The sequence below is a fragment of the Lytechinus pictus genome, chromosome 12 (genome assembly GCF_037042905.1).
Source record: "Lytechinus pictus isolate F3 Inbred chromosome 12, Lp3.0, whole genome shotgun sequence".
Taxonomy (NCBI): domain Eukaryota; kingdom Metazoa; phylum Echinodermata; class Echinoidea; order Temnopleuroida; family Toxopneustidae; genus Lytechinus; species Lytechinus pictus.
In genome coordinates, this window is record NC_087256.1 from 4,873,418 (window position 1) to 5,161,775 (window position 288,358).

The 288,358-nt window shown below is 36.2% G+C and overlaps 12 protein-coding genes across 16 annotated transcripts; 5 read left to right on the plus strand and 7 right to left on the minus strand.

The window, feature by feature from the left end:
• Positions 1-11,026: 11,026 nt before the first annotated feature.
• Positions 11,027-17,368, minus strand: LOC129272860 (uncharacterized). Of its 4 annotated transcripts, XR_010295316.1 has the most exons (3): positions 16,642-17,325; positions 11,502-13,775; positions 11,027-11,339 (listed from the first exon to the last, which is right to left on the minus strand). XR_010295316.1 is itself a non-coding variant. In XM_054909949.2 (2 exons), exon 2 carries the CDS (start codon positions 13,712-13,714, stop codon positions 12,953-12,955), a length of 762 nt encoding a protein of 253 aa, XP_054765924.2. In that variant the 5' UTR covers positions 13,715-13,775; positions 16,642-17,368; the 3' UTR covers positions 11,027-12,952. The 4 variants fall into 4 exon arrangements, 2 of the variants coding, with proteins under 2 accessions (XP_054765924.2, XP_063963784.1); XR_010295317.1 differs by lacking the exon at positions 16,642-17,325 and having other exon boundaries at positions 11,502-13,912; XM_054909949.2 differs by having other exon boundaries at positions 11,027-13,775; positions 16,642-17,368.
• Positions 17,369-23,604: 6,236 nt separating this feature from the next.
• Positions 23,605-28,729, plus strand: LOC129273404 (uncharacterized). The gene is made up of 2 exons (XM_054910432.2): positions 23,605-24,033; positions 24,867-28,729. Exon 2 carries the CDS (start codon positions 24,958-24,960, stop codon positions 26,125-26,127), a length of 1,170 nt encoding a protein of 389 aa, XP_054766407.2. The 5' UTR covers positions 23,605-24,033; positions 24,867-24,957; the 3' UTR covers positions 26,128-28,729.
• Positions 28,730-33,339: 4,610 nt separating this feature from the next.
• Positions 33,340-36,348, plus strand: LOC129273406 (uncharacterized). The gene is made up of 2 exons (XM_054910434.2): positions 33,340-33,545; positions 34,388-36,348. Exons 1-2 carry the CDS (start codon positions 33,518-33,520, stop codon positions 35,707-35,709), a joined length of 1,350 nt encoding a protein of 449 aa, XP_054766409.2. The 5' UTR covers positions 33,340-33,517; the 3' UTR covers positions 35,710-36,348.
• A 776-nt stretch (positions 36,349-37,124) lies between these two features.
• LOC129273405 (uncharacterized) lies at positions 37,125-48,299 on the minus strand. Its single transcript, XM_054910433.2, has 3 exons — positions 47,730-48,299; positions 42,071-42,161; positions 37,125-41,350 (listed from the first exon to the last, which is right to left on the minus strand). Exon 3 carries the CDS (start codon positions 41,338-41,340, stop codon positions 39,676-39,678), a length of 1,665 nt encoding a protein of 554 aa, XP_054766408.2. The 5' UTR covers positions 41,341-41,350; positions 42,071-42,161; positions 47,730-48,299; the 3' UTR covers positions 37,125-39,675.
• Positions 48,300-69,068: 20,769 nt separating this feature from the next.
• Positions 69,069-87,084, plus strand: LOC129273408 (lipid droplet-regulating VLDL assembly factor AUP1-like). 2 transcript variants are annotated; one of them, XM_064107923.1, is made up of 11 exons: positions 69,069-69,295; positions 70,067-70,205; positions 71,040-71,177; positions 75,305-75,455; positions 76,086-76,270; positions 76,851-77,003; positions 77,470-77,630; positions 80,487-80,651; positions 83,024-83,235; positions 83,941-84,038; positions 84,854-87,084. In XM_064107923.1, exons 2-11 carry the CDS (start codon positions 70,168-70,170, stop codon positions 84,885-84,887), a joined length of 1,335 nt encoding a protein of 444 aa, XP_063963993.1. In that variant the 5' UTR covers positions 69,069-69,295; positions 70,067-70,167; the 3' UTR covers positions 84,888-87,084. The 2 variants fall into 2 exon arrangements, with proteins under 2 accessions (XP_063963993.1, XP_063963994.1); XM_064107924.1 differs by lacking the exon at positions 69,069-69,295 and adding an exon at positions 69,331-69,434.
• Positions 87,085-87,945: 861 nt separating this feature from the next.
• Positions 87,946-152,610, minus strand: LOC129273409 (fibrocystin-L-like). Its single transcript, XM_054910436.2, has 60 exons — positions 152,208-152,610; positions 146,258-146,359; positions 144,473-144,614; positions 143,348-143,453; positions 138,549-138,606; positions 137,947-138,064; positions 134,897-134,953; positions 134,394-134,467; positions 131,439-131,552; positions 130,972-131,082; positions 130,316-130,463; positions 129,501-129,726; positions 128,581-128,832; positions 128,096-128,363; positions 127,567-127,734; positions 126,954-127,120; positions 125,916-126,146; positions 124,178-124,305; positions 123,543-123,709; positions 122,629-122,934; positions 121,518-121,672; positions 120,873-121,001; positions 120,093-120,201; positions 119,295-119,504; positions 118,343-118,539; positions 117,312-117,468; positions 116,771-116,957; positions 116,154-116,395; positions 115,351-115,539; positions 114,644-114,820; positions 113,997-114,307; positions 112,269-113,433; positions 111,744-111,887; positions 111,208-111,385; positions 110,511-110,661; positions 110,024-110,180; positions 108,930-109,139; positions 108,516-108,683; positions 107,941-108,141; positions 105,736-107,388; positions 105,192-105,437; positions 104,733-104,984; positions 104,259-104,504; positions 103,536-103,703; positions 102,870-103,106; positions 101,967-102,490; positions 101,105-101,279; positions 100,517-100,679; positions 99,692-99,924; positions 97,530-98,360; positions 96,933-97,137; positions 96,496-96,661; positions 95,894-96,271; positions 95,089-95,485; positions 94,293-94,453; positions 93,938-94,049; positions 93,046-93,208; positions 91,652-91,812; positions 90,760-91,032; positions 87,946-90,175 (listed from the first exon to the last, which is right to left on the minus strand). The coding sequence occupies exons 1-60, from the start codon at positions 152,287-152,289 to the stop codon at positions 90,033-90,035; spliced, it is 14,349 nt and encodes a 4,782-aa protein (XP_054766411.2). The 5' UTR covers positions 152,290-152,610; the 3' UTR covers positions 87,946-90,032.
• Positions 152,611-156,182: 3,572 nt separating this feature from the next.
• LOC129273410 (pancreatic lipase-related protein 2-like) lies at positions 156,183-170,977 on the minus strand. Its single transcript, XM_054910437.2, has 6 exons — positions 170,191-170,977; positions 165,943-166,139; positions 165,251-165,343; positions 163,143-163,374; positions 160,737-160,888; positions 156,183-157,575 (listed from the first exon to the last, which is right to left on the minus strand). The coding sequence occupies exons 1-6, from the start codon at positions 170,243-170,245 to the stop codon at positions 157,294-157,296; spliced, it is 1,011 nt and encodes a 336-aa protein (XP_054766412.2). The 5' UTR covers positions 170,246-170,977; the 3' UTR covers positions 156,183-157,293.
• A 4,545-nt stretch (positions 170,978-175,522) lies between these two features.
• On the minus strand, positions 175,523-182,253 carry LOC129272861 (pancreatic lipase-related protein 2-like). Its single transcript, XM_054909950.2, has 5 exons — positions 182,150-182,253; positions 181,699-181,985; positions 180,199-180,430; positions 179,277-179,416; positions 175,523-176,958 (listed from the first exon to the last, which is right to left on the minus strand). Exons 1-5 carry the CDS (start codon positions 182,193-182,195, stop codon positions 176,668-176,670), a joined length of 996 nt encoding a protein of 331 aa, XP_054765925.2. The 5' UTR covers positions 182,196-182,253; the 3' UTR covers positions 175,523-176,667.
• A 2,991-nt stretch (positions 182,254-185,244) lies between these two features.
• LOC129273221 (ficolin-3-like) lies at positions 185,245-194,277 on the minus strand. The gene is made up of 7 exons (XM_054910251.2): positions 194,208-194,277; positions 192,233-192,287; positions 191,524-191,703; positions 190,686-190,787; positions 189,110-189,252; positions 188,255-188,516; positions 185,245-186,997 (listed from the first exon to the last, which is right to left on the minus strand). Exons 1-7 carry the CDS (start codon positions 194,208-194,210, stop codon positions 186,756-186,758), a joined length of 987 nt encoding a protein of 328 aa, XP_054766226.2. The 5' UTR covers positions 194,211-194,277; the 3' UTR covers positions 185,245-186,755.
• Positions 194,278-197,109: 2,832 nt separating this feature from the next.
• LOC129272862 (pancreatic lipase-related protein 2-like) lies at positions 197,110-203,198 on the plus strand. Its single transcript, XM_054909952.2, has 5 exons — positions 197,110-197,332; positions 198,221-198,495; positions 199,539-199,770; positions 200,408-200,547; positions 201,158-203,198. The coding sequence occupies exons 1-5, from the start codon at positions 197,272-197,274 to the stop codon at positions 201,449-201,451; spliced, it is 1,002 nt and encodes a 333-aa protein (XP_054765927.2). The 5' UTR covers positions 197,110-197,271; the 3' UTR covers positions 201,452-203,198.
• Positions 203,199-206,437: 3,239 nt separating this feature from the next.
• Positions 206,438-211,667, minus strand: LOC129272863 (uncharacterized). Its single transcript, XM_054909953.2, has 2 exons — positions 209,977-211,667; positions 206,438-208,900 (listed from the first exon to the last, which is right to left on the minus strand). The coding sequence occupies exons 1-2, from the start codon at positions 211,631-211,633 to the stop codon at positions 208,770-208,772; spliced, it is 1,788 nt and encodes a 595-aa protein (XP_054765928.2). The 5' UTR covers positions 211,634-211,667; the 3' UTR covers positions 206,438-208,769.
• Positions 211,668-269,352: 57,685 nt separating this feature from the next.
• On the plus strand, positions 269,353-285,987 carry LOC129273223 (aspartate aminotransferase, cytoplasmic-like). The gene is made up of 9 exons (XM_064108061.1): positions 269,353-269,882; positions 272,730-272,911; positions 274,325-274,433; positions 278,285-278,394; positions 279,019-279,123; positions 280,325-280,475; positions 280,944-281,109; positions 281,573-281,715; positions 283,478-285,987. The coding sequence occupies exons 1-9, from the start codon at positions 269,729-269,731 to the stop codon at positions 283,630-283,632; spliced, it is 1,275 nt and encodes a 424-aa protein (XP_063964131.1). The 5' UTR covers positions 269,353-269,728; the 3' UTR covers positions 283,633-285,987.
• Positions 285,988-288,358: the final 2,371 nt, after the last annotated feature.

Genomic DNA, 288,358 nt, shown 5'->3' on the forward strand with positions numbered 1-288,358 from the left:
TTAATTATTTGCCTTCCTGATCATGTGGCGGTTTCGTCTCATAACATCATATCTTTTCATTGCATTATTTTTCTTTATTAATTTAATGTCGATTTTATATGAAATTATATAGCTGAATTTAACGAAGGTACATGTTATCCCTGTTTTCCAAAGAGTATAAACAAAATTTAATGGTCACGATGTTGATACAGGTATCTTGCACTCTGTGGCGCGTATTATGAAGTCGGGTTTAATTCAAACTATGGTCTAATGTTGTGGTTTAACTATGGAAAGCCAATTGTGACATAAGTCTCTAACAGTATAGAGATTCAATGCATCAGCTCATTCGATTTTCTAATCATTCTTACTTACCTTGGAAGGGTTAGACAGCTGTCTTCAACATTAAATAATCAAGAAAGAGCACAGTAAACATGAGAGACATTAGCTTTAAACAAACATTTGACATTGTTGGCTTTCCATAATATTAGGACACAGACTACGGTCTAAGTTAAACCCGAATTCAGAATACGGGCGTAAGAGTATCATTAAACGACCTTTCAGCGAGAAGAACATCATTCTATTTACAATCGACGGTAATTTTTGCATCTGATAAACTGAGAGCAAATTTGTCAATGAAAATCATGGGTCCTTCCTAGTATAGGTGAAAAACATTGCCAAGGTACTCCATGAAGTGGAGGAGAAGAGGAGAGGTATAGTTGAGGGAAGAGTTTGGTGATACCAATAAGGATTTTGAGAACAAATAGGGGTAATAACTTGGGTAAACTTGTTATCCATCTGTATGGAGTGTGTTTACTCTGTAATGATTACCCCCTGTTGTCCATTTTTGTTTGTTGACAGGCATGGTGGTAAAGGAAAGGGTTCAAATGACGGGAGTGAGGTATGTCTAACAATGGGTCAACTGTGCAATATCTCAATTGTTAATTTCACTATCACGAAATGATAATTCATACGTGGATAAGTGTACATATTAATTACTGCATTCTGAATTATTGTTATTTGACATAATAATTTGGTCGAGACCCATTCACTGTTGGTAAATTGGATGATTGATTGATTGATTGATTGAGTGAGTGACTTATTGACTGACTGACTGACTGATTGACTGATTGATTGACTGATTTATTGATTGATTGATTGGTCGGTTGACTGATTGATTGATTCATTCATTCATCCATTAATTCATTCATTAATTGGTTGATTATTGATTGATTGGTTGATCGATCGATTGACATATCAACTGATTGATTAATTGAGAAAGAACGATACATAGTCTACTTTTGATCAACTTTTTTTGCAATTTTTTATACAAACAATGTTTTTGTAAAACCAATCACATTTTAGAAATCGACATCGCCCTAATAGTACCATCTTATTCTTTCACATTTTGGCATCTCTATGAAATAAGTTGTTTTTATTGCCTATTCCATGTTTTCTCTTGTTATTATTTTTATGTTAATAATCACAGTTAATATAAGAGAATAAGAGGAATTCTAATCACATGGCGCATCAGAGTAAGTCAGTGTTATGTAAATGATGGTTCTCTTTTACATCATTTTATGAAACAAGATCTTTGTTAGTGACTCGACTGGTTACTATAGTCCCCTGCAAACAAACATCTATTAATTTTTTGTGAACAGGTTCCTTCCCAAGAAAAATCTATGATTTGTTATAAAAACCGGATCCTGTCCATAACACAATGCATTCCGTTATTCATTATTTCTACCCCCCATATTCAATTATGATTATTGAAAAGAATCCCCAAACCATGGGATTCCCCGACGATTTACCTTCACTCTATATATATATATATATATATATATATATATATATATATATATATATATATATATATATATATATATACATAATTCAAAGCATTGTCAAAGTCGAGCTATTTTTTTTATAATAACGATCCCGCATTGGTATCATGAGTTGACGCACAAAAAACACAATAGGGGTCTATTAGGGCCTAAATCAATTAAAGTAATTTTGAAGACTATTTTAAGTAAAAATCACCATGTAGAATACAGAACTATTTTGTTGGAATTACGACCTGATAGATATAGATATATGAACACGTCTAACGTTTTTGCATATAATAACCTCGATGAACTTTATTCTGCATTGGAACTTTGACTGCCATTAAGACCAGTAATGTGTAGACTTTTTCTACTCATCATCATTTTCCAAAGTCTGCTTGTTATTAAATTACCAAAATAAGCGACTCATTGACTTTATCGCACTCCTACAAGATTATTCAATCCCACTTTGCGAAATTAGTTTATTTAAAATGTATTAATTGCATAAGCATCAGCTCAAAATCATGTATAACAGTGATTTACTTTTCTGATCTACTTGATTAATTTAATGATTTCTATATCACGGACGTGTCAAAAATGGGCTTATTAGTAAAATTATATTGTTATATTAACCTATTAACACTTGATTCAATAACGAAATAATTATGGATTTATTTCTGTTAACACCGAATCAAGTCTTTAAGTAAATATTGCAAGCGATAATAATACCATTAAGTGTCCGTTTCATATTACCATTGCCGATATGATAATTTGGGCAATCTATCATTAAGTAAAATGTTAATTAATAACTTTAATATGAAATATATTGTAACAAAACTAAAGTCAATGTCTTCAAATAAATGGAGGAGCCATTAAACACGTATTTTTAAAATGTTTCCTTCACTACTTTGTAACGTTGTCATAGCAGACAAACAGCATAGTCTGCTGACAATGATGTGTTGCTACATGAATAACAATAAACACTGGACAACATGAATGTTTTATAGAAGTGTGGATTGGAATTTATCCCCTTATACTGCCGAGTATACATAAAGCTGACAATACTAGTGACATTAATGGGATTACTGCGCATTTAATTGTGAAAAAAAAAAATGTTTTAAACTTGGGGGAATATAGATTTGATTCTTCGTGAATGGTGAGTCCATAAATTCAAGCTTTTTTAAAGCTGAAAATTATCAAAATGGATTTTATTCTTACAATTAAAATCAATGAAGCTGAGATGATTGATATCCATTATGTTCAATTACAAAATGATAAATAAATATTCATGATATTCAAACAGTAGGTATATAGTACCGAGCAAAGAAAGAGCTCGTCACAACGTCAATATCTATCTTGAATTTTTTTCCGAGGGAAAAATATATGCCTATGTAATGTGTAACACTCTAAAAACAAATAAGTCAAAATGACTATTTAATAGGGTCAGCTGAGTGCAACTGTTATTCTGTTTATATTTGACTATTTTCTAGTCATATTTTACTAGACCTGAGTTATTTCTGACTAAAATATATGTCAGAAATGTGACTATCAGTGATTGCGATATCAGTTGCATCCAGCTGACTACTGGTCTAGTTATTTTGACTGATTTGTTTTAAGAGTGTGGGAAATGGGCCATCGGAGGCGGAGTTCTTGAGTTGATTACGAGTATTGTCTTTAACATTCGAAATTAAAGGATCGTATGATGCACATTTTGGGGAATTTAAAAAATGTAAAGAAAAAACCTGTAAAATTTGACGGGGGAGTTTCACCTCATATTTCAGAATTCGAAGTAACAATAGTTAATTACAACCAATAGTTCTCTTAAGTTTCCTTAAATCATCAACATATTCTTCCCAAAATGTTTTATATAATGCGGTGGATTTTGGTCCCTTATTACGTAATTAAGTTTTCACTACAGTCGAAATGTTTCAATGAAGAAAATATAAATGGTGACGTTGCGAGATCGAATACACACACAGGTGGTCATTTATTTACAATATTAGTGACTATATGCTTTCTAAACATGTTTTTGGTTAATGCAAGAAGATTTTATGACTGGAGTTCCAACAGGCAACAAATTTATTCAAGCAGATGTTCATTTCTAAAGAAGCACAAAAGAAAGAACGGCAATAAGAACCTTTTGATGTCCGCCTTCGAAGCCGCCAGTTTCAGTGAAAAAATCCGAGTGGTGAAATTTTACGAATATCCGTATCAATTTCCATCTTTCATATTAATAAACAAACTGAAATTTGAATGCATGACAAAACATCAATAACCAAGCACTATTGCGACGAGATATTTGCCCAGACTATATCAATTAACCTTTAATTGGTGAAAAAAGAAAGAATTTGACCTTTACTGAAACCAAGGAGATTGATATCTCCTTGCTGAAACCAGATTTTAACACTTTTCCGATCGTTTGCGGCGAATAAAAATTTCAAATGTGGTCGGTGGAATATTGTTGTTCATTACTGTATATGTCAGATGAGTGCCCGCACATGCCCAGTCGAGCAAATTTGAGTGATATTTCAGGACATATTGCATAGTTTATTTTCGCATGCCTCCGAATTATGTACTACACATATAACCAGACCAAGATCATGAAGATGCCGCGAAAAAGTAATTATCATCACAAAAGCATATTTCCCTTTATGTATGACCTATAGCTGCGAGTCATGCGGTAATCATTTGTCTACACAATTGCAAGATATGTTGAGCAAAGTGCATGCCTGACATACTTTCTGCTGGCGGCTTTTAACCTTGTTCAAAGAGATTTTATATGCTGTTACTCCATCTCATTTGAAAACTCCTTGGTACATGTAAAAATTTAACTTCAACCTTAAATGCTTTTCGGTCGTTGACAGATGCATTTTTCGCCAAGTTCATGGTTATAATGTAAATGAAATAAGCAAATACAAGTAAGCTCTAATATGAATTGAAATATTGACAATGTTGATATTCTAAAAAAAAATATACACACACCAGACTGGTCTCCGAATAAAATATATAATACCTTCATTTTGAAAGTGCTTTTGAAACCCATACTGTACCTTCGCTCAATTAAAAAGATATATTAAAAGCAATAGTATATTTAATGTCCTTTAAATTCAATTAAATTCCATACGATATATGCAAACATCGATGGCACTGGAATTCATTAGTTACAACAGTTCAATCAAATTCAACCTTTGGTTTATATCTTCATTTAATTCATTTCATAAAATTGGTTTTATATCTCTCTGATGGCAACAATATAAACATCATTGTGTTTACACATAATTCAGCAATATCTTGCCAAACAAAAATGTCAAGTAATAGACAAGAGTGTTTTTACGAATTAATGACTTCACTTTGACCTCAATTTTGGGTTACCATGGAATATTCTAGCTTCTATAATCACTTCAAACAAAATGACACAACCCCTCTCTAAAACATGACATTTTCTTAAATGAATCTGAGTGAATATTAGTTAAATTTTAAATCCCTGTTCATTTTGGAGTGATAATGTGATCCAATAGAGATCCACGTGGTTATTCCACAATACGTGAACAAATTCTATATAATTATTCACAACAAAAATCCTCTTTAAAACGAAATTTCACTTCGTCATGTTCATAAAGATGTATTTTTTCAATCCCTTTTTAGAGAATAACTGATTTTGATCATAATTACCTTAAAACATATCCTTTATACTTCTGCTCAGCTGGGATCAATTCGTCTCCGTCATTTTCCAAAATGATGCTAGCATGTATATGAAGTCAATTCATAAAATTGAATGGAAGGCTGCAATCTAGTCCAGACAGTCGATACGATCACACATACATCCGTCAATCGCTTGATCGCCCTCTGCTTCTTTCTTCTAATTATACCTTGTTATATTGGGTTTGTGTACCAACGTCCTCCCATCATCATTATTCGTTCGTTTATATTGATTCTTTGTATTTTTTTCTGAAGGTTTATTTACCACTAGATGATGTCGACACATGTATGCCCTTGTGTTCGGTATAGTGTTTGCATGGGAGGATGAATACTTATATTTTTGGTGTGTTTTGGAATGAGAGAGGGGGGCAGAGAAGGAGGAGGGTGTGTGTGTGGGGGGTTGTGTGAGAGAGAGAGGGAGGTGGACAGAGTGAGGAGGGTTTGTTGGGGGTTGTGAGATAGAGAGAGAGGAAGAGAGAGAGGAAGATGGGGAGGAGAGCACACACATACACGCACAGTGAGAAAGAGGGAGAGAGATAGGGGGAGGGAGGGGAGGGGGCGAGCGTAAAGGGAATGCGGAAAGGCACTGCTCCCTAAGTAAAAACGTTGCTTTATAGGCGGTCCTAATAATAGACTAATCAAGATTTTCCCCTCCTCTGCCACCAAAAAAAAAAAAGAAAAGGAATGTATATGTATATATATATACATATATATATATATATAAACCGGCTCTTTAGACTTCTTTTTGCTTTAGGTCAATTTGCAAAGCCTTGGAGAATTACCCTCCTCAATCTGGTCAGAAAAGTTAATGTCTGGGATGCGCTTGTAATTTCGGATTGTGCTTATACAAATTAGTATGGCAGTAGCAATAGGAACCTGTCTCCCTTTTCCATTTTGAAGCTTATGGTAATTTGTACTTGCAACATTGTTTGCACTTTCCCATGTTTGTTAATCGAAAAATCCATTTAAATGATGTTTAGTGGGAACCCCCAGCCACCAGGGTGTCTTCATCGTCATTGTAATAATTGCCATTACATTATCTTCACAATTACCATCATCATCATCATCACCATCATCATCATCACCATCATCATCATGATCATCATCACCATCATCATCATCATCATCATCATCATAATCATCATCATCATCGTCGTCGTCATCATCATCATCATCATCGTCGTCATCGTCATCATCATCGTCATCATTATTTTCTCTTACGTAAATGTCCTATTGTTTTCATTGTTTTTCATATTTCCATTAATCAATATTTCATTTCCAAGATAAATTGTATTTACAAATCCATTATCCATTTATTTCCAATCAAAAAATAACTTTTAAAAATGTCTTTTGGTCACATTATTCTTGCCTAAAAGGCAATGGTGTTGACAGTTTATTTTTTATGTGTACAGTTGACCTGCATATACCACAAGGTGGCGCTAGATTGATTAAAATTGAGAGTAAGGGAGAAAGAATAGATATTTAAGGGGAAGAAAAAAGAAATCCAGAAAGAAAGAAAGAAAAGAACAATAGCAAGAAGGAAGGAAGGAAGGAAGAAAGAAATTTAATTTGACATTGTTTTGATATTCCCATCGAATGCTTATAGTCCCCCAGTATAGCACAATATGACTATGCGCTCTTGTTTTTATCTTTCTTTTAAATTTATAATGCAAAAAAAAGCTATAAAATCATTAAGTGGTGATTAGTCCGGGGGCTGGGAGAGTTTATTCAGCTGATCGGGTACAAAAGGTTTGATGGTCCCAAGATGTTGGCATGATATCAGTGGTCAAGAAAATGTGTTGCTGCCGGGCCAAATCCTGTACGGAGGGCCCACAGGGCCCCATTTTTGTCGGCCATCTTGAATTTTTCATGAAAATCAATTATTTTCATATTTTTGCACAAACAATGGAAAAATATTAAATAAATACGCATTTCACATTGATTCAGACAGTAGAAATCGATTGCAAGTGTTTTCAGGACAGTCCGATCAATATTTTTTGAAAAATATAAGAATTTATGCCAAAATTTTCATGTTTTTAGGCAAAAATGTGCATGTGCATTGATATCTTTCTGTTTTCTCATTAATATCAGCAATCAATGCAAAATATCAGCATTCAACACGAAAGAGAATCTATTAACGAGAACATTGATATGCTTCATGACAGTATTAATGTCTTAACTTGCTTAGATATAGAGGAAATACCTCCATATGCATTCCCCGATATTGCGATAAAATGACACCAAAAAGCAACCTCCGTCACTAGTCACACCAGTAATACCGATTTCAATGTGCTCACTAGCTTGCCTTTCAAAATAGTACAATAGACTCAATCGGTCTTGCCTCGCCTTTGTTGGTGTGACTAGCACGCATTAATGTATGTAATGAGCGTCGCGATAAAAAAGTGTATATTCCATTATGGCTATGAGGGCAAAAGGCGTTTTTTACACATTTAAGCAACTTTTATGTTAATGAAACCTCTTGGAAAAGTTAGAGGAGGGATTGCTCTGCATGTCGCAAGCAATTTCATTCGGACACCTCAAAAACATAGTCCCGCAAGAGCCTGTCGAAGGTACCCCACCCTTATCCGAAGCTTGACTACTAAAATATCTTGCCTTTTGGAGCCCTCATTGTGGCAAAATGATGCTTCGGTTAGGTAAAAAACAACTTTTATTTTCTTGAAATCACTTGGAGACGAAAGAGTAGGCTTCTCTCTATCAGCTACATTTAATGAAGTGAGGGCACAACAAAGCCTACCCTCTCAGGGGGCTGCCCCAGGTCACCCATCCCCTTTTTCGTATTTTGCCCATTTCTTGGAAAATTCGTCATTTTGGAGCCACATTGATGAGAAAAGTGTTTCAACTATGTAATTAAACCACTTTCATTGTTTTAAACCACTTGAAGACAAAAGAGTAGACATTCTTCTAACTGTTACATATAAAGAATTACTGAAAAATGGAAGCCACCCCAGTCAGTGGGATGCCGAAAACACTATCCCCTTTTTCCGTATTTTGCAAATTTATGGAAAAATCTGCAAATTAGGAGCCCCCACTGAGGCTAAAGGGTGTTTCTGCTAAAAAAAAAACAATCCATTTTATTGTCTTAAAACGACATGGAGACAAAAGAGTTGCCTTTCTCCTATCAGTTACATAATAAGAGGTGCTAGTACAGCAAAGCCTACCCCCGTCAGGGGCTCCTGAAATTACCCAACCCTTTTCTGTATTTTACCTTTTTTATTAGAAAATCTTCAAATTTGGAGCCCATATTGAGGCAAAAAGATGTTTCTTCTCTGTATATCAAACCACTTTCATTGTCTTAAACCACTTGGAGAAAAAAGAATAGCATTAGCATCAGTTGCATATAACGAAGTGCTGGTATAGCAAAGCCTACCCCCGTCAAGGGCTCCAGAAATCACCTACCCTTTTCCGCATTTTACCTTTTTATTAGAAAATCTGAGAATTTGGAGCCCAAATTGGGGCAAAAATATGTTTCGCCTAAATAGCAAAACACTTTCCTTGTCTTATTCCACTTCGATGCAAAAAAGTAGTATTTTTCTATCTGCCACATTATAACGAAGTGCTGCAACATCGAAGCCTAGCTACCCCCTTAGGGGGCAGCTGAAGTCACCCAACCCCTTATTTCGTTTTTTCTAGGAAAATTCGCCATTTTGGAGCCCCAATTTAGACCAACGGCGTTTCCGCTTTGCAGAAAGTAACTTATTGTTTTGTAACTCGTGGGAGAGAAAAGGTAGGATTTTCTCCATCAGCTTCATTTGAAGACGTGCTCGCACAAAGAAGCCTACCCCCAACAGAGGCTTTGACCCCTTGTTCAGGTAAATTAGCATTCCTGCTATATAATGAAGCGAATTTATTTTTTTGAAGCAACTTAAAGATGAAAGAATAGGCTTTCTTCTACATGCAAAAAAGCTACATGCAAAAAACGTTCTGGCGCATCGAAGCTACTCAATTCCAGGGCTGCTGAAGTCACCCCCACATTTTTGCCTATTTTCCCTCTTTATTGGAAAATTCGCAGTGCTTAGCCCCATTGATACAAAATGTATTTATGCTATTAAATAAAACCACTTCTATTTTTTTTTCAACTTCCCAGGGCTTGGGGATGAAAGAGTAGGCCTTTTAAATAAAGTTGCTTAAATGTGTAAAAAACGCCTTTTGCCCTCATAGCCATAATGGAATATACACTTTTTTATCGCGACGCTCATTACATGCATTAATGCGTGCTAGTCACACCAACAAAGGCGAGGCAAGACCGATTGAGTCTATTGTACTATTTTGAAAGGCAAGCTAGCGAGCGCATTGAAATCGGTATTACTAGTGTGACTAGGACGGAGGTTGCTTTTTGGTGTCATTTTATCGCAATATCGGGGAATGCATATGGAGGTATTTCCTCTATATCTAAGCAAGTTAAGACATTAATACTGTCGTGATGCATATCAATGTTCTCGTTAATATATTCTCTTTCGTGTTGAATGCTGATATTTTGCATTGATTGCTGATATTAATGAGAAAACAGAAAGATATCAATGTACATGCAAATTTTTGCCTAAAAACATGAAAATTTTGGCATAAATTCTTATATTTTTCAAAAAATATAAACCGGACTGTCCTGAAAACACTTGCAATCGATTTCTACTGTCTGAATCAATGTGAAATGCGTATTTATTTAATATTTTTCCATTGTTTGTGCAAAAATATGAAAATAATTGATTTTCATGAAAAATTCAAGATGGCCGACAAAAATGGGGCCCTGTGGGCCCTCCGTACAGGATTTGACCCGGCAGCAATACATTTTCTTGACCACTGATATCATGCCGACATCTTAGGACCATCAAACCTTTTGTACCCGATCAGCTGAATAAACTCTCCCAGCCCCCGGACTAGATGGTGGTAATTTTGCCGAGAAAGCAGACTGGTGAGTTCCACATAGGCATACATCAGGGATGTCCCCACCCCCTTCCCCTTCTTTCATCTCGCATTTTGTAATCCTAATTCAACTTATTTTTTACTGTCTGGGCTCCATAACTTCACACCCCAGCAATCTGCCCAAAATATTATACATGTATATCATTATTGTTCCCATCATCACGCTTTAACTGCATGACTTTTTATTATACCCTTTAAAGCTCACGGTTGGTGGCGCCCCAAGGGTTCTCTTTTACAATATTTCATATCAATGAACAATGCTTCTATTCAAGCTTATCCTCCCTGCAAAGGTTCACCTACATAATATTGACATCAAGGTTTTTCATCTTTGTTATCTTTAAAAATGAAATCCCTTTCGTAACATATTATGCGTCATGCTCGTCATAAAATATACTTATGTTCATTATGTGAAATGTCTGCGACAATATTTTGTCCGCTAAGCATTTAAAATATATAAAAAAAATTGTTGTATTGTGCATGACCTTTGAGATAAAATCATTGATTTGCTGTAGTTGCCCGTTATTTCTAGAAAATATATGAATACTTAAATACATGTAGATAAAAAATAAACAATTCCATGCAAGAAAATATCATTGGAATAGTATTTATTTCAGAACATGAATGTTCTCCATTCAATAATAAAAAAAAGAATATGTATATACTGCGAAAAAAAACTCTAGTAGGTTTTCATCAAAGTAGAAAAAGAAGCACGAATATGACTAAAACATACTCTTGCTTTTTAACTGATATGTTTTAGAGTGTTATTTCCGATAGTTCCATTTTCTCCCACTCTAATATTTTGGAACTTATAGAACTCGTGATAAATGACTATTGCACACAAAAGAAATAACAAGGTCAAACTACATACACAGCAAAAACGCCGTTTAGAATTTTTAAACAACGCTGTTTACTATAATTATGAATCGTTCAGTAGTTGCTTAAACAGCTTAAACAAGAGTTTAAATTCTTAAACAACAAAGATTAATTTATAATATTTAATTCTCAATGAATGATATTAAGCATGGTTGTTTAAACTATTAAACAATTACTGTACGATTTAAAGACCGTTTTTAATGTGTAAAGACATAAATAATAAATGTAAAAAAAAAGAGGAAATCTGAGGCAAAATATCGTGACGATATCTTTATTAAAAACTAATGGAGAGTTATAATATATTAAAAAAAAGTTATTTTACTTGTCCTTTCTAAAGAACACTCTAAAACGATTTTTTGCTCACTCGAAAACGGGGTGATCCGTAGTTTCGTACCTTCATTGCAACAATATATAAGATCAATTTTCATGTTTTCATACACCCACAAATAACTGATTTATACACTCGCTCTATTTTTGTTTTATTCAGTAAGCTTGTGAAAGGGTTACCTCTTAATTTAACTATTCCTTATATTATATGGCTTTCCCGTGAAGAAAAATAACTAAAATATTTACTGTTTGTAGGAGTAACAAGAGTGACTTTGGAGTGATTGGTGGTACAGATTCGAGTTATCCCAGATGTCACTCTCCTAATATATAGACAGGTTAAAATATAATTTTACGACAAATCTATTTTAAATTCATACAACATTCCATTAAAAATTCTCTCCCCAAAACTACAATTTTTTTAATAAAAAGAATATTGCAATTCGTTTTGCATGCACTTCTGTTTCAACCATAGCCACTTGGGTTGAGTTCATGCTAACAAAAAAAAATTATGCTTGAATCAATTCCGATTAACACTTATGTTACCCTTTATCTCAACTTTGAATACACTCGAAGATAAAGTTTGGTCTTGTTTAAAAATCAGTCAGTTGATGTAGAATAAACCAATAACCTCCATTGTGATACGTAACCAAATACAATTACGAACAAAACCTAAAGTTAAAAAATAACCAACCAGCTTAACATTTTAAGCCAGTGCAATACATGTACTTTCTCAATACATGTATCGATTCAATATAAAATAGTTTACGTTCAAGCAAATGGAATGGTTGAAAATTACAAAGAAAAGGAGATAAATATTAAATGTAAACAAAATATAACCACCTTCTTAGCTGAAATGTAAAACAGTTATAGAACGAAACTTGTTTTTATTAAAAAACACTGTAACATATTCATTGTAATACAAGGTATATTTTTATAAGTTTAATTTGTACCTGCATTGGCATTTCGTGACAAAATATAGCTCCAAATAAAACATACTATTTAGCAGCAAACTACATAGTCAAATCCATTCTCAAACAGCTGAAACAAATAGCAGCATAATTAAGGCAAGTATTAAATCAAATTGTGTATATATTTTATTTTGACTGAGCAGCAATTTCGTTGAATAGAACGGTAATAATTATCATTAAAAATAGGCACGTACTATTAAACAGTACACCCTCCTGAATTTTCCTCTTGAATGTTTCTGAAATCTTGGGTAAAAGGGCGAATACGAGTATTTCAGAATTAAAATAAAAGTTCCAATGTTAAAACAAGGGGAATGTCCATTATGTTTCTGGTGACCAAGTTTGTTTCAGTCAGAGTGCTTCTTCTTGGATAGCCGTCAAGGTTTTAGAATCAATCGAATCTTCAATCTGAGCTGTCTCTACATTCTCCAACCAAGATAAAATCCGATTCTTTGTGCACTCATCGACGAAGGCATCGCTTGGAAACGTTGTCCTCGCAAACTTCACTTTGATGTCTCTATCTTGTCTCGACAGCTTGGTCATACTCACTGTTTCTCGAAGGTCCTTCTGCATCGCTTTCGCTCTTAAGGTACGCGGTGAATCAAAGGACGAGGAAACTATGGCGGACATGGTACTTGATGACTTGGTCTTGTCACCCGTCTTGCCGTCGTATTGAACGGTATAGACAACGTGTCGGGAAACGGGTCGCTGATCGATGCTGGGAAGCCTCTGGTGAAGGAGATCTACATCGGGTTCGTTGACGAGGTTATCGAGTCGACATCGTTGGTTTAATGTGTCCTCCTTGGTAAGCTGGTTGTCGACATCGGAAAGATCATCAGCGTCTTCACGAGGCACAGGAGTTTCACATCTCCCTCGCCTCCCTAAGAGTCTCGGTTGAGGCACTGAACTCGGTTTCACTGAACACGTGATCGAAGCCGTCGACGCGTCCGACGACATGGCCACCCCGCTGCTCCGTAAGCTGACATCACGGGAAGAATTCGAGTCACTCGTCTGTTCGTTCCGACCGGATCGGATTAGCCGAAGTTGGCTTCGTTTGATCCGATACTGAGATCGGGTTGTGTTCGGTGGTGATCGGGTGGAAGAGATCGGCATGGTGGGGGATGTTAGCTGTCCAAAACTACCTCTGGAAGGAGACGGATCCCCGCAAAGAGATCTGAAACGACAAACATATTCTTCCATTAAAGTCATGATTAAGATATCCGTTCTCGCTCATAGCAATCAGCAAAATGACCTTACTTCCTTTCCTCGAATGATTATTATACCAACCTTGCTTCTTTGACCAATTACAACACTAATATTTGTTTTTCAAATCTGACTCAGTAAAAAATATTGTAGTACTTGATAAACCGGATGTGTTCGATAATCAATAATAGTACTTAGTAAACGATATTGACCCCATAAAGCCTTAAGGTAACCTGTAGCCTGACAGCCATATAAAGGATTATGTCTCCTTTACTATTTGTCTTTACGCCTCGTTATCATGCTATCTGTTTAAAGAGGGTCCAGCTATTGCGCCTTGGCTACATTGGGAATATCCCCAATTTGCTTTTCGAGTGTCCCTCACGATTATACCTTAATATAGATTATGAGGTCAATGTAATGAACGTTGACCAAGAGAGCGTTTCATGGAAGGACCTTATCGGTCGTTTTATCCAACAACAGTGCTTCTCAGCCAATCAAATGCAAGGAGAGTTGTGGGATCCAGACGATAAATACTGATGAAATGCTCCCCTGGAAATACAGTTGCATGCATTGATTGAATCTTTCGACTGTTGTGAATGATATGTGATCGAAATAAAATCAAATTAGTAGGCCTAGGTGATATGTTATACATAAGAAAACAGTAAATACACAAATGAATGATTATTATACAAAAGGTTGATAAATAAACCCCTTATCTGGATATCTGAGAAATATATGAGTCACTCAATGGCTGTTGAAAAACATAAAAACATTCTTGAAATAACACAGCAAGAAAATGCGGATAAAAGGGGCGAGAAAATGATAATTGCACTTGATTTCTATTTGTTCCAATCCTTCCTCAATCAAGCACATTTTCCCCTTTTTCAAAATTATTTTCCTTTGCATGTAAACAAAATATTTGGCTGTTAAAAATCATTAGTATTTGTTCAAATCATGTTTAGTTACAATATAGAACGCACCAGAGAAAGAAAATCTAAGAAGTCATTGGTATTTCAATATGATATACGGTGCAATCGATCATTATATTTTGAATTGTAACCGAATACACTCTTTTATTTGTCCCCTGGAAGAGATTTATTATAAAAAACTTTGGCATTTCCTTTGAGATGTTTGATGTGGAAGAAAATCTCATCCCTTCAAAAATTGTTGCCTTTAATTGGTACTTGTGAAAAATAAAAAGGTAGAAAGAACCAAAAAAGGGACTCGATTGGCCCAATACCCCTATTTTTTCAAGTATTGAAAATGAAAAGGGCGTCTTACCCCATCCCTCCTATTAAAATACTTTGGGGCCGCCCGTGCATATACAGTAACAACTCATCATACCGAAGTAGTATTATTTAGGTATCTATAAATTTGTTTGTCTGTTTGTGTTTTTTTTTTTTCATTTTTCTTGTGCTGAAGTGAAATATCGCCCTCTGTTTCTCGTAACTTATCAGAAGTAGGGCTGTTCGTTGGAAATCAGGTGGTTGAAAATAATAATAATGATAATATAGGTAATATATTTACCCAGGGAAGACACTTCAGTTCCGAAAACTGTTCTCCCAGCGGGCCCTGCTATCATTATTTCCCTAGCTTATCTTAGCTGCCTAGGCGCTCAAGCATTCAAGGAATTTTTTCCTACCAGGTACCCATTCACCTCACCTGGGGTGAGTGCAGCACAATGTGGATACATTTCTTGCTGAAGGAAATTACGCCTTGGCTGGGAGGAGACACGTAATGGTAGACAATCTGCTATGAAGTTGATTAACTGAGGTTCTTTTCAGACATTAATGCGAATTAGAATCTGTATGACCCTTGATTTCAGCAGGGATACAAGCTAAAATGCAAGCAACTGATTGCTACATGTATAATTCTATCAATCTTTGTGAAATGAATTTTGAACTGAAATGATAAATTTGCTTGTGTTTTAGGCTATTCAAGATCGTTTCGTATCTATATGACAATCTGAATACCATCATCACATGTGTTTCCATCCTGGTGCCATAAGATAAAATAACGACACGTGACACAGCCAAGCCTTGATTTTGAAATTACCCCATGTTCTTTCCTCAGACCTGTCAATAAAACATTATATTTATATTCCTATTTCTTACTGTTTTAGAAGAAGAAGACGACGAAGAAGAAAAAGAAGAAGACGACGTAGAAGAAAAAGAAGAAGAAGAAAAGGTCTGTTTTATTTTTATTTATTATCAATTTAATACGACATATCTTTTTTTATTTCTTGTTAGGGTTATCAGTCTGCATTCTATATATAATGCACAAACAATATTCCCATATTTTGTATATCATGATATCACTATAAAAGAATAAGGGTCTATGTAATAGTTTCAAGACGGGGCATGAAAATATGGTTTCTCATGTTTATTTAGATGAAAATAAAATGCAAAGCTACGAATGTAAGATTTTATTTTGAAAAGCAACCTTTCGAATACGACCCCTATACCGTGAGCTTACCACATGAACAATGAACTCATAATGTACTTGAAGCAAGACGCACTCGAACTTTGTACTAATAATTTGTTCTTTATCACAAGCAAATAATAATTATATCTCTTTAAATAGAAACGTCAAGTCATTATGTAGTCACCACAGTGAGATCTTACTTTTATTAATGTTTTAGTCTTCTCGTACACGATCCAAAATGAATATCCAATTTAAAGCAATGGCGGGACTTAATCTCACCAAAATATTTTATCGCATAGGATGAGAGAATGAAAATTTATTACAGATACACTGCCAAATTATAAATAATAATTTGTGAAACTAATAACAATGATGACCATGTTACACGTTGGATTCATAATTTCAATTCTTACCTGATTTAAGTGCTTCTTATCACTTATCTAGGCTTCATCTTACAGTTGTTGAATTCTTGCTAATTAATCCTTAGACAACAGAGGCCAATATGTGATAAATATTACCACCAACATTCCGGGAATACACTTGCAGATTAATATCAATATCCAACGATATTCAGCAGATTTTCCTTGAAATCGATTTAGTTCTGATGAATAAATCCTCAGAGGTGACCTTTGAAATTGAAATGAATTTAAAAAAAAAAAGGACAGCCAACTTTTTTCTGTGATTTCTTCAGGAAGAATACTAGTATTGATCAAAATATTTACCAATTAACGAAACAAATAACATATTAATGAGGCCGTCAGCTTCAAGTTCGAGAAAACGTTAAACCACGTCCGCCAAGGTTGAAGAAGATCCTTTGCCATACCGGTAATCCCGGCTAATGACACCGGTGAGTCTGCTCTACGTGTCGAATACCCGAGTTCAGTTCCACGGTCTAGCAAACAAATCAAACACTCGATGACGATTCTTTGAATACGATTTTACCCCCAGGAAGCTGAAAATCATCAAAATAAAGTATTATTCATTTGTGATATAGAATTCACCAGCCGGGATCTGCGGTCGTGGTTCGCGAGAGGCTTAATAACAAATCATATTCAAGATTGGTGCCTCGATCGGCATTTTTCGACAAGAACACAAACAATAGAGAAGAAGACAGTTGTCATGGGGTTTGTTTGTAAAAGAGATGTGACCTTTGAGCATTTTAATTCTGATGTATATATTGACATGCTTAGTAATATATAGGTAAACCCAAAAGACGTATTTCAACTTTGTTGTGCCGTTTTAGTGGTAGACTATCTCTTACTGATAATGACGATAGTAATTCAGTTTGCATTCTTTGAAATTATCGCTGTATTTCATGGTAATAATCATTTTAATTTCTGGCCATAATTATTATGTTAAAATTAAGGGTAAATTATCGGTTAGTCTAATTCTCAGTTTATCCAACTTCAAAATGGTCTAAACTCATTTGTCTACAACCAGTTCGTCTATTTCCCACTTGGTCCTATATCCTATTCGTCTAATTACCAGTTGGGCTAAAAAAAATGAAGTTCACGTTGATTATTCTGTTATTTTGAGGCATTATACTATAAGGGTCGATTTAACGAAAATTCACTCAGTTTGAAAAGTATATAAGAACATAGAAGCGATATCAATTCTAATGCATTTTCATCTCTCATATTTTAGCACTAATCCTAGGGCGGCGATGGGGGCTATACGTAATTATGATATAGTTATACCGTCCATGTATCACAAAGAGGTATACTAAAATGATTAAATCATATAACTTAATCTATGTTTGATTTGTGTTTATTTTTCTACACCACTTTCAAGTTTTTGTTTTTAAGGGGTGGGGAGAGTGAGGAAGGGAGGGGGCTAGGGAGTGAGAAGGGAGGGGTTTTTAATTCATATACACAAAATTTAATGTCAAAACAAAACATGTTATAATTGAACATCTGCAGAATCATAAAAGCGAATAAAAATCAATGTATGTATGTATTTACATATATATATAAATATGAACAGACGTGTTTTTCACGACTGTTTCAGAAACGGATTTTGAATTCTCTTTTTTGTCACATCAAGGGCACTGACGAAGAGTGTGACTTTACCTTTCATTTTTTGAGAGCTATGCTCCTTTTAAAATCTACGATTTTATTTCTACGGCATTTACTAAACCTTTTGTGATTATTTTATATATATATATATGTATATATATATATATATATATATATATATATATATATATATATACATATATATATATATATATATATATGTATATATATATATATATATATATACATATATATATACATATATATATATATAAATATGTGTATTTATATATATATATATATACATATATATATATACATATATATATATATATATATAAATATGTGTATTTATATATATATATATATATATATATATATATATATATATATAATATATATAAATATGTGTGTGTATGTATATATTTAGATGTACTGTATTGGATGTATTTTTCACCAAGAACCTAGACCTACTTTATTTCTCTTATAAATAATTTCTAGTCTAACCATAACAGAAGTGAGTGCAGACAAAGTCACGCCATGTCTATTCATATACCAATATCACTTCACCCGGCCCCAATTAGTGATACGATCACTCAGGCATGCCCTTTTCTGCATCGCAGTCACACCAAATGGAAATGTTCTAGACAGATCAACATAATCAACGTCATTCCGAATCACTATTACTATATCAATCGATCGGTTAAGAGTTTTTTTTGTGAGGTGTGACTTGCTTCTTCCAGTGATAGATTATCACTCGGGTAGGAATAAGAATAAATCACAGTTCAAAAACAAAAAATACAAACAATAAATTTAAACGGCCTATTTTGACCATTGTTATTTAGTTTTTAAACTGGGTAATGTACATATAAAATTTTACCAGTCGACTTTCTTCGATTACAGTGATTCTTTGTCGGATCACGTCAGACGTTCTAAAGCTTAGCTTAATGAGATCAATTGTGTATATTGTAAACATTGATAAACGTGAATAGTTAATGACAATATTGTCATTAAAGGAGAATGAAACCCTTGAAACCAGCTGAATCCATATCAAAGAGAAAATTCAAATATACATATTGTTGAAAGTTTGAGGAAGATTGAGTGAATAATAAGAAAGTTATGAGCATTTGAATATTGAGATCACTAATGCCATGTAGATCCTCCCATTGGCAATGCAACCAAGATATGTGATGTCACACACGTACAACTCCCTCATTACCTTAGTACTTATTTCACTTATATTCTCACTTTTATAGAGTCTATCACAAGGTGAGGTGTTCTTTTTATGAGAGGACAAGTATAGAGGTTTCACAACATTATATCATTGACGAATCGTTTGTCATATGATTAGAATGAGCAAAAAGAGATGTTTTGGGGTATATTTTCAGTGTCCAAAAGGGGAGGGTTGTTCATCTGTGACACCATAGATCTTGGTCGCATTGCCAATAGGAGGATCTCCATAGCATTAGTGATCTCGACATTCAAATGCTCATAACTCTTCTATTGCTAGTCCTATTTTACTCAAACTTTTGTTGATCTTATTCTTTGATTTTTCTGCTTTCACAAAAGCTAACTTGCTCCAAGAGTTTCATTCTCCTTTAACTATTCACTACTGCACATCTATACCCAAGGATTGGAGTTAATTTCCCGAATGACTGTAATGTTTGTTATTCTTTATTTTTCTCAAAAAGAATGATAAACATTAACAGTATATTGGGCCCGAGGCAGTCGAGGTCGGGCCCAGACCGACACCGATGACACCCGGTGTAAGGCTCTTGGAGATCGAGCGAGATTAATTTCTATTTCAATCGTAAAACCTGGAATTGTGGTGCCGTTTTAACACTATAAAATGCTAAACTACTAAACCTCTGCATAATTTTGTAAGTTTCCAAATATTAAGAGTCAATCTTATTATCACGATGGATATTATTGGTTTTGGAGAATGTACATGGAGTATGGAGTTACTCCATGCTTTGACATCGTGAAACTATTGCCAAACCTAGTTTTGAGTATGCGAGAGACAACAACGGCCGAAAGAAATAAATTTGAAAAGAGAAAATTGCGTTATAAATCATAATTTTATAGTTTGAGTGGGAAGCTTTTGACCATAGTTTTGACAGCATTTCACACTACAATCCCCAATCCCCATGATTGTGGCCCCCAAAGCTATTATGTAGAGTAATAATTTGCTCCGCTTTATGGATCTGTTCTATTCACTGAACTCGAGGGTCAACTTTAATAACAGAGTATGAATTGAAATCCCAGTAAACTAACCCCCTGCTTAGAATTGTGTCAAAAGTCAAGCAAGGTTCACTTGAATTATAACTTCAAAAGAAATGGATAAAAGATAAATCAGAGAGAGAGAAAAAAGAAAGAGGAAGGGAGAGAGAGTGAGTGGCAGGGGCGAGGAAAAGGTGAGCCTAGTGTGATTGTTATCAACACCGATGAATATATTTGCTTGGCGTGCAGTGACGTCACAATATGATATTATTCTCAGGTTCAAGGCCACGGCCTCTATTGGTCAAAGTCACGTTTTTATTAGTACACGCGAGTTTGAAATAATTTGAGGCTTCGATGAGACCATAACTATGCCTGTTCGTTTGAGAAGCCAGGTCCACAAAGAATATTTTGATCCCTGTTAATGTGAGGCTCGAGTGGGCCAGGAGGGGGGGGGGGGGGGGGGGGCTTTATCAACGTCTTCTCACGTTTTGTGTTTCATCTTAACACCAACAATTTGTTTCAAAATTCTGTTGTTTATTTTTAATTGAGATATTGAATCATAGGAAATGTCAAAAGTTACTTGAAATGCCATGATTCGATTTGGGATGTATGTATTATCTGCCTCGGGTTATTTTCGAAGCGATCCGGGAAAGCAATACAGGGGCTTGTGATTAAATTCGTTTATGAACACAATTCTCATTGGCAAATCGGTATATAAAAACTTTTCGAAGTAGTATGATTAAATTTCATTGTGAAATATTATTTTTTTCATCTGATGAATTGGGGCTTTTTTTATTTGCATTTCATACATCAAATATGCACAATGAAGTTTAGAGTCGAAAATGTTAAAAGGTGAACTTGCAATTACATTGCACAGGCGCGGATTTTATATGAATACTTTGACAAGCAAGCAAAAAAAAATCTTTATAAAATGATGGGCATATTTTCTTCGAAAAAAAAGCGCCAAGTATAAAGTAAATTCAATTGTATTAAAAAAAAAATCATCACTCATTTTTGCAATAAATACATTTTACATGCCGCTTCATTAATTTTCAAATTTTACGGGATGTGCCTGCACATTTCACCCCACCCGTAGATTTTTCCTAAAAAAATAAACTTTCACTGACTTACATTAAGTCAACAAAACGCAAATACAAAACGCAAATACAAAAAATAAAATAAAACGAAATGTAAATTATTTCAACTAAAAATAAAACAACAGAGAAAATAAACACATCCAACTAAAAAAAAGGCTTCCCCCCAAAAAAAATTGAATACATTGAAATAAATGAAATAAAGAAATTTAAAAAAAATTAACATAATAAGAAAATCAAAATGAAAAAAAAAGAAAGTAAAGTTAAAAAAAAAACAAAAATATGAAAGAAAACAAAAATGCAAAAAGGATTGGGTTTCACTGTGTTGAACGGGCTGTAAGCCGCCGACTATTCACAGGCGCTATCCCACTACTGCTCCACACGGGGACTTTTGCCTGCTGCGTTTCCGCCCTGGGCCAGTACGTCCCTCCTTAGACGACCTGGTTGCCCGATCCTCCGACCAAGTAACCATATCGATGCCGAGCTTAGCGCGGACGCCCGATCGCCATAGACCGACGACATACAGGACTCCCGCTCTCAAACGATCCACCAACCCCGACTTCCAAAGCAGCTGGATTACAGGCGCACGCCACAACGCCCAGTCGAATTTCCATTGGTAAAATAAGGATATTATCTTGGAGACTATTCATATAGCGGCGTAGAGGGCAACGTTCCACTGCTAGCTCAGGCTGATGCACTCAGATTCCAAATAATAGCAAAACATATGTGAATGATCGCATTGCTTTTTTATATCGAATTCTCATACTTTTATTAGTACAAGCATTAGCACATACATATTGCAAACCATTATTGACCACCGATAATATTACTGTTCAATCAAGTAACGCGAATAAAAATATAAGGCACTTTTTATCTCCACAAAATTGACTTGTGTACACATGCAAGTTTACCCAGTTCCTGTGTTTGACAATTCTTTTTAAAATTCTTTATTTATATTTTTGTGTTCAGTCAACAATTTCAAAGCTCTTAAGGACTGAAACCGTCGACACGGCGGAAAAAATAAAGAAAGGGGATAGCGAAATGATAAGTAAATAATATCGACAAAAGTGGTTACCTATACTATACTCCGGGTTTATTTTTTTGTTCATTTTACACTCAGCTTTATTATTTAAATAAACGATAGTTTCAAATCGCCTTTATCAATTTTTGATTGAAATTTCATTTTAAACAGAGCACTGTCAAATTTTGACAAGAATCCCTCAACACGGTTTCCAAATATGACGGTTCCTGGTCAATTTGTTATGGAGACTTAATATAATAAACTCATGCAAATTCATCTTAATTCATATTTCCAGGGTTTCATACACATAATTCTCCCCATGCTTCCTCCATTTTCCCCCACTTTGGAGCCTCCTTCCCCGTCGGAATTGAAATTATAATCTATTGTGACTTTTGAAAAATACATTTTCCTTTCACGTTTTCTACAATGACTTATTTCACTGTAAAAACGTTGTTTAAACATTTCAAGCACACTGTTTAAGCCCGTCAATCCAACCATGCCAACAGCCATTGTTAAAAGTTTAAACATGAATAAGAACATTCACACTTTCTTAATTGTGGTGCAGTACTGGAATTTGCATTTCGAATCTCGATTATCATATATAATTTTTTTACTTTGTAACAAAATGATATACGCAATGATACCTACATTCAAAATTTGAAAAAAAAATATGAAAATGCGGTAATATTATGTTTTTTTAAATCAAAATGACGAATTTCTGATGCGTGATCGATTCACTATAGAATCATAATAGATTGTGATATGGGACATATCAACATTGATAATTTCTTTCTCTCTATCACAGTAATTATGTTGGCTTTATGAAGTTTTGGGATTTTAATCCTTAAATAAGGACGTTCGAGTGAAATCAAAAGGGGTGAACAAGAAAAATCTTGTTATGCATGGCACCATTCTGCGTACAGATCAGTGGCCACGGAAATAAAAGGTTAGTACAGCTCCCTCTATCGTTCATTCCAGTACAGGGCCATTCGTTTTCAAAGGGGCCCGATCGAAGAGACATTGAACAATGGGAAATAGCTTTAATCTAAGAGTAATGGGTAGATGGAGATCGATACGAGATATTATCCAACATAATACCATCTTATTCAGTGTGGGAGGCAGCTACACGAACACAATCAATGGATTATAACAACAGGAGTATACCAACGGGGGGTCGTGAAGCGTGATCTTGTAGTAATTTCAACGCATTAAATTCGGCAAACAACATTCAACATGATACATGGACTTGTGATAAGAAAATAATAAATACTGAAGCACGGGCAGAAATCGAAGATTAACAACGAGTTGGAATTTATTGATATTGGAAGTTGTGATGACATCTTATGATTTCTTTTCGTTGACGGATAGCCTCATCTTATTTCGAGCTAGTTGAAAGAAATTCACCGGACCTGCCGTTGTGCTCACCATGGATACATGTTACAAGTCTGATAAAAGGTAAATATATATATTCATTTTTTTCAAACATTTTTTAGCTAGTGTAATCGCTTTCTTATTTACTTGAATCAATATTTCATACTTATGCAACCAATATTTTATGCAACCAATATAATATCAATCACCAATACATAGATAGTAAGATAATCCTAAATCACTTCCCCGCCTATAGTCCCATCGTAGGTTTAGAATCTAAAATTTAAAAGTTTTAGTTTCCAATACATAGAAAAGTATAACAGAAATATTCATTGCAGCCCTACTAGTCATGCCAGATGAAAACTTAATTTTTATGTAAAGTCATCATGAATTTAAGTGTTTAAAAGTTGGCTTTCGTAACTTGGTTAGTTATATTAATTTTGTTGCGTGATGAACCAATGTTGTTTATATTTTGATCGTCAACATTCACATAAGATCCTGCAAAGCAGTTAATAAGTGTTTTCATTAAAAAAAACATAGGAAATGTAAGTCAGATGACGTGATGGTCTTTAATCATTGAACTGTAGATGGACGCACAGTGCATAAAATAGACATGATTTACATGCCAACACAATTATTTCACTCGAAATAAATGTTTATTTTAATATGATTAAACAATTTACCAATATATCATATTCTACCATGGAGTTACATGACTTGTATGACTGCCGGAGCCACCGATCTACCGTCGAGGGGGGCCGATGCGGCATCATACCGAATCAACACAAACAATTGAAATCAACTGGCCTGTTTCTGACTCAACTCATCTGTGTAATTCATTGAATCGTGAAGCTTTGCAATAATTGGATATGACTGTCAGTTACATGATCAACTTCTTTTTTATTTTGATCGTACAGGTGAAGCTCATGACGCAATGCTGATACGTGAATATATTGATGATGTTAGATCCCTTGAGGATGAGAACGGTTCGATGTCTAGTATCCCAAAATGCAACTTCAGATGATGCCTGCCGATACGGGCTTATCAAGTTCTGAATCGGACAGCAGTAGTAGCAGCATCAAGATGACGTTAGGGTCGCCATCATCACCAAGTAAACTCAGGGGTACCTTCACGCTCTCGTCGGCCACTGTAGATCCTCTCACCAACTTCGACTCGTGGCCTACGACCACAGGGTTCACCTCGAAAGCGATCACGGAGCCGCGACCAGGAGTTGGACGCGGTCGTCTCCCGTCGATTGGCGAGTTGAATCCGGCCTCGAAACTAGTTTTCCCTGCTCAACAGAGTTTCATGCAGATGTTCACAACCCCGGGAACTGATGGAAGTATTTACTCGAAAAGGAAGAACCTTTATGCGGGTTACCATCAACAGGCTCAAGGTAGACCGGTCAAAGACCGCATCATCAAGCATAACCAACCGGAAGTGCAGAATAAGTCTCGTGTAGAACCGTTACCCGAAGAAACTGATGTAACCAACGCACCAAAATCTTTCCTGCAGGGAAGTGGATTGTTAGAACCTAGTAAAAATGTATGGACGGCGCCATCGGACATGACCAAAGGTCCTAAACATGTTGCATTGTTTCCAACGAGATCACCGCCATCAAAGTTGACCGCTCAACGAGAAACGGTGACCATTGACGGTAAGATCCGTCGAGTCCGGTTTCTTAGCGCTGACCACACCCCTCTCAGGGAAGATCCAGAGTTCAAGAAGCTTTTGGGAAACACAAAGACAGTGAGCGAGATCAACCGGAAAACTGCACCAGACACTAAGGCAAAACCTACAGAAGACAAGAAAGTCAATCTGAGATCTGTGACCGTATCAAGGACAAGAAAAGCGAGTCTTGATGGGGGCGAGGGAGGTAAGATACTTCGGCCTACCCCAAAGCTTGACTCGAAGCAGGAATCGCCAGATGTGTGGTTAGAAAGAGCCAGAAAACTTCGTGCTTCGAAAGACAAAAATGCCAAAAAGACAGAGGGTACCTGCAAGCAATCCGAATCCATGAAGTTCCATGAGGAAGAGAATAATATGGACATAGATGATGATAAGACGTTGTGTAATGAAATTAAACATGTTAACTATTGTGATGAGAAGAAAACAAGATGGGTTGTAAGGTGGCTGGAGGAGGTTAATAGACAAAGTCATTTTGATATTATTGAGTAAGCTCAGCAATGCCGCATAGTCACTCACACTCCCTCTCGTGTTCTTACTTGGAGGTTGACATTCCTGATGTCAATCGAGACGGTTCATAAATTTGCTCTGGGAACAATATTGTTCCGATGGAAAATCGCCGCGTTAAGATAAACACAAAACATAACCTCAAAAACCTTATCTTTACATTATTCTGATAATAAAACTCTATTATAATTCTAACTCTAACCCTATGCCTTCTGAGATATTGAGACCGGAGTAATTGTCGCAGGAGCAAATGTCGTGTCGCCACAGAGGTTCAAACACTTTGATCTGATACGTTATCAGACTTGTTATTTATTGATGAATTCATTATCTGCTGGCAATGACCAAATTATTTTGATGAGTAGGAATATGTCATTGAATATGAATGCCTTTTGCAAAAAATGACCAGATTGCACAATATATATTTTTAAGGAAAATCTCAGATTTGCATGGACTTTTGAATGTATACATGTGTGATAGCGGTCAACTAGGTTTATATAAAAAAGAAAATAGTATTATGAAATCGATTTAATATTCAATATGCAAGTAGAGGGGAAATGTTCATTATCTCATTATCGTACAAAAACTGAAGAAAGTAACTGTGCAGATAGGGTGTTGCGTGTCTTATGAAAATGCAATTTGTGTTACTAATGTAGGATTTGCTGCAAAATTGAAATATTAAAACCATGTTAAGATGTTAAAGTTGGAGTTATATTCTTAAAATTGGAGTGAGCACATGGTCACCTTCATCATCACCTATCAATGATCAACAGTATAAAGTCAATGTAGTTTGTTCATCTAAAATAATATAGCGCTGTTGCACACCCACTTACATCCAAAAATGTATTTAAAAAAAATGCAGTTTAGTTCATAATAATATTGTGTCACCAAGCTTTTCGAGAAAGAGGAGAATATCTTTCAATTTGTATTTCCACTATTCAAAATGCAAATAATATAGATAATGCAATGCTGATTATGTTGGAATACATATAATACATATAATCCATTATGTGCGTAAGATTAAAGAATGAAGAGTTGAAGTTCATTGCTATTTCACAAACCGCAAGACAGTGTAAAAATAATGATTAAACTATTCAACAGCAATAAATGATATTTATGATATAATGATTAATGTGATTGAGCATGAATGTGTCTTGTTTACTCAAAAGTGATTGTTGCCAGTAAAGATTGTACACCCTCTCAGAAATAAAGGTTCAAGTTTGCTACCCAAATGAAACACTGTTTGCACCCTTTGGGGTGTAATCTTGCTCCCTTGGTGGAAAAGGATGCAAAAAAAAAATCACGTTTCATCATTCTTTGAACCAACATCATGCTAGTTTGTACCCTAAACATGCTTAAATGTGTAAACTTTCACCTTTTAAGGTGTATACTTGACGTTAAGGAAGGTTCAAAATGGTTCCGTTATACATCTTTAAAGGTGCACAAATTCAGGAGCATGATTTACACAATCCTCTTCTCCTTCTTCTTTATCTTCATCAACATCACATCTTATTCTTCTGTTTGGTCTTGTTGTTGTTGTGGGTTTTTTGTTTCTTTTTTTTTTACTCTCTCTCTCCCCCTCTCTCTCTCACTCTCTCTTTCTTTCTTTCTTTCTTTCCTTCCTTCCCTTCTTCCTCCTTCTTTCTTTCTTTCTTTCTTTATTTCTTTGTTCCCTACTTGTTTAATTTCCCCATCTTTTTTGTAGTTTTATTAATTAATTTAATTCAAACTTCGGGGCCTAACCGGTGGTTATTTTTAAAGCATCGTTCTTAGCTTCAATCTTTTCTGATAGTATAGCAACCTTGTTATTGATTTATCTTGCATATAACGGTGTTTCGACCATAGTCCTCTTTTGGAGATTATATCGACTTTTTTTGTATGTCGATCGATATTGAACAAAATCCTTTTGATCAGGCTAAAATAAGGGGAGTTACACTTTCTTGATATATACAGTGTAATATAAAAAAACACATCAAAGATCGAAAGGTCAAATATTCGGTGTCTCATGTCAGCATTTTGAGAATGACTTTCCGTTACGTCAACACGGGGAATACTGAAAGTTTGCAGATTTCTTAATGCAATAGCGCCATCTATTGGTTGGTTCAGCACAACATCCAAAACTGGGCGTGATGAAAAGCATTTTTTTACTTGAGATTCAAATTAATTGTAAGAGTACTAGTGTAACAATTTTGGATGATTGCAAGCTTCCATTTTGGAGAGAAGACAACGTTGGTTTCCAATCGTAGCCAATAGTATGATTGCTATGACGTCATAACGGACATTTAATTCCCTTTAATCTAATAAGGATGGCAGCAGAGTCACAAATTTGAAGATAAGTGTTCGTACCATGATTTGGAACTGTAAACAGTAAGATCTTAGAACTATGTCTCAATATTCGCATCAAATTTTACTAAGTTTTATTTTAGTCGGGTCACAGACCAATCATATAGTGTGTGGTGGCCTTCAAAACGAGGAAAGGTAATTTGTCAAATCCTGAAAATTCTAGATATTTCTTTTACAATATATTTTGAGAAAGACGGTGAAAAAAATAATGTTCACCATCCACCATCAATGAATATACCGCCCCCCCCCCAAAAAAAAAAAATTACGTATAAATAAATAAATATGAAATAAGAAATATCAAATGAACAGCAGTTAATGGACATGGAATTCCTTTCCATTTCATTCCTAGCTCCCCATCCCGCCGTTTACACCCCGTGACCAACGCAGTCCTCTGTCTGTGTGTGTGTGTGTGTGTGTGTGTGGGGGGGGGGTTGACCCAGGATAATGGCGAGTAATCTTTAAATAGTTTCGCTTGTACTATTTAAAGTCAATCCAAACCATTATGCAGATATCGATTTTCTGAATTAAGGAGTTAACGATCGGCTGTTCTATTATAAAATAGAATCCTTATTCTTTATTTTCTGATCGTATGGTAAAATTCTGAGGGTAATGATATTGGAACGGTAACATAATGAATATAATAAAATTTAGGACCTTCCCTAGTGAGCGAGTCCACCTCAACAAAGGGATCTAGATAAATAGAGACAGATTAGACAAGTACAACCACGATAACATTGTCTTTTTTTTAGAATCGGGTGTAATAAAATACGAAGACTGGAGCATTTCAAAGTTTTGCATATCACCCCGCTCTGTTGGGTAAACTTGACGGAACTTGGAAACGATAACTTTCTTATTTTACATCTGATTTTGGTGAAATTTACCGCGTCATGCTCGCTCGATTTGTTGTCTTCTTAAAATTGTTTTGGCAAGCTTGACCTTTAACAACAATTGGTGGAAGTATACCCCCCCCCCCCTCCACACACACATACACACACAAGAAAGAAAGATAATTACGATCAATTATGTTAAAACCAAGATGCATTCAGTCTAGGTTGTTTTCTCAATCGTTCCTACAAATTATGTTTCTTTTATATATATATTCCAAATTATTTATGCCGATACAGACTACTATATACATGGCATCCATTCTACTTTTATTGAGTATTCTCACCCTTTTTTTTATCATTCTCTTTTTTCATACTCTCACTTTTCTCTTTATCTTTAACTATTCTCCTTCATATCTCAGCGTTCTGATTACAACATCGTTCATTCTTTCCCCGAGCGTGCGAGGATTGGGGATGATTCATATACTGTTTGAAAAAGAACAAGTTTTAATAGAAAATAATTATGAATAATCTTTATACACTGTTAGAAAATTTATCCTTAAAATAAAAGAAGTTCCTGCAGCAGAGTCTCGAGAACACCTGAAATCTTACCAGATTGCGTAATCTTACATTATATCATGTAAAATTACAGGAAATTGGTATTTGGTGTATGGAACCTTACAAATTTCCTTAAATGAAACACCCTTTTCCCTTTTTAAACAGACATGTTCTATTAAATTGCAGAAAAAATCCTGTTTTATGAATTAACAGAATGATTCTGTTATTGCTTTCTGCAAAATCTTATTTTTTCTGTAAAATCAGTTTTTTTTTAGCAGTGTAGAATCAGACTGATAAGATGACAATGAAGTTACTATGTATTGTTTTATTCTCTGACAATATATCGCAGTGATTAGTTATTCATGCACATACATTGATTTCATATGATTTTGTGAATTTCTATAAACATTCAATGACGATTGAAAGTATTCTAGACTGTCATCGACAATATGCAATGTCTTGGCCATCTGCATTTTATCGATAAGACTATTTACTAAGTATTATCTTTGTGGTTTTTAAGTGAAGGTGCATCTACGAGATTAAAATCGATCACAAGGGCAAACATTTAAGTTTTGAAGAACAAGTTAATTAATTCAATACTAATAGGCCTAATGACTACAAGTTTTTAATGTCATAAAAGAATGGTAGTGAACATGGTAAAGATTTTATATCAGAGGGATTGTAAGGTGGTATCAAAGAGATATTAAAAGGTGTTAAACTTATGTTGATGTAATGTTGAAAATGATGACGAAGTGAAATTACATTGATAACAAGATGATGAAGACACAGGACTACAATACAAAACAGCCTCTGTGTTGATTTTAACCAAAATTAAAAAAACAAATGAAAAGTAAATTTAAAGTAATATCATGATGTTGGAAAGTAACGTAAAAAATATTAAATTGTATTCCACAGTTAATGTTTGAGCGAAGGCAAGTGAGGTTTTACCATGTTAACTGTGAAGTGAATAAGTGATATTGGACATGTTTGAGGGAAGTTAATGTTATTCAAAATTTATAATATGTATGGATGTTAAAGTGATCTAAAGTTTACAATTTTTATATAGTGTCTACATCCAGTCGTCCATAGTTTCTTTTTTGTGGTGACATGCTTCGCACCTTAGCGGTGCCAGATCGATCGATTCTATTGACCCTCAACTCATCTCAACAATCTTAAGAATGTCCTTGGTGTCTGGCTTGCATCGTCGTGTTTCAACCGTGTAAGTTTTTATTTTATCCCACTCTAGAATCGATGTCATAGTCTTCCCTCGATATAAACATATATTGCATGGCTATCTGGTTGTAAACCCCAGACTGCACAATCGATGTCACGGCGATGTCAATGGTGTTCATTTGAAACAAACGTGATATTAAATGGGTATTGAATCAATATCATAAACGATTACCAATAGAGCGTATAGTGACATCATGGAGAATTGTACAATAATGATGCACATAATGGACACAAAACTCAAATTGATGATTTTGTTTTCCATTTTGAGATTGTTTGTTATCTTTTGGTACAAAATATCAATAATTAAGTTTCTGGTCGTTTTAGAATTACCTGCTGATTCTTAACAAAATGACATTTTCAAGTATAAGGAGGATCTTTATATGCTCGCTTGTTTCACTCGCTCGAGTTCCAACGTTTATGATATGTTTGATATAATTATGTCCCCTTAATAGATAATTTAACTAGAACAATAACGTATACTTTCGTACCTTACAACATTTCGATGTATGACTTTTGTGAGGGTGGATAATTGTTGGAGTTATTCATTCATTTTTGAGTGATTTACATGATTTATTCAGCCATAATTTCCATAGCATAATTAACTGTTTTCACCACTTCCCTATATGATTTATGGTTCTGTTTCTTATAATATGTAGTTTTATTGCGCACTTAGAAAATAATCAAGATGGGTTACTGCACATGAATAGATGCTCATCATTGTCCTTTGATTATCTTTCTATTCTGCCCATCATTTCCACCAAGTGGTCCCTTCCGACCCCCCCCCCCCTTTGACTTCTTATCCTCCACTCTTTGTAAATAAAATATGAAGGACAAAATTTGAGCACCTGCAGGTATATCTTCATCAGACCTTGATAATAAGGGGGTTTGAGATTAGAGACTAGACATAATCCATCATTTAATATTCATAAGGTGGAGTCACTTGCAAAGAACCGGATAACAATTTGATGGCAAACCTCTTGTGATCATACGCTCTCAACCCAAATAAACTTTTGTAATTCCGACACAACTAAATGTATTGTCATTGTAAGACACTATTCAATAGTAGAAACGCATTCATACTCTGCGTCTAAACTTAAATTTAATTTGGAAGTAAATGTGTCGAAGGAGAAAACTCCTTTTCGAATCTTAATCAGATTTCCATGTTGTTATTAATGACAATCAATCATAGTTGTTCAAGTTCATGTGCTCAAACTATTCCTAGGAAGACCAAATCATCTCTTCATCTCAATGTGACCTCTCTCCCACAACAAATGACCAATTCGTCACTGTCATTCTCTATTTCTTAATTCGTCTTCTTCTCTTTCTTATTCCTATTTCCCCCATACTTCAGGTCTAAAAAAATAACCCACTATAACACTTTCAAGGGGTAAGTCCATAGGCGGAAATCTTTCCCCAAAAGGTAGGGGGGCCAGGGCCTAGAAAATTTGACAAAAAAAAGGTTTTCACCCAAAATGTAAGGTCATTTAGTCCAAATACATGTATTATTTCGATTGTGAAGTGATGTATTTTTCTCCATCATAAAAGACCAAAAATAGTATAGGGGGACATTTGATACTGTGTCCCCCCTACTATTTTTGGTAGGGGGACACGTCCCCCCGGCCCCCCTGGGATTTCCGCCCATGGGTAAGTCGACCTAACTATGGAGTATTTTTTCATTGGAATATTAATGTCCATATTAGAGAGTTATATGACACAAACCTCTAATTTTGATAGTGCTCTCACGTCTTCCTTGTTCTTTTTCCTTCGCCCCCTTCTCCTTTTTCTCTCCCTCCTTGTCTTCTCTAGATGAAATAACTATAATTGGGAGCATTTTCACCCCTGTTAGGCTTCACCTTATTCATTCTTGAAGCTAACCGCATCACCACAACCACTTACGTCAAGAAGGAAGTCGCCCTTGAACATTTCAGTAATGAATGTAATTGTTTTTGTTTTTGCGTTAAATTATTCAACGGCTCATCAATTAGAGCCCAATTTTCACAGAAGATTTATAGTATGTTAAATATAATTAGTACACTACTTGTTTTCACCCCTCAGTAAACTAACCATAACTCCCCAAACCGCCATTTTATAACAGTTTGATGGAAGTGATATTAATGATGATGATGATGTTTGGGGGTATGAACGCGATATGTCGGCAATCAATGATATCGATTAGTTTCATAGCGAGGGTTATTATCTCAAATTTGGTCACCCGTGAGGGGGTCGATATGTCTTGCCCCCCGGCAACGCAGGCATCAATGAGCCACGACATTAGCATCCATTTTATCTTGAAGCTCTTCCCTCTTTTACCTACATAAACCTCCGGAGTCTTTACCACCGTTTATCCGGATTTTGGATGAGGAAAGGATACGGTTGCCATGGCATTTTGATATTCTGATTCTTCTGTTTTGATAAGGAACATGCACTGGAGAGAAAGAGGAATGAAAGGTAAGTTTTCTTTTCTTAATATAATTAGAAGCCCTCTCGTGATCGACGGATCGAAGAGTCTTATACTCAAAGATGGTATGTTATGGTTACACTCTGCTGTAGGGGCGGGGGCGGGGGGGGGGGGGGGGTTGTACGTAAAGTTAGAATTAACTTTTCGAAGGACTAAAATAAATTATGAAAAACCAACATGTGATCTATTTTCGACAATTATTCTAATAATATCAATTTGATTGCGGCAAACAGTATGCTACATCACGGCAACGTGCTGGTTCTTGGAAATGAACAGCAGGATAGCAATATAATGTAACTTTCGATGTGATTGAAGCACATAGATAATACAAGAATGTTTCGTTTAGCAATGGGAATGGTTAAGTTAAAACATATTATAATGTTTTCTTTATCGTATTTTTGTTAAAATTCTACATATTTTTCAATCAGCAATAGTATATCTCGCAGGTCTTAATTTCCAAAGAAAAAAATATCTCTAGTCCAAAGTGGTATGATTTTAGCCTCATCAACAAAAGAAAAGCCACTGAAATGAGATATCATTAAAAAATAATAATAAAGTAAATTAGAATGAAAATAATGACAAAAAATAAAGTAAAATATATGGTCTTCAAGTTCAAAGCAAAATTCAAACTGCACTAAAATACCCAAGTCACGTATCCGAATGAAAGGATTTGTGTTGATAAATTTCTGTAACGCAGTCAGAGGAGAGGATGTGTTTATCGATGACTAATGGAGATAAAGGAATCTAAATGATGTTTTATATTATTTACAAAAATTTTCAGGGATAATCATCATTTATAATCATAATTCCATTTTATGTTCATTTAAAACAGAACTCTGTGTGGTGGGGTTAGGAGGTAGCAGTGAACCTCCCGTTTTCGTCCAACCCCAGCGCATAACCAGAGGAAAGGTCAATGAAGAACGGGGATCTCCAATTTCAACAGGAACTGGTAGTGCTCAGAGAAGTGTAAAACCACGCCTCTTTACCCCTTCAAAGCTCAGCAATCCCAGACCAAACCTACCAGACATCCTAGATAACAGAAGTGTCATCACGATCCAAGGGAAGGCAAAGGCCCTTCATGGTAATGTCTCAACTGTCTCCTGTAAGAGCGGTGAACCGAACAGGTTGAGTCCAGACGTTCTAAGCTTGGGACAGGATAACGAAAAGTCCATCGCACAACGAAGTGAGGCCGAAAAGGACAGTGCGTCGGTTTCAGTCACCCAGCCTGATGCAATATCTGTGAGTAGCAGAATGTTTTCTGAAAGATCAGTGCCGACCATGGCAACATCTAACCAAAGAAGGCCATCTAAGTCGTGTGACCTGACCCGGAATACATTCTCTGTGACATCAATAGCATTGACCAAACGAGGTGACACGAGTCCAAGATCGAGTCCTACGAAGTCTAGATCATCATCATTAGATGGTGATGTCTCGGTTAGGGTTGACCCCGAACCGATGCCACCAATCGGGAGGAAAGGTAACTTGAACGAAGTTCGCTTCAGCGAACAAACCCCTAAAAGATTCTGTTCAAAGCCATTTCCTTCGAGTAGGCAACGCATGTTGAAAAACTTTCAGGAAAAGATCAGAGTCCTCGAGGGCCAGTTTCAAACAAACTTAATTCCTCATGAATTGCAAAGTGGAAGCGTAAAGGCCTATCAAAGACTGATCATTGTAAATCAACGGCCAAAGACTCAGCCTCCAGAATCCCAAGAACCCACACGTGAACATAAGCCCCGGGTGACATTCGCTCCACAGACTGCGCCGGAGATGACCTCACCGGCAACAGATCTCCAACACATCTGGGCGTCCGAAGACACGCCGCGACCTACAGCATCCAACGGCAACAACACAGAACGCAAGGTGATGATGCACCTGAACCAGCTCTCAAAGAAATATCAGCAAGAGAAAACCGTCAAGTTTGCATTAGACTCACCATCCACTCAGACCGAGTTCATTGATAGCGGCATCAGCAACAAGAAGAGAGTAATTCCGAGAGATGAGGTACCTCGAGACAGGTTAGTGAACCATTGGTTGAGCGATTGCCCCGTTATGGACCCACCTCAGACCACCTATGGAACTGCCAACTCAATTCCACGTAAGAAGATTGTACTGAATGTTCCTAGTACCATGCACGATGTTCAAGAAGAGTCGTAGTTGATGCATATTTTCAAAGAGTTAAGTTAAGATTCTTTCAAAGAACTGATATCATTGATGTATAAATCATTACTGCCCTGACGAGGAAACCAACATGAACAAAACAAGATTTTCTTGGTACATAGATGAGCACTAAACATGCCAAACGCTAATCTTTGTGCTAAGTTTCACGCAACGAGGACTACGTTATATGATTTTCGTGCAATAATTGATGCAAATTGGTCTCTCTTGATATACACTTGAGAAATGATGGTCAATGTATAGATGTATTTACATCAAAACATGCACTTTCTTGAAATGGAAGAAGCGGTTTTTTTTAAGGGTTGTCTTATAGGTTTCTTATTGAAAACAAATTGATATTTGAGCGAAATTTTGATGATGTTTCGTTATAGAAATAAATATACTCTAAAGAGGAATGTCAACATGATTTTAGCCATACACGAGAAATATTACCATCTAATTTTAAAGAGAAGGTTAAGAGTGGAAAGGAAAGGACACGTTTGAATTTATAAATTTTAAATCGAGATATATTTTTATTTATTCTTTTGTTGATGTGTGCAATTATCACCTTATTTTGTTTGAAGAACACCTTTTTTAAAATCATGTATCACAATAAATAGATAACCAGATATCACGAAATCACGTAAATATGAATTCATTAACAGAGTCACGTCTGTTTTCACTTGCCCTGTGATTTGTAGCGAATGTTGCCTGTATACCAAATTGTTGATCATAAATCTGCTTGACGTATGGTGTTGCTTTGCTATATACCGGTTGTGTTCAAGTTGTCTGTGTGTGATGTCGATGATGTCTTTTAGTCCATCATAATTGATTGATTGATTGATTTTATTCGTCAAGAATATCACAGGAGATTACAATAAAATTGAAGAATACCTTGACAGGATAGCCCATGAAAGCCGAAAGGCTTATTTCCAATGGGGTCCTAGATAATATAATGTTGAGCTTGGTCATGTTGGCAGTGTTCCTTGTGCCTATACCGGTTGGAATCTTGCTGCATTACTTGCTAGTGTATTCATGATCCAGTCTCTCTTCATTGTGCACGATGTTGATTTTCATGATGTCGAAAATGAGGCTAGTAAACTTACTATGTTGCATTGCAGAAATCCAAAGTTAATACAGGCACATAAAATTATACACACGGATAAAATACAAATATCACACTGAGAGCTCCTTACAGGTGCAACTTTGTACAATTTTGGCCTAAAGGTGTAAAGTTACACGTGTAAATCCCAATGTGCCATCGGGTTGCAAGTTTAAAGGCGTTAACATGGCAAATATTAACCTATTTTCATTTACATATGATTTCGCTATTTTGAAGTTACTGTAACCTGATAAAAATACAAAAACTATGGTCTCCCTCGAAACACTATAAACACAAACAGGACAAGAAGTAATTCAGGTTTCATCAAATAGAATCTAATCATCATATGGCAACGATCTTGATACTTTAACATTTCATGTAAATTAACAAGTTTAGAAATCATTCGTTTATTTCAAATATATAAGTTCTTATATTCTGAGCATAATTTTACTCATAATCAAATTGTGAAATGTTGAAGGGAAAGGTTACTAGAAAATGAGTATACAATAGATTCAAATCAAATTGCGATAGTTCTAAATTAAGGTAGTTGGCATGGTTGAGAAACTTTTAGATCAATTGCTATTTAAGTTTGATTTGAACCTATCGTAACTCTTTGTAAAGCCCCTTTCACAATTGGTGGTGCGACTGCTTACAACCGTTGCGATTCTGTGCAACATATATTGTGACCGAATGATCGCAAACGATCGCACGAGCAATTGTGAAAGCCCCTTAACATGGAGGCATTGTTGGATTTTTATGAAAACAAATATATTAGTGAAATTATACATAATCAACTTTTTTTGCAAAAATACATCAAAGAATAGCGGAGTTAAATTTCTTCCAAATTTGTGACGTCTTACATTCGCGTGTATGATAGCCCCGCATAGAGTGTCATCGTCCGAAAATAACAAACAATTTTGCTCGTGCAACATGTGACATAGTATAATACGAGATATAATTTTCATAAACGCTTTCAGTGATAAAGAACATAGCCCATGAAAATGGGATGTATGGAGTTGATTGCGTGTGATGTCACAAAATATAAACCTGAAAACCCATGACCATGTTATTCTCTTATGGTTTTCATACGTGGGTTTTAATCAAATTTATATCAGGGAGACCCCCATAGTATTTTACTATTATCACATTAAAAAACTAATTCAAAAGTAAAATTTAACATTGCTTATCGATTCGACATAATTTCAAAAGCGATGTAAATGAAAAACTTTTAAAACTTTTAATCGGGAATGGTTCATCCTTCCTCTTCTACAAAAAATGGGTTTTAATAATACCAAATACTATTCGTGGAAATAGATACGATACCTATATTGGTAATCTCAAATTCAATTTCATGTTTCCATTTCCATCCCTCTGCAGCTCTAAACTCTGATCATTTAGCTTATATCAGTTGATGTAACCAAATAATATAATCACTTTGGCACTACAATATTGGCATTACTAGAACAAACTTGCTACCATTTTGGAGTATCACAACTCTAAATTAGCGAATGCTTTACAGCACTCGCACACGCTGGATTTTGTTCCGACAGGGCGCTATGTCGAAATTTAATCAACATAACGATTTTCATTTTATCCATAAAATCTACAAAAAGGTAAAATTTCGAATATAGAGATCTGTTTAAACAGTGTACATATTGTATAAGATAGGCCTATTTTATAACCTGGATCATTCGAAAATAAAGTAAGAATTTATCAAAATCATCTCTACATTCACATGTGTCGCCGCAAAACAGTTTTATATGTGAAGGAAGGGGCCGATCCGAGAATGGGAGGGGGCTGATAATCCAAGAAAATCACAATTAGATGAGATTTCACGATTTTGTACACAATTACTGATAAGGTGTAAAGCGGGGTATACCTCAGCCAACCCCCTGCCAATTTGATTCACATGTACAAAAAATGTTACAGAAATCATCAAAAAATGCAAATTTATATGTCAAAATGGTTTGGACATGAAGGTGTTTTGCTTATTTATGTTTGGTGTTTAGAACAATCCAGCTACGTCAAACTACACAGTCAACTAGTAGAAATGTAATATATACACGTACCATGACGTACTCATTCGAAGATAGAAGTAGGAGTAGTTTTACGCTTGTCGGCATTGACAAGAAGTCATTCTTTAAGAACAGTTATCACAAACGGTTATTTATCGTTTGATAGTAACAGTCAGGGGTCAGTATTTCTCAATCATGCAAACGAATGAGGTCACTGAAATTGTCAAAGCTATTAATTTAGGCAGTAGCTAATTACTTAGGTTCAATTTAGACAATAAACAATTGAATATCATTTTGCTTTGTATTTGTCAAGGCAACGACCTGATAGTGGCATCACTCTTTCCGTGAAAGCCACGTAGATTTATTTTACTATGTGATGTCACAGGGGTATTCTCAAATATTGTTTTATGGCAAACACTGTCTTTTTGGCAAAAATTGCAAACCAATTACGCAATGTAAAGCCTCAAGAAGAAATTGGCCAAGCGTTGTTCTGCTATTCATCATCTTTCAAGGTTACGTCAAGAAGAACCAAAGATTCACCCACAGGTAACAATTATTCTTGAAATTGCACACATTTGGGCTTAATCAGATGGCTGGTGAATACAGAGCACGGCCGCTGTCTAGATTACAATTATTAAGAAATAGTAACAAGCTGTACGTGATATTGGAGATTCAGGTAAATATAACTGGGGATATCAGTAAGCAACAAATCACAGTAACACTTTAACAACAACTGTTTCTTGATGATACGTCGTCAACAGGATATCAAAGAAGTCCAGAAAACAATTTTAAATATCACTGCACATTGCACGGAAGAACAACAATGAAAGGTTTGTTGTAAAGTAAACTTTAGTCATCGCCATCCTCAGAACTTGATGAAGGGTATGGTGACCCGACATACATCCATTTATCACGTGATAGTTCTAAATCACACGTGACTAGTTCATCATCATCATCATCTGATTCATCATAACGTGCAGCAGCTCCTCGATGAGACCTTGAACTCGTCTTCGCCAACGTATCACCTTCGTCACCCAACAATCCTGCTAGCCACTGTCGACAGCGTTCAACGTTCTCGCTCAGATACACATCGTTATCATGGTGGGTTTCTCGCAAGTGAAATTCTGATGGCTTTGTTTGAGACAGGGGTATGACTGAATCCTGCTTGGGTATCTCGCGCGCGTCGATCATCCGACTCCGCGTGCGTTTGATATTCGATCGCCGTAAACCACGTGATTTGTTCGTAGCTGATGCTTGCACAGTGTCCGGTGAATTGCTGTCATCATTGTCGACATCGTCGTCGCCTTGAACCTTAGCAGGTGATCTTGTCGATCGTGATGAACCGGCACTCGTACATCGTCCGTCCGCTCGCGCTTCTGACCGGCCAGAAGGGTTGGATGGGACAATAATAGTTGGCACGATATTTTCAGTTTGTTTTGTATCGATGGTTACTTCTTCGGGGGCAGCCGGAACAGTTTGCCAAGATGGTGGCTTCGGTGGTTTGTAAGAAGGTTCTAGTTGTCTGTGATTCCCGGCTCCTTCACTGGTGGCAAACCCTGACCACCTTGATGTTGATTCCACATTCCCATCGGCATCATATGACCCTCCCTGTGTGGCTACTGTTTGCCAAGAAGGTGCTTTAGATGGCCTATAGCTCATCGATTCTTGAATTCGGTCGTGCCTCTGCATCCCAATCTCTTCACTCTTTGAGCGACCTATCTTTTTCAACATCTCTGAAGCATGGCTAGGTTTGGGATTACTTTTCACTTCCGGTTCAGAGAGGTTTTGCTGGGAAGGCGTTTGTAAGTTTTGCCAAGAAGGTGGCTTAGGTGGTCGAACACTTATGATGTCATCTTTCTTGGAGCTCTTGCTCTTTGTCCTTACCCTGAATCTATCGCAATTTGTTCTATCGCTGCTCTTGTTTCTATCAATTCCGTTTTCGTGCGGAGGAAATTTATCTACACTATTTTGGCTTAGGTGGGTAACACCACCTTCGTCATCAAACTCATACATGGCGCAGTCACATAACATAGGACATGATTTGGAACTGTCCCTTCTAAGTCGCGCAAAAGACGATGACACTAACTCCTGTCGATGGAACTCGCTTGGTGGATAACTCATACGCTTCGAACCACTGCTCTTTGCCCTAACCAATCGCTGTTCTACTTTTGAATTTGTGTTCCTTTTGCTCACATACTTTCTCGGTCGGCTTGATGCTGTCTGCAATCCAGCTGATGATGGTCGAATTTCCTGGACGACAACCGACGAATTGTTCCCGTTCGTGTTCTCACGATCTGTTACCGGATTCGATGTACGTTGCTTTGATCGTTTCTGCTTCTTGACGAAGTCTTTGATGGAGGTCAATCTCCGATGTCGACGATGCGTTTCTTCTCCCTTGATCTCGTTGTGTTCGTTGCTTGAATTTGATATCGGCGGTAAAGCAGTTGTCATAGTCTCATCTTGTGTGTGTCTTCGTAGGGGATCGTATCGTAATATCAGTTGATGCGATGCCATATAGGTCAACCTAGATTTGGTGTAGAATAAAATAGAAATGGAAACATGACAATTAGTGGGGTTTCATATATTTCTCCTTGATAGTACACAAATATCTTGACAAGGGCAGAATAAAAGAGTAAGGGAAGATAAAGAAAATTCAATTTAATAGGTGTTATCATAACCAATATAATCATGGTAAAAATGAAAATAAGCCCACTGAGCACTCTGTACAATAAAGGTGTATATATTGGGCAAATAAGAATACGCCTAGTGACTGGATCATAGTTTGTCTTAATCTTAGATCACCCGTCATGATTCAAAGTTAAATTGATACTTGTATAACAGCATCTTTGTTTTTCACAGGTATGGCGCTGAATGATGTTCCTCCCCGGTGTTCATCATCACCACCACCATCATCATCATCATTGAAATCAACATCATCGTCATCATCACCATCATCATCATCACCATCATCATTATAATAGTCATCAACATCATCGTCATCATCACGATCATTATCATCATCGTCATCATCAACATCATCATCATCACCATCATCATCATCATCATCATAAACATCATCATCATAATAGTCATCAACATCATCGTCATCATCACGATCATCATTATCATCATCAACAACACCACAATCATAATAGTCATCATCGTTATCATCACCATCATCATCATCATCATTATCAGCATCATTGAGTTTGTCGATGATATGTTATTGGTAAATTAAACTTACTTAGCCTGGGTTTGGCATTGTGTTCCAGTCGTCTTGTTTATTAGCCTTGTCAAAAACTGTTCACCAGAGTGGAGCCAGTGAGTTGACGAACCTGTGAAGATTAAACAAAGTGATGGTGAGGGTAAAGAACATTTAATTGCGACGGCAAGTTGGAACTTTGAGATATTCAAACATTCAATGAAACACAAATAAAAAGACAGCCCTAAGGACTTGAATGCTGATGTTTTGTCAACTCGGTGAATCAATTATGGCGTCCATGAAGGTGTGAGAGGTGTAGGTGTGAGAGGGGTTGGTGTGTGCGTGTCGGTGTGTGGTGTGGTATGGTGGGGTGGGGCGGGGTATACTCTTGAATTGAGGTTACTCATCAGTGTCAGATCGGGGACCAAAACAAGGGCGTGCCCACTGTTGATTGTTCGGTTCTTGTTGGGGAATCAATCACACAATTAATTAGATTCATAATCTTTAATAAAACAATCAGAAAGAAATTAGAAAAAAATAAAATGATATCAAATAAATAAATAAAACAGAATAGAATAGAGGAATTGCTTGGAAAATACAGTAATAATATTCTGGTATGGATTTAGAGTAAAAGCAATTGATCTATCATTCTTGAAATAGGCAAAAAATAATTCATAGGATTACGTGGTCTGAAATATTGCATCCTGTGTAGGAACAATATATTATAAGGTCTTTGTGTAGGAATCATAGAACTCTTTATATATCTGAAGGTCTTGAGCTGGCGCTGTTCAAAATGGCTAAGTGCATATTGGTTTTAAAGCATGTGCATAACAATGAAAACCCTGAAAAGTCCCCAATATTAACCCCATATAACAAGGTATACCCCACTGGCGTAAATCCGGACCGAGCAGTTGCGGGATGATAGCAATATATTGACCTGAAAATTCAAAATTTTGAGGACACCCCCACACCGAGGGCTATATATACGGGGGTATATAGTCGTGTACATAATACTACCATCTTTCGGTTAAGGTCGATAACGATTTTTTCGATGGCATTTTTTCGCATTAACAGAAGCATTAATCATTTGAGCATTAAAACAAAACATCGTTTCTGTTTTAAAATGTGGGGGAGGAGTGGCTGTACATGATATGTCCCCTCTCCGAAAAAGTCGTTGGATATACCCCCCCTCGCGATTTACGCCCATGGTATTTTTCGGTGGAAGCACTCAAAACCCTACCAAATCACGAAACATTGTCCCTATGTGTTTCTTGATATTCCTCGATCATTGCCTGGGAGGTCTATTATCCATTTTAATTCAACTATAGCCAAACAATCATTACGATCACGAGTCTTTGAAAAGATGAGGCATCGCTACAATGGCGGGTGTCATTTTTTTGGAACAGAACCGTTGTCCAGACTGTAAAACATCTGATAGCGAACATGGACAATGGCGTGATTCTTGTGATAGCAGCATCCACATCTATAATATGTTTGCTCTTTAAAGATAGATTGAATGTTTAATCATGATTCGAACAATGAGAACAATCAAGGCGTGAATTGACGTAAGGCATGTGTTTATTCCATTAAATCACGGCATTGTTACGGGGTTCATTCACACTAGAGCTTGTTTATGGTTTTATAGTTGATAAACTACCACTGTATTTTAACACAATTTTTTATTCAATTCCAAGATGTTTGACGCGCGAACAAGATTCTGTATAACACAGCCAAATGTTTTAAATGTCCATCATAAAGCAACACATATACCACTAGCGTACAGATGGGGAGGGCGTGGGACAATGTACCCCCCCCCCCCAAAAAAAAAATGACGGTCAAGAAAATGGGGAGAAAGGGAAAGAAAATACAAGGAAAAGTGGTTAGATAGGATGTTATTTTCTAAAATACTACATATCGAAATCTAACATGAAATTTGACAAAGTCCACCCAACAACAATTTAATAAAGGATAGAATCGAATCCGACATCGCAGCCACTTTATTCCGGCCTTGGCCTCTGGTAGAATCACAAGATTAAACTCTAAGGATTATTTCTTTTTCTAGCAGGCCTATTGAGTGGCACTAATAAAAGAAAAAAAATGAAAAAGAGAACACTGGAAATTTTATCGGATTCGGATGAAAAAACAAAAATCTTGAACAAGTTCAACCAAAAACGGAATAAGATATTTGTAAAAGAAAATAAAAAAATTCTCAGAGGCAAAATGATAGGCCAGAGATTGAATAAAATCAGATAAACAGCTAAGAATTTTAAAACTTGCAAATTTTTAAGTCACAACCTTCATGAATGAGAACTTCAAATTCAAAATGACTGATATGTAACCTTTTTAAAGAAGTTATATGACAGGTCAGTTTACTACCATGACTAGTAAGTGATGACGGTGTCGATAATAACGATGCTGATGATGGTGATGATGACAACTACTACGATGATATCATAAAAATAACAATCGTGTATTTACAACAACAATAGTAACAATAATAAAATGACAATAATGAACTCCATACACTGTCATTTTTCAGGATTTTTACCAAATGGTGCAAAACATATAAAAATCAGACACATTATTTCAAACGCGACTCGAGATCTATGAAAAAAAAGTCGTTTCATTTATCATGAATCATAGAAAATATGAACCTATTTTAAACTTCTGACACATTTTTGTGCAGCTCGCAAGTGATACCTACAATTAAAACTTCAAAATTCCCAATTGGTAACAGTGGATGAATTAATTATATATTTCTGTTCCATAAAGACCAGTTTTTCAACCATTCAATTACGATTTTGCAAAAATTCGCTACTTTCTGTCATTTTAATTTAACAGAAACGATTAGAATAAAATGTAGGCCTATTCACAAACTGGTGACACGATATTTGCTCCTGCGACAATTACTCTGTGCTTTATTTTGTCTCAGAATAGGGTTAGGGTTGCAATGGGGTTTTGTGTAGGTTTAGGGTTAGGTCAGTGGCGTACCTAGGATTTTCCACCGGGGGGGGGGGCAAATTCGTCCGCCAAAAAAATTTGACAAGCAAAAAATTTGACAAGCAAAAAAAAAAAGGTCTTCAACCACAAATAAAGGATTTCGTACCAGAAAAAAAAAGGTCTTCAAGACTCGTAAGGGGGGCAGGGATATGTCCCTTGCATGGGTTGTGACTCGTCAGGGGGGCAGTTTGCCCCCTCTGCCCCCCCCCCCCCCCCCCCCGTAGGTACGCTAGTGGGTTAGGATAGGTTATATTGTTAAATCAAGGGTTGAATTCGGTGATTCCCTTAATGTTTTGAATTTACAGCGGAGCAATTGTCGCCGGATTATAAGTCATGGAACCCACACACTGATTGTTGCATCCTTAAGGGAACACCGCGGTAGCACCTTTTTGGTGTAATCTTGCACCCCAAGTGGAAAAGGGTGCAAAAGTTCCCCTCTTTATCGTTATTATTTGTACCAAGAAATGCTCGTTTGCACTCTAAAAATGTGCAACTTTTCTCCAAAGGTTCAAATCTGTGACATTATTACGTACACTCTGCATCCTATATAGGGTGCTAAATGTTGCACAAAATGAACATGATTACACTCATTAGCACCCCTTTGAGTGCTGCTACTGTATACCAATTCCCATAGGATTCATATTTGAACCCCTATTTCTTATAGTGTTATACGAAGAAAAAAAAACTGTATTCATAGCAGTTTTTCAAATCCGTGGCGACCCTTTTTCTTGAAACAATCCCGTAAACATCCTATATAATCGAGACTCGTCCACATATTTTATACTATTTCCACAAAAAATATTCAAGTATTGCATTTGTGTTTCGTTGTGACTATTTGCCGACTATTTTAATCGGCTTGAGACGGTTTCAAAGTAGCCCGTCTACAAAGAAAATAACGGTGAAGAGAGTAGATATAAATCTGAGGCATTAACCAAAGAAAGAAAGAGGGAGAGAAAGAGAGAAGAATAAGGAGTTATCAGCTTACGATATAACTAGCATTGTTTGTGAATCCTTGTATCGATGAATAGAGCTTGCTCTGTTCGTTCTATCAATGTTTCGATGGCAATATAAGTAAGGTGCATGACTGAAAGGGGGCATAGAGAGAAGGTGTGTTTCTAATAGAATTCCATTGTACCCTTTACAATTCCAAAGAATGACGCCAATTGTAAAGGCAACTTTTCGATTGTTTGCAAGATTATAGCCGAATATTCTCGTAAACCTTAAATTCTTCTCACACACGATTTTTTTACATAATAATTGCCTACTACACACCGGAGGACAAGTGTTGCTATAATGCTTATTTGGGTGGAATTACAAGGACAAAATATATATATTAAGTACATGTATGTGTAATGTCTAGAAAAGACAATGATTTGGGGAAATAATTGTGACATATTGTTTTTACATGTATAGCTGAAATAATATAGATAAAACTACGAAATTATTGACTGGATTCGTGGCTGATGGATTGGGGGACGACATTGGGAGACAACTCGATTAGTTTGAATTTGTGCCGCCAATTAAAAAAAAAACACATTCGAATATGTAAGGTTAGTTCATATCACTAAAAACACGCACGATAACACCCCCTTGAAACTCAGGATTAATAAATCACTCCGAGTCTCCCGAGCACAAACTACCAACAGCGAAGCCCAGTATGTCGTCGGATTACGCCATCAAAACTGATGTTGATGAAACATACTCTGCAATTGGGCGCTATAGAAATTAAAGTTAAAAATTGATTTTGGAATAATAGATCACTATGAACGTTTCGACAGTGCAGTATTATATGTTAAAATGCATTGACTGCATTAATTAAGGTCAAACAATATTTTGTGTGCTCATGCAGTCAGACGAAATTATTTACGAAACCAATGTAAGTAGGATACAAAATACGGCTAAATAACTTCGAGTTTTACAGTGGATACATTTTCACTTTGTCTGTTTGTTTATATGTAGGCTTAAAATAAAATTATGAATTATATCTTTTTTGTTTTCTCTTACGTTCATTGGGCCTAATTAGGTACATTACAACATTAAGAACAGGCAATACAGTAATAAAATTTTTATCAACATTTCTTAAATTCAATCCCCCTTTTTTCACCTAGCCAATTTTGAGTAGAGTTATTCGTATAGCGTCGTTTTATGGATGAAAGTCATCGCTTGACCTATGATAGGCCATTATATACTCAGCTACATCATACGTGTTGCTTTAACGATAAATGCTTCGAATTTTCTGGATACTGAAATTACATTAAGATATCTTTGGGTGATGAATTTACAATCATTTAGGGCAATATACGATCCAATTTTAAGTAAATCATTAATCAATCAAAGCTCTTAATCTACTGAATTGTTAATGGGCAATTGATGGTTTCGTTGCATCTTGCATATAGAAAATATAAACTAACTTGCTTTAACCTGATATTGACCTATTAATAATCAATTAGTTTGCCATTCAGATAAAATGGTATACAGTAGTACATCGTCGCGTCTTGACCTCCCGTCACAGTTGCCCTGCCCGGCACGTACCGTATACAGGATATGCTTGATCCTCTTAAAGAAGTATTAGGATTTCATTTGTGCGATTAATAGTCCCAATGCGGGCTCTTAAAATCCAATATTCATGATATAGCAGTTCTCAAATCAAGGAAGATTTGAATACATTAATGTATATAGGGATGTATAGTTATATACTCACGTTGTTGATTAATGTTTTATAAGTCCACACTCCTTTCAAAATACATCAAATAGCTATGTCCTTTTTCACTTGCAATCATATAGCTCCAAAGATCGGCCTTTGCGCGCTGAAAATCCGAAAATCCACCATCCACGCACGGGTGACGAAACAACAATGTATATCAAAGAGTGATCTGCAGCAGTGATTTTTTTTCATCAACGTCTACGATCGGTATGAAATAATGATGAAATAAATGCGACATAGGTAAAGCCTGCACACGTTTCGTACAAAAAAAAATCATTCAGGTACTCCCTTCAGCCTTCTTTTCGGTGAGGATGGTACGATATTTAGTCCTTGGCACGAATCGCCATAACTGTGCATAGAATATGAAGGGACCACTACATGATTGTGCCCATTCTCCTTCTCCTACGAGAGTTTTTCTCACTCCCTCTATTCATTCTCGAGTGTAGACAGGTCGAGGTAACAAAAGAATGATGAGGGGAGGTTCTATTGGTCCGCCGACCCCCAGAGGATTTAGAAGCTTTTGGGGCATTCATGCTTTTTGCTTGTTTAGTGCTTACTATTTTTGTGGCCGAAACGGCCAAAACAAATTCATCCAAGCTCTCTATTTTTTTCATTGTAAGAAGGGATTGGTGAGGGCGTGGAAAAGTGTGGATGCAAAATCGAGATTGAAAATTATAAATATTATGAAATCAACGGAATGGAGGGGTTCACATTTTACTCTAGGTGAGAAGTTGAAATACTAGTACACACGATAATTTTAATTTTAAAAAACAGTTGGATGCACCGAGTTCAAAACATTACAAAGCAAAACAGGCACATGGAAAGATAAAAATGCACAGTCATTGTTGATTTCTTTGCAAATTTTTTTTACTCATGAAACTGGTAATAAACAAGACAACAATGCCATGGTATTCTGTACATTGGCATAGGTTAATAATAACACTGGCAATAACATTACAAAGGTAATTGTTTGAAAAGATACTTAACATTGATTCATGATGTGTTTACTATTTTTGCCCGGTATTTTTCATATGATGAAAAACACACAGGAAAAAAAATCAAATTCGTGTTGATACCTTATTAAAGATATCTGTCAATGAATCATCACCATGGCTAAATCTCATGGGGAGATTATTATACAAGTCATGTCTTTTTTAAAAACTAAATAATGATTATATATATAGTTTCTAGGCTTCATTTTATAACATAGACACAGGTGCACTGACAAGTGTGACCTTGTAGCTAAGATTTTTTTGTCAGTGTTAACTTATGCCTTTAAAATCAGATTTTTTTGTATAATGTAACATCTCTCTTAATATTATCTATATATAATATCGTAACACTATCTTCTATTTATAACCATAATAACTTGCACATATTTTAGAGCTTTCTAGCGATAAGCGGGTATTCGGTTTCGGATAATCACATAATTTCGTTACTATCTCACCAAAAAGAGAGTCTTTCCCCTTGCTTTGTATTGTATGTAGATCATGTGCTTTTGAAAAGATTGACGTTTCTTAACTATTTTCAATACCGTGTTTTTTAGAGGATTTGTGATGATGCAATCTCAGTAAAGCAATTTAAACCCCAAAACATATTTCTAACAAATATATTTTGCGAAAATTTTTCTTATTTTTGTTTGTGCATTGAATAATAAATCTGACATTGAATTTTTGAAGATTATACCTTTATTTACAAAAGAGACCAAATATATCTTCTAATATTATTGCTATTCAATACTTACTGCATATTTTACTATGCGAAAATGCTTTACATCTGTGAGGATTGTATCTATTCTTTCTAATTGGTGTTGAAATTTGACGATTTCAAGTTTTAATCAGAGTCATAACACAAATATACATTTCGTTACTTTCAAACAGGTGATGGTTCATTGTATAATGATTTAGTGGAAGAGGAATGGCGAATGGTTTACAAAAAACAAACAACAGCAAAATTAGCATTTCTAGAAATAGCTACCCTGGATCCAAATAGTAACTGTTGTGATAGCACAAGTCAAGAGATTGCCGATGACAGACAATTGTTAACGTTCCAACCCGTTCCAACTTTCAATACAAATACAAATGAACTAACTACGCAAGGCCATTTCTTATTCTCATCATTCTTGTTTTGTTAAAAAGGCTGTATCATGGTGAATTAAGACTGCACAATAAACTAATAATAAAAAGGTATCTCCTGATTTGTAAATAAAAGAGGTGCATAATTGGTTAAAGGCTTCTTGTTATCAATAGTCAGATTGATGTTGTGATATCTTAATATTTGGGGTGGGGTGGTACAAAGATGTCTTCAAATTCTAAATGAAAGGTATTTATTTTTTGTTTCACCGTAAGGGGGAACATATTACGTTGCAATCTTTTATGTCATGTTTTGACAGAAATTACCAGTGACATTTTTACGTGTTCATTCATTCGAATTTAATGTATCTCTACTGTTGTTTGTTTTTCAAATAAACAATATGATACATTTCATGGTAACAAATGGAAATGTATGGTGGATCAATTGGGAAAATCAAATTGATTCAATTTTAGTGTTTTTACACCCTCAAACTTATATAGGTATATCTCAATATTTCAAACATGGCAAGAAAACCCAAAGATCCAAAGTAATATGAACGCATTTTGTTTTATAAATCCTTATACATTATTTAATTCCTTTGATGTGTTCTCACCAAATCTTTTATAAATATGTGTTTGCTTGTTGTTTTTTTCTTCATTTTTTATGTTTTAGTTAAGAAGTAATATCAGTGTTTTTTTTTTCCAACATGGTAAAAAGAAAATAGGCTGACGTTGATTTTTGACGTTGATTGCAGGGGCCACGGAACGGTTTTGAAAGGGGGAGGGGCTGACCATGCAAACAATTACAATCAGCTGGTCATCTTTACGTTTTTGTACATTTTTTTTAACACCCCCCCCCCCCGTTCTGCGACCCCTGCATGGTATTTAAATCATGTTGATCTTGCAGTGTACATGTAAATTACGTTAAAAGTAAAGGGACCGGAAGAACTAACATATTACTGAAAGGGAAGTACAACAAAATATTCTGTACAGTACATGGAGTGGCATTGGAAGCATTCATTTTGTTTCATTGTGCAGACAAACAAGTTATTATTGACTGTCTGACTGGATTATGTTTAGAAGGGTGCATGATGAATGATAGGAATTCTTCATGTTGAGGGATTGTTAATGACAAATGTTTCGTCAAAATCCACTTCTTCGGGCATCTTAATCCAGATTGATGCGAGGGAGTGGCTCAACCTGTCACCCCTTCTCAGAACCCCCCCCCCCCACCCCATAATCTTGTATCCCCCTCGCACTTCTAACATTCATTTCCTGTCATCCATAGAAACATCTAACAAACAAACAAACAACAAATTCCACCAATTACTGAAAATCTCATCCTTTTTTCATCCCTTTCTTTGTAACCGCCACCAAATGACCCAGAATAATGCATACAGGTGACTAATTATCAATTGACTCGGTAGACTTCTACCTCTTTCTTTGATTCCTTTTCTCTTCCCCGCTCTTTTCAATTTCCCCTGGTCACTTTTCGGTCTGGGACTAGACAGGGTCTTCTTTGGCTTCCCATTATTTTCTCGTCGATCTTTCATTTTTGTTTGACAACAAAGCTATGATGACATGCAAGTGGAAGATTTGTCATTCTTTTTTGGAGCCGTCGTCTTTCTGTTTATAATGATATTCTAAGATGTCAAAAGGTGCATATGATCAGAAGAAGTACATACTGTGTATAGACTAAAGATATGTACTGTTTTCAATCCAGTTAAAAAGAGATTACATACGTTTACAAACCCCCAAGTTTAATAAGAAAATCTAAAATAGACGCAGAACCATACACATTTCTATTTTTTAAATATTTTGTTTGTTCCTCTTGAAAGCAAGAGAGGTTACAATAAAGTATATATAATTATATAAATATAAATTAAATAGGATTATCGAACTACACCACAAAAAAAATATATTGGGTAAAATTTTTACCACCACGAGGGTAATTACTTGTCCAACCAATTTGGGGCAGTATTTTACCCAATGCGGGAAGCATATTGTCCAGCATAAGGTTAAAAAAATAAGCAGCATTTACTTAAGAATGGGCAAAATTTTCATCACACTGGATAAATAAAACTGCCCAAAAGAAATGCCCAATGTTGGTTGGACACATAATTACCCTCATGGAGTATTTTTACCCGACATTTTTTTTAGAAGAAGTATTTTTTTCAGGGGGCCCCGTAGCACAAAGGTTAGCACCGATCGTAGAACATTTTCTAACGATTGATTGCATTAACTACAATGTACAATCATTCGTAAAAATCAATCGTACAATAATCGATAACCTTTGTGTTACGGGAACCAGGACCAAGTTTGGTTTGGTTTTATTTACCGGATAAAAATCGCAACAAAATACATTGTACAAAATATTAAGAATAAATATATAAACACTTAAAAACCATAGGGATAGATCACTCTAGTCAGAGCCATTGATGGCTCTGTTCTTCCCAGTGGTCTACAAAGCTTAGCGATTGATGTTTTACTATTGATCATACACACAATAGTCAATGCAATCAATCTTTAAACAACCCCACGATCAATCACAAAGTTTTATATGGGGTTCAGGATGAACTATTTATTGTTAATACTAGGCCTACTACTATTACTACTACTACTACTACTATACTACTACTACTACTACTACTACTACTACTACTACTACTACTACTACTACTACTACTACTACTACTACTATATACTACTACTACTATTACTATTACTACTACTACTACTACTATTACTACTACTACTATTACTACTACTACTACTACTACTACTACTACTACTACTACTACTACTACTATATACTACTACTACTATTACTATTACTACTACTACTAATATTACTACTACTACTACTACTACTACTATATACTACTACTACTATTACTATTACTACTACTACTACTATTACTACTACTATTACTACTACTATTACTACTACTACTACTACTACTACTACTACTACTACTACTATACTACTACTACTACTACTACTACTACTACTACTACTACTACTACTACTACTACTACTACTACTACTACTACTATATACTACTACTACTATTACTATTACTACTACTACTACTATTACTACTACTACTATTACTACTACTACTACTACTACTATTACTACTACTACTACTACTACTACTACTACTACTATATATACTACTACTACTATTACTATTATTACTACTACTACTACTATTACTACTACTACTACTACTACTACTATATACTACTACTACTATTACTATTACTACTACTACTACTATTACTAATACTACTACTACTACTACTACTACTACTACTACTACTACTACTATACTACTACTACTACTACTACTACTACTACTACTACTACTACTACTACTACTACTACTACTACTACTACTACTACTTCTACTACTACTACTACTATACTACCACCACCGGAAGACTGACACAAAAAATAACTATAATATCATTCATAAAGATGATGATGACGATGATGTGGAGTGATGTGAAGTGGAGCGATGTGGCCCAGTGGATTAGTCTTCGGACTTTGAAACAGAGGGTCGTGGGTTCGAATCCCAGCCATGGCGTAATTTCCTTCAGCAAGAAACTGATCCACAGTGTGCTGCACTCAACCCAGGTGAGGTAAATGGGTACCGGTAGGAAGTAATTCCTTAAAAAGCTGTGTGCGCTATGAACGCCTAGCTTAGCCGGGTAATATAGGAGCGCCTTGAGCACCTAACAAGGTGGATATGTGCGCAATATAAATACCCTATATTATTATTATTATTATTATTATGATGATGATGATGATGACGACAATGATGATAATGATAGTGATAATGAATGATGATGAGGATGATACACCAAAACCCTGCATGTTTCCCGAGGTGAATCCTGACTATATAGAAAATGGGTTCTTGATTACGAGCTAAATATTTGCACTGTTTCTCCTCTCTCTGATACTTAATGGTAGCTATGTTTGCTTGGTGTGTTTGTACCAAGCCTTGTTTTCTATGTCTTGTTGATATAGCTTCTTAAATTCTTCATTAAGATTCGTTGAACTGCTCCACTCTGTGCGGTAACACATACAAATAAGGCATTCTCTTTGTCGTTGGGTTATTATTCATGTGTGGTTAAAAAAAGTCTGTAAACTCTTTCAAGAGAGGGTGGGCAGTTGACTGTTCAAAGAAAAGTCTACTGGATGCTTTGCTCTCTCTAAACATAAACCATCAATGCAGGTGGCTATCAAAATTCAACTCAGTCCTCCATTAATCGCTGTATAATGTTTGTGTATGCTAATACACTTCACATATAGCCTTCTAGGATAGCCCCACCCCCCATGTAGATCTGGTCACACCTCTTAATAACTGACTGATATCGATTTAAATAGTGCTATCAAATTTGAGTTCTCTTTAAATTTTGATCAAAAACATCCAACGGCGTACATATGGGCGGCTTTGCCCAGAAGGAAAAACCAGTAAGACCAGTAAGAATTTTTACTGGTTTCCAGTAGAATTTTACTGGTTTCCAGTATATTTTTACTGGGCCAGTTGATTTTTAACTGGACCAGTAAAAATCAACTGGAGACCAGTTCCAACAATTGCATTCCAGTTGAAGCAATTAGTAATACCAGTTAAATTGTTTTTCATCAAACTGGTGTTTCTGGTCCAATAAATGGTTTCCAGTAGATTTTTACTGGTTTCCAGTATATGTTTACTGGACCAGTTGATTTTTAAGTGGACCAGTAAAAATCAACTGGAGACCAGTTCAAACAATTGCATTCCAGTTGAAGCAAAGTAGTAATACCAGTTAAATTGTTTTTCATCAAACTGGTGTTACTGGTCCAATAAATAATGACTTTATTTCAAGTCGGATCATTTGACGAATTATGGAATATGAATCTTGCAATTCAGAGAAAGTTATTATCGTTATCGTTGTTATCAGCATCATTCTTCTTATAATAAATTATCATAATTATTATCATTATCATTATTATGATCATTGTTGTTATCATTCTTATTACTGTTATCGTTGTTATTGATATTGTAATTATTATTATTAATATTATCATAATTATCAAGTATTAACATTATCATTAAAATAATTATTTCCTTTAAGTATGATTAAGATCAAAGCAAGATATATTCCTCTGATATAGTCAACTGGTCTAAAGTAATTCATTGTTTGAAATTGAACTGGTCAAGACCAGTAATACCAGTAATTCTGATGATGTTGATCACGTGGTTTACCTCCTTTGCATATTTCCTATTTTAAAAAGAAAAATCAGGATTTAGAATGGAATATCCTTGCAATGGCACTCATTGTTGTTTAAAAACTTTCTAAATAAGTGTGTGAACTAATTCACAATGAAAACGTGTAATTTCATATATCACATTTAAAATAACAGCAGAAACATTAATTTACTAACCATCTTTTCCATCACATTTCACTGACCATGGTATATAACAAACCAAATGCATGTAATAAATTGATCCAGTAAGACCAGTACGAGGACCAGTTCGACCAGTTCTAGGACTACTACTACTACTATTACTACTACTACTACTACTACTATTACTACTACTACTACTACTATATATACTACTACTACTATTACTATTATTACTACTACTACTACTACTATTACTACTACTACTACTACTACTACTACTACTATATACTACTACTACTATTACTATTACTACTACTACTACTATTACTACTACTACTACTACTACTACTACTATACTACTACTACTACTACTACTACTACTACTACTACTACTACTACTACTACTACTTCTACTACTACTACTACTATACTACCACCACCGGAAGACTGACACAAAAAATAACTATAATATCATTCATAAAGATGATGATGACGATGATGTGGAGTGATGTGAAGTGGAGCGATGTGGCCCAGTGGATTAGTCTTCGGACTTTGAAACAGAGGGTCGTGGGTTCGAATCCCAGTAGAAAATCCCAGTAGAAAATACCAGTAGAAAATACCAGTAAAGACCAGCTTGAATTGGAGACCAGTGAGACCAGTAACAACCACCAGAAAAAAGACCAGTATAAAATTCCAGTAATTCACGACAAGTTTAATTTTTAACTGGACCAGTAAAATTTTAACTGGACCAGTATGAACAGTTAGACCAGTAAACCGATCGCGATGTTCCAATTTCCAGAGTTACCAGTTAAAATTCTACTGGTCTAACTGGTCCAGTGGAACTGGTTTTCCTTCTGGGTGGGTCAATGCACCGCCCCCCCCCTACGAAATAAGTTCCACGACCTCCCTCAAAAAATATTAATAATAAATAAAATAAAGAAGACGGATAGAAAAGGGGTAAGATATGATGTTATGTCTATCTCAAAAATAGATTCGCATTTTATAAAGTTCAAAATTTTTCCTCACCCGCTTCGCTCGATCGGGACTGTGAGATTTGTGTGCTCCTGTATTTTGGGGCTCATTATGCCAATGAAAAAAATCCAACATACTCAATGGACTAGTTTAATAAACAGAGAGTCACGAATATAAAAATTCTATGTCAAAATTACAAAATGTTGTGGAGGTTATTCATTTTGAAATAAATACAGACCAATAAAAAAAGGCTAAGATATTAAGCCTTCAATATATGATTTAGTGTTATTGTATTGATCAAGAAAATAACGGTGGCAATGAAACTTTTATGTATTAATATTGACTGAAAGATTTCTAAACATTTTTGAAATTTTAATTTATTCCATGAATGAAAAAATAATGACACAAAATTGAAGCTTTAACAAACACAAATCGACTATTCAATCAATTTTCACCAAGCCGATCCGTATTTGGACTGCACATAACCTTCTTTTCTCCATTCTTTGAACATGGTGAAGTATTTAGACTAATAATTCTTGAATATCATATTCAAGAATTATTAGTCTAATACCTCACGGTTCACTAATGGAGAAAAGAAGGTTCAGTCCAAATACGGATCGACTAGGTGAAAATTGATTGAATAGTCGATTTGTGTTTGTTAAAGCTTCAATTTTGTGTCATTATAGTAGCTCCTGAAAGGCTACGTGTCATGCCGTATAAATTTTATAAAAATATAATTTATTATGAAATAAAAATTGATTTTACCTGTACATTTATCATAATGATAAGAGTTATTTAGTAAAGGCCTGCTATTACAAATGAGATGAAAATATGAGCAGTCATCATACATTAAAAGTCAAGTATATCCAAGAAATGTTGATTTGAATCAATAGAGAAAATCAAACAAGCATAATGCTGAAAATGTACAATAAGAAAGTTATGACATTTTAAGTTTCCCTCATTTCTCACAAAATCAGTTTTTTGTACATCTCAGTGACGTGCATATAAGAGAGTCGATGATTTCCCTCACTCATTATGTATTTGTTTTTTATTGTTTGTATCATACAATATTTCAATATTAAAGGTAAATTGTGACATTGGTTTATTTCAAAACTTTCTTTTAGATTTCACTCTTCGCTTTTCAAAATACTCATAAACAAGTTATGAGTCCATAAAATGTATTGCATTGGCCAAAAGAACTGTTTTTATTCTCAAAAAAATATATAAAGAAGAGAAATTTTGCCAAGTGAGCTTTCTTTTGATGCAGATTTTGAAATTGATATAAAAAATGAAGAGCGCCACCTTGAGACCAAATGACATCAATACCTGCTCATGAATATTCATATCCATCGCCTCTGCGCTTGTCTCACGTGCCGATCTGTATACCGGCTATACAGTACAGTATCGGATTGAACGGCGGAGTCTGTTTGCGACTTTTTCATTCATATCCTGTAGGAGCGTGTGCATTCGCGCAGTCCCTCGACGGCAAATTAAATAACTTGGAAACAACCAAGGAACTTTTTTAAATGACCATCATAATAATTGTGATGTTATGCACGTTGTTTTTCAAATCGCGGAGAATAGGTCCTACGTACATCTTGATATCTGGGCAGAGTACCAGGTACCGAGAGACGGCTTCCTTCCCTCTCCTTGCTTTTCATCTTTGCTTCGTTTCTCTAGCTGTATTTTTTTTTCTTTACTTGTCCAGGGTATGAAGGGAGGGAGAATTATGGTTGCTTGTGAAAGGGCTATTCTTATTTTTTTCCCCGTTTTTTATTTCTATTTTATAATTATATTTACATACGCATTTTTGTTTCGATTCCGATTCACTGAATCGTTATCAATTTCTTCAGGTTCTGTATTTTGATTTGTTCATTATTATAACGTGTTGTAACATTTTTTTTAAAGGAAAAGGAAATCATTTTGTATTGAACTAGCTTTGCCGCCATTCTTCATTATTTTGCTTTGTGCGTTATATAGGCCTATAAGATGCTCTTTCTCTTCCAGTGATTATTTGTCAATATACTGCCTCAATGTATTTATCACAAAAAATGACAAATACCGCGTGGCCTATGCCTTTTTTTTAAACAATATATTCTGGGGCGGATCCAGCTTTCACTAATAACGGGGCCGGGGTGAACAATATTTTCATCCACATTTTTCCCGATCGATCGGCAGCTCAAAGCTAGTTTTTGTTGGAATCTATAGTCGTAACAGTACTAAACCCTATAAAAAATGCGAGCGTGAGGTATTATTTTCGGACTGTGTATTGTGTCCTGAAAATTGATCTGAGCAATATGATCATTAAACAATTAAGATGCACACTGACGGATAAGATGCTCAAAAATTTGAATAAGTAAAGGCCTATTTAGTTCCCTTGTTCGTTTTACTATAAGCCCTTCAACAATGTTTCCGTGTTTTGTATTACATTGATCAGTTAATATTTCTTTATGTCTCATACTATTTCGATATGAATTATACCTTGTCATTGTTGTTACTATGATTTTATATACTAATAACTCTGAACTTGTGAACCTGTTTAACCATGACTGAATGAATAAATCAATAAATGAATTGGTATAGATGAATATATGTTCCATCGAACAGGCAATGCGAACACAAAGCGCGGGCTAAATTGTTTTTATACTTGTGTAGTGACATGATTGGCTCCCACCCCTCCCCAAGTCTGAATTCCCCTCACCTTTTTTTTATTCATTCTTCCTCTTATATTCCCCCCCCCCTCTGCTTTCGTTCATATTACTTTGCGCCGCCAATATCGGGGGGGGGGGGGGCGTAACGTCGGCCTCCTGGATCCGCCTATGATACCGGTGCGTAGGTCTGTATGTTATAACCATGTAACATCGATCCCCCTCCAAGTTTCTCTTTGCATTTTTCTTTTCAACTTGTTATGGTAGTATACTGAACAAGAACAAGTATGACGTCTCCTAGGTGCCTCTCCCTCCACCCACTCCTCCTCGGTCCGCTGCATGTGCTCGGATAATAAAATTACGTACTTATCATGGTGATATATATATAATAAAATTGCAAATTTTATTGCAAAAACTGCATTACTCGTGAATTTGTGTTTCGCATTTCTGATGTCTTATTAAATATATATATATATATTCGAGGACATACAGCTAGGCGGAACTATTTGGGGGAAGGGGTCTTCCATCTCTGTGTGATTCCGAAGTTCCGATGATGGTTCAGAGAATGTACTTCATGCAAAATCACGTTTTGGCATGACCTCTCAGCGCTGGGCATATCGACGGACAAAAAAATGCAAAAATGTGATGGATCGAAATGGTAAAAAATATATATTTTAAAGAAAACCATCGTTATAAAATGCAGTCATACCAACATATTTTTGTTAATACCAGTTTGAACTTAGATAAATATTATAACCCGAGGCTATATTAGCAGCAGGGGCGGCGGAACCGGGGGGCGGCAGGGGCACTTAACCCCCTACATAAAAAAATCCCAGTAGGAAAAAATGCCTTTTTTAAATGGAGAGTGCACTTATTTCAAAATGATGTACATGAATGTCCCTTTTCAAAATAAAATACCCTTTTTGAAGTCAAACGATACATTTTAGGTTGGAAATCACAAAATTTTTGGCTCGCGCTTCGCGCCCACATCATTTATTTTTTAGGAAGGCACTCACTTTGTTTTGGTTACAACTTGTGCTTATAATGTTCAATTTTCAGGTTTAAATGTCACAAATCTTCAGCTCGCGCTTTCCGCTCGCATCAAAGGTACACATTATGTTCTTGGTTTCAAACTGCTTAGAATATCCAGTTTTCAGGTTGAAATATTACAAATTTTCGGCTCGCCGCGCTTCGCATCAATTATTATTTATTAAGACACACAATTAAGTTCTTGGGTTAAAAAAGTGCTTAGAATGTCCAGTTTTCTGGTTGGAATATCGCGCTCGCGTCCATTCTTCAATTAGATGCACATCTTTTTCATAACAAAATTGCTCGGAATGTTTGATTTTCATGTCTTATTAGTCATGTTAGTACAAGCAATGTCTAGAATTTATAGCTCGCGATTTGCGCTCTTAACACCTCGCAAGAATGCTCTTTTAACAATAATTTGCGCGATTTGACCAAAAAGCGGCGAGTTTCACAACTTTAGATTTGAAAATGTTCAAACTGTTTGCTTACTACGCTCGGTCCCGGAAAAATAAAGCCTAAATAGATATTTTATCAATCAGAAAAGACTTTAAAAAGGTTTTGCTCAATTTAATTACTACAAAACGCACAACTACTTAACACAGATGATAATCTCATGGTGAAAATATAAGTTTGCATAAAAAATTCAATTTTTTGCATATAAGTGCCTTTTTTCGCTTTGTCCCCCCCCCCCAAAAAAAAAAAAAAAAAAAAAAAAAATTGAAAATACGTTCCGTCGCCTATGATTCCGTCACCTATGGCACTCGCTGGTATTTGAATATATCATCATTTACACCCTCTCAAAGAAAGCAGACTTACTTTTGCCCTTTATTTTGCCCACAATGGAACTTACAGGAAAGCATATCAAACAGGATGCAAATGGAGGTCTATTCAGCCGGACGTTATTATACGCTTTGGAGTTTGGATTCTTGTTTGCCTAGAAAACGTAAAGTATTTCAAGAGTTTTTATATTTTCATTACATCTTTGTCCTTATTTCTCTATATCCGTAGCTCTACCATGTGCGTATTCGGGGGCGCCAAAATAGGGAGAAAAGGGAAGGAAAGAAAAGGGGTTGACGAATTGCTGTTTGACATGGGGGGGGGGGGGTGGATGCGCCGAATTGATGTTCAACCTAGAGTATGTATATAGCGGGTGCCGAATTTATGTTTTGCTTAGGGGCGCCGAATTGATGTTCGACCTAGGATGTGCCAAATTGATCTTCATCCTAGGGGGGGGGGGCGAATTAATGTTTTACCTCGGGGCGCCGTATAGATGTTCGACATAGGGGCACCGAAGGGCACCGAAGGGCACCGAAATGATGTTTAACCTTGGGGATGGGGCGCCGAATAATTTTTTTCTATATACGGTTGTCGAGTTGCTGTTTGACATATAGGGGCGCCGAATTGATGTTCAACCTAGGGGGTGCCGAATGGATATTCACCACACGCCAATTTGATATTTGTCTCGGTGCATCAAATTCAGGTTCAATTTACCTAGGGAGGGGAGGGGGTGCCAAACTCATGTTTGCTCCCATCAATTACCAATCATGTTCATGATTACCAAAAGTGCCTAGAAAGTCCTAATTTTAGATCAGAATATAAAAACAAATTCATCCTACTCTTCGCATTAATTGTTTAGTAAGGTGGCGATCCTGTTCATGGTAAGATAAGTGCTTAGAATGTCTGACTTTGTATCAAAATATATAGATTTTTATTCAGCTCGCGCTTCGCGCTCGCATAAACTGTTTTGTTACTGATCATCCTTTTCATGATAACCGAAAATGCTTACTCAAATGTCCAAATTTTAGGTAAGAATATGAAAAAAATTTCATCTCGCTCTTTGCGGACGCATCAATGTTTAGTTAGATGACAATCCTGTTCATGATTACCAAAAGTGCTTAGAATGTCCACATTTTAGGTCAAAATATCAATCACTTTTTAAGCTCGCGCTTCGCACTCGCACAAATTTACGAGGTCAGAATATCAAAAAATTTGAACTCGCGCTTAGCGCTCGCATTAATTATTTAGCTATATACCCATCCTGTTCATGGTTATAAAAAGTGCTTATGATGTCCAGTGTTGGATTGGGAATTCAAAAATTGTCAGTTCGCACTTCGTGATCGCATAAAATGTTGATAGATACTCATCCTGTTCTTGATTGCCAAAAGTGCTCATAGATTTTTTTCCCCTCAAATTTTAGGTCAGAATATAAAAAAAATTCAGCTCACGTTTCGCGCTCGTATCAATAATAATTGTTTAAATAATTCATATACATATCATGTTCACGGTTGCAAAAAGCGTAGAATGTTTGATCGGAAAACAGATGAAAATATCCCCCTCCCCTATTGGCGAAAGCTGGATCTAGCCCCGGTTAAGAAATTACAGCTCCCGCACATAATTTTAATATGGTCTACCACTCTGATGAAAAGTTGAACTAAATTGAAACCCCAAAACGCTTAAAAATTCTATGCTTTCTGGTCGCATTTATTCTTTTCAAGAAGTGGATACAACTTTGATCTTTTTTTACATGGACACACTATGGACACATTAAAAAAAATGGTCTTCGATTGCCTTTTTCACGTGGTTGTGGAATAAGACAATTCAAAATGCATTTAGGCACTTTGATTGCCTGAGTGGTCGGGTCGGGGTGCAATTTTCCGAAAAGTTCACAGGGGCGCAAAAATAGTGACCCCCTCGTGGTGCAAAATCCTGGATATGCGCATGTCCGTCGGGCATCGTTTCCACTTTTGTACCTCTTTATCTATACCGGTGTGATACTATATAAGTCCATGGATCAGTTTACTTCCATTTCGTCTGATGCCAAATCGTCAAATTGCCAACTCGCCTACTATCATTAAAGTCTACCATAATTATGTTCATCCACTATCGTCTAGTAACCAGTTGGTCCAATAGCCATTCAGTCCATATACCATTTGGTCTAATTGGACAACGTGCTATTGTGCAAAATGAATGAAAATGAATTGGATACTGGACCAAATAGTTGTTCGACGAAATATTGATGGACGGAATGGATATGGACTAAATTAAATCAGACCATGTGGTGAGTGCAAGTTGGCACTTGGCAGTCGACGACTTGGCAATTTACCAATGGACCTACTAGGCCACTAAATTGAACTTGTCCGAGTGTGCCATAACACCTAAACTGCAGGCTTTCTCATATCCGATACCCCCCCCCCCATCCCCGCCGCCCCAAGAAAGGGAAGGGGGGCATGGAGGAGAGAGAAGAAATAAAGAAAGAAGTAGATTGTTGAAAGGGAATCAAAATAATATGAATCAAAGGGAATGTAAACGCAATATCATACTCTGTTTGAATCGCTTCTCTTTCATGGAATTTATATTTTGAATAGATCGTTTCATTTCAGTCTTTCACATTATTTTACTTTCAACCCTGTATTTCATCAGCTTTACTATCAAAAGCCTGCGTAGCGAATTACAAAACGTCCCATCCTTGTTTCACCACCCATGACATTACGTAATTATCATTTTATTATTATCATGTAATGAAATTCATACTGTGTTTACACGCTGCATCTGCTGTCAGTTTGACTACCTTGTAAATATTTATTTACAAGGTAAAGCTTATTTCCAAGGTAATATTTATTTACAAGGTAAAGCCTATTTCCCCACTGGAAAATAGCTTTAGAGCTTTCGTGGGTCATCCTGTGTAAGCCTGTTGTTTTTAATGCTACTGTATATATATTATGGTGACTTGCGAAATAAAATCAATCAATCAATATTTTTTGACGATATCCAGTTGAAATCAGTGGCGTTCAAAATAATGGGGAAGGATTGGGCTATATGGATTCCCAAATTTGTCACGGCCAATACAAAAAGAAAGCGAGAAGGGGAACTAATATCTGAATATTATGTCAAAATCTATCACCGATAAAAAATGATTTGTGCCCGACACATATATCTGGCCCCTTAATTCATATATTTTACGTTTATTATTTACGCCAATAGTTCAAGCAAGGTTCCTAACATCTTTCTGTATTTTTCGATGTTTACACAATTCCTAGCCTTGGGTTGGGGGTTGTGTGTATTCCTTATGTTCGCATTTTTTAATGTTATTTTTCTATTTATTTCAATATTATCCTCTCCAACTTTATTATGGTATGACTATTCAAGGAATTATAATTACTCGTTTGCTTGCATGCTCCATGACCGCTTTGCCTTCACTCCGGGGGGGGGGGGGGCACTTACATTGACGAGTGGATACTATGCGCGACCCCAAAAACACGTAAAAAGGATGTCTTTTTGTCAAAAACACAAAAATATTTAAAAAAGGGTATCTATATGTTGCTAGGAAAGCTACGTGTTTAGGGTAATATTTTCGGGGATGATGAAACAAAATTAAAATGTTTTATAAAGGATGTCCTTTTTGCCCCAACACTACGTGTTTAGAGTCCGACTTGCGCGAGTTGTGGAAGGTGCATGGGGCCGTACTAAACCAAAATAATGATGTATAAAGGTAAAACCAACGACCGACGGACCCGACATAACAATAAAATATCGCTGTACTTGTTTAGGGGTTCATTTCGGGAATACTTGCCAAGAGTATCGTTTTGTTTCCAATACTTGTTAAGGGTCGGTTTGAGACGCCAATACTTGTTAAGGGGTGCAGTTTGAGAATATGGAAAATACGTGTTTGGGTGCTTTTCGAGACCCCATGGTCGCGCATGGTATCCACTCGTCAATGGAAGTGCCCCCCCCCCCGCCTTCACTTCTCTCAGTGCGTATTCAGAACTATTACTGTATTCTCATTGATCCCCCTGGAGTTGTAAAAAACCCATAAAGGCAAAATATTATATTTTCATCGGCAGCACATGTGCATTAATTACATCATCATAAATTAAGTACATCAGGGTCCATGATCAGAAAAAGCGTATACCCATTAAACCTCGCCAGATGGGGCTTGTCCCAAAATAAAAATTTTATTTTTGTCTCGTTTCGAAATTTCATTTTTATTTTGGCTGCTATATGCTTCAAGCACATATTTGCTTACTGTATATAGTTTGCCTATGCATTTTACTCATTATATATATATTTTGTTATATATTGTATTTCTCCAGTCACTACATATACGATTGTCACTTGTATTATGATCATGTCTCAAGCATTGTAAATTTGTTTTGTATATTATTCCAATAAATGCAAAAAAATCCTGCAAAAAAAGCCACATCACCACATAGTTGAACCATTCCAACTATTTATACGATCAATACGATCGCCTCGACTGATCTGATACGATTAATTATTCCGCGATTATAATTAAGGCCCTTGGAACCGGGGGTGCAAAGCACCCCCAAGATTTTACAATGGGGTGCGGCGTGCATTATTTTCCATGTAGGCAGCTCCCCCTGGAATTCTGGTATAGGTGTCGAATTGGATAAATGTAGGAAAATTACCAACATTTTGTATTGGAACCTTTTTTAATGTTTTTCTTTTGCTTTGTCAAATTTTCCTCAGCACCGCCACCAAAAAAAAAAATCGTGACAGTGTGAACTTGGCACTTTTTTTTCAATCATAAAAAATGATTATATTATTTTCCCGCATGAGTTTTGAAATATTGACACGTACGCCAGAATCTCTTTGGTCCTAATATGAAGCATAAATTTCCACGTCTATAAAACAACAGTTATCATTCGTTTTTCCTATAGTTATAGCAGGGAAATGGGAGTTACAATTCCATTGATAAATAAGTCTAAAATGTTATGCCAATCAAGATGCAAGTCCCGGATGCAAGTAATGTCTTTGTCCTGCTCATGTCGCAGTCATTCACATTTTTTCAACGGTTGAACTGCTCGTGCACACTCTGTATGCGTATAGGCCTTTCCCGGAGGCCTTTCTTCCTCTCATTTGTTATAAAATTTCATCTTTTTATCAATTCTTTCTACTTGTTTACTGTCTATGAAGGGGTAGCAAGTTGATCTCCCATGGTCTATTGCTGCATCATGTATCCATTTCTCTTTGACCATCCATTTCTTGGGAAAATACATCAATTGGATGATCCATTTATATATGCCTATCCACCCATTCTTTCAGTCATCCATCCACCGGTCGTGCTGATGGTTTGATTATAGCATGGACCTAATAGGTCCATGATTGTATAAAGTATAAAGCGCCCTACTATATCATTATAGGCTACCCCCCACCCCCTCCCCATACTACATAAAAACTCGGCGACCCATGTACACATTTCAAAGCAGACGTAATGTACATGCACAATTCCCTTGTACATGTTGCACCTTGCTGCTTCTCCAGGTTTGCTTAGTCTTCTTTCACATACGTTGTTGCACTTTGCCCCACGGCGTGCCTTGTAAAGTTCTGTTGTAAGACTCTACATGCTGGTCGGCCCTGGAAATCACAACTCTGAAGCACGTGCACCGCGCAATACTCAACTTCTCATTTTTCCATATCTCGATGCAAGCTTTCTTGTGTGGATGCAAAAATAAGAGTTTTCCCAGAAATCTTGTCCCTGACGTCATGTCTGCCCCCCCTCATTTTTTGACACATGACGCCTTTACTCTGCTTGTTCGACCTTGAGCCGTTGGTCCCCTGGTTGCTTGCTCACAGGCATTCGTGCTTTCTTAGCAGTCAGGTAAAAACCTCGGCACAGAAATAACAGAAATTAGCAACTTGATGCGTACGTTGGTCACATTCATGCTATCACGGTCTACACAATGTAGACTACACGTACGTACTTCGCATCAACAGGTTTCTCAGCTCACCTTTTGACCTCGCGAGTTCAATCTAAACAAACGAAGAGTAGTCAAGTGTTGCATTGGGATTGTATCTTCGTTATGTTTTACTACAGGCCTATATTTAACCCCGCATTGGGGTTGCATCTTCGTTATGTTTTACTATAGGCCTATATTTAACCCCGCATTGGGGTTGCATATTCGTTATGTTTTACTATAGGCATATATGATTGCATCTTCGTTATGTTTTACTATAGGCCTATATTTAACCCCGTATTAAACAAACCCTGTTTTATATCATAGAACCTGCTCTGAAAGTAATCGTTTTTCTCTTCGCCCTTTCCCTTCATGCTTGGCTGTAGACAGAATGGTGGTGGCCGTCTGTTTAGAGTTTTAAATATTTTTGGTCTAACTTTTTTTTCCAATTTCTCCTCTGTACTTTGCGAGTGGATCTAAATAATCTGAAACTGACTGAAACATTCAGGAAAGATAAAAAAACACCAAAATATCAAATTAGGGTATGTTGTATCCATACCCCTTTATGATGGCTCTCCTGATTCTCTTTCACCAATCCACTTCTTTCTTTCTTCTCTCTCCTCCCTCCCCCTTTCCTTTGGGGAGGGCCAAGGAGTCAGTATACAGAGTATACATACAGTGAGCTGCGCTATAGCGCCTCGCTGTAGTTCCCGTATATGTATCACGCCAAGCTATACATGAAGGGAAAGGTGCATAAAAGAGCTACAATCCACATGAATAAAGATCAAACTCGGAACTCGGCCCTTGCCCATCTCTGGGATTCTCGTATCTCTTTTAGTCTTGGAGTACTTTCAGATTCATGACATAAGAGTCCGAAAGTAAGCCGTATTGGGCAATCCTTTGCTTCGTCATTCACGTCAGATAATCAACGTGTCTGAATCCTTTTTCACGCGTACGATACATTTATGGATATAGCTCAATATAGTATTCTTATCCTGTGTGTGCTATCGCAAATAGTGGATTATATCTGAAACTAATGCAGAGCGCAAGCATGTCGCTAGCCGCCTAGCATCGGCTCATTGAGCTTGCACGCACCGTTCGATGTTTGCTTTCTACTCAGCTACACACACAGAGTACTGCACTTTGTTGATACGGGGATTTCTTGATACTGCGCATGCGCCATGACGTATTTCATCAATATGCATGAGTCGTAATGAATATGCATGATTCGAACGGTGTTCTAATATCAATTTATTTTTTAACCCGAGAGGGCGTCAATAAGAAAGTTCAACCTTATATCGATTAACCGATAATTGTTATAATATATGTTTCACCCCTCAATATCATGAGAATATAAAAGTTATGCAAGTTTCTTTTCCGTGATAAAATAGAGCAATAATATAGGTATTTAATGAATGTAATAATTTCAAAATTGATTCATTGCCCTTGTCTGAGATCAACCAATCATACACTATACCTTTAAGAGATTTGAAAAAGATGACCAACATGCATGACTGAACCACAAAATATTTAAACAATGGTAATACCACATGTTTAGGGAGAAATAAAACTTTGTTTTGCATGACAATGAGGAGAAAATATAGTATTAGAACATTTAGTATAATAAAATACAAAATAGGTAGTGAGTGGGTGACGTCATCACACCCCTCATTTGCATACCGACAATGGTGTGCATTGTGAAATATGTCATAACTTTCTTATTTTCCACCCAATTTTGGATTTTGATGACATTTTCGTTATCATTATTATTATTTATTCGGCATTTCAAAATATATAAATTACAGTACAATACAAATTACATAAACATTAGGACATACGTGACATAGTACAAATGACCTGGAATAGAGATAAAGGGGCTGCCTTGGTTTGGAAAAGGTTAACTAAATTACCATGACCCACAAGTCTTCCTTCCCACACCCCTGCTTGTTGGATTTTTCTCTATTATTTAAATCAACTATTTGATGGGGATGGACTTGTCTTTTTAGAATGTAAGGTTATTTCAATAAAATGAATACGTTTCATAAATAATTATAGTCCTTCGCATTGAATTTTAACTATATTTGATACCCAATAAATTTGTTTTTAAATACTCGGAGCGACTTGAATGCTCCATTTGTTCCTACAGTGGGAAGGGCGCGGGGGTAGGCTTATAACTTGTCACAGTGCAATTTCCGAGTCTCCTCAGTGACGTAATGAGGCAAGCATTTGAAGGGAGCCAGGCAAGGCTTATGTGCCAAAAAAAAACTGTGATAGATTAAATGCACAAATGTAACTTCCGGAAAATGATATTCATATTTCACCATTTCCCCTTCCTTATCTTTATTTTTCTCCCTTGAAGTGAAACTCTAATGTTCCCTCCAAAAATATAAAGAGAAATGATAATTAAGAGACATACATAAATAAACAAACAGATGAATAAATAGATAACCTACATAAATGAAATGGGGAAAAGAGTACAAGTTTTGGATCATATTCAAGGATGCCAATTATATGTTCTTTTCATATTACTACTTGACACCTGACGGACACCATACACGAGTTTTGCTGGCGCAACTATCTTTGGCTGATCTGAAGTAAAGTCAAAAGAAAATTCGTGCCCTTGCTTGGCCTTGTTTGTTGATCAGAACAGCGCAGGAAGGCAGTCGAATACCATTGCAATAAATGAACACATTTAATTCCTGAATACCTCGTATGGACCGAATCATTCATATTAAGCATTATACAAAGGGTGAGATTTACAAGAAATATTAGAAGTGACAATCCAGTTGTAAATATTCGTACGCCTACTATTGTATTGATTTACTTTACCAAACGTAACTTTGAATGTATGGGACTGAAATGTAAAACTTGAGTATTAACAACGTGACGTGAGTGAGGTTGCTCTCTATTCTATAACTTCGCAGTAGCAAGTTAATTTTACTTTTCAAAAGCTTCTAGACCAGCTTAACCTTAAGATGTTGTTTAAACTAGTTTAGAGGCCTTATCGTGAAATTAGTCACCTCTCTTCTCGTGTGTCATGTGTCATCGTGTGCACTCGTGGTGTACAAAGTCAATGGGAGTGGAAAGAAGTCACTAGTGAGTAGTGGACTGGTAGTGCTGACGAAATAAAATAAACGGCAGTGAATGGACTGGTGACTTAAACCAGGATAATGCCAGTTTGGATTAGTTTCGACAACATCAGGATTTAATGTAGATAGTATCTTTCTTGTCTTGAATCTTGCTAAGTCCGATCCAAGTTATTCATTGCTCAAATTTTTTGGCTTTGCCTTTGACTTTGTTAACTCAACCCCACTCACACGTATTGCGAGGTTAGTAGTACTATTAGTACCTGACTAAACCCCTCCTTCATGTCCTTCAAAGAATGGATGCTTTATCCCTTATTACATGAGCAGCCTTGCCCTTGGTATTCTAAACTCAATATGAAAGTATAAAATCTAGTAGTGATTGCCTATGAATTTTCAAATTAAACATGTTAAACCAATTTTTTCTCTAATTTCAGGACTTTCGAGGACAAGGAAAGGTGGTTCTACTCACTCATCCAGAGCCGAGGTTGTACTACTCGCAGTTGTTTCTCAGTGATTAGCCAAGTGAAAGCTTAAGATGGTGGTTGAAATGGCCCAGCTTTTCAGTCCACAAAGGTAAGGTTTTTAGTATAAAGTGGATTAGGATCACCATGATCACATGTCAGTCAGATATCGAAACTTTGGAAGGTTTTTAAGACTGAAAAGTCAATTTTTTACCTTGCTTTTTGGCTATTTGAAGAATTTACTTGGTCTTGGATGAAAAAATATTAGTTCTCAAAATAAATAGGCAATTTGGAGGCGATAGAGGTGGTCCTGCTTCAAGGAAAAAAAAAATTTTTTTTAATCAGTTTGAGTTTACTTTGATTTTCTTTGTTCCACATTTGATGTTTAATATTCTGCTTTCCATTTCTAAATATGATATTTCTAATTTTTACCTTTCTCTTCTTCTTGTTTTCTTGTTTTGTTTGTACTTTTTCATGAAGTGATGATTTTACAAGCGGAATACAAAAACGGATGCTGAAGTTTTCCCATTTCTCAGCAAACTTTTAAAGACCAATTTATGCAAAGCATGCGTTGTAGGTCTTTTCTAAGTCAATTTTCTCTTCAGTTTATTAGCTTTCTATGGTCCCAAAAGGTAAGCCAATGTCTCAGGATTAGCCCACAAACATGAGCGATGTCATGATAAGGGTATCATTTGTGCACTTACCTGTACATGTGTGTTATGATATATTATTATGATATGATTATGATTATGATATTATTATGGTATAATATTATATTATGGTATAACATGAAAAAGTGAAAGGGATGTGATTTGCAGATAGTAAATATATATGCCACTGCATTAGCCACAGAGAGTGGGTGATCATTGTAAAAAGCCTAGATGGAAATCAGATAGCTAAATAGCCAATGAGTAATTCATTTTATTGTTCTTTATTTTTGTTGCAGGATAGGGGACAGCAAGACAGCTGTTATCCTGGCCTTGTATTTTCCTCTTGGTCTTATCCTAGCAGTTCTAAGGCTCTTCATTGGTTTACACGTTTTCATCATTGCTTGTATTCTTCCTATCCAAGTGCCCTTTAGAAGGTATTTAATCTCTTCCCAAGAAAATTGGTTTTATTTCATTAATTGCAGGACATTATTTGAAGCCTTTTAAGATAAACTATTCTTCTTTGAATTTGCAACATTAGTATTTTACTTCTTAAAAGTTTTCTGAAATAAATTTGGATTGACAGAAATAATTTTTTGCCAACTATAAAGTGAAGAACAATACATTTAATTTTCCATCGCTCTACCATTTTGAAAAATTAATATTCACATTAAAGGGGAATCCAGCCTTGGCCATTGAATGATGTGTTTGGAAGGAGAAAAATAAATTAAACAGAATGGTGAAAGTTTGAAAGAAATCGGACAAGCAATAAGAAAGTTATAGCTGCTTTAAAATTGAGATCACTAATACTATGTAGATTTCAAATTGGCAACTGGGTAAGTAAAGTATGACAAGGGGCAAGGACAACTTTCCCATAGGCCATGTACTTTATTATCAGGGATTTGTGGTTTTCTCCAAAGTACCCATTTCCCTGGGGCAGTAATCTAAATATAACCCAGGTAGTATATTGTTTTATGTCCGCATGAAAGAAAAATATAATTTGAAATAAAACTTTTGGGAAAAATGACATTTTAGCCATGATATGTATTGGAGTACATGGAAGAGTAGTCCTTGCCTTACATCACTATGACATCCCATATGCGGCCAATTTGAAGTCTCCATGGGTATAGTGATTACCAATATTTACAACTTTTAAAAATTCATAACTTTCTTGTTGTTTGTCCAATATTGTTCAAACTTTCACCTATCAACTTGTCTGATTTTTCTTTTTCTTATAAAAACAAGTTTTTATTTGGGTTGGATTCCCCTTTTTAACTTCAAGTGTAAAATTCTTTTAGTGGTTTTTTCAAAAGTTATGTGATTGAACCGCTGTACTCTAATGATTGTGAATAGCAATAGTCCAGGATAGGCCCCATAGACAAGGGGTCGAACCTTGTTTTTTTAGATATACAATGTTTTTTTATGGTTTCTTGTCAATTCGAGGGTGCTGATTCCGAATCTGAATGATGCCACTCTTGTAACCTTGAGCATTTTCCGCAAATTGGCAAAATCCAATATGGCCGCCTAAATATGCAAATTACCCATGAAAATCATAAAATTGCCCACACATTAGCTATAAAATACATGTAGTTGTTGTGCAGAAGTGAAATACCAATTGGAAAAGCGATATTTGACAAAATATTTAAATTATTGATATTCAAAATGGCCGCCATAACCCCTGTATACTTTATTATGTAGAATATGAATGGGGAAAAATATTTTTTCAAACAAGAGCACTATTATTGCATGTGATTGTGACCTGCGAGTGAACTATACTGTCTGAAAACATGACTATTAACAAAACTATGTCATTTGTATACTATCTAATGTGATAAATGCTGTATTATGATATTCAAAATGGCTGTCATAGACCCCTTATACTGTGTACAATATATAAAAGGGGACAAATAATTTTCACAACCTTTGAATTTGTTTGACTTTAAAATGCCAATAACTGCGAAATATTGGTGTAACACTGTCTGACAACAAGGATTTCTAACGAAACATATCATTTTCCTTGCAATTTCGGTAATTATGCTGCATGTTGACATTCAAAATGGCTGCCATAGGCCCTATCTGTATATTGAACAAAGCGAATGAAGAAACTAATTTTCACAAGAGTAAAAACAATAAAATGAATGTAATTGTAATATACGAGTGAAATATTGTCTAAAAACGTGTTTTCTGGCGAAACATATCATTTCCTTCTTCATGCATGAGATTAATGATGTATTGTAAAATTCAAAATGGCCCCTATGGGCCCTTAATACAGTATTATCTACAATGTAAATGGGGACAAATACTTTTCAAAGAATTAGGATTTGCCTGACGATGAAATCCATATAATTCTGTTGTATAAGGAAAATATTGTTTGAAAACGTGATTCTTTAAATGAAATATAACATTTCCTCTCCCATGTAGGTGATAAATACTGTATTTTTACTTTCAAAACGGCCGCACAAGCCCCTACAAATTATGTAACATGCGTATAGGGAAATTAATCATCACCAGAATGAGAACCCAAAACGCACGTAACTATGTGATGTATAGGTAAAATTTGGTCTTGAACATGATTTCTGACTACATACATCACATGATGGTTGAGAAGGTAATAAAGGCCTTACTTTGAAATTCAAAATTGCTGCCATAGCCCAAAGTAGTATGTACATTGTAACTGCAGAACTGGGGACATATAATTTTGACAAAATTTTTAACATGAAAATGGCTTAATTTTGATGTAAGTGTTAAGTATTGTCTAAACCCAATGATTTCTAACGAAATATATCATAGCTTGTGTCATAAAGGTGATGAATGCAGCCTTTTAAGAATGAAAAATGGCCGCCATAGTCCCATATCTTAATATGTAAAATTTGAATGGGGAAAGATAATTTCCACAAAGAAACATATTGCAGCCATTTTGAAATTTAAATATAGCATTTATCACCTAAATAACATAAGAAATGATCTATTTGGTTAGAAATCATATTTTCAGACGCTATTTCACTCATACATGCAAAGCCAAATTCTGTTAAAATTATATGTTCCCATTCACAAAGTACATAATAGGCCTACCGTTAGGGCCTGTAGCGGCCATTTTGACTTTCAAAATACATTATTTATCACCTACCTGGCAGAATGAATGATATATCTTGTTAGAAATTATGTTTTCAGACAATATTTTACTCTTAAATCACAATTATATGCATGTTATGGTGCTGACTCCTGTGAAAATTGGTTTCCCAGATCGATTGTACATAATACAGTCAATGTCTTTTGGCGGCCATTTTGAAAGTCAAAATACTATATTTAACACAAATATGAAACCCGAATAATATATTTCGTTGCAAATTATATTTGAAGACAGTATTCCACTAATTTACCACAAAAAAATACGTTTTAGTGCTCACCTTGTGATTGTTTTGTCCTCTCTCACATCGTAGATCATAATTTTAGGGCCTTTGGCGGCCATATTAAATATCAAAATACAGGGTTTATCACATACATGGCATGTTAAATAATAAATTTCGTTAACAATAATGTTTTTAGTCAGTATTCCACTCGTTTATCTTAACAAAATGCATTTTAGTGCTCACTCTTGTGATTTTTTTGTGTCAACATTCACATTGTACATAATAGTGTTAGGTCTTTTGGAGGCCATTTTGAATATCAAAATACAGGATTTATCACATAACTGACATAACAAATGATATATATCGTTAGCAATCATGTTTTCATACATTGCTTCACTCATAGATCATAATTACTTGCATTTCAGTGCTCAATTTTGTAAAAATTAATTTTCCCCATTCATATTGTACAGGGGTCTATGATGGCGGCCATTTTGATATCAAGAAAATAAATATTTTGACAAAAATCATTTTTTCAGATATTATTTCACTCCGGCAGCACAATTGCATGTACTTTATGTGTGGACAATTTTATGATTCTCATGGGTAATTTGAATATTTTGGCGGCCATATTGGATTTTGCCAATTTGCAGAAAATGCTCAAGGTTACACGAGTGGCATCATTCAGATTCGGAATCAGCACCCTCGAATTGACAAGAAACCATCAAAAAACATTGTATATATAAAAAAACAAGGTTCGACCCCTTCTATCCTGGACTACAAGGCTTCAAAATGAATATTTCGCTAATTTTGATGATTGCAGAAAAAGTTTTTTGCTGGGGAAGTGGTGCAATACTAGAGGTGCATACATTCCCAATTCATTGAGAGTTGATTTCTGATTTTAGAAATGGAGGTTCCGTTGTACCCAGAGTATATGACTTAAGATAATCATTCTTGAATGTCGGCAATTATGGAAATTATGGTGATGTTGATGATGATGGTGGTGGTGGTTGTGGTGATGATGATGAAAATAATAATGTTAATTTCAGTATTATTTCATTCACTATCTATCCCCTATTCATAAGAAAGCATTGGCAAAGTTCGATGATAAATATTGAAATCAGATTGTGCTGAACAGGTTGACTAATGGTGATGATGATTGTATACTAGTAACGATGAATGTCTTTTATTCTCTTATTAATTACTCAATAATTCAGAGCCTTGCTAAGGACGATGTACACTGTTCTAGGATTCATTGTGTACCCTTCAAATCAACAGTATAGAAATCCAAATGTGAAGATTATAGTAGCCAATCACGTATCAGTACTGGATCATGTGATCATCGGACTCATCTTTCCTTCTGTAGTTGTAAGTAATCTCTTCATTTAATTCACATAATGTACATGTAGTAATAATTATTTTGATAGTGATATATGGATTTTTATAGTGCTTTTTCCAGAGTTACCTCTTAATTTTGGCACTCTGTTCATTCAGGGAAGTAATCCTGCATCCATTAAATTTAATCACCTGGGCCCGTTGCATAAAAGTTACCAACTTTGCCATCCAATGGTAACTACCATGGTAACAATGATCAACAGCCAATCAGAATCAAGGATTCCATGGAAGATACCATTGGATGGCAAAGTTACCATAATATTAACTTTTATGCAACCGGGCCCTGGGTTGACTGCAGGTCAATGTGGATAAAATCTGTTGCTGGAGGAAAGCATGCCATGGCTGGGATTCAAATACATTGTTCTCTGATTCAGAGACGAGAATCAAACTACCACAATGCAAACACAATACACCCACAGTGAGGTAAAGAACCTTCGTTATAATTTAAGGATATCAATATCAAATGAAAATTTAAAAAAAATGTTAACATATCGTAATGTAGAGGCCCTCAAATATGTTTCCACTAGATTCCCTGAGTTTGAAAATGTTGCGCTATTCAATTCATACTGAATGCTTTAATTAAAATTTATTTTCATGACTTAGCCTAATGTGTGGAGTCTGCCCCCATTTCTCAACTGGGCATTGGGATACACCAACATGGGAGCTGCTCAGGGTCGACAGGTGTTCTTAGATGCGGTCAGGAAGCATTGTCGTCAGGACACCAGACCAGTGTTAGCATTCCCTGAAGGAGCTATGACTAATGGCAAGGCTGGTATTCTCAAATTCAGGTAAGTAACGAGACACCAGGGGGCAGTTTCATAAAACTGTTATTAAGTTACAAACGACCTTTGAAATGACTGGTGACCATTTCTAGATGATTCTCAGTCTCATTCGGCATGTTTCTACAAAGAATCGTTAAACGGTATTACCCGCGTAAGTATCCAGAATTTCGGAAATTTTCCCTGTAGAAACAGACGCGATGCGGTTTATTGATAAACCGCATCGGGCAAAATGCGGTTTGCTGTGTTGACGCGGTATTTGCGACGAGGAATGTGAGTTAGAAACAGGTTGGTTTAAGGGTGATACGGTTTTCGATTCCAGAAAAGATAAACCGTTTTTAACGATTGTCTGTAGAAACACGCAGTTAGATTCCCATCAGCTTCAGTTAAAGTCTGATCTTTGTAAATCAAAATTCTTATTTTTTATATGATTCTGAATGGAAAATGCAGTATATTACAAAATTTTTAGGGGGGGGATTGGGTATCAAAAAAATTAAGGAACACCTTTAACCCCCCCCCCCCCCCTGTGTATGCCACTGGAACAGGATATACTTTTTTCATAAATTCATTTGTTTCATTTCCTCCATAGTACCTGGGCTTTTTCTTTAGAGCGTGATGTCCAGCCAATGACGGTGACAATTAGTAGACCACTCCTCAACATCAAAGCAGAGGTTTTAGGAAGCAGTTTATGGCAAGATCTACTCTGGTTTCTGTTTGTTCCTTTTACGGTCTATAGGATCAAGTGAGTATTGAATTCAAAAGACATATTCATATATTTCATTTTGTGCCAGTCAGAGTGGTGTTAATGTGAATTTGAAATTATGGATTGATTTATACTGTATAAAAGTTGTGAAAAAAGAATATATTGATAGGGATTTATGTATTGGTTAAATTTATAAGATGCCAAACATATAAAATGAAAACTGAGGGTGAAAATGACAAACATAGGTATCATTATATTTATTCTTATCATCATTAGTATCATCATAAGCATCATCATCATTACCAACATCATCATTCTCATCATTTTCATCATCATCATCATCACCACCATCACCATCGTCATCATCATCATCATCATTATATCATCATTATCGTTGTCATCATCGTCATCATCATCACCACCATCACCACCATTATTACCACCATCCTCCTCTTCTTCTTCATCTCTCACACTTGCTAATTCCTTCTTGATTTTATCATCATAGGGTATTACCAGTAGAGGAGCGGAGTGACTTTGAGAATGCTGATGATTTCTCTCGAAGCGTACAGGAGATAATGGCTGACGATATGGGTTTGATATCCTCTCCATTCACCAGTGCTGACAAGGCTGAATATGTCAAGAAACTTGGTGTCCAACAACCAAGAGGTTTGTAGTCTTTACAATAGGAATGAAATAATTTTTATGTGGGGAAATAACAATACAGCAATTGACTCCTACAAAAGAGATTGACCTTAGAGCTATATGTAATCCTCAGGCCTGCATCATTGCAAATGGTAAGAATAATATAATTGAACAATGATGATAAGCAGTGGCGAATCTAGCTTTTTTTTTGCTAAGAGGGGGGTGGCACTGATAAGCACATAGATAAATGAATATAGGTCGATAGTGCATGATATGATTATTTTTTAATTTGATAAAACTTTTTTTGAAAGAGTATTGTAAATTTCAATGTTGCAGGAAAACAAACAATGTAACATAGTTATGTATAATCGCTAGAGGGTATTCATTTGTCTCGCAATCTACTATGGTCAACAAGGAAATTCGTGATCACTCTCGCAAAAAGTGTTCACTGGCTTTCTAGGAAATTCGTGATCACTCTCGCAAAAAGTGTTCACTAGCTTACAAGTTCACGAGCTTTCGAGTGCCGCTGCAACTCTTTATCAAGTGACGAAAATTATCTGATGACGTACTCTATTTATACTAATCTCCAGGACCGTACGCACGAACGCGAGAACAATAGGTGGGTATTGATCCGTTGCGTCGGTATGCGGCGCGGCCGGTAATCCGTATATGCAAATAAGCTGGGGGTATATGCAAATACGCCGTGGGTCGGCGATATGCAAATTAGACAAAATTGGCGGGCTCGCTAGTTTCCCGTGGGCGGGGGCTGACTAGCTGAGCGGTCCCTCGTTCGGGGCCGGGAACGATCGGGTCGGCGTGCACTGCCAGGCAAGGGGGTATTGTGCTGTCTGATGGTTCGCATCCAGAAGTCGGGGATGTCGATCCCGCTGTCTCTGTTGAAGTTGTTAGGACAAAGACGTATACTAATAGCCTCCTTAATCCTGCGTGTATACCAATGTCTCTCTTTGGCAATGCAATGTACACCCTCCCAATCTGGGTGGTGTTGTTTCTCCCAAGCATGTTCTGCCATCGCGGATGTGTCGGTTCGCTGTAACCGAACATCGCGCTTGTGTTCAGAAATGCGTTCAACTATTGGTCGGGCTGTTTCTCCGATGTTTCTCCGATGTTTTTGCGTAATTTCGGAACCGTGTACCCGGTGCAACCGTGGACTCCGATTACATCGGAGAAACAGCCCGACCAATAGTTGAACGCATTTCTGAACACAAGCGCGATGTTCGGTTACAGCGAACCGACACATCCGCGGTGGCAGAACATGCTTGGGAGAAACAACACCACCCAGATTGGGAGGGTGTACATTGCATTGCCAAAGAGAGACATTGGTATACACGCAGGATTAAGGAGGCTATTAGTATACGTCTTTGTCCTAACAACTTCAACAGAGACAGCGGGATCGACATCCCCGACTTCTGGATGCGAACCATCAGACAGCACAATACCCCCTTGCCTGGCAGTGCACGCCGACCCGATCGTTCCCGGCCCCGAACGAGGGACCGCTCAGCTAGTCAGCCCCCGCCCACGGGAAACTAGCGAGCCCGCCAATTTTGTCTAATTTGCATATCGCCGACCCACGGCGTATTTGCATATACCCCCGGCTTATTTGCATATACGGATTACCGGCCGCGCCGCATACCGACGCAACGGATCAATACCCACCTATTGTTCTCGCGTTCGTGCGTACGGTCCTGGAGATTAGTATAAATAGAGTACGTCATCAGATAATTTTTGTCACTTGATAAAGAGTTGCAGCGGCACTCGAAAGCTCGTGAACTTGTAAGCTAGTGAACACTTTTTGCGAGAGTGATCACGAATTTCCTAGAAAGCCAGTGAACATTTTTTGCGAGAGTGATCACGAATTTCCTTGTTGACCATAGTAGATTGCGAGACAAATGAATACCCTCTAGCGATTATTTCAATCCGCAATAATGAACCTATTTAGTATTATAGTTATGTATGTTATCATAACTGTCATTTAACCCTTATCTGACCAGGGGGGCCAATTTGACCCCCCCCCCCTTGAAAAATTTGGTCACTATGCCATCAAATTTTTTTTATCTTGCCGCTTGCTGACTTTTTACTTTCAAGTCTTGCACCGGGTACACGGTTCCGAAATTACGCATCATTTTGTAAGCGCATGTCAGACCCCAAATTGCTCAAAAACGTGATTCCGTTCACAAAGTCAATGCAAATGTGTTTTTCAAACAAAAATTATAAATGTATGATTACTTTTACTTTTGTTGGTTTAAATGGATTTATTTTATGTTATGTATGATCGCAAAAGGGTCCCCGACATAGTTCATCAGAAAAAAAACAATAAAAAACAAAGGAATACATAAGAATTAAAAAACGGTCAAATATATAAGAAATTAATTACATTTTGGCAATTTTTTGTTGATATTTGTTAGAAATGTAAAAATTGATACTCCACCAAAATTAGCATTCTATTGGTTATATAAAGTGAGTTAAAGGCAAAAACATACACGAAGAAACAAATTTAGAGCAAATTTCATACATTTTATTTGCATAATTGATTCATTAAAAAATATAAAAAATTTATTTTTCTAAAATTTTACTCTACAATCTTGCAGTTTACATCCAGTTATTTTCGTGGCAATCGCGCAATCAGCGGTCGAGATCTGAGGGGGGGGGGTCAATTTGACCCCCCCCCAGTATATTCTGGTCTGAAATAGCCCAGTTAAAATAGGGTTAAGTTATTTGGCTAATTTATTTCTTAATCAACTTTGATATAACTGTGAGTAGCAATTTTTAATCAATATTCAACTAGAATTCAATTTATCCTCATTTTTTAGAACATTAGTATGCAATGGATGAATTGTTTCAAACTTCATTTTCTGGTTGCAGAGAGGGGTACTCAGCCTCCACAGGTCAGGCAAACTATCAATACACCACCAAGACAATCGGGGGCATCCCCTAGGTCATTTAGGGAATCCCCAGTAGACAAGATGATCAAACAAGTCCAGGAAGTCATGCCTCATATACCAGCACACATCATTAGAAAAGATCTAGGTAATACTTGTGTGTGATGATGGTTATAGCAGTTATATTCTACAGTAGTTATATACAGATTACTAGTTTATTAAGAAGACAATAGATTAAATTCCAGGCTACTTGTATGCTTCCATACTTTATTAAAAAAATAGAAAGGGAAACATGCTTACAACATTAATGTTATTGGAGCATGATAATGATATTTTCCCCCTCTAATTGAGAAATTTATTTTGAAGAAGGCAAACACTTTCACTTATACTTGAGAAGAGTTATTACTTCAAAAAATTATGTTTCTTGGATAAAGAACAAGAATAGTAGGTTTTGTTAAGTTCATATACTGACATTTCCTCTAATGCCCAGCGCACACTATACGATCCGAATTTCAACGAAATTGTAACAACATTTGATATGAACGTTCCAACCAATAAAATCTTAGCGATCAGAGTTCAGAATAGTGGTTGGACTAACTGAAATAAAAATTCAGTCAAGTTCGAGCCTCCTTGTAGGAATAAAAGCAAATTCAATACCAAATCGTAATGACATCATTGGCTGCGACTTGAAGCTGATTTGGACATAACCTCAACCACAGCGCTTGCCGCAAAGTAAAATTTTTATTTTATTATTCCTAACATTTGGCCAAACTTCAAATATAATAATTTTAATTCTTGGACCTTTCATATTTAAAGGAGAATGAAACTCTTGGAGCAAGTTAGCTTTTGTGAAAGCAGAAAAATCAAAGAATAAGATCAATAAAAGTTTGAGTAAAATAGGACTAGCAATAGAAGAGTTATGGGCATTTGAATGTCGAGATCACTAATGCTATGGAGATCCTCCCATTGGCAATGCGACCAAGATCTATGATGTCACAGATGAACAACTCTCCCCTTTTGGACACTGAAAATATACCCCAAAACATCTCTTTTTGCTCATTCTAATCATATGACAAACGATTCATCAATGATATAATGTTGTGAAACCTCTGTACTTGTCCTCTCATAAAGAGAACACCTCACCTTGTGATAGACTCTATAAAAGTGAGAATATAAGTGAAATAAGTACTAAAGTAATAAGGGAGTTGTACGTGTGTGACATCACAGATCTTGGTCGCATTGCCAATGGGAAGATCTACATGGCATTAGTGATCTCAATATTCAAATGCTCATAACTTTCTTATTATTCATTCAATCTTCCTCAAACTTTCAACAATATGTTTCTTAGATTTTTCTCTTTGATATGGATTCAGCTGGTTTCAAGGGTTTCATTCTTTAAGTGAAATATATACTAAAGTAAGGGGTAGAGTTGTTCACAAGTGACATCACACATCTCTGTCGCATTGTCAATTGGAGGATCTCCATAGCATTAGTGATCGCTATATTCAAATGCTCATAACTTTCTCAATATTTGTTCTATTTTTCTCAAACTTTCGTTGATCTGTTTCTTTGATTTTTCTGTTTTCACACAAGCTATCTTGTTCAAAAGGTTTTATTCTCCTTTAATGCAAAAGGCAGTTTATTCAAACTATTGCATCACATTGGATCGCATAGTGTGCACTGGGCTTAACGATAGTTCCTTTCTTCATTACTCTGAAGACATCAGAAGTTAGGGTTTTGTGAGGTTTTTCATCATAGCAATTGATTAAAATTGGAGTTAGTTCAAGGTTTGGTTTTATGTTAAGCGAAATGCCAGTACTTGCAAAAAGCAATAATGCGATATATCTTGTAAGTAAACTTAAGTTTTGATATAGAATACTGTAATTACTTTTCATGTTCATTTGCTTTTTTATATTGTAATTCATGAATTTTGGTTAATTGACACTATCAGCATGTGCTGCTTGTCAATAATATGTATATACCAATAAATAAGATAAAATAAATAAACATAAATAATATTGAGAAATCCTTAAAATCAATATATAATAATTTTACCATATCATGGTAGTCTAAGTAAGTTTACATTCACCTCACTTTGTGATATACCAAAAATGAAATTTATTGCTGACAAGCTATAGAAGCTACCACACTAAAGATAGCAAACAAGTATTTTATTGCATGAAAAAGACCTGTTAATGGGCAAGAATACCACGTTTATTTTACTTTAGTCATTTATCACCATTTTCTACAGAATCATTTGACAAATATTTTTGCATTTATACATACAAATACTTGTTAGTAATTCATATTGGATTCTGCATGTCCAAACTAGTTTTGAGATTGTCACCGTAGCTTTATCAAATTTACTGAAATTAACTTTTAATATACAGATGCTACATGGGTGCACTTGTCTGTGCAGAAAATGTGGAATGTTCAAAATTGCTTCAAAATACTATCAAGGAGATAGTGATTTGTCACTTTGCATAATATAGCGTCTATTTGTCTTATTCTTGTACACAGAAACCACAAGGTCAATTGATGCTACAATCTTCAACATCTTAGAGAATAAGACAGAAATCCCTATACCAGCCGAAGAGGTACCTAGTTCCTCCACGGGGTCTGCCACGCCCCTCTCTACACCCCATACCAGTCCTCAGAGTTTACCCCATAATACATTCTGCATGACGTCACAGGATTCACCATCTTCAACACTATCAACTCCATCACCAGCAGTAAGTTTTATGGGGGTTTTTATTCTGAATAATTCTAACATCTTAACCACCAGGGACTATGGACTATCAAATTGATTATTACACCCTTCAAGAAATAGTGCAGCCATGGAAAAGATTTGTATATTCAACCAAAAAAAAAATTTAATTCAACTGTAATCATTATGCTGCAAAGGATTGCTCTTGAAATGCCTTACATGCATGCTATTGTAAATAAAAGCTGGAAAGGTCAGGCATTCCATGTATATGGAAGTGTGTTTGTGTTTAAAAATTAAGAAATTGGAAATATATGCCTTTATGTGTGCAGTTCATGGTAAAAGAACAGATATTTTCAAAATATTTGTTCTTATTCAGCATACTCATCATGGCTTGTCACATTACAAGGTGACAATGCAAGTGTGGCCTAACATAAGTCTTATATTTGTCCAAGTCAAACAATTTTTTCATACTTTCGATGCAAAATATGTGTTACATATCTCTTCTATGTGAAATCCTAGATAGATTTCAGTGGTCGTAATAGATTCAACTTCAGCTTCTGTTTTATGTTTTCATCCGCAATGATGGCCATGTATAGAAGGGAAAAATTTTGAAACATTGGATTTGCAAAATAAACAAAATTAAGACCACCGTGAAAATTTCAAGCAATTTTTTGAAGAGCATAAAGAAAGAAGCCATGTTACTCTAAAAAACTGATTATTTTCCTTGCAGTGTACCAAGTTTGCAGCAGATAAGTTTGGATCTTCATCAAGAGAAAGACAATTGTCATTACAGGATCGCAAAGCTGCTTTACTTGCCAATGCTAGGAAGTAAGTCTTATTCTATGATGATGATGATGATGATAATGGTGATGGTGACTATGATGATGATGGTGATGATGATGGTGATGGTGATGGCGATGATGATGATGATGATGATGATAATGATGATGAAGATGGGGATCAATGAAGACCGTAAAGATAATGATGATCATGATGATGTTGATGATGTTGATGATGCTGATGATGATGATGATAATGATGATGATGATAATGATGGTGATGATGATGATGATGATGATGAAGATGATGGTGATGATGATGATGATGATGGTGATGATGATGATGATGATGATGATAATGGTGATGGTGATGATGATGGTGATGATGATGATGAAGATGGGGATCAATGAAGACCGTGAAGATGATGATATTGATACAGATTTTTGCGATAAAGATATTTAAAATATTGTATTACAATGATGATTGAGTGTATCAGTATTGAAAGTGGCAGAGGCAAACCAAAGAATGTGCAACAATTATATAAAAAAGATAAACACACAATGTGAAATTGCAATAAAGAAAAGCTGATGGCTTTCAGACAGAGCAAACAGCCTCAACACACATCTTGGTGGCGTTAAGATTAACATGACATGAAGTTAAGCTATCAGTAAATTAATCTTCTCAACACAAATTTTGATTATAGAACTAGGTTTAGTGGTGTGATTTGTGCCTTTAAAACCACCATCAATAAATAATGAAATAACTTGATGGCTCTGGAGAGCTTTCCTTCACCTCTGCTCTCAGTCACCATTGACGTTGACGACTATTCATTTATTTTGCTTCTTGGTTTTATTTATTTTCAGGCGTTTCACAGAAACCTCTAAAGTAAGCAACTGATAAAACATTGCTCATCATTGAAACCTGTATAGAGGAGGTGGATGGACACAGATGCTTGAAATGCTCTTCATCAAAACATTTTTGGAATGTGAATTACATCTTTTGAGATTGAATGGATTTGCATCTCCTCAGCCAGAGAACAGTAAGGTTGTCAGAACTAAGTTGGCTACCATATGGCATTATTATTATAATCATAATTCTGTCACAAGGACAAAATTGTGAGAACCCTACCTAATAAAGAAAATTCCTCACACATAGTTAAATGACTAAATACAAATGACTAAATACAATTAAATGAAAGTAGGATTGTTTTCATGCTTATCCAAAGGGTGATTTGTATACCTGTACCACCATGCAAATCTTCACAGATTATAAGAAAACAGAATTGAATCTCTAAAATTTTAGATCTTTAGAACTCCTTTTATCTAGTCAACTGTCAATGAGATCAGATCAGACAGACACAATTGATGAAGACTTCTTATATTATGTGATATATATTAACTTACTAATTCAGAGTATTCTCAATAGCAGAGTGAGACTATAGGCGCCGCTTTTCCGACGGCGGTGGCGGCGGCAGCAGCCTAATCAACATCAAATCTGATCCAAAGGTCAAGTTTTTGCAATGTCAGAGGTCATTTAGGGTCAATGAAAATAGTATTTTATCATCATATGAATGGTGCTTTTTTGTGAATGATTATTCTATATTCATTTTCAAAGTCAGCACTGCGGCTATATTGAATCGCGTAATGCAGGCGAGATTGCCAGAGGTGCTACACTTGTCTATCGTTTCGTTTGAAAAAAAAATACATTAATGTAAGATATACAATGATTCCTGAACATAATCTGATATATGAAATTTACTTAAACATTTTTACATAAAAATATGAGTTGCAATTAAAAATAGAATTGAAAGCCTCTTTGTATAACCTCTTTGTAGTATTTTTGAATTGGGAACATTATGAATCCATTTACTACATTTTTATTGAATGGTTTATTCTTGAAATGGCCTTTTCATTTCCGTTTTTATATATTTATTTATAATAGTGTAAACATAAAAGTAATACTTTTCGAATCGGATAACCCTCAGTCCATCTTGATTATCATATCTTTGGATAGTGAAAATCTAAACCAATGGTACAAAATGATAATTATCAATTGGTTCTTATAACTGTCATTTTGAATCCATCTCTGGTGAGAATAGATACTTCAAAGCTTGGTTTACAAGGTCATGCGTTTTACAAGTTACTGTACTGGATTCGTGGTTCTTATTAAAACACAAATCTATCCATATAACCTCATCACTGCTTGAATTATAATGAAAATTGTATGCATATTCCTGGGTCCTGCTGTACACAACTTAGTAATTGATTGAAGGGTTAACTTTGACATTGCTCATTGTGTACAATCAATCGTACAAGTTAACTGTATGATTAATCACTTGTATTTGTGTCATGGGGCCCAGAGATATGTGGGAAGATCAAAAACAGGAAATGCTTGAGATTTTCAGGTATGGAACCATGATTGGTGTGAGATTGTCAGACATGGTGTATGATGTATATTGGGAGAGTTCACTGTGATGAATGCTTCCAGAAGAAATGGGCAGGGGGGGGGTAGGATGAGAAGGATGTTCCTCTGTCTGATGTGTGAGACTCCTTTGATCACTGCCTATGTATTACTTCAGGGGCTAGTTTTAATTACCTTTAAACAAGGAATGATCTAAACATATGTGCACAAATGCAGACTTTGTCTGAACAAATTTTGTTGCTCTTTCTGCTTAATTCTTGAAGTGGTCTTTTCGCCCACATTAACAAAGCAGCTTAATGTCAATGTAGATCAAGAAAAAGTAGTTGCTGAACATCTAGTGTGAATTTTTGCTTGTTCCATTACCATTTTTCTCTTTATTGTCAACTTGGACAACAATGAAAATTTATGGTGAAATGAACATGGTACATCTGGGTCTTTTATTAAGCATTTGTTTCCATGAGTCAAGAAACTGCTTCAGTTTGCTATTAGATCAATGTTTCATTTGATACCAACCCTTTTTATTTTCTTGATAAGCATTTACCACACAGTTTTTATCGATATGAGCCTGTATCATGTAACTTATGGGGTTTTTTTTCTTTGTCTGATGGTGGTATTCCAATGTGCTACTGCTTCTAATACATTGATACATGTATCACTTCAAAGTCAAGTAAACCCCCAAAAAAGTACTTTGGTAAATAATGAAACTATTAAATGTGCTAATCTTTAAATGTATAAACTTGTTCAGGCTAATTGTTTTGTAAATGAATAAAAGGCTGGCCATTTTCATTTGAATTGAATTTTTCAGATTATTATTTTTTTAGCTACTCAATTCTCTTTCTCTTGTCTTTTCTCACTTTGTCTATATCTCCCCCTCCACCGCTATCTCTTTGTCTTTTCCCACCCCCTCTATCACTCTCTCCCCTTGTCTGTCTTTTCATGCCTCGTCATTCTTTCTTGGAACTCTGCTATACAAATACGCAAGAGGCTATTGAAAATATAATTCACCTTTAACTGATAAAAAAAAACTTTTACAACATGAGGAATATGTTATTCAGCCAAGGAGTTAAGCTGGATATATGTTGTAAACTTCGCTTGAAACTCTGCAGAGTTCATAGCAAGTGTGTTTCTAAACCATAAAGGAAAATTTCAATTTTTCATACATAACTGGTGACCTTTTCTTGTGCAGAGTGAGATAACTTACGGAAATCATTTCTGTTTCAACATGATAGCAGTTTCTATATTTACCAATAAAATCTTGACAAAGAATAAACTTTTTATTAAAATGCATCATAGCAAGTATGTTGATATAATAAGATCTTGTGTCATTTTTAGCCAATTCAGAATACAAGTTATTGAGATTCAGATTTTGAAGAAGAAAAAAATGGTCACCATTTCTGGATCAATTTACCGGTAATTCCTTTTCTTCTTCTATCAAACAATCGACATACAAATGGGTCCTTTGATGTCACACTGTATTTCATGATAATATACAAGACACTAATAGTTGACAACACTGAAATACCACATTACAACATGGATTTTTCATCTTCTCTCATTTATTGATTTCCAAAAGTATAAAAGTAAATATAGACTATAAAATGTTCCAAAATATTAAGATTTTCCCAAACTCATGAGCTCATAATACTAAACATTTGTCTGTTTATTTTTTTTTCTTACATTCCATGTGCAAAACTTTGCATAATTCTTTTTTAAATTTAATTATCACTTCTTTGTGAATAGATAACATCATTTTTATTTTTTCATGGTGACCTTAAAAACTATTATTTTGAATCATTCGAGAAATTAAAATTTATAATTTAAAAATTTGATAAAAGTAATAATTTTCACCAAAATGTAATGATTTCATTTCATAATTTTTTTTTCTCTTTTCATAAAAATAAAGTTTTAAAACATCGTTCTAAAAGTGAATAACACTTCAATATTAATTCTTTAAAAAAAAGAAGTCACTGGTGATCTGAACAACTCAGTTCATACCAAACTTTTAAATTATATTACTACCATTTTCAAGTGTTTTTTTTTTTATTTAATATATATATATTTTTTTTTTGGCCCTAATGAACATTAGTAACAAATCAAGACACTGCACATCAAACAGGATTAATGAGCATATATTAAAAATTGAGCTCGATATCCCAGTCAACGGTTTATGACATTTATCATTTTTAAAAACGAATTTGATCTGTAAAGCTACATCGGTGTTGAGAATTTAATTTCATCTACTAAAAGTGAGCTCGTATTTACATACAAAGACATATGTAACAGGCATGAATATAATGTTCGACAGCTTTAGACAACTGATAGATGAGGATATCATTCTCATGATATCTTTATAAAACAATTACAACCACAAACCCAAAACATTTAAGAATTAAAATTTAACTAAGATATGTTAAAAACCTACTTTTTAGGGTCTGAATGTATTCTGGCTTATTCAAAAGGCTCTTCCAACCGATGTAATTAATTATCATGGTCATTAAAAGTTCTCTTATATTTTTCCTCCCTTTTAAAACTTATTTACAAAGGAATGTTTAAAAATGCCACACAACCTTCAAACATATAATCACATCATTCAAATTATAAGCATATGAATGCCTTAGTCAAACTATACACACTAATTCCTTACTTTCATAAAGTATCAATATAAAACAACGTTTACAATGGACGGAATGTACAAGTGACTTTAATACAGAGACGAATGCTGAAGCCTTTATATACCTAGTGGCACAGCATATATACACACACATACACAATTTTTATTCATCTTAATAATTGTGTCTGGAATGACTGTATATGGACGGTATTGTTTGTATTTTATGTAAAAAATTTGGGACGACATAAGTTTGATAAATATTTTGGTCAAGTGTCTATACACATTCTATAATAGCTATAGTGCAAGTATGCCTCATAAATGCCTCGTAAATAGTGGTATAATGCTCAGACACGAAGTATTTATACATAAGATGTAATGATGAATAGGTGACCAGATGCTTGACTTAAAAAAACACACATTGTAAATATTTTCTACTTCCCATATTATGTTCAAGTAAAAACAAAATAAAATTATTCTTGTGTAATCTGTGTGATGCTGCTAACAAACATTCCATATTTTCAGTCTTGAATATCAAGTGTATATTCAGATCGGTAATGATTATTCAAGTTAAAAGCATAAAATATTTGCATAGTATAAAACTCATGATCATTAAGAACATCAATGAATTCACATTTTTACCTAACTGTACAAAGCACACCTGATGATGACACACATCTATAAAGCAGGGATAATTTCTCCAAACTTACAAGGCAATCTATGATGATCACACACACTCATAAAGCATGAATAAATTTGCCTAACTATGATCAAAACTGCAAATCATGGCGATCACAATCATATTCATCAAATTACTCAAGCAAATCTGCCTAACTTTAAGAAGCACTATGGTGGTGATCACACACACTATTAAGTCAAATACATAATTTGCATGAATGCAAAAAGTGCTAGATACTCATGTTCTCATTATACAGCTATTGGTGGTGTTCACACACACATCACCAAATCACTCTTAAGATTGCCTAACTATATGAATCACTATTTGCATAGAATCATTCTGTGGCCCATTGTGAACACTTGAAGCTATGGCGAGGCCAGTCGGTAGATTGACATTGTGGACTGCAGTACGTCTGCTTCTGACACAGGGAGCAATGGAACTGGCCGACCAAACCGCAGATACACAACTGGGTGATGTCTGCAGGAGATAGAGATAGATGACAAGATTTAGACATTTAATTGAGATCGTAAGCCAAACACCTTCTGGGGATGCTTCAAAATGAGTCAAATGTGACAATACGCAGGCAACACAGGACAACACATGCATAGTTATGTCTTGAGAATGCATGATGGGTATAGAAATGCTATTTTGTAATCACTAGTTCTTGAACAGTTTTTCGATGTAAAATTTTACTGTTCATTTCTTGAAATTAGTTAATAATTTATTTATTAATTTATTCATTTTATATCTATTTATTTATTCTTTATTCCTAACTTATTTCTTTAAACATTCATTATTTACTTCAATTTGTAATTAAATTGTTCATATATCTATTACTTTCATTTATTACTTACTTCAAACTTATTAATTTACCAGACATTTTTTTTCATAATTTATTGTTGACAGGAAGGGGTATCACTTTACCACATTTGAATATCAAAGCACTACTTCACAGGAATAAAATTAATGATATTAGTTCTTGATTTCAAAATATAAAGAGTATCTGAAAACTGATTTTCATCCACAATAAAAGACTTGAAATGATGAGCTTGATAGCATACCTTCATTGTCGACCCATTTGAGGAGAACACAATCAGAGGAGTAGACCTCGTTAACCATCAGCTTCTTCTCATCGCCTGGTAGAATCTCAGCCAGTGTTTCCTTGAGGATAACAAAAGGCTTGTCCCTGACCTTGTGAGGTAGTGCAGTGTCCTTGAGATCATGACGTAGCTGGCTGATTGTACCGACCATGTTGGCAGCGACCTCGCCAAGCTTTTGGAATGTGCCGTCGGAGTTCTTCACCATGATGAAGAGTTTGACGCGATCGGCGAGTTCTGCAGACAGTCAAGGTGAGGAAGGGGTGTCAGATTTGGATTGCAATTAGATGTGAGTATGTATTTAAAGTGACATATGTCACAAGGACACAAAAACTGATAAGATAATTTGTTAACGGTAAAAGGATTCATTCGAGTGTTAATTTGATATTAGGCATTCATTATTTTTAACTATGCAATAAAGACACTTGGCCAAGGAATTGCAACTTTTGTAAATAAGTAGATATTTTGCTGAAGTTTTATTTTGATAACATAGAATTTTGTCCATCATCACTAACATCCTAGTCCAACACATAAAAAGCTTCACGATTAACTGAAAATTCAATCATTGATTTCACCTCATTCAACGCAATTCATATTAAAATTCGGACCTATGATCAATTAATAAGCTCTCATCGGGCTTTATAAAGTAGCTGCAAGTGAAAAAATATTGTGAGTACAAGGAATTTTATGAAAATGCTGAATTTAACAAATGATCATCAAATGGACATTCCCTCTTCACCAAAACAATTAATACTACAGTTAAACAGCAATCTACAATATTTCAGTGCTGCTTTTGTGACCATTACATGTATGTCTGTATGAAAAAAATGTCACACAACAAATAAATTATGCTTACGAGTCTCCAGCTGGCCTTCTAAGAAACCAGGAGGCAGTGCACTAACAGCGACCTCTGGTGATCTACGAGCCAAGTGCAATCCTGGAGAGCGGCTACGAGCCGACAAGGTACTACGCTGGCTGTCTGTCTCATCATCAAACAGGAGATGCTTGTTGACCAATCTATGAATAAAGACAACAATGAAAATATACAATGCATTCATTTCTCCTTCATAATACAACATAACAGCAAAGCAAAATTGATTGAACTAAAATGATACTAAGTTGGAAACACAATATGCATAGATGTAGGGTCTATGGAAAATGTGTATTATCATGAAATAAGAGGTTTTACGGGTAAACCTTTATTTGTTAAAAAATCTTCAATGAAATACAGAACAGTGAAGGGTTAATATTCCAAATCTGAACACTAAGTTAGTTAGGGTTGTTGATTTATAGGGTATTCTTATACAACCAAAGGCCAGCTGGACACCCCCCCCCCCAACTTGCAAGATGAAAGGACCAAGTTAGGGAGACAAGGGGACTCTTCAATCTGTTCTGATAAGTCAAGTAAAATTAAATAAAGTGCTTAATCCGGAGCCCATTAACCAAAGCCTAGGGAATGATCATTAAGTTGAGTTGTACGCTTGTTTGTACTTAACGATAAATGTAATCTATCGCAAGAATCAATCCTGTAATCAAGTGCTAAGCTTTGAGTTACAGGTCCCTTAACATATACTTTTAAAAATAAAATCATTAATATCAAATTATGATCAAGTAATAAACTTTATTTGGGCTACAAGATTCTAAACATGATTTCAGACATTAAAAAGTTTATTTGTATGCTGAATGAACACAAAAGATAAATGTAATCGATCCTAGAGGTTAGATTATGATCAAGAACTAAACTTTGCTTGGGTTACAAGGTCCTAAAATGCTTTCAGACTTGAAAAGATGTCGACTGAACATAACATCACATTATGAGCAGGCACTAAACTTTGAGTTATAAGATCCTAAACATACTTTCAAACTCGTAAAGTGGATTTCTAAGTCGATTTAACATAATGACAAATGTAATCAATCATAAATATCCCTGTGATCAACTACTGTCTTACGGGACCAGGGCCCCGGCTTACAAAGAGTTGTCATTGATCCAATCAACCACAAATAAGGAAAGCCAGCAACATCATCATCTATTATTATTATTAATGAATGTTTGTTCAAAATATTTTGAACTATGATGTATATTCATACATTCAATGCTTTCTTGAAAATTCAGTGTGCTTATACAATGACATTGTTCAAATTCATTGGAGAAAATATCATGACAATGATGGATTTCCATAGAATTGAGGTTGATCGGATCAAACATATTTCTTGGTAAGACAGGACCCAGAACGATGCCTCGAGACTCACCCTTCATCAGGTGTTGGTGTGCGATCGAAATGCAAGGTAGGAGCCAGGGATGGATGGACCAGACTACTCTCAGAACCTATAAAGCTCATCACCTTCATATCACTATTATCACCATACTCCTTGGTGGTAGCAAGGGGCATCTCATCCATCTGAGTTATTTTACCTGCATCAAACATAATCATCGATGATGAAATTAATAAAAAATTATCTGTATTATTTGATCATAAAAATAATCAGAATTGAGACCATTTGATACTCCAGCGAAATGCCACTGAATAATAAAACTTTCTATACATCTGACCCCCATTTTTCTTCTTTTACATTTTCCTAAAATGATGGCATTACGCATGCTAACTTGGTTCGAAACCTACAGTGCTTGAGGAGACCACTCTGCCAGCTGACAAATCACACCTTGTGCTGATACCAAACAGGTGCACATGGTGTACATGCATTACCTTTATTACACAAACAGTATATACATCACAGAATTACTACTAAGAAAATTTATGGTCTGCAAGTAGAGCCAAACAAACAAAGAGCAATGTATCGTTTGAAGGGAAGATTTCCGATGAACAGATCATGCATAGTATGCAATGAACCTCAAATTTTATCCCTGCTTGTTCCTCATTATGTTTCTAACTCAAAAATTTTCTGTTTTGGATATTATTGATCAATTCTAATGAGTGACCAGCTTAAAATCTCTAATCTGGTAATCTCAACTTGTATAGCAACTTTAAATTCAGTTTGACTGAAGTTTTGTGTGTTTTGACCTCAACTAGTCACATTCCCTATCTATATAAATATTATTACTTTAAGATAACGGATGCAATTTTGCATGTTGGTGTGTATAGCTGCTTAAGGTGTACCAATTATTAGAATGTGAAATACATACCATGGCTATTTTTCTTGACCATGAATACTGCAACGATGATAATGGCAACAAGGACGATGACTACTACCACCACTACTATGATGATCCAGATTGGTAGACCACTTGAAGTTGACTGAAAGAAAGATAATTAATTTGAAGTAATATTTAAATAACCGAAATGACTGAATTATGGTCATATAATCAAGAGTAGATCCATGATGCACTTTTTTCAGTGCTTTTTTTCTGACAATCGTTTCAAGTCACTAAAAGTCCTTCACATGACTGACCAATTGTGAATTATTGCTTCACAAATCCCTATAGTGACTATATAAAAGTCACTGGTCTCTATGAATAAGAGAAAGAATTTACTACTCACTGTTGGTTCATAGGGGGCACCATCTACCATCAGATACTCTTCAGCCAATAGGGTTTGACCGTTAAAGGTCAAGCTAAGGTCACCGTCCAGAATGTCTTCCCAGATCAGGCTCTGGACGGTCTCCACGTCGCCGGTGATGTCAAACGAGATCAAGATGGATCCTGTCGGAGGGATATTTGGGGAATTTTTTTTTTTAGTTAGTTCAATGTGATAATCCTTTGCATTTATCTGATGTCAGGAATATTAAAAACAGAGGAAAAATGCTAATACAATATCCTTTAAAAGACAACTATCATATACACAATTTTTGTTAATTAATCAAAGTTGGATGTTTTTTAAATTCAATTTTGTTTTAAATTAATACTGACCATCTCTTGACTGCATGCAAATTTACACAGGAAAGGTACATATATGAGAGAAAAATATAGCACAGAGGAGAATATTGTTTTTTCAAACGTACAGAGTATGAACATGATTGTGTATGTATGCTCTTCCAAAATACCTAGTATACTGCAAGCTCTGATTGAATTGGGTGGTATCTTTTGAATTTGCTTCAGAGGATCAAGCAGGGACCAACAAAAGTCTAATTACACAAGAGATCATTGCGACTTATATTTAACTTGTACTTAGAATGCATTTTTATGGTACTCATCAATGAGATAACACGATATACACCATGTGTGCACTGCACTGGCGTTTCTGCATGATTTAAGTCACACTTAACTTGTCTCCAAGGTTTCTGAGGAGTTATGGGGTTGTCAAGACAAGAATCCAATGAAAAGAGATCTTTATTTACCTTCTGACACCTGGACATTAGAGAAGGTAGCATTCATATAGTTTGGAGTGATGTGATTCAAGAAGTTGGCAGCAATGAGCTCCTCGTTGCCCTGAGCAATGCTAGAATAGTCATAGTTGAACCTGATCGTAAGTGATGCGGTCTCACCGGAGTTCACTGCGGTGTTTTCAGCCACGACATTGAACGGGTCAAGACTGGTGCTAGCCTGGTAGGCGCTGGAGGGTGATGTGACTACAGATATATCAAGGATGTAGTAATAGCTGGCTTCGTTGATGCTAAGGGTGAAGGAGGCTTGTGCTGTGGATAGATCCAGTGGGGTACTGAGATCACCAACGAGTTCACCTCGGTAGTTGGTAGGGTCAGAAATTGAGATTGTCACTGGCCAGGAGTCAAAGCCCTGTTAAGAACAAGGTAATAAAACATTGGTAGAGTAAAAAAAATCATATGTGAACAATTTAGTAGAAAATATATTAAAAACATGATTACAATTTCAGTGTATTGAAATGCAAAAATGGAAATTTTGTCTTATTTTGAGAATTTAACTCCTGTTTTCTTTCTTAATATAAAACAGAAAATCTTATGAGGAGTAATGTTTCTTTATGCCACATAGTCCGAACACGTAATTAAGTACTTCTTTAGGGGAGAGATTTTTTGGATATCAACAATCATACAATAATTAAGAAAGCAGGATTTTTCTTCAGATTGGCTGATCTAAATTTACAAAAATAAAAGATTAGAGGGTGAATATATACTCTAAACTCCCATGTGATTCCCTAAAAGTCAAAGAACTCTACAAGTAACCTACCTTATCAGCTAGATTCGTGGGCACATCACCGGTCTGTGTCTCCCTGAGTTCAACAATGACCTCAAATGGCTCATTCTCAATCACATCCGAAGAAGGTGCTGTGATGATCTCTAGATGATAAGGCTGGACATCCACATCGAAAGGCTCACTGCTAACAGTCAGACTGGATGTATTGGGGTAGATGATGGTGAACTGAAGGACTAGGTCAGTGGCACTGATGTTGACACCAAGGTCAGTGAAGTTGGCCCAGCCTCCGCTGAATGAAATGGTTTGGTTGTCGGAGTTGAATCCTATGTTGCCTTCAGAGGACATGCTGCTGATGGTTGCAGTTACCTGCCATGGACTGGTAGGGGTACCCAGCTGTTCAATTCGGTTACCCTAGTAGAAAAAACAATATTGCTTGATGAATATAAGCACTTCATGAATATAAGCATATGATGGGCAAGCACTTCATTAATCACTTGATGGACAAGTGTCTGATTGAAAAGCACTTGACGAATTAGTGTCTGATTGATGAGCCATTGATGGACAAACACATGATTAATACTTGGATGAATGTATGAGGAATGAATAGTTTACCAAAAAGCACTTGATATATTTACCTGATTATCAAGAACCTTGATCCTTGGTTGGATTCCGAAATCACTATGCTCGATGGCATCATCTGGCTGTACTTCAAGGACCATGGTAGATGCAACAACATACACTGTGGGCTGACCAACAGTTTCCAGAGCCAACTCTTCCTCCATTGCCTGCTGTTCAGCAAACCTGCAACAATTAAAACCAAGGAATGATTGCGATTAACAAGGGTCCTGTTTCCACAAGAGGCATTTTACAAGAGTTACCAATGGGGATATAACGGTAAATGGTCTTTTAAGTAACCAACTCTTTGCTATCATAGCTTCACCTATAGTACTATCATTGAAGGGATACACATACATTAGGATGTCCTTAAAAATCACCTAGATGACCATTGTTTACATACATAAAAATGGTAAAAAGACATTGACAGGATCTGATGAAATTCTCCTGTACTTACGTGGTGGTGCCATTGGCTGGTCCACCAGTCATGTTGGTAGCCCTTACACCTCCTGTAGGATCCTTTGGAGTGTCCACAGGGTCAGTCATGCTCATAGAGCTAATAGTGATTCCCAGACTGTCTCCAAGGTTGCCAGTCTGCATCTCGTCCGCAAGCATGGCCTGGACATCGGTCAGATCGTCAAAGCTCAATTCTGTTGGTGCCGCTGTAGGTGTGATAGAGAAAGGTTTTTGGAATATCATTCAGGGTTCAAGGTGACATACAATTATGCAGAATTTCCTTTTTCATAGATAACAGAATGTTCACCTAAAATTATCAAATGTGTTTTCCAGATTTTTCATGCAATACCTGAATTGGATTATGGTAATTTGTTTATAAAAAAACAAGGGTAATGAATCATGAAGACTTAATTGGCATATATAATTATGCTAACCAATATGAAAAAAACCCAAACAGGCAATTCCTCTGAAGATTTGAGGTCATGCAGAATTCTGTGCCTAACTGCATCACATTTACTCCTAACATTAATATTGAATCTCTATTTATCTTTAAAATCATCACTATTTTGGATGTTAAAAAAGTAAGTTTATGGCTTACCTGTACCAGAAGGAGCAGGTGTTGTGCCATTGTTATCATCAGTAGAAACAGATGCAACTGGATTTGCTCCAATTTCTATGACAACTTCTGTGTCAGAACCAGTTGACCTCTTCTTCCGACTAGCCTCTGAAATGATCTCAACAACTCTTATCTGTGACTCATCGATGTTCAGCAAGTTAGCAAGGTTCTCTACCAGATTCTCTTCGAAGAAATCATCAACCTCAACAGCAGGAACGCCAAAGGTTGTGATGACTACAGGGGTGGTCCTGATCTCGACGTAGGTAGACCCTCGGACAAGGATGTGGAGGGTCTGATATTCACGGTCAAAGTAGTTCTCTCCCAGAACCATTGAATCAAGGGAAGGCATGAAGTCAGTACCTGCAGATGGGGCAATCCACTGAAGCCCACCATTAACGTACTGTCCGTTGTTCGGAATGATGTAGAGTCCGTTGACATAGACGTCCAGGCGCTGAGGATTGGCATACCAGATACCGACTGTCAGTGCCTGGGATTCGTTCGCGTTCAGCAGATGGAAGCGAAGACTCTGGGGATTGGTGCCTGTGAAGAAGAGCTCATAGTTCTTGCCAGTAGCCACGATGGTGTTGAAGGTGCTGACCCTCTCCTGGCAAGTGTAGCCAAGACACCAGCCATGGTCCTGAGGTCCGTTGATAAGATCCACGTAACCATCAGCGTGAAGGGCAACAGGAGAGACACGGCGCACTTCGGTGTCTGCATCCATACTTTCTACAATCATCATCATGTGATCTAGACCATGGCATTCCCAGGCCTGCCATCTGTTACTCCACTCGCAGTCATCATTACGGATGATACCTGAATGGACATAAGAACATTTTTCATTTAGCATATCATCATTGACTTTGACTTTATTATTATACCTATTATATATATCTATTAGCAGAAATCCCACTCATTGGCTTTTCCACATTCATCCAATCACAGCAAATTTACATTCTTACAGTCTTGATAATCTACAGTGCGTATCAAAAAAAAGATTTACACTTAGAAAAAATCCTGTAAAATTATATATTTGTAATATCCTGAAGATTTAACATTGGTAGTGATCCATTTAAGCAAATGACGATATAGCTGTCGAAAAACATTTCCGCTTGAGTGAGCACCACTTACTTTTGAAAAGTTAGTGAAAAATGATTTGCGCAGAACTTTGAAATAGTTATGCGAATAAAAGTAGACGTCAATCATGAAGAACACGTGGAATTTAGCTAGTAAAATTGATGATATCTTTTATAATCTTTTATCTTTTTTAAGTTGTTTCCTTGCCCAAAACACTTCGAAGAGTGCATTGCGCCCTACCCCACTTCCCGCACACCGAGGCCATCGTGACAATATTTGCTTTACACTGAGCTGTGATTTACATGAAATGGCTTAGGCTTCATTTTCATTTTGTTAATCATTGTCAAGATTGGGAAAAGTGTGGAGAAAACAAGTATTAAATGAAAAATGAAATGTAAACCCACTTTAAATGATACAAACTTAGTGAAAAAATGCTGGAGATGTCTGATATAAACTTTTTTTCAGATTCAGTTATGTCCTCAGATCCAGCTGGCACAAAAAATGGGTAAAGGTTGTGCTTACTAAGTGTTGAAATTTCAATTTGGGTGGCAAAATTGTTACAAAATGCTTCAATGTATCCATTTTATTTCAATTGACTAAAAGTGCAAGGGAAATCCATGAGAAATTTTTCGCAGGGTAACTTTGATTTTGCCCTTTCCCCTTTACACAGCATGAAAACAAGCATTTCTGCGAGCTTTACAAAAATGGACAGTGCTCACTCCAGTGTAACATTCTGTCAAAACTTTTACTTTCATTAGATAGATGAGACCCTAACCCATGATTATATGTGAAAAATTACCCACATGTTGTATATTTTTTAATTCCCAGGGCTTTTTCAAAGTGTAAACTTTTTTGATAAGCACTGTATATATGTACATACCGTAATCTACATGTCCTTCAAAAAATAATATATAATAATATTAAAAGTTATGAATGCCTTCTTCTGGTACGATGCTAAAAATGTACCTCTGATCATCCATGTTTATTAATCTACTTCCTTTATTAATAATATAGCAGGACTATTATTTGATTTTAGAAAATATATCACGACATAAAAACTGACAATTTACCATTATTAGGGGCAATATCATTCTTTGGAATCCTGGCGCCATCCGGCGTGGTAAGCATCATCTTAGGAATACGGTAGTCTCCGAGTCCACGCCTTGGATCCCCGTCCCACTCAAAAGCGGAATCAGGTATAACAGATCCTGGACTTCCCAGCAGACTCCCATCATGATCTTTAATCATGGCTTTCTTCATGCCATCACAGTCCATGTCTACACAATCAGAAGGATTCACCAGGCTGCAGAGAAATTGTGTTGACAATGTACAAAGGGATTAGGATTTAATGTTTTTTGCTACTGACATTAGCATGGAAATATAGCAATGGAAATATGACACAATTCGCCTTTGAATGTGACGCTAAGCTCATACTTCTGTGCATTTTTTTTTCAAAAACTTCTATCGATTCCGTAGGTCTAAGCTCTTAAATATCTGAGATTATTGCAGAAAGTTTGAAAAAGAATGCAAGTGATATGTATCTAATAACCATCATCCCCATTCTCTAATAGAAACATGGTGGCAAAGGGGAAGAGAGAGGGAGAAAGAGTAAGAATGAGATACAGGATGGATCAAGATATGATGAAGAGATAAAATAGTTTTCGTGATAGCTTCGTGATACCTTGGATGTTGTCTTGTAGTAATACAGAAGAAGAATAATGTAGAACTGTTATTCAACATTATTCTTCCATGTGACCTAAAATTTTTGAAACGTGTTGAAAACTTGATTTCCAACAAGGATAATGAAAATGACATCGATTGAGGAAGGCATGTCTAAATCTTAGATTAAAACTTACAGAGTAGAATGAATGATAAAGATTGTGTGATGAACTTACCCAAGGGCTGGCCGATGGATCCATATATAATTCTTGGTAGGAGTATCAACAAATGTCAGTCCTTCCACTTCCATGGGGTGCATGGCATCGCCACTTTGAGGGCTCGTCATGATCACCTTGTCTCCGGAGGAACATTTGTCATTAAAATTGGCAAATGTTACACCTTGGCGGAAGACAATGATATTCAGAATAACAATATGGTTTAAAAAGAACAATTGTAAGACATGATTCTGCACATATAACACATTGATCTACTTATGATCTGAGGATGCAAACTTTGCATATTCACCAATGATTAACACTCATTAATATGTGCATGATGCCACTTACATAGCATGATTTACTTCTTTGTGAACCAACCATGGTCATTGATATATTTCTTGAAACTTGATAACATTCCCCGGTCTTGTTTTTCCAGTCATTTGAGTCAACACAGACTTGCACCCACAATATGTATGCATGGGCTTCTCAGTGCCCACTCCCTGGGGATACTCACCTTGAAGGACTGTCCTGCCACTGATGGCTGGGTAGCTCATGACAGAAGTAAAATGTTTAAATGAACCTTTTCCACTCCCTAGGGATACTCACCTTGAAGGATTGTCCTGCCACTGATGGCTGGGTAGCTCATGACAGAAGTAAAAGGTTTGAATGGAGCACCTCCTGAGGAGCCCTTGAAAGAGGTGAAGTACACACCGACTGTTCCACCATTGGGTGATTTGGTAGCTCGCTGTTTGCTACTCTGTGCTGCCCCTTCAGGAGTAACCTTGACACAGAAAGTACCAGAATATGCATGATCAAACCCCTTGTACACCACTAAAAGCCCCACTTGACTTTCAGTACTTCAAGACACCTGAAGTAGTGGTCAGCTTATAGGTAAATAATGTGGAGAGGTTGTGTAATCCCTCTGCTAGAGAATCACCCTTAACAGAATAATGAGGATGAATGGACAAATGGAAGCATGCTGGGGATAAAGTTTAGAGTGAGAATGCTGATATAAATGCCTATTGTTGGTATGTTTGCTTTGTTCAAATAACAAGTTTTGTCTTAAACCTGTGATTTTTTAATATGTCAATATGTTAAGAGTAGAATACATTATTCCTACTTCCCATTCTTTTCAGGCAGTGCCAAGTACGAGTCTCCTTAAATTATCACCTAGTAAGATGATGTGAAGTTCAGGTGTAATTCCAAACTGCAATCTCTCGTGTAAATATCAAAGGTACTGATATCACATAGAAAGAGTTTTGAAACAGAAATGCTGGAACGTCTTTGTCAAGAGGTCAACAAATCTTTGACTATCTGACTCAGGAAAACCCCTTGCTTAAAATGTAGAGTTAACCCGTCTATGACATTTTCCTTGAACCATAAGCTATGAGACAATGAAGGTCAATTTATATAATGAATATTTTCTATTAGAATATCCTTTTAAAGTTTTAAACTTATGATGACTTACCTTATCAACATCACAATCAAAACTGTCACTGTATCCAACTACGAGAGAGTCCTTCAATAGAACATGCTTATCAGCACGTACATGAGACAAAGCTGATGGTCCGTAGTCATGGACCAACATCCCGGCTGTGTTATCAACGAAAATAGATTCAGTGACCTCGAGGGTAGATGGAGTGAGAGCATAGAGTCCGTAATCAAGGTTACGGTAGCTGAAGAAATCGTTGACCTTCGTGCAAGGGTCACGTCCTGTCTTGAGGATGTGCACACCATGGTAGTTGGAATGAGCCACATTGTTGGACCAGACATTAGGGTCACTGCATAGCTCTCCCTTGATGTTGAAACCAACCCGTTCAGACCCGGCCACTGTGTTGTTTATGAGGATGGGATTTGTTGCCTCGACAACATCGATACCACCCATCCAGTCAATATTCTCTGTTTCGAATCTGTCTTGGTATGTTCCTGGGAACACCATCAAGCTCACCAGGTTATTGGTGATCATGGTGTTGGTTCCATATGTCTTGATACCTGGAGGAATTCAGGTTAAGAAAATACCAAGACATACAGTAGTAAATTTAGTTGGGAGGTTTACTGATTAGTGGTACATATTGTACTGTTGACAATTGAATCCTGATTTAGTAAACTTAAGTTAAAACATACAGAATTGTGACACACCTTAATCAATACACATCTGTTGAAGGAACAGATGAGGGGGATGGCGATAAACGTTAACTGCTGAACAACAAATTCTATACATAAGCCTACGGGAATTTGTCAGATTTCGGCCTTTCATCGAATACGCTTTTATACTACCCATGCAAATTATGCAGACCAAAATATGATGGATAATGATAAATGTAACAGATTTTATTTAATACAGCCGTTAACAACATCTAATCAGACCTACCTGAACCAACAGAATGGTGAATGACATTGTTGTCAATTTCAATATTGTCTGTTCCAAAGACACCAATGGCAAGGCTGAACCCATTGTGGAAGGTACAGCTATGGACGTATGAGGGTACAGCATCCTCCAGGACATCACCAATGTCCAAGAAGGCCAAAGAATAGCGAGGATCGTAGAAGTCTGTCCATCCTTCTTGACCGGTCAGCTTAAATTCTATGTTGGCAAAGTGACCCGAGCCTGTAAAATGAACGATTGGAAAGGAGAAGGCATTTGTAAGAAAATGTAACAGGATAACATCAAGTATTGTCAAGGTGCTGTGGCCTACAGCAGTTCTGAGATCGATGAAGCAATTTCATCAAATTTTAACAAAACATGCATCCAATATGGTTTGATTCCGAGGTATATCAGTAATCATACAATTTCATGTTATCATCTTGTTTCTTCTGGCCCTGCTGCACAAATGCTTGATTTTGTCACTAGATAGTAAAGTTACCATAATATTAACATTATGGCACAGGGCTCTTAGCTTGCAGAAGACAGTGTCTTAAACAATGCAGACTCCCTGTAACAAAGCAAACACTCCATACAACAAAGTGAACACCGATCTGTTATTTTCCACTTGACCTAATGCTGTAATCTAGAAATGCGATATCATGAACTCTATACCTCTATAGAATTCTCCATCTTGGATGAAAGAGCCAACGATTGTCCTTGCACCGAAAGATTCATCGAAAAGCAGATCGTAATCATTTCCCTCGATGACGATGTTGCGTGTCAGGAGACCCACCTCGGCAGCAATGGTGTAGGCCTTGCCATTGATCTCAGCTGACTCCACTGTGCAAAGAAAGAAGTATATACACTTATCAATAGGACGATATGTACATGTTGATGAAGTCACTTGTTAAAGATTATTGTTGCTTTCTAAAAGGTAGTTCTAAAGAGAAGCATTTCATGAAGATATTTGTCAGTGATTTTTGCTGACAGACATTCAATGCTACTTGAAATCCTTGCGTTTGATTGGTTGAGGGCATATTAGTCGGTAAAATCACTAACAATATTTTTCATGAAATGCTCCACAAACAAGCTTCTTCCCTTTTCACAGTAAAACAAATAAAATCCAAACACTTTTTGAGACAAAGAGTAATTTTCAATTAAAGTAATTGTTTTAGTGGCAAATGCTGTCTGTGGGTGATCAGCTATTTGCTTCAAAGGAAATTGCTGGTACAGGGAAATGGGTTGCATTTTAGGTCTCAGGTATTTTTAAGAGTGAGGTCTGGTATGATGATGGTTCAAGGGCTGAATCTTGAAATTTGACCTGGCTATAATGTTCAATGAGACGATGCTACTGTAGTACACATCATGCAATCCAATCACAATCATGCAACCTACCTGTATGCATATGAGCAAATGTTCCATTAACACTGAAAGTCCTGGCATTTGTCTTAGAGGAGATTCTGAAGGTTTCTGTGTGCCATTGCTCATAGGATGTTGTTGTCACTACGATCTCATCACCCACGCGCCAATCAGTATCGACTGCCACAGTAAATTCGCTGTCCCCTGCCTCAACTGTTGAGGCAAGGTGGGTCCATGTCACGTCCCGTGGAACACCATGGAGGTCCAGGGTTCCAAAGACACCTGAAAAGAAGATATGCAAGAATGAGAAGAAAATAATGGTAAGGCCTAAAGACATGAACATGATGCATTCCATTTTAGTTTTTAAATACAGGCAACACTGCGGAAGCAAACCCATTAGGGGTTACTTAAATGACTTTGTCTTCATTACATGATGTGAATAAATAATCTAACAGCAATCGAATATAGAAAACCCAAAGAATTAAGTAATTGTTTGATGTGAGAACCTACCAAGAGCCTTGGATCCAAGGTTGGGTCCATTAGGAAGAGGGATGTCCTGGGTGAAATGATGACCATTGAGGATGATACGGAGCTCATGGGTGAAAGGTCGTGTTTCGTTGAATCCTGCGATAAGACGTCCACCTTGGATCAGGATGTAGGTAGCATTGATTACCATGTCTTTGGAGTCATCAATCTCCAGGGTACCATAGATGAAGAGCTTGTGCATCCAAGGCAGGGTGTCATTGGCCACAATCCATCGTCCTGAAAGACAGACCAAAATGTCACATTTGTCAAGTCTTTCCTTTCACTTTGATAAAGAAAAGGGTAAATCATAATCATTCACATCACTGAACTAGTACTGTAAGCCACATGCATGTAATTGTGAATCTCAGCAGAATTTAAGATTGATGGTTCGCCTTAGCTTGAATTAATATTTCCATTCATTCTTGAAGACATCATAAGGTTTACCTGGGTAGATCATGACATTGTCACCATTCTCTGGGACACTGCTGCCTGATCCTGTGTTACCACCCCATCCCTCAGTGACATCTTCCCAAGCTGCTGCATCACTCCAGTAGAGGGTGCTATTAGGTCTGCCATCAGGAGGTGCAGGTGGAGCCTCTGGGACAGGTGGGATGCAATCCTTGTAGTAGCAGCGGTAAACATCAAGGTTCACTGACCGACTCACTGGTGAGTTCTGATCCTTTCCAGAAACTTCATATTGAATGTAAGAATAAGTAATCTAATTAAACACATTTTATAATTAAATTTGTTGAACATCTCTTTGATTGATATTTGTAACATTACAACATAATATTTATAATTATAATTGCATAAATCTTAATACTCTCTGGTTATTTATAAAATCGTTTATTTATAATTTCCTCAAAGGATGATGGAGGGAATATTTAAGAGAAAGAACAGTAGAGTGGAATATCAGATTGGAAAAATAAGATACTAGTACTGTTTATGACACTGAAAACGAAAAGTATGAGCTATTATTAAAACTTACTGAGATAGAACAGATTGTTGGTCATGTTGTTGAAGTACCATTCCCCATTTTCGTCTTCCACGTAATCGAGAGGACGTCCAACATTCTCTGTCACCTGTCCTGTTAGAGCAAAGGCATCTGGACTCTGGGTGAAATTGTGGTTCATGATTACATAGTCCCCATCACTGAATTCATCAAACCTGGCCGAGTAAGAGATGTTGGTGACATGATCAACATTCTCAAAATAAAAGTTGTATGTCTCTGTTTCCACCAGGGTCAACATCCACCCAGTTGGATGAGTGAGTCTCTTCTTCTTGTAAGGAATAACAGTTGTACCATGACTGTTGGTCATAATAGTGTTCTTGTAATTCAGAGATGTAGGGAATGCTTGATTGAAGGCCATTCTATGCAATTTGACAGACTCATCACAAACTGCCCCATCAACACCCTTATTGAAGCCTTCCATATCAAAGTCGCAATTATCGGATGGTAGACCGTTGTTTTTAGGAGTAACAATGTAATCAGCATTCCCAGTCAGGGTTCCATCCATATCTTCAAACCAAGTCTCGTGTTCCCACTGGAAGGCAGCCTTGTTTGGAGAATCAGTAAAGATGAGGTTCTTGAAGCGATGTTGGAAGCCTCCTTGTCTGGGCTTACAATGAGCACATGCTCTCAGTGTAACACATCTGTCTTCATCAAAATTAATGAATTTCACCCCATCCACTGTGAGAAACTTGGACTTTGGTAAGTGGATTCCAGCTGATGTACATCGACTCGCCGCTTGGCCTTCAGCAAGTTCAGGTGTGTATCCTATAATAACAGAGTCCTTGACCATTGGACCATCATCTCCCCAAACACTTCCAACGGTTTGGAACTCGATTCCTGATTTCTCATTGTCTGTCATGAGGAAATTATGGAACTGGATAGGTCCAACAAGAACACCTTCTGCTCCACGTTCGGTACGCCATGCTGTGAGGTTGTGGAATTCAGTGTGACCAGCAGTGCCACCACAGCTGCCATCTGTCGTAGGGAAATATGTTGGGAAGATCCAAATACCGTACCATCCCATGGTGTGAGCTGTGTTGTTGTAAAACTCTAGGACCTGGACATTCCGTGGACAGACAGATGTTGTGAAGGATGGTCCTCCAGGGTGGGAGGGCATGTTGTACCAGAATCCAAAATGGCTACCACCAGCTGCGGCATTGTGACGGATGTAGTTATCAGGGTTTGTCACCCAGAAGGAGGCAGGAGTCACATCCACATTCAGTAAACTGCTGCTTGGTCGCACAAAGACGGCAAGGTTGTACTGGATGATGTTCTTGGTTTCTATTCCGTCCTCCAGAAAGAAGGCATGACCCATCACATTGAAAGCTACATTGTGTTCCACTAGGAGATGGTGGACACCATGAATAGTAACGGCCCTGTTGAAGGTGTGATGAATACCACATCCTCTCACGTATGACCCAGTGATGTTGCCGTTCATGTGGTAATGGATCGGGTAGCGACCAAGACGGAAAGCCTGACCAGCATGGGTCACCTCCACATATTCAAAACGACCTCGAACCAGATGGGTGTCCTGCTCCTTGGCAAAGAACATGATCTGTGAGCCAAACTGATCAGTGACAGTTTCTGCACCAAAGCGTCCTTGAAAACATGTCTGGGTAGCAAATTGATCTGTTGTAAACAAGAAGTAAACAAAAAATGAAGATCATTATTATGGGCAGCAAGATATCACACCAGGAAAGGGAAGGTGGTTAGGATGCAGGAAATCATAATCAATAACAAATTTCTACAAAGCTCCAGATAGTTGATATCACACTATATTTGATTTTCTTAAAATCATTTTTACCTTCATGGTTTTGAGAGAAAACTGTAGGCCTATCTCTCTGAACGGAGTGAAAATTTAGACTTGTGCATTGAATATAAACATGATACTGAAACAAAGATCAGGCCCCCGCAACAGACAGATTTGCACTGAATTGCAAATGTGAAAGAACAAGTCTGATTGGTTCCTGCTCAGTGTTTTGAACAAAATTCAAATGCAACAATGATCTTGATTGGCCATTAGCATTTAGCAATTGAATGCACACCTGTGTGTAACAAGAGCCCTGTACTTTGTTACTGTAACCCAACTCTCCACAGACAAGCGCATCAACATAACTTTACAAGACCCATATTGTTTATTCTCAAGCCAATTTTTTTTTCTAAAAGACCAACATAACTTACTAGTGTCAAATTCATCTGGGCATGCCTCTACTTCTTCCACCCATTCCTCATGGACGGATCCTCTAATCTTGACATTGTGGGTGAGTAGTCCGACCTCTCCTCTCGTCTCAACTAGAACACCATCGATCACCTGAGACACTGAGATGTGATCAAACTCCACTGCAGGGGTGAACTCAATCGTCATATTGTCATTGGAGAAACCTAGACAAAAACAAAGAGATGATACATGTATCAATTCACTTGTCCTGAAGAAATGATCATTGAATTGAAATTGAATTGAAAATATGTGACAAAAGTGATTTATACAGGTGAGATAAAAATAAAAACATTAGTAGGGAAGGCCATGCAAACATGTGAAGTCCCTTCTTCATACTTTTGTAACAATCTCAGCTATTCTTTGAACAGCATCGATAGTTTCATCAGGGCAACCGTGCCATGAAGTTTGTCATGAAGATGATGAACATTGCAAAGGACTAAATGTGTATTCTTTGGTACATTTGTTACTGAAAATCAATGCCCACTTACAAATCAACTAAAACAAGCAAACTAAGACAACTTAGACAGCGAGGTCATACCTGTGATTTCTACCTCTTCGTTTTGAGTTTGCTTGTGCCTGGTTCCAGTAGAAGCAAGGACAATGTGATCTCCAATCCTCCAATTAACAGAATCCATGAGGGTAAGTTCAGTATCTCCTGCACTCACGGTCTCCGCAAGGTAAGACCAGGTAATAGGTGTCGGGATTCCTGGTTTAACCAAAGAAAAAAAGATGATTGGTTATGGGAAAGACTGTCCAAAAAAAACAAAATGAATTTGGTCTGTTCATAGGTTTAAATATAAATGCATAATTCTTGCAAATGGTGGTATGCAACTGTGAACAAAAATATTGATGCATATCACATATCAATTTTTGTGTTTGAGAGCTGGTTCAATAAACACTGAAAAAAAACAAGATTAGACAATTTTCAAGGAATCATAAGGCAGTTTCTTACCATGCATATCAACTGTTCCATTCCTAACGGCAAAGGTCTTCGCACCAAACAACGGGAGCTCAATAGACCTCACATGACCATGCATGACAACACTCGCCTCATGCTGGAATGGTTCGTCTTCAGTACCGATCTCAAAGTGACCTCCGTCGGTAACCACCACATACTCAGCGTGCAGTTCAATATCAGCCTCATCAAATATCATTTCACCACCTGGGAATGAAATTGGTAATTGCACATTAATGAAAAATACAACAATCCAGTAGCAATATATGCACCATACTCATTATTAGATTGAAAAATAGGGACAACTATTTTAAATGAATAAATTGCAATCAGGCCATTTCTTAATCATGAAGCTGTATATTAACATTGTTATTTAAAGAGAAAATATTCATCTTGAGATGGTGTTACCCAACAGAACAGAATTGAGATAAAGGAAAATATATAAAAACACCTTTTTAGATATGATCGAATGATTATAAAATATCAAACTTCTCTCTTTGTAATCAGATTTATTCTAAAGTTATGTTTTTCTATATGCACGGCTGTATAAATATCTCAAACCCCTACTTGCAAGATGCTTAAATTTAGGAATTCACTGACAAACAAACTCACTCTCAACCAACTAAATATCATGATTTCAGCATCAGCCTCAAACAATACAGCTTAAAATTTTCCATTGACAAGTTTATGAAACCGGTGGGTGTTTCATAAAACCGTAATGACTTTCTGCAAGACATGGTGATCCTTTCTTATGGTACATGATAATCCGATATAGCTGACTTAACACCTTAGAACATGTTCTGTTTGTGTATAAAGTTGTGCATAACTCTACAAACAGCTCTATGAAACATTCACCAGGCGGGTGATTCAGAAAAAACTTAGTCATACTTAAATTCCCAGTTGCATGCATTAAAAAGGCATCCCCGCATTGGTCAAATCATGTTAAGATGATGCGTGCTACTGAATATTAATCAGTAAGATTGCACATTACATATAATGTGCGAATTGGCATTTAAGCATGACCTTAGGTCACACTGAACTCTTTTTGAATCACCCACCAGGCTCCAAGTTCTTCTTAAAATCTGACCTACCTTGAATGAGGAGAACACTGAGGATTGGTGTAGTGACATCCAAGAGGATGGTCTGACCTTGTGGAATGATGACAAAGTCACCTTCAATAGGAGGATCGTTACCACCCCAGGTGTAAACAGATGACCAGACATCAATGTAGAAATAGTCAGCATTATCCTAAGTGAACGGTGAAAAGAAAGAGTCTTTCATTTGTTTTTATCTTCTTAACCTATCAGAGCAACTTGGGCATTTAAGGTAGTATTGTTCAAATATTTCTCATCAATTTTCAATATCATTAATAATAATTGTTATCATGATTGTAAGAAAAAAATAACCGTCATTGCCAACATCATCAACATCATCATCATCAATATCATCATCATCATCAACAAAAATGGCCTTTTGGATTATTACCTTAATGCCGACTAGAGGTATGATTTAAATTTTATAGGCCTACTCCAAAGATATAATCCAAGCCAATGATGATTTAATATAGGTAATACTAACCTGGGTCGCTATGCCATTGGAGCCAACTTGAACTCTGACCTGTGACCTTTCGGATGGTGAATGAGCACCGGTCTGACAGGTAATGACTGTAGAGTTCTCAGACAGAATGGAGCATGAAGTCCCAGCAATAGTTACCTCGTTACCAGAGTCCCTGAAATATAACAAAACATTCTTCTGTTACACACAGATGGTCAAGGATAAGTATAGGGAGGCGCAATAGCTCAGTCAGTAGAGCAGGGATGTCGGATTCTGCTGACCCGGGTTTGATTCCCACTTGGTGCTAGCACCCTTTGGTAAGGCATTAATATTCATTACCAGGTCCCTCAGAGAGGACCTTTAAAAAGTCATCAGTCCTCTGGTTGCTTGCTTACAAGCATTCATGCTTTCTTAGCAATCAGTTAAAAAATCAGTACCATTTTACCATTTATTCAGTCTGAGAAGAACATGTATCTCCCAGATGAAAAACTAGTGTGCTTCAATCATAGTCTAGCAATTTATCCTTTATAACTGACCATAGGTATTAAACTGATTAAAATCTCAATCAGGCCTTCTCATCTGAGATTGATAAATAATTTGTTACCGGTATTGTAAAAATTATGCCAAAGGCAGCTCATGTTAGGACCAGATTCATCTTGACGAGATTGACAGTCTGAGGAACATAACATTTCCAAAGTGACTAATTAAAAAATATACTCACAAGAAGTCCTGACCGGTAATGGTGACAGTCGTTCCGCCCCCTGTCCCACCCCTTGCAGGGAAGACAGAGTCTATAACGGGGGTCATATCACGTCGATACTGGTAAGCATCCGTCTCGTTTACCTCAGACCCGCTGGCAAGGCTAACAACGATGTCACAATCAAGAGTGCTGGAGGAATCTACAAAGAAAGGGTTCAGAGCAATGATGAGGATTCTCTAATAAGTTGTGTACATCATCAACTAGAGACTGAGGTCATTTTGAGAATCACATTTTCTGATAGGCATTTGACCCCATGAATTCAGACCTGCTGGCACAGCAAGCAATGATATCACATTCAAATTTGCTGGGATCGCTTGTTGCAAGGGTTAAGAGACACTTTCTACAAACTGTTGAAAGGCTTCAAAAGATTGGTGAGGTCTTTGATTGAGTAACATATTTTTTCGGAGCTGCAATTTTCTTCTAAAGAGAGATTTGATTTACAGTGTGTAAGACACTTCTTCTTTCACAAGACATCATAGATTGAAAAATAAACTCACCTGAGTTTCCGGGTAGGTCACATTCCACAGTGGTCTCATTAGCACTGTACAGAGGACAGTCAATGCCGCAAACAGTAACCATAGTGGTTTCGCTATCAAAGCCTGAACCTTCAATCACAAGGGTTTGACCACCTCCAAAGCTTCCTACAAAGCAAAGAATATGAAGATTACTCATTATAAAAAAAATCCACTTTGGATGATTAAATGTTATCTGCCTTCTTCTAATGCAAAATTTTTGTTACACTCAAAACAGGTTAGGAAAAATAGAGAGTATAGTAGTAATCTCGGGTTTGAATCAGCTAGTATGATAAAAAAATTGGAGTTGGCTGAATACACTCATAAAATGCTACCTCCATACCCTCCTCTCTAAATCCCATCTTCCCACCAACTTGCTTCTTCTATGTCTTCTTTGGTTGCACTTCCCCAGTCTCACCATTACCTAAAACTAAAATAGTTAATTAGTTCAAATGAAAAACATAATTGTTCTAACCATGTACAAATTGATCCAGAAGGGTCAATAGTTACCTGTTGAAGGTGAAGTGGATGAAACAGTGAGTTCATATTCAAATGTTTCGGCATTATCAGCATCTCCAAGTCCAACAACATGGATCATAACATCATAGACACCAGCAGAGTGAGCCCCAAGGTCACACTCAATCTGTGACGAGGCAGCACTTGTGATGGAGCATTCAACCCCATCGATGGTGATGGTGATGTCTGAAGCAACATCACTGAAGGCAGATCCAGAGATGGTGATGCTGGAACCGGTTTCTCCTGAACCAGGAGTGATGGAGGTCACAGTGGGTGTCGAAGATGAAGAGTAGACGTAGTCTTCAGTGTCGTAGGTGACTCCATCACTGGTAACCACAAGGTCGTAGGTTCCAGCGGAGTTTGCAGGAGAGATGCAATGAATCTCTGAAAGGCTGATAGACTGGATGTCACAGCTGCTGCCATCAATGGTCACTTCGGTTGCTCCATTAACAAAGCCATTACCACTGATGTTGACCAACTGACCCCCTTGAGTGCTTCCTTCCGATGGACTCACTGAGAAGATGTTGGCCTCACTTTCGACAGTATCATTTCCACTGTCGAAAAGTGCAAGTCCCTTGCCAGCAACGTTGATGAGAACGTCTTGGGTTCCGACAGGAACTGCACCAATATCGCATTCCACCTCCGACACACCGGCTGTGGTGATGCTGCATGCTTCCCCTCCGATGGTGATGCTGATGTCGTCACTCGAAGATGACAGCTTGGATCCAGAGAAAGTCATGCTGGTGGTCCCAGAACCACTTATGATTCCTGGTGACCAGTCACTGATGCTTGGTGTCTGTAACTCGGTGTAATTGAAGGAACTGCCACCGACAGCCCACAATGAATTCACCTGGACCCTCACCAACTGTGAGCCATACACTGAGGATGATGGCGTAGTGCACTCTATGTAGGTGTAGTTATAGTAGGTGATGCCGCAGGAAAGAGATCCAAGGTAAACTGCGATGTTACTGGCTGAAGCAGGTGCAAAGCCATCACCTTGTATGACCAAAGTGAGTCCACCCCTGATAGAGCCATCTGAGTCAGACACAGAGTCAATCTTGGGGTACATCACAAAGGACCTGTTGGCTAGGATGTGAGACTCTTGGATGGCAAATCCTCGATTGGCAACGTTTACAGCAATCTCGTGGTACACTCCAACCTACCAAAAAAAAATGCAAGCATCAAATTTTCAAGTCATAAATACCTTTCATCTTTAAGCACTCAACCAAAATCTTAGCTTAAAGTTTTGGTGTCTTCTAAAATTACAAGCCTATGGCTATACCAAGATATTTTATACCCGTAGAAAAAAATTGTAACAGAGTATACAGGAGGTGTTTTACAAGTGCTTTACAATAAAACTTTGTTTGCGACACACTCATGGTTCTCAAGATCCAATACTGCACAGAAAATATAAACAAATATCGAGTGACAAATAATAGACAAAGTGGCCTGAATCCACAAAGGTGGATTCCATTGTAACGTATGGTAGAACTTTGCAGATCTTTTGTATTTTCACGCTTCATTCACACATTATTTTAATAGCCCCCTTGCCAGAAATGCTCATTTCTAATTGGACTTTTCTCAGTGTACACAATGAAATAAATGCATTAATGTACACACAATCAGCACAGTCCATGGATTGTTCCTTGGAGCAACGGTAACCACCTATGTGAAATTGAGCCAAAAGATATGTTGACCAAGCAAGGATTTGAGTGTACGTACCTCCATCTCATCCTGCGTATCGATTTCACATTCCAAACGTGTCGATGATGAAGACGTCGTCACGCAAGGATACTGGCCCACGGTGATGACATTGGCACAGTCCTGATCACTGAACCCGCTGCCTTCAATGACGATGGTATCGGAGCTGTCCCCTATCAGTGGAGCGATGTTGGAAATCGTTGGGGTCATGCACTCATCAAAGATGAAGTTGAATTTGGTGTCGTCGGTGATGTTGGGGGACGCCGAGGAGCAGCCGGATATGGTGTTGTCCTCATAGGAGCATGCACCACCACCGGTGGGATCGGACTCTCCTTTAAGATGAGAAAAACACACAAGGTCAGATAGGATTTTCGGAGGCTGGAGTATAAAATTGTTTGTAACATTCTCTACACCTTAACAGATCAGATGACTAGAATAAGGCAAGCAAGGAGAGTTTCTCCGTTATGCTTGAATTTGTTTCAATGTATTCAGTGCTATATAAACTTATATACATTATTATGATTATTATCATTCATGACATAAACACCAAAGGCGATACTGTAACACAAACTTGTTGCTTACTGGGACTAGGGGGTCATTGTACAAAGACTATGGGAATAACAGAATTCCCCTACCAATGGGTTAAACACAACAAAATATCAAATTACCTGAGTTGACATCATGGTTAGCACTGAATCCTCCTAAGACAACATCAAGTTCCATGGCAACGGAAGCTACAGGCAAAACCTCCACCACTCCTTTCATGAAAATGGTACCATCGCTTCGGACACCTCCGCTGGAGTAGTAGTAGGTCCCGGGAACGTCGAATTGGTAGGTATAAGAGCCTGATTGTAAATGATAGAGGCTAATTCTAAAATTCAAATCTTGTATCCATCTTAACAGCTTTCTTAGTGTTATTAAATATAGGTGTACTACTTCAAGCATTGTGATTGGTGAAACTATGTCACATGACATTCAATTTTTTTTGGTGCACTACATGGGATTCATTAACAAAAGGTACATTGAAAATTTACAATGCAGACCAGCACTTTTGTGACAGAGTAGGAAAGCACCAGAAATAAGGATTGATGTTTTTTTGTTATTATTCTCTCCAACTATCATGCACTTGTTGTGTCATTTGGAAAAAGAAAATGCAGTGAAAGATTGGTTTCTTCAGAAGGTGCACATTTGATACTTGCCTGATCGGCTACTGCACAGAGCCGAACATATCCAAAGAAACCTAGCTTGAAGGCTCCACTAACACACTCAGTTGTGTGCTATTTGTATAAGATTGAAAACCAGAAGCATGTCTATATTCCACGTCAAAGCAGATGATGGAATACCCTTCTGGCTTCAATAACATCATCCCACTTACCAGATGAAGTAGACCTTCCACCGCTGTAGAAGCCACTTCCATCATAGCCCACAGAGTCTCCATTGGCAGTCTGCTGCACTGCGTACCCAATGCCGTTCACATATGGGTCGATGGTCCAAGACCAGGTGACAGAGTCTCCAGCAGTGATAGTAACAAGCTGGGGATTCCACTTGTATCCTATTCCATATTCTGTGAGAGGGAGGAACATATGGTCAAAGATATTTTATACTATGATCATTTACTTTCTCTTGGAATGGCTCTGATCAATAAAATGTTTGGTCTATATTTTAATCCTTTTCTCAACACTGAATTTCAATTTGAACTAAAATGCTTAAAATCTTTTGATACATATTCTTTGAATATTTTGAGAAATTTTTGTTTTATTAGAGTTATAATAACAATTTCTATCCTCAAGGTAACAATGTTTTGTTTCCTTTAAGCAATTGTTATGTTCTAATTGTTGTGAATTTTATTTCAAGGTGCCTTGAGTTAAGTTCAGTATTCCATAGAAATCATATATGGTATAGAGAAAAGTTTATATTTTCATCATTATAGGTAAAGACCTACTTTACAGATTATGTAGGTAAGAGGGTGTTTCACACAGAGTTAAGTCTTAAAGTCATATTTACATGCCAACATGCACATGATATTTAACATCAAATATAACTAAGCATAATTTGATTATGCTGTGATGCATATAATACCACATGCAACTGAAAATTCAATCTCAACTTCTGGTTGCAATTAAGTCTTTTTAAAATACCCCCCCCCCTCTTTTATGAATTCCCCATATAAGCACTTACTACTGTGTCTGCCAAGGTTGTCCACACGGTGATTAGCACTTGAGCTTGATGCTGTGCAGGTCAGTTCATCATCGTCTATAGCAGTCACCTGACATTCAAATCCTCCCATGGTCACGGTGATGTTATTAGGGTCGGTCCCGAAGCCGGCTCCGGTCAGAGTGACCTCGGTACCTCCCTGGACGGACCCAGAGGAAGGGAACATTCCAGTCACGTCCAAGACATAACTGAATGGGTCGATGGCGCTGCGTGGAAAAATCATGAGAAGAGAAGAGATATTAGTAACCAATTTACCCTTCGCTAGCTAAAGATTATGATACTTACATTTGTAGTTCATTAGTTCATTAAGTCAAATTCGGTTCTAAACTGCCATTCTTGAGGTAAAATTAGAACAAAACAATTCTCTACTCCAACATGAACTCCACTTAAGAAGATCTACACTGTATGCACCTGTAGGGTAGTTTAAAATCTCTAGATATATCACTTCCAATTGAGTCATGGGGATTGGAATCTGGTCAATATAAGGCAATCCCTTTACAAATTTAAATATGATAAATTAATTAACACAAAGACATGAGAAGCAATAAAGCCAAACTACAGAATTTAAGAATCCGACTAACCTAGTATCAGCCAAGCCGATGCTTTCAATCTCGACATCAACTTCATATTCTCCTGGAACGTTGGCCGGTAAGACGCAGGTGATGGAGGAATCGCTTTGGTCAGTGACCTCACAGGATGCTGACCCAATCATGACCGAAGCTCCACTGGAACCAAAGGCTGATCCAGAAATGGTCAAATCATCACCACCTGAAAAGAAGGAGATATTAAAATACTTTGTAACACACCATATAATGGCACTTTCTTCTAAATATTCATGAACACTCTATCTACCACAAGGAAAGAATTTTCATTGATTTGTATTTACTTTGTGTGAGCTAAACTAGTTTCTACAGACTTTTCAGAATGGCACAGATTTGGACCCTTCTACCAAAGAGTGATTTGAACTTATCTTGCGGCTAACAGGGATCCTGGCTCATTTATAGGTATGTGCATTTACTTTGTATTTTATAGATTGGAAATTATTTGCCAAATAAATTGAATTGAATTGAATTGAATGGAATGTTATTTACATCATGAAATAAGAGAATGATGATTACTTACCGACAACACTGCTGGTTGTGGGGCTGAGGCTAGTAACTGTTGGAGTCAGACTTGTGTCAAAGGTGAAGCCATTGCTTACGGTAAGAGCGGATACCCCTTCAATGCTGATGACGATGTCAGCATCGGTGGTGGAACGACGACGGCGACGGGAGCTTGCCTGTATAATAGATCAAAGATAAATAGGTTTGCAAGAGTGAAAATCTTTATCAAATTATTGTTGACCTGAATCCACATTTAATCCACTGCTTTCAAAATATATACATACAGTATACAGTGTGTCCCAGAAAAAAAGGAAACTGGGATTCCCACATCATTTCACTTATATCATACAATTCAATTAAATATTGATACCTAATAAGTGACTAACACTTCATGCATTAAAAAGCAAGACAAGTTTGATATTTTAATGTCAAAATCAGGTTGCACAGAGAAATTGGACCAGATACACCAGTATAATATACACACTGTATATACTGGACAAAAATTTGATAAAGGTTAAAAAAGGAAGTTGCCTTGAACTTTACTACTGCACACCATTGGGTATTGATGACATTCGTTGCTTCCATCATCAATCTTCTTAATAGATGCACAAATCTTGGTTTGTCTTTCAGAATAAAATCATGATTTTTTAAATATATTTTGCAGATCTGGCATATCTGCATGCACATAAATTGAGAAAGTGATGGTGTAAGCAAAGATTGGAATGAATATCCTGTCATTTTTCAATTTCAATCCTATTGGTGTAAAGTGCATTATTTGGTGCCATTAGATATTTTCAGCAAGTTAAGTGTGAATTCAGCAGATCATGGTGACACACAAATTAACAATGAACTGGAAATATTTACCTGGAAGTGATCAATTTAACTTCATATGGAACGTGATTATAATTGCTTATATAAAAATATTTTCCATCACAATGTGCTTTGAAATAATTCAACTAAAATCAATGTAAAAAAATATATACATCAAAATGTATGTTGCTACTAATATGAATTTTATTTAGCAAAAAATGTGATATCCATTACTCTCACCTCAATGACAATCACACACACGATCTCGTCGTAGGATGAAGATACAACCTCACAGTCATTACTTCCAATGGCGACCTCAATATCATTGTCACCTCCAAGGCCGTAGCCACTGATGGTTACTTCAGTACCTCCTGCTGCACTTCCTTCGTCTGGTGTGATGGAGGTAACATCAAAGTCGTACTCAAATTCGACCCCTCCTGAAGAATGATCATGGAATTAAAAGCACAAGAGATTACACGAGTGATTTTAAAGAATTTAAATCAATCTCTATTCATTATTTAATTAAAGTGGCACATGTAAGGATTAGTTTACCTTTCACCAGAGGTTTAACTAATCTCATTTATCCTCCATGGTGATCTATGTAAAAATATGAAGAGAAGAATGTTTACTGACTTAATATACAAAGGATTTTATCCCCTATATTAAATTGGTAGACAAAATAAAAAAAGGAGAATATCAAGGGGTAATTCCTAAAAAAAATGACATTGCAAAGTATTCTTACAACACAAACATTATATGTTCCGCCCAAATAGAAAATTCCCCGACCCCCTCACAAGTGAAAAATTAATTGCTGTCAAAGATAATTTGTTCTGATGAAGCGTCCTGAAGAGGTACCGTAAGTTCAACTGACAAGTCCAATTGAGAACATAAAAGAAATATGTTCAGAAATTTCCTCTTCGTTAACTAGTAATCATCTTCATTACAATATACAATATCAGTATCCATATCCATTCATTCAGCTTGTATCCATGGTTACTTGATAACCTGCATTATATCATCAAACAAATAGGTTATCCGAGTACCACAGTCTCCACAGAGTCATCTGTTCTTGCACAACAGCTTCACAAGCATACTCATTGCAACAATCTTGTCATGGTTCCTATTCAGTTGCTCCAAGTAAATGAAAGAAGTCATGCAATCATTAAGAAGTAAAACTGAATTGGATACTAACCTGTTGGCAGGGAGGCACTTCCCTTTCCATCAACAATCACAGAGATGTTATAAACTCCTCCCTGAGCTGGGCCAACATCACACTCAATCCTTGTCGCATTGGCGTCGGTGATCGTGCAATCTGCACCACCGATGGTCACATTGTTCTCACCGACGTTATCACTGAATCCTGTGCCAATGATCACGACCGAGGTGCCGGCGTTGGCTGATCCTGGGGTTTAATAGGGAGACAGGAATAAAACATCATGGTATTAATGAAATTATTCAGAGGATTGCCTAAGAACAATCAAATTCAGGAAATTTGATAGATACCACAAAAATACATGTATAAGAACCAATTAGTAATGGGGGCAATGTTTCAATACTTTTCTACTTCTGAATCATCAATATATCTTTTGTTTTAGTGTAGAATAGTTATCTAAAACAGTTTTATAATACTTAAATTGCAAACAATATGGGAATGTCATATATTTAATTTTCCCTTCAAAATATGTTATTTTCATATTTTAAATAGGTTTAAACCACTTTCATTAACTGTCCTTCGGGACGTTATGATTTGATACAACACTGTGCACGCCAGTGTTATGGGTGCCAAATTGAAGAACATTACTGTATATGAGCATTTCAACTTAATTCCACTTAACCATTAACAGTTAACTTTATGTGAAAATAAATATATCGATAGAGAAGGGCTCAAAATAGCATGTTAGCATTATGGACAATTCATACAGACCATAAAATTTGCCCCCAAATGTATCTTTTCCCTGAAAGATTAACTTGACATCAGGGATGTGTTTACCTGAAGAAGGAGTGATGGAACTCAATGTGGGTGTAGCAGCTGGGGTGTACTGAAAGCTACAGGAATCACTCTGACATGAAGATGGTATACCATTCACAATCACTTCCACCTGTTACAAAAAATCAATGATATGACTAGTTTAGGATTCTGAAAAGATGTTTGTGTCCATTATTGGATTTGCATCAAGAAATGAAATCAGATTTATGAAAAGCCCACTGGGTCTGTGTAATTTTTACAATGTCAGGAAGTATGGATGGACTTGTTTTATCTAACACTGATCGATTGATGATTTTTTTTATTGATATGATATTTGCAGTTATTTGCATTATTTCTTAAAACATTTCTCCCCTTTTATGTTCATTCAAACATGGCATGATTAACTCTCAGCAACATCTTGTGGATAAAGTCAATGAGATATCAAGCAACAAATTACATTTTGCAGAGGTATATAAGTGATGTTTAGTTTGTTGCAAAAAAACAAGAAAACCTGCTGACCAATCAAATTCATGATAAAATTTTTAGCACAAATGAAAACAAGCGTGCTTGAAATGACCTTTCCTGAGATGATTTTTGACTGGCTTTTTTAAAGGTTTCAACGTCAGTTACAATACATTGCAGAATTACACTTTTGTTAAGTTTGTCCTAAAGGACCAAAAAGAAAACACCATTTATTCTTACATGCCATCTCAAGAAACCTACTATCTCTTTATCAATACATCTTTATCATTATAAATCCCTTTGCACATCAAACAAGTACATTTCTGAGTACTACGAACTCACCTGTGGGTGATCGTTGACTGTCCTGAGGAACTCTCCAGGGATTTTGGATAAGAAGACATTGCCTTCGTAAATACGAGCTGTGGTCACGTTGGCCCAGGTCACATTGTTGTAAAGGTCATCGGATGTTACCTGAGGGGAGAAGGAATGAAATCATATGAGTATCCATGCATGCATGGTGCTGCAGTCATCCTCACAAAACCAACTCCACAATTGCCATGATGAACAGTCATCCTCACAAAACCAACTCCACAATTGCCATGATGAACAGTCAAATGATCCAAAACACAACTTCTTCTAGAAATACATTGAAAATGGAAAAAGTCAAGCTCAAAACAAAATTTTGTCGATATCCTCTAAAATGGCGCTACTTACAAACTGAAGACAAAATATTGGATGCTGATGGGCTCTCCATGGTGATGTAATTTATCAATACAACATTTACTACATTTCCCAATAACTCTGACAAAGTTTCTTTTACAAATCAGATTAATGATGACCAGAGTCCTATAAAAAAAGGTTAGTGATTGTTTTTTGGTTACTTGATTTTTATGATTTATTGTGTGCACACTTTGGTTAATGGAATCCCTGTTAAAATTGTTCTACAAACAATGCCAACCTTTGGATTTATATCAAACAGTTCCTCACCTGTAGTAATCCCTGACTGCCTCCCTTGCTGTTCCATTTGATGTTATATCTGTATCCAGTACATTCACCGGACCGCGTCACAGAGAGATCACCAACATCCAAGTACGTCTCAAGAGCATCCTTCAACTGAGAGGCTGTACTCTGACCACTGATGCCTGGAGAAAACAAATGATAAAAGAATTTCAAAGATAATCAGTTTGTAATTTTTTAATATTCTAAAGCAATGAAGGACTAGTTTAACCTCTTTGGAAACTGAGCTATAGCGAGGTTCGCCGGTTACGCTACTTGAATAGGACAAAGAGAGATTGGAGAAAAAAAAATTATATAAAAATAAATATGTGTTATTGTATATCACTTAGGCCAATACCATTAGCATTGAAGGGATGCTCTAGGCTTACGAAAATATAACAGATAAAGAAAAATCATACAAACAAAACACTGAAAATTTTATCAAAATCGGACAAGGAGTAATAAAGTTATGGCATTTCAAAGTCTTCATAAATATTCAATGAGCCAACTGATGTCATATCCCCACTGTTCTTTTGTAGTTTATTATATGAAATTAGGTTTATTCAAACTTTTCCTTCAAGAACCAAAAAAAAAATTGGAATGACAGCTGATCCAGTGGATTACATATTCATTAAGTAATAAATAACCAAGTAATGAATTAACTCTTCAAATTTACAGACATGAGAAAAATATGGAAAGTTTCATAACCTATAAATATCTCCAAAATAAGAAAACAAGAAAATTGTGGTAAAATGGGAAAAAAATATAATATTCAATGAATTTTCATAAACCAATCAATCCTTAACTGAATTAATCAAGGATCCCCATTACTTTTAGAATTATACACAGGTAGGGACAGCATAAAATGAATATGGAATGGGATAACATTTTAAAGATACAAGAAAAAGGATTGAAAAAAGGTGAGATCTCATCACAATTAAAAAATGCACATCTTCATTTAGGCCAGTAGCTTATTTTGGATGAAGAGAAACAAAATATTAAATAAGGAACTTACAAGAACAATTATGACCAGAAATGAGAAACAGAGATGAAATTAATATGTCAATTAAAAGAAGAAAAGCAAAATGGTTCATGTACTCACCATAAACTTCACCGCCTCCTTCCTGAGCGAGATTGAAGGTCCCTTGTATCGGAGGAGTTGAGCGCTGGACTGACGACACCGTTACGCTAGCACCATCATCCCACATACGGCCGCTGTATGTTGCGAAATCGCTCCCAGCGTCAGTGGAACCAGCATTGATTTGTCCCCCTTGGATGCCGATGAGAGGGAAGTTGTGGCCGCATTGAGCGGGCTCGAGCTCAACAATGTAGCCGGAGTTGGTAGCTTCAACCGAGGCATCAAGAATGAAGTTGTCATTTGGCCGTGCAGCTGGAACACGAACCCCGTCTGAAAAATGATGTAATTAAAAGTAGATCATCATGAAGACCGGTAAGAATCGATATCACATGCATTTCTTCGATCTTCTTGTTCATAACGATAGACTCACCTCAGCTCATCTTCGTGGCGCCGCCGCCACCACTTGCACCGCGCGCCAATTTGGCAGCGCAGCGCTCCCCTTTAACCATAGAGTTATATAAACCTATAACACGTATTTAACTGTATGCCCTTCAGGACTTCCTCCCATTGGCTCCCAATATACCTACTCCGGATCCCGCATATCTCTATCACATTTATCAATGTGGATCAACATTTTATTTAGCAGCGGATGGTAAAACAACTCAATGTCCACACTGCCATCTGGTTATCTCTTAGAGTGAACGAAATGTATTTCCCCATGTGTTAAGTGCAAGTTCACCGATTTCCTTTAATTTTATTCAAATTTTGCAAATAATGTTCATATAAGATGTTATCCAAGTTCATGTTCCTGTCGCATCAACTCGAACAGCCTTTTGGAAAAATATTTAAGGGACCCCGGCTCCGCTATCACCTCCCGGAGGAGACAATGCTGCACGTGCTGATGATGTTGATAATACAAAATAATATCTTATTCTTACATGAGTCCTCCTTGACACCGACGAAGATGTTATCCACCCAGAACTCTTGATCGGTCTTCTCATAAAGACGAATACGTTCCATATAAACTCCGGTTCCAGAAAGCCATTCGTTAGAGATCCACGACGTTGATATCGTGTCCCATAGATCAACGCATGTATGCTGCCAACTGAAAGTTGAATATATATATACTCGTTCTTATAACAGGCTCTTTTATTTTTCTTAAATCTTAACCTCCTCTTCCTCCTCCTAATATTCTTTTTCCTCTTCTTATCTCGAATTTGAAATTAAACTTGGATGCACGCAAAATGAGGAGGAAATCCTTACAATAATTTCACAAACAAATCAATACATACAAAAACTAAATTAATGAAATCAAGTAGATAATACGGTGGTTTATACAAGACCAATGGGAATCTATGAGTTTAAAACAATGCCGTGCACGATATTAAATTACAGCCTAATACAGCGTTTAGACGAATGTCAAAGTAATGTATAATTACATATAAAAAGGTCTTACTTTTAACTCGGTCATTTATTCGGAGGAAACGTTCCTCTTTTCGATCAGATCTTGCAATAAAAGTAGGTGTATGAAAAATACTCAGAGCGTTCAGCGATAAGTATAATGTATACATACTTGTTGTTCTGGACGAAGCCGCCATTGATGTAGATTGCGTTGAATCGGCTGCTCTTACTCTTGTCAATCCAAGACACCCAGACATAAAACCATCTCTCAAAACCAGTTCCACGATGTCCCAAACAAAACTAAAATGAAACGCATGAAACGAAAATGAAAAACCTTATTGACTATGGAGACTATTTTGATGTATCTATCAATCTGTTTCGACTAGGAATTGCTTTTGTCTTATACAAAGAAGCAGAGGCGTCGATCCTGGGGGGGGGGCAGGGGGGCGATCGCCCCACCAATGAAAATATTGGGGGGGGGGCAAACATATCGTTTTGCCCCCCCCCCCCCCAATAATTCCGCATGTGCAAAAATAAAATAATGAGATTATAATGTTACACAGAAATCAGCAAGCGAGATTTAAATACACAACTCGTTCTTTATCTAAAATCGTGCTCAAAATGTCTGCTTTTCAAATTGGAATATAAAATTTTTCAGCTCGCGCTTCGCGCTCGCATCATTTTTGTAGCAAAAACCCATACTTTTCGTTATTAAATAGGTGAAATTGTCCCCTTTTCAGTTCTTAACCTCTAAAGAACTCCTGCTTCGATTTGCAACAATCTTTTGTTGGATATATATCTTGTTCTTTATTAAAAACGTCCATTAAACTGTCATTTTTTTCAGTTAGAAATGTCAAAATTTTCAGCTCGCGCTTCGCATCTATTGTTCATGTAAATACCCATCTTAATTATTGGTACTCAAAACGCTTAGAATATCAAGCTTTCAGGTCAGAATATAAATAAATTTCAGCTCGCTCTCGGCACTCTCATTATCTGTTAGTGAGATACATGTCGTCCTCATGAGTTACTACAAAAAGTCCTAAACAGGTACCTTTTTCCCGTTTCCAGGTCAGTATACTAAAAAATTTCAGCTCGCGCTTCGCGCTCGCATATTAATTTGTTGGTGAGATATGTGTCTCTTTCTCATGAATCATGTACATATATATATATATATATGTAGGCCTATATATATATATATAGGCCTATGTGTGTGGGGGTGGTTTGTTCATTTTGTGTGATCGAACGCCTTTGGAACGTTGATTTATGATTTTGCCCCCCCCCCCATCTGAAAAACGGATCGACGCCCCTGCAAAGAAGACTATGGGCTTAATTAGAACTTTGACGATAATAGACTCGACGATGATGACAGCCTAAAGGACAAGTCCCCCTAAAAAGATAGAAAACAGTCAACAAGCATAACGCTACGAATCGGCATTTTTAGATTTGCTTATATGATTCACAAACCATGTAACTATTACGTTCAGTCAAATCTTCTTCAATATCAAATCTACAAATATTGAAATCAATTTTTGACATATCATAAAATAAAATACAAAAAATATGCCCTCTCATGAAATATGCATGTCATAAATTTCTTATATTACGCTCGTATATGAAATTATCAGCGATATGCTAATTTGATCTTTCTCGTTTTATTCTTTCTTATCAGCTTTGGGTGGAGTGGTGGATTTCCCGAAAGCTCAAACAAGTTAGCATGGAAGGAGGTTATCAAATTTAATCCTGGTCGAAAGATATGTACTTCAAAAAATATCCCCACTTTAGTAAGGACCGGCAAATATTATATACATTAAATAAACGAAAGAACAAATGAAATCCCGATTACAAGCGTTACGACGATTTTTTTTTATTTCACTACATTTATTCTTAAATATCGTGTTTGTGATATATACCTCGCTTGTGTATCGCAGATCAACACTTGAAACAGATCCCATTACCCCGACGTAAAATACCCAGTTGGGATTACGAAGCGAGGTTCGTCCACAGAATGGTTCCTGGTCGTTCACACGAGTTCCGAACTCTGAACCGACGGCGGCCGACTCGTAATCGACGAAATAATACGGTCTGCCGGTGCTTGTCGATTCGCATTTCACCGTGATCATATCTAAAACGGCATTGCGAACCTACAGAAGATATAAAATGTATATGATTAGGAACTGCAAGTTAGTTAGGGAATGAGTTAATGTGCTGTCTCACGACAAAGGGGGAAGAAATTAAAAAAAAAACTTGCTGCGGGTCAATTAGTTGTGATGAAATTTGTAGTATTACGTTATTTTCATGAAATATGTAATCTATCCTGAATTCACATTTACCTTTATTCACTTTCTAAAAGAACACACATTGTTGGGGTTAGGTTGTTTACATAGCAACTTTTCAAAAGAAATTCAGAATTTCATATTTTTTCCACAAAGTAATACAAAATATACGTGATACATGACACTTAACAGCATACATGTACAAACTAACTCACCTATTCATCTCTTCATTTTTATTTTGAATAATTATTCATTCTAATTTTTATATTGTTTTCTCGTTATGCTTTTTGGAAGCTTTATGCCTCGCCTTCCTTTGTCTTTGTTTTAATCTCATTCATATCATATTTACTATGACTGTATACATTTACCTTTTCTATAAAGGGGACATTCATCCAATTTTGATTTGACGAATAAGATATGAAAAAAATACAACCGTTTTCTTATCAACTGATCTAGTATGATCTTCAGGGCAAGCGATTAATCGTACGCTTAATTTTCACGATTGATTGTACATTGTAATCAATCCAATTAATCGCAAATTTTTTAATACTATAACTGCTAAGTTTTGTGTAACAGGCCCCATATACTACAGGTGGCAGGTAACGAGTACTCTGGGCCGGAGTTCGAGTTATTTCAGTTCATTTTTTTTTCTCTCCTTCCATTTTGTATACTTACATCATCAGCCGAGGAATCGAATGTCAGAAGTTCAGAAATACGTCCGCCGTAGGAGAGTCTGAAACTGGACGGAACCGCAGTTCCATTCACTGCGCCAGCAGTAACCCGAGAAATATTCACCCTCACATTGGTATCGTAACTAGCATCTTCCAGAAGAGAGAACGCACCTGTAAAGAGAGCACACTTGGTGTCATTGTATTCCAATAATTTAATGTTTTTTAAATATATTTCCCGATTTAATAAAACTCTTTTTATATTCAAACTTAGGGGGCTCTACACGGGGGCTTCACTAAAATGAGAAAAATAATAATTAGAAATGGAACCGATGGATCACACCCCTTGAAATAACAATAACATACATTGCAAGATTTTAAATTCTTTATTATCAAAACAGACTGCTGCTAAGTTCAAACGGCTTTTAATTTGAAGGATCACTAAAATCCATAAACAGTTTCAGCGCAAAAATCGATATTCTGAGCCGACTTGGCAGTGTATTCTAATACTAAAACTTGCAGATCACAAAAATGATATAGAATTTAATTTTCCTTGAAACATAAGACAGATTTACTGGTTTAAACTTCTGCGGTCATTCAAAAACAAAATTTTCACTTACCAAAGGAGTTAAACCTGACCCTGTAAATGGTGAGGTCACCCTCTTCCCGAGCAGTTACAGTGACAGAGAGGTTACCGTACGTCATGTTCGTACCCGATCCGTTTCCAAGGGGTAACATGTTAAGAGCATCCTGAACTTCCATCGCTGAGGCACCGACTTCAATGTCATCTGTGGAGTAGGAAGATGATTTGAGAAGATTAAAAAAATGGAATAAGCTGACTTCACAGAGTTTTGACTGGCATTTTGCGTTAAGTGTACCTCGCCAATCAATCCTGCAAAGGATCATTCGAAGGATAGCAATAATTTAGGACGCACTGATAATTTTCGTCATCCTCACATCCCACCGTCTCTAGTTCACCCGTATCCGTTCCTCCTTACCCCCCCCCCCTCCACACACACACCCACACTCACACGTACATTCGGAATAGTAGCTCTTCTACCTTTAAACATTTTTTCATGTCATACACGTCAGATCTATTGTTCTGACGCGAGATGTCATTGTTGTTGTTGCTGGGTTTTTTTTACGTACCAGTTGAAAAAGCACCATAACTGAGACGGAAGTATCCCATGAAACCGCTTCCGCTGCCGCTTCCCTCAGTGCTATTCTCCGTCGTCATCATCATGGTTATCGTGGTACTCTCAGCCGTGGTCGCGTTTTGCTCCGTAGTGTTGACCATCTCGCTGGGGATAGTGGTCATAATGAACTGGTCATCATCATCATCACAGAAGATGCCTGTACAACCGAGGCTGACTCGGACGTCCTGTGTCTCGTAAAGGCCATCTCCGTATGTTACCGCCTGTTTTTGAATAGGTTGGACAGAATCAAAATTTATATCTCGGAGCTCATCATATTCCAAATTAAATATCTCTTTCCTTAAATCCATCGTCCACGATAAAAGTACCAGGTAGATTATCTTACAAAACTGAATTTTGTGATCATGTGCTGTGTATCGTGTTTTGAAATACATGAAGAAATTATTTCTTTTCTTTCACGACGTTAAAAAAAACTATTACCTGATATTCATTTTGGACATCGGATGTAATAGTGATTGTCTGTTCCTCATCCGTGGCTCCTTCATACTGCGATGATATGATGGAACTATTAGACAGAAACACACCAACGTACATGAAGTCTCCTCCTGAATAGTCCCTCATCCGTGATTCCATGTAGTAATACTTTCCACCTTCCAGGAACATCTTGGCTGAGATCTGTTCTTCAAAGCGAGTTATGGAGTTGGAATACGACGGGCTACTTGCGATCTCAACCTGTAAATAAGCAGAGACATAAATGACATGCCAGAGGTTTCAATCTCAACGTCTGCGATAGTTTAAAAAAAAAAATCTTTAAGATCATCTCCAAAGCTATAGACGATTCACGAAAAAATTATGTAATGTTCGGTACGAGGTTGTAAACGTTTAATAAAGAGGGGGTTTCTTAATATCTTTAATATTTTCATTTTTTACAACTATTTTGGCGTTTAACTCCAACCAAATAAATTTGCTCTTTGAAAATCTTAACTCTAAAGGGAAATGATTTCCACAGGTAATATTATTGTAAAGACTGCATCTTCTTTTGATACGGAAAACATCGAGGAAGGGAGGAGTAGGAGAAGAATGACGCTTCTGATGACCAGTCTGCAGATGTTCTTTCATGAGAGGGAACTGACAGAATTGCATGAGGAGGGCTAGTGTCAATCAAACAGAAGGGTAATGAGGCGTCGCAAGGAACTTGCGTTTTATATGAAGCACGATTCTGTAGCAACGCGATGGCGATTGATTGCTTCTTAAAGGTCGATCATAATATAGACTGCTAATTTGCAGTTGATTTCCAAATGATTCGACTTCCATTGAAACTCAACTTTCTTTCAACCCCACATTAGTGTCAAGTGTGTCTTGAGCAGCGTAATCGCCAAGATAATGAGACTCTCACTGACCTTATCTGCAGGGTACATGGTCTGGCTGAAGTAGAGAACAGAATTGTCATCGCTTTGGATGCCAAATGCATAGTAACCATCTGACGGTGGAACGAAGAATCCTCTGAAGCGAGAGACGTAGTTGTTGCTTTCTCCACATGGAGCGTTGTCGGGTGAACTAGCGAACGGGCGGATGTGAGAGCAGTAATCGGATGCTGAGGTATCGAAGTCAGAATCATCACGGACGCTGTAAAGGAAGAATAAAATAAGACATCATTCAATCATGCAAAAAAATATTGTAACTTATCTAACGCATATTTTTTCTCTGACATCAATATTCTATTACTTGAATGCAGAAATGAAAGCAATTAAGCAAACAAATATATAATGCGGCGATGCAGTTGTGTGATATATATATATATAGCACGTTTTAACTATAAGATCAATGCGGTCGCCAAGTTTCATGAGCATTGGGTAAAAACTGAGGAAGTAGTTTGATCAAAAAGATTTGCGAAATACCGAACGACCGACCGCCCGCCCTACTGAGCTGCTGATTCTCAATCAAAAAGAAAAAAGTGTAAGAAAACAGAGGGAAAGTGTAAGAAAATGGGAGAAAAAACTCCAATAAGAAGTTGTCCTGCGTCATACCATGGACCTATTCGTAATAGGTCCATGGTCATACATTGGAAGAGACGCATTTCAGCTCACACGTGTCCTTGAGTTTAGTAGCCACCACCCCCATCCCAGTCTCGCCGTTTATTTTTATTTTATTTTTCCCCCCTATACACCATTTTCAGGAAAATTATAAATGATAAATTGTAAAATAGGTCACATACTCTCCGGCTGTACTGTTCCAGACTTCTCGAAGTATCCCACGGCCGCCAGGGAATACTGTAGCATTCACATGAAGTATGTTATCATCAGCAGGATTGGTACGGCACAAGATCTCTGTACTACTAACGTTGTAGATATCACAGGGAACACCTACAAATATATAACAATTTTAAAAATTTACTTTTTTAAATGACGCAATCAAAATATCTCTTTCATAGTTTGAAAAGAAACGAAAATATCAGCATGAAATAGAACGAACTATGCCAATGCAATAAAATGATAAGTTCATGATATACCCTGATGGGTCAAGGTACGTCGAATTTAACTAAATTTTGTTTTCTGTCCATGTATATTATATATCATAGACATTCTCTGAAGAAATAAACATAATCCGCCTGTCATGTCAAACGTAATCACCCAAAATAAGGATCTCTTGACACAAAGGGCGCTCGAACGTGTGTGTGTGTAATATTGCTGGTTATCGGGAAGATACATAATCATGAATATATTGAACGGACTTAAATAAACTTTTTAAATTTTCCGGGGGTACATCGACTATGTAAATTTTACTAACGTCCCCTATTTGATGATGTGTATCAATAATATTGTAGAAATCTGCAAGTGTGGATGTGATCATATATAGTGATAAAATACATACCTCCGATGTAAACTGCAAGATCAGGATCGGTATAGTCAAAATATCTCCCTTCAATTGTGACATCCGTGCCACCGGACAGACTCCCCTCTACAGGATACACACTAGAGATATCTGAAGGGGAAAGAGAAAGGGGGATATATTTGCCATGGTAATGATATACTTTCAAAAACCTGATACATGTAAAGGTTATTAATTCATACTGCAATAGGCCTAGATGCAAAATATTTGATGCAATAATTATGGTATCTAGGGTGGGAAAACGCGACAAAATGGTGTAGGGATCTACATTCAGAGATTAAGGATGCATGCATGCATGAAAGTTTAGGGTACATTTTGTCTATTACTAGCATAGTGTCCATCTTGTAATGGCAGCTGCCCCGTACTAACCATTCATGAATTAAGTGCTAATTGGACGACCTGTCTACAATTAATTCTGGGTATAAAACAAATAATGTAAACGAGAATACCTGCATGAGTCTGGTAATGGTAAAGCTTGTCCTCCCCACTGACGTAGAGGGTGTCTGTATCAGACAACGATCGACCGTACGCTCCAGAGACGAGGTATGTGAGGCGATATGAACCTGAAAAAGTAAGAGAGTGACCGAAAGAATTAAAACATTGCTGTCAAAATTATCAACCTTTTTATAGCGTTTCTCCGTTAAAAGACAAATACTTTAAAAAAGGAGAAGAAAGGTTCCCTAAATTATAACTCTGGGTCATAGTGTGCTATTGAAAGCAGTTCGATCAGTCTACTAGTTAGTAGGGCCCTGTTTCCGTATAATGCAGCGTCCCCAAAATGACAGACTCCATCCGTAAGGCCTGAGCCAAGTATCACCAAGCTGCGATACGTGATATGGCCAAATATGGTATAGAGTTCGAGAGTCAGACATATAAATTATCACTTGGTTTAATCAATAAAGAGATTTAGATATGATAAGTCGTTTAAGTAGACTTTGATAATACATCGGGAGACAGATGAAAAGGGGGATGTTACAAAATTATAACCGTCACCCTGTAGAAAGTTTACCAACAAAGACATAATCTAGAGTATGGAGATAGCCATGGATTCCGGAAATTCAGGAAAAAAAAACGAACCCTAAGCAGATGACCAAATTTAGTTGAAATTTCCAGCTGAAATTATTATTTTTTTTTTCTTCTAATGGGACTCAATTTCGTTCCCAGATGTATCCAGGCTGTGTGTAGGGGCATCTAGGCTCATGTTGGCCGAACATTTTATGCTATTAGAGTTGGAAGGAAGGAGAAAGGAAGATGAGAAGAAATTGCAAGACAGAAATACTGGGTGCCCTGGACAAAGTTCTGACTGAGGAAGTGTTATACAAATCGAACAATTAACAATTCATATGGCATTTAAATGTGAAGTACGTACGTCACCATTATGAAACATCAATATGCCTGCTGTGCGCGCGCAAACGTGATCGATGCGAGCCTATTTGAAAGAACCAAAATAAAATCTTTAAAACCTTCTAAGCCCAAGGAACAATCAATAATGGATTAAGCCTCCGTTTTGATCAATGCCCTTTCTGTGCAGGTCCCTTGGATAAAATGTCGATTCAACAGATTAATTCGACAATCGGTTCCTTATAATGCATGGAGGGGAGTCGATAGCTGTGATGACTAGCAATTTTTACCTGCACAGCATGATTGACTTGAAAATGCCCAAATACAGAGGAATATAATCCCTCTGTTTGGAAAGGGACTAGAGACCGCGCGGTCCCAGATCTTCTTTCTACGTGTTTATCATACGACACGCCCCCAGCGCGTAGATGGGGTCAATCAAACTTGCAAATCTCATTACATTTTACACAAAAAATAACCCTCATAAAACGAGACTTTTGAGTTCTACTAATACATGTAAAAGGCAAATATAATTATGACAACAGTTTAATTGCTCAATAAACATTAAAATGTCACACATGTAAAAATCTATAGATTCGCAGAATCACAGAAAATACTGTGGAATAACGTAATCTGACAAAAATTCATTGAATTTTTATTTATTTTATAATACTTTAAATATATTGTTAATCTCTTGTTTTTTGCAAAAATACATCAGAATACTTTAAACACACGTGTACACCTCGCTATCCTAGCATAGACTGTACACACAAGGAACGAGGTAAACACGGTTATTTACACTCTTTATTTAAAGTTAATTCGGAAAAACAATTCGCAAACGCAAAACTCAGACAAACAGCATAATAAAAAGAATACCAGTTACAATCAAACATTATCAGATCGAACTGCCTTGAAACAGAAATGATCAGGTCCTTCGGGAAGGTTTTTTTTTATTGTTTTCTTAGGCTTCCCATTGACTGGTAAGAAAGTCACAACCATATGTTCTTTATCACCAGAGGTCGCACTTAAACAAGATTCTTTTTTATTTTGAGGGCAACCAAGGACGAAGAATACAAATAGATTGATTTCCAGGTGTAAATAACAACGGTTTATTTTTGCGAGGTGACCACTTCTTAAGCAAACGTCAAAATGATCATCTTTATGTAAATGGCAAATGGTGAGCTAACCAGTGACACCTGATAAAATGACTAGTCAAGTTTTTTCTCTTGTCAAATCAAAGGCTAGGATAGGCGATGAGTACACACTTAGTCAAAGAAATGTGTTTGCTGTTGAACCGATCAGGTGTTAATTAGACAATTAGACAGGGCAGTATTGCATAGTCGTTGATAGTAGCGGAAATGTCATTATTTGATCTGAATGCATTAATTCGCGGAATGGTCTTGAAGACAAGTTTGCCGAATGATCCCGGTATTCGCGAAAAGTTACACAGAGTAACCCTTCCGGTAACCTTGGACTAATTTAATCATTAATTAATCAATTATTTCAAATGTCACTTTCACAACCATTCAAACAGACATTTAAAAAAACATGGATGCAGACACCAAGATGAACATCCATCGAACAATAGTTTATGGCTCCTGTTGGTTTTTATTTCTTCGGTTGGTCAAACAAATAGGTTTTAAGCAAATACAAATGACTGGTTGCTATTTTCAAAGACGAGTATCTTGAGAAACAAGATGTTACTTGAAACAGCATTCAGATGTTCATGGATGTATCCTCGTTAACATCTGATTGCACACTTCTGAAAAGGTGGTAGCAATTACGAAAATCCTCTAACAAATCTGTTTCAAATTGCATCAATTACAAAAGATATGACGCAACGATTATGAATAGACATTAAATTGATAATGGATTTCAACAGGGCTCGCAAAAGGTAATGAATTTTAGCTTAAATAACACTGGATAGAAAGAATATTTCATATCATAGTTTATATATGTTGTTGTTGTTGTACAAATTCAGATCGCTGATTCATCGTGAAGTGTGTACACCGTGCGGCGGCCACACGAATATTAGAACAGATACGAATAAGATGTTTATAACATACCAACGAGAGGTGTATCCGGTCTGCACATGATAGTTCCCCATGTTGATTCCTCGTCATCCAGCTCTATACCATATCTATTTATTAAAATTAAAAAAATAATCCGGAAATGCAGGCAAAGCTTACATAGAGAGTCAACTGTCAATGAAATAGATTAATACAACGGGAATCAACATTCAAATCAACACTTGAATAAAAAAAAATGAAATAACAATATATGCCAACATGTCCTGATAATATCTTGCTTTCATATTTCGAGTAGATATTATAACGGGTTGATTATTTCTTTTCTAAAATATCCAGAATCACCCCTGAAATTGAAATGGTTTATTAAGAATCATAGCCGCTAAAGGCTGCATTGCAACTTTTTTTTACAAAGTAAAACACAAAATATATAAAATATAAAAAATCATTTCAATAATCATAAGAAGCATGTTGTACTACATTTATGTTTCTGTCATAATATTGTGAGCTGGGAGTAAGAGAAGAAATAAACTGAAACTTACGGTGCTTCTGTTTCAGGATCTTCCGGATCACATATGATCTGAGGTCCCCAGTAGATACTAAAAATAAATATAAAAAACGGTGATGGATTGATAACGCAGTAATATAGACCCTTAATGATGCGTATCTTTTTTTTCATTCAAAAGGGCGCACATTTAAGACTTTCCTGAAGGGGATATTAACTCTGCATCCTTTATAGTGCAAAATGTATACTAACCTGCACCCATACAGGTACAAAAGGCTTTTTAGGGTGAAAAGTTGCACCAAAACACATGAGCTCTTAGAGTGACATTTCAAGGGTGCACAATTAAACTTTACTTTCTCAATGTGTACATCACATTAACGGTATAGATGGAGAGAAAGTGGGGAAAAAATGTGTCATCGATCACATTAGCAACTCCGAAAAAAAACTTTTTCACAAATGTGAATGAGTTCAAATTCTTTTTTGTAGTACTTGATTCGTTGGAAATAGGATAAATAAAATTGTTGTATTAGTTTACCAATTAAATCTTGACGACGTAGTCTTCATTAGTAACATCATCTTCGAGTGTAAAATGTTGTTTATCGTTTCATCATTTCAAAGGAAATTAAAATATTAACATGAGATAGAACGCATCATGAATAAGCTATCTTGATGGATCGAGGCACACCGAGCTTACTTAAAATTTGTTTTCTATAAAAGTATGATAGGGTTTGTAATATATTATATGTATTTTGCATATAAGCGGATAAATTTTTAATAAAGACTTTCTTGGAAAAAATCGTCTTCATCGAGGAATCCTTTTCCAAAACATCATGCCAAGTCACTTATAATCGCGCATATATTTTCGATAAAGGAATATGCTAAATTTTTCGGGACTTTGCATCAATCGATTTTTTTTTCAATGTGAAGCTTAGATGCTACAAGCATATACTCCCATGAATAAAATAATATTCTCTGGATTAGATTATCAGGAGATCATATTTTCACCTGACTCTAGGACACAATTGAATTTGTTTTCCTCCAAAGCTACAAAAGGAAATAATTTTTGAGAGTATGGATAATGATAGATTTAACTCCTATATACTCGAGTCGCTTAGTTTTTCTGTTATGTGTATTACCAAAACCTCAAGGAGATCGTTTTATTAACTCATTTATAAAGAATGGACGAAATACGAGACAAGTCGACTCACAATTATCGTAGACTACAGTCAAGGTGGATAAGAAAGGGTTCTTTTATATTTACCGGTATGAAAAAAAAATGTGGAAAAACGTTTAATGATAATTGAAAATAAATGCAAAATGAAATGGTTATTTTCAAAAGTTTTGGCCGGCATTGAGAAGAACTTAGATGATATCATTCAAACATGATGATGATTATCCCAATATATAGGAGACAATAGTTTGTTCTTTCGAAAAAAAAAAGTTTACTTGCTTGGAGTTTCTTCACTCTCTCTTCATTTATCTGTTATTAATATTGAATATTAAGCCTTATTGAATAAACTCACATACAAGATAGATAAAAAAATTAAATAACATTGATTTTAAAATTTAGATCATCAATATCGAAGATTCATATTTCCCATAATGGTAACTTATTTCTTTTGTATATCAATATAAATGAAATATACTGCAACCTTATAAACAAAGAATGGATACAGAATATACAAACACTACTCTCATCTAATCGAATACTATACAATTTTGTGATTGATAAATCAATTGGAAGAACAAAGTCTTTTTTCTCATTTACATTTTTTTACAGAAATTTAAAATAAATTTCAATTTACTTAAGTTATTAATCAATGTCTGCCATCCCAAATAAATGTTGAAAATGAAGTTACGGCTTCGACTTTGCAAATAAAAAGCGGGCATCCATTTTGTCATGTTCGAGAATAAATTGTATTTTTTCCTTTCAATATTGTCTTTCAACAAACGCCATGGATTCGAATTTTATTTCGCACTTGTATAATCTGATCATCTAGGTTTTTTTTTTTTGCTTTTAATCAGCCTTTGCACGGAGCATGGAGACTATTTCGCACCTTTATAATTGCAGTTTATTATGCAGAACTTCCATAGCTCTCTTTTCAACAATCAGGTGCATTGAATTATATTTTTTGTTTATTTGGTTGTCAAGACGACGAATACTGACTCTAAAGCTTAATTTTCTCGGCTTATTGAGCATTCTGTAAAAGGGTGATGATGTAGTGGTTCATCGGATCGCCGGTTCACGGCGGTTTGTCCCCCGGGGTTTGCCCAAGTTGTTAGAGCCCTTTCATGTAATATTTTGGCCAATTCATTTTCGGTGAATTACAACATGCAGAAATTTCTTTTGAATGGTGATTGCCTAACTACGCGCCTTGTGGTAACCTATATTGCCTTAACTCTGTAATAATTATGAAAGAGATCTAATTGCATCCAACTTCGTGGGCACACCGCCATGAACTGTTTATCTTAACAGGCGATTTGCCCCCCCCCCCCTTTCAATGGGGATCCTCACTAAATATTTGTCGTGTATTTAGATAATAATACATAGGTAATATTGCAATGATATATGTCTAAAATTCTTTTTATTGATATTGTGCATGCCTTTTCCTTTTTTATTCATTATTTTTGGCATTTTGAATCATTCCAATGTTGTTAATATGAAATTATTTTGATTTATTTCAATTTAACACATCAAACCAATATTCTTGTAAAATAACTGGCTTACTTGTTTCTTGTTTTATTTATATTTTCTGAAATGGAAAAAAAGCAACCATTAAAATTGTTAAAACAGCGCGGCCACCGTTATCATCATATATATTGCACAAAGAGAAGTATCGCTGTAGAATAATCTTATATACTATTAAATTCAAATTAGATGGTTATATATCATCACCACCACCACCATCATCTTCATAAACTTCATCATCATCATCATCCCCATCATAAGCATGCACCACCACCATCATCTCCATCACCACCATCATCGTCATCACCATCATCATCCCATCCATACAGGCAATATCATTATAAACCATTTCTACGAATATCTCCATCATACAGGTGATCGATTAAAACTAGTCTTACCGCTGAATGACTAGGGGATCATCTCCATCGAGGTCTTCTGCGTCATCGTCCTCCTCATTGAGTTGAGTTGCGTCGTAGAGCTCCGTATAGATCCTACCTCGGATCGTAAGGGGTTGCTCTATATATTGTCAAAGATTTAATACATCGCTTGTAATTTTGATAGGGATGATAATGATTATTCTAAAGAATAATTCAATAATCGTATTGAGTAGATAGTTGAAATGTCTCACAAATTTATAAGAAGTATATTTAAAGTAAACATGTCACCTTTCTTTTTGCGTCACGGCTCCAACATTCATTATAATGCAGTTTGGGAATTTTTGACGGTATGGACGAGTTTGGTATAAATACTTTTTAAAATCAGTCTTAATGAATACATATAAACAAATAACAAGTTGAAATTGACTTATTGTGCATGAAGTATATACTGTATACGTTTGGTTATATATTGAGTTTTAAGTTATCGTTATTTAATCCGCTTGTAACATGTTCAATTGTTTTTTTAAAGAAAGTAACAATGATAATACTGAAATTTAAATTGATTGTCAAAAGGCTACTTGAACTTTGATGCTCACTTAAATGAAACTGAATGATATATTTACCTGGAATATTGTACGTCGGTGTGACGTAGTCAATGGTTGGAGTACGCCCGCTTTGGTACTAAAAGGGGAAAAACACAAAATCAAGTGTATTATTCCGCTTAAGATCAAACTTAAGACAAGAGACGGTTAAATAACCCATATTCAGCAGCACCAATTATATGTGCAGCTGGTCTTCCATGGGGACCAAGTAAAAAGAGAGTCATAGGGAGCGGAAAATGAGAACAGAAAAGAAAAGACAAAAGAGGGAAATGAAGGAAGAAAGAAAAGAAAAGGTAGAAAAAAGAAAGAAAAACACAGTTTGGTTTCATGTTGAGGTTTAATTATGGAAAGTAATATAAAAATACAGAAGTTTTACCCTTAAAGTACGCTCTAAAAATGAAAGGATGGAAAGGGGTAGATCAACCTGAAAAGGGCCCATGATTTTTAGTATCGAGAGTGGAAAAAGCTGTCACTTCTCTGCCCTTTTCCTCTCTTTTCACCTTTTGTATTTAGAGGGTATTTAAGCACGGCATAAATTAACATCAGAAACTCCATGTGTTAACGGAGTCTTAACAATTTCCGTCGACCGTGTATAACCTAGACTTGTGTCGTGATTGAACCAGAGTTAACTGCTCACATCTCATGAGCATGGTGAGTAAACATGTTAGACTCTTCAGGACCACCGTTAACATTTATTCAGTTTCTTATCTCTTCATCCATATACCATTAGATTGCATTGCTCATGAAATTCCCTTTCAAACGATATACAACTCAAAGGGATTCTATCATAATTTATCAAGTCACTTTGATATGCAAATTTATGTAAATTTTAAATATAAAAAAACTGAAGTTTTTAGCAGTTTTTACTTTGAATTTCTAACAAATCGTAATTATTGAATAATGATTCTACGTGTAGATGTATATATATAGCCTTTAAAACCTGTTGTATCCAACTGTTAATGAGACCCAAAATCAAAGGGCTAGCCCTTTGAAAACCAAAGTTATTCATGTTTAAAACTATATCAATTTCCTATGTGTATCTGTTTAACAAATAAGCACGCTAAGGCCGTCACTCTAACTACTTTTGTTACAAAACTTGTTTAAACTTTTTATACAGGTTTAAGCAGAAGTTTAAACATTATTTCATTTTAAAAAGTTGTTTAAAACAATTTATTTCAACAATTTTTTTAAACTACTTAAAACGGGCCACAACTGACATTTATTTTCCCTGTGCTTTGTATTAAAGTCCCTCATTCCTTTTTCAAAGAGTTGAATAGAATTTTTTTTAATTCATCTGGAATGGAGGCAGGGACAGAGTCAAGAGACGACTTATATGTAATAACTATATGTCATGTATGTGGAGGGAGGCTTAAAAATGATTGATCCTCTAAACCTATGTTAATGCCCAAAAGATGGTTTGGGTGAAAAATCTTCTTGATGTTAACCTCACTGCCCCTTGGAAATCTATTGAATTATCTTTTTTAGAAAAATTTTATGCTGATGTTTCTCTCCTGTGGAATTCTTTCGCCCCAGAAAATGTGTTTAATTCACTTGGTAATACCATGGACCTATTACGGTAATACTCAAATTGCAGAATCTCTCCGTACATGGTACCTGTACAGAGAAGAAGCGACTTTAGAATTGTATGGTCATAAATTTTCGGAACTAAGTGCTTGTCAATATCTTTGGTTCAACGGGTTATGATTCGTTCAAAGTATAAATCTCACTTTTGGAACAGTGTCATGTATCGAATTATAAAGCTTGAAGAGGGTGAAAAGAGGAGAAAAGTGCTTAGAGACGCCAAAACAAACATCTGGTAATAACATTATCCCAGGGTAAGAACTCTCCTTAACATAATTGCTTGGAGAGCTAATGTGAAAGAATTATACATGTAATCAATATTTCAAGACGTCGGAGGTTAAAGGTATATTATCTTTCTTCTGTGCCTGATGCACGCTAGCCACACCGCACGCCATCTTTATACCGATCGACTCTTGTTTGCATATTACACGATTTGTTTCTACAATCGCTGTGCGGGCTAGTCTGGTATCAAACTCTGTAGTGTGACAGTGCCTTAGAATGCGACTTTTGTTGTTTTCTTTTCGATCGAAAGGTGGATGGTCAGGTATTTTCGCACGTATATTGGTGAGGGGGAATTCAGAGGTTATGGCGTTCTTTAAGATTGTGCGCCGGGGCAAGACGCCGGGAAACGCTTCGGTGACCGAACCTACGTCAGCAGTGCACAAAAGAAAGAAAGGAAGGTTATTTTTTTCCTTTTATTACATATCGATGCGTTTACACGAACTGTAACGATGTCTATTAGGCACACGTCAGTAACCCAAGCTCTTTATTTGATCTATATATTACATATTCCACTTCAAACCAGTTTCATATTATATCTATGTTATTGTTATTGAATTTCCCTCGTTTTATTTGCTAGCTTATTTTCTTCATAAACGACGTAATTATGTCGATATTAAAGATTATATACTTTGGACTTTGTTCCAGCAAGGTTGTGATAAAAAAAGTATAACTATGATAGAGATAATAGGTGCAATCATCAAACAAAATGTTATGAATAAATATTATACACAGAGAAATTTCATAGAGAAAAAAAGAAAATCTACTGTTGAATCTTAATATTACAAATAAAGGAATCAATTTGTTCGTTTTCTTATCTTGTTCTTCTGTACATAGGAAAGTTACAAGCGTGACTATTTACAAGTGGTTGATTTATTTAAGATATTAGGCATAATGTTTCTCGTCTGTTTTAGATTTCCGCAAATTTACATTAGCATTCGAATTCTCCCGATTTATATATATGTTAGAATCAACATATAATTTCGCAGATTTTAAAGTTAACACAACACTGAGAGAATATGTAATCATCTATCTTCCATTTCCATTGTTTACGATATTCCATGGAATTTCCAATGATATGGCAATAGTGAATATACCATTATGATTATATTTATGCTTGTCGCAGTTTTGTATGGTTGATGCTTGCATTGGCGTCGAACTTCTTCCATTTAAGATGTTAACAATCAAAATACCTTTTTGAAAATTGACGAATAATTATAGCAACAATAATCATCTTTTAATTGCTCCGCCAGATACAAATTAACGCGTATTAAACGAATTCAAATTACCGATTTCACTTTAAAATAAAAATACTTCAATTAAATGTTACTGAATCTTAAGTAAAACCTCTATTCATTATATGCTCTCAAATACTATCTAGTTCTGGGTAGATTCACATTATGAAAGTAATTCTGATCAGAAGGTGAAGTGGCATATTTTCTACTATCTCCGATTTAAATTCATATAATACTTGTATAAATATTTTTTTCTTGAAGATTTGCAATTTTTTTAACGTATAGATGGAAAGGAATTATTATGATATTGCTAAACATTTATTTTCTTAATATGCATATTAGGAAATATAAAGTACCCCGATATTATTGGCATGCTCTTTTCATCCTATAAAATAATAATTTGTACTATGTTGACGCTGGATATATCTTTTGTTCTACTTCTTTTGTTATTTGAATCGATACACTGTTTGACCCTCAATCCCTAATTGAGAAGTGAAAATCAATAAAATTGTATTATAAAGACTTGATTGATTTGTCGAAGACAGCTAACTAATTAAACGTTTCTGAACAGTCGATATATCTCTCTCCCTCTCTCTTTCCATCACTCTTTTCTCCATAAATTCGTCATTTTTTTCTTTCTCCTTGTCTCAGAGTGCCAATTTTCAGACACTCTAAATTGGGAATTTAAAATAATCCAGATGGAGTGTGGCTAGGGCCGGACCAATCGAATTCGGGATTGAATTTGAATCCTTCAGATTCGTTTTTAAATCTCAAAGGATTTTAACTAAAATATTTCAAGATTTAAAACCATTTTTATGATTCAAACCAAATCAAGAATTCGATTGATCCCTAACTACAGTCCATCTGGATTTATCTTAAATCCCTTTAATGCAAAACTGACTATTGTTTACTCTCCGAAAACGTCAATTATTCCTATCAAATTATTATTTTTTTAATTTAACCTGATGTTAATGTAACATAAGAAGCAATTGTGTTCATGAAAGTTTCCATTATTCAGCCATTTCTTGTCAGAAATCAACGTATGAGAGCATCGACCACAAAATTTACATACTTATCATATATTATACAAGATTTATAATTCCAATATTCAATAATGAATTTAAATCATCTGCCAAGATGATTAAGAACATTTCTCATGTTACCTAAATTATAATAAAGGTGATTTCCCTTTCTCGCTCAATCGAATTCAGTGATTTCATTAAAGAGTCCTCTTTAAAAATAATACCAAACATCGTTTCGAATTTCTGGTTATTTTGAACTACTTTTTTTTAAATACTGTGAAACGGATCCAGTAACATGGGATATTATACATGTGCACTTTTCCATCTCATTTCGATACTGTTTAAATACAGGGCCCCTTGGTCGAGCAGTTTTTATAACTGAAAGGGCTACACTGTTAAAATAAAACGAAAATAAATATTATTCAGAGGTCAGATGACCGATCTTACCTCTGAGAAACCGGGTCCTGAATATGTTTTTTTTCTTCAAAATAATGTACTAAAATATAACTACAATATGTTTCTTTAAAAAAGAAATAGGGGAAATCTTCTCAATATTATTTTCAGCAAATAAATAACTTTTCTATAGAGAACTACTCTCAAATGAAACAATGAAAATACAAGAAAATATGTGAGACAAAAAAAACTGCATGAATTTCATTAAATCTGCATAGTTATGTAGATGATGAAAATGAAATTGGCTTACGGTAAACTGACAATTTGAGTCAGAGCTGCAATACGATCCACCTGCGTCGGTGATGGATTGTCCGTCTACTTCAACATAGATATCATATGTACCAGCAGACCCAGTTCTGAATGGGAGAGAGTTTTGGAGGTTGAAAATAGTCAATATCTAAAATATAAATGTATATATATATATATATATATATATATATATATATATATATATATTTGGTCAGAATCTTTATGATGAATTACATTATTGTTGTGCCTCATATATTAACCTTCACGAGTCAATTCTTCTGTCATTATTTTTGTTACCGTGGAATTCTGTCTGATAAAATCCAATTTCATATTCTTTTCCATTTTAAGCATTCATTTATGTCATGGAAAGTATCTTTACTGCATACTGCATGTTCCTAATTTGGTAGCAATAATCAATGTGTCTATGATAGGGTCTGATATTTGTGTTACCCCAAAAAATTCTTCAGACTGCTTTTACCGATTTGATTCGAATTACAAAATGGGGAGCGTTTCATGAACAGTTTTGTCAGTGATTTTCACCGACATATGTTACAAGGTACTGGAAATCACTACCTCTGATTGGCTGATAGCAAACTAGTCGACTGAAATATGTGACAAACTTTTCTTGAAATGCTCCCCTGTTTCACTAACATTTTTTCTCAATCTGTTGTCATCGCAAAAGGACACATGAATGCTAACGTAAAAAATATATTGCATGCTGTAATCAAACGTACACGAAATACATGAAGATTAATATTTTGACACAGTTAACTTAACAGTCAGTCAAACATCGGGGGAACTACCCCTATATACCCCTACACAAATTTTATTCTATTATTCTTCGCGTTTTGGAGGCACGCATGATATCCACGATATGGAAGTCCTCCTCCCCCCCCCCCCCCCGAGGGTCCCCCCACTAAAATTCACATTGAAACTTTTATAAACATACGCAATGATAACGGTTGGACTACAAGAAGACACTGTTAACTAGCAACGAACATTTTAACGTACATCATAAGAACTATATATATTTTATTTTTATCTCAACTTTAATAAGGAATTTCTATTAAAGTATTCTTTAAATATTTCATCCTTTTCAAGGTAACGAATGGTGATAAGTGTTTACCTGGTCTCACAGACGATCTTATTTTCGTTGCTATAGTAATCCAAAACATCACATGGTATAGATGTGGTCGAATTACGGAAATAAACTTTGTTTCCAAGGTCTTCGTTTCCTTGCCCAAAGCTGAATCGGTCCTTGCTAAATCCTATACAAAAAGGACAAAATTAATATGATGAATGGGTATATATAATACAACTTAATCTTCTAAACATGTATTCACAATCTGTGGGTAGAGTAGTCTCTGGCAAATTATTGGTGAATGAATCATCGATCCCTCTCAATAAAATTATATTTTTTGCAGAATGTTTTGCGAAATTACAAATTTCCGTGTTATTCGAGTCCCGAAGGCATTTAAGAATAAACGAAAACATCATTGTTTTCGAGAGAAATCAGGTCAATATTTATAATAAAATGGCAATTTCCCAATGATTCATCCAGCCTAGTGTTACATGAGTATTCACTGGAAGGACAATCTACCTGATCAGAGGGTAAAATATTACATTTCTATCCGAGGTGATGCCTACATGTTCTTTCATCAAAATTTAAAGAATGCTCATTAAGTATAGATTGTCATTTAATAGAACATATTCTTTTTAATATAATTCCTCTGGTCTTGGGTGCCCAATTGGTAAAGTATCTATCAAAATTTTATGGACATGATAGATTGTGTTCATCATGTTCATAGAGTGTTATTTTTGTGAGGACTCCTGCACAAAAACCATTCTGAAAATTCCAACGAATTTTACAACAGGAATAGATCTGATATAATTTTGTCATTAGTATATATTATTACAACTTAATTACAGCAACTGTCAAAATAACATACTTATGATTATAGAAAGGAATGCGTGATAGACGATAAAGTAACTACAATAGAATGATTTATTTAGTTATTACAAAATTAGCATTGAGGGGTTCGTGCGTATATCTAATTGTTTTCTGAAAGGCATCGGAAGTAGACTTGATTTGGGAAAAGTAGCAGCAAAACTTGAGTAAACTTCCTTTGCGCGTTTTGTTTTATGGCACCTTTCTTGATAAAACAGTTCGATAAGACCATCCAGACGCTCTTAATGGTCTTTCTTTTGACATCATAAGTGTTTGATGGTTTGCTAGGAGTTAAGCTAGTGGTACTTGTCCGTGGTTGTCACGATCTGCATGGCGAGACATTCATCATGCTTTCATATATGATAATGTTTGGTCTTCCAGAACCTTTCAGGTCCCTGGATGTCAGCGTTATGCAACCTATTGTATTTGCGTCTCGACATCATAAAGGGAGTTGTTTATCTGTTTTGAAGTACTCGGCAAGGATGCGCTCCTCGGAGCTTACAAAAGGTGACGAAGATGACATTGACAAAGGTGTCGTGATTATAGTTTTGGTAGTCGGTAGTAATAGTCCTGAGGAATTATATTCGCTTGGTCTATAGTTGGTCTACTTCTTATGTCTAATATATTTCTTTGTAATTGAAAAGATATATGGAAATTTCAAACTTTTGAAAATTGGGGGGGGGGGAGGTTGTGGGTTTTTTTTTATATCACTTCTCAATCATGAAGGTGCTGCTACATTGTAACTCAAAATGAGTATATTATATAGACTCCAGAATTAATGTTTTTATCCATCATTTGTATACAATGTACACTATTGAACATTGGAATGATGAAACTTATTTAAGATTAAATCGGTACATATCTGTTTATGTAATTCGCTTTCTTCGGAATAACAAGCATTCGAAAGTGCGTATACCGTAAAAATAATAAACTTGGAGCCATGACGATACTACGATAACTTACCACTTCCAGAGATTTCGATCCTAGTGGCACCACGAAGACTTCCAACTCTCGGGTCTATCCGAGTCACCCTCGGTACAGCACCAAGAGACGATGCAACGCAACCTGTAATGGAATTAAATAGTACAATGTTTCTAAGGGATACTGGATTTTTGTTAATCGGAAGCTTGAATCAGCTTTGATTTTACTTACATGTATGTCGCAATAACTATTAATTGTTTTGGTCATCATGCAGGTTAAGCATATTATGATTCTTGTTTTGCTATGTTAATATAATTTTGTTACCCGGTGTTCATGAAGAATGTAGTAGAGCTTAGAATTTAACACCTTCGCATTGTTTTGAATTATCATTATATTAAATAATGATAGGTAGGATATAACATCATCACGGATAATTCGATTTTGAAATAAAATAATCAATGGTGTTATGAATATGTTGAAAAGATAAATTTCCGTCGATATATTTTCTGTCTCTATCTATTCACCTGTCTCATATCTATCTATCTATCTATCTTTATATCTATCTATCTATTTCTGTCTCTATCTATTCACCTGTCTCATATCTGTCTATCTATCTATATATCTACATGTATCTGTCAATCTATCATGTATCTATCTATCTTTTAACACACATTACGGAGTTTTTTTTTAAATAAGCCTTCTAGTTCTAAACATGATATTGTGACGAATGTCCATGCTTTCCAGATGTATCAGTGTATTTAAGGTACAAATTGATATTCCGAGTCCCTCGTGTGATGATGTTCTCGGACCCAGAAATGAAATATCATATTCACTTCTAATATTGACATACAAAACACATTGAAAGCCAAAAATACCATGCGCCCCTCTCAGCAATTGCGACTTTGTAAGAAATTTTAATTGTAATTATAATTTTATTGTAATTTTGTTAATGTAATCATAACAATGGAAATTGTATTCAATTTGTTCATTTTGAATACAAGTGTAGAGTGTGCCCTGATGAGTAAGCTATAAAACATGTATTTGATTATACACTACTGCATTAACAGGTATAGGACAACAACGCTGCTATTTAACATAATTTAAGCCGACTTTATGGAGCTTTGATTTCTAACCAAATCGGTTTACAGTGGTAATTCCTAAGTAGAAGTTTAACGCATCTATGAATTTCATATTCGGACCCCCCGGATCCAGCTGCACTATTGATATAAAAGCAATCAAATCCATCAATGAAAAAATCACCTTAACAACCAAACAACAACACAGACATACAAAACACCTAGAACACCTGTTTTGTTCGCGTCTCAAATAATGGAACCTAATCTTTATGGCGGGTTAGTTGCAATATTGTTAGTAATTTCACATGTTACATGCATGTGCGTACATAATTACATTGTAATAAAGAAAAGAGATTGAAGCGGAAGAAGGAGAAAGTGGAGAAAAAAAAAATTTGACTTGAGAGATTGGCTGAAGCATGTATGGATGTGCCTTTGTGTATAATATTCATGATATTAGCCACATTCATCCGTTATATTACATCATAATTTACATACAGTATGACCAGTGAAGTATCTTGGCCAGTCAAATGTATTGCTGTACACACGCGTGGCCAAATTATTTCCAAACACCCCCTAAACGAGTTTTTCTCTGCATGTGTGCAAAATAACCCCCTAAACAAGTTTTTCGCGGCCTTTATTTACACATTTTGGCCCCTATAACAAGTTGTCGCCAGAATATGACCCCGGGGAAAAAACATACCCTAAACACGTTTGGCTAGTCTTAAAAAAAGCTTTGGAAAAAACACACCTTTTCAAAACTACCCCTTTTTTGAAAATCGGTGTTTTTTATTAAAAACTGAAAAACTGAAAAAACACCCATTTAAACGCGTTTTTTTTTGGTCACGCGTGTGTACAGCAATATATTTTACTGCCCTCCCCCCCCCCAGGGCTTGGGGTGCAAGAGGGAGCACCACTTTCAGGGGGCGCAAAAAGGTAAAAGGGGCGCAAATAAAAAAGGGAAGAAAATGAAAATAAGGCAAAGGAATAAAGGCGCAGAATAGGAATACCACTGAAGGTAATAAATACGCCCGTCCTGTATTATTACCATGGTAATGATGTTTCTTACAGTTAGAAAATGAATCAAACAATCCTTAAAATATTCTTTCTTCAAATATATATATGTAAATATATAACAAGCCACGGGTTTGCATATTGATACGTTACTCTTCATTAATTTTACACACAGTTTTGAAATACATATTTTCTTGTTAAATTGTCAAGGCTTTTCATCACGCGCTGATTTGATAAGGGAGATACAAATCCTCTTCTTTTATTTTTACAAACAATTACTTAAATGACCCTTTTAGGTGAGGATACATGTATATATTTATAAAATCAGCTCGCGCTTCGCGATCGCATTTCGCCGAGGAGATACGTATCTTTTTCGTGAATTCTTACAAATAGCCCTTATTTTTCTCCATTTCAGGTAATAACAATTTCAGCCCATCCTTCTTGCTTACATTAATTGCTTGGTTAGATACACATCGTGGGATTACTTCTCCCTATTATGTCCCGATTTCAGCTCGCGCTTCGCGCTTGCATTAATTGTTTTGACATGAATCATTACAAAAAGTGCTTAGAATATTCAGTCATAGAATCCTAATGTTAAAAAAGAATAGGCTCGCGCTTCGCCCTCGTATTAGGGCGATTTATTCAATGATATACCTATCATGTCTATAAATTCAGGTCTGAATATCAATAATTTTCAGCTCGAATCATGTTTATGATGATACGTATCTTTTTAAGTGTTAATATATTTATTTTTAATCTTATATCTTGTGCAGCGTATTTTGTTGTGATTTTTATACGGTAAATAAAACCAAACCAAACCAAACCAAACCGAAACAATGAAGACGGATATGATGACGATGATAATAAAAAATGATAATAATGATAATAATAATAATCATCACCATCATCATGTTTACAATAACACTATTAAGGTTTCATTGGGGTCTACGAAATGTTTCAATTGACACTCGTCCGATGAACTTTTAATGTTTATTGGTTTGCTTATCTGGACGGTTAATCCATTGGTTAAACAGTTTAACACTAATCAGTACAATCCATCAGTTGGTTAAACCTTAGATCAACATCTCCCACGAATCACTGTCAACTATCATATCTCTTCCAGGGGTGATGACCTAATTAACTATTGAATAGATGTCAGAAGAAATGTTTCCAATACTGTGTTGGTCGCAAAGGCCACAATTTGTTTTATCTATTAATATAATACTATAAAAACTAAAGTACAAAGCGTTTTACAATGCACTTAGTTTCAGTATTTATTGACATTTTTGGTCTATATAGTATTGCAATGTTTAGTGAGTGATGGGAATTATAATTATTATCATTATTGTTGTATTTATTTTGATTGTGATCATTGTTAATATCATTATCTTTAAAGTGTTGTTTGTATTAAAATCATCATGGAATGGAATTGAATTAAAGACTTGATACGTACGTATTCATGCACAATTCAAATCAAAATCAGAATAAAATAAAGCAAACAAAAACAGTAAAACAGCACTACCGTCTTAAAAGAGATTTTTAATACGATACCCCTTTGACAATTAGCAATGCACTCCCCTGAAAATTACACATTGACAATTAAAGGGGTGGTTCGGGCTGAAAGTATTTATCACTTAATAAATAGAGTAGAATTCACTGAGCAAAATGCCGAAAATTTCATCAAAATCGGATAACAAATAACAAAGTTATTGAATTTTAAAGTTTAGCAATATTTTGTGAAAACAGTCGTCATGAATATTCATTAGGTGGGCTGATGATGTCACATCCCCACTTGTTCTTTTGTATTTTATTATATGAAATTAGATTTATTCAATGTTTGTCCTCCAACTAGAAAAATTGGATTGACAACTGGTTAAGTGAATTAGATATTTATTGCTGCAACTTATTTCATTATAAGGAGACATATTATTCACACAAGTATGAAATAATGAAAAAAATATGATTTTATGTAATAACATAAGAAAACTGTAAGTGGAATTGTGACATCATCAGCCCAACTAATGAATATTCATGACGACTGTTTTCACAAAATATTGCTAAACTTTAAACTTCAATGACTTTAAACACCATGATCATCACTTTCCCCAAATCATAATAATACTGAATAGAGCAATTGCCTTTTTTTTTTTTTGGGGGGGGGACGGTAAAATTTGACAAAAAATAACCAAAGTGGTTTACAGTTAATATTTACCACATCAACCAGGGAAAAAATAACATAATGAACGATCACAGAAACAGAATGAAATTCATTTTCTTAAAGTTCAGAGTGAGACTTTGGCACATGTATTCTCCGAATTTCCGAGTAAGTCAGTTTATATAATGATTGTAAAATAAGGGTAATATTTAATTAAATCCACATTCTTTTTACAGGATATAAATTACATAAAGATAAATTGAGGAAGAGGAGTTTTAACATATACCCGGCGGCACCAAGCAGGATCGTTGCCCCCCCCCCCAGAAAATTTGAAAACTGAAAAAAAATGTATATTAAATGCTTCCAGCATAAGAGCACCTAATCAAGCTGTAAAGTGCTTTAAAAAACGACATTTTCACGCTTAAAATTTTTAAGAAAAATAATCTCACTTAGTCAGTGTTAGCTCCAAACAATATTAGTTGCTTACACAAAAGCCTGTCAGGTCATTATATAAATTCAAATTTTCGCGCTCGTAGAAGCTGATTGTAGAGATGAATAAGTAATATGTTCATAATGATGACAAAGGATGTAAAACACATTGTTCAAGTCAATAATAAATATGCACTAATTATTTCTCCCGTGATTCCAGTTTCCATTATTTGTTTTAGCGAGATACACATCATGCAGTTTGATAATTACAAAATAGTGATGAAAATTAAAAATTTCCATCGCATCAAATGTTCAGTTAGATATCCATCCTGTTGAAGGTTTAAAAAAGGGTTATAACGCCGAGATATCATCTCAGGGTATTGAAAATTTTCAGCTCGCGCTTCGCGCTCGCATCTTATTTGGTGAGATATCATCTTCAAGAGTCACTACAAACAGTCCTTAACAGGTCCCCTTTCAAGTCAAGAGGGCCTATGATAAAAAATAATAACTTGCGCTTCGCGCTCGAATTAGTGAAACAAGAAAAAATCATGCCCGCTTTTGCCCCTAGTAAACGAACGATCCAATGAGATCATGATACATGCACACCCGAGATATAGAGATAATCTACCTATTTGTAGATGTAAGTCATCATATGGACTTACAAGAAACCAACAAATGCTTTGAAATCTTGACTGAAAATACATCAACTGAGCTAATGTTTCTATTCTTAACCAAAAAACTTAATAATGCATATAGAGTATAAGCATGACATTTCATTTCTTGCAACGGACTTTTAATTAGGAGAGGGAGGTCTCAATGGACCATGGAAGAAATGAAATCTAAATCATACAAGCCAGGTATACACTGATTCTATAGGTGTAGCTAGAGAAGCCACAAATTTGATAGGAAATAGACCTATAACTGCGCTACACTGATTCTATCTGTTTAGTTTATCTATAGAGAAGCCACAAAATTTAATAGGAAATAGACCAATAACTGAGCTACATGAAAATATAGATAATTGATTATATTTGTTTAGGCATACGTTTAAGCTTAGACGAGAAATCGATAAGTTATTGGTAAAGCTCTCAATGTGATTAAAGTTTGGTTGTTTTAGTATATACTTGAAATATAAGTTGATTCGTGATAATCTTCATTGTGCAAGATTTAGTAAAAATCCAAAGATCCACCGAAACAAAAACAAAACAAAAAACTATCAAATAAAACCCAGAAATAAAATATGTTAAACACCAGAAAGACAAATGAATATATAGATAAATAAGAACACAATTAAGCTAGATATAGTTCTAGATCAACTTACTGGTTAATACGAGAAACACAAGAAGCCTTCGAAGTGTTCCTTGACCACTACCGGGACGGCAGCCCGCTGCTAGGGACGCCATTATTGTACTTTCAGAGCAGAAACTTTCCCACTCCTATCTATCCTCAGATAACCATCAACTTCTCGATTGGCTCAAAGTCTATTCTCAACGCAGCAAGTCAAACGAAATATCAGGAAAATCAAAGAAAAAAAAGAGGCATCACAGATTGATGTAAAAAGTAGTAACGATCAACGTCAAACTTCTTCCTCGGCAAGTCCAGCTCGCTTAGAAGAGGTGTAGATTTAAGAGATTCTCTTAATCACGCCAACATGTTAGCTTTAGGTTTTGTTAAGTGTGTGACCAAGTGCGTGGTATTGGGCTTGCATATAGCATGTATAGATTAACCCACAATGCACCACATCCGTGCCTCTTACATAAAGCGTGATATTAAGGATCAATCTTGAGCCAATCGCTATGAGGATCTCAACAAAAGCTGGTCTCTGAAAGTAAAGTATTGAATAGGCGATTAAATTACGGTCTGCTTACGCTGGCCACCTTTTTATTTGCGAGGAGGCTTTGTTCAGCTTTTTTGTTCATCTTCTTGATATTATCGATCGGCCAAATAGTAGACCTGCATTAACAGTGGGAGAGAGAGATAGAGAGAGAGAGGGAGAAAGAGAAAGGAGGCAAGGAAACTGGTAAGCAGGATATAGTTCTTTTAAATTTTTAGAAAAATGTAAAAGTTGACAATGGCAATTGAACTATTATCCCACATTGTAAATGTACTTCTTCGAAACAACATGACTACGTCATAGCTTTTATGAAGGTTGTTATTGTACAGTTGCCATGCATGTATTCATTCCGCTGATCAAAGATGGGTGCATGATTATTTTTTTCTTGTACGATCTAGCTGCTGAATTATATAGATTTTCAGGGTCAATGGTTTAACAAGCAAGATTTTTTCATATTTAATGCAATAATTGGCTATAATAACAAGGCTAATAGAATGCATTCCCAACATACTTAATCATGATAATTCCCGTGGCTAAATGACATTGATTAGAATTTAGAAATACCTTTATTCATCTCACCTTTTTTATGGTAACTTATAAAAATGTTATGGGGAAAAAATAAGTGGTTTCACCCGCGAGGTTCCCATTTTTTTTAATGCAATGACACTATGAAACTATTCTGACGTTTTAAGGAAAAAAAATAATCGAACAATTTCAATCCATTATGTGCGCCAAATTTAATGGATATTGCCTGAAAAATATATTTTCATTCATTTATCTATTTATTTATTCATCTATTTATTTCTGATATTTATAAAGGGTAGCACATGTCACCAACTTGGTGATCTTCCATGTTAAAATACGACGAAATTTGATTGACTTTTTTACTTAATTGTCATATTATTTGAATAGGAGCGCCTTGGGCATGGACTTGAGAACCCAAACAAGCTGGAAATGTGAGCTATATTATATATATATATATATATATATATATATATATATATATATATATATATATATATATATATATATATATATATACAGAGCTTAACAATGTCGAACCATTCTACCTCACATTTTATGATCGGCAATTTTTGTCTAAAAAAATGCTTGTATCTTGCATCCTGACAATTTATAAAGTGTAGTAAAATTATCATCTAATTATCAATTTCATTATAAGCCACATTGTTGAAAATCGTGTTGAAAATAACAATTCAATACTTTATTTGCTTATGATTTTCTGTAATATTTTCAAATGCTTGTCTCTCCCGTGACTGAAAAGCAACGGTCATTCATGCACTTTAATCTAAAGAATTTATAAAGGATTTAATAGGTCATGTGTGTATTCGGGGGGGGGGCAAAAAGGGGGCGCCAAAAAGAGGAAGAAAAAAGAGGGAAAGAAAAGGGGGAAGGAGGAAAGAAGAAAAGAAAGAGAGAAGGAAAAAAGGAAAGGGGGCGCCGAATTAATGTTCGACATCGGGGACGCCGAATTGAGATCCGACATAGGGATGCCGAATTGATGCTCGTCATAGGGGTGCCGAATTGATGTTCGACCTGGGGGTGTCGAATTTATGTTTTACCAAGGGGTGCCCAATTTATGTTCGACATAGGGGGCGCCGAATAGATGTTTGACCTTGGGCGCCCGATTGATGTTTGTCCTGGGGCGCCAAAATCATGTTCAACATAGGGAGGGGCGCCAAATTCTTATTCGACCATTGGAGCTCTAATTTGATGTTTGGCCGGCGGTGCCAAATTCATGTTTCACATGGGGAGGGGGCGCCAAACTCATGTTTGCTCGCATCAAACGCTTCGCGCTCGCATGAAATATTTTGTTAGATTCTCATCCCGTTCAGGATTAACAAAAATGCTTACTCGAAATTCCAAATTTTAAATCAGAATTAAAAAAAATCAGCTTGCATCAATTGTTTAGATAAATACCCATCCTATTCATGGTCACAAAAAATGTGCTTATGAGTTTTCTGTTGGACTATTAAAAAAATCAGTTCGCGCTTAATTCGTGCTCGCATCGATTAATGAGATGACCATCCTGTTCATGATTACCAAAAGTGCTTAGAATGTCAAAATTTTAGGTCAGAATATCAATTTTTTCAGCTCGCGCTATGCGCTCGCAGAATTGTTTATATAGATACCCATCATGTTCATGGTTATTTAAAATGTTTAGAATATCGAGTTTTGGGTCGGAAATTCGAAAATTGTCAGCTCGCACTTCGCGCTCGCATAAAATGTTGAGATAGATAAGGTGACGATCCTGTTCATGTTTAGATAAAGTGCTTAGAATGTCCATCTTTGGGTCGTAATATAAAAAATTTAAGGATCGCGTTTCGCGCTCGCATAAATCTATTTGTTAGATACCCATCATGTTCATGATTACCAATAGTGCTTAGAATGTCAAAATTTCAGAACAACATTTTTCTTCAGCTCGCGCTTCGCGCTCGTATAGAGTATTTAGATAAATACCCATCCTGTTCATAAATACAAAAAGTGTTTAGAATGTCCAGTTTTTGGGTCGGAAATTCAAAATTGTCCAATAAAACTTCCCACTCGCATAAAATGTCGAAATAGATACCCATCCTATTGTTGATTACCAAAAGTGATTATGAAATAAGATAATTCAACACAAGGGCAGAAATCTCAACCCAAATGCAGGGGGAGGGGAACCAATATTTAAAACATTTTGTGAAATCAGTCGTCATGAATATTCATTAGTTGGGCTGATGATGTCACAATTCCACTTACCGTTTTCTTACTTTATTACATATTAAAATCATATTTTTTTTTCATTATTTCATACTTGTGTGAATAATATGTTTTCCTTATAATGAAATAAGTTGGAGCAATGAATATCTAATGCACTAAATCAGTTCTCAATCCAATTTTTCTAGTTCTTGGAGGAAAAAAATTGAATAAACCTAATTTCATATAATAAAATACAAAAGAACAAGTGGGGATGTCACATCATCAGCCCACCTAATGAATATTCATGACGAATGTCATCACAAAATATTGCTAAACTTTAAAATTCAATAACTTTGTTATTTGTTATCCGATTTTGATGAAATTTTCGGCATGTACGGTTGCTCAGTGAATTCTACTCTATTTATTAAGTTATATATACTTTCAGCCCGGACCATCCCTTTAACAGATCCCTTTTCAAGTCAGTATAGGATCTATATTAAAATTTTTAGCTCGCACTTCGCACTCGATTTTGGAAAACGGTGTAAAACAAATCATGTCCGCCTTTGCCCCTCTCCCTAAATGTAATCCCCTATTTGCCCCCCTAGTTTTAAAATCCTGGTGCTACCACTACTGACACCCAATACATGCTCTGACTCCCCTCTCTCTCTTTCTCTTTCTCCCTACCTCCCTCACCCCTTTTTGTCCAAATATATAACAATTACATAAAACATATCACTTATACACGGTTTAAACCATGATCATAATGACGGTTTCAGCAAACAATATGAAATCAACGATTTATGTACGAAATATTATCAAAGACAGCACAGCCGTAGATGAACCAATGTTATTTTATTTATCGAATTTCTCACAAAAATATTTTATACACAGTCAAAACGGCAAAAACATTTCTACCGATAATTACTTTATCATTATCATTAAGACATTAAAAAACAATGAAAGGATGGAAAGGGGTAAATTCGTCCTTTAAAAGTGCCGAGAAGTGATGGCATATTTTATTAAAACGGAAATAACTGTCTTTTCTCCGTCCTTTTCTACTCATTTCACCTTTTGTTTAGTACAACATCATCATTATCATGATTATCATGATCATCATCCTCACTATTAACATCATTATCACCATTATTGTTGATATCATAACTTCTGAAATTTTAGTCATCGTAGAACACTCTGCACTTAATTTCAGGTTATCATTGACATTCAACTGTTCAAAACATTTATAAATGTTTTTTGTTTCCTGGACATTCATCGTTCTTTCTGCATGGTGCAGTATTTATAAACCACAAACTGCATTTTAAGTATTAAGAGCAGATTTGTTTTTCTGGATTGACCAGCATAGAGCAGGGGAAAAGGGGGCACTTTTTAAAACAATTTCTGACCAGAAAAAAAAAGGATCATAACTTTTTTTTACCTCTGTGGAGAGAAGGGGGAAATGTCTAATTTGGATGATTTCTTAAATACAACCATTTTAGAAATAACATATAAAATAGAGATTGCTTCTGAAAGCTTTTGTTGACCCAGGGGAATCACTTCCTTTTAAAAAATGTCTTATAATATTCCCAGTGTTATTTTATTCAATGTAAAAAGATTATATACATCTAGTCATTATGAATAAGATTACCACTGATTTTAAACGCCTGTAAAGAAATGCATGCTAAGTTTATATCACAATTACTGACACATTTGCCCTTATCCCTTTAAAATACCCCCTTCCCATAATAAATTCTTTAAAAAAATGATGGAAAAGGGTTTGAACCTTTCCAGATTTTAAGTTTTAACAATCACATGACTTTTCAATAACGTAATCATGGCCACCTAATTTCTAATGCACTTTCAATAATTTCACCCCGGCTTATTAATAGCAGAAGGGAGATCTGCTTCTAGTGTCGAGGTCGAATGCCCCTTGTCCCTTACTCTTGGATGCGCCATAGCCCATCACAGGACAAGTGCCACAGTTGGAGCAACTGGATTGATTCTCCCAGCTTGTGCACTTCTTGCTGCATGAGAAGCAGTTCGATCCGATACTCTCAGTGAAGAGATAGACAGCCCTCATGTGATCACAAGCCTGGATCACATTGGTTGCCTCGCAGCCCGGTTGGACTTCTCCTCCGTTCGGATAAAAATCCTGGTGACCTAGCTGTAAATAGTTTTTAAAAAAAATATCATATTAAGCGATTTCATTAAGATTTCTCTTTTTTTATTAGACTTTCCTACTGGAAAGATCTCAGTTTCCCACAGTGTGTTCTCTGTGTGGAACACAATGTGAAACCACCTTCACACTCTGACCCACCTATTCGACCACGTGAACACGCTGCTGTGAACAGTCACACTGTCCACAGTGTGAAAATACCTGTAAACTGTCGACTTTGAGCCTGTTAATAGTGTGAATAATGTTTTCACATACTGTGTGTACACACTGTGTGATACTGTGTTCCTTCTACTTGTATTGACAATATCTTTAAAAATGTTTTGGATAAGCCGATGCTACCTGGTATTTTGTATTCAGATCTATATGACCATTTCCCATCTTTCAATTAACGAACGCTTTTTCACCAAGTTACCACACCCATGTGAATAACAAAACTCACGTTAAACACCAAATAGACTTTAAGTCATTGTGTGAAGATCTAGCAGTTAACGATTGGTCCTCTGTGACAAACTTATCCAATGTCAACGTAGCTTACGATACTTTTATTAAGGGTTTAAAAGAGACTATTTCCAAGCATTCAATGATATCATCCGGTAGAGAAAGAAGTAGAGCACCCCAAAACCCCTGGATTACAAGAGGCATTCTTAAATCCATTAATAGGAAGGAACACTTATATAAGCGATATTTAAAACTGAAAACCCATAACATGAAGAAAAAATACTCATCCTATAAAAACAAACTTATTCATATTGTACGTGTCTCTAAACAAAACTATTTTGCTGCAAAACTCAAATCGAATTGTTGTGACTTAAAGAAAACTTGGAATATTCTGAACAGCCTGCTCGGTAAAGAAAGATCGTTAAAATTGCCTTCATTCATTCGTAAAGATGGCGTGAAACTTACTGAACAGAAATTAATTGCAAGTGCTTTTAACTCTTTTTTTTTGTTAATGCTGGTTGTTTTGATGATCCGAGGCCCATTGGATGTTTTCGTGATTATTTAAAAAAAAGTGTAACCCATTCTTTTTTTCTTTCGCCTACAGACAGAAACGAAATTTTGAAGTTATATTGCTCTTAAAGAATAAACATTCATGTGGGGTTGATGATATGTCACCATATCTTGTAAAGAAAATAATTAATTATATTGTTGAACCTTTAACCCACGTGTTTAATTTATCTTTTCAATCTGGATTATTTCCGAATTCAATGAGCGTTTCAAAAGTTATACCCCTATTCAAAAAGGGTGACAAAAACGATTTGTCAACTATCGTCCAATTTCATTGCTGTCGACCTTTTCCAAGATTCTAGAAAAATTAATGTACAATCGATTATTTACTTTCCTCAATAAACATTCAATTATTTTTTCTGAGCAATTTGGATTTCGAAAATGTTATTTTACAGAGTCAGCTTTACTTTTTGCTTCTGAACTTCTGTATAGATTTTACGAAAAAAAAAGAGATAGCTTTGGGGGTCTACGTAGACCTTAGCAATGCATTCGATTGTCTGGATCACCAAATCTTATTACAAAAACTAAATTTTTATGGAATCAGAGGTATTCCCTTGGAATGGTTTAAAAGTTATTTATCAAAAAGAACGCAATTTGTAAAATATAATGAAACTCATTCTGAACTGCTTTTTATACGACAAGGTGTGCCTCAAGGTAGTATCCTGGGCCCGTTATTAATTTTGTTGTTTATAAATGACATTATTGAATCTTCAAAGAAATTACATTATATATTATATGCTGACGACACGAACATATTTTATTCAGGTAAAAATTTGAAAGACTTGATTTCTAAAGCAAATTTTGCTAATTGGTTTTCTGCAAATAAATTGAAATTAATGAAACAAAAACCAAATATATGATTTTTAATTTTGGCAGAACAAATGATACTGTTATTGAAAATATAACTTTGAAATTGGACGGTGAATGTATCGACCAAGTTCAATTTGGAAATTTTTTAGGTATAACTATTGACAACAATCTTTCATGGGAAAAACATATTGAAATAATTTCCAAGAATGTTCGATGTAATGTTGGCGTTATGTGTAAACTAAGACGTTTTTTTACCATCTTCTGCCATGCTTTCTTTATATTATACACTTGTATATCCGTACTTAATGTATTGTAATCTTGTATGGGCAAGAACATTTGATAAATTTTTAAAACCCCTTTTCATACTTCAAAAACGGGCTGTTCGTTTATGCTGCAACGCCACCTTCTGGGCACACACATCTCCATTGTTTAAATCTTTGAAATTACTTAAATTTGCAGATATTCTTTCCTAAGGTACATCTTTATTTATGTATAAATTGAAATATTTTATGTTACCAGATACTTTTTATGACAGTTTTCATTTGAACTCCGATTTTTACTCAATTAATACAAGAAAAAAGGGTGACTTTCGTCTTCCAAAATTTACAAACTCTTTTTTACAAAATAGATCAATTAGATTTCAGGGATCAAAAAATGGAATTCTCTAAACAGTGATTTAAAGGGTACATCGAATTACATTTCATTCAAAAATAAATCAAAGAGCACAATACTTGTCACTTATTGATATATTCAAATTTTGCTGAATGATTCTGATTATTTCTTTAATGTTAATTAATTTTTAAGTTTTCGTATGACTTTATTGTTATATTTCTATCGTTATTCATTTTATATATATTTTTGTATCTATACTCTCATTGTATATTTCATTATTTTGTATGTCGAGGGTTACTTGTTTACAAGTTTTTAACTTTTTTAGCAATCCTGGTATTTTATGTACTACGTTGTTTATATATTGTTTATATATATACTTTTTATAATACTTTCCTAGAATACTTTGCAGATGTCATGATTGCTTTGTTATTTTATGTCATTCTATATCATCCACCTATAAATTTGTAAGTTAAATCATTTTGAGAGGGAAAGCTCCAATTGGATCAACACAGTTGACTATAAACTTTTATCCATTTCTATTTTGGTCACCATGAAGAATTCAGAATTTTACCAAAGAGGAGCCCACTTTTTAGCAAACAAGTTGACAGACAAAAATTAAAGAATAAACAAAAATAGACATTAGGACAAAGGCCGCTCGCCCCGGTATAGGAAATGATATTATGTCGTAAAAGTAGCCGAAGTTTCGACATTTTTTGAAGTACCTGATCAAGAAGTCCACAGCCATGTATAGGATATTCAATCTGAGGATTTAACGTTCCATCGGTGTGTATGATATCAACAAAGACTGCATCCGATTTATCGATAAGACACTCGTTTCCACATCTAGTGAATTCAGGTCCGGCTGGATCCAATCCTGGAGGAAAAAGAAAAAGTAATGGTGCGTTTTGATGTAACCATCAATAATACACAGAATGAATTAATCCATAATCTTATACAAAGGAAATAGAGTGTTTTTGAGAGGAAAATACTTGTTTTGTCACTTGGTAACATAATAAGTGAGACGAGTGTAAACAGCACAGGTCTGAAATCTGCATTGTGCTGACCAGGACCCTGTTGCACAAGTTTTATCATTATGGTAACTTTACCATCCAATGGTAACTTAACTGCATGGGATCTTGGATTTTGATTGGCTGTTGGTCAGCCCAACCAAGTTACTTACCATTGGATGGCCCAAAGTTACCATAAATTAACAGTAAGTTTTCTGCAACCGGCCCTGGAGAGCGTATCATGAAAGGACTTGTCGGACGTTTTATCCGACGGTTACCATAGTAACAATGCTTCACAGCCAAACTAAATCAAGGAAAGTTGTCAGATCTGACAACTTGTCACATGAAAATGTTTATGAAACCCAGACTCCCCGATGTGAGTAGTTGTGGACTTGAGGTGGCGCTATTTAGGCTGCTATTTTTCTGCTTTAAGACATTTCCACTTACACTGCATGCTATTCTATCTGTGTTATTTCAGATGAATGATGACAGGCATCTCCTCCCCCCTCCCCGGGGGAGGTGGCGTGTCCATCTCGAATTTTGTGTGGCAGGCTATGGGGGGGGGGGGTCGTCTGGACCCACCAGAGCGACCAACGATCTCAATAACAGAATTATAACTACCAAAACATCACTACTTATTCATTTCGACTTAATTATTATTTTGCTTGTTTGTTTGTATGAGTTAGTTAGGTAATTCTTTCCTTTTTTCTGCTTTGATTTTTATTAAATACTACGTTACTTAATTTGGGTCGGCCATAGATAAGGTTAATTTCTTCTTGGCTGCTATGTACGCTTTCTGTATAATAATGTATTTATGTGTTTGATTTATGCAGTGCTTGTGCTATTTACATTGTTGTTTTTATACTGAGAAAAATTAATTGAATTGAATTAAATCCTTTAGAATGAGACCCAATTGGAATGATGGGTCATTATTATAAGCTGACCAATGTGTTTGAGGTATATCGCATAACACTGGTCAGAAAATAATTACAGTCGATTTTCGACTGAATTTATTAATGCAGCGCTAACGACATTCGTATTAACGGGCAAGTCTACCCCCCCCCCAAAAAAAAGGGGGGGGAATGATTTGAATAGAAAGAGAAGAATATAACAACTAAAATTTCATAAAAATCGTATGTAAGAGAAAAAAATTATTACCGAGGTTTTTTTTTTTTTTTTTACCTGACTGCTAAGAAAGCACGAATGCCTGTGAGCAAGCAACCAGGGGACCAACAGCTTAAGGTCCTCTCCGAGGGACCTGGTAACGAGGATAAATGCCTTACCAAAAGGCACTAGCGCACCACTTGGGAATCGAACCCGGGTCACCGGAATCCGAAACCCCCGCCCTACCGACTGAGCTATCGCGCCTCCTTTAAAGCTTCGTGTTTTTTATACAAAATACGATTATACACAACACAGTGATATGCAAATGAGAGAGTCGACATTATCTCACACTTTCTGTTTCTTTTCTTTCTTAGCATGGAAATGTATAAAATATTTTATTTTTGCAGATATGACAATAAAGCAGCATCTTCAATCAATTACGTATAAGGTCGTAACCATGGTTATCCCACATATTCAATGAAAAATAAACCTTGTTTCATATTAGAATGAGAAAGATATTAAGATATTTCAAATTCTATATTATTTACAATAAAATACAAAACTGCATGTAAACTGAAATCATACAGCTATATTTAAGTAAAAGCTAGAAAGTTCTATCTTTCCTGCATCCATGGACGCCGGAAGCGAGGCAGTCGATCGCCCCCAAAGTGGGGGAAACACACCCCCACGACAAAAAGGGATAGATAAATAAAAAAGAACAAGAAGTATTGTCATTAATTTTGAGAGAGAAAACAAGTGTGACACTGCACCGATGAGACATGCAAGGGGGTTTATCAGAATTTAAAAGGGCACTATTCACTAGCAGATCCAGGGGGGGGGGGCAAAGCCGGCCCGTAATCCCCCCCTTTGGAAAATCCTGGATCCGCCCCTGGCACTATTTTTACGGGATTCAAAGAAACACTTCGAAAGATCTAGTTAATCAATTTTTTTACAAACCTTCACTAGTATCACTAAAAATCATTTACAAGACCTAATCACTTGATCCATCAGACTCACCGGTCAGTCGTCCAACTTGTCCACTCAAGGCCTCACCAGCATACCCCGCGGTATGTGCCCCCAAACTATGGCCGATGATATGCATGCTCCCATACGAGGCACCGGAAACAGCCTTCAATCTATCGATGAGTTTGCCAATATCGCGACCAACAACCCGGGTATTAGCTCTGCTCTGTGCGTAATTGATTCGCCCTGCCCCTTCTTGCCAGTCCACCATTATAACATTCATATTCTAGAACAAGGGCGGGGGAGAAGAAGCAAATAAAAAATAGGTCATTGTAATATATAGGCCCATGTATAACTTTTATCAGTACAGAATTACAAATGAAAAAAAAAGAGACATAACTTCATTTCGTTTGTTTGTTACCATGCATTACCACTGATGACTAATCAGATCAAAATAAAATAACCAAAATCTGACAATTGAAAAAAAAATCACAATGGTATGATTCTTTCAAAAAAATTCGATACTAATTCAACAATGTATATATCTGTCAACTGTTTCATGTAGAGATATGTATTTGGTGTTGTTGTATGCATGATTTTAAATAACAAAAACATGTATCATCCAGTATGGTAGACTGATAATTGGCACACGAAATATTGATTATTATAACAACTGTTCTTAAGTTTAATCTTATCATCACTATTAGTATTATTAGTATTATCATTATCATTCGTCTCCCCTCGTCATTTATATCCCAACCATCACTAGTAACCTTTAAATCAGCGCCCTAAAAGTAAAACCTGAGCCTTAACGCACACGACACACCTCCAGTTTAAACACCTTTATGGAGTCTTTTGGAGGAATCCTACCAAGTAATCCTACCAAGTACCAGAATCATCATCATCATTATTATTCCTCTAAACAGGATCAAGTCCGTATTTTTTCTTGAACAACTTTGCTCTAACAAAAAGCACCAAGTAATTTCAAGTGCAACTAGGAACTTTGCACTACTAATGTCCGAGAGTCTTTCTTATCAATCTGGTTGTACCCAAGATAGCTGCCTTCTGAATGTCCTACATCCGAAGGTGAGGAGAGATCTTGGTTATGCAGGCTTCCATTCCCTTCTTCACCATGTTCACCATTCCTGAGTGACCAATGATGACTGGTGTGACCTCTGCCTTCACGTTCCACATCCTCACGATCTCAATCCTTAGGTCTTGATACTTGAGCCGTTTGTCTCTTTCCTTTACAGCAATGTTGATATCATGGGGAACAGAGACCTCAATGATATTTACTACTTTGTTGTCTCTGACGATGATGTCCGGCTTGTTGCAGTTGCTGGTTCTATCCGTTAGTATGCCACAGTTCCGATATATGGTGCTGTTATTGATCGTGGTGATCGTTTGTGGCTGATGTTCCCAAGCGTGATCACAAGTCATTTTACCGCGATCCTTCAGTAGTTATTATTATTATTATTATTATCATCATCATCATCATCATTATTATTATTATTATTATTATTTCCATTGTCCACAACTTGATGTTATTATGTTGGTATATTAAACAGCAACCGGACTTCTTCCAGAAATCTAGGGTTATTGTTCTATATTCTATCAAATGGGTCCTCTTCTCATTATTATTATTATTATTATTATTATTATTATCATTATTATTATTATTATTATTATTATTATTATTATTATTACTATTACTATTATTATTATTATCATTATTATTTTTATTATCAGTATTATCATACATGTAATTGAAAAAAATAGTATCACCTTATAGAAAATATAAGCATATAAAGAGGTAGGGAATCATTAAGATTTTTCTATGGGGCGTGGATTACAAACTTTACTCGTTTTGGGGTCAGATAAACCTGTATGTATACATTTTAAAAACTATTTGCATCATCTTATTATGTGTTTGGTTAGAATTTGGATCTTTCTTGCTTTGCTCGCTTGCTATACCTTTACCCCAAATCCGTGACTTAGTCTGCTGCCACAGACCCTGACCAACAAATAGGTCTTACTACCTCAGATACAACTTGTCAGCGAGAGGGGGGGGGGGGGGCTCTGTACCCAAGTCATTGTAGGCTGAACATTCAGACCTCTTAATTCGGGTGAAGGGTTTGCTCAGCCGACTCTCCTTGACCTACCTCATCTACGAGTGCCTTCTTCATATCTTGAGCCCAACCTGATGTGTATACGTCTGTGTAGCCGTGAATTATGAATTTTGTGCCTCGATTACCCTTGAAGATGGACAAAAAAGAGTATTATTAATTTTGGCCAACCACCCACGTTTTGGACTGGACGGGACTTGACAAAACTTAAAATACAACAAGAAGAAGAAAGAGAAGAACGAAAGAAGGAGAAGGAAGAGAAGGATTTTTATGTACATGTATATTGTATACATTAATCAAATAGATATAATGATAACATTGATAATAATCATATATAAATATGAAAGTGATGATGAAAATAATTTTCAAAAGCTGAACAGTTTTGTTCTTAAAGCAATTTTCTTTTTTTTTTAATGAAAGGAGTAACTCAGTAAAAAGAGCGACTTCTATAGCACAAAAATGATGATGATGAAAAATGGGAGACATTTGAAACACACAAAATGATCCTTTATGACTTGTGCAGAATTTTGTGTGATTATTTCAGTTGGCAAACGGGGACTGAGTTGCCCCAAAAAAATCATCTCGAACGACAAGCCATGTTAAAAATGGTAAAGGTTGATAATGCGAATTTACAAGGGTACAAAAAAGGTATTCACTTTTTTTAATATTACCCCCAAAGACTTAAAGAAATTATTTTAATAAAGTATTAAGAAATGATAAAAAATTACCTCGAATTTTGAATTTCGGATGGTGCTGTCATCATACCGGTCGAGTAGCTCTTTAGAGTAACCGCTATTTTTCTCTGGAGTATAGAGCCAATACTTTATCACGATTGCTTCGGGACTCTCTGGACAAGCATGGTGGCAACCACTGCCGTAGCTGAAATAGCCCAGATCGCCATATTTGACACTAGCAGCTTCACACCCTAGAAACAAACAATAAATTGTCATTTAAAGCAAATACGAACCAGGGACCTTAATAGCGCCACCTCAGGTTCTAAACCACTTAAATCTGCATGGCCAGGTTCCTATTCCGTATTGCAACATTCTGAGTAGTGTTGTTTTGTAATATAGGCCCACTTGAATGACAACATACTGATTCACTATTTAAATCATTAATATCGAAATTTGTTACCTAGTAGCAAGATGTAATTTTTCCTCTCAAGAAAATTTCAGCTTCTTCTTACAAATGAAATTTAAGGCTATTTTATTTTCTGTATTATTGGTAGTAATCTCAACGGGTATTTAGTTATTTAGAACGCACAGTCAATTAGAGACCCTATACAATGTTGGTCAGTTTGGTCATGTTATCAAAAAAATATTCCATGTCTTGTAAAATAATCTAGAAATGATATTGTCGAAAAATCATGACCACGTGCATTTCAAAGAGATATATCTTTGTATTACTTTATTTCATAGAAGTTTATTTACCTATTCATTTGTTGCAATGCTAATGAGCTAATGTTTTTATTCAAATCAATTCAATTTAAAGTCGTATTAATTCAATTCCAAAAACAGAAAATTAATACAAACTTATTGCACCATGCGTCTACATTCAAGAGCATAGCTTAGAATTAATAGTATAATCATAATTATATACCACTGTCAACTTTGTGATTGTCACATGAATTGATATCACCATTTATTTCCAATCATTGTTCACAATGTGCAGGGGCCGCGGAACAGTTTTCAAAGGGGGGGGGGGCTGAGCCAAAAGTGGGGGCTGACCATGCAAAATCACAATCATATGGTCATTTTTATGTATTGGTACACCAAATACAACAAATAAGCACGAAAAGGAATGATAATAATGATAATGACTAAACAGGGCAACCTAGAAATCGTCATCCCACACTGTTTCGAAATCTAGCAACGTTATCAAATCTAAGAACCAGACTTGTGGAAACAGTTTAAAGATGATTTTTGATGTCATTGGATAATGCTTTCCTGTTTGGACCCATACAACGAAGATCATATATTGAGAATAATGTCCTGTGTCTTGGTAAATGAAGAAGATGAGCTTGTATTGTGTTTATTCAGCCGCCCTTCCGTTCAGCTTTGTGGTCACACGGGCCTAATTACAACTGGCAGGCAAAAAATATTCATTCGACCCAACCCGTTCTCGATTTTTAAATTTGATTTTGCTGACTGACAAAAATGAATGAATATGACTGACAATCTAACACTGATTCTATAGGGAGGGTACCCACTGAACTTCCTTTTTCCAAATTTGAAAGATATGAATTTTTTTACTGGCGGAAAAATTAGGGCCATTTTACTCTCTCAAGTGTGCGTGTGTGTGTATTTGAGTTTTGTCAGACGTGTGTCAATCAGATATGATTATTTAACGTCACCATCCGAAAGACGTGACCAGGGCTCGAACCTCGAACCTCTGCATCAATGTGTAACTTCCCCACAGCTTGGATTACAGGCGCACGCCACAACGCCCAGTGATGAATTTGATTGTAGTCTTCATAAATGCCGATTTATTTTTAAAATGAGCTTGTCGAGGTACCTTTTCTGGTCAGATATGGAATGTCAGACATATATCCTGTCCACTGGTATATAGTAAACATTCAACCCTCGAATTTCCTCCTTATTTTTTATGAATTTTTTTAAAGTACCACTTTAACACAAGAGCCTATGGGAAATGAATTAGGCCTGTGATACCTTGTTAGGCGTAAAAATCCCAGTCTTTCCCGGGTTAAATCACGAAATGTACACTTCTATCAGAGCGATTATTCGTTCTTCTGGTTTCAAAAAGCGAACAAATTCTGTGAGTGAAGTGAACGATTCTTTTAATGGATGCAAGCGAGGTGATTAAATATAAATTGTATTTGACATGTTTGATAACAATATTTTGTTGACAAAATTACATTTCTTGATGAGGCTTTTTATCTACGCTTTTCCGTTCGCTCGCACTCGATTGGATACTCTCGCTCGGAGTTTTCGATTCAACGACGCACATCGGATTCAAGAATACATTAAATGTATTGAAAATGCCCGTCAAATGACAATGAATAGCTGGGAAGTCTTTGTCGAAAATTGTTAAACTCGAACAAAAGTTTCGTATAAAGTTTCGGAGCTGACGGAATCATTTGCAAATATAATTTATGTCGTTTGTCCAGCGTCCAGGACGAAACAGCTATTTTGATTCACAAATTTTCGAAAAAAATACATCGTGATTTGAAAGGCATTTGACCATACATTTTCTATGTTCTTGAATGCGTCATGTGACGTAGAAGCTGAAAGTACCTGTAGGGGAAAGGAACGAACACAGTGAGACCAGTGTTTGTGTTTGGCTACTTTGAAGCAACCGTGTGATTGTATGATGTGGTAATTTCTTCGTCAGCCGTGGCATACAATTTTTGAGGGGGGCTAGATATGGCGTATCGGGCAAAATTCATAAAAAGTCGCAAGGGAGCGAAGCGAGCGAGCAAAAATATTGACATTTTTATTACAAAAATGTTATGATATATTTGACTTAATATTCTTTCTTCTATTAAAAAAAAAATATTAACAAAAGAAGTTATTTGTTTGTTTGATATAACGTATTAAATGTGGGAAATGAGTTAGAACGATTCAAATGAGATATCACTTCTTTTCATATTAGTTTACTTCACAAGTGGAAAAGGGGTTGTTATCTGCAATGCAGCTTAATTGTCGCAATGAAAATCGAAAATATTTTGTCTTTAAATTATGGTCATTATCAAAATGTCCTATATAGAGATGTCTTTTCACTACCGGTATTCCCCTCCGTTTAAGCGCTTTAGTTTTCATGATTTTCAGCATTTAAGAATCTATTTAATTTTCAGCAAACTACAGCAATTCACACAATCATTTTGATGATTATGACATGTAAAGACGTCCCCCCCCCCTAAAAAAAGAAATAAATATGAGCAAATAATTATTTGAAGATAAACCTGTTCTGTATATTTAAATACATAGGCCTATTTCATTGTGTACAGCTAAATAAATAGGTTTAATATTCGGTTCAACCTGGAAATCATATGAATAAAAACATATGAATGGATTCGGTTTGAATGATTAAATTAATTATTTTCATTTTAGAGCAAACAGGTTAATAAAGTAGGTACAAAGCAGAATATAAATGACAGAAATGAAACAAGGGAACTCACTGAATAGCATCGCTTGATTTGTGAGTACCTGCAATACATGACTGATTAAAATATGTGAAATTCAAATTGTAATTATAAAGCTTCAATATAAAAAAATATTATCGAATTCTAATGTGGTCAAGCTTTTAAGCTTTTAGGACTATACACATACAAAACAATAATACAATCATGACAATATTTCATACCCCTTTATTGTACACAAAATAATAAACATACTTAAGATTTCAGAAAGTGCATTTAGAAATCAATTAGACAAGGCAGGACGAAAAATTATAAAACAAAAACATTAAACAAAATCAAATACAGTGTACAAAATAGGATAAGACATGACAAGGCAGGACAGAAACAAGAGATAAAAAAGCATCATAAATCAAGGAGACAAGAACAAGCAACAACAACAAAGAAAAACTGCGCATAAGGAAAAAAGATAAGGATGAGAGAAGAGGGAAAGTGTATTCCGTTTCCAATGCATTAACAACGGTAAATTGCGTGAAATCGAAGGCTGCAATCGGAAAAATATACTCTACTATCGTTGAAATTTATCATGTTATACTTATTCAGTCCCTCAATATTTGTATCTTGTTTTGAATAGAACCATACCATATCGTTAAGCTCTCGTAATTTTCTCAATGTCTCATCTTTCTCTATATAGAATTGTGTGATTTGTATTTGATTTTTCAAAATTATAAACTGATTATAAAAAATAATCAACTGCAATGAAAAGAAATAAGACATTTCTTAAGTTATATCTACATTCATGAATAAAATAACCTTGATATCAACAACAAACTTATAAATATAATGAAACCTCCATCTATACCTTATATACGCGACTTACCTCTTGCTATGACAAAAGCCAAGAAAACGACAGCGACTGAAGAAATGCTCTCCATATTTCTATAGCAGCTGAATCAAATCACAACCGAGCTGGTCTTTGTCGCAGTAATATGATTTTAATCGAACCAAATCACTCGTATTTATACAATTAAAAACGTATCATATCGTTTGGGCAATCGAGTAATATCAGCACTTCACATTGACTGCCTGATAGCTTGTTGGAATATGGGTGATTAATTGACGATTATAAGCACGTAAAGCACTTGATAATTACAAGGATCTGTTTAAAGCTCCGTGATAATGAGATGGATTTGATTATAATATGTTATTTTCGAACACACGCTACACTATACATAAACATATATTGTAGACAATCTCTTTTCTTGCATGAAAGACTTAAGATTCAAGATACATTTTTCCATTAAAAGTGATTGACCCTTGTACATTTTTTCACCTGTGATAATTGACAATAATTTTCATTAAAAATTTACGATCATATCACATAATTACTGGGAATGCTTAAACCTGTGACAATGGCTTTAAATACTTCAAGTTTGCTATCGTGCGTATTCCAAAAGTAGCAGGAGAGGAAGTTTCCCCGACTTTTTTAAAATTATGTTTTATAGGTCTGTAATGATGCTTAGAAAATAGAAATGTTCAGAAAATGCAATATCAGAGATAACGTGCAATTGAAGAATGAAAAGGAGAAAAAAGAAACGGGAGAAGAAGAAGAGTGCTAAGGTAAAAAAAGAGAGGAGGTGGAGGAGAGGGAGGAATAATATTCCATCAAGAGTAAATAATCTAGGCAAACTGAATATATGAGGGCGCTGCGTAAATATTTCTCATATCCAAGTCTTGCTCCCAGACTTGCTTTCTTCAAAAAACTTTTTTTGATTCCCTGCATGAAAACATGCTTTTAAGGAATAGCCTGAAATTATCACAATCATATTTATATTATAATCATTATCACCTTTATTATTTATCATTATTATTATATTTATTTGATTTTTCATACAATGTAAATGTAAATTCCCTTCTCGTCCTCCTCCTCCTTCTCTTCTTCTCCAAGTTCTCCTCCTCCTCCTCCTTCTTCTTCTTCTTCTTCTTATAAATTATTAATTATTATTATTATTATTATCATCATTATTATTATTTCTTCTTCTTCATCATCTTCGTCTTTTTTCTTCGTTCCCTCCCATGCCCGTACGCAAAGAGTTTTGGGGGAGATCGGCAGTTGCCCCCAGACATTTTGTAAAAACCTACTTTTCTACAAAAAATTGTCACAAAATTCACCATAGGTGTAAACGTAATCCTTCAATTTCAATTGAGAAAATGCAAAAGCGATCCCATGACTAGCTCGATCGCTTCGCTCCCTCAGTTGGAGTGCAGTGTAATGATCAAGTTATACCAACGGCCGACTCCAAACCAAGTGATGGTATACTATGTCATTAGAGATAACGTAAAAGTTTTTGTTGGTTTGCAGTTTATTTCGTCTGTGTGACCGAGTATAACCTCAACTTCACCTTGCTCATTATCATGAGGCTTCAGACGTCATACTCTGTGGAGAGAAGCATATGGCCTTGACAATGATAGATGGGTTTACATATCGAAGTTAATCATAATAATTATATCTCATTTAAGTAGATATCACGTTTGTTATCCATGCAATACACTAATTAGATTGAAGCTTTGTTCAGGGATTGAAAAATACACATTTACACCTTATGACACCACACGTACCTGGTTTTGTTGAAAACATAACTTTCAAGACCAAGATCACAATTGCCTTGGAAACTCTTAACAGATAATACTTTACCTCCATGGTCCAATCATGCCTATGCCTGTATAAGCTTCTAATCCGAAATAAACACCATCAAAGATTCTTTACCATTTTACCGTTCTATTCTTATTCTCTGAATGCCACTCACCTCCTCCCCTATACCTCCTCTGTCTGTCTCTGTTCTCATAGAATTCGCTTAGTTGTTCGTAACCCCTTTTCTTTCGACACACCCCTTACACTCCCATCGCCCCTTTCTCTCATTGTCTCCCCTCCCCCTCTCCCTTTCGTTCTCTTCCCTGTGCTTGTCAAAAAGTTTTTTTTCGCAAGTATATAATCAATTATTGCACAACCCCCTCTCTCTCTCTCTCTCTTATCGTGATTATAAGATTCGTTTCCAAATGGTAAATACAATGTCACGCCTTAATCATGATAATCATTTTGATAAACAAGCCCCTTTGCAGTTAATTGGGATTCGACACCTGTTAACTTCTCATACATTTGAATGAAAAGTCCAGCAATGAACTCGGGAAAGTGAGATAAGCTTAAGGGTCTATATGGACTTCACAAACATAACGTTATTATATTATAGTTCTTTTATAACAATTTTGAAACATAAAAAACAACTACGTGAACCTTTCATGGCTGCAGTGAGCTTCATCCTTTGATTTCATTATATTTGTATAAAGTGAAAAAAAAAACAGTTTACACTATTTTAGAATAATAGAAGCATATTAGCACAAAAAAATCTTTGGAGATGGAAACAAATTCAAAGGGAACATGAACTGTTAAATTTATTCAGGCAGTTTCAAACGCTTATAATAATGACATTACATTGATCAGATTTATAACTATCTTTCGATCCGACTGTACTTACGACGTTCTGTAAATAGCTTTCTATAGCCACGTATTTTCAACTCGCCATCCTAAAAAAGTGTTTTTTCATGCTTTTCCAACCTCTCAGATCCGGAGAGGTATGGCGATGTAACTGGTGTTATGTTAGAGCTGAATGACTACTTTATCTGTAATCATGCCTGTAAAATAAAAACATGATATCACGCAGTGGATTACAGATGGAGGCTTGGTGGCCCTTGCCCCCCTCCCCATGAAATGAAATAAATAAATAAAAATATAAAAAAATCACGACCAAGAAAAAAAGAGAAAAAGAAAGAGAAAAAAAGGCAGAAGGGTGAAAGGTGATATTAGTTTTTAATATTTGGCCAAAATCTATCACAAATTTTGATTTTTGTAATATAAAGTGTTAAAATTTTTGCTCGCTCGCTCGCAGCTTTTTATTAATTTTGCGCGATGCGCCATATCTGGCCCCGTCAAAAACTTCGGGCTCATTACACCACTGATATCACGTAAAATCACCACGAGATTGAATGGACATGACGGAGGTGGCTGTGACGAGGGGGGTAGGGGGAACTATATAGAATTAAGATGTTATATTGCGTTAAACATGTTCGACGTGAACTGGCTAATGTATATACACCAAGAAGTGCAAGAAAGGTGCAACTTTGCGGGAAAAGTTGCAGAGCTAATAATCGAGCATAGTTGCACCTTTCACTCGCCACCGCGCCTGCGCAGGCCTGCAGCGAGTGGTGGGGATGCAAATTTGAACCTCGCGTATAGTCTGGTGCCTGTCTTACAAAGAGTTGCGATTGATCCGATCAATCATAACTATGGACGGCCTGCAAAGTCAACATCTAAAATGCATGAATATTCTAAATGTTTTCTAGATATGACGTAAATTACATAAATTCATTGTTTTCTTGGCAATGTGGTGTGTTCGCCTTTGTTTACTAAGGACATTTTGAAAATTTTATGTAGAAAAAATTATGACACTGATGGATTTCCATAGAGTTACAATTGATTGGATCAATCATAACTCTTTGTAAGACGGGGCCCATGGGGTCCCGTAACACAACGCTTAGCAATGTAATAGCTCCATGGTAGAACATTTTTCTGCGATTGATTGCATTGACTACAAGGTAAAATCAATCGTGAAAATCAAGTGTGTGATTAATCTCTAACCTTTGTGTTTTAATACGGGACCCAGGTCGCTGTACAAATCAAAATACTCGTGAAGTTCAACCTGCTCGGCAACGAAAAACAATACTTTTTCTTGTTTGGATGTGGGTAAGGGTGTTCGTCTTGTATACGTGTAATGAAACTAAAATTATACTTTTAATTGCGAAATTGCACCTAAATGATGTAGAGAGCTTCTAGGGTTTGTGAACATAAGGCTACATAGAAATCGTATGTGTTGAGGGGTATGTGAATTCATTTTTTTTAATGCATAATTCGCATATTTTATGAACATGATACAATTGTCATAATTGTTTTGGGGTAAACATTGTAAGAAAAGTTGTCAGATCATGGTCATTTATTTTTATTTGGGGAATCAGCTCGTTTGGCAAATATATTGTTTAGGAGCTGTTTTATTTAACTTTTGGTAATTGACGATGCAATTAGGTGGGTTTTTTTAGGTTTTGCCCCATTCCACACGATCCGCCATTTCATATTTTGTGCCTATTGATCATTGCGGAAGAAAAGGTAGAGTTACGAGAAATAATGAATTCGGATTATGTACATCTCTGAAGAATTCCGTTTTGGTCGAGCGGACGGTCAGGCATGGACGTGGCATCGGTGTCCGTACTAACAGGATAAATTTTGCACATTATTTTAAAGGTGCATAGTCACACTGCATGGGAGCACCTTCAAGATGCAACTTTGTACCTTTTTAGAAAGGCGCAACTTTGAACGTCTCTAATTATGACACGTATTATAATCAAACTCTCTACTCAGTATTGAGGTCTTTCATACTATGTTATTATCTCTGTTACTTTGTGGTGTAGTGCACTCTTAAAAACGTTGGGCAACATACGGTCCACACAACAATTGGTTAAAACATTATCCAACTCTGGGTAGTTTTCAACCAATACTGTGTAGTTTTCACCAAAAGCACACATTATTGGTTTAAAGCTACTCAGAATTTGATAAAGTTTTAACCAATTGTTGTGTGGACCGTATGTTGCCCAACGTTTTTAAGAGTGTGTTTGCTTCTATTTATTCCATAAGACGTCGACGACGCCTGGGTGAAAGAATAGGGGAAACTTTTCGACGTTTTCATTGGACACGGATGCGCTGCGCAGTGGGGGGCGTCGGCCCTTCCAGCATAAACATACCACTCTCTGTCCAATCGAACTCTTTTCACCTCCCCCTTCTCCCTCTCACATCTCGTTCTTTCTTTCCCATTCCTCTTTCCACTCTTTGCCTATTTTTTCATGTACATGTATAATATTATATCTTCCGAAAATTATGTTCTCTCTCGTGTCATCCAATCTCATATTCCTTACTATCCCTTCTTCTCTCACCTATGTGCTCTATCCTCACCTGTTCCAAATCCCCCTCACCTTTCCTCTTCCTCAATTGGTCTACATTTTGTTCCTCCAATCACCAATTCTCTGCATAATATTTCTTCTTCTTTTTTTTTTCTTGTTGATGTACAGTGTAAAGAGAAGACGAAGAGAGATACGGGTTTTCTTTTTTTACTTGAGCCCTTTAATATCATCATAATATCTCTGTTCAATTTCACTTACAGATCAATAAATCTCTCCTTAATTCCAAGTATAATGAAACATTTCACGTTTCGACAAAACATATTCAGGCATTAGCTAAGAAAATGTTATGATTTAACATTGAACCATCTTCAACTATGGAAAGTGGGGCCCGTCATAATTGACAGTCAGACAATAGGTATGATTTTTTTTAATAATCATGTCGAAAATATTAAGTAGTACCGTAGTTTGTGTATTAACTTGTGACTTAATCACTCTAATAATGAAATGTTAAATTAACATTTTAAAAGGTTGGAGGAATGACAATTTTTTTTCTAAATGTTGCATTTACCACATGAAATGTCGATTTAGCATTTCATTTTTTTACAGTGATCCAGCAAAATTTATATCACTGTTGACGCTGGCGTACCAAGCACATGTAAAACCAGTATACTTCTGGAGGTGTTTATGGCGAAGCGTGAGTCAGTATGCCTCACTGTACACTGTATTTTTTTCGGGGGAGGGGGTGGCATGTGTTTGATCCTGAAAAAACAACAACCAAGAACATATATATATCGAAGCGTCGAGTTTGGGTAAACACACATACATGCCCATAAAAAATAAATGGTGTAATAATGAGACTCTCTACTGAGAATGACACTGTGTATTTTCTAAAATTCGTTTCAAAATATCGACTAGCTCGTTTATAGCAAACAGTCCACGGCAAACTAGAGAACTATTCACTTTTCTATATGTCATCCTAGGTCGATGTCACTTAAAAACAACATACCATCTATCTGTCGATATCACGCAATATCGGTCTTTAAATGTAAATCACTATGGGTCAAATTTTACATAAAATAATCCACAGATTAACCACCATACGTGACTGTAAATCATAAGGGAATTTCCCCAGAAATTTATAAATTAAATTTATGTATTATAATAATATTGTAGTAGAATTTTGGCTCTTTGTTTATCTACATGAATTTGACATGAAAGCTCCTTCACTACACTTTTTATGTGTTTGAATATATTTTCTGGATGAAAGAATAAATGGAATTAAAATAAGGAAAACCAACCAGAGCGAATGTCCGTGTTGTTTTTTCTAAAGATTTATGTAACCATGACAACGGTCTTACATACAGTAAGGACTCTCATCGTTGGTTTCAAGATAATACAAGCCTTCATTACAGCTGGGATCCGCCTTGTACCCCATCTCTGGGCAAATAACACTAGAACACCACCACCAAATTCCCTCGTCTAGGGTGTCAGAGTTGGAGGTCATCTTCACGGAAGAGAATGGGCGCGTAGACGAGATGCTCTCGATGTAATACTCGACGGCTCGGCTGTGATCACAGCTGACGGAGACTTTAGAACATCCGGGCATTTCCTGACCGTTGTTGGGGTAGAAGTCTTGATGACCAAGCTGTGACAATCGAGGTAGATAAACGCAGATGTGATTTTTTTTTGCTATAAACATGTACATTCACATGCTAAAATGTACACAATTAAAGTTATCATAAAAAAATTCAATCCAATTTATATGTTTTAATCCCGGGGTTATCATCATCATCATCATCATCCGTTTTAAGTACAGTCCACCAGGTTGGTGTTCATACAACTCTTAATATCATTACCATACTGCGATTTTCTTCCTCTCTATCATTAAACTTTTGGCATTATCAACTCTCCATGTTATTGAACATCTTTTAAAATGTCGAATGTTTAATTAAAACAAAAATAATTACACACAATAAGTTAAACCAGGACAGGGATTCTCAAATAGCGGCGCGCGCGCCTCTTGTGGCGCACCGAGCCTTACGGAGTGGCGCGTGGGAGCCGGTATGAAAAAATTGGGAAAATATGTGTGTAGAATTGATGTTTGATGATAATTTTACACAAAGGAAAAAACAAGTCAGTTATATTTTAAACTTAAGTCTTTGTTGATTTTATTTTTATTTATTCTAACGTTATGGTTTTTATATACTTGGTGTATGGATTCATGTGCGAGTGTTAATAATATGTGCATCACGATAGAGGTATACAAATTATCTCTATATGATCACAAGTGATCTGATAGCCCCGTTCGTCGGATATCTATCACGTTTTCAACTATTTCTACGGCTAATAATTTCGCATTTCCAGATTATACATTGAAAATTGATGGAATTGCTCAGATGCAGCATTTGAAATGATGACAATAAATCCATGATTTAACACTCTTATACTTGACAATTCTTGCTTTTAATCAACAACTGACTCCTGGCAAAGCACATCATATCGGAAAATATGGTGACATATTATACAGATATAAAATGAAGCTCTTAATTTGCATATTAGTGTGGCATCACGAAAAGTAAGTCGGGTAAGTTTTAACCATCAAACAATTTTCACAGAAGTAAGGAGATTTAGACACATTGAAAATCAGGAACTTTGTTTCCGAAGCCGATTATTTAAAATCCAAGTTTGTGAAAGAGAAATACTGCAAGGTATTGCCTGTTGTGCATGTGTGCAAGCCCTCGTGAAAAACTAGCGGTATCACTGGTATGTTGTGAAAAGTCACTTATCATTTGAAAAATAATAAATTGTGTAGTTTGTTTGCATTCGTGTTTCTTGTATTGATATTAATTATATCCCCTCTTGGCCATTTAAAAAGCCTCATATTCCAAAGCTTCAAGGGGCTCCGCCCCCTCGAGCCCACCAGGGGCCCCTCAGCAATATTTCGCTCTTTAGCCTATATCTCTAATCACACGGCCAAACACCAATTACCCACCATCCCGCACGAAGGGCCTAATATATTCTCAAACTTATTTTTAAAAGTTAAATTTCAGGATCTATAGCCCTTTGTTTGCATTTCTTACTCTCTCAACAACAACAACACCAAAACGCTAGTGATGGTAATTTTTTTATACAGTATACAGTGCGTCCCAGAAAAAACGAAACCGAGATTTAGCGATGATTTATCATAACTAAATCATGAATAAAATAGACAAATGACATACCAATGTAAAGCTTAGAATCTCCTCTTTCATCTGGTATTATTTAGATTATTCCTTATTCACGCATGATTGAGCAAAAACAATTCGAAGAAAGGATGCCAAAAACTCATTTTGCGGGGGGTATCTGAATTTCAAAAAGAAAATCACATGACTAAAAAGTTCAATATCTTCTCTTTTCTTTGATACCTAAATCACAGAAAATGGTCAAGTAGTAAAAAAGTTATGATCCCTCGAAACAATGCTTGTATTTCCATAATTTCATGAAATAAACGTGTTTTCACGGGTTTCCCACAGAAACTATCGCACGATAACAAAAGACTTAATGCATGGCTGATCGTCAACAAAACGGAGTGTCGAGTGAGTTTGAACGCTAGCCTGTAAAACCTCTTCATTTTATGAAATTATTGAAATTCAAGCCTTATTTCAAATAACCAGAACTTTGTTAGTTCTTGACCATTTTCTGTAATTGAGGTATCAAATTAAAGAGCAGATATTGAACTTTTTAAAAATGTGGTTTTCTTTTTAAAACTCAGATACGGCCCGCCAAGTGACTTTTTGGTATCCCCTTTTCAAATTGTTTTTGCTCACTCATGCGTGAATGAGAAATAATCTAAGTAATTTCAGATGAAAGAGGAGATTCTAAGCTTTAAAATGGTAGGTCATTTGTCTATTGTATTTGCGATTAAGTTATGATAAATCATCGATAAATCTCGGTTTCGTTTTTTGTGGGACGCACTGTATATACCTGGTCCATTAGTCCAAGTCCACCACCCCAAAAGGTTTCTCCATCTGTATGCATGACATCGACGAAGAGGGCGTCTGTTTTATCCAGTCGACAGGTATTATCAAGATCACCACTGAAGTCTGGGCCTGCAGGATCCAAGCCTATGGGAGAGAGCGAGAGAGAGAGGGGGGGGGGGCGAAAGTAAGGAGGGGGTAAAATAACTACAAACAGACAGAGAGAAGTATAATTTTGATAACAAACATTAGAAGGATAATGATGATGATTATGACGACAACGATGATGATGCATGATGATGATGATGATGAAGATGAAGATGAAGATGATGATGATGATGATGAAGATGATGAAGATGAAGATGATGATGATGATGATGATAATGACGATGAAGGTGATTATGATAATGAAGATGATGATGATGATGATGATGATGATAATGATGATAATGATGATGATGATGACGACGACGACGACGATGAAGGTGATAATAATTATGATGATGATGATGACGACGATGAAGGTGATGATTTTGAGAATCGACAAATCTGGTGTTTTCAAATTTCTCTCTGTTAGCTTTAGAGTACAAGTAAAATAAAAACATGATTATGTTGAAAAAAAATATACCCCACTATAGTGGGAAATTACTTGCCCGATGTTTTATGAGTAATTTCTACTTTTTTTTCCGAGGGGGGGATATTGCTAGTCCAACCTAGGAGTAATTCCCGCTATCATTTACAACAAAAACATCTGGCCTATATTTCTTTTATATCCCTCTTGAAATGAAATCGAATGATAAATCTTTTGAATAACAAATGTAATGGACACATTTTCCGTCAACATGAGCCTTGGAAATGAATTGCGTTGAACATTCCTGTTAGAACGAAATCTGACCACCCCCTCCTCCATTTGGTATATGATCCTTTACCTGATACTCTGCCGATGGTTCCTGAGCAGGCCTCCCCGGCGTAACCCCCGATATGGGCCCCCAGGCTGTGTCCGATGATGTGCATGGAGTCGAAGGTAGCCCCAGCAGCAGCTTGGAAAGCTTCAATCAGCTTAGCGATCTCCCTGCCGACGACCCGAGTATTAGCTCTGCTCTTGTAATATCCCTTACTGGCTCCTGACGACCAGTCAACCATCACCACGTTCACGTCGTACTTTGAATGATAAACCGAAACGATTTAGGATTTACCACCAAGTTTCACAATTTTAAATGTTATTATGTTTGTTGGTAATTAAGTGCTTCCGAATTTTTTTTCACTGTAGACCTACAATGTGTTGAATTCATTTATTTCGGGGGGGGGGGGATATTTTTTTTTTCGATTTCAGAATTATGAGGATTATATCAATGAGCCTATTATCAACTGTGAAATCTCATTCATCAGATTTCATCAAAAATAGAATTTCGTTCATGCCTGAGCAATCATCCGAATTATTTGTCTAAGGATTTACAGTGGCTTGCGCCAAAAATTTAAGGAATTCGTAAAGAAATTGTCTAAATTGAGTAAGTAGATTACTCTTATTTCGATTATGCTTCATTTATGTGTGTTTTCTCTGATGAATGGTCATGTGTAATAAATTAATTTTTATCTATCAAGTGTGAACTTTAGGAAAAATGTTGAAAAACCCCCCACATAGGCCCTACTTGTACATACAGATAATGCAAAACATTTTGGATTGCTTAGTGGGAACAGACATCTGAAATTGAAGTTGTACCTGAATCAAGTCCATGGTAAAATATAGCATTGAAAATGCTACAGTTTCATCCTCAAAACCAACTCTAAACCGAAAAAAAGTTATTACGTTATTATGAATACCTATGTTAGAGACAATCGCTCGGATTGCAGCCATGCAGATTGCATTGGTATGATTGTACCAAGATCAGTAGACTTTGAAGACAGTGATGAAGAGCCACACCAATGAAACCGACGCCAAATCGTCCTCATGGCCCTGAGAAGTGATCGGGCATGCTGGAGGTGTTGAACCACCTCCAAGAATTTCCAGGGGTGCTACGTGTATTATTATCCATAGGCAGCACCCCCTGGAATTCTGGTAGGTGTCGAAAATTTGAGAAATGTAAGGAAATAGACAAATTTCTTTTGGTTGAGAACCTTTTTTTTTTGGCTTGTCAAATTTATCAGGACCAAACCGACCCGCATTTGGTAGGAAAACCCTTTTTTTTTTTGCTTGTCAAATTTACTTCAGCCAGCACCCCAGCCAAAAAATCGTTCCCAGGGCCCTGATCGTCCGATGGTATATGTGATTACAAATAACATGGAAAATTGATCGGTTTGGATGCGGTTTCATTTGTGGGACGGTAGCATCTTAGAATTGGACAATATTGTATCAAATGCTCTCAAAAATAAATTGACCGCTTATCAAAACCTTAACATTAAAAAGGGCAGTATATCGAAACAATTCTTACTGAATGAAGGAACGTGTTCTTCATCGTTATCCAGCTTTCCCCAGACATACTATCAGTCCATCCATGAACGATAAGCTTGGTTTCTCGGTTTGGATCAAAGCTAGATGCCTGGATGGTTAGAGGGTTCTGACGGTCTAGGATCTCACCATGATCTGGGTTCTGACGGGTATAAAGCTCGAAAGTGGTACCGATGTCGTCTGGGTTGTTTGGGTTCCGATTGTGGCATCTTAATTGCGTTTCAAAGCAACCTAGATCATGTGGATCGTCGAAACAGATATCGCATGAAACTGAAAGAAACGGGAAAGTCATGTAATAAGAATCAGAACTCTGAATTTCTAAATATGCAGTTGCATTGCATATTTTTTATACAACGATTAAGGTAATAGTGCATTATAAAAATGTATTTTTAACGAAAAAACTTTCTTCACTATTTCAGTTGGTATTGATCCACCTGCTACGAGAAGACCAGCAAAGACCAGAAGCTGAAAAGAAGTCATGGTTATTGAAGGCGTCAGTTCCAGTTTCAAATGATCTGCATCCAAACTAAAATCGGATCGAAGTAATCGTCCAGCAGTCGTATTCCAATTTTTATAAAGAATTTTCAAAGTAATTAGCCTGCTGCTAGCGATCCATAATTTCCTTCGGAGGTAGGCATATAGCAGTAATGGTCTTTAAGCAAACTATTAGCTGATTAAGATAATTTTTACGACCTAATTAAACTATTTCTGAAATAAAAGCCGAGAGAAAATACTTTTAATTAGTTTTTCTTGAGATCTCTTGATTATTGATTGTTTAATTGTTTGAAATAAAGGGGCTGTGTATATACAAAGAGGGCTTATAACAAAATGGTGGAATTTTGGTTTGAATTTACATTATACTCAGGATCATTATCAGTACTGGGTCCTACACCAGCTGACTATAGTTGACAAAGTTATTGATGACGTGTGATTTTATCAACTTTGTCACTCTGTTTCTTTTTTCCTTTTTCTCTGATACTCCTTTTTTCCCTCTTCATCCCTTTCCCAACTCTTCCACTCCTTTTGTTCTCTGTTCATATCTTATGTCCCTTGAGTTTTCTCATTTAATGTCCCCATACTGCCCTCTAGGATTCATGTCCTTTACCTCCTCACCCCTCCCCTCCTCCTTTCCTAATTTCATTGGTTTCATTCACTCTTTCCCCAGTTTTCCTTTTTTTTATCTATTTCTTTTTCTGTTTTATTTCTGTCGCTCTCAATACTTGCATTCATTTTTTTTCACCCCCACTCCACTATTTCTTTCCATCTCTGTTTCTCTGCAACCTTAATTTTTATTATATTTATAATAGTCTCTCTCATCTATCCTTCCTTGACAAATCACTTATCTCTTTTTTTATTTTCTCTTTCCCCCAGCTTTCATCCCTTTCGCGTATCGAATATTAATTTAGCGCAGTGTGCATGGCTACGTTGGAATAAAAAAACACACACACAAATTTCCACTTCTACATCGCCCCTCGCTTGTACAATCTATCTATCTATCTCTCTCCCTCTCTCTCTCTATCTCCATTAATTTTTTTTTTCTGTCTATCTTTCTATTTCGTTCTTGATCTATATATTTATTGTGTACTCTATCTCTTTCTATGTCACCCCCTGTCTTCTTCTTTGCTCCGTCTCTCCCTCTCTTTATTACCCCCCCCTCTCTCTCTCTCTCTCTCTCTCTCCCTCTCTCTCGCACACACACACACCCTCTTGATCGCATCCACTCGACCTTCAAAGTCTGACTATGAATTTGAAATCATACTCCACCATGACCATTGCATTAAGTCGGGTTAAGTGATATAAATGTACTTTAGCCTACCGGGTTGTGGGGTCGGGTCGGGCACTCTCGAAACCAGAAAACCGGCCATTTGAGAAAATAGCCCCCTCAATTTTCGAAACGTTGGGTCCAATCATGTAATTTACCCGACCAGTCGAGAAACGGGCACCCTAACTTTCCCGACTGGTCGGGTCCAGTTTACCCGATAATTGATGCAAATTATACCACAATTATCGAATGGTCGGGTAAACGGGACCCGACGTTTCGGGAATGCAGGGGCTCTATTCCCGAATGGTCGGGTATAGTTGCCCGACCCGACGCGACAAACCGATGTGATAACACAAGCCGCCTAAAAATGACTTGTGTACATAATGCTCCTCTCGCCACAGCGAGTCAAGTTGTAATTGTGATGGTCTCATGTGAATTTATTTATTTTATTTATTTTATTGTAACATATTTATTCAGGATAAAGATAAAACATGGTCAGCCGAGGCTGTTTTACATCATGGTCCTGACACACACAACATATATACAATGAACAAAATTATTTTAAAAAGGAGTAACGACTACAATGGCTCACAATATACAAGTTCCAGTGGCGTACCTAGGATTTTCCACAGGGGGGGGGGCAAATTCGTCCGCCAAAAAATTTGACAAGCAAAAAAAAAAAAGGTCTTCAAGGGGGCAGGGATATGTCCCTTGCATGGGTTGTGACTCGTCAGGGGGGGGGGCAGTCTGCCCCCTCTGCCCCCCCCCCGTATGTACGCTAGTGACAAGTTCATAAACTGTCTGACCTATAGAAGGAGAACAGGATAAAGAAGAAAGAAGAGAGAGGAAGGTAAGAGAAAGAGGGGGGGGGGGAGAGAGGAGGGAGAGAGAAATAAAAGAAGGTCGGTCAATTCGAAGGTCGGTCAATGTGAAGACAAACCGTTCTCATTATACTTTCTAAAACTAAACTTATTTCCAGTAAACTCGTTTAAGACGGTCGTGAGAACGGTGTCAAAGTGACTCCCAATGATCTATATACATTATGAGGAGCATTTTAAGACTTTGTTTAATTATATGCTATATTTATATCTTAATGTACATGTACACTCTTAAAATGTTGGGCAAGATACTGTCCACACAACAATTGGCTAAAAACCTTATCCAACTCTGTGTAGTTTTCCCGGGGGGCCACTTACATTGACGAGTGGATACCATGCGCGACCAAAAAAACACGTAAAAAGGATGTCTTTTTCATGATAGGACACGTTACGTACGTAACGTGATAAGGGTGTCAAAAACACAAAAATAATGAAAAAAGGGTATCTATTTTGCTAGGAAAGCTACGTGTTTAGGGTCAAATTTGCAGGGATGATAAAACAAAATTAAAATGTTTTATAAAGGATGTCCTTTTTGCCCCAACACTACGTGTTTAGAGTCCGATTTGCGCGAGGTGTGGAAGGTGGGGCCGTACTAAACCAAATGGTGTGTAAAGGTAAAACCGACGACCGACGGACCCGTGACATAACAATAAAATATCGCTGTACTTGTTAAGGGGTTCAATTTCAGGGAATACTTGCCAAGAGTATCGTTTTGTTTCCAATACTTGTTAAGGGTAGGGTTTCACACGCCAATACTTGTTAAGGGGTGCATTTTCAGAATATGGAAAATACGTGTTTAGGGTGCTTTTCGAGACCCCACGGTCGCGCATGGTATCCACTCGTCAATGGAAGTGGCCCCCCGGGGTAGTTTTCTTCCAAAGCACACATTATTGGTTTGAAAAAAAAATAGAATAACACAAAGTTATGATAACTGTTAATTGTGGCTCATTGATTTTCTATTAGACCAGTCTTTTTTTAAATCAGGCATGAACCTCGGACAATTTGCAACTGAAAATCAGATCACTATTCGTTAATTTAAATTTTCCTCTTGTACATTAAATCACTTTAACAAGTTATCTATGAATAAAAAGGAGCATGTTTAAACTGTTGCCACTGAGTATTTAGAGTCCCTTCAAGACCTAGGCTTATTTTTGTTTTACGTAATTGTAGACACAATACACTTTTATTACCTTTATTCGAATACAAACCTTATTGGGATACAATAATTTAATAAGTCCAGGTTGCTTGCTATTTGTAAATCAATGCATAGTCCACCTCCTGGACTGTTGTTATTTGGTACGATACCAAACACATAACACACTACATCCCCTGAACACGCATACACACACCCCCTGAATAGTCACATGAAACATTTTTCGGGGAAAGTGAATCAGTGGGTTAGGTGAATCACTGGGTTAGGCGAATCACTGGGGGTGTGTGTGTGTTGGTTATGTGTGCGCGCGGGGGCATCGGTACGGTCCGATAGGGTTTGCCCCTTTGGTTTGCCCAATCAATAAAAATCGTCCAGGACGTGGACTAATCAATGCACAGAACCAAGTTATGAAAACATGAATTTAGAAGAATGATATGCCAATATACATGTACATCTCAATAAACATTATATCACGATTGACAAATATGACATATTATTCCAGTTGCAATAATTAGACAATTTATCGCCATCATTCTTTCTGTAGTATGATGAAACCTGTGGCGGATCCAGGGGAAGGGGCACATGGCCCGTGCAACCCTCCCCCTATTTGTAGTGAGAAATGTTGATCGTCAGACATTTCGTCACATAAATCACCTTCATCGGGAGTGAAGATCTTCTTTTATTCTTTTTTTTTTTGCACTTGTCAGATTTTCTCATCAAAATGCCCCCTTTGGAAAATCCTGGATCCGCCTGCGTATGAAATTCTTCTAATTGCACAAAATTAAAGTCAAAAAGAGTTTGTCGTGTCTTTGTTACGATCAATGAGGCACTCCCTCCCATTATTCTGGAACTCCTGTCCGTCATCTGTTCTTATCCTACGCTTTTCTATTTTTCGCAAATCTATTGTCAGTTATCAACACTAAACTCATATCTCTTATCCTATTCCTTATTTTTTTGTAATTCTCTTTATCGTAATCCCTTTTTGTGGTTGAAATGTGTTTGACCTTATTTGTATCTACAGTCCCCCGCTTGTTATCTACTCATCATGCCATTAGTTGGGTTCAAGTCTCACTAAAGTTTTAATGATTATGTAAAACATGTTTTGTTTGATTCGATGAAACATCCTATGAAGGGCTGACATTTTGAAAAAAGGGGGATAAAAGAATCTCACAGAGATCTATTTGCCATCTCTTAGGCATGTTTGATTATATCATCATCATCATATCTTCTTCACATTATTTGACTACCTAGTTCATATTTCTAATTTCCATGATAGAGAAATTCATATGCAAAAAGATTCCATCGTCTCTACACCATGCCATGCCTGTGTAATCAGGAACCGCCCAGCGTCCGTTCAAGTTGGAACGGTGACACGCCTTGTACCACCACCCTCCTTGATATGCCACGGCACAGTTTCCATTATACGCATCATTATCACGGTCTCGGGTGGAGAATGGTAAACCATTGTGAAAATTTTCCAATGCATCATCTGTGATGAAGAGAAAAACAGACAAATAATCATAAACATGCGACTTTGAGGATTAGAAAAGGGACTCTGGCAAGATGTCCATTGTCTCCGTGCACTTTGGGTTACTCCAGGACCCAGTAACAAAAGCTATGCGTGGTTAGCGAATGATCGCGAAATGAAATGGCCTATATCAAGACCATTGTTGTGTGCGCATTTTGCTCAGTGACAGTAGACTTGCTGTGAACCGATCAGAATTGCTTTTCAAATGAGCGATCAATTGCTAACTATTGTGTTTAATACGACCGAGGACTTGCAAGCACCAAAGGGTAATACACGTTAAGAAATGAAACTTTTAAGTTTGCACTTTTCAGTGTCAGCACCTCTTAGGTGTGCAGTTTCGTACCATAAGTGAAACCAAACTTGTACTTTTGTGGTAGTACTGTTTGTATTCTCGTTTGCTCATTGAAAGGAAACATTAAATCCTGAATTCGACTGGTAACTATAATCCATAACCGATGTGCAATTGTTTCAAATTCATCAAAATGTAGAGTGCATTTATACAAATCAAATTCCAATGTTTTGGAAACATACTTGAAACTTTCAGGGATCCAAAAGTGCATATGGATATTGGACAGACCAATTTAGGTACTATAGCACCGGGGGGGGGGGCACTCAGTATATAATGCATAGTGGGTATGTGCCGCGGAGGGGACCCCCATTTTTACACTCAAATTTCCGTTCCGAGGCATAGCATTTTTGTCTTGTTGAGAAAAAGAACAAAGAAAGCCGCTCCAGAGCATAGCATTTTCTTCTTCTCGAGAAAAAAGAAGGAAAAAAATCCGCTCCAGGGCTTCGCATATTTTCCGTTACGCCGTTCCGGTCGCAATTTTGGTGAAAAGCGGCCGCAGCTCGCTGTCCGACCATCGCCTCTGCGCTAGCGCGCCCGTCAGTCGTGCCGCCGGGCTAGCTGCAATAGGGATGCATACGCACTCGCACGCAGGCGACCCGTTCCAAGGACCCCCGTTTTCACAAACATTTGTAGTTCCGAAGCCTGTTCCGAGGACCCTCCTTTTTACAATGAGCCCGCTCCAAGGCCCCCGTTTTTTGTCTCGCCCGCGGCACACCCCTACCACTTTTTTGGTCGAGTGCCCCCCCCCCCCCGGGCTATAGCATAGCCATTGGCTCTCTAATATTCATGTTTTCGAAATATCGCGAATGAATACCCATTGGTAGACAATGACTAGGTTGAACATCCTATAATTAATGAAAACTACAAACCTATAGTGCCGAATATGTATTCTACGTTCAGGCGGTATGCGTCACTCTCATCGGCCAAACGAAAGTTGTCATATATAGCTTTCCACAAATTCCCTTCCAAGTCGGTCATCTGTATACGAAGTCTATACAATCCCTGGTATGTTATGCGATGGATGATATCATTACCAAGCCAGAATTCGTTCTTCAAATCACCAAAGCCATTCTTGTAATCAGCCCAGTCTCGATAGAAGTTTACGCTACCATCCTGACGTCGTTGAATTACCTTATGGAGAATACAAGGGTACGGATTAGGAAAAAATATTTTATATATATATATAACATTGGCTGCCATTAAGCGGTATAATGGAGGTATTACATTAATATTGCCAAAAAATGCACGAGTCAACGATGAGTGCAGCAACTTAATTTCTATCCCATCTCTATTCGTTTTGACAAGTTGCTCCATAGAGCAAAAAGTTTGATACGATTAACATGATTAATATGACCATTTTATAGTAGATTTATCTCCAAACTCTGGAATCCTTCAAATCTCTTTAAGGCATAATAAAAACTTCCTGCTTCCCAATTATGTACGTTTAAACAATATTTTGAATTACAACTCGCCTATATCGGGGATGAATAGGAAAATGCGTGTCGGTTAAGTTGCATTAATAATATGTCTCATATCAATGCCGTAAACTATATGTTTTATGGGTGTCATAACATACCTTGGCGTAAAATTTTCGAAACTTTCGGTATTCTTTGAACCACCAACCTTTCATGTTCCATTCTTACCATGCTTACCCAGTCTCATTGTAGATTGTATATCAGTTGACCACACTTCTTACATGTGTGAAGAAGTTTAAGTTTTCTTACCACCCACCCATCACCACTGTAAAATTTGCAATAGACATCAATAGGTTCTTCCTGTACAGTGCCAGCATCAAGGCAAATTCTGTATATTCCATCCGTACTCCCGCCTGCATCGTTGATTTCTGAGCAGTCCTTTGGCAACTTGTCTGAATAATTAAAACGATAATTATCATTATTCTTTTTAAATAAAGGTCGAAACAGTTACTTAATTTGTAACGTATATCTTAATTGGAGTGTATAATCTTGACACATGATCAAGATGATCTATGATCATCTATACAGCTTAACTGGAGTGTATACTCTTTCTTCCCCTTGTACTTTTGCCATCAGTGCCAGCTAATCTCGGCTCCACACATACTTCTATACTTCATTCGTAAAACTTCATTCGTAAAACCTACCAAAACCACCTCAGCACCATTTTTAACCTTTTAACAACCACTAGAATGTGTCTTCATTTACCTCAGCTATCGACGATCCCCAACCTTAACAGAGGAAGAATACAAGAGAGAGAGAGATTGGCCAACCTTTGTGTTACGTAGCCCGAGTGTTGTTGGTCTAGTTAATCAACCTCTTGGGCAGAGGCGTCGATCCTGGGGGGGGGGGGGGGCAGGGGGGGGGGCGATCGCCCCACCAATGAAAATATTGGGGGGGCAAACATATCGTTTTGCCCCCCAATAATTCCGCATGTGTAAAAAATAAAATAAGATTGTAATGTTACACAGAAATCAGCAAGCGAGATCGAAATACACAACTCGTTCTTTATTTGAAATCATGCTCAAAATGTCCGCTTTTCAGATTGGAATATAAAAATTTTCAGCTCGCGCTTCGCGCTCGCATCATTTCTGTAGCAAAACCCCATACTTTTCATGATTAATAGGTGAATAGAATGTCCCGTTTTCAGTTCTAAGCCTCAAAATAACTCGCGGTTCGATTAGCAATAATCTTTTGTTGGATATATATCTTGTTCTTAATTAAAAACGTCCATTAAACTCAATTTTTTTCTGATCAAAATATCAAAATTTTCAGCACGCGCTTCGCGCTCGCATCTATTGTTTTTTAGATACCCATCTTAATCATTGGTACCAAAAATGCATAGAATATCAAGCTTACAGGTCAGAATATAAAGAAATTTCACCTCCGGCTCTCGGCACTCGCATTATCTGTGTAGTGAGATATGTATCCTCATGACTAAACAGGCACCTTTTTCCTGTTATCAGATCAGTATACAAAAAAATTTCAGCTCGCGCTTCGCGCTCGCATTAATTTGTTGGTGAGATATGTGTCTCTTTCTCATGAGTCATATACATATTTATATATATATATATATGTGTGTGTGTGTGTGTATAGATATATATATAGGCATATAAGGGTGTGTGTGTGTGTGTGTGGGTGAGTTTGTTTGTTTTGTGTGATCGAGTGCCTTTGGAAAGTTGATTCATGATTCTGCCCCCCAATCTGAAAAATGGATCGACGCCCCTGCTCCTGGGGTATATAGTACAAAACTGATGTGATTTAAATTAACTATGGCAAGAATGACGATGTACATGTAACAATAAAACATGAGTGTAGAGTTATTTACCTTGGCATTGAATACCGGTGTTGCAATGTAAGCAATGACATTCATATCCATCATAGGTTTCCATACAGGTTCCTCCGTGAAGACAGGGGTTGGTCAAACAGTCTAGGATAAAATAGCATTTCAAAATTCAAACTGGAACTTAATATTCAAAATGCAAAAACCACCCTCTGACACGTGTAAACTATATTGTTTTCGAATGGAAATATACAATGAAATCTGAGTGAACATTCTACTGCAAGGATTTAATTAAACCACACGAAAAGTTACGCCTCTGATTCAGAAACATGAAATTCATCAATAATTAAGATTCAGATCCAAGGAAGAGACGATGTATTTTGAGAGTGAAGCCAAGGAAACTATTTTACATCGTGGTGTAGCAACAAACCTTGAATTGCGAGGTGAGAGCTTTTGGCTGAAAGACTATAAACTGAAATGTTGAGATATTTCTATATATTTGGATCAAAATTTGACTTTCAGTTACGAACTGACAGCATGTCTAAGTAGCCCTGCCAGAGACCCCTTGACCTGTTTTCTAATACTGTCTGTCATTTTTCTCCACTCCCGGGGAATCCTGGAGGTGGGTTCAGCTCAGAAGTCTGAGCAAATGATAAAGATGTATATAGGTAAGAAGAAACATGAACTAGAAGTCTACCAACAAATCGAACATACTAGTTTTCGATTCACCTCGGCGACTCCTCGTAGGCGTATTGGATTCAGCCAAGTTGAGCCAATTTAACTTTTCCACTCAGGGACTACACTGAGATGGGATTTCAATTTAGCCGTGACATGTTGCCACGTAGGAAATAAAGCTATAAATTATTCGCACTAGGAAAGTTACCTGGTTCAGAGCATATCAGATTCAGATCAATTCCTTTCATCTCGGGACGATCTGCCAACTGATGATCACGTGGTAGTCGTTTAGGCACCATTTGGATGACGTCATCAGAATCTGGCGCTCGCATTGAAGGACAGGAGATTTGCGTTAGCATGGGACAAGTACCGTCATCGACTGTTAATGCTGCATTAAATGAAATTTAGTAGACCACACATTGTAACTTTTTCATTGATTAAGGGTTAACGAGAAGAATCGGGAAATTCACCATTATAATTGGTATTTCTATGGTGACAAAATGAGAGCGTCGACAACTAATAACGTTTAACCAAATGGTAAATATTTAAATAATCGGCCGTAAGAGATTCAATATACACTTTATGCATCTCTTAAGAATCCATAATTTTTATGCACAGCATTTTGGTAGAAAAAAAACGTATGAACACATCGTTTTTGCCAGGGAAATTTCCAAACTCTCTGAACAGCTGTAGTCCAATGTCTGAATGAGGGATCAGAATTAAAAAAAATGCCTATTGTGTTCCATAAAAGCTACACCAAAATATTTGTCTTGCATTCTTGAATCCCCCAATTAGAAATTATCATAAAAAGAGCATCCAAACCGAATTGGTCTACGAGCCAGCAAGTATGACGTGTGTACTATTAACAATTCTTGTACAGCACTTCTTATTAAAAATGAAAAGTGTTCGATTCTTACCACCATTAAATATCATCAATCTGGGCAGAACCAAGAGAAATACGATGAAGAAAATCTGAAAATAAAGAGAAAATAAAATTCTGCTTGTATGGTCAAACCAAGGGGGAAAATATGATATGGTATGTTCATGAACATCATAGACCTAAATACAAGAGAACTATGATCATTTTACATAAAAACACAGACAGAATAATCGCAAGGTAATACGATCTAAGCTTCAAACTACAGAGTTTGCCAACCTGACCACCTTACATTGTATTATGAAAATGTCATAAAATGTGAAACAGAAAAGACTTGATGAAATGAAACATTGACTGAGTTAAAGATTGAAAGTATTCATTATTTAATCATAAGTAATATTTCACAACTTTTCATCTGAAAGAACAATTTGAAATGACAAGATGAGAGGGTCGATAGCTTATTGCAAATATATTAATTTTGTCATATCTGAATACTTTCTATTCAACTTTTACAGGAACACAGCCCTTTCTGAATCAGAATAGGAAAACGGAAACAAATGTGATTAGATTAGATATATCAACTGACTAATAATCTAGTTGCTATCACTATTTTTTTTTAGATTATTAAACAAAGATAAAAATGTGGGGGTAAAAAGGGCCACTACGCATGTGAATTTTTCATATCGCATTTGCGGTTTATCATTTCCCAAATATTTGGTACGATTATGAAAAAAGGGACTGTCAACGGTTTACTTTTTCGTGAAAGAATTAATTAAAAAATAAAAAACGTGGAAATGCGTTAATTTGGTATGCATGACCAATTAAAAGGGATCATGTGTTTAGGATGGTTTTAAAACCGCTAATCTTGCGTTTTCTAGTATACAGTGCGTATCAAAAAAAAGTTTACACTTAGAAAAAATCCTGTAAAATGATACATTTGTAATATCCTAAAGATTTTTCCACATTTTAACATTGGTACAGATCCATTTAAGCAAATGACGATATAACTGTCGAAAAATATTTCCGCTTGAGTGAGCACCACTTACTTTTGAAAAGTTAGTGAAAAATGATTTGCGCAGAACTTTGAAATAGTTATGCATATAAAAGTAGACCTTAATCATGAAGAACACATGGAATTTAGCTAGTAAAATTGATTTGAAGATATCTTTTACCTTTTTAAAGTTGTTTCCTTGCCCAAAACACTTAGGAGGGTGCATTGCGCCCCACCCCACTCCCCCACACACCGAGGCCATCGTGACGATATTTGTTTTACAATGAGCTGTAATTTACATGAAATGGCTTAGGCTTGATTTTCATTTTGTTAATCATTGTCAAGCTTGGGGAAAGTGTGGAGAAACAAGTATTAAATGAAAAATGAAATGTAAACCCACTTTAGATAATAAAAACTTAGTGAAAAAAATTATAGAGATGTATGATATAAACTTTTTGTTCAGATTCAGTTATGTCCTCAGATCCAGCTGGCACAAAAAGGGTAAATGTTGTGCTTACTAAGTGTTGAAATTTCAATTTGGGTGGCAAAATTGTTTTAAAAATCCTTGAATGTATCCGTTTTATTTCAATTGACTAAAAGTGCAAGGGAAATGTATGAGAAATGTTTCGCAGGGTAAGTTTTATTTCGCCCTTTCCTCTTGACACAGCGTGAAAACGAGCATTTCTGCGCAAACAGATTTCTGCGAGCTTTACGAAAATGGACAGTGCTCACTCAAGTGTAACATTCTGTCAAAACTTTTACTTTCATTGGATAGATGAGACCCAAACCCAAGAATATATGTGAAAAAATTACCAACATGTTGTACTGTATATTAATTCCCAGTGCTTTTTCAAAGTGTAAACTTTATTTTTATACGCACTGTAGTTTAGAGTCCCCCTCCCCTCTTTTTCTATTCTCTCTTTCTCTTTGTCATGATGACACTTCAGTGTTTTGTAATATTGTGTCAATTTTGTAACAGGTAAACAATTAAATTATTATCAATCAAGAAATGAAAATTACTTACCATTTTGTTGGTCGTTTAAACGCTGATCTGTTGATGAGATCAGATGAATATGGAAATATATCGATCGAAATCACTACAAAGCAACTCATCCAACAAACAAATCTCAGATAGTTCTAAATAACAGGTTTTGCAGTCGAACGTACAAGAGGATTTAGATTGCATTTGCATTGTTGATGACTATATAAGGTTTATGCTACAGTCGCATCAACGAAATAGACTCCTAACCGATGAATGAAGCGCCAGTGGTAATAACTTTGATCGGTATATAATCAATTTCATTACTGTGACTTGGTATAATGGGCATAGCGGTGCGGGGTACATATTCGAAAAGTGAGTGTCTCTTACATAAATTCTCCAAAGCTGATCATTTATTGATTTCATTATCATATTTTATGCTATAACCTTAACCGTTTTGTTGTGCCTATTCCTACCCGTTTCCATACATGACGTTATTTTGAATACCTTGCTTTATATACCATGGCTTGGTTGGGCACGTCTATTCTTTCAACTTCTCATTATCTATTCATTATATGCGTATCGTTAACATTAACGATTCAGATAAATTTAGATAGAGAGATAGATAGATAGATAGATAGATAGAAAGCCTTCATACAAAATATCATGAACATCGAAGCCTTGTTTAATTTTTTTTTTCAGTTTTGTGCATGGATTTAATGTTAATGAGAATATGATTAGTGAGGTTTATTTCAATTTTGGATTGCTTGTGTTATTTTTTCGTTTGATTCGATATCCAATTTAATTGTCAATATTGTTATTACCATATCAATTTTTATGATTGTAAACAAATATGTTGTTTTCCATATTTTATCTTAAATTTGCCATGCATCTACTGCTTCCCATTCCCTATTAACGTATCTCCTTCACCCATACCCTACTGTTTTTCACTTTTTTATTTCGACAAAAAGTAATCAAAATTGAAATCAATATGTTGGCCTTGAAAATTGAATAAGCCATCAATTTCCCATAATCCTATAGCAGTTGATGTCACTTTCCTAGTCATCGTCCAGCTCATGTATATCAATATTCATAGATGCACTTAACAGGCCCAATACAATGTATTCGAACTCTTTGATAAGGGTCGATCGACTAATATTATCAACGATACAATTTAGTAATTGATAGGCATAGCCTATGGGTTTTCGAGAAAAAAAAATGTTTAGAAAAGCAGACTTACACCAAATCTCTCCTATTTGTCATATTTGAGTATTGTAAAAAAGGCCCAGAGCAATATGTAGTTCAAGTATTTTTCTTCGCAATCAGTGAAAGTGATTATGGTAATGTACGTCCACGTCAATGTCCCACTCCCTAAAAAATGAATAAATGATAATATAGATAAATTAATAACGAAATAAAAAATAATGTCAACGGAGCAAAATTGATTTGTTCATGCTTTGATCCTATTCCGTATTCCAAGGGCAAGGAAACATTGCCTCTCAATCCCATGTACTCCATAACACACTACATACACGGTTATTTTGCAAAAAAAGTTATTTTTTATACATCATGACAAAGAGAAATTGATAATTATTCGCATAACTATTTCAAAGTTCTGCGCAAATCATTTTTCACTAACTTTTCAAAAGTACGTGATGCTCACTCAAGCGGAAATATTTTTCGACAGTTATATCGTCATTTGCTTAAATGGAAAAATCTTCAGGATTTTACAGGATTTTTCTAAGTGTAAACTTATTTTTGATACGCACTGTATATATAACGAATTCCTCTCGAAAATGTTCTTGTTAATACCTTAGATGTTCCAAATAAGCCATAGCTAGGGTAAAACGATCATGAAATTAAGCAGAGCATTTGTATATTATTTTAGAATATAATTTCCTACTCTTGACCGGAAGTAGTAAAGGATCTAATAAGGATTCTTCTCTATTTTGATCACCGTAATACCACCACAAAAGCAAATATTTGTTCGTAAATCTATCTTTACTTTGGCTGATGCTCTTGTGTAGCTCGAAATAAATCACCAAGAGCTATTTTGGGGAAAACGAATTCCGGTAATATGGACTTATCTAAAAAAAAATATACGTAGACGCTCCATATAGAATTCTGAGCAGCAGCCTTTTGTTATCTTATTTCGAGGAATCGGTATGATGAGCTAGTAGATAAAGATGGAAAAAAAATAAAAACAGAACCTTTTTTATGATCTCATAGGGTGGAATTGTAAAGGAAAACCTATCCGATCATGCAAATTGTAAGACCTTTTATGATTTTGCATGAGTTTACATCCTATCTGAAGACACTACATCAAGTCTTACACTTCTAATATGAACTATATAATTTCTGCCTCCTTTTTATCGACGATAATTTTATCAAAAATAAGATTGATTTTAGTTTATTTATACCTTGGCTACACTTATTATGTTTCAGGGGTTGCGTCTGGATTTGATAATTCAAATAAAAAATACAGAATGCTAAAGATTTCATGAAAATAGGATTATCAAAAAACATGGTTATGGTATGCATGAAGTTATTTCCTTGCCATTATTACCATGCTTGGTGGGGGAACTTCTGTTTGACTGAGAAGAAAAGTACGACCTGAATATTTATTTAAAAACACATAGTAAAATTAAACATGCGAAATGCTGAAGATTTCGTCGAAACCAGTTGAAAAACTAAGATATTGTATTATAAAGTTAAGCATAAGCACTTTGGTGAAACATTATTTCGTATGCATAGGATAAATAATGTGATTATGAATAACTGTAGCATATTTGGAAAATGATCATGAAAATACTCATTAAGTGGATCACCTCTTCCAAAAGCGTTTCGACTTGTGCACTTCCGACTGCGGTCTTCAAAGTAACACGCATGATGAAAATAGGTTTTGATAAGTAATCTCTTTAAATGCTTAATAACCTTATCTTACACCGTCATAACTAACGTCATTGGTGGCCTTTTCTTGAATAAATATGAATAACTGATTATTGACATCTTTGGTATTCATATAAATAGGGATAGAATTCGAGTATAATAGTATTTTTACTGGAGTACAAACAACGAAGCAATATCTTTTCAATTTGGATTATCAATCATGGATTTCCCCACTCATATCCTACTTGTTTTCTCATCTTTACTGTTCATGCTGTTAGGAGGTAACCCTTTCGTTCTTAGTTTATCCTGTTCGTTAGATATATGTGCGACCAAAGTACATGTGTGTAATCGTTTTTATGATTTTAATTTTGTAATTGTGGGTTTGGCATTGAGTGTATAAAAATGTAGTAAAGCTTTGGCATTTCTTTAATTTAAAAGAAAAAATCACACAACTCGATTGTCTCGTTCTGAAGTTTTAGCCAAAATCGTCTGGTTATTGAACAACACCAAGACAGTTCACCGCTCATTCTTGTCCTGATAGTTATGTAAAAAAGGGTAAGGAGGTATTAATTTCATCCGTAAAAATACATTGTCTATTGTCAAAAACTATATAAGATCCATCAGTTCCATTTTTGGAGGCAGTACCTGACTCTGCACGAGATCTTGATGTCTGTATAGGCCCATTAAGGACGCTCGTCTCTTTATCGGTGCTAGAACGTATTCTTTAGACTGAGGTTCAGTAGGCATTGGTAGGGTGAGCCATGCAGGGGTGGATCCAGGATTTCCCAAGGGGGCCATTTTAACTCAGAATTTTTTTACGAGCAAAAAAAAGATCTTCACTCCCGAATGAAGAGGATTTATATCCCAAAGAATTTGACAAGCACAAAAGGGCCCTTAATTGTGACATTTTCCAATATAATCATTCTTAAAAAGAGGAGCACATACACTTTTTTGCTTGTCAAATTCTTCCCCGCCAATGATTGTGTCAACATTGGTTCGGCAGTATGGTATGAACTTCCAAACCGTTGTCTGCCCAGAAAGTTCCAGCGCCATTACCTCTATAATCTCTACCGATTTCCTCCATTAATTTCAACATAAAAATGCTTTCTATTTTCTCTCAGAGGTCCTTTTTGATTTACGATTTAATTATTGTTCTGATCTTACTTCAGTATCCTGTCGAGTTTGTTACGATGATCTTGGATGCTTTGGTACATCATTGGCCTGTCACTGGAGAAACCCGGATTCTCCGGCCTCGATCGGGACCACATTCACGCTTTACACCAGGCAGAATAGATACACGGGAGATTCCTTGGATCGTACGAACTATGCCACGATCTCCTCGTCGTCCTTCAGGGCGAGTCGTGACACCAAACTCATCGTTCACGGCTGGACTGATAGCATGACCGGTAGCTGGATAACCATGCGAGACGCCCTCCTTGATAACGTAAGAAATGTTTGAAATAATTAGAACTTTACTTCAAATCGAAAGAATAGGTCTGATGTTTTGCTGCTGTTCTAGTAAAAATTCGACACAAAATAGGTCAAAAGGCAAAAATTGTAGAAAAGTTGTACTGTTTAAGATAACGCGAGACAGAAAACTACTCCATACTAATCGTAATCGTATAAGCGACTAATCAATACTCTATTATGACCAAGGAAATGGAATTGCTTCATCAAACGGGATCGCCGCGTTTTTTCTGTTAAATTGAAACTTTTTAAATTGAAATTATCATTATTTTAGTAAAATGTAAAAAAAAAGAGGGTGCACAATTTTATCAAAATGACACAATCATGAGCCAGGGAGAAAAAAATATATCCTAGAATCCTGCTCAATAAGAGTAATTTTGTTTGAATAGTCAACTGAATAGTCAAAAAGTCAACTTGCAGAATTTCAGTTTATTAAGATCTAACTTAGATCATCTTCAGTCGTGGAAGTGAGAATTCGCTCCATCAATTTTAAAAGAGAACATGGTGGATTTCTTTCTTTCTTTTTTTTATTAGATATTGTTTGCGTTAATTGAAAAATGAAAGCTCTGCACATTTTCTCAAAGATAATTATGGAGATTTCTTAGCAAGAATATACATTAAAGGGAGTACCTTCAAGGCTAACCAGTTGATTGTTTTAGCCTTTATGGGTTTTTTTTTGTAAGGCATATTAGCATGTCTAGTGTCACATTGAAATGTCTAAATATGGCGAAAGAAATTGATAGTCACGATTGTTTATTTTGTTCTAATTGTTAAGTTCGATAACTTAAACTCTCAATGGATTTTTGCTGTAACTGCCCTCCAAATAAAAGGTTTTGAAATTTTAGAAGAAAAAAAATCATCGCTTGCTCCCTATTCAACTTATACAACCCTTTGACCATTGTTCTACTATCAAGGCTGTTGCTGCCAAGCTTTACCTCGAAGCAACAATTGATCTGCTTTTTATTTTAAATGAACAAGGGATGTACGCTTTCACGTTCATATTTCGATTTAATTTTTCAGTACGATGTCAACGTTGTGATGGTTGATTGGTCGGACGGTGCATTAAAGGGATACACTCAATCTAGAGCTAATACTCGGGTCGTCGGCAGGGAGATCGCTAAGCTGATTGAAGCTTTCCAAGCTGTTTCTGGGGCTACCTTCGACTCCATGCACATCATCGGACACAGCCTGGGCGCCCATATCGGGGGTTACGCCGGGGAGGCATGCTCTGGAACCATCGGCAGAGTATCAGGTACATTAGTAAAGTATAGATGGGATTTCGGGGAACTTGCCCCCAGAAAAAGTTCCATGACCGAGAAGAAAAAAAGTGTCATTATTTTTTGCTCGCTTCCCTCGCTTGCTAGAAATTCACCCACGTACGCCCCTCAAATTGTTGGCATATTGCGCCATCTATTTAAAAAGAAATGTAGAATTTCTGCTCGGCCACATTAGAGGTTTAGTTTAGTTTAGGCCCTTCTTAAAACAGCTGAAAGAAAAATGATTTGGGCATGGTTGATACAATCAACAAAAAGAAGATATCAAAATGAATGTTTTCTGTTTAGGGTTCCTGTGTAGAAATGGTGTTCTAATAATGCTTTAACGTACAGTATGTCATTTGAGCATGATCATGATGACTGTCAAAAAGGTTTAGCGATTAATCGCTAAATGAACTGACATATCAAGACCTTCGTTGCATGCGCAATTTGCTCAGTTGACTAACTAGGAACCAATCATAATCGTTCTTTCAAATTAGCGATTAATCGCAAATTTTCGTGTTACGGTGCCCTGGTCTCACAACGTTTGTCAACAGACTGAAGAGCAATCGGTAGCTTTAAAACCATTAAATAAAAACGCAGTGCTTCGAATATATTGTTTTATATTTCCTTCAGGAATGGATCCCGCGGGTCCAGAGTTTGGTGGTGATCTCGACAACGCCTGTCGACTAGATCGATCAGACGCCCTCTTCGTCGATGCTATGCACACTGACGGTGAAATCCTTCTTGGAGGTGGAGCAGGGCTCATGGATGAGGTATACAGCAAGTTAAAGACGTTTAGAAGATAGATTGTGAGATATAATTTGACTAAAAAATTGACACAGCGATTTAGAGGCTTGATTGTTTTTGTTCAATTGAATTGGAGGTATTTGCGGTAGAAAATCCAGTGATTAGACATTGAAGTCTTCGTTATGATTTGGTCTCATATCTTTATTTGTACACTAATTAAAAAGTATTGCATATTACATACATCAAGGATAAATCCAAATTATATTGAAAATTACCTTTTCTTTTCAGACGCTCAAAATTGCCCAGAATAATCCATAGTAAAATTATTCATATTTTAACATTTTATTGATAAGTCTCTCTATCCATCCACTTCGTTTGGTTCAGGATAATATAGGTGGATGGTTAAATTGATTAGTGTTATTTTTTAGCTTGCTTTCATACTTTTCATAAAAAACAGGTTCCAAAACCATCAATAATTTGTCATTGGTTATAATGTAATAGTTCTTGTCGGTATGGAGTCGGCTTTTCGGTGTAACTGCAGTTTAATAAAGTTGAACATGATAACATAATACCTTTAGAATGTTGACTTCAGTTTTAAATGAAATTTGTGGTCTACGTCGATTGACTCCTTCACAGCTTGGACACCAAGACTTCTACCCAAACGGTGGGATGGACATGCCCGGTTGCCCTGTTCTTTCTGCCTCCTGCGATCACAGCCGAGCCGTCGAATACTACATCGAGAGCATCTGGTCATCGTGTTCGTTCAGCTCTTCGAGGACCGCGTCGACGTGGGACGACATCGACGATGGGAGATGGACACCATGCAGTAGCTGGAGCTGCCCCCAGATGGGGTACCACGCTGACCTCAACAAAGGAACAGGGGCTTACTACCTCGAGACCAACGGGGACAGTCCTTACTGCCAGGGGTAAAGGGATCGACGACAAGAAAGAGGGTACACTATTATTGCAAGGAATTAAAACAAATTCACATCGGCTGTGAATAGTGACCAGGGCCCGTTGCATAAAAGTTATCATTATGGTACCTTTGCCATGCAGTGGTATCTTGCGTGGAATCCTTGGTTTTAACTGGCTGTAGATCATCGTTACCATGGTATTTACCATTTGATGGCAAAGATACCATAACATTAATTTATTTAATTCGACGATTGTTGCCCAGGAGACCAGCCGAAGTTTGGATTTCTTTTTAATCCTAAGGATTAACATTGAAAAATGTTGTTTAGCTTTAATTTCAAATCCTAAAGGATTAAATTGATTTTAAAGGTCTGATCTCGAGTGTATACTCGTGATATAGGCTGCTCTCACAATATCGGCTGCGAGTCAAATCAACAAAGGAACAGGGGCAAAATGGGAAGTGCATTGGTTATACACGTTTTAAGGGAGGTAAGAGGATTGATAGGGGAAGGGAGTGGGCCGCCCTCAAAATGGGCTGGTAAAATAGGGAAGCAAAGGGTTAAAAAAGGGGCCTATATAGGTACAATATTTAAATGGTATGTAACAAGGGAGCACTTCATTACCATTCATCGTCCGATAACTCGTCAGATCTTATAAATTTCCTTGATTTTGGCTGAGAAGCACTGTTTCTATATTATGCTAAGTGTCGGATAAGACAGGACTTGACGGATGTCTACAAGTCCTTTTATGAAATTAACAAGCCCCTCCCCCAAAAAACAAACAAACAAACAAGGGGGCCTCACTCCCAATTAATGGTGATTTATGTTGGGAAAATTTTAACAAAAAAACATGTACTTGCGTATGCCATGCAGGATATTCCCTTAACAAATATTTGTTTGTGGCTGTCAAGGGGGGGGGCATGGGTCGGATGTGCCCCTGCTTGGATCCCGGGGTACAGTTCGAATCTTAAAAGTAGATGTAATATGAAGTGTATATAGTTATAAATAGTTATAATGAGAATATGATACGGTGTAGCGATTACACAGTTGCGTGAACTGTATGATTATATTTCATGGTTAAACAGAACTCATCTCTATATTTTCGGTGTGAATTTGAATGGGTTGAATCTGATGATGCTATAATGCTTCATTGTAACTCAAAAAAGTTGGAACAATGAGTTGGTTGAAAAATTCGATATCACGCGTATTTTTTTTCCTTCATTCTTTCTTTTTAAACTTTCATTTTTGTCTGGGATTATACTCTTGAATATTATTTGCGATTTTATGCAATCATTAGGTGACATCTGATTCCAGTTTTACATTTATCTACTGTATATCAGAAGGATAATGAATTGTTATTTCTAAAGGAAATTTTCCAGACACAATAATACAATTAAATTTCTTTATTGTTGAACACAAAGCAGTTAACAGAAAACCAGGCTCATAAATTCAAATTAAAATTCAATTAGGTTTTATTAAACAATACTCCTCAAAAAGTCCGAAGACTAACAATGTGAGTTTACATTTTTTTTTTATACATAACAGAGAAATAAATAAATACATAACATGATGTATATAGTATAGCGAAGCAAAACAAAATATGATTTGATATTTTCATTTCTATGATTTTGTGTAGCGACCTGTCTTCCTTCAAAATCAAAATGATAATGTGGATTAGGCATACAATTGGACGCTGGCGTTTGATGTAATAGGAATGCAAAATTGGATGACAGAAAAATATTACATTTTATCATGATGTTACAATATTTTATTTCGTTGATATTATTTTTTTGCTAAGTGCAAGAGAAGAGAGAAAGAGAGTCAAAAGATGTCTCAGAGGAGAATAGAGATCAGGAGTGTTGATTTTGAGTCGATTTTAAGATAAAAGAAACAGAGGAAATGAGGACAGTGGAGACAAGGCTCTTGCCTGTGAAAAAAAGGTAAACAAAATTATGTGAGGTATAAAGATAGAGAGGAAAGGAAAAATTTTCACTGATATTTTTAGTTCTCAAAACATTACCCCACCAAATGATGTATCCTCGCCCACACACATTTCAAACACCTAAGCTGACTACCTCTTCGACAACTGCATCCCCACAAACAAACAAACACACACTTCTTAGATGAAGCATAGAGCTACACTACTCAAAAAAAGTTAAGGACCACTTTTTAAAACGTACATAAAGATTTTATACAAGGTGTTTTATTTCTGGAAATACCTCAGTACAACTGTCCTAAATGTCCTTAAACACGCTGTAATCAATTTCACGCATGGGTGGTTTCAGTTGTTGCACAATGTCTCTCGCATCACTGCACATCCTGAAAAGTGGGCCCCGAGGGGTATCAGCTACCGACATGAAGTGGTAAAAACGAATGTCTGAGTGTCTTTCAGGCAGTTCAGTAACGAGTGTGACCACCTCCTGCAGCAATAACGGCTTCACAGCGCTGTCTCATGGAGCTGATGAGGCGATTGATGTCTCTGACGTCCAGTGCATCCCATGCAGCCTCCAGAGCCACACCCAGCTGCTGCAGTCAAAGTGGATGGGCTTCGAGCTGCTCGAGACTCCTCCCCATCATGTCCCAGACGTGCTCTATCGGGTTTAAGTCCGGGGACCTCGCTGGCCACTCCATACGCTCAATCCCCTGGCCCTCAAGGAACTCGGTCACCACCCTAGCTCGGTGGGCACGGGCATTGTCATCCATGAAAATGATGTTTTGTCCCACATTTTCTGCAAATGGCACCACTATAGGTTCAAGGACCTCATCCCTGTACCTCACTCCTGTCATTGCTCCCCCTGGGACCACGTAGAGACGAGTACGGTTGGCGTAGGTGATGCCTCCCCACACCATGACGCTGCCTCCCCCATAACGGTCATGTTCTGCAATACAGGGGTCTGCAAATCTCTCTCCTGGTCGCCTCCAGACTCTCGAACGTCCATCATTGTGGTCAAGGGAAAATCTGCTCTCATCTGTGAACAGAACTCTACGCCATTGCTGTCTGGTCCATCTGACATGCTCCCGGGCCCAGTTGAGACGAATTCTTCTGTGAGCAGGGGTGAGTGGGACACACTGAGCTGGCCGTCTGGCATGCATATTGGCTCTGTGAAGTCGGTTACGGATTGTTTGAGTGGAAACAATCACTCCAGTTGCTGCAGCGAAGTCATTGTTGAGGCGGCGTGCACTGTGAAAGCGGTTGCGGAGGCTGAGATTCGTCAAGTAGCGATCATCTCTAGGGGTTGTCGAAACTGGTCGGCCACTGCGGGGTCTCTCGGAGTATAGCCCTGTCTCTCGGTGTCTTTGATTTGCTCTGCTAATGACACTGTGTGACACGCCCATCATTCTGGCTACTCTTCGCTGACTGAGGCCAGCTTCCAGCATCCCTAGGGCTCTGGCTACATCTGTTTCACTTAGGTGGTGTCTTGGCATTGCTGTTGTAGGCAAGTTGTTGATTGTACAGACTAAAGACGGAAAATGCTTTGGAAGACACTTGTCTTATGGCCCACTGCAATGATGCCAGAGACATCATGAAAGAACTGCATGTGTGAAATTGATGTCATTGTGTTTGATGGCATTCTGGACAGCTGTATCTTGGCATTGCTATTGTCAGCAAGTTGTTGATTGTAGAGACTAAAGACAGAAAATGCTTTGGAAGCCACTTTTGTACGGGCACATTGCAATGATGCAAGAGACATGAAAGAACTGCATGTGTGAAATTGATTTCATTGTGTTTGATGGCATCCTGGACAGCTGTATCTTGGCATTGCTGTTGTCAGCAATTTGTTGATTGTAGAGACTAAAGACAGAAAATGCATTTGAATCCACATTTGTACCACTTCACAATGGGCCCACTTTTCAGGATATGCAATAATGCGAGAGACATCATGCAACAACTGAAACCACCCATGTGTGAAATTGTTACAGGGTGTTTGAGGAGATTCAAGACAGCCATATTCGGGTATTTCTAGAAATACAACACCCGGTTTGAAAATTGTATACACACATTAAAAAGTGGTCCTTAACTTTTTTTGAGTAGTGTATTACAGATAATAGCTCTATGGATGAAGTACCCATACCATGGAGCTACTAGCATCGGCCAGTACATAAAAGTTATTATTATAGTATCTTTGTCATCCCGGTTTGTAATTCAATGGCATCCGCTATAATAGCATCCTTGAATTTGACTAGCTATTGAGCTGAGCATTAATGTTATCACGAATGTTACCATTGGATGGCAGAGTTACTAGACCCGGCTGAATATTATCCCCGACACATCTATCTACAGCACTCATTCCGCCTGCTGTTCATACAGGATTCACATGAATACATTGAACTCCGTACTTAAAATATTTTGTTTACTCAAAACATGTAAGCGGATTAAAACAAATTCTTTAAAGACTGGAAAGATATTGTCATTCTCTGGGTGCGGTTTCCATTTAATGAGCTTATGAAAATTGCTTATGAATGACGTCATGCGTTTATGGGTTTTACACACTCTACAATTCACTCATATTGGATTGCGCATTCAAGCAAAAAAGTTTCTTTCATAGTTATTTTTTCACAACAATACGTAGTTACATCGTTTTGCTGTGAACATCGAGAAAAGAGGCGCAGGGACGAAGAGAGACTGAAAGACATATAGAAATGGGAAAAAGAGGAGGGGAAAGGGATATAGAGAAAGAAATGAGGAAAGAGGGAGGGGGAGTTTGAGAGAGAGATGTAGACGAGGAAAGGGTCGAGTATGAAGACGCTGTAGTGTAAACAATGCGATTGGGGTTATGCTAATTGTAGTTTGCGGGTAGTTTGATCTTCTCTCTTATATTCCCGTTGACACCCTTTTGTTTAAAGCATATTTAAACGAGATTGAATATTCAAGAAACAATTTACCCCCCCCTCTCTCTCTCCCCCTCGTCCTTCTTTCTTTCCCGCATATATCAATCATGCCCATTTCCTCTCGTTCTGCGTCTTACCACGTACCTCTTTGAGAATCAAGTTTTTTCAACAGTCATTGAAATTACTTTCTAATCTTCTTTATTATTTTAATGATAGCAGTAACACCGTGCAATGTCTTAATTGCCAATATTATCAACAGGGCATTTTTGTAATCACTACATAGGCGCTTTCTATAACGCAGAAAATTTTTTGTCAAAAGCCCTTCAATGAAAAAAAACAGCCTTTGTCGAAAAATTGTTGAATCAAAACAGTAGTGTCGTTCTGGACTCTAGACACAAGAAATAATTTGACATTTTTTCGTCCAATCTGAATCTGCTGTCCCAGTGCACCATCTTTTGACAAAAACCTCTCAGCTGTCCATTGTGATCTGACTTGCATTTTCAAAGGAATTGGTGCGTTGTAGAAAGCGTCTGCGTATTGATTGCAAAAACTCCCGTATATACGGATACAACACTGTAAAGAAAAAATTATTTTTGCTTAATCAAATTGTGTTCCTTAACAGTTTCTCTCGACTGAATTTGATTCAACTGAGTGAATGATCACATGGAACGAAAAGGGAAGGTGCATTCAACATACATGCAAATGTTTATGTAATTAGCATGGTTTCTTAATGTGATTTTAATTTGCTTAAAATGCAGGCTCTGCATGAAATTGTTAAATGGAACATTGAAACATTTATTAAGGCAATCATTCATTCGGGGCGAGGAAAAGAACAAATAAGTATGAAAAAAAAACTTTCTTAGGGCCTATGTAGATTAAGAACGCTTTTTAGACAGTATTTAACTATGCGACGAAACATAGAATGTACAAACATAGTTCAACCAAAGAATATCAACTTACAAAAAGAAAAATAGACAAAAGTACACATGCATTAATGCTCAAGAACTACCCAAATGAATATTATGAATATGACACGAACACAGAACGCTAAATTATTAACAGAACTCCCTGCATCAGGAGTGAAGAAAACATGCATTTGGGAATCTGTAAAACTAACAAAACGAATGTGCACAATGTACTTCATCAATATTAAATCCATAATGATAATTGGAATGCATGCGTGTACGTCATAAAATTACCTAAAAACCAAAAATATCCACAAACATCATTTACTCTTCGCATACGTGCAAAAATTAGGAAGCGGAGAAAACGATCCTTAAAAAAAGCCGGCGGTATTGACGAATGGCGTATAGCCTGTGCAGACTAATTAAGCATAAACCTCATTACACATTTAACGTACAAAATTGTGCATGTATAGCACATATCATCATATCGAATTGAATAAATATCCTTTCTTTTGACCAGCTATAGACTCAGTTAAGATGAAATGGCTGAACTAAATATCATTCTATACCACACAATAATTTTATTTCTTTCCCCCTTATCTTTGGCTCTTCCAATGTAGTCTGATTTGTGTGTGTGTCCCATATCCTTGTTTTTTTCTTAATATTTTGAAAGAACCTGCAGACTTACAAGCTCTGCTTATTATGCAAGTTCCTCCATTTTTACCACTTATTTTATTAATATCACTATGTGCTATCACTAAATTATTTTGCCACACTGCATTCTGAATTATTATAATCAAATGTATTGTCTTGTATTGTGTTGATATTTTGTTACTTACTTTGTGAAATATGAAAATAAATTCAATCAATCAATCAATATTATATCAAAAGGGAGCAAGCGAGTTGAATGTCCGTATAGTGCCCATTAACCGTGGATTGACACGACATTTGCTCTTGCGACATTTACTCCTGTGAGTCCTGTCTTAATATCTCAGAGGACAAATGGTTAGACATTTTAGAGGTAGGGTCGTAATAGGGTTTTAGGTTCAGATTAATGTTAACATAAGGATTACGGCTTATTTAGTTTTGGAGGTTCGAATTTCATCGGAGCAATTGTCGAAGGAGCAAATGCCATGGAATCAACCGAGGAAATAAGGGATTGTTGGTTTGCTAGTAGGTCCATGTTCAAACATTCAGTTAAGATGGCAATATGATCATCAAGAAAACTCCAACAAAACTTTGAAAAAAATCTTATGTTTTGATATTTGCATATAATATACCAAACGAGAAAAATACAAGGGAAAATGTTTTCTTATTTTATCTGTGGATTATGATAATATTCATCCATAATTGTACCAAAAAATATGTCACCATGTATAAGTAAATGTAATACTATTATCTGAATAAAGGCGAAAAAGCAACCAAAAAAATACTTGACAAATCAACAGACGGGGATTTGTAGTAGTCTGCTCTGCAAACTCTTCGTTCGAGTTAAGGGTCTGAAAGTGCAGCCTATTCATGTCTTTTGTACTGAAGGCACTCTCGCTCAGCAAGATTCGTACGTGCTAGTCTTTGCGTGGAGACCCACTCTGTGCCTGCAGACTAGAATGATAGTGATCTATCGATGGAAGACAAGACTGTCGTGAGTGGTGTCTTCTTGTAGACTCGGATGTCGCAGCCGTTGCGGATCGCGAGTAGGTTGCCTTTGGTCACAATTGGTTCGGAAAACATTCCTAAATGAAGAAAGATACAGGAATAAATCAGGACAAGGGGAGAGCTTACGGGACTTTCAAGAAAATTGTTAAAAGTCAAGTCCACCTAAGAAAATGTTGATGGGAAAAAATAAAGAAAAATCAAACTAGCATAACGCTGAAAATTTCATCAAAATCGGATGTAAATTAAGAAAGTTAAGACATTTTAAAGTTTCGCTTATATTCACAAAACAGTGATATGCACAGCTCAGTGACAAGCAAATGAGACAGTCGATGATGTCCCTCATTCACTATTTCTTTCGTTTCTTATTGTTTGAATTATACAATATTTCATTTTTTACAGATTTGAAAATAAGGACCAACTTGACTGAACTATATAGTATTAAACAATGCTAATTCCACATGTTCAGGGAGGAATTAATCGTTGTTTCACTTGACAATGAGGAGAAAATTTAAATATTTTATATGTCGTATAATAAAATACAAAAGTAATGGTGAGTGGATGACGTCATCAGTCTCCTCATTTGCATACTGACCGAAATGTGTATATCACTGTTTTGTGAAATTAAGTCAACGTTTAAAATGTCATAACTTTCTTATTTTATATCCGATTTTGATGAAATTTTCAGCGTTATGCTCGTTGGATTTTTCTCTTTTTATTCAAATTTTTGTTGGGGTGGACTTGTCCTTTGACTATTGTTCATGATTATTACACTATCATCTTCTGTCTATACTATAGGTTGGTAGGTTGATAAACCGTTGATTGTAAATCCAGCCAATCAATCATGATTGTAAAACTTTCTCTGGGACAATTGCCACCACGTTTTAACCCTACTTTCCCTCTGTTTTCACGCATATCATGTTTAAGAATGATACTATGAATACTTTTCTTAACTTTCTAAGTCATAAGTTTTATATTTATTTCATCTAAGTAATTTTTAACGTATAAAATTTTCCATTGATCTGAATACAACTGATTCCATCGAAAGCGATGTTCTGTTACAAATCAAAAGAAAAAAATTATACTCAAAAGTAACGAAGTAGGTCAAAACTGTAAAAAATAATTAAAAAAAAGAATTATTTACATTACAGCTTACCGTTTGCTTTGTATTCCACAACACCTCTCCTTCTGATGGTCCCATTCAGCGTAACCTCATCGATTCTTACGAACTCGCTTCCTTCTGACTGGTAGCTCACATACAGGATGTCTTCAAGTGGGTCGGTTCCACAAAGAGCAAAGCCCCATTCCTTGTCGCAGATTGTAGCATCTACTGTACCGTATTCGTTGATTACACTGAATTCTGCTTGGCCAGTGGCAACGACGAACTTCTCGCCAGATGTTGCGTGTAGCATACCTCTAATCTTCTTACCCTTTATTTCGATCGTCTTTCCTTTTAATCCTTGCCTTAGGTCAGTCCCAGATGGGTCTAAAAAGTCTTTGACTTTGACGATACTGTTGGAACCATCAAAAGCAACCATAATGACGCCTTTCTTATTCACTGCTGCGTAGACTGCATTAGGATGATCTGTCTTGTGATCCAACACTAAGGTTGTCTTGGTTGATGATTCCCCTTGTAGATTAAGTTGTGAGAGGTGTGTCTCATATTGCAACCCTACCTTTACGTTTTCACATGCTAATACAAGTTTCTCAGTCGAGACACAATCCCTGTAGTTACGCGCTCCTTGGGATATGGGTCGTGATTGGCCATTGTTCAGATCCAACGTATGGACGCACTCCGTTGTCACATCGATGTAAATTACTGTATCACTTCCAAAGGAGGAGCATAGTAACGTGTCGTGGTTCAGGGTGTGTTCCTGACTCAATGTCCAAATGTCAGAAACGAGATTACTCTCACCCAGCTTCTCTCTTCTGTTGTATACCCATACTATTTGATTTGCATAAGAGCTGAGCAGTTCGAATGCATCCTTCATCACGGTCGGAGATGGGATGCTCTGAGCAGATGCCAAATCCTTTGTTTTACTTTCAGCGACCGATGCAGATGCTGCCTTACCCTTGGCCACTGAGTGATCATGCAGAGCAGCATGAATCAAAGAAGTCTTTTCACTAATCTCACCAGTCATCCTTGACATATTTTTCTCACTGATCTGTCGCAAATTTGACACTTTGTTGAAGATAGTGATTCTGGCGTCTTGAATACGTTTCATGTTATTACTTGCATCGATATTGTTGCAATTAATTTTCGATTCCATCATCCTCTCAATTTCTTGTATTCTTTCTCGTGCATCATTCCTTATTCTTTGTTCCTCAAGCTGACGGGCATTGTCTACTTCGTTCTCACACTCTTCTGCTGAGTTTTCAACCAGTCGCTCGACGGTATGTAAATGTTGTTCAATTCCCCCACAACGCTGATCAAAGAACGTTTGGAATTGCAGCCATTCTTTTTCTCTGATCTTGATAGCTTTCATCTGTTCCTCGACTTCTTGTTGGCGTCTTTTCCTGACTTTCTCGAGCTCCTCTTTCTCGTGTGATGAATGTGATGTTAATCCACACATCATACATATCTCTCGCTTGCATGTGTTGCAGAAGAGCATTACCCTTTCACTGTGATCGTCGCAATATCGGTCCTTTTGATCAGAAGAACAAGGAAAATCTGCAACTTTAACACCCTTGGTACATGAGTTACAGAGGTACATCCTTGTGTTGACTTTATATGAAAAATGGGCGCCATCATCTAGATAGTCGCCACATTTTTCGCAACTAAGCACATCAGGTTTATCAAAACCGAGCGACATTTTGAATGTTAGTACTATGTGATCTACCTGATTCTGTGCCCTCCGGCGTTTCTAATTGCATTGATCATGTTGATTCAATCATTTTGAATTTAAAAAAATGTATTGTTCCCTGTCTAGTTTCGAATTCCATCGATGAAGAATCAAGAAAAGGGAAATTCCCATGACATAATAATTTTTTAGAAAAAAGAACCACCACTCCTGTTCAAAGTTCATTTTCACTGTCTACCCAGACATACAGAAGTGTTGTTCTCACGACATAATCAATCTATCTCTTGTATTCAAACTTCAAAATAGTTTGAACCACAGAAATTCATTTCGTTGGTTTGATTTTTTACTGTCTGTTCCAGGAGCGCTTTGTTTGATTGTCAGTGGTGGCTCCACACTACTTCATACCTGTTAAAAACCAATTGGATCATTATTATTGTAAATTACTGTGTCTGGTATTTCTTGACTTGCTGATCTGCGCAAGAAGTTTTAAAATGTTTTCATATTATTTAGGGTTATTATTCAATCCCGTATCATTAATTCTATTTGACAACAATCATTCAATTCAATTAAATTCAATTCAATTTATTTTCATTCTTCAACATAATACAAATAATTACATGATAAATCAATTCAATTCAAATAAAAGCATGAACAAAATTCAACATTGAATAAATAATATACATATTCAATAAGTGATTCAAATATATTTAAATCAATATAATCAATATAATTAAATATAATTAAAGGGGAATCCAACCCAAATGAAAACTTGTTTTTACAAGGAAAAGAAAAATCAGTCAAGTTGATTGGTGAAAGTTTGAACAATATTGGACAAACAACAAGAAAGTTATGAATTTTTAAAAGTATTAAATATTGGTAATCACTATACCCATGGAGACTTCAAATTGGCCGCATATGGGATGTCATAGTGATGTAAGGCAAGGACTACTCTTCCATGTACTCCAATACATATTATGGCTAAAATGTCATTTTCTCCAAAAGTTTTATTTTAAATCATATTTTTTTTTCATGAGGACATAAAACAATATACTACCTGGGTTATATTTAGATTACTGCCCCAGGGGAATGGGTACTAAGGAGAAAACCACAAATCCCTGATAATAAAGTACATGGCCTATATATGGGAAAGTTGTCCTTGCCCCTTGTCATAATTTACTTACTCAGTTGCCAATTTGAAATCTACATAGTATTAGTGATATCAATTTTAAAGCAGCTATAACATTCTTATTGCTTGTCCGATTTCTTTCAAACTTTCACCATTCTGTTTAATTCATTTTTCTCTTTCCCAACACAACATTTTATGGCCAAGGCTGGATTCCCCTTTAAATCAATATAATCATATATCATGAAGCAGTGTTTTCTGGATAGGCCTATATATTTTTTTCTCTGTGGATAACATGGATAATATAAAGTTATAAGACTCATGCGTGCCTCTCAGTTTTATACTCCCCTTCCTCGGCCCCCCTGTTCTCCACGGTCCCCCCCACCCCCGCAACTTGAAAAATCAAAGAGAGCAATACGTCGCCTTCCTGCCCCCTGTATAGTGCCTCCCCTGTCCCGGAACAGACTTGGGCGCTATATATTTCAATAACGCAGCGAGTATGATGTTTTTTTTTTTTTTGCAGGCGCGTAGCTGGCCAGGGGGGGGGGGGGGCCAAGGGGTCAAACCCTGTCTTGTCATTTTTTGTAAAGAAAAGACCTAATTTTTCGATCGATTTAGGGGGGTAGAAACCTTATTTTCTAATTTTCATTCAACTCTAACCCCCCCCCCCCCCCTTTAAAAAATCCTGAGTACGCTAATGTTTTGTTGTATTATGCCTAGAAGCCTATATTGTTCGTTGCGTTCAGGAATAAGATTATGCCTTTTTCATTTTTTATAAGTTTGTTTGACGTATATTCAGGGGCGGCGGATACGGGGATGGGCAGGGGGCACTTACCCCCCCTCCCCATTCCCAGAAGGAAAAAATGCCTTTTTTCAAAATGGAAAGTGCCTTTTTCAAAAATAGAATACCTTTTTGAGGTAAAAACATAATACATTTTAGAATAGAAAATCACCTTTTTTGCTCGCGCTACGCGCTGGCATCAAATTTTCAGGTTAATTGGAATATCATAAATTTTCCGTTCGCGCTTCGCGCTCTCATCAATTACCAGTATTATTATTTAGTATGGAAGGCCCTACTCATCATGTCCTTGGTTACGAAAAGTGCTTAGAATGTCTACTTTAAGGTAAGAATATCACAAATTTTCAGCTCGCGCTCCGCATCAAATTTTTGTTTAGTAAGGTGCTCATTCTGTTCTTGGTAACAAAAGTGCTTAAAATGTCAAGCGTTCAGCTTAGAATATAATAATAATAATAATAATAATAATTAGCATTTAGTACGCTCTCCATAGTTAACTATATCACAGCGTTTACAAACGATTTAAAACAAAAGTACATAATAATTACAATACAAATACACGCAAAAGAAATTAATCGGAAAAGAGGTATGTTTTTAGAAGTTTCTTAAATTGATCTGAAGAGTTTGATGATTTAATGAAAGTGGGGATGTTGTTCCATTCTTTAGAAGCAGTAACACTAAATGTGCGATCACCTGTTTTTGTACGAGTTTTGGGTATGGCAAGCAAATATGGGTCTTTAGATGAACGGAGATTAGGGCGAGTTGGTCTATGCATGGACCTATAGGTCCATGGTCTATGGGAAGCAAGGCTATCTTTGATATATTTTGGCATCTGGTTATTAAAGGCTTTGAAGACAAAAAGAAGTAATTTAAAGACAATTCTCTTCTTTACAGGGAGCCAATGAAGAGATTTAAGTAAAGGGCCAGGATCATGACGTCGGTCCACCTTAAAGATAATACGGGCTGCCCAGTTTTGTAAACTTTGTAGGCGCTAGGGTATAATCACAATTGTCAGCTCGCGCTCGCATTATTCGATTAATGAGATATATATCCTATTTATCAGTCACTATGCAGTCCTTACCAGATTCCACTTCTCGCGTAAATTCCTTATTTGATACACATCCTTTCATTATAACAAAAAACTGCTTGGAATAATTTTCAGGTCTTATAATTAGTACATAGAATATCCAAATATTTTAGCTCGCAACATCTCGCAAGGGTGTTTTTGCGCGATATTAACCAAAAAGCAAGTTTCATAACTTCAGATTTGAAAATGTTAAACCGCTCGCTAGTGTAAAAATAGAGCCTAAATATATATTTGAAGAGTTTAGTTACAAAAGGGCTTAGATCCACTTTGGACCGTTCTAAGAAAAAACATGTTTTTATTCTCACTTATTGCAATATTCTTAGAGAAACTAAATTGTCATGATGTACTACCCTATCATGTGAACATAAAATTGGGTATGAAATAAATCTACCTGTCTTCAATTTTTTTCTATAAATTCTTTTAAAAATTATAATTGTGGACCAAACCCCTTTTGCAAGTAAACTTAAATGAATCCAATCTATTTTGATTAAAAAAGTGATTTTTCTTTGCCACTTTTATTCACGTTTTCATGTAAATTTCGACTAAAAATTTAGAGGTTTTGAGACTTTATGAACAATGGACCTAACCCCTTTTGACAAATGAGCTCTTTAGAAGAGTTTGTTTGCAAAAGGGGTTAGGTCCACTCCAAGAAAATCATTCGTTTTAATTCTCCTATATTGCATATTCTTATGCGAAACTAAATTTTCAAGATTCCCTACCATGACAACATAAAATTGGGTATAAAAGAAATCTACATTTATTCATATTTTTAAAATATTCTTTTCCAAAAAAAAATCGGTCTGGACCTAATCCCTTTTGCAACTAAACTGAAAAAAAAGTGATTTTTCTTTGCCATTTTTGATCACTTTTAAATAGGAATTTCAACTTTTCTTTGGTATCATCTTATAGAGCTACTAAAAATCTATACATTAAGACCAAAAAAAAATCAAATTTGATGAAAAATGGATTTAACCCCTTTTGCAAGTGAGCTCTTCATTTATCAACTAGAAATCATTTAAAAAGGCTTTGCTCAAATTAATAACTACAAAACAAACAATCACTTAACGCAAATGATAATATCATGGAGAAAATATCCCTTTGCATCAAAATGCCCATTTTGACATATAAGTGCCCCTTTTTGGCTTTGCCCCCCCCCCCCCAAAAAAAAAAAAAAAACGAAAATACTTTCTCAGTGCCGTCCGCCGCCCGCCGCCCCTGCGTATATTAGATGTAGGCCTATTTACTAGTACCGGTATGTGGCTTACTTCATAATTATTTCGGTTTGTTTAATATCCTATCATGGTACCGCCCGCGTTACATTCTTTTTTTTTTCTTTCAATCTTTATTGATCAAAGTTGAATCAGCGCAATGAACATAGAGTTGGATAATAATCCAACTCTATGGCAATGAATCATTATCTTTGTGTTGACGCCCTCTACGTTTGTTCAAAAGTTGGCAGGCAACTCGCGACAGTGTATGTTCCTGTATTCTGGCATTTCAAGGTAAAATTCTGATGGATCCGTTTATCATAAGTGTGTAGAATTTGGATGTTGAGTACAATAAGAATTTGAATATTTGTAGAAAATTTATTGTATCATATTATGTGTCGGAAATTAGTCCTTACTGGCTTCAGAAAAGGAGTCGCATCACCAGCACCACACTGGTCACTCGTCGTGCTGCATGCATTGCAGACTAACTCGACGCCTCTTCGTTCGGCCGCTGCTCGCTGCGCCGAATTACGTCCCGACGCCGGTACTGCCTAGACAGCTGGCAGCCGTCTGTTTCGAGGAGTTTTTTTACTTTTTTTTTTTTTAATTTCTCCTCGTACACAGACGGCTCGCTAGCGTGCAGCCACCATTAGGGGACTTGCAATGCAAAATCCCCCCGTCGGGGCTCTTCAATTTTTGTCTTTAAATTTTTTTAATGAATAAAAATTTTGAAAATAAACGCGACCAAAATGCAAATTAATATTCCCTCTTGGCATTAATTGCCAAAAAACGGAGAAAAATCAAGTTAAAAGGAACAAAAACAGTGACTTACCTCGGCTGTCGCGCAAATTCACTTCCCCGTTTTATCCGATCTTAAGTACATAAACATATTGGCTTTATTGCCATTGAGTCCCCTGTACAGATCGCGCTAGAACTTCGGTCTCTGTATTTGGTGAGTGAAGCCAACGGAGTTCAGCTGAACAACCAACATAACAGAGACCGAAGCTTTTGGTCTAGTACTGCCTAGCCTTGAGGACTCTATGACTATGATATTTTAAAATATTTTGACATATACTTCTTCATCATGGAGCCTACCTCGGGCGAAGTTCGTGCAGGCTCCACTCCACTTCACTACCGCTACACCACGCTCCATCTACCCGAACTTCGGGACAGTGAACTCGATCGGATATTCCGAGTGACTAAGGCAAAGGTCAAGGTGGGATGGAAATTTGTAAAAATTATAGAAAAAAATATAACGAGAAAGTAAAATAGTTTAATTTCTTACTCTTCACCGGTATTTCACTCCGTGTCCATCCTCCGATAACCGGAGGATGGACACGGAGTGAAATACGGGTAAAGACTAGAGTAACAAATTAAGCTATTTTTAAATTTTTAACTTTCTCGTTATATTTTTTTTCTATAATTTTTACAATAAATAACATTTCCATCCCACCTTTGTCACTCGGAATATATGATCGAGTTCACCGTCCCGAAGTTCGGGTAGGTGGAGCGTGGTGTAGCGGTAGTGAAGTGGAGTGGAGCCTGCACGAACTTCGCACGAGGTACATGGAGCCTTGAACCGCGTGCCTAGCCAGGGGCTTCTAGAGAGTAAAAATCATTTACTAACGTAAGGTCACTCTCATGAAGCCAGGCCTTCTATCCCATAGACCCACACAATGGAAGCCAAAACCTGAAACTTTCACCCCCGCTCTTTCACGCTCGCGTCCGTAACGTTGGGGAAGTACAATAAAAAACAAGATGGCGGCGTAAACATCGGGCAAGTCTCTTCCGTCTTTTCACAATATTTTTTCATTTTTTTGATGAATTCTTGTTTTAGAAATAACAACGAGAGCGTAGAAATGTCGGAAATGAAGTTTTATCCCATGTACATGATTTAGAGCTAGATCTTTTAGAAGGAAAGTAGAAATCTCGGGGGTGAAAGTTTCAGGTTTTGGCTTCCATTGTGTGGGTCTATGGGATAGAAGGCCTGGCTTCATGAGAGTGACCTTACGTTAGTAAATGATTTTTACTCTCTAGAAGCCGCCTGGCTACGCGTGCCATATATGTATAAGAGACACTTGTAATCAAAGGTGGATTTCCCTAGGAAATCCATCTTTTAAGATAAAAATCACGTACCGGTAAATATTTTTTATTTTATTTATTTTTACACCTTCATACGCCTAATGCATATGAAGGTTTCCAAAATTGGTTAATGAAAAGGTGAAAAATTGAAGATTGAATCAAGTCACTGTTTTTTCCCCTTTTAAGTTTATTTTTCCCCGTTTTGGTGCATATCATGCCAAAACGGAATATAATCCTTATTTTTGTACAGTTCTTTTTTATATATTTTTATGAAATAAAGACAAAAATCAATGAGCCCCGTCGGGGGGATTTTGCATTGTTAACCCCCTATGGTGGCTGCACGATAGCGAGCCGTCTGTGTACAAGAAGAAATTAAAAAAAATTAACAATGTTAAAAAACTCCTCGAAACAGACGGCTGCCAGCTGTCTAGGTACTGCCTGGCTATTTTAGGTAGCTATAGGCCTATTACCCAAATATTAAGATAATAATAAATATTGGCGAATGATACATCAAATGAAAGGTCTTTGCATTAGAAATGCAACCCCCCCCCAAAAAAAAAAAAAAATCAAGAAAATTCGGCCATTCGTTATGGAGTTATGGGTAATTACATGTAAAAGATCAAATTTTTAAAACCCATAATGTGATGCCTCCAAATTTTTTACGAGAAACATTTTATGTTTGAAAATTGCTCCACGTCATTCCAAGGAAATTTTCCCTCAAGTCTTGCGCAACTTTTGAGTCCAAATTTACGATGCTCGGGTATGCGGTTTTAAAATTACGCAACATTTAGTAGTACATGTCAGCCCCTAATTGCTGAAATACGTGATTTAATTTTCAAAAGCAAAAAAATATGTAAGAAAATGTCTTTAGTATCAGTTGTTTTTTAAGAAAGGTTGTTTGAAATGCCATGAAGAATGTGTACAGCAAAAATTAGCACTCATTCTATGAACATGGTTATGATATTTTGATTTTAAGGACCGACCACCTGCTATATACACTAATTTTATGGCTAATACCTGTCGCGCTGGCAAAATATTTTGACTCTTCCAAAACAGTTCTATGATGTCATTATGCCTGTTGATTGTCTCGCTACTTCCAGCGAGCTCTGGCACATGATTCAACGACTGACGACAGATATTTTTTCTAAAGCCTATCGGATTTCTTGGTATGAACAGCTGTTGTGCAGTTGGATTATGGTCTGGTCACTCTGCTTTTGATTAATTCAACAAAATATTTACTTTTAATCCCTCTTTTTCTCTTGTAAAATTGATTCTTATCGTTACATGCATGGACACTGCGCCTACTCTCCCACGCGTAGCATTTGTAATACGCAATAATCTTAATGATGTGCGCAAGGTGGTCGGTTTTAAAAGACATGTGATGACTCACTATGGGTTCATCCTTCCATGAGCATTCAGGGTGAACCAATAGAAATTTGACTTGTATGCTCTGTTATTAAAAAAAAAATAAGTAGGCCTAAATCTAGACCCCTATAATTGATAAATGATAGAACAAAAAATGAGCTTACCAGGGTTCAGGCATCTTTAAGATGTAGATTCTATTTGAGCGACAGGCAACTCAGCCTAGTTTCACTCCATTTACATGGTTCTATCCCTATCGATCTCATAATCGATGATTAAAATCCTTATTTCTTCACGCTTTATTATTTAAATTCACCTCTGATGAAAAAACATCACAATCGCAAGTAATCTAGATCTATGCATGGCCAGCAGCCGCAGCGATACTTGTGATTGCGGATGCAATGTTTTTGAATCGGCAGTGAATTCATAACGTCAGTGTATAAGTGAGATTTATTTTGTCGGTGATGATTCTGACAAAATAAGTCAAAGAGTATAAAGACAGCTTCAGTTTACTTGTAAGGATCATTGTCATAATCATCACTGAAGAAGTAACTTGCTGAACCAGCATTGTAAATCTTATGAGAATTTTCTATAGAGTTGTACACGCTGGTTCCCATTATCACAAGTAGATAAAAAGTGAAATTGGTGTCATTTAAAAGCTAAGTTCCATTACATGTAAGTCTGATTTACATAAAAATGTTCATATGCATACTCAGAGTACCCAAGGTGGTTGATGATTGGCAGAATTGGTACACATTTATGCAAATCTACATGTATGAGAGTGATTGATTTTGGTGTTCAACAGGCGAGACCTTTCATTTTGGTTGTAGAATTTATAGATAAATATATCAAGTTTTAAACAATACGCCTCTATACATACATGCATGGATTCATTTGAAATGTAAAACAAGAAGTGGTGAAAAATGTTATTTTGTTTTTTAATGTACAATAATCCTTGATGAAATGAAGAAATGGTTTCCAAGTTATGAACAATTGAAAAGGAATTTCATGAGCAATAAGAAATTGTTGATGTTGGCAAAGAAAAATAATATAAACTTATATGTATTATGGGTTCTGAAAAGTCAAACATTTTCACTCGTAAGATATGGGCAGTTCAACTACTTCCTCATTTTTAATGCCAATATTGAAATATTTCTTTTCACAAGTAGTAGGCCTATACTTTTGTATGGATAGAGGCAATAGTGTAAATATTTTTAAAACCTTTTCTGACCACTTTGATTCCGAGAGATGCACCACTTGTATTTTGATAGAGTTTTTGAGTTCAAAGTACATTGCCAAAGAGATACCAATTTTTATGGGCTGTAGAAAACTTAGAAAAATAATTTACATTGTTAACCATACCAGGAAGGTTTGATCATTTTGATATACAGTCCGACCTCTCTTATCCGGACACGTTGGGACCAGCACCAATCCGGATAAGGGATTTTTCCAGATCTGGGAGGCCCAATATTAAATACACGCAGCTGCTGTATCCCCAACGGCGGTTGCTACACGTTATCTATTGTAGTGGGCATACAGACAATATTCACTGCAGTGTCAATGCAAATTCGAGACAGTATTTTTACGAAAATGAAATCGATCGATAGCCAAAACTGTTGGATAATTTACCTGCTATGATTTATACATCGAGGATACCTCGAAAGAAAGAGAATGACTCAATGAAACTTAGTTTTAAAATTAGATCTTCGCGGCGGGTATTGCAGCTTCGCAATGTCAGCCATTGTTACACTGACTGTAGGCTCAAACATGATAGATGGCGCTGTCCGTATTGAGGCCTAGCGCTAGGTAGCAGACATGTGTTGTTTTTCCTGGGAAACCAAAAGAGAATGTGATGAAATGTTTGCACTGCACCCTGATTTACTGGAAAATTACCTTGCCTAAGTTCTTTTGGTGATTTGGGTGAGATATCTTCATGAAAAATAATGTTGTTGTAGGTATACTATATTGGAAAATATATGTAATCAAAGTGAGTTTGCGTGTAGGATTGAGTTTAGATTGAAATCTCGTAATAGAGAGATCCGGATAAGGGGGAGGCCGGATAAGAGAGGTCAGACTGTACATGTACATGTATAGCATCCTCTTCACACTCTATCCATAATTGTGCTACTGTACATGTCATGGTATTTTACTTGTATGTGTACATTGTATTATCATCTGATAGAAACAAAACAAGGTTTTGAGAATAATTTTCTGATAATGTTCGTATTGGTACTGTACAGGTATAGGAGAGTAGTGTTTACACGTACATCAGTACAGTCCGACCTCTCTTATCCGGACACATTGGGACCAGCACCAATCCGGATAAGGGATTTATCCGGATCTGGGAGACCCAATATTAAATACACGCAAGCTGCGGCCTCGATCCCCGCAACGCGGCGGTAGCTACACGTTATCTATTGTTGTGGGCCGGGCGTACGGTACAGACATGTATTCACTGCAGTGTCAGTGCAAATTATAGGCGGTAATTTTTACGGAAATGAAATCGAACGATGGCCAAAACTGTTGGATAATTTACCTGCTAAAATGATTGAGGTATAAATCGAGCATACCTCGAAAGAGAGAGAATGAATGACTCGATGAAAGTAAGTTTTACAATTAGATCATCGCGGCCGCTATCGCAGCTTCGCAATGTCAGCCATTGTTATACTGACTGTAGGCTCAAACATGATAGATGGCGCTGTCCGTATTGAGGCCGAGCATTAGCTAGCGAACATGTGTTGTTTTTCCCGGGGAAACAACAAGAGAACGTGATGAAATGTTTACACTGCACCCCGATTTACTGGAAAATTATCCTGCCTAAATTCTTTTGGTGATTTGGGTGAGATATTTTCATGAAAAATAATGTTGTTTTAGGTAGACTACACTGGAAAATATATTTAATCAAAGTGAGTTTGCGTATAGGATTGAGTTTAGATTGCAATCTCATTTCCTCACGTACTAATAAAATTGAATTGAAAAAAAATCTCGGCAAGTGTGCGTCCGGATAATAGAGAGATCCGGATAAGGGGAGGCCGGATAAGAGAGGTCGGACTGTATGTTGTGCACATACATGTTCATGTACATGTACATGTATATTGTAATTTCGATGCTTCCAGTGATTGTTGGAACTCAATTTGTTTTCTTTTTAACATGTGTTCATTCAAACAGATATATTGAAGCAGTCATTCTTTGAGCCAGTCGACCAAGATCAACACAAAGGTACATGTATGTTGTATTTATTTATAAACATTACTAACCTTTAAAGGTAAATTGTGACATTGGTTTATTTCAAAACTTTCTTTTAGATTTCACTCTTCGCTTTTCAAAATACTCATAAACAAGTTATGAGTCCATAAAATGTATTGCATTGGCCAAAAGAACTGTTTTTATTCTCAAAAAAATATATAAAGAAGAGAAATTTTGCCAAGTGAGCTTTCTTTTGATGCAGATTTTGAAATTGATATAAAAAATGAAGAGCGCCACCTTGAGACCAAATGACATCAATACCTGCTCATGAATATTCATATCCATCGCCTCTGCGCTTGTCTCACGTGCCGATCTGTATACCGGCTATACAGTACAGTATCGGATTGAACGGCGGAGTCTGTTTGCGACTTTTTCATTCATATCCTGTAGGAGCGTGTGCATTCGCGCAGTCCCTCGACGGCAAATTAAATAACTTGGAAACAACCAAGGAACTTTTTTAAATGACCATCATAATAATTGTGATGTTATGCACGTTGTTTTTCAAATCGCGGAGAATAGGTCCTACGTACATCTTGATATCTGGGCAGAGTACCAGGTACCGAGAGACGGCTTCCTTCCCTCTCCTTGCTTTTCATCTTTGCTTCGTTTCTCTAGCTGTATTTTTTTTTCTTTACTTGTCCAGGGTATGAAGGGAGGGAGAATTATGGTTGCTTGTGAAAGGGCTATTCTTATTTTTTTCCCCGTTTTTTATTTCTATTTTATAATTATATTTACATACGCATTTTTGTTTCGATTCCGATTCACTGAATCGTTATCAATTTCTTCAGGTTCTGTATTTTGATTTGTTCATTATTATAACGTGTTGTAACATTTTTTTTAAAGGAAAAGGAAATCATTTTGTATTGAACTAGCTTTGCCGCCATTCTTCATTATTTTGCTTTGTGCGTTATATAGGCCTATAAGATGCTCTTTCTCTTCCAGTGATTATTTGTCAATATACTGCCTCAATGTATTTATCACAAAAAATGACAAATACCGCGTGGCCTATGCCTTTTTTTTAAACAATATATTCTGGGGCGGATCCAGCTTTCACTAATAACGGGGCCGGGGTGAACAATATTTTCATCCACATTTTTCCCGATCGATCGGCAGCTCAAAGCTAGTTTTTGTTGGAATCTATAGTCGTAACAGTACTAAACCCTATAAAAAATGCGAGCGTGAGGTATTATTTTCGGACTGTGTATTGTGTCCTGAAAATTGATCTGAGCAATATGATCATTAAACAATTAAGATGCACACTGACGGATAAGATGCTCAAAAATTTGAATAAGTAAAGGCCTATTTAGTTCCCTTGTTCGTTTTACTATAAGCCCTTCAACAATGTTTCCGTGTTTTGTATTACATTGATCAGTTAATATTTCTTTATGTCTCATACTATTTCGATATGAATTATACCTTGTCATTGTTGTTACTATGATTTTATATACTAATAACTCTGAACTTGTGAACCTGTTTAACCATGACTGAATGAATAAATCAATAAATGAATTGGTATAGATGAATATATGTTCCATCGAACAGGCAATGCGAACACAAAGCGCGGGCTAAATTGTTTTTATACTTGTGTAGTGACATGATTGGCTCCCACCCCTCCCCAAGTCTGAATTCCCCTCACCTTTTTTTTATTCATTCTTCCTCTTATATTCCCCCCCCCCTCTGCTTTCGTTCATATTACTTTGCGCCGCCAATATCGGGGGGGGGGGGGGCGTAACGTCGGCCTCCTGGATCCGCCTATGATACCGGTGCGTAGGTCTGTATGTTATAACCATGTAACATCGATCCCCCTCCAAGTTTCTCTTTGCATTTTTCTTTTCAACTTGTTATGGTAGTATACTGAACAAGAACAAGTATGACGTCTCCTAGGTGCCTCTCCCTCCACCCACTCCTCCTCGGTCCGCTGCATGTGCTCGGATAATAAAATTACGTACTTATCATGGTGATATATATATAATAAAATTGCAAATTTTATTGCAAAAACTGCATTACTCGTGAATTTGTGTTTCGCATTTCTGATGTCTTATTAAATATATATATATATATTCGAGGACATACAGCTAGGCGGAACTATTTGGGGGAAGGGGTCTTCCATCTCTGTGTGATTCCGAAGTTCCGATGATGGTTCAGAGAATGTACTTCATGCAAAATCACGTTTTGGCATGACCTCTCAGCGCTGGGCATATCGACGGACAAAAAAATGCAAAAATGTGATGGATCGAAATGGTAAAAAATATATATTTTAAAGAAAACCATCGTTATAAAATGCAGTCATACCAACATATTTTTGTTAATACCAGTTTGAACTTAGATAAATATTATAACCCGAGGCTATATTAGCAGCAGGGGCGGCGGAACCGGGGGGCGGCAGGGGCACTTAACCCCCTACATAAAAAAATCCCAGTAGGAAAAAATGCCTTTTTTAAATGGAGAGTGCACTTATTTCAAAATGATGTACATGAATGTCCCTTTTCAAAATAAAATACCCTTTTTGAAGTCAAACGATACATTTTAGGTTGGAAATCACAAAATTTTTGGCTCGCGCTTCGCGCCCACATCATTTATTTTTTAGGAAGGCACTCACTTTGTTTTGGTTACAACTTGTGCTTATAATGTTCAATTTTCAGGTTTAAATGTCACAAATCTTCAGCTCGCGCTTTCCGCTCGCATCAAAGGTACACATTATGTTCTTGGTTTCAAACTGCTTAGAATATCCAGTTTTCAGGTTGAAATATTACAAATTTTCGGCTCGCCGCGCTTCGCATCAATTATTATTTATTAAGACACACAATTAAGTTCTTGGGTTAAAAAAGTGCTTAGAATGTCCAGTTTTCTGGTTGGAATATCGCGCTCGCGTCCATTCTTCAATTAGATGCACATCTTTTTCATAACAAAATTGCTCGGAATGTTTGATTTTCATGTCTTATTAGTCATGTTAGTACAAGCAATGTCTAGAATTTATAGCTCGCGATTTGCGCTCTTAACACCTCGCAAGAATGCTCTTTTAACAATAATTTGCGCGATTTGACCAAAAAGCGGCGAGTTTCACAACTTTAGATTTGAAAATGTTCAAACTGTTTGCTTACTACGCTCGGTCCCGGAAAAATAAAGCCTAAATAGATATTTTATCAATCAGAAAAGACTTTAAAAAGGTTTTGCTCAATTTAATTACTACAAAACGCACAACTACTTAACACAGATGATAATCTCATGGTGAAAATATAAGTTTGCATAAAAAATTCAATTTTTTGCATATAAGTGCCTTTTTTCGCTTTGTCCCCCCCCCCCAAAAAAAAAAAAAAAAAAAAAAAAAATTGAAAATACGTTCCGTCGCCTATGATTCCGTCACCTATGGCACTCGCTGGTATTTGAATATATCATCATTTACACCCTCTCAAAGAAAGCAGACTTACTTTTGCCCTTTATTTTGCCCACAATGGAACTTACAGGAAAGCATATCAAACAGGATGCAAATGGAGGTCTATTCAGCCGGACGTTATTATACGCTTTGGAGTTTGGATTCTTGTTTGCCTAGAAAACGTAAAGTATTTCAAGAGTTTTTATATTTTCATTACATCTTTGTCCTTATTTCTCTATATCCGTAGCTCTACCATGTGCGTATTCGGGGGCGCCAAAATAGGGAGAAAAGGGAAGGAAAGAAAAGGGGTTGACGAATTGCTGTTTGACATGGGGGGGGGGGGGTGGATGCGCCGAATTGATGTTCAACCTAGAGTATGTATATAGCGGGTGCCGAATTTATGTTTTGCTTAGGGGCGCCGAATTGATGTTCGACCTAGGATGTGCCAAATTGATCTTCATCCTAGGGGGGGGGGGCGAATTAATGTTTTACCTCGGGGCGCCGTATAGATGTTCGACATAGGGGCACCGAAGGGCACCGAAGGGCACCGAAATGATGTTTAACCTTGGGGATGGGGCGCCGAATAATTTTTTTCTATATACGGTTGTCGAGTTGCTGTTTGACATATAGGGGCGCCGAATTGATGTTCAACCTAGGGGGTGCCGAATGGATATTCACCACACGCCAATTTGATATTTGTCTCGGTGCATCAAATTCAGGTTCAATTTACCTAGGGAGGGGAGGGGGTGCCAAACTCATGTTTGCTCCCATCAATTACCAATCATGTTCATGATTACCAAAAGTGCCTAGAAAGTCCTAATTTTAGATCAGAATATAAAAACAAATTCATCCTACTCTTCGCATTAATTGTTTAGTAAGGTGGCGATCCTGTTCATGGTAAGATAAGTGCTTAGAATGTCTGACTTTGTATCAAAATATATAGATTTTTATTCAGCTCGCGCTTCGCGCTCGCATAAACTGTTTTGTTACTGATCATCCTTTTCATGATAACCGAAAATGCTTACTCAAATGTCCAAATTTTAGGTAAGAATATGAAAAAAATTTCATCTCGCTCTTTGCGGACGCATCAATGTTTAGTTAGATGACAATCCTGTTCATGATTACCAAAAGTGCTTAGAATGTCCACATTTTAGGTCAAAATATCAATCACTTTTTAAGCTCGCGCTTCGCACTCGCACAAATTTACGAGGTCAGAATATCAAAAAATTTGAACTCGCGCTTAGCGCTCGCATTAATTATTTAGCTATATACCCATCCTGTTCATGGTTATAAAAAGTGCTTATGATGTCCAGTGTTGGATTGGGAATTCAAAAATTGTCAGTTCGCACTTCGTGATCGCATAAAATGTTGATAGATACTCATCCTGTTCTTGATTGCCAAAAGTGCTCATAGATTTTTTTCCCCTCAAATTTTAGGTCAGAATATAAAAAAAATTCAGCTCACGTTTCGCGCTCGTATCAATAATAATTGTTTAAATAATTCATATACATATCATGTTCACGGTTGCAAAAAGCGTAGAATGTTTGATCGGAAAACAGATGAAAATATCCCCCTCCCCTATTGGCGAAAGCTGGATCTAGCCCCGGTTAAGAAATTACAGCTCCCGCACATAATTTTAATATGGTCTACCACTCTGATGAAAAGTTGAACTAAATTGAAACCCCAAAACGCTTAAAAATTCTATGCTTTCTGGTCGCATTTATTCTTTTCAAGAAGTGGATACAACTTTGATCTTTTTTTACATGGACACACTATGGACACATTAAAAAAAATGGTCTTCGATTGCCTTTTTCACGTGGTTGTGGAATAAGACAATTCAAAATGCATTTAGGCACTTTGATTGCCTGAGTGGTCGGGTCGGGGTGCAATTTTCCGAAAAGTTCACAGGGGCGCAAAAATAGTGACCCCCTCGTGGTGCAAAATCCTGGATATGCGCATGTCCGTCGGGCATCGTTTCCACTTTTGTACCTCTTTATCTATACCGGTGTGATACTATATAAGTCCATGGATCAGTTTACTTCCATTTCGTCTGATGCCAAATCGTCAAATTGCCAACTCGCCTACTATCATTAAAGTCTACCATAATTATGTTCATCCACTATCGTCTAGTAACCAGTTGGTCCAATAGCCATTCAGTCCATATACCATTTGGTCTAATTGGACAACGTGCTATTGTGCAAAATGAATGAAAATGAATTGGATACTGGACCAAATAGTTGTTCGACGAAATATTGATGGACGGAATGGATATGGACTAAATTAAATCAGACCATGTGGTGAGTGCAAGTTGGCACTTGGCAGTCGACGACTTGGCAATTTACCAATGGACCTACTAGGCCACTAAATTGAACTTGTCCGAGTGTGCCATAACACCTAAACTGCAGGCTTTCTCATATCCGATACCCCCCCCCCCATCCCCGCCGCCCCAAGAAAGGGAAGGGGGGCATGGAGGAGAGAGAAGAAATAAAGAAAGAAGTAGATTGTTGAAAGGGAATCAAAATAATATGAATCAAAGGGAATGTAAACGCAATATCATACTCTGTTTGAATCGCTTCTCTTTCATGGAATTTATATTTTGAATAGATCGTTTCATTTCAGTCTTTCACATTATTTTACTTTCAACCCTGTATTTCATCAGCTTTACTATCAAAAGCCTGCGTAGCGAATTACAAAACGTCCCATCCTTGTTTCACCACCCATGACATTACGTAATTATCATTTTATTATTATCATGTAATGAAATTCATACTGTGTTTACACGCTGCATCTGCTGTCAGTTTGACTACCTTGTAAATATTTATTTACAAGGTAAAGCTTATTTCCAAGGTAATATTTATTTACAAGGTAAAGCCTATTTCCCCACTGGAAAATAGCTTTAGAGCTTTCGTGGGTCATCCTGTGTAAGCCTGTTGTTTTTAATGCTACTGTATATATATTATGGTGACTTGCGAAATAAAATCAATCAATCAATATTTTTTGACGATATCCAGTTGAAATCAGTGGCGTTCAAAATAATGGGGAAGGATTGGGCTATATGGATTCCCAAATTTGTCACGGCCAATACAAAAAGAAAGCGAGAAGGGGAACTAATATCTGAATATTATGTCAAAATCTATCACCGATAAAAAATGATTTGTGCCCGACACATATATCTGGCCCCTTAATTCATATATTTTACGTTTATTATTTACGCCAATAGTTCAAGCAAGGTTCCTAACATCTTTCTGTATTTTTCGATGTTTACACAATTCCTAGCCTTGGGTTGGGGGTTGTGTGTATTCCTTATGTTCGCATTTTTTAATGTTATTTTTCTATTTATTTCAATATTATCCTCTCCAACTTTATTATGGTATGACTATTCAAGGAATTATAATTACTCGTTTGCTTGCATGCTCCATGACCGCTTTGCCTTCACTCCGGGGGGGGGGGGGGCACTTACATTGACGAGTGGATACTATGCGCGACCCCAAAAACACGTAAAAAGGATGTCTTTTTGTCAAAAACACAAAAATATTTAAAAAAGGGTATCTATATGTTGCTAGGAAAGCTACGTGTTTAGGGTAATATTTTCGGGGATGATGAAACAAAATTAAAATGTTTTATAAAGGATGTCCTTTTTGCCCCAACACTACGTGTTTAGAGTCCGACTTGCGCGAGTTGTGGAAGGTGCATGGGGCCGTACTAAACCAAAATAATGATGTATAAAGGTAAAACCAACGACCGACGGACCCGACATAACAATAAAATATCGCTGTACTTGTTTAGGGGTTCATTTCGGGAATACTTGCCAAGAGTATCGTTTTGTTTCCAATACTTGTTAAGGGTCGGTTTGAGACGCCAATACTTGTTAAGGGGTGCAGTTTGAGAATATGGAAAATACGTGTTTGGGTGCTTTTCGAGACCCCATGGTCGCGCATGGTATCCACTCGTCAATGGAAGTGCCCCCCCCCCCGCCTTCACTTCTCTCAGTGCGTATTCAGAACTATTACTGTATTCTCATTGATCCCCCTGGAGTTGTAAAAAACCCATAAAGGCAAAATATTATATTTTCATCGGCAGCACATGTGCATTAATTACATCATCATAAATTAAGTACATCAGGGTCCATGATCAGAAAAAGCGTATACCCATTAAACCTCGCCAGATGGGGCTTGTCCCAAAATAAAAATTTTATTTTTGTCTCGTTTCGAAATTTCATTTTTATTTTGGCTGCTATATGCTTCAAGCACATATTTGCTTACTGTATATAGTTTGCCTATGCATTTTACTCATTATATATATATTTTGTTATATATTGTATTTCTCCAGTCACTACATATACGATTGTCACTTGTATTATGATCATGTCTCAAGCATTGTAAATTTGTTTTGTATATTATTCCAATAAATGCAAAAAAATCCTGCAAAAAAAGCCACATCACCACATAGTTGAACCATTCCAACTATTTATACGATCAATACGATCGCCTCGACTGATCTGATACGATTAATTATTCCGCGATTATAATTAAGGCCCTTGGAACCGGGGGTGCAAAGCACCCCCAAGATTTTACAATGGGGTGCGGCGTGCATTATTTTCCATGTAGGCAGCTCCCCCTGGAATTCTGGTATAGGTGTCGAATTGGATAAATGTAGGAAAATTACCAACATTTTGTATTGGAACCTTTTTTAATGTTTTTCTTTTGCTTTGTCAAATTTTCCTCAGCACCGCCACCAAAAAAAAAAATCGTGACAGTGTGAACTTGGCACTTTTTTTTCAATCATAAAAAATGATTATATTATTTTCCCGCATGAGTTTTGAAATATTGACACGTACGCCAGAATCTCTTTGGTCCTAATATGAAGCATAAATTTCCACGTCTATAAAACAACAGTTATCATTCGTTTTTCCTATAGTTATAGCAGGGAAATGGGAGTTACAATTCCATTGATAAATAAGTCTAAAATGTTATGCCAATCAAGATGCAAGTCCCGGATGCAAGTAATGTCTTTGTCCTGCTCATGTCGCAGTCATTCACATTTTTTCAACGGTTGAACTGCTCGTGCACACTCTGTATGCGTATAGGCCTTTCCCGGAGGCCTTTCTTCCTCTCATTTGTTATAAAATTTCATCTTTTTATCAATTCTTTCTACTTGTTTACTGTCTATGAAGGGGTAGCAAGTTGATCTCCCATGGTCTATTGCTGCATCATGTATCCATTTCTCTTTGACCATCCATTTCTTGGGAAAATACATCAATTGGATGATCCATTTATATATGCCTATCCACCCATTCTTTCAGTCATCCATCCACCGGTCGTGCTGATGGTTTGATTATAGCATGGACCTAATAGGTCCATGATTGTATAAAGTATAAAGCGCCCTACTATATCATTATAGGCTACCCCCCACCCCCTCCCCATACTACATAAAAACTCGGCGACCCATGTACACATTTCAAAGCAGACGTAATGTACATGCACAATTCCCTTGTACATGTTGCACCTTGCTGCTTCTCCAGGTTTGCTTAGTCTTCTTTCACATACGTTGTTGCACTTTGCCCCACGGCGTGCCTTGTAAAGTTCTGTTGTAAGACTCTACATGCTGGTCGGCCCTGGAAATCACAACTCTGAAGCACGTGCACCGCGCAATACTCAACTTCTCATTTTTCCATATCTCGATGCAAGCTTTCTTGTGTGGATGCAAAAATAAGAGTTTTCCCAGAAATCTTGTCCCTGACGTCATGTCTGCCCCCCCTCATTTTTTGACACATGACGCCTTTACTCTGCTTGTTCGACCTTGAGCCGTTGGTCCCCTGGTTGCTTGCTCACAGGCATTCGTGCTTTCTTAGCAGTCAGGTAAAAACCTCGGCACAGAAATAACAGAAATTAGCAACTTGATGCGTACGTTGGTCACATTCATGCTATCACGGTCTACACAATGTAGACTACACGTACGTACTTCGCATCAACAGGTTTCTCAGCTCACCTTTTGACCTCGCGAGTTCAATCTAAACAAACGAAGAGTAGTCAAGTGTTGCATTGGGATTGTATCTTCGTTATGTTTTACTACAGGCCTATATTTAACCCCGCATTGGGGTTGCATCTTCGTTATGTTTTACTATAGGCCTATATTTAACCCCGCATTGGGGTTGCATATTCGTTATGTTTTACTATAGGCATATATGATTGCATCTTCGTTATGTTTTACTATAGGCCTATATTTAACCCCGTATTAAACAAACCCTGTTTTATATCATAGAACCTGCTCTGAAAGTAATCGTTTTTCTCTTCGCCCTTTCCCTTCATGCTTGGCTGTAGACAGAATGGTGGTGGCCGTCTGTTTAGAGTTTTAAATATTTTTGGTCTAACTTTTTTTTCCAATTTCTCCTCTGTACTTTGCGAGTGGATCTAAATAATCTGAAACTGACTGAAACATTCAGGAAAGATAAAAAAACACCAAAATATCAAATTAGGGTATGTTGTATCCATACCCCTTTATGATGGCTCTCCTGATTCTCTTTCACCAATCCACTTCTTTCTTTCTTCTCTCTCCTCCCTCCCCCTTTCCTTTGGGGAGGGCCAAGGAGTCAGTATACAGAGTATACATACAGTGAGCTGCGCTATAGCGCCTCGCTGTAGTTCCCGTATATGTATCACGCCAAGCTATACATGAAGGGAAAGGTGCATAAAAGAGCTACAATCCACATGAATAAAGATCAAACTCGGAACTCGGCCCTTGCCCATCTCTGGGATTCTCGTATCTCTTTTAGTCTTGGAGTACTTTCAGATTCATGACATAAGAGTCCGAAAGTAAGCCGTATTGGGCAATCCTTTGCTTCGTCATTCACGTCAGATAATCAACGTGTCTGAATCCTTTTTCACGCGTACGATACATTTATGGATATAGCTCAATATAGTATTCTTATCCTGTGTGTGCTATCGCAAATAGTGGATTATATCTGAAACTAATGCAGAGCGCAAGCATGTCGCTAGCCGCCTAGCATCGGCTCATTGAGCTTGCACGCACCGTTCGATGTTTGCTTTCTACTCAGCTACACACACAGAGTACTGCACTTTGTTGATACGGGGATTTCTTGATACTGCGCATGCGCCATGACGTATTTCATCAATATGCATGAGTCGTAATGAATATGCATGATTCGAACGGTGTTCTAATATCAATTTATTTTTTAACCCGAGAGGGCGTCAATAAGAAAGTTCAACCTTATATCGATTAACCGATAATTGTTATAATATATGTTTCACCCCTCAATATCATGAGAATATAAAAGTTATGCAAGTTTCTTTTCCGTGATAAAATAGAGCAATAATATAGGTATTTAATGAATGTAATAATTTCAAAATTGATTCATTGCCCTTGTCTGAGATCAACCAATCATACACTATACCTTTAAGACTGGTGGACGTGATCATTATAGAAATATTGTGTCATTCAATCCTTGAGCAGTTGGTAGACGATGTTTGGTTCTACGATATATCGCCTATCACGATATTGTAAACAATTCAGGTTTTAATGTGTTTTGGACATCACTACTCCAATCCAAATCACCAGGGGCATCCCTTATTTCATTTGTTCACTCATCCTCATTCTTTGTTTCTGTTTGGTCTTAGCTAAAAAAAAATGGCACATTATAATGTTGTTTACATGTACCCAAATACAATGCAGTATCGTGCAGGCCTACTGTTTGTGGATACAGTACATTATTAAGTTTGTACAGTTGGAGCAAAAAGGCACGTCTAAATGTTTAAACTCTACAAAAAGTGTCCACTTTCAAAATTATCAAATATTTATTATTGCTCCCATGATGAATTTGCTATCAAAGAAAAATAAAGGTTTATCACATCGTTCATCTGACAAATAATCTAACTCTGGGTGAAGTACATGTATGTTTATTTAGTGTGATTTGTTATAATTTCCCATAGAGGACCTGGTATTTGGCAAAATGCAATCCTGATCTTGAAAAAAAAAATTCATACTTTACTTTCTTTACCTGTAACATGATAAATACCTGTACCTGTTTGCTGTTACAGCGTCGGAATTACACGGGGGCGACGGGCGATTTCGCCCCCATGACAGCCCAAATCGCCCCTAAAAATTCTCAAAACCCAATGCTTTGGGGCGACTATGTATTTCAGAATCGCCCCAATAAAATACCATCGACAATGTAAAAAATACTTCACATAATTACGTTCTCCGGCGGCAGAGCAAGCGCATCTTTTATATCGCCCTTGCCAGCTTTAAGTTGAACGGTCGATGCAATATCCGAGCCTTCCGTAACACCGGAAGCTTCGCGATTGTAAATAAACGCGCAATGCAATATGGGATGCGGAGTACGCATAGTCTTTAGCACGGGGTTTTTAGAATTGTTGATGCACTTGCCGCATGGCTTATGTACATGTACGCGTGCACGATTAGACTGCACAGCTGGTAACGAGACCACATGCATCGTACAGTATATTATGTGTACTAGGCATGCACAGAATTGTATGCGATCAGCTGGTGATTGTGACAGCGCTGATTATCGACATCGTCGAGTCGGAGTGTGAGATGGATAAGTTTCTAATTCGAGTTCAACCTGGAAATCCTCAACCAAAATGCAAACTTACATGTATTCAGTAATTACAGTTAAAAATGTTCTGAGCTTTTAGGCGTCACAGTGAGTCTCGGAATGTCAAAAGGTAATTGCTGATATGCGATAAAAAAAAAGTAGCCCCATGAATTAGAAAATAGCCCCAAGATATTCAGTGGTAGCCCCAATGTAAAAAAAAAAGTAGCCCCTAAAAAAAAATTAATTCCTACCCTGTGCTGTTAGATTTATAGATGAATTGATCAGATCTGCTTGGTGTTTTTTTTTTCAGAAACAGCTTAAAGGGTGGCTGTATTGTTTAAACCCAAAGTTTGAAATTTCAACCCCAAAATATGAAAATTCATTGTAAAATCTACCGAAATAGTACTGTATATTCTGTAGAGATATCATAACTTTAATACATGTAGAAATTTGGTGATCACACAAAATCCGAGTTTACAAGGCATATTGCATTCAGTTGTGAGATTTGTTTTGAAAATAATGGGGCTCTTTCTGGGCAGAATTCAATATCAGTGTTGGGTAAATAACTAGGTGTAAAAATCATTTACCATTTGCTCGTTTTTGCTCATTATTCCTTTAAAAAAATTATGCCATTATATTTCTGATCACTCTTTTAAATTTCATCATGTGCTCACTGCTCAGAACATTTCATGTTTTGAATTAGAATAAAACAGGAAAAATCCCTAATTATCTATTTTCAGCACAAATCACTTTTCAGTTTTCCATTTGAAACTGGCAGTTCCCATCAAACATTTAATAGTCAGAAGGCACAGACTTTTGATTTTCACATAGTGCATAAATACAGAGTCTGAAGTAGTGAGACTACATGTAGATTCACTGATGTATTGATTGATTGATTGATTTGATTTGATTGATTGATTAATTGATTGATTGATTGATTGATATCCCTGAAAGAAAATACCGGCTGTAAAATAGTAGGTACTTGTCAAAATTACGAGAATTTTCGTGGGCCTTATCCAAGGTCGCAAGGATTTTTTGGCAGTGTGATTGCAGATTATGGGAACTTAATAGCCAGCATGTTGTTGGGCTCGGGCGGCGTTGCTGCTGAGCTAGCGATTTTGTTCATTGTGCTGTGTCTGCTTTATATCAGACCATACTGGCTCTAAAATCTTAATCTTTCCAAGAACCTAACACCAAATATTTCATGATATGTTCTGGAAATATTAATGAATAAAATAAACTACTTCCACTTCAACATATGATGTGTGAGTGTTATTAAACATTGAGCTATGAAAGAGTATAAATTTGGTTTAGTATGAGATATCAACCATTAAAGCTGAGCCAGGCATTGCAAAGATATTCATTAGCAAAATATCACAATTTGTTTTTTCTCAGATGAAATTATCACCCTTTAATATACTTTTATTGTACTCACCTTTCATGTGACCATTAATTCTAATGGGAGATGATTACTGGAAAAATAATCTCATAGAATGGTGTATGAAATGATGAGTCTTAATGATGTACGTCAGTGCACCAGTAAAGTTGGTAAAATTATTTTCAATATTCAGAAAAAGTGGCATTTCATTTGATAACACATTGTAAGCAGGCCTACAATATAGTGAGGGAGCTGCTCACATGTGTCACAATATTACTATCTTTACTACTAAACATGATTTCTTTTATTCTTTATTAGGGATTTTTAATTTTGCCAATTCTTGAACTATACATTTCTGTCATATTTCTGGTTGTATCAGATGTAAATTGCTGTTGTTGTTTCATCCATAGTATTGCAAAATGTACCATGGACTGGAGCACTGCCATAAAAATATAGTTTTCAGTAATTTAGATCCCTGGTATTACAAGCCACTGCTATAAATTCCTATGGTACAAATGGTCTTGGCAATAATAGCATTCTTGAATGAAACTGCCTGCCGTCTATGAGTTGCAGCGATACCTTCATTTCAAGAGAAAAACATACATGTAGAAATATCCATAAGAGAGAGAGGGAAAGAGTACTAATCAAAGTTTTTTCTGTGTGTGTGTGTGTGAGTGAGAGAGAGAGAGAGAGGGGGGAAGAGATGGGAGAGAATGAAAGAAGATAGTGAGCGCGTGCTTGAGAATGACATCATACCCTCACTTTTATTCATGCCCGTCTCTCTCTACCACTTCTATTTCCACCACTCTTACACCATATTGGGCGAGGAGGAAGAGAGATTGATCTTGTGTTTTTATCTACACGCTAATTGCTTGCGTATCACATTCAAGCAGGCAAAGACCCACTTCCTTCTGGTTTCCTGTAACTGCTCTATGTACCATAAACAGGAATCTTTGCCTTTCTTTTAGGTTTACTATGATGCATGAAGCTCATTCGTGAATTTGGATAAACAGTACATGATTTTGGTTGGGAAGTTTAGCTGTGAATCACTTTTTTTCTGAGATATTAGGAAGAAAGGATTTCTTGATTGTAGCAGTTTGATATATAAAACATTTCTTATGAATTGATTACTCGATAAAGTGAACTGTGCTATTCTGTAGCTTCTCTGCCTTTCTGTTGCCATGAGTCATCAGAATTATGACTGTACATCTAGAGACTGGTGAGTTGATTGGATTTGTTATTTTTTTATCAAGGTTAAGAGATTTTCAAGATATTCAGATTATTCCAGCAGTGCTTTAGAAATAGGGCAGTGTGGAAAAAAAAAGCATAAAGGCCATTCAAATGACAACGGATGAGCCAAAGAGCATTTCATAATTGGATTCACAATTAGGGCTGTACATGTTTATGGAGTACACCACATACTGGAATGTTATGATGTATGTCCCCCTGTGCAAAATATGCACATTAAATTGACCATATTTGTGCACATATACATGTATTGTACAAATTCCATCAGGAACTGAAATTCACTTCATATTTTACACTTACTTTTGGATATTCAGGGTTTTTGTCTCACCTGCATAGCAGAGTGAGACTATAGGCGCCGCTTTTCCGACGGCGGCGGCGACGGCGACGGCGGCGTCAACACCAAATCTTAACCTGAGGTTAAGTTTTTGAAATGACAGCATAACGTAGAAAGTATATGGACCTAGTTCATGAAACTTGGCCATAAGGTTAATCAAGTATTACTGAACATCCTGCCTGAGTTTCATGTCACATGACCAAGGTCAAAGGTCATTTAGGGTCAATGAACTTAGACCATGTTGGGGGAATCAACATCAAAATCTTAACCTAAGGTTAAGTTTTTGAAATGTCATCATAACTTAGAAAATATATGGACCTAGTTCATGAAACTTATACATAAGGTTAATCAAGTATCACTGAACATCCTGCATGAGTTTCACATCACATGACCAAGGTCAAAGGTCATTTAGGGTCAATGAACTTTGGCCGAATGGGGGTATCTGTTGAATTACCACCATAACTTTGAAAGTTTATGGATCTGATTCATGAAACTTGGACATAATAGTAATAAAGTATTACTGAACATCCTGTGCAAGTTTCAGGTCACATGATCAAGGTCAAAGGTCATTTAGAGTCAATGAACTTTGGCCAAATTGGGGTATTTGTTGAATTACAGCCATAAATTTGAAAGTGTGTTGGTCTAGTTCATAAAACTTGGACATAATAGTAATTAAGTATCACTGAATATCCTGTGCGAGTTTCAGGTCACATGATCAAGGTCAAAGGTCATGTAAGGTCAAAGAACTTTGGCCACGTTGGGGGTATTTGTTGAATTGCCATATCTCTATAAGTGTATTGGTCTAGTTCATAAAACGTGGAAATAAGAGTAACCAAGTATCACTGAACATCTTGTGCGAGTTATAGTAGTTTTCAAAATCAGCACTGCTGCTATATTGAATCGCGTGATGCAGGTGAGACGGCCAGAGGCATTCCACTTGTTCCAGTTTGTGATTAGAATTGAAAAAAATTAAAAATTTGTTGAAATTTTTCACTTTTCACAATAATTTTTCCATATTGACACATTTTCTTAATTTCAATTATTTGGTCTAATGCTATCATAATTTATTTTAATTTTTGTCTCACCTGCATAGCAGAGTGAGACTATAGGCGCCGCTTTTCCGACGGCGACGGCAGTGTCAACACAAAATCTTAACCAAAGGTTAAGTTTTTGAAATGACAGCATAACTTAAAAAGTATATGGACCAAGTTCATGAAACTTGGCCATAAGGTTAATCAAGTATTACTGAACATCCTGCCGTAGCTTTAGGTCACATGACCAAGGTCAAAGGTCATTTAGGGTCAATGAACTTAGACCATGTTGGGGGAATCAACATCAAAATCTTAACCTAAGGTTAAGTTTTTGAAATGTCATCATAACTTAGAAAATATATGGACCTAATTCATGAAACTTCGACATAATGTTAATCAAGTATTACTGAACATCCTGCTTGAGTTTCACGTCACATGACCAAGGTCAAAGGTCATTTAGGGTCAATGAACTTTGGCCAAATTGGGGGTATCTGTTGAATTACCATCATAACTTTGAAAGTTTATGGATCTGATTCATGAAACTTGGACATAAGAGTAATCAAGCAAGTATCACTGAACATCCTATGCAAGTTTCAGGTCACATGATTAAGGTCAACTGTCATTTAGGGTCAATGAGCTTTGGCCAAATTGGGGGTATTTGTTGAATTACCATCATAACTTTGATATTTTATTGGTCTAGTTCATAATACTTAGACATAAGAGTAATCAAGTATCACTGAACATCCCATGCGCATTTCAGGTCACATGACCAAGGTCAAAGGTCAATGAACTTTGGCCATAATGGGGGTATTTGTTGAATTACCATCATAACTTTGAAAGTTTATGGATTGGATTCATGAAACTTGGACATAAGAGTCATCAAGTATCTTTGAACATCCCATCCAAGTTTCAGGTCACATGACCAAGGTCAAAGGTCATTTAAGGTCATTGAACTTCGGCCATTTTAGAGGTAATTATTAGATTGCTGTAAAAGCTTTCAAAGTTTATAGATATAGTGTATAAAATGTGGATATAGGGGTAATCAAGTATCACTGACAAGTCTTAGGTCACATGATCATGGTCAAATGTGAATGAACATAGTATTGTATCATTATATGAATGGTGTTTTTTGTGAATTTTTATTTTATAATAGTTTTCAAAGTCAGCACTGCTGCTACATGTATATTGAATCGCGTGATGCAGGTGAGACCGCCAGAAGCATTCCACTTGTTTTATTATACATTAAATCAGATGAACATAGTATATACCCACCATTTAATTTAATTTTAAAGCAGGCAGTAATACCATATACAATAGATTAATTTCTTTATTTTTCCCAAAAAAATTGCAGAAGTTCTGGTTGATTTGGAAGTAGTTTCTTGACCATGAACCCAATAGGTTCTCCCATTCAATTTCATATAGCCTAGGAGTCACTTATATTTATTATTAATGTGCATTTAAATTCACACGGTATAGTTTCCCAGAGATATCGGTCATTCAAATTTTACAATCAGATAATGGAATTCATTTAAATACATTATAATTCATTTATAGTCATTCAAATAAATTTATGGTCAAGGCTATTTCAAATTTGATAATTTCAATATTTTTCATGTGCTTTTGTTTTTGTTCTTAAAGGCAAAGTGTAAAATGTACTTATTTATTTTAAATTTAGGGCAATGAAATTCAGGAAATGCGCATTCAATTTAATCAATGACCGATAGGACTGCTTGAGCAACCAACTTCATTCTTGAGAGTTCAAATTAATAATGTGTATTTCATTTGTTTTGCATGTCATCTGTATGCTCATTAATAAGTGTCTACATGTAATATGTAAATGTATAATATATTTTGATAAAATTAGAATTGCTATGCATTGTGGCTAAATTAGATATTTGTTTAGCTCAAATTTTGCGAATCGCGAAATTAAATGGTCAGAACATTAAATTAAATGATTTAAATGTGAAATTGAGCATTGAAACCTATAGATATAAATACAATGTTAGAAAGTTCTGATTCTATACTGTACAGAAATATGATTATTTTGATGATAGGGGGACAATACAAATTATTCTGATCATTAAATATGACATTGAAAAAAAATATTAAGATTTTTGTATTCAACACAATATAACACTTATGCTAATACACCTAATGCCATTTCTGAGTGCATATTTGTGTTCATTGAGTAATTTCCTTTCAGAAAATGTATACATGTAGGCCTACTACTATCACAGGGTGTAGGGCAGGCGTATAGATATTGATCAATAATCTACTGTGTGCAGTCCAGAATCCATTAAATTTCTGGGCTATTTTATTGCTGTATCAGATATGAAGCTATTGCTTGACCCTCATAAAAAACAGTAGTATACAAGACAATAGATACATGTGTTAAGTACAATATACCTTTAACATTGAATTTACATTTTACTTGCTTCTTGATTTGACTTTTATGTGTCTCACTTTCATTGAACCAAATCTGCTGGGATGTTTCTTTGACAGTGTTCTATACTTTCTAAAACTAGTTTACTGGAAACCGGTTAAGGAAACTAATTTGGAAGATCGCTTCGCTAGCATTTTTAATTGATCAGCCCATGGGGGGGGGGGGGTACTCGGCCAATAAAGTGGTAGGTATGTGCCGCGGGCAAGACCAAAAAACGGGGGCTTTGGAGCGGGCTTATTGTAATAAGGAGGGTCCTCCAAATGGGCTTTGGAACTACAAATGTTTATGAAAACGGGGGTCCTTGGAACGGGTCGCCTGCGTGTGAGTGCGTACGTATGTATGCATCCCTATGGAATGGGCATACGTGCATGCAGCTAGCCCGGTGGCAGTGCGGGCGCCGGGTGTGCTCGCGCAGAGGCGATGGTCGGACAGCGCTCTGCGGCCGCTTTTCACCAAACCTGAAGCTCATTGTAGCGGATCAATGCGGCCGGAACGGCGTGATGAAAAATATGCAAAGCTTTGGAACGGATTTCTTTCTTCTCTTTTCTCGATAAGAAAATGCTATGCTTTGGAGTGGCTTTCTTTGTTCTTTTTCTCAATAAGAAAAAATGCTATGCCTTGGAACTGAAATTTGAGTGTAAAAATGGGGGTCCCCTCCGCGGCACATACCCACCAAGCATTATACAGTGCGTATCAAAAAAAAGTTTACACTTTGAAAAAGCCCTGGGAATTAAAAAATATACATTTTATGTGGGTAATTTTTTCACATATATTCTTGGGTTTGGGTCTCATCTATCCAATGAAAGTAAAAGTTTTGACAGAATGTTACACTTGAGTGAGCACTGTCCATTTTTGTAACGCTCGCGGAAATCTGTTTGCACAGAAATGCTCATTTTCATGCTGTGTCAAGGGGAAAGGGCAAAATCAAACTTACCCTGCGAAACATTTCTCATTTCCCTTGTACTTTTAGTCAATTGAAATAAAACGGTTACAATCAAGCATTTTGTAACAATTTTGCCACCCTAATTGAAATTTCAACACTTAGTAAGCACAACCTTTACCCATTTTGTGCCAGCTGGATCTGAGGACATATTAAACTGATTCTGAAGTTTATATCATACATCTCCAACATTTTTTCACTAAGTATTTATCATTTAAAGTGGGTTTACATTTCATTTAATACTTGTTTCTCCTCAGTTTTCCCAAGCTTGACAATGATTTACCTAAAGCCTAAGCTATTTCATGTAAATCACAGCTCAGTGTAAAGCAAATATCGTCACAATGGCCTTGGTGTGTGTGGGAGTGGGGTGGGGCGCAATGCACTCTTCGAAGTGTTTTTGGCAAGGAGACAACCTGAAAAGGTAAAAGATATCTTCAAATCAATTTTACTAACTAAATTCCACGTGTTCTTCATGATTAAGGTATACTTTTATTCGCATAACTGTATTTCGAAGTTCTGCGCAAATAATTTTTCACTAACTTTTCAAAAGTAAGTGGTGCTCACTCAAGCTGCAATATTTTTCAACAGTTATATCTTCATTTGCTTAAATGGATTTGTACCAATATTAAAATGTGGAAAAATCTTCAGGATGTTACAAAGGTATAATTTTACCGGATTTTTTTAAGTGTAAACTTCTTTTTGATACGCACTGTATACTGAGTGCCCCCCCCCCCCCCCCCGATCAGCCGAAGGTGGTTTTCAATCCCACTTCACGTAAAGTGGTCTTGTTGCTATTGGAACGCTCTCAGTGGGGGTGGCATGTTTTGCGTGAAATTCGAAACTGCAGCGTAAACATTCTACACACAGTGTGTGGAGTAGCGCGCTCAAAATGTGCTTAGATCGTTTCCCAAGAACAGTTGTGTCCTCACTTACACTTAAACCAGTTTAACGAGGCAAAGCAATCTTCAAAACTACATGGTGAGGTGGTTTTCAGAACTGGTTTGGAAGATTGCTTCCAAGACCGCTTCGACTGTTCTCATTACACGTTAAACTAGTTTCCACTATATAGGATGGTAGTGAGAACGGTGTCTTTGTAGCTTTGAGGCTTTCATAGCCAACATACACATTTTGATTCAGGCCTACATGTAGCTCTAAAGGCTACAGTCACACCAATGAGATAGACTCTGGACCAAACAACAGTGACTGTAATATAATAGTGACTTTATCAGCTACTTTCTTGAAACAGTTTCCCTTAAACCAGTTTAGAAAGCCAGTTTAGAAGATCGCTTTGTTAGCGTTCTCATCACCATCTCCTGAACTGGTTTCCAGGATCATTTCATGTATAAAGTTAAGTCTTCTTCCTATGGGAGCACTCTCGCTGGGGTCACATGTTTCTTGCAAAATTTGAAACATGCACACACTCTTGTACTTCTTTGTGAAGACTGGTCTGAAGAACAGTTGTGCCCTCACCTATGATTGAACCGGTTTAATGAGGCAAAACGATCTTGAAAATCGCATCGTGTGGTGGTTTTCCAAACTTGTTTGGAAGACAGTAGCCTTGTACAGCACCACTTCAAGTCCTCAAGTACTCAATTCTGGTCAGGTTCCTAACAAATGATACAACCACCTGAGCAGTGTGCAGTGTAGTCATGGAATATATTTCCACTTGAACGATCACACCCTACATGTGGTTCACTGCTCAGTACATTTATATCGCAATAATTATGTTGCTATTTAACGGGGGATCCAAATTCCAAACAAGCATTTGACTAGCAAAAAAAAGTTTTCAGTACCAAATTGAGGTTATTTTGTTCCAGGAAAAATGTGGAATATTCCCCTAAAAATATTTTGGGGGCCTCTAAAAAAAAAGGGGGGGGGGGTTGGGGGACATGGGCCAGATGTGCTCCTACCTGGATCTGACACTGCCAGTTAAACAAGTATTTTTTTTTTCCTTTCATCACATTCTAGTTTATTGACAGGTTATTTTAAGACTAATTGTGTATGGATGTGTTTATGCACCACTTTTTACCAGAGAATCATGATTAGAAAGAGGTTTCTGCAGAATCACGGGTGCATTTTAATAGTAAAAAGTAAATGTGTTTTAAATCACAAATGAAACACAGAAAAAGGGGTGTTTGGAATGAGGTTTCTACAGAATCGCGTCCGAAAATGGTCGCATAAACGTAACAGTGCGAGTGATTTGAATCATGATTCTATGATGTCATTGTGCTGGCCTACTTCCTCGTTCATGTCATACTGCCCGTGCCAGCATTTTTTTTCACTTTCACTTCACACGGACGTGCTGTACACATGTAATGAAAATTGACGTTGTGTTCATGTACATGTAGTATCTTTTGCAATTAAACCCACGTTGAATTTGACCTATAATTCCTGGGTCAAACTGCGCACTCAAAGTGAGAGAGAAACGATGTTGAAGAGAGAGTCAACTAAACCCTGATTCTGCACTTACCATGACTTAAGTTTATGTTTTGAATCATGATTTATGTATGTGAATCCAGCTTATGAGGTCGTATAGTATAAACATGGTCTACATGAGAGACCACAGTATTAGCATAATAGCTCCATGGTATTGGTCAGTTCACTCCCATTGCTTCCAAGACCGCATTGAGCGTTTCCATTTCCTAATACATGAACATGTTAAACTGGTTTTAGAAATCATTTGAGAGTGGGGTCCTAATTACCCTAGCTCTAAGGGCTCTAGGGACTAGAGATCTTATGAATGTCTTTGAGGCTGTTCACACCGCAAGGGGGGACCGTGGGCGGACCGTGGATCGCGCTATCGTAGCGCGATCCACGGTCCGCCCATTGGCATTCGCCGGATTCACACCGCAGTGAGATAGCGCGGTCTATCGTAGCACCCCCTTTTTTGAGAGGTCCTGTTGCCATGACGCGTGACGTCATGAGGTCAGAGCGGTCAAAGATTTCGCGCGCTATTACGAACCCGTACTAATTAGTTGAGAGCTCGATATCGCTGTGCCTATTATGCTAGCCGGCCTACGTTTATTTCATGGCGTTGTAGAACGATGACTTCCGGCGTGCTATCGTAGCTCGGGTTCACACCGGCAGAGATAGCGCGATCTAGCGCGCGCTAGACCGCGCTATCTCTCGTGGACCACCCCCAAGAGGTGCTCCAGTGGCACGCCGTTTTGGCTCGCCGTGGCTCGCTGTTGGGCGGACCGAAACGACGTTGTACCTTCCACACCGCAGAGATAGCGCGATCTAGCGCGCGCTAGATCGCTCTATCTCTGCCGGTCTGAACAGGCTCTTTGACTTGGGTAGTTTCGATCAAGGATGACTGCACATGAATTATGATGGATGGAAATAAAGTGTCATAGCTATGGATAATGAGTGCTCTTTTTGAGTCATTAGCGAACAATAAATTTCAATTGTGACGGCTCATTAGAAGATGATGAATATAAAAATCTTCTTGGTTCAATGGAAATGAAGGAAATATTTTTGGAATTTGCGTCAGAAGCTGAATGACACAGTGTAGAGATCTTTAGTGATTGATTGAGAGAGCATTATACATGTAGGCTAGAAAAATGATTTGCAGATATAATAGCGATTTGCATCTCGTATCAAGATTGTTCATTCTTTTTTTAAATTTCAAGTCAACTCTCCCTTACTACCGGTATATAAAAGAAGAGTTTAAAATTTGAGATTTAACACATAATTCATATCTGTAGGTAGTTGTGGAGGCATTTATTTTCAGGTTATCTGTCTGTCTGTCCCATTTTCATAGAATAACTAATAATTGGTTGATAGATTGATTTCAATGTATGTACATATGTAGGAGTGACAATGATTTAATAGTTAAGGGGATCAATGGTAAATATGTGATTTCGGGGTCACAAGGTCATACACTGAACATGTACATAAAGGTCACAGAGATAATATGACTGAGAATGCCTTGTTCTGGCAATAAACCTGAGAACCGTTATAGAGTTCAACTTCAAACTTTGGCTACTACGCATGGGAGCGACACCCGGGAAGGGGGGGGGGCAGTCAAATGTATTGCTGTACACATGCCTGACTAAATTATTTCCAAACACCCCCTAAACAAGTTTTTTCTGTGTGTGCAAAATAACCCCCTAAACAATTTTTTTGTGGGCTTTACACATTTTGGCCCCTAAACAAGTTGTCACCAGAATATGACCCGGGGAAAAAGCTTGGGGAAAAAACATCCCCTAAACACATTTGGCTAGTATTTAAAAAAAAAGCTTTGGAAAAAAATTATACCCTAAATACGTTCGACCTCACGATTGAGCAGTCTTTCAAAACCACCCTTTTTCTTGAAAATCTGTGTTTTGATACCCTTTGATAAAGAGTGCATGCGCCGCCCGCGTCAAAACTGAAAAAACACCCCTTTAAACGCGTTTTTTTTTTTTTGGTCACGCATGTGTACAGCAATATATTTGACTCCCCCTCCCCCCCCCAGGAGCGACACTGACCGGATTAGATTGGGGATCATAGGGTTAATGCAGTGTCTACATGTAATCAATAATTCTGATCCAGCAGATGCAGGCAGAATACGCAGAAATATAATTTCTGCTGTCAATAGATGACCAAACACTTTATTCACATGTTTTTTTGCTTAATATCACAGTGATGTTACTAGACTTCCCTAATTAAATCCACTGTGAAAAATGCTCCTTATTTGGCAAAAAAAGAGCAAGTGAAGGGAGTTTAAAAATGCTAACTACATGTAATAGTAATTGAAAAGATTAGAATAATGATGCTTCATTTGAATGTACATAAAGGCAAATACCAATCTTGCGCTCTGCAGTACATACATGTATGTCCAAGGAATCGGCAAAACAAGATTTTTACAGACACTTCATAAAACATGTAGGCTTTACATGTACATTAATCTAAATCTACATCCTGTCTGTTTCTTTCACTTTGTTTTGCGGCATACTGACATTGTTCTGGGCCAGTCATACAGGATTTGTCCCTTTTGCAGGAAGTAATGTGTCAGGAGTGAATAGAAGGAAGTTTGTTTATTAAATGTAATTTGCAGTGATCTCGCATGGTCAGGGTCATACAGTATATGGTGTGCTCAAAATGAATGTTGTTGATTTTCTGATATTGGATATAGGCTCATGTCATGTTACTGACAAAATTTTCCAAACCAAGAAAACTAAAGGAGCATTACAATTCTGGGGACGAAATACCCAACAATTTTTTGGGGGCTTGTCAAAATTTTCATCCAAGAAATCAAGCTTCCTAATTCAAAACTCTGGCTACAATACAAGGATGATGGTATCCTCATGCCTCTTCATTTGATACCTTTGTACCAGTGTTATTACAATGTACATGTACAGAATATTTTTCAAGAGGACAATTTTGTAAATAAAGATACTTATATGCTTTCACATTGCATTTCCTTAAACCCATACTATCCTTAACCCCGGACTATCCTTAACCCCATACTATCTTTTTTTGGATTCACGCTGTCTTTCTTAACCCCATACTATCCCACAGCTCATGAATATTGATGATTTTACCATACAGAGCGTGATTAACGTGCAATTTCAACTTCTGTGTTTGGCTATTGCTTAGCCCCACTTTTCCTTAGCCCACTTGGGTTTCACACTGCATCTCTTAGCACCGCAATTGTGCTGCTAGCACCACAATAAGCCGACTAACCCTGCTTTTTTGCAGGGCCAGATAGTACCGTACTATTTACCGTGCTAGCCCACTTTGCTAAAACGTAGTGTGGAAACGAAGTGGGATAAGCTTAACCCCGGGAAATTGGTGGGGCTAAGGCCCCCCTTAGCCCCACCAATTTCCCGGGGTTAAGGAAAAAAAGAACAATGTGAAAAGCATATTAGAGTAAGGAGAATTTGGCCAGAATCATGATTCAAATTGATCAACATCCTTGAAAGTTGAATCATGAATATTACCTTTAAAGCATTATTACGTTCATGTACTGAAAGTTGATGCATCATAAACAAATAATAATGATAATAATAGGCATTTATATTGCACCATCTATCTAGAAATAATCTATTCCGAGGCGCATTGTTATTATTTTTACCACGGATTTAGCTCGAGCTGCCTTTCAGCGCTCAGTGCATTCAAATTAAAGGACAAGTCCACCCCAACAAAAAGTTGATTTGAATAAAAAGAGAAAAATCCAAGCATAACACTGAAAATTTCATCAAAATCGGATTTGAAATAAGAAAGTTATGACATGTGTAAGTTTTACTTAATTTCACAAAACAGTTATATGCACATCCTCGTCAGTATGCAAATGAGGGAACTGATGACATCACTCACTCACTATTTCTTTTGTATTTTATTATATGAAATATGAAATATTATAATTTTCTCATCATTGTCCTGCGAAACGAAGTTTTATTTCTCCCTGAACATGTGGAATTACCATTACCATAACATTTTATGGTTCATTGAAGTTGGACCTTGTTGTCAAATCTGTAAAAAATGATATATTGTATAATTCAAACAATAAAAAACAAAAGAAATAGTGCGTGAGGGACATCATCGATTCTTTCATTTGCATGTGACTAAATTGTGCATATAACTATTTTGTGAAAAATAAGCAGAACTTTAACATGTCAACTCTTATTTTACATCCCATTTTGATGAAATTTTCAGTGTTATGCCTGTTGGATTTTTCTCTTTTTATTCAAATCAACTTTTTGTTCGGGTGGACTTGTCCTTTAAACTGTAACTTAAGACTACCACAGACAAAATTAGAATGAAGGACTTTGTTTTGCTTTATTTCCATGGAGAACATGCAAATCCCAACAGAAGTAAGCTTGATCTATATGACAGAAATTATTCTGATTAAAATTTAAGGCCTGAGGAGGGATCAATATGGCAAAGGTAATCTTTCTTCCCACATGTTAACACCGCCGATAAAGGATAATTATAATCAGGCTGCATACTGTAAAATAATTGTGTCAATTGAATCCTGTGTGAAGTTGAGAGGGTGAAGTCTGTCATGGTCTGTAATACATAGAGGTGTGTTTTTCATTCATGATGCTGTACAATTTATTGTTGACTGATATTTAAAACTATTTTGGGCAGTTTGTATTGCAAACTGAATACTGAATGACAGCCCATATGATCTGAAAGAAAAATTAAAATTAACCATTGCTTAGAATCCCCATACCCCATGTTCAAAGAATTTTTCTAATACATAAAGTATGATTGACCCATGTTTATACCACCCCCCCCCCCTTCCCTACAAATAAAAGATTCATGAGGATAGTGGGTATAAACTTATAATAATGAAAAGAAGAAGGAGGTTGAGGCAGAGTACATGTACATATAGGTGGAGGAGGAGAGAAAAAATGAAGAAGTGAAGGAGGAGCAGTGGTATCCCAATATAGCTTTTTGTGTGAGCTGCCTAAGGTAATCATGTACATCAAGTATGGTGCTTTTGTGTGAATCCTGCTATCTGTTATTAATGAGCTATGTATCTTTTACATTAATTTTCAACATCCCTCAAAAAGTTCGGTTTATCATGAATGTGGGGATCGGTAATGAAATTGATGTTTGCTGGGTTCCTGTGTGAAAGACATAGCTCAGACTTTCATTTGGATAGAGTGCCGAATTACTTTTTTTTCTGAAACAAAAAAGTTTCAATCAAATAAACAGAATGGTGCATGGTGAAATGTAAAAAGACGGTAACCTTGTGAAGTTGGAAAAAGAGTTGTGAATTGGCTTGATTATGTTGTTTTTAAACTACTCTACACATCTATTGTAGAATGGAAAAGTAGGACCTTCACTGTATAATAATATTTATTTGTTGTGAAGTTAGTTTTGTTTTGAGTCTCGTGTTTTTATGCAATTTATACATGGGGTGTCACAAAAATGGCCTGATCATTTCAGGCTTTTTGGGTTTTTTTTTTGTTGCCCTCTTTCCTTTCGGAAGGAATTTGAAGAGAAATCTTTTGTTGTTAACATATTCTTCCTAAGTATAACATTAAGATGATTTAAAAGCTCGAATTGTTTGGCCTGAATTCACAAAGGTTTTTTTCATCCATGGTTTGAAACCATGATTTGTACAGATTCTCTGCATTAATTACACTCTAAATTTTATCATACCGTACTATTAAAATTGACACTTGGTTTTCAGGTAAAAGCATTTTTCACTTCACTGTTTTGTATTGATGAGTTAACTAGCATCCACAGATGTCTCATTGTTAGTTGATGGGTCAATCCACGTCAAATCAATAAATTTTCAGACAATTTGTCACCCGACCCCCTTTGATTTTCTTTAAACTCGCACCAAATGTTCCCCCAAGTGTCTGACGGAAAAATCTGAAATATTTTGCCCCAAGGTCAAACGGTTGCTAAGATACGCCCTCCCTTAGCAACCAATGCGTGGCCAGACAACCAAATTTTAAAAAAATTTACTATTTTTGATTGACTGCTGCAACCAAGTTTGATGAGGTAGAGTGCTTATTTTCTGTAAATTGGAAGAACTTTTTAGTCTTAACATGCACAGTATATTACGGCACGGATCTGACCAGCCGTTATTGCGCACAAGGTCACCGAAAATGGTGTTAAGCGTCCAAGTCAGTGATTTTGGGTGCATGTTTGGAAGCTCATAACTTCCAAATTCAATTAGCTTAGAGCCCAATATTATGCATATTTGAAGACTACCACTTGCTCAACAGACCTACAAAAAATTGGCCTAAACGTGCGCGTCGATCTCTTGTAGGGCGCCCTCAAAGTTGGATTTTTTCTAAAAGTTGCCAAGTTCAAGGTCACGGATCACCCCTCGTCCCATCAAGGAGCAACACCAATTTCTGTATACTGATAGACAATTACCTATATTTTCACAGGATACTTGAAATTATTTGTGACCGAAATGTTTAATAGCTGGTTTACGCATTCGAAAATGGTCGTAAACACCCCCAAACCAATGTAAAACGATACATACAGGTTTATCAGCACATTTCAAATTGCAATAAATCAGAAATGAAAAGCCAACAAATACTGGTATTGTCTGTAATGGTAGTCTGTAATTAGTACTAAAAGGATATGCATCACAAATAGTTTGACAAATTGGCAATGACCTTGAAAAATACAGCTGAAAATCATCAAAAACAATAAATCAGGGCGCTTTTCTGTGATTATAGGGCGCTAAATTGTATTTACAGGTACTTTCACTTGTGTGTCATTTCAACACAAATGATGATTTTAAGCTGATATTTTCAAATCTTGTTCCTTTTAGGTTCTTCGTTAATATCCAAATAATACATAAAGCAATATCTTTACCTTTTGACCTTGACATTGATCTAAAAATAGCTGTAAATGCCTTAAAATTAGCATATTCACAACACCCGTGAGCTTGACAACACACTTCAGAATTGATTTTCTCATAGACTAAAAGCCTGATTATGTTGATATTTGCAGTATTGGTAGTCCATAATGAGCACTTGGGTGATCTAGTATTAATTCATTTGTTTTACAAGACAATGACCTTGAAAATATGGCTGAAATTCACCAAAAATTGTTAATATGCCAATATCTCATCGTTAGAGGTTGTTTATACCGACTTTCACTCACGGGTGTTGTGAATATGCTAATTTTAAGGCATTTACAGCTATTTTTAGATCAATGTCAAGGTCAAAAGGTAAAGATATTGCTTTATGTATTATTTGGATATTAACGAAGAACCTAAAAGGAACAAGATTTGAAAATATCAGCTTAAAATCATCATTTGTGTTGAAATGACACACAAGTGAAAGTACCTGTAAATACAGTTTAGCGCCCTATAATCACAGAAAATCGACCTGATTTATTGTTTTTGATGATTTTCAGCTGTATTTTTCAAGGTCATTGCCAATTTGTCAAACTATTTGTGATGCATATCCTTTTAGTACTAATTACAGACTACCATTACAGACAATACCAGTATTTGTTGGCTTTTCATTTCTGATTTATTGCAATTTGAAATGTGCTGATAAACCTGTATGTATCGTTTTACATTGGTTTGGGGGTGTTTACGACCATTTTCGAATGCGTAAACCAGCTATTAAACATTTCGGTCACAAAAAATTTTAAGTATCCTTTGAAAATATAGGTAATTGTCTATCAGTATACAGAAATTGGTGTTGCTCCTTGATGGGACGAGGGGTGATCCGTGACCTTGAACTTGGCAACTTTTAGAAAAAATCCAACTTTGAGGGCGCCCTACAAGAGATCGACGCGCACGTTTAGGCCAATTTTTTGTAGGTCTGTTGAGCAAGTGGTAGTCTTCAAATATGCATAATATTGGGCTCTAAGCTAATTGAATTTGGAAGTTATGAGCTTCCAAACATGCACCCAAAATCACTGACTTGGACGCTTAACACCATTTTCGGTGACCTCGTGCGCAATAACGGCTGGTCAGATCCGTGCCGTAATATACTGTGCATGTTAAGACTAATACGTTCTTCCAATTTACAGAAAATAAGCACTCTACCTCATCAAACTTGGTTGCAGCAGTCAATCAAAAATAGTAAATTTTTTTGAAATTTGGTTGTTTGGCCACGCATTGGTTGCTAAGGGAGGCCGTATCTTAGCAACCGTTTGACCTTGGGGCAAAATATTTCAGATTTTTCAGTCAGACACTTGGGATCATTTGGTGCAATTTTAAAGAAAATCGAAGGGGGTCGGGTGACAAGCATTGGTTGATTTGACATGGATTGACCCTGATACAGAAATAGTATCAAGCATCAAATGCTCAATCATTTAAGAATACTTCCTCAATGTACACACTGAATAGAAAAAAAAAAATGATTTCAATTCACTGTGAATTCAGGCCTATGGCTTTTAAAAAGTTTCTCCAATTAAACAAATTAACAAATTAGTTAATCATGTTTCATCTGTCATGCAGGTACAGCAAGATGACTTCTCACCAGAACATGCGTAAGATGGTTGAGCAGCTGAAGATGGAAGCCGAAGTGAAGCCCATGCTGGTCTCCCAGGCTGCTCAGAGTCTCAAAGACTACTGCGAGAAGCACTACTCAAGCGATATGCTGCTGACCGGAATGTCCCCTACAGGAGACAACCCATACAAGGACAAAGCCAAGTGTTTGCTACTCTAATGCTGGGTTTATCATCGGCTAGCCAATCCTTCACCCACCCAACATTCATCTATATATCTTCAATCATCAGCCATGTTTGATCACAACAATTTGAACATATCTCACACATTGTAACCAGTCTCATTTGGATAGTTTGGACAGCACAGCCATATTGCTGTTACCTGCATTGATCAGCTGATTTGAAAAGTGGTGGAAAAAAAACAGAAACAACACAATACTTCACTTCTGATTTTTAAAGTTAGAGAGGTATACGTATCCTATAGAATAATACAGTGGATTTGAGGATGCTGTGGATTTTTTATCCTTTTTTAATGAGATTTTTTTTTTTCATTTCATTCTTTCCCTCTCTTTTTTTTTGCTATCTCTCTCTTCTCTCTTTTCCTTTGCTCTATTTCACTCTTACTTCCTCTTTCTCCAGAGAAAGTCGTATCTGCCTCCTAACTTTACATTTCATACATTTTCATTGAAAGAAAAACAAAATTTGTAAAAATCAAAATTTTGTACAAGTGCAAGTACACTTAGAACAGTCAATCAATGCATGATTTGTTTTGTATAGATCTTAGTATAAAATTGTTAAGTTGTACAATGTATGTAGTACATGTATTTATTTTCTTCTTTTTCTATTAATGCTTATCGGTGCATCTGCATCCTTTTGTTTTTTGCCTTAGCCATTGTAGCATGTTAAAAAAGAGTAATTTTAGGATTGAGTCGAAATAAGAAGAGGTTGATTCGTACTTAAAATACTTTATCCAAATGTAGTGCAAAATCTGTGATAATCGAACTGAACTGAAAGTTTATAAATTTTATATCTTCCTTTGAATGTGGTCACTCATGAATGGATGAAGCATTGTTTCTGTGGGGTTTAGGAATTTATACCAGAATCTCCAAGCCTTGCAGACAAAATATCAGGAAAAAGAGAAATATTCAAGAGAACAGAATATGACTGAAGTAATGGAGAATGAAATATGTTTATGCCACACGAAGCATGTAATTGCATTCAAGATCTAAGTGCTGTGAGTGACGCAGCAACATAGGAATCCTCTCGTGCAGAAGCGCAGTCTCAATGATGGCTATCTTCTCTATGCAAGCTTCAATGGCTAATCTGTAGTTAATGCTTTCTATGCATCCAAGCAATGTCCTTTGGGCATGTGTATACTACAAGATAGAAATCACTTTGCACAACGTCCCACATCTCAAGCTGCCATATTTAATTGTGATTCTAATTCCATCTTTATTTGTGCATCATTACATATACTCTGAGTGCCTCCACTTCATTGAAATGATATATATGGCTGAATAATTAATTCAACCATGTTGATTGTTGAGAACTATTTTTTGTTTATTAACTTGTATGAAAACTTTATCTTCATACAGAAATGATTTGCTATTAAAAAGTCAAGCATTGCTTTATTTTGTTTATAAAGCAGTGCATGTAAAATGTATTTAATTGAGCTGTATTTTGCAGAACTTGCGTGTATCACTTTGTAAAAATGCAGTCACAACATCACAGTGCACAATCTGCAGTTGGAACAAAAAATTATCACATGTGGCGATTATTTTTTTATATGTACATTTCATTTGTGTTTTGCTTTCAGGTAATGTATTTTTTTCTGCTACATGTATTTATCATTTTCATTTTTTTCTTAAACTTAGAGATGAAGACCAAAATTGACATGCTGTGTTATTGACTTTATACAGGATGAGAATAGTGTAGTGAGGGACATTTGTATACCTGTGTTACTAGCTTGAAATTTATTACTCCCTTTTTGTAAAAAAATTTCATCGATATAGAATTTTCTACGATGCCTTATGGACTATAATTTACCAATGGAAGAGTCAGTGCACTTTTCATGGTGGTCAAATTGATGTGAATTTTCATCTTTTCCTTAAAGTGGGGGAAATAATAGACAATGCAGTTTAGGGAAGCAGGTGAAATGGCTCATTTTATGTGAACCATGTAGAGTTTGCACGAGTTGTAAATTTGCTCGCATTAGCAGGCTATTGAAAACCAATTGAAGAGGCCAAATCCAGGTATAAACAATATGCTGCCCAGTAGATATTGCATGTATCCTGATGGTGACTTGATTGATAAATACCTAGGGAGTTTCGCAGAGTTTCATGGCCCCTGGTTTTTTATGATAGATTGGTTTTTATGAGACAGTTCTATTGATTTACATGTATCTGCACTAGAAACTAGATGAACTCCATGTAGAGGTACCAAGAATTAGAAACTGACAAGAACAGATAAACCCCTCATCTCATGCATAAAAATGTCTATATGCTAGAGTGAAATACAGAAGCTAATAAAGTACACTGTACATGCTGTACCATTGGTTTGGCTATAAGAGAAAACAAATGATCAAAATTATTTGATTTGCTATGGATTTTAGGAATGATCAACTTAAAAAAGAATACAATAATGCTAAACACATGTACACGTGTAAAGGAGCAATAGGAGAATCTGTTGAACAAATCAGTAGCAAGTCATTTTTTTATGTGCAGTTTAAATATTTTTTTCCTCATCTTTCTACAGTTTGCGTCTTCATCTAAAGATAATCCATGCCATAGTAATCAGACATTTGTTCATATTAAAGGAAAATCATGGATCATTGATTCATCTTTACATTTATTTATATTATCGAATGGCTTCCATTATCATGACAAAATAATTAGAGTAAAATGTATATACAGTGTAGTAATATAAATGTGTCTTGTTCCTTCTTATTTTCAATTATGGTCCCTCTTACAGAGAGACAGTTAGTTGCATGCAAAATTATTGAACACATTTCGCATTTTGGATCTTCTGGCAAATTGAGTAACATTGTAAATCATTCAAGTGATTAACAGATTATTTCAGTTGAATCCAGAGAAATAGTCCAGATTTTTCATCAATAGTCCATCAAAATTGCAACTTTCACCCAAAGAGCAGGTTTCAAAATAATACACAAAATTTGAGAGGGTTGAATGATTTTACATTCAACTATATAACTGATCTTATTTTTTTTAATCTGTATATTTTTTATAACCTCAAATTTCAAGACATAAAAAGTGATGTATGACCAGGGATCTTGGCTATACACACGTTATGAATCAAACCAATTGAATAAAATCTAATAAAAAAAAACATTTGATTTGATGGGAAAATGGGAATATGCATATCAAGATTTCTAAAGTTTCCTGTACATACATGTATATCTCTTGGTAATGGTAATATCTGAGTTGGTTAGAAATATAAGTTATAAAAACATCATATTTGCAAAGCTGTAAGATTCATTCACTCTAAATAATGAAAAATTTGGAGATGGTGGAAACCAACTTCAAAATTTTGATTATCTGTCATATAATATTATTTTTTTATTTTGTTTTTGCTTCTGATCAACCAGTTTGAATATTCTAAACCCTGAAATATACACATACTTAAAGCGTTGTCAGAAAATAACGTTGATTGAAAATAATGTAGATTGGGCATTATTATTTTTTCAGCTTTCTTATTTTGTTTGTTACCCTTCTATTCAAAATATTTTATTATTGCTGTGCCAATCATTTTTAGGAGTACATGTAGATCATGTTTCCAAGGACATTTTCACAGTTTATTTCACTTAATGTTTTAAGAGCCAGGGTACATGTATAGACATGTACATGTAGTTTGCATTCAAATATTGAAATACGGTTGTATAGAAATAGATGTTTGTAACATTGCAAGGTAAATGATATGTGAACTTAAAGTGTGAAAATTGCCTTTTTATGTGTGGACAAATCACTTAATGTTCTTAAGTTGCAAGTGCTACTCTTTTATTTTCAAAACTCATTTCCTAGTAGGCAGTACTTCAGAATGATTATGTTATTGTGGTGTAGTATAGAAGGACTGCCTAATGACTGACAAAAAAAATTGTGTTTATTGTGAAGATACACAATGCCTTATCGACTCTTGAGGTATTTTCTTTTCTTGTTATTTGTTTTTGCTTCTCTGTACAGTGTAGCACTTTCTCATGTAATAAAATTAGACTTTCTTGTAAAGCTGATATTTTGTATTGTCCATTTGTTTTGTACCCTAGATATCATGTAATCTTGGTTATCTTTGAAAGAAGGCTGTCCACTTTATTGCAAAGGGTTTATTTTAAGGTTAGGGTGATTTACTGCATATCTTTCTTTGGACCCGACTGTTTTAATTATTGAAGAATTTTTGACTGTTTTATAAAGATGTTTATGATGCACTATGTGACTTAATGAAAAATAGAACATATATTTTTGCCAAATCAGAGTCTCGATCATTTAAAGCTTAAAGGTCAAATCCACCTTGGCAAGAAGTTGATTCGAATAGAAAGAGAAATATCAAACGAGCATAACGGTGAAAACTTTACAAAAATCGGATGTAAAATAAGGAAGTTATAACACTGTAAATCTCCGCTTAATTTGTTTTTAATGTTCTATATGTACATCTTTGTTAGTATGCAAATGTGGAGGCAAGGGATGACGTCACCCACTCAATAATATTGCCGGGTTTTCCACAGCATGTGAGACAAGTATGTTTTGATTCATCCATGAACATCTTGGCATTTCCGTTTCTGCAACCTCTTGATTCAATGAAGAGCTTTTTCACTGCCAGATCTTTAATAAAAGAAACATTGAGCACGTGACATCTTGGGGCGTTTCATGAAAGGATTCGTCGGAGCATTGCTTCTCAGCCAATCAAAATCAAGGAAATTTGTCAGATTTGACAACTTGTCAGACGAAAATGTTGATGAAACACTCACCTTTTTTTATATATTTATATTACGAAAATAAGCGAAACTTAAAAATGTCATAACTTTTTCATTTTACAACCGATTTCGATGTTTGATTTTATGTCTCTGTGGGTAGACTCGACCTTCACGTTGCAACGAATGTACGCGATGTATACGCATATTTTTTATTAATAAACAGTTCGTTGCGAAGTCATGAAATACAATCGGGATTAGAGGAAATTCAGTCCCGCTATCTATGTTAAATCAAGGGCGGATCTACATTTCCCCAATATGGGGAGGGGGGGGGGGGGGAGGTAATTTCACATTTTCCCCGATCGGCTGGTAAAAGCCAAGTTCGGTTGATTTTTTTATGACTTAAATTTTAAGTACACTGTAAAAGAAAAATAGTTGAAATTACAAAAAATTGCCTTAATTTTTTCAAGTATTTATGAGTTTGGCAGTTTTAAGTAAAATTTACTTATGTTCTTTGCATCCATTTTACTCAAGAAGAAAATTAAGTTACAATAACTTAATTCAATTAAGTAAAACAATCACTAAAATATTTGAAAAAATCTAATGGGGAGTGGACTTTCGTAATTCAAAAGTTCGCTCCCCCATCGTCCCACTTTTAGTGGCATCATTTTCAACTTCGACATATTTTATCCAAATATTAGACTGCATTGTCATTTACCTGTACATGTATAGGTACTGACATTGATATTTATACGCGATCGTTTCATTCTTACAAATAAAACAGTGAGAATAATATAAGCATTTTTTTCGAAAACCTAAAAAGAAATCTGAAATTTTCTGCTAAATGACAATTTAATGCTGCTCTTTCTTTGATTCAACAACAGAATAAAATAGCACACGCTTATCCAAACACAAATAGATATGACAGTTATTAAAAAAAACATTTACTTGCGTTAATGAATATTCATGCGTTATTTAAATAAGGCTTTAATTGAAAAATATAAGTAGGCCTACATAAAAACATTCAACATGATTTTATAAGTAATAATCATCTTTGCCTATAATTGAGTTAGATTTACTTAATCGAAGCAAGCCAGCAATACGTGAATTTTCTTAAATGTATATTGAACCTAAATAAATCAAGTAAATTAAAAGATAAGTTAAACCTCCTGAAAAAAACGAAAAATAATTACAAATTATAAATTCTTCTCATATACATTAAATGTTAACTACTGATTCAGAATTTTTTTTTTTTTGCAGTGTACATTTTAGATTTCATCTCATAAAGCCCAAATAATGAGCCCAAGCTGAGAGTTTTTTATATTCTGATCTGAAGAACTGAACAGTTTAAAGGCAGTTTTTAATTAAAATCAAGGCATTTATCACACAACGGACACCACACACGAGCTGAAAAACTTAAAGGTCTATAAGTGTCTATCCCAAGCAGGATGTGTATCTTCCTGAATTAATGCGAGCGCAAAGTCCGAGCAAATTTTATTTCATATTCCGATATAAGAACTGGACATTTCTAAATAAAGAACAAGTTATGAATCGCAATAAATAAACAATGCGAATGCAAAGCGCAAGCTGATAATATTTGATTTACTGATCTGAAACAGTTTTTTTTAGGGGGGCATTAATGATTGTAAATGTTTGTGAGATGCGAACCTTACTAATTAATGCGAGCGCGTTTTGTTTGTTTTATTTCCGAAATCATAAAAAACACAATATAAACACAATAACTTACAAAGCAATAACAATACTATGATACGGTTGGATAGCCCATTTCAGAACTCATATTAACAGGGGTCCAAATGTCATTAGCGCGAGCCGAATTCAATTAAATCTCGAACCGCAAGCGGAATAAGTTCTGCATATTGACTTGAAAACATAATATTTGAGCCCTTTGTTATCTTGAACAAATCTGATAATTATCAGATAATTATAATTAATAATTAAGTTTAGATTTTTTTAATGACGTGAATATTTCCTATTTTCTAGATATTACTTCCCTTTATTTCAATCACCCTTTTCCCTCCATTTATCCTTCTTCTCCTTTTTTTTCACCACCCTTTCCATATTGTTTCTTTTTCCTTCTATTTCCTCTTTTTTACGTCGCCAAAAGCGGGATACATAAATCACAATGTAAATCCTCAACTTAATTATCACACTCAAGTAACTCAACACAAAGCCTATCCACAATGCGAGCGCGAAACGCAAGCAAAAAATCTATTTCTCATGTAATGACCTAAAAGTTTTTCTATTTTTCGAATACCCCCTTCCCTTGTTTTATTCACTTTTTTACCTCCTCTTACCTTTAACGATTTTGTTGAATTTTGGTTCACAACACAAAAAACAGAAAATAACGAAGAGTTACCTCGAAATTTTCTTACCTTTCTTTTTTCTCCTCCCCTTTCGTTTTTTTTTTTTGGGGGGGGGGGCGACAGCTTTGGCTCCAGTCTCAGTAGTCAAGTTATGTACCCCCTCCAAAACAATAATGAATGAATGAGTAAAGTGAATAACAAAAGAATAAATGAATGAAAATAAATGAATAAAGATTTAGATAATCAGATTTTAGTTTAGCCCCCTCCCCCTTATTGGTGAAAGCTGGATAAATCCCCTGTCTCAGATTAATATGCTCAAACATGATCATCTTCTTCCCTCAATTGCAATATATTCTAATATACCTTTTCTCTGTATTTCGTGTAGGTCCCAACGTCTAATTTACCACTTCTCTATAACTACTGTATAGGCAAATACAGAAGCTAAAAGTCTTATAATATCAAAATTCAAAACTGAGAAAATCGAAATTAGAAAGGGTCTTGTGCAGTCTTGAACTACAGTTTAAGAACGATATAAGCCTATTCCCAAATTGAAAGATGCGTTTTCAGAGGGAGTATATTCTTAATTCTTTCATCAATATTTTTGTTCAACTTGAAAAAAAGATAGCGAGGTAATATCATCCAATCACATTTTAAGAATCTACTAATTCCGAGGGGCCCCTGATAAATGGAAGCCTTTAGCTATGATTCGAACTGAATAGCTTGTAGAAAAGAAAACTTGAATTAAAGTAAAAAAAAAAATGAGTTGTCAAACTAGATCTTGCTCCCCCCCCCCTTTTTTTTAACACAAAAATCAAAGTGTTCTCCAGACTAAGACATTACTTGCAAAAGCTAAAATCTAATCTGGAAATGCAACTCTGCCCGTCGATTTGCCACTCCCGATCCAACGATCCTTAAAGGAGAATGAAACCTTTAGAACAAGATAGCTTGTGTGAAAACAGAAAAATTAACGAAACAGATCAACGAAAGTTCGAGAAAAATCGGACAAATAATGAGAAGGTTATGAGCATTTGAATATTGCGATCACTAATGCTATGGAGATCCTCACATTGGCAATGCGACAAAGATGTGTGATGTCACTTGTGAACAACTCTCCCCATTACTTTAGTATATATACACAACAACAAAAGTAAGTCCCCCCTTAAACAAACATCAATAATTTCCGAACCAATGCGAGTTTTTAATATATTTTTACATGAGCGTGTAGGTAATTTTATAAGCTACCCTCTGAGTAAACGTTTTGGACCTATTTCACTTCATGCTTCAGTAGGCACCGTCAGAAGGCAAAAATGTCCCTTTTCAAAAGTCACAAGCCAAATATCATGACTTTGATTCCATTTTATTGGAACCAATTCCACATTCTCATCATAAAAAATTGTCAGAAGGCTTGTAAAATGTACTCTCTAAAAGACGATACAACTTTTTTGGCTAAATTTCACGGTTGAATAAACACAAGTCCAAATTTGCTATAATTGGATTTTTTACACATTTATATCAATAAAAATGATAGAATATGATGACAGTTATTTTTGGAAGAGTTTCTTCAACAATATTCATCGTTTCACGGTTCAATGAACATTTATTGAAAACAAAAAATACGATTTTCAAATATCTTAGGCAAGTATTGGTTCATTTTGGGAACTGAAAATGATCTTTTCTCAACTTTTTCGTTATGTTCACGACCAATTAACATGCTTCAATGATTCAAAGGCGTTTAATTAAATATCCACGCTTGAATGAACATGTGGAATGCGATTAGCTCTTTTTTACGTTATTGGAAAAAATGCAATTTGCTACAATGGATATCTGTCACAAACCTCCTTGCATAGTTCATTAGATTTGATTTTTATGAAAATCCCGATGTTTAATGCATCAGTGAGCACACAATATTCGAAAATTATGCAAATGAGAAGAAAGTTCAAGGCCTTGGCCCCACTCTGTGTCGTATCGAATGGTCATTTTGGTGTGCGCGCCTTTTGGATAGTGTTACTCTGAAGCCATGTACGAAGTTTCATGAAATAACTATTGGCAGAAGTAACAAAAACTGTCCATGAAACAAACCCTCATTTCATATTTGTTAAAATTATGACTTCGTTTCTCATAGACCTGTGTACATTATGGGTGCACATGTTTAAGAATAAGTAACCCCTTATTCAATATGGTGGAACTTTTTTTCACGGCTGTCTTTAGCAATGTCATTTGGCAGTAATGTTTATCAACCTATGGGCAGAATTCTGTGCAAAAATGAAATCGATTTGTCTATTTATGGATGAGTGAGCACGCATCAAAGTGGAAAAATTTGTATTTTCAATGTCACAGACTCATTTTAAAGGGTAATAAAGTGAATATTGGGGGCATATTCGGTTTCAAATAAGACTTTAATTCCTATTGTTTTTATCATCCATAATTTCTATCACCACACACTTTCCGAACTTAAAAAATTTTCATGGTTGAGCGAGCACATTCGAAAACTTAGGAATAAATACTCTTTATACTGCATAAATGTATTCTTTTCCTAACATTTTCTCATGATCAGTTTAATTTATGGACAAATCAGTGATGGGTCCAGCATTTTAAAATGGGGGAGGGGCCTATAATCGGGGGAGCCACCAACATTTTCAAATTTTAACATGATCTAACAAGTTGTAGAAGATACAACCATAAACCCCTATGATGATACGTTACAATACAGGGGCCGGGGAAGGGTTTTCAAAGTGGGGGGGGGGCTGACCATGCAAAAAATCACAATCGTATGGTCATTTTTACATTTTTGTACATGCTTTTGGAAAAAAGTGGGGGGATGAAGCTCCCCGCCCAGCCCCCCCCCCCCCCCGCTTCTGAGGCCCCTGCAATATATTGTGCTCACTCAACCATGAATATATGATATCAAAATTGTGTGTGGAGTGGCTAAATGATGGATAGTAAAACAGCATAACACCATAAAATTCACCTAAAGACAACATTTGCCCAACTTTGTATGTGCACAATCTGAAAAACGACTCTTGTGACTTTCAAAAATGGTCATTTTTAATTCAATCTTTAATTACTCATGCATGACTCAACCGATCAATCTTATTTTTCTCCGGGAGTTGCTTAATGAATGTAGAAAACCATCTACGGAATATCATATCTCAAAATAATTCCGTTCAAAAGTTACAGCAATTTGATTTAGGGGGGACTTACTTTTTTTGTTGTGTATATTTCACTTAAATTGCCTCTATTATCACATCTATCAGTAGATCATGTGTTCTTTCTATATGAGGGCATGTAATACAGATATTTAAAGAATGCATCATGGATGAAGAGTTTGCACCATAAGAAAAAGCAAAAAGAGACATTTTTGGGGTATTCCATAGTCCATCAAAGGGAAAGTTGTTCACATGTGACATCACACATCCTTGTCGCATAGCCATGAGAGGATCTCCATAGTATTAGTGATTGCAATATTCAAATGCTCATAACTTTCTCATTGTTTGTCCGATTTTTCTCAAACTTTCGTTGATCTGTTTATTTGATTGTTCTGTTTCGACACAAGCCTAATTATTCCAAAAGTTTAATTCCCCTTTAATTGTCGGGTGTGCAGCTAGGGCAAGTCAACCCTAACAAATAGTCACGGCTTTAAGAAACATAAACCTGCAAACAAGCATAACACTGAAAATTTCATCAAAATCGAATGTAAAATAGGAAAGCTATGATATTTTCAAGCAGTTCTATTGGCACACTGCAAAACAGTGGACGGTATAAAATGAGGAGACCACTCACTATTTCTTTAATTTGTTTTTATGTATAGAATATGAAAATATTCTAATTTTCTCCTCATTGTCATGTGAAATAAAGTTTTAATCCTCCCTGAACATGTGAAATTACCAGTGTGTTAACATTTTGTGGTTCAAATAAGAGGATCCTCATTGTCAAATATGTAAAAATTTAAATATTATATAATTCAAACAAAACAAGCTATATGAGGGACATCATCGACTCGGCCCTCAGTGCATTTCACTGATTTACGCATAAAATTATAACTCTTGTTTTTGTGAAAACTCATAATGGTTAGTTTCGGTCATATTCGCTCATTTGGTTTACGTAGCAGACGATGCTAGCCTGTTATTATATAGTATACTTACGCAGACCCTATTGCAAATCAAAATCAATTTTGGACTCGATATTTGCTTCCTCAAACTGTAGCTATATCATAAATATCAGTAGTCAAAGCTTTATAGTACAAGAACATTGTTACTTTCAACATTAAATGCGTTAATAAAGTTTGATAAGACTGTATTAATTGTTTCAAATGAAAAGGGTCTAGGACCGGAAACTATCATACGTTAGTCACGTGACGTTGTACACAGAAATATGCCATGTTCTGCCTGCTCGATCTCAAAGTTTTGGGAAAAAATGAGATGTAACCATTATACCAGTCATAAAGTATTATAAATCAAACTGTAGGTAATCTATTTAGCATTGAGATGACAATCAATCTCGACCTTTTTTACCCTTATATTCCAGGGGGAAAACAAAGGTGCCAGCGTCTCGAAAATATGGGTGGCAAATTTAGACCGTTAATTTGTCATAGCAAGAGTTGTGAGCATGGACACTTTCAAATGAACAGCGAGACGTAAATAGTGAATTAATTGTAATAATATTTACATTAAATTAATGGAATTGGATAACATTTTCACATTATTATCAATCTGGTGTGAAATTATTAATAGTTATAAAGATATACCCGGATTTCTGCAATATTACGTTCATGATAACCACTGTTCTTTGTGTTGGAGCTGTGTGGGGGGGGGGGGGGGGGGTATGAGGCGCCGAATGTACCAATATTATATAGAACAATTATTTGTTATATAATCATTATTTATTAAATAATAACTATTATTTATATATAATTTACATTTTATTTGTAAATAACTACTATTATATAAAATATCATTTCTAATTATTTATATATAATTCCAAGTAATACTTCATTATTTGTAAATAATAATAGTTCGACATTCCATTATTTATAAATAATGATTATTTGTTTTTCATTATTTATAAATAATGATTATTTGTTTTTCATTATTTATAAATAATGATTATTTGTTTTTCATTATTTACAAATAATGATTATTTGTTTTTCATTATTTATAAATAATGATTATTTGTTTTTCATTATTTATAAATAATGATTATTTGTTTTTCATTATCTATAAATAATTTGTTGAGTTTTCCATTATTTATAAATAATGATTATTTGTTAAATAATGAAAACGTCTACTTCATTATTTATAAATAATTTTTTTGAGTGCACCATTATTCTCATTATTTATAAATAATCATTATTTAATGTTCGAGTTTTCCATTATTTATAAATAAAGATTATTTGTTAAATAATGAAATATCTACTTCATTATTTATAAATAATAATTTTGTTTCAATATCCCATTATTTATAAATAATCATTATTTAATGTTCGAGTTTTCCATTATTTATAAATAAAGATTATTTGTTAAATAATGAAATATCTACTTCATTATTTATAAATAATAATTTTGTTTCAATATCCCATTATTTATAAATAATCATTATTTATAAACAATTTTTACAGTTTGCCATTATATACAAATAATCATTATTTATATACAAATAACCATTATTTATTAAATAATGCCATTATTTATTAAATAATGGAAAACTCGCTATAACATGCAAATATGGGACCGCCCATGATATGAATATTCATGATGCGATTTCCTTTTTCGTGATTTTTCTTCACAAATTTTTGTCCATTTCCTCTTCATAATGACATTTCTTGAAGCAATTTTCTAGGGATATGGTCTGATTGTAATATTCTTCATTTTCTATATAACTTCGTCTTCGTAGAAATATCAAAAAGTGTAATTTTATACGATTTTTCCTACAGTTCACAATCCCCATAGGCGCGCGTGTATCGTAGGGACAACCGGTGAATCGACGGAGTGCTCTTCATCGAAATACTACGTTGGTTGGTCCCCGGAAGTGGCGGGCGGAATTTAGCCCGAATCCTCGATGGAAGTCGATCAAGTGCATATGAGCTGAGAGAGTGAAATATCAGTGTACTTGTACAGGCCCTTCTACTTTTTATAAATATTTCTTGTTGCTTTTTTTGTTAAGTTAATTTTTCCTGGTGTAGAGATAAGTTTCAGTTCTAATAATGCACTTCAAATACATTTTGGAGTGTCTGTTTGAGGCGTTTGGGGCGATTTCACCCTGGCCCCAAAATGCTCGCAACGACAATACGGGGGCATGATGACCCCTAATTTTTTAAAAACTTATTTTTCTATTGAAAATTATCACAAAATTCACCAAAAGTGTGCACGAAAGCCTTCGTATTTTACTTTTAAAACTCCAAAAAGTGCCCAAATGACAAGCTTGGTCGCTTCGCTGTGTCGCTTTCAACTTGAGAAAGTTTACGCGTCTGCTTCCCCCCCCCCCTCCTCCGAAAGAAATTCTGTATACGGCCATGCTCTAAAGAGCCTGGCACATTGATTTATGTATACTTCATTTTCATTATTTTTATCTCATTATCATCATGGCCTTACGCAGAATTTTTTCCGGGGGGGGGGGGGGGTGGGGGGAGCAGGACGCGCGTAAACTTTCTCATAAAAATCTTGAAAAAGCGAAGCGACCAAGCTTGTCATTTGAGCTTGGTCGCGTCGCTGTCTTGCTTTCAAGATTTTTTTGAGAAACTTTACGCGCGTCCTAGCTGCTCCCCCCCCCCCCCGGTAAAAATTCTGTGCAAGGCCATGATGATAATGTGATAAAAATAATGAAAATGAAAAGTACATATAAATCAATGTGCCATATGCTCTTTTGAGCATGGCCGTTCACAGAATTTCTTTCGGGGGGTGGGGGCAGACGCGCGTAAACGTTCTCAAGTTGAAAGCGAGACAGCGAAGCGACCAAGCTTGTCATTTGGGCTTGGTCCCGTGGCTGTCTCGCTTTCAAGAATTTTTTGAGAAAGTTTACGCGCGTCATGCTCCCCCCACCCCCCCCCCGGAAAAAATTCTGCGTAAGGCCATGATGATAATGAGATAAAAATAATGAAGTATACATAAATCAATGTGCCAGGCTCTTTAGAGCATGGCCGTATACAGAATTTCTTTCGGAGGAGGGGGGGGGGGGGGGAGCAGACGCGTAAACTTTCTCAAGTTGAAAGCGACACAGCGAAGCGACCAAGCTTTAAAAATGTAGGGGTCATCATGCCCCCGTATTGTCGTTGCGAGCATTTTATGGGGCCAGGGTGAAATCGCCCCAAACGCCTCAAACAGACACTCCAAAATGTATATGAAGTGCATTATTAGAACTGAAACTTATCTCTACACCAGGAAAAATTAACTTAACAAAAAAAGCAACAAGAAATATTTACAAAAAGTAGAAGGGCCTGTACAAGTACACTGATATTTCACTCTCTCAGCTCATATCTACGAAGACGAAGTTATATAGAAAATGAAGAATATTACAATCAGACCATATCCCTAGAAAATTGCTTCAAGAAATGTCATTATGAAGAGGAAATGGACAAAAATTTGTGAAGAAAAATCACGAAAAAGGAAATCGCATCATGAATATTCATATCATGGGCGGTCCCACATTTGCATGTTATAGCGAGTTTTCCATTATTTAATAAATAATGGCATTATTTAATAAATAATGGTTATTTGTATATAAATAATGATTATTTGTATATAATGGCAAACTGTAAAAATTGTTTATAAATAATGATTATTTATAAATAATGGGATATTGAAACAAAATTATTATTTATAAATAATGAAGTAGATATTTCATTATTTAACAAATAATCTTTATTTATAAATAATGGAAAACTCGAACATTAAATAATGATTATTTATAAATAATGAGAATAATGGTGCACTCGAAAAAATTATTTATAAATAATGAAGTAGACGTTTTCATTATTTAACAAATAATCATTATTTATAAATAATGGAAAACTCAACAAATTATTTATAAATAATGAAAAGCAAATAATCATTATTTATAAATAATGAAAAACAAATAATCATTATTTGTAAATAATGAAAAACAAATAATCATTATTTATAAATAATGAAAAACAAATAATCATTATTTATAAATAATGAAAAACAAATAATCATTATTTATAAATAATGAAAAACAAATAATCATTATTTGTAAATAATGAAAAACAAATAATCATTATTTATAAATAATGAAAAACAAATAATCATTATTTATAAATAATGAAAAACAAATAATGATTATTTGTAAATAATGAAAAACAAATAATCATTATTTATAAATAATGAAAAACAAATAATCATTATTTATAAATAATGGAATGTCGAACTATTATTATTTACAAATAAAGAAGTATTACTTGGAATTATATATAAATAATTAGAAATGATATTTTATATAATAGTAGTTATTTACAAATAAAATGTAAATTATATATAAATAATAGTTATTATTTAATAAATAATGATTATATAACAAATAATTGTTCTATATAATATTGGTACATTCGGCGCCTCATAGGGGGGGGGGCTTTCGGACACTCAATTCAAATGCACGCGACTTTACCATTATGTATAAGGGAAATTTTGAAATGTCAGGCTTTCTTATTATACCGCATCCGATTTTGATGAAATTTTCAGTGCCAGATATGCACGATGTGTTTTTTCTCTCACATGCACACTCTCTATTATCATGGCTCCTGCTCACTGATCTGTAAAAAAAATATAAAAAATAAAAATAAAAAGCTAGCGCTCTAGCTGTACGCCGTTTATTAGGAAGAACGCTTTCATCTCAGTATGGAATTTCTGCAAACTACGAAGAAATAGCACCTCCACCTAGTATATCCTTTTGTAATTGTATATGTACCGTAATTGTATATACCTTTATATAATAATATGACAAACACATTTTGAGAATCTCCAAAACTATGTTCGCCCCTATGGGGCCAAAAGGCGTTCTTTCAATGAGTTCAAAGTTTAAAGGAGAATGAAACCCTTGAAACTAGCTGAATCCATATCAAAGAGAAAAATCAAAGAAACATATTGTTGAAAGTTTGAGGAAGATTGAATGAATAATAAGAAAGTTATGAGCATTTGAATATTGAGATCTCTAGTGCCATGTAGATCCTCCCATCGGCAATGCGACCAAGATCTGTGATATCACACACGTACAACTCCCTCATTACTTGAGTACTTATTTCACTTATATTCTCACTTTTATAGAGTCTATCACAATGTTAGGTGTTTTCTTTATGAGATGACAAGTACAGAGGTTTCACAACATTATATCATTGATGAATCGTTTGTCATATGATTAGAATGAGCAAAAAGAGATGTTTTGGGGTATATTTTCAGTGTCCGAATGGGAGAGTTGTACGTGTGTGACATCACAGATCTTGGTCGCATTGCCAACGGGAGGATCTCCATAGCATTAGGGATCTCGACATTCAAATGCTCATAACTCTTTTATTGCTAGTCCTATTTTACTCAAAGTTTTGTTGATCTTATTCTTTGATTTTTCTGCTTTCACAAAAGCTAACTTGCTCCAAGAGTTTCATTCTCCTTTAAGTATCTCTATCTATCTATGCGCTAGCTCGCTCGAGCTCAACCCGATCGATCGACTGGTACATGCATGGTCTGTGCATATCATTCACTCGTACGTGTACTCGACTCGTAGTCTCGTACCTATGACCCGTGACATTTGTAATCTCGCCAGGCAAGATGGATTCAGCTGCCGCAGACCAAGCCAAAAGACCTCGGATAGGACAGTCAGCTTTTGCTGCCATCGAACAAGCCGCACCAGTAGCTGTCTTTAAACTTATTGAGGCTTTCAAGGCAGATCAATGTCCAGACAAGGTCAATCTTGGACCTGGTAGTAAGTAAAAGTTAGACCCTTTTGCCTTAGGCTGGAATGATCTCGGTCCCATTTATTGATAACTGTGTCATGTGTGGTTTGAGATCATGAGGAGGGGGAGGGCGGGGTGGCGCTACGCCTACACAGGCTACGGCACGACGAGTGCGCGTTTTCAATGAGTGTTTGTGCAAAATGTCTCAGAAACATTAAAGAGAAATGCCAGTAGTTGCAGTAAACACTGATTTCATGAGAAAGTCTGTAAAACCAGGCTTAATTGTCAGTATATCATCGAAGATCTAGATCTGGTACAGTTACATAAACTGAACTTTGTGAAATCTTGAAATCTACGCTGAAAAATGTTCACGCTGAAGATCACCAACACAGATAGGGACACGTGGGACAGTGTATTATTATTGCTGGAATAAAGACCCGACGGAAGTGACCGAATCCGCGCTTATTTTGCTTATTTCTCAGCAATTACACAATTTCTTCCAGAATCCTTTGGCACATATTTTTTATTCATACAAACAGACACTTGGGTGGTCATTATATTAGAACTGTAAAAAGTCGTTTCGAGATCGTTACCAAAACTGGAATTTATCTTTAAGTAAAAAAAAAAGAAAAAAAACAAATCCATTATTTTAGATTGGAATAAGGGTGGCCTATGTCTTTATACTGAATACCCATTCATTTTACATTATTCAGATATTTTGATTGATGAGGGAGACCGCAGTTTATTTTACTTTAGAAATAGACAGGAAACTCATGAAATTTACTATCCATTTGACTTAGACTTTTGATTAACGTACTGTACTACAGATGTAAATATTAATTATTATGGTGGCAGCGTGTCTTCATTGAGTAGAATCATATAGGAGATATGCATATAATAATAATATGCACAGATATAAATATAATTTGAGTTCTCTGGCAAAAGGTTACAGCCAAGGTTTAATAAGGAAAATGGGTCATACTAACGTGTTGTAATTTATTTTAGAATAATTAGATTTAGTTTCAGTGATTGTGTTGTGTAAAATGACAGAAAGAAAACTCCAGTTTAAAGAGTCATGTTGTTGGAGTTCAAACTTTTTTATCTTTAATTCAGATCATCTTTTGGAAGTGAGTTTGTACAAGAAAACCAATTGTATTGTAAAAGTAACTAAATCTCTTATGTAGCAAAGGTCCAATGACTCTTAGTAAATTACATGTTATTAAACTGAAATTTACAATGAGAAGGTATTATTGGGTAACTTTACAAAGTATTGAAGGGGGTACAAATGTATAAAAAAATGTAGGAAATTTAAAGTAAAGATGCCTCAACGCCCTCAAGATTTTTTTCTTTTTAGTTGTTGTTGAAGTAAACATGTACATAAAGGGAACAGTTGAAAATGTGATGAAGAGGGAGGGAAAGAGAGATCGATTGAGAAGAAACACTCAAACAACAATGAATACAAGTTGGGAGATTAACATGACGTTCAGTGACTGTTCTCTAAGTTGTATGTTGCATTGCCATTGATTTCCATCGATAAAGACAGAGCAGTTGCAGACTGATAGTGTGTCTTGGGGAGGAATCTTGAAGGAGCCAGTCATGCCAGTAACTTTTACAGTTGGGCCCCTAAGTTCTTAACTAAAGATAAAGCCAAATGGCAAACAAAGCTAAATAAAGGCCTCAGTTATGCTGGCTGGGAATAATTTACAACATTTAAAAAAAAATAATGGTATTTAATGATTTACAATTACAAACATGTACAAGTACATGTACAGTGAATGTAACATACAGTGGATGCCAGTGGATGGCTGAAATGTTCCCATCAAATTCAGATTCCTTAAGATTAAATGAAGCTTTGTTACTTGGACTGCTTGTTCAAGAAAACCAATTAACATGACTTTTAGTGACTGTTGAAAAAGAAAAAGCTTGAGGGCGTTGAGGCATCTTTACTTTAAATTTCCTACATTTTTTGGTACATTTGTACCCCCTTCAATTTCAATTTCATACCCCCTTACTGGTGTGATTGTGTAATGTGACAGCAATATTTATCCTTTTTGATTGAATTAAAAGTGCAGTCCATATCTTGTTAAATTACATCCATATTGTACATTGGAAGAGATACATACCATCAACTGATTAGTTTGTTTATATTTTAGTGTACTGTAAAGGCATCGGGGCCAATGAGTAGTGGTCTGGTACATGTTAACTTTTTGTGAATTTTTTTCCAGCTATAAAATTACAATGCTTGTGATGTCGATTAGGAGGAGGGGGGGGGGAATCACACTTAGGCTCATTCTATTGTCCCATCCCCCCAAAAAAAATACATTCATCATGTGCCCCTGCCCCTATCAATATCACTTGAAACACAGTGATTCTTGAATATGCAAACTATTCTTCACTTAATTTTACTGAGTAAATGAAAGTTCTGTGTTGAGTTGTAATTTAAGGAATACTTTAGAGATGGTTCATGTGCCAGACTCCCAAATGATAACCAGCCAGAGCTCCTTGACATAAATGTTGGTGATCAATCACTAAGTGATGATAAGCAAGGTCAATATTAAATCTTACATGTCCATTTTGTTCACAGCACTGACCAGAACTAATCAGAAATGTTCTATCATACTTTACTATCCATTGCACACTTTTGTGTTACAAGGTTCTGATGACTGTCCAAGTGACTTTGAAGGAGATGTCATTCAGGAATGCTTTACTCTTGGGCCGATGGAAACTTATCCTCTAGGGAGGGTTCTTCCATGAGCGATGTGCTCTAGGCATCTTGTAGAATGTGGAAACCGTATCTTGGGGAGCTGTCCTACATGTAGATAGAATTACTCACTCTTGCTTTCAATGATCTCTATTTTTGTCTTTTTACAATGTAGCATACCGTACTGATGAGAGCAAACCATGGGTACTACCCGTCGTGAGGAAAGTAGAGGCAGATATGGCAGCTGATCATACATTAGATCATGAATATCTTCCCATTGCTGGTCTTGCTGAATTTACCTCTGCAGCTACCAAGATGTTGCTTGGAGCCGACAGTCCCGCCATCAAGGAAAATAGGGTGAGTTAGCCCAGTGCTCAAATTAGTCCAATCCCATCCAATGCCATGGCCTCTGATGCCCTAAAAAATGCCCTTGTTGCCTGTGGCATTGATGCCCTCCGAAAATCCAGTGCATGTGTCCCATTGAAAAGTACATTTTACTTTTGATGCTCTTTTTTTAATGGCCTTGGCTGCCCCCTAAAATGAGCAATGCCTTCCCTTTCCTTTAAGTGCCCTTTTGATAAGATGGCCTTGCCCCTTGGGATTCTTAATTATAGCCGTGTTAGACCTTCTGAAGCTTTGGTAAAGGTTCAATAATGTGTATCACATTCAACTCCAGGTCACTCGTCTACTTCTCCAACACTTCATTCACAGATTCTTTATGAAAATTGAATTTTTCAAATAATCAGATTTCACACTCTTAGTGATTGTTTTCTTTCAAGCATGTATCTCACAAATCCTTTTATTGAATAAATCAATTGAAGCTTAGGGAAAATATGTGGCAATCCCACACAAAAGACACAGCTCTTACTGTCTAACTCTTATCTGCCAAGAAAAGAGATAATAATAATAATCCGCTTTTATATAGCGCTTAATACATTGGAACGATGTGTCTATAAAGCGCTTTACATATTACCCCTGTCATCGGATTCAATCAGTCATTCCCGCACACAATGTGTGCACATCCTCCAACCCCTGGGGAGTATTCCTGTCAGTCGCCGGTGAGGCGCACACAGTACTGGACAAACTACAATGACTTTCACATCCTACCGGGTCCCCATTTAGCACCTGAGTCAAGAGTGGCAAAGTGTGGATTAATGCCTTGCCAAAGGACGCAAGACCATGGTGGGATTCGAACACACGACCCTCTGTTTTAAGGGGAGAGTCAGAACCACTACACCAAGGCTCCTCCCTGTAAACTGCCTGGTCCCTCCCTTTAAACTGCCTGGTCCCCCTCATTGCACCGAGCTTATCCAGCTTTAGAATGAACTAGAGATATGTGAACACTGTTTTACAATTGTTCATGCAGGACAATATATTATCATGTATCTCTATAATAGTACCATTTTAATAATAATCTCAATGATACAATATTGTACATGGTCAGTGTGATGGAAGTATGGAACATGAGCTCAGATATTTTTACATGTAATATTAATTTTCCACTTTTATATAGAGCTAAGTACATCAGAACGACATCTCTAGTGTTTTTAAACAGATGTAATAATACTCGTGTAGGCTGTAAGAGTGTCAAATGAAATGATAAAGCAGTCCCATTGACTCCCACAGTCTTAGTATCACTTTTAATTTCTACTCGATGTTTCCCTTTCAGACTATGGGCTGCAAAAGTGTCAAATGAAATAATAAAGCAGTCCCACTGACTCCCACTGTCCTAGTTTCATTTCTTGTTTCTACTTGGTGTCTCCCTTTCAGGCTATGGGATTTCAAGCTCTCAGTGGAACAGGAGCTATCCGTCTGGGATGCGAGTTTCTGTCTCGGAGGGCAAACTACAAAACCATTTATGTTCCTGAACCAACATGGCGTGAGTTAACTTTATTCATCCAGCCTTTGTGGTCATTCTTATAAAAGTTCTCTTCTATTAACTCGTTTGAAGGTGTACATGTATAATGTTTGCAGAATAAGTAAATTCTGTGTTTATGTTCTGATGTTACAGAAGAAGCAAAATGTATAAGAAGTAACATTTGCAATTTAGCTCAGATTTGTCCAAAGCTATTCATGTACTTTCTGTTTCTTGTTTGTAGTACTGATATACTTTTATAATTCTGCATGTTGGTTTGGAAACAGAAGGAATGCAAATGACGTAAGGTATTTAGCCCCAAGAAGATGTTTTTTGTTGTTCAGAGGTAAAAGAAAATGCCTGTCTTATGCATGTAGTATGATATACTTTATGCATGTTATATTTACTATGATAGGACACACAAAAATCCTGAATGAATTATATGATGCCTGTTGGTGTTTTTTTTTAGAGATCAGAAATGAAAGTTAATTAACAAATTACAAATTGATATGAATTAATATGCCTTTCTTCCTCCTAGGGTGACTTTCATTTTGATTTAAAAAAAACCCACAATTGTCTGCTTATAAAAAATGCTGCAGGTACATGTATGTTGGCTTCCATTCTTATTATTATGTACATAATGTGCTGGTACCCCACCTTTGCCACATATGTGTGATATCTACATACATGTTACATGAAGTATCTATGCACATTTTGTACAATGAATGCTAAAAATTATTACCAGCACATTTGGCTATCATAGAAAATGGGGGTATTTTTTACCAAGAAATCCAGACTTTTAAGAAGTTATCAGTTCATATCATGATTTGCCAGCACAATTGAGTTCTATGAGTTATATGTAGCTATGAATATTACAATTAAATGTAACCCCCCTGCACCTACATGTAAACAAAGCTTTGTATATTTTCAAAATAGGAAGATGGTTTACTTTATGAAGTATAAGGGGAGCTTCGGAAAACACTCCTAATTTGGGGTGCAAAATGACAGTTTTTGTATCACCTGCATAGCAGAGTGAGACTATAGGTGCCGCTTTTCCGACGGCGGCGGCGGCGGCGTCAACACCAAATCTTAACCGAAGGTTAAGTTTTTGAAATGACAGCATAAGTTAGAAAGTATATGGACCTAGTTCATGAAACTTGGCCATAAGGTTAATGAAGTATTACTGAACATCCTGCCTGAGTTTCATGTCACATGACCAAGGTCAAAGGTCATTTAGGGTCAATGAACTTAGACCATGTTGGGGGAATCAACATCAAAATCTTAACCTAAGGTTAAGTTTTTGAAATGTCATAACTTAGAAAATATATGGACCTAGTTCATGAAACATGGACATAAGGTTAATTTAGGGTCAATGAACTTTGGCAGAAATGGGGATATCTGTTTATGAAAGTTTATGGATCTGATTCATGAAACTTGGACATAATAGTAATCAAGTATCACTGAACATCCTGTGCAAGTTTCAGGTCACATGATTAAGTTCAAAGGTCATTTAGGGTCAATGAACTTTGGCCAAATTGGGGATATTTGTTGAATTACCATCATAACTTTGAAAGTATATTGGTCTAGTTCATAAATCTTGGACAAAAGAGTAATCAAGTATCACTGAACATCCTGTGCGAGTTTTAGGTCACATGTTCAAGGTCAAAGGTCATGTAAGGTCAATGAACTTTGGCCATGTTGGGGGTGTTTGTTGAATTACCATCATATCTCTGTAAGTGTATTGGTCTAGTTCATAAAACGTGGACATAAGAGTAATCAAGTATCACTGAACATCTTGTGCAAGTTATAGTAGATTTCAAAGTCAGCACTGCTGCTATATTGAATCGCGTGATGCAGGCGAGACCGCCAGAGGCATTCCTCTTGTTAAGACTTAACAAGGTTATAAAGTAACTTTGTAATGTATGGGTAATATTGTCATGGTTACTTCAAATACTTCGAAAAGTGTGATACTTTAAGTATATTGTGATCAGCAATTGATTTCAAGGGGGGAGTAGGCACTTTTTCTCTAATAAATAAACTTATTTCATGTTGTACATGTATGTACAGAATAACTATGAAAGTGAATTTACCTTCTGAATCTTCTACATACTAGGCCTGAGTCATTATATTTATTTTAAAAAAGGTTTGCTCAGACCGCTCACCAGCTCATCCCATCTCATGTTCTTGTTGATCCACTTGGAGATCATTACGTTTATTCATTGCTTCAGAGTCATTGGTAGTGTACTGTTGAGGAGAATATCCCAGTCTAGCAGCCTCCCTTAAACTTTTGAGCATTCCTTGTTTGACTTCAGCCTCAAATACAGGATGCCTGTAGCATCGTATAATGACGTACATGGAGCCAGTGCCACAGTTGAATGTACAATCGAAATTCAGTACACTTCCACCATCACATTACTTCTTGAGATCCTGGTTTTGTTGTTGAGTGTACAGAACACAATGTGGGAGTGGACCCTTATTTGAGCTTTTGAAGGTTTCAAACCCTTTAAGAAATTCCTCTGTCACACTCATCTCAATTAACTTGAGCTGAAAGTTTGAGGTTTTGCTTGTTTTGGCCTCAACGTGGTTGTAGCCTGTAGGTCATCTTTCTGTTTCTTGGGACTGATGAGAATTCTGTTATGTTCCTACGCCCCCTTGCTTTTCAAAGAATTCATATGTTCTCTTTTCTGTGCTGATGTGGTTCCTGCAGTTTTTAGCTCACCTTCAAGTTCTTTTTTAGCTCTAATGTATGGGGTTTGGGAGAATTTGGCACTGCTGTGTGGAGTCCTGTCAAGAGGTCTTCTCCCCCACAACTAGTATCTTACTAGAACAATAGGATGCATCTGCATGTCAGCATATATTGTTCTAAGAAAACCATCTGTCTCCTCGTATGGATAGTAGCATCTGACACCCCCCCCCCCCATCTGTCCTCTCCTGGCTAGACCAGGATATGCGGACTTACACTGTTAGTGTTACTGACAAGTTTCCTAGTTACCAAGCTAGTGGTAGTAGTACCATACTATTAAAGTTAGGGTTACTTCTTCTGATGGTTGTATAACATCCTATAGGATGACGGGTGGGGTGGCTGGACATTTTCAAATGTTGGAGCCTTCTTTCTAGCTTTGGAATACAAAAAATATGAATTCAATAGTTGTAATCTTCTTCAGTTTTGTTCTCTATAATATTGGGATAAGGCAATCTCATCTATCATCCATGCGTGCCCTCACTACCACAAAAGGAAACTAGGCTAACAGAAATTAGCCTATATACATAAAAAATATATCTGGGTGAAAATATAAAAGAATACACCATAATCACTGAGAATTAATAACTTATTCATTTTCGGAGTCCGACTTCCTGATGGTGGATATCAGATCAGATGGGTGTTTCATAAAGCTGTTCATAAGATGAGAGCGAATTTAAGAACGACTGGTGATCCTTTCTTTTGGAAAATGGTATAATACATTGGCGATGGTTTAGCGCGTAAGAAAGGTTCACCAGTCATTCTTAAAGTCGCTCTTAACTTACATTGTACAAACAGCTTTATGAAACGGCCCCCTGGTGCATGCATAGATCTACAGCTAGTAGCTGGCTGCACTTTTGTGCACCAGTACTGCCGTGCACGTACTGCACTAGCCCAGTATGCTTGCAGCGCGCGGACAGATCATTCTATATGCGCAGGGTGACAACTCCACGCACAGGGCCATCACTTGTGTAATTTCTTGGTAACTTTGTTCTGTGAAGGATGTAGGAAAAATTTGCCAGCTGGCTAGCTTCTATTCCACTGTTTATTTTTCCTTTCGACTGCCAAAATTGAGTGATGAGTGTTTTGTTATTTTCTTTTAATTTACATAATTTTTCATTTCGTTTTGTTTTAGCCAACCACATTGGTATTGCTCAGAATACAAACTTTGAGGTGAAAAAGTACAGGTATTACAAGGAGTCCACCAGAGGTCTAGATCTAGAGGGCATGCTGGACGATCTCAAGGTAATGAGAAACACATTGATTTTCATTGATTTGTTTTTGCAAAGCTTATATAAAGCTTGGTTGAAGTGCACCAAAGTAGAAATTGTGGTAATTGACTAGAATAGTAGAATTATAGAAGAATCTGTTTTGAAGTAATTTCGATAGCTATATTTAGTACATCTAACAATACATATATATGATTTTGGAATCTTTAAAGTGATCAGAACTCGACTGCATTTGCTTCAAGTTACGTACATTAATACAATCAAAATCAGCGTTTCCATGAAAAAGTGCAAAATAATAATTATATGTCAGTCTACATGGTATTCACCTGAGAATTCATTTAATACGTTTTTTGTTTGTATCGACTCATTGACTAGTTTGATTTTAGGTAAAATAAATCAATTAATACAAATAAAAGGGATTGGCTTGTAAATTTGGGGGAAAAAGGTAGTAGTTGGCAGTTTATGAACACATAGAGTTACAAGTTATGAGGCAATGTACATATCAAACAATATATTGCTAGTATTGTTTATTAGTAGTTGACTGAGCAACAACGTGTGTAGATTACTGAAGGAAATGCCTTGGCCAGATGGTTTCCTGTTATTAATGCATATAAACCACCTATTCTTTCTGGTTATGTAGGGAGCTCCATCTGATTCTGTAATCGTTCTTCATGGATGTGCACATAACCCTACTGGTGTAGATGCTTCCCAAGAAGACTGGAAACAAATTGCTGAGGTTCTGAAGGTAACTGTGTCAATAGTCCAAATTCGGCTCCAGACTTGATTTAAATTCAAAGTTATCAGATTACTTTGCACACCCTGATCTGTCAAGATTTTGGTCTGAATTTTCAGACTACCAAAACAAAATAGGAGTTAAGTACCGAAGCTTCTTGAATCAGTCAAGCAAAATTGAATTTGTGCTTGACTCCAGTCTTAAATTAAGACTCCAGTCTTAAAGTAAGGCTGTCTTAAATCTTGAGACAGCAAAATGCAAATGCAGACCTCTGGGGCCCGTAACACAAAGCTTAGCAGTCATCGTGAAAATCAAGCATAATGTTGTTGCTAACCTTTGTATTACGGGACCCTGGGCCCTGTTGCATAAAAGTTACTATTATGGTAACTTTGCCATCCAATGGTAACTTTCACAGAATACTTGATTTTGATTGGCCGATGAACTATGGTAGTTAACATTGTAAGTTTTATGCAACTGGGCCCTTGTCTGTCAAGTGTACTGAATTGCCAGTCTGCTGGAGCAAAATGGGAATAATGTACTGTAGCTTCTTGAATTGGTACAGCAAGTTGGAATATGTGTAAGAATCACCTCAAAATCCACTTTTTAATTGAAGAGAATGAGGGTCTATGCCTGCAGACTAAAACTAGGAATGATGTGTTTGGATAAGGGATAGAATATTGTCTTGATAAGGATTGGGGTTAACGTTATGATTGATGTTAGGTTTTAAGTTTGTGTCAGGGGCTGCAGAACGGTTTTCAAAGTGGGGGGGCTGAGCCAAAAGTGGGGGGGCTGACCATGCAAAAAATCACAATCATATGGGCATTTTTACGTTTTTGTACACGGTTTTGGAAAAAAGTAGGGGGCTGAAGCCCCCCCCCCCCCCCCCCCGCTTCCACGGCCCCTGTGTGTTACTTCATTTTGATTGGGCGCCATTTTAAATTTAATTTTAATGTAAACTCTGTGAATATATCCAATGAAATACATGTTTACTTTATACCCTTCACACCATAGCCATTTTGCGGCACATGCATTTAATCTAGCAATGAATTGAAATAGTGATATGGACTTTTGGGGGGATTTTCCAAAGCTAAATGCTTGGCTTTGAAGACTTCTGATAAAGTCAGTGTTATGTACCATATACATCAAAACAAGTATTATCATGATATTAATGTGATAATGGAAATTTATGATATGTTGTATTTTTACTCTACAGACCACAGGAGCATTTGTCTTCTTTGACTGTGCATATATTGGCTTTGCAACAGGCAGTGTAGCTAAGGATCGCTGGCCAGTACAGTACTTTGTAGAACAAGGCTTTGAATTCTTTGCTGCCCAGTCCTTCTCCAAGAACTTTGGTTTATACAGTAAGTTTCAGAGTTCCCCATACTACTATACAAAAGAGGCCTTTAAATTTTGATGTTTTGGGAACATGATCACATTTCTACATTACAGCACAAATGATAACAATTGAGAAGGGCACCTAACATGCCCTAAGGTCATGGGGGATGGTATTTAGGCCAGTCAAATGGGCATCCAAGACCATGGTCTTGGTGGCCTTAGGATTAATTTGGCCCCTGAGAAAAATCTCCCTGCGTTTTTCAGTAGAAATTCATTTGCCAATTTTTTTCATCGTTATCAGCATGTTTGATTGGAGTTTATTTCTGAAATTTGGTAAGGTGAGAGTTTGCTTCACCAATTCTAAATAGTTAATTTTTCAATTTTTCAATAATCTGTGGCTCCCATCAAATCACTGAGAAAACTCCTTCTATGGAAGAATCCCTATTGTCAGCGTCAGGCCATAATAGTGAGTTTTAAATACCATTGTATTTCAGATGAGCGTGTTGGAAACCTGACTATTGTGTTGAGCAACCCAGACCCTAAACCTCGCATCAAGTCACAGCTGGAGAAACTCGCAAGAGCTCTTTGGTCCAATCCACCCAATCACGGTGCTCGCATCGTTGCTACGGTATTGAGTAACCCTGCCCTCAATCAGGAGTGGTGAGTAGTATTTGAAAAAAAATTGGCTCAAGATATCAAAGGTCATAGTGGAAGTTGCTATGTTATTGAACATGGGGTTTTTACAAGATCTTTTGAACTGTTCTGATAAATGTACCTCAGAGTGCACTAGGGGGTGATCTTTTTGGGTCATGAAGTCAAGGGTCAACTAGATTATTATTAATGTGTATTAAAATCCAGTTGACATGTCAACAATTGAGTGAGATTTTGATTGTATCAAGTAAAAAGATTGTTGCTATTCTTTGTTGACATTGTATTCTGAAATAATCTGTTCTTGCAATAACTTTTGGAGTTAAAACATAAATCATGTTCAAATTTGTCTCCTGTATGAATATAGCATTTACAATCATCTGATTAGACTGTCAAAGAAGTTTAGAATTAAATGAACGAACTCCCTATCTGATTAATTTTGAGATTTATTATCATTCATTTTGCCTCTTTACAGGGAAGGGCACATTCAGACTATGTCGAACCGTATTGTGGAGATGAGGGATCTACTCTACAGCAAACTGAAGGAGCTAGGTACACCCGGTACATGGACCCATATCACTAATCAGATAGGCATGTTCAGCTACACAGGACTAGGACGTAAGTTTGTTTACCCTATGAATCAATATTTTGACGAAAGATGAATATCAAGATTTGTGAGTCGGTTAGCATAAGTCCCTGATGTAAATATGAACTGTGTTGAATGATAAACGACATATCAAAATATGCAATGCAAATGTTAAAGTTGTTTGGGAAGGATTCTCTGTCAAACATCTTTCTGTTGTGGCTGAACAAAACTTGTTAATAATATATACAAAATCCACAGGATATGGCATGACAAGACAAAGAAAAGAGGAAAAAATGTGTTTTGCCAAGCTACAATAAGTTGTTGAGGAATCAATGATGGAATCCACGCCAGTACCAAAACAAAAGTTTTACAAGTTGTTCAGTATTAAATTCCATTTGCTGATATTCACATACACATTTTCCTTTTGTTTACCTCTCTCAGTATCATATCTATTTTCCAGAACATATATGAACATAATTTTCAAATCATAGAACTTCATCTTTTTCATTGTAACTAATGTTATCTTGTGAAATTTGTAAATAGAATATAATGCATAATTCAATATTAAATTAATTTCTTTTTCTTTTCTTAAACCGTAAACAACATGCTGAGTCTTCAAACAAAATTTTTCAACTAGACATCTTCTTATGAGTGCTTCAACGTATTTCCAAAACTTATTAACCTCTGTACACAACCAGAACAAATGTAATAAATCACTCAACTTGTTGCACTCACTACAAATATCTGTGTTTCTTAAATTCAATTTTTTTTAAGTTTTACATAAATGTGAATTAAAATGGGCTATAGTATTATCTTGAATACTTTTAAGTTTCAGTGTCCATGTAAACAACCAAGAATTCTTATTTTCTTCATCTAAAATTTATCTCTAAAATAATTCGCCCCTTGATTTTTCAACATTTAATTGCAACATCTCATGATAAATTTGTTTCACTCTAGAGTTACAATTAAGCAATGTGTTTACAGATAGCAGACTACTCATTCAAAATTGAATTTTTAAATTTTCTAAATAAAACAATGTTATTTTCTTTTAGTTCTCTCCACATTTTTGGTATTGACATAATACAAACTGCATTTTCTGACAACCATTGTCCATCAAGATTGACTAACCTTCTTTAATCTCATTTACAGTATGAAAGGTATTCTTAGATACCAGATTACCAATGAACAAAATATTTGACCGTATCCAGTTCCTAAATAGCAACATCCTTCCATTGTATCTGATATTGTTGTTAAACCATAACAGTTCTTTGCAAATTTCTACTCTTGAAATTATATTTTTCTTTTCCTTAAGCAATTTTACATTTTTAAAAGTAACATAGACATTAGACATATAATATTTCACGACAAAAATTTGGAATCGTTTTCAATGACAGGATATATTGTGGATCACACTTGCAATTTCTTGAAATAAAACTTCCACCTAATTTATCAAACCAATAGTCAAATTTCCATTTTGATTTAGTGTCATTAATGATTCTGAGTTAGTCGAATTTGTACAGTGCAAGTTTTTTTGAAAAAAAATTTGTCCAACAAGCTCACATGACCTACAGATTATAATGTGGACTTTCAATAAACCTTTTGCAAATTATTTAAGGCTTTGTTTACCTGTGATTTGTGACTTTACTCTCCTTTTACTGGATGATATGTCTCATCATGACTGAACACTAGAAAATGTCATTGCTTCATTGCCAACTTCAGCCCATCTTTCTGTAAGGCTCTGCAGTTAACATTGGTTTTCATTGTCTCTGTTTTTGTCTTTTTCATCCCAAACAGCCAAGCAGATGACCTTCTTGAAGGAGAAATACCACATCTATGGAATGCAGTCCGGCCGTATCAACATGTGTGCTGTCACCACAAAGAATTGTGATTACATTGCCAAAGCAATCCATGAGGCTGTTACCACAGTGACCGAAGACCCTAAGTTGTAAGAAAGACGTCAAAGGTGCCAATCCAGACCAATACACTTTGGAGTCGGTGTGCATGGATTAAGATTGAATTGGACAGCATTCTAGATATCAAAAGACAATGGAGGAAGATAGAAATAAGAGCATTTCATTAAAAAAATAGTCAGTGATTTTCAATTAGTATTGTTATAAGCTACTGCGAATGCTTGCATCTGATTGGCTGAGAGCAAATCAGTTAATGAAAATCACTGATAAAACTTATCATGAAATGCTCCCCGGGGATAATCAAATGGGAACCGACAGTGTGTACCTCATTAGAAGGGATTTTGTAACTTAAATTTTTGCTACATTGCTCTAATTGGATCAGCACATTCAGTATGGTGTGAAAATGAAGCCCTTTGGGAAAGCACACACTTCATAATAGGAAAGATTGAGATAATATTCATCATGAAAAGTAAAACTATAAAAAAAATATACACCATCCTCCCCCTATTTTCCATAATATACAGTGTATTGTCAAATCAAAGCTATGGAATGCGAGTAGGCAAATGAAATATTCAATCATATCTTGATGTAATATTACTTCTTTCAAAATACCTGTATATGCTGCTCAAATATTCTTGGAATATTATGATTTAATGCTGATATAAAAAATTCAACTTTTTCAATGAAGCCATTACAAAGTTACAGAATCCCTTTATTTTTTTTAATACTGCCATTGTATTGTATCTTCCTGTTATGAATTTTGACTCTCAAATCTTGATATGGTACCTATTAATGCATGCTTGTTGTGTTAGAGCTAAAGTTCTGTGTGCCATCAAACATGATTGTGTAACAAATCTTTCAAAGAAAAGATTTTCATAAATGCCACCTATTTCTTTTCTCTTCCACTTCCTCCACTCTAACTTTTGGTGTATTTTTTGTAATGATGCACACATTATTACATTCTAATATATTATTATCAATAGCAGCTAGGTCTATGAGACCAAAAACAAGTCATATCAGATTTTATTGAATTTAAAAATGAATTGAATACATTATGAATGAAGCCAGCTGCCTTTATCAAGTACTTGTGTGTATGATTTGATGCAGATTTGGGTCAGTATTCAATTCAATAGAAAGAAAATAGCGTGAGTTATTGTCAATGTTGAAAATCACTAAGGAATATTGATTATGATGACATCACATTGTCATTGCCAAACAGTGCACAAGTATATTCTGTGTAGAATATTCTCAGAATGACTGCTTGTCATTTGCTCTACCTGCTATTTAAAGCTTACTTTGAAAAAAATCTTAATGTATATTCACTTGGGCTGGGGGCACTTAGATATTTCTATGAAATGCTAAGCAGAAATCTTTAATGTACCTATATTGAACAAGAAGTGTGTGATTGTTTTTCTGACTTTAATATAGTGCATTACATATTGGCTTCAGTATTGGCCCAGATCACTGAAACATTTAATCCCTTTATAAGTACATGTACTACTCAAAGCAATATGAAGATGGTTTGATGTTTTCATGGGTGAAAGGAATCAACTATGTATTTTGAGAATGAGTATTTTCAAACAACATCTATTTTCAGCTCGTTTGGAATTTGACAGTATTAAAATTTAAAGTGACATTCAAAATTCAAAAATACAAGATTTATTTTGAAAATCACCTTTTTATTTTGTGCTGTACCGTTTGTCCCAGTTAGCATATATTACCTCAATAATGTTACATGGTATTACATGGATACATGTAGAATTAAGTATACATAAACAGATTTTCTCTATTATGCTTACACCCCCCCCCCCCCTAAAAAAAAATTATTTCCAAATTTGAAATGTGAATGTATGATAAATCACTCTCTTGGCAGGTTTTCTTTGCACTCCACTCCTACACATGAAGTTATCAGCATTCATAATTCTTTGATTAATGAAATTGTTCAACTTGAGTGTGGGAGTATAACGTTGCAAAACAATCACTTTGTTGTTATTTGAACGGGGCATTCATTGCATACACAGAGTATTTAAAATATTGCCTAAATATTGAATGAATTAAGATAGTTTTAACTTAAGTATTGGACGGTTTTATTAAATACTTTTTTATCATTGGATACCAAATATGTGAAGAAATTAAAATATTCCTTGTAATTGGATAAATTTGTTATATTGAGGGAACAATATACTTGTATTGTTAATACTGCTTTTGTGGTGTAATACTGTTGATATTCATGATGTGAAGTGGTTTGATGCAGTCTGAAATACATGATATTGTAGAGTAAATCATGCTAATGGACCTTGATTTACTCTCCTTGATTCAAGGTACTCTTTTGTGATAATCTTGTGCATTTGATGTAATAGGATCATCGCAATAAAGGGAAATATGTGAATCTAATTTCTTCTCCTGTGTCATGTGTGTCTGGTCAATAATTTATTATTAATTCATTTAGAAAAATAGGTTGATGATATAAATCAAAAGTGATAGGAAGTGCATGACTCAAATTTGGACCCTATTTAAATCATTGGAATATGAAATCCTAAAACAAAAGCTTTGGTTATATGCAACACTCAGTGATATGCAAATGAGAGAGTCAGTGATGTTCCTCAATCCCTATTTTTTTTTTTATTTTTTTTTTAATTATACAATATTTCATTTTTTACAGATTTGACAATAATGACAAACTTGACTAAATCATAAAATTTAAAAATAATGGTAATTCCACATGATCAGGAAGGAATGTACTTGATTTTATTGGACAATTAGGAGAAAATTAGAATTTTTCATACAATAAAATTACATAAATAGTGAGTGGGTGACGTCATCAGTCCCCTCATTTGCATACCGACCTGGATGTGCATATAACTATTTTGTGAAATTAAGCAAAACTTTGAAATGTCATAACTCATTTTGCATCCAATTTTGATGAAATTTTCATTGTTATGCTTGTTGGATTTTTCTCTTTTTATTCAAAGCAATTTTTTATTGGGGTGGACTTTTCCTTCAATGGTTTCAAATAAACTATAGTTCATAATACATAGCAAGGATAGATTCAGCATTGTCCAGGGGGGGTGGCAGAAAATTAGTTATCCACATTTAAGGACGTTCCACAGTTAAAGTGAAATCCATGTCATATTCACCAAACTTTGCACATAGATACTTTAGAATCTGAGTATTCGAATATGCAAAAATCAACATGGGTCCATGTGCTTGATTTTTTGCTATAGAGCTTCAAAGTTTGCCCAAATAGATGTTCATAAGAATTGCGCATTCAAAAGAATTTGGCATTTGTAGACCTCACAAGATCACTACAATGAGTTTAAACTTCTATTGCTCAGTCAAAATCCATAAAAATTTCATCAAATTTCACCAGAGAGTTAATAATTGTATCGTTAAGATGGAAAATCCATTTATAGTGCTATTTGTTTGCTATTTTAAGTCTAATAGCACTGTCAGTTCTCAAAAATGTGAAATTTCAATAACAAACCAAAAAAGTACAATAAATGCTGCACTTTATTCAAAATCCATGTCATTTTCACCAAACTTTGCAAAATTGTAGAGGAAGGTATACCTAAGAGGTGCAAACATTAAAAAATAGGGGTTCATGTGCTTGTTTTCAAACTATCAGCACTTTTATAAGAGCAAATGTGTTTTTAACACACCAAAAACGCGCCAAATGCTTTGTATCTATGTGAAGAAAAAATCAAAATCACTCTACCATTATTCAAACTCGGGGTCATATTCGTCATACTTTGCAGCACTACAGAGAAAAGTATTTTCAAATTGTAGAGGTATTTTTATAAATGGTTCATGGAATAATTCCACTATTTTAGCTCTATGAAATAACGATTCGGATCTGCAGTTAGAGTGCAGATAATGAGAAAAATCAGCTAATGAATCACCTGTTCATCCATTGTGACGTCAACGCGCAGAGTGTAAAATATGCGCAGATCATAATGCGCACAAACATAACTGTGGAACGTCCTTAAAGGGATGGTCCGGGATGAAAATATTTTTATCTTAATACATAGAGTAGAATTCACTGAGCAAAATGCCGAAAATTTCATCAAAATCGGATAACAAATAATAAAGTTATTGAAGTTTAAAGTTTAGCAATATTTTGTGAAAACAGTCGTCATGAATATTCATGAGTTTGGCTGATGATGTCACATCTCCACTTTCCGTTTTCTTATGTTATTACATAAAAATCATAACTTTTTCATTATTTCATACTTGTGTGAATAATATGTCTCCCTTATAATGAAATAAGTTGCAGCAATAAATATCTAATGCACTAAATCAGTTGTCATTCCACTTTTTCTACTTCTTGGAGGAAAAAATTTGAATAAACGTCATTTCATATAATAAAATGCAAAAGAACAAGTGGAGATGTGACATCATCAGCCCACCTAATGAATATTCATGACGACTGTTTTCCCAAAATATTGCTAAACTTTAAAATTCAATAACTTTGTTATTTGTTATCCGATTTTGATGAAATTTTTGGCATTTTGCTCAGTGAATTCTACTCTATTTATTAAGCTATAAATACTTTCAGCCCGGACCATCCCTTTTAGTCCAGTAGATATGTGAAAAAGATGCTCGAATCTGGCAGAAAGTGTGAAATTTGGCATACAGGGGTATTTTTGGGCGCTGATTTCAAAAATTGCCGGCCCCAAGCGATTTGACCATCGGGTCGGCCGCCATTTTGAAATCCAAGATGGCCGCCATGATAAATCATTAAATGTCAATTTCTTGAGTTTTACAT

Bases quoted from the DNA above. Each gene is read 5' to 3' on its own strand.
- LOC129272860 (XM_054909949.2), bottom strand. From the start codon at position 13,714: ATGCCGATCTCTTCCACCCGATCACCACCGAACACAACCCGATCTCAG.
- LOC129273404 (XM_054910432.2), top strand. From the start codon at position 24,958: ATGCAACTTCAGATGATGCCTGCCGATACGGGCTTATCAAGTTCTGAA.
- LOC129273406 (XM_054910434.2), top strand. From the start codon at position 33,518: ATGCACTGGAGAGAAAGAGGAATGAAAG. The intron at 33,546-34,387 runs GTAAGTTTTCTT...CATTTAAAACAG, and splicing joins GAGAGAAAGAGGAATGAAAG to AACTCTGTGTGGTGGGGTTA.
- LOC129273405 (XM_054910433.2), bottom strand. From the start codon at position 41,340: ATGGCATCGCATCAACTGATATTACGATACGATCCCCTACGAAGACAC.
- LOC129273408 (XM_064107923.1), top strand. From the start codon at position 70,168: ATGGTGGTTGAAATGGCCCAGCTTTTCAGTCCACAAAG. The intron at 77,004-77,469 runs GTGAGTATTGAA...TTATCATCATAG, and splicing joins TTTACGGTCTATAGGATCAA to GGTATTACCAGTAGAGGAGC. The intron at 80,652-83,023 runs GTAATACTTGTG...TCTTGTACACAG, and splicing joins CATCATTAGAAAAGATCTAG to AAACCACAAGGTCAATTGAT.
- LOC129273409 (XM_054910436.2), bottom strand. From the start codon at position 152,289: ATGGCGTCCCTAGCAGCGGGCTGCCGTCCCGGTAGTGGTCAAGGAACA. The intron at 123,710-124,177 runs GTATGTATACAT...TTCAACTTTCAG, and splicing joins GGCTTCGTCCAGAACAACAA to TTGGCAGCATACATGCGTTG. The intron at 118,540-119,294 runs GTTAGTATCCAA...ATCATTCTTCAG, and splicing joins AAGTGCCTCCCTGCCAACAG to GAGGGGTCGAATTTGAGTAC.
- LOC129273410 (XM_054910437.2), bottom strand. From the start codon at position 170,245: ATGGAGAGCATTTCTTCAGTCGCTGTCGTTTTCTTGGCTTTTGTCATA. The intron at 166,140-170,190 runs GTAAGTCGCGTA...GTTTGTTTCTAG, and splicing joins GGCTTTTGTCATAGCAAGAG to GGTGTGAAGCTGCTAGTGTC. The intron at 157,576-160,736 runs GTACTTCAAAAA...AACTATTTACAG, and splicing joins GCTGTGGACTTCTTGATCAG to CTAGGTCACCAGGATTTTTA.
- LOC129272861 (XM_054909950.2), bottom strand. From the start codon at position 182,195: ATGACTTCTTTTCAGCTTCTGGTCTTTGCTGGTCTTCTCGTAGCAG. The intron at 179,417-180,198 runs GTAAAGGATCAT...TCTCTCCCATAG, and splicing joins AACCATCGGCAGAGTATCAG to GCTTGGATCCTGCAGGCCCA. The intron at 176,959-179,276 runs GTATATACAGTG...CGATTGTCACAG, and splicing joins GACTTGGACTAATGGACCAG to CTTGGTCATCAAGACTTCTA.
- LOC129273221 (XM_054910251.2), bottom strand. The intron at 190,788-191,523 runs GTAACTTTCCTA...ATTTTATCCTAG, and splicing joins TCTGATATGCTCTGAACCAG to ACTGTTTGACCAACCCCTGT. The intron at 188,517-189,109 runs GTAAGAAAACTT...ATTCTCCATAAG, and splicing joins ACAGTGGTGATGGGTGGGTG to GTAATTCAACGACGTCAGGA.
- LOC129272862 (XM_054909952.2), top strand. From the start codon at position 197,272: ATGGATTTCCCCACTCATATCCTACTTGTTTTCTCATCTTTACTGTTC. The intron at 198,496-199,538 runs GTAAGAAATGTT...TTAATTTTTCAG, and splicing joins GAGACGCCCTCCTTGATAAC to TACGATGTCAACGTTGTGAT. The intron at 199,771-200,407 runs GTACATTAGTAA...TATTTCCTTCAG, and splicing joins AACCATCGGCAGAGTATCAG to GAATGGATCCCGCGGGTCCA.
- LOC129272863 (XM_054909953.2), bottom strand. From the start codon at position 211,633: ATGTCGCTCGGTTTTGATAAACCTGATGTGCTTAGTTGCGAAAAATGT. The intron at 208,901-209,976 runs GTAAGCTGTAAT...TTCTTCATTTAG, and splicing joins TGTGGAATACAAAGCAAACG to GAATGTTTTCCGAACCAATT.
- LOC129273223 (XM_064108061.1), top strand. From the start codon at position 269,729: ATGGATTCAGCTGCCGCAGACCAAGCCAAAAGACCTCGGATAGGACAG. The intron at 278,395-279,018 runs GTAATGAGAAAC...CTGGTTATGTAG, and splicing joins GCATGCTGGACGATCTCAAG to GGAGCTCCATCTGATTCTGT. The intron at 281,716-283,477 runs GTAAGTTTGTTT...CATCCCAAACAG, and splicing joins CAGCTACACAGGACTAGGAC to CCAAGCAGATGACCTTCTTG.